Source organism: Panthera tigris, chromosome D4, assembly GCF_018350195.1.
Source record: "Panthera tigris isolate Pti1 chromosome D4, P.tigris_Pti1_mat1.1, whole genome shotgun sequence".
Lineage (NCBI taxonomy): Eukaryota > Metazoa > Chordata > Mammalia > Carnivora > Felidae > Panthera > Panthera tigris.
In genome coordinates this window covers 25,340,394-25,556,620 of record NC_056672.1, presented here as the reverse complement: position 1 = coordinate 25,556,620, position 216,227 = coordinate 25,340,394, and the positions used below count along the sequence as shown (strand labels likewise).

The 216,227-nt window shown below is 41.3% G+C and overlaps 1 long non-coding RNA gene and 1 pseudogene across 13 annotated transcripts; one reads left to right on the top strand and one right to left on the bottom strand.

The window, feature by feature from the left end:
- Window positions 1-1,823: 1,823 nt before the first annotated feature.
- Window positions 1,824-136,618, bottom strand: LOC122233012. 13 transcript variants are annotated; one of them, XR_006210415.1, is made up of 13 exons: window positions 136,494-136,618; window positions 109,867-109,926; window positions 109,101-109,203; window positions 82,378-82,457; window positions 81,092-81,274; window positions 32,215-32,302; window positions 31,891-32,090; window positions 30,564-30,699; window positions 14,939-15,041; window positions 8,244-8,351; window positions 3,186-3,298; window positions 2,614-2,692; window positions 1,824-2,120 (listed from the first exon to the last, which is right to left on the bottom strand). It is a non-coding gene; the product is annotated as an uncharacterized LOC122233012 (long non-coding RNA). The 13 variants fall into 13 exon arrangements; XR_006210414.1 differs by lacking the exon at window positions 2,614-2,692; XR_006210424.1 differs by lacking the exons at window positions 2,614-2,692; window positions 30,564-30,699.
- Window positions 136,619-210,797: 74,179 nt separating this feature from the next.
- LOC102966277 lies at window positions 210,798-215,349 on the top strand (annotated as a pseudogene).
- The last annotated feature ends 878 nt before the right edge of the window (window positions 215,350-216,227 follow it).

Here is a 216,227-nt window from a genome sequence, read left to right as displayed (position 1 = left end):
TAATATTTGACAGGGGAGCCAAGAATACTCAATGGGTAGTATACATCTGAAAGTTGCTAAGAGAGTGAATTTTAAATGTTCTCACCGCAAAAAAGAAACATTAGTTATGTGACCTGATGAGGGTGTTGGCTAGCCAGTTCCAGTTGATCCAGCATCAGATCAACATGTTTTGCCCATTAAAGTCGCACGATGCTGTATGTCAATCACATCTCAATAAAGCTGGGGCGGGGCAGGGGAACGGAGATTTCATTGTAGAAAAGGTACAAGGAGACCGAGAACTTGAGCTCTTCCTAGTGCCGGAGATTTACAGCTTACTCATGACAATCCAGGTGTGAATCAGTATTTATGAATTTTGCATATAATTCTGCAACCCCTTGCTTCCCCTAATCTATACTTCCAATTTTATCTTTTCCAAATTTTTCTTTCCCCCCAAATCTCCCATTTTGATACAACTGGTCTATTTGGTACTCTCTAAATATGTTATGTCTATCCTTACTTCCTCCTCCCCCTTTTCTGTGTGTTCTCTCCACCAGGATTGTTCTTTCTTTCTTTGCCCAAGCCCAGCTCATTCCATCTATTGCATGAAGCTTTCCCTGGCTACCTCTATCCACAACTGACCTGGGAACACCAACAAACCATAGTGCCTGTATCACACCTGTGATGACTGGCATTTAGTGCCTTGATTATGAGCTAACTTTTCAGCATTTACATCTAGCCTCTTCAGATACATTATATATGACTTGAGGTCCTTTGTGGGGTTTTCTGCATATACATTTGCTTATACCCAGCAACAGGCCAGATGCCTCTATAGTCTCTTAGAGCATTTAGCATACCGTATTGCATTTGGCAATTTACCTGACTTTCTCCTAAATAACTCCCACATCCAATTAAGCATCAAGTTCTGTTGTTTGGGACTCATTTATATCTCTTGTATCTATACACCTCTCAGCATCATTCTCCCACACCTACCCTAGTTGAACCTACCAGCATTTTCCCCTTGAATTACTAGACCAACCTTCTAGCTGGTATTTCTGCCTCCATTACTGCCCTTGCAAGCCATTCAATATGCATGGCCAGAGTAACCTTTCTAGAGTGCATGTCTGATTACATTCCTTCCCTGAGGAAATCTGCCCCATGTCTTCCCATTGCATTTAGCATGAAGACTGAAACTTTCCCACGGTCTCCAAGGCCCTGCTTGGTCAGGCCACCCTTCCTCTGGTACCCCACGGTCTCCAAGGCCCTGCTTGGTCAGGCCACCCTTCCTCTGGTACCAGCAAAACTCTCTCCTGTTCTAAAACTCTTATTTCTCTTCTCACTCCCTCCAACCATATCTCCATAACGTTTATTCCTGTTCATCCTTCAGAGCACAGCTCACAGGCCACTTCCCGAGAGAACGCGTTCCATCATATCCTCACAGGCTTATGCTGGTCTAAGCCTTTCTGGCTCTGATCGCAAGAATGATTCAATGAATAAATATGTGCTGTGTGATTTAATATCGGGCTCCCCCACTGCATCTATGTGCCAAAGAATAGAAACTTATTTTCTTGTGCACAGCTTTATCTGAGCTCCTAGAACAGTGCCTAGATCATAGTCGGCCTGGAAAAAAGTATTTTAAATAAATAAACCAATTCACAGTCTAGGTAAAAGCTCTTGAAGGCAGGAAATACGTCTAACTCATGAGTTTACCCCTTATATCTAGCACAGGCCTTTCACACGGTAGACCCCAAAAAGATTTTTGTTTCAATGAATGTCTCTATCTCATGGTGTTAGCTTTGTATTTTACAAATGTTGAAGGATAACAAGAAAGTCATAAGTACGGAAGCTTGAAAAAAGAAACATTAAATAATGAAACTTTTTAGAAAGCTCAACTTCAGTGCTTCAGTGCTGATTTCAGTCAAGCATGTGACTTGTATTTACCTCTATTGGCCAGAGAGCTAAGGCTGGGATTTGCACGTGAAGATATGGTCTTCAGCTTCCCAATCTTTTCAAATTAAATATGACTCCGACCTAAAGTTTAGGCGTCATCGATGAATACAGATAGGAGCGGTTTCCTATGCTGCCTATGGCTTCAAGGTCACTGGCTGTTTGGTTGTTGGATTCCGTGCTTTTACCTTGTCGCACTATAAAAATAAGCAGGACATTTGTTTTGAGTTATCAGAGAATTTTAATCTTGGCAGCTCCTACCTCTGCTATATGTAGAGCCAGGGTCTTTCAGACATAAGCTACGCCCGTAGACATTTTTCTGAAGCAACATTAACTGCTTCAGGCAAGTTGGACAACATGCCAAGACCAAATGGAGATGCTTCAGTAAGGAAAGGGGCACAGCAGGGATATATCTAGGTGATTAAACCAAGCCTGCACCCCCAAGAAATGAAAGCCATGGTGGGTGCTGCAAACATGTAATAGTAATATTACCTTCCTCCTGAAAAATAACCCAACCATGAGACAGCAGTACAGCCTGAAAGTCTCCAGAACCGCAGTTCTAATTTGCATGCCTAGAAATATGGCATGTGTCAGTAAAGAGACCAGTTTGCTGAGGTTAAGTGTGAGAAAATAGTGTTGCTGATTGCTTCAAAGTAGTGATTCATGCAATGTTTTCCGTGGAGCACTCACATCGGATGATGAAGGCGGGGGGGGGGGTTCCTATAATCCCTCCTGGAGATTCACCATGCATGCAGTCACACGAAAAGCCCTATAGTAAAGAAATCTGTTAAACCTGGCATCTTCCAAAATTAATTGAGTGTGGAACCTTTTCCTATGTTACATCCTGTTGTCATTTATCATTTTTTTTTTTTTTTTTTTTTTTTTGGCTGGCTGGCATCTGAAGTAGCTTCTTATGTTTAGGGAGTCCCCAACTGTGTGCAAATCTTCCTGGGAGGCAAGGCCCACCTCTCCCTTCGGCAGGTAAAAAGGCAGATGGTGCCCCCTGGGAACTTCATGGGAACCGGGGTATCACATGCCCTCAGGGCCAGTTGGCTGCTGCCTCCTGGGACTTTGACTCTGGAGGAAGTGGCAGAGAAGCAGGGGCAGTGCAAACTCCTTCCGGTGTCTATGATGGGCACAAGGTTCAGAGGTCAGGGCCATTGGGGGTGCAAGGAAAGTGTGAAGTATCTACAGGTGGTGACAGTGATGTCCTACCAGGTGGTCCCCAGGGCATGATTTTGGCTGTGATTCCAGCCACCTACCTCTCCCTTGGCTCCTGAACTTGTCTCAACCTGTTCTCCAGTCTTCCATCAGGGCTCTGAATTCAAGTACTCTTCTCTTCCTATTTAAGTCATCCAGGGTTAGCCTCGGTCGCCTGTAAATAAGAATTTCACTATGACTTGTCCTTTAACATCTGGGAGAGAACAACTTTGGAATATGCTGCATTAGCTAATAATATAGTGAATTGGCATGCCTTTACTTCCTTGACCAGACATATTAATACAGCTTCTAAAAGCAATTTACTACCATGTATGAAGTTCATGAAAAAAAAGCCTCAAAGAATTTCATCTCTAATTTCACTGTCACATCTCAGTTCCTCTGATTTGATCATGACTCCTCTTCCCTGACCCTCCCCACACCTCATCTATTTAGTATCCACCTTTATCTTAAACAGACCCACCCTGTCTTAGGGCTAAGCAGTGTGAGTTTTGTTCAGATGATGTGAACTGAAAGACTAAAAAGAAATAATAATCGTGCAACACAAAGATGTTTCCAGCCAACAGAAGACTTGAAACTGTTACATTTTTTTGAATGTTGAAGTTCAAAATAAAATATGTCACACAAAGTTTTCTAGTAGCAAGAACCACATTCAAATGGACCACCTGAGTAGCCACTGGAGTTCGACTCCTCCAGCATCACTGACAAGGAACTGAAAGACACAAGCATGCAAGTAGATAAAAATGCTAGCACTGCAGATGTATTTTTTCTCCTTTCCTAGTTGGTGAAAACAATCTAATATATTTCTACCTAATAATATCATATCTCGAGGGTCATCATATTCCTAGCGTGGGTGACCTCTGGACCTCTGTTTCAAAATACAGCGTCATTAAATCTGATAAGTTTCCATGTTGTTAATTGTGCTATCTTGGTCTAGCATCTCGCTTGTGATAATGGACTAATAACGGATGAAATGGGATTGTCTGTTTGTAACTAAAAAAAGTAATAATAAAAATAAATAAAATTAAATACAATTAAATAAAAAACTTTTGGTTTCTGAGCATAGCCCCTCTCATCAATACATATCGGGTAACTTCAACTTATCCACCTGATGGTTCTTATTAGAAAATGGGAGGTTCCGAGGGGCACCTGGGGGGCTCAGTCGGTTGAGCTTCCGACTTTGGCCCAGGTCATGATCTCTCGGTTCGTGAGTTCGAGCCCCACATTTAAATTTTTTTTTTTAATTTTTTAATGTTTATTTATTTCTGAGACAGAGAGAGACAGAGCATGAATGGGGGAGGGGCAGAGAGAGAGGGAGACACAGAAACAGAAGCAGGCTCCAGGCCCTGGGCTGTCAGCACCAAGCCCGACGAGGGGCTCGAATTCACGAACCGTGAGATCATGATCTGGGCCAAAGTCAGTCGCTCAACCGACTGAGCCCCCCAGGCGCCCCTAAAAAATTTTTTTAATGGGAGATTCTATACTATGACTTTTTCAAATGTTTGACTAACAGAAAAGATTTCTACCAAGTCCTTAGTTTTTCAATTTGCATTCAAAATACACACGGTGGAAGAACTGGCTTATTTGGAGACATGATACTTTGAGATATTAACTAGAATGTTCTTTCCCTTTCCTCTTTACTGTCCTTCTCTTGGGCTGCAAACATGCATCTATAGTTTTTCCAGGGGTGGGGGAAGGAGGGTTTAGCGGGTCAGAAAGGAAACAGAACGAAGACATCATATTCTTCAGTGTAAAGCTCAAAAGCTAGGGTCTCAGGTACAAAAAGACAGTATTAAAAAGTAGATGTGTGACTCAGGACTGGACTCGTCTCCCTTTCAACCACCCACCAAGGATATGAGAAGCACAAGGCTGCAGTTCAGCAGGTCAATCTAAGGACCAGGTGACACCAGGCACATATCAAGGGCTGGCAGCAGAGAACACTGTCAGGTAGACCTCAAGAAACAGCCAAGTGCTACTTGAGTAAACAGCCCCCTTCCTAGACCTTAACATCAACCTGAGGGGCATGGATTTTGTAAAAGAGGAAAAAAAAATCCCACATGTGGTTAAATGTTTAACCCGAGGTGACTGAGAAATTATGAAAATTCACTGAACTTACCTGTGAGTGAAAAGAACCCATTTTCTATATTATGAGAAGTGGATGCTCAAGGCCGGAGATAAAAATTTTCTTCCTGAAAAAATACTCCATTATATATGTGAACTTGAGAATGGCACAGTCAGCATCCATCTGAGTCAGTTTTACGTAAAAGAACTAGGCCTGAGGGCAATCCAGTCAGGACTAGCTTTTCTTTTTTATTTTATTTTCTTTTTTTAATGTTTATTTTTGAGAGACAGAGAGACAGAGACAGAGACAGAGAGACAGAGCACAAATGGGGGAGGGACAGAGAGAGAGGGAGACACAGAATCCAAAGAAGGCTCCAGGCTCTGAGCTGTCACCACAGAGCCTGAAGCGGGGCTCGAACTCGAACTGCGAGATCATGATCTGATGCTTAACCTGCTGAGCCACCCAGGCGCCCCGGGATTGGCCGTCCTGATCAACCTGCACCGCTCAGGTCTTCTGAGACTCTTACTGTGGGCAACGCAGAGATGGGAACAGACACGGAATGAGGCGGCACCTGGAAAAGTTATGAAAAGTCCAAGTAGGAAATGAGGCAAGGAAGGAAATGGGAAGGAGGAAGAGGAAGGTGTCATTGTCTGTCTTCTCGGAAGTCCCAAGGGAGCAGATCCCTTTGCTTATCACTTATTCAGGCTCCGACTGAAAGGTCAGGAGTTATAGGCAAGTGGAAGGATGTCTGCAGATGATGTAGGAGAGGTGGACAGGACGCAGGCTTTGCAGGAAGTATCTCGATTGGAAAGATAATTTTGAGGAATTTTAAAATAAAACATTTTCATGCATTGTAGCATGAGAAATCTATGTGGTGATATGAGTAATGAAACTAAGCATAAGCTGACAGTGGTTTTATCACCTTGATCAGAAGTCTGAGAACTCGTTCTTACTAGTAGTATGGCATAGTTCCAGTACCCGTAATTATATTCTACTTCCTTAACTCCCCCTGGAACATCTATTAAGCATGTTTCCTGTCCCTTTTGGCCCTGGGATATTCCCTGTTCTAAATCTCTGGTTCCCAAGGAGCTGGTGAGCCACAGTGAGCTAGTGTTTATCACATACCTGAGATCTCTGAACGAGAAGTGTTCTGAAAGTGCCAATTGATCTTAGCAAGAGCAGGCCAGCTTCCCTTACACTGGACCATCCTATTTCCCGTTCCATGTATCTCCCCTCCTTATTTGCAAGTGTTTCACATTTATCTTGCTCCTTCCCCAGCGCCTCCACTGTGAGCATCTCAAGAACAAAGAGTATGTATGTCTTCTCTTCCTTTGGTAGATTCCAGTGAATAATAAATATGCCATGGCATTGGGTGACGGATGGCTTAACCATATGTTCATAAAGCCATGGCAGACTCCTACCTCCTAAGGCCCATCATAAACTCACACCCAGAATCCCCCCTGCTGGTCCTTCTTTCCCAGCCATCTAAACTAACATAGCTCTTAAAAATCATCTTTTCCAGGGTGCCAGGGTGGCTCAATCGGTTAAGCATATGACCCTTGATCTTGGCTCAGGTCATGATCTCATAGTTCGTGAGATCAAGCCCCGTGACAGGCTTTGCGCTGACAGCATGGAGCCTGCTTGGGATTCTCTCTCTTTCTCTCTCTGCCCCTCCCTGGCTTGGGCACTGTCTCTCTCTCGAAATAAATATTTTTTAAAAATCTTCTTTTCCCCATCTATCTGACATGGAAAAACTGCGCAGTAAAGAGGAAAATATGAGCAAATGGGTAATGTAAACAAGATAAGGAAGTGAGAGCCCACAAAAAAGCACTGCTTAATGGGTACTAATAATATTTCTGAATGTGCCCTGACACTCATGTGTGAATGAAGCGATCAATCAGTGGATAGAGATGGAAGAGTAAGGCCCTTTGTGGTTGCAGTGACAGATACCCAGTTAGATCTAGAGCATAAAAGGCACTGTATTGGTTCCGGAATCCAAGGAATGTCACACCCCAGGCTGCACTCAGCAGAGTGCTGTTTGCAGAGCCTCCGGAGCAAAGAGAACTAACTGCACTTGGACCATCTCTCAGCTCTATTGGTTTCCACAGATTAACTTCATTCTTTTTTCATTCCGTTGGCTTTCTAGACAAGGTCTCCAACAGCTTGCAGATGTTATACCTACAGTTCACTCACCACCTGAAGAGAGATGAATCCTAGAATGAGCCCCAAGTCCAAATGACCAACAAAGGTCCTCCTTGGCCCAGCTAGGGTCAGGTGTTCAACCCAGGACTGTAGGGTATTGTAACCAGGAGAGTGTGAAGGAGGGAGACCAGGTGGGAAGTTTCTGGGTGCACAATCCTGAAGGTCAAGGGTTTCCTGGAGGAGTCAGCAAAGAGCTACCCGTGGACGAAACAAAAGCTAAGAGATTATGTAGGATTGGGTGCATTCCGGCCTAACAGGCCAGTCCTGTGAGGTGGAGTAAAGAAATGTTAAAGGCTTGAACTTGTCTCTGTCACTTCTATCAAACCTTGCATAATGCTGGATGGGGTATACTGAGACTCCAGCACACTCCCCAGCCAAGGCCACCAATAGCCTCAGTGGGATGCTGGACAGCCCTTCAGTGCTCACCTAAGGGGCCATCCCAGATGTCAAGATTTTGTACCCATGCCCATAACAGCCCACCTGCCAGGCCTCAGGTTTCTCAATGTGAGGGGATATTGGCAACAGAGACAATGAGTGAAGGAGAGAGGAAAAGCAGGATGCAGGGACATGGACGGGGGACAATGGAGGCAGGGGGGTTGTTGGCATGGAATACAGAGAATATGGACTCACTGCTGGCCCAGGTGTGGTGACGCTCAGGAGAAGGAGAGGCCCAAGAGCAGGGGAGGTCTAGGAGAACATCACTTCTTTAGCCATGTGACTCCCAACCCTTTCAGAACCTCTATGCCCAGGCCCCAAGGCCAGTCATGCCACTAAGAGGCAGGCAGTGAGGTAACCAGGAAGGATCTGGGTTTTCATCCTGCGCTAGCAAGTCACTTACATTCTTAGCTTCAACTTCTCCCTTTGTAAACTTGTGGACTAGTCTGTGAGTTTTCCATGATTTCCTCTCTCTTCAGTCGTAGCTTTCATCCGTGTGAGAACAGCTGACCTAGGCAGGTGGAAAGATCAATAAGTTAACAGGTAACATTGCAGCAAAGGACACACAAGATGCGAAGCAATCTTTTAAATGTCGTTTGAGGACCCATGAAAATCTGCTGTTGATCCTGCCTCTGCTAGCAAATTCTTACCAAATTTCATTGTCACCCCATAACTCACTTTCTTACTTTGGTGAGAGTTGAGAATTTTGAAGCCTTTCCACAAAGACTGCAATGCTTTTGGTTTCATGAGCTGAGGTATAAAAGGCACCGGTCCCACAGTGATTAACTGGGATTTCATAGGCAGTGATTCAAACCAGTGCCGTACTGCGTGTATTCAGTTACTGTAGTTATGATTTCATTAGCTTCTCTGATAAATAATGCAACGACTTTAATGATGCATTTCCTCTTTTAAAAAAAAACAACCCACAATGGAAACGCCATTTCATAAAGCAGGGAAGAACAATGACTTCTGTTTAATTTTTATTACTTTTAAATTAATCTGTAAGGTTTTAAGAAGTGAAAACCACCTTCTGAGGAAAAACAAAACAAAAAGGAACCAGAAAGGTTAACCTGCTTTAAAGGTGCAATCATTTCTGGGTGAGTGCAGAATGGATATAGGTCAAGAATCAGCAAGGAAGCCCCACCTTCCTCAACTGAGCCCTTTCTAGATCACAAAAGGAAAGTGGTCCTGCCAAATTAAAACCCTCCATAACAATAAAACCTGATTTAATGCAGTCATTATTTTTCCATTAAATCTGAATATCGTCTAATGCATGGATGTTATTTTAAACCTACTACGCTAATGCAAATCCAGCATTGCTTGTAAATCAGACCTAAACATTCCATCAATTGTCATTACTGCTATTGACAATCACAATACTTCATCCCCAAGGACACCATCCCCTCAGCCCCTGACTCCAGAGATGTAGGGGGAGAATAAAGGAGAGGTATTGTAATTTCGAACAGAGAGCTGCTAACTGAGGTGTAGAGGTTGGGTCAGTCACACCCTGGAGGTCCCAGCTTAATTTGGTTCAACGTGTAACCCTTGCTTCTCCAGGCCACACCAGGCTGGAAAAAAAAAAGATCCAAGGCTTAGGTGTGGAACAACTGGGCAAAGACAAAACTCTGTGAGTATGTAAACCAGAGGAAAGTTAGCGCTAGGAGCTGGTAATACAGGGGATGGAAGTGAATGGAAGAGCTGAGAAGCCAAACAGGAGACACAGAGATGCAAACCAGACATCGGCCACATATTGGCTGGAAGGACAGAAGGAAGATGAAGTGGGACCAGGACCCTTGGGGCACAGATGTTAGGAGGATTCTGGAACCACACCAGGCCTGTGCACGGGGACTTGGAGCCATGGACTCCGAGGAAACATGCACTGCTGGATGTTACCTGGGGCACACGGTGGGTGACATACCCTGACATCTCTCTTTTCCTTACCACCCCCTGTATCCACCAGTCCCTCCCATTGGCAAAACCCAGCTAGAAGCCAAATGACCTCAGAGTGTGGGAAAGGCAGTTGGATGTCTGTCTTCTTGCAATGAAGAGCAGGAGAAGAATGAGGGAAAGGTATGAGGGAAAACAGGCCCAGAGCAGCAGAGGTTACAACCATGTTAGTATTTGAGTTCTGCCTCACTGGGTGGGGCTGCTCCGACTCCTACCTCAAGCTCCACCACAGACCCTCTGCTAAAAGTGGCAGAAGTCCACGGAGGCTCTGTTCCACAGTGTGTCAGCTCCGTTAATCAAGTTTCTTCAAACTCAGAGTCTGATGGGTGATGGGTATCATAGTTGACTCCCCAGAACATACCCCCCCAACACCCTGTGGAGAAGCCCAATGGTCTAGGAAGGATGGAATATCTCCATCTTGGCTCTAAGCTCAGGTCTTGTTTGGCTCTGCCTACACCCCCCACTACAGTGACTGGGGGAAGGGGGAGCACACAACACTGGTCTAGGTGGTCAGAGCATGGCATCACCCTAAGAGTGACTAATTCAGGGCAAAGCCACTGTCCCAAATGGGTATTTGTGCTACAAGGGAAGAAAAGATAAGCTTCAGATGAGGAAACATGTGGCCCCAGGAACTGACAGCAGAGATTTGGCTGCCAGCCTGAGAAGGAGGCAGCCACCCTGAGGAGGGCAGGACTAAGAGAAGCACATAGACCAAGCCCCAGCCCTGATGAACTTGTGAGCCTGGAGAACAAACCACCTCCCCACACACATGCCTCAGGACTTTACAGTTACGTGAGACAACAAATTCTCTTATGGCTTAAACCACTTGAGCTTTCTGTTGCTTGCAATAAGAGTCCCAACTGGTCAAAGAACTAGTTGCTCCTTCAAAGGTTTGGTACATGGTAGTTGTTAATGAACAATTGTTTGCTCTTGTTTTCTTACGCAGCTATTGAGAAACTTATGCCAAGCTCCCTGGGAACTGAAATGGGGGTGGTCTGGTATCTCTAGCATGACATGGTCTTACATCTGATTTTTAATATTTTTAACTCATGCCAAAACTGCCTCCAATACGGGACACATACCCCAACCATTCCTCCCTACTTCAGGATGAGTTTCCTAACTTCCAATGGTTCTATCCTGCCACACCACACTATCCCCCCTCAGCCCCTGACTCCAGAGGATTGAAGCCTCCATTTCTCCTTCTTTGTTCAAACGGGTTCTGAGAGTCTAATTCTAACTATCTCACCTGGAGACAAGGGAGAACTCATAGAAGCCTCTCTGGGTTATAAAGACTAGGCTCACCCATGAATCTCCTCTTGTGGAGTCCTTCCCATGAGCCAGACACACAGAAGGGTGCAAAGAATAAATTAGCTGCATCAGGAAGTTGTGAGTAGAAACTTTCCCATAACAGAAACTCTTTTGCCTCAGCCTTCACAGTGGACAACTGGTGGTTAAAAAGCCTAGAACGCTACTAAACATCCTACAATGCACAAGACAGCCCACACAATAAAGAATTATCCAGTTTAAAATGTCCTAGTGACAAGGTCAAGAAACCCTGCTTTAGGGTTAAGGTCTTAAGTAAACAAGGAAGAAAAAACAATAAGAGTAACATTGCTCAAATAGGCCAAGTACATTTATTTTTGGTTTATTTTTGGTTGCATGATGCAGACAATCCTACATTTTTTCTTCCTTTCTATTTATTATACATTTAACTTCTTTATATTACTTTTCTACTCTAGTTAAGTACAGTAGAGAAAAGAAGTATAATTGCATGCACTCTTTCTTCTTCTTTTCTTCACCATTAAGTACAATATTTGCTGAAAGCATTTCTGTACTTACCTACTATCAGGTAGAGAAAGTTTCAGCCTGTTGCTAGTTTGCTAAAGGTTTCTTTTTATCATGAATGTTAAATTTTGTCAAGTGCTTTTTTTTCTATGTCTGTGGAGGTAAGCAAATAGTTTTACCCTTCCTATTAATGAAGTGAATTACATTAATCAATTTAATTATATATATAAAAATAACATAAGAATGTTAAACCAAGCTTTCATCTCTATCACACCAAGCTTGGGGAATGAGATATTGTGTTTATATATATGTTGAATTCAATTTGCTGGTAGTTTGCAAAGGATTTGAAAATCTATATTCAGAGATTAGATTGGCCTGTGATTTTCATTTCTTTTCATTTGCTTTTCTGATTTGGCATCAAAACTATGCTAGCCTCTTTCAATGAGTTGAGAAGTGCTCCCATTTCCATATTCTTTGGAAAAACTTCCATTAGACTGAAATTTTCTGTTTGTCAAGTGTTAAAGGCAACTTAACTTTTACACTCACCCAGGCATGCTGCTTTCTTTAAGGAAAGATTTTAAGGCTATTAATGACAGTTCTAGGACTATTCGGGCTTTCCATTTCTTCTTGAATCATTTGCAATAATTGTTACTTTAGATAGCATTGCAATTATTTTTTTTCAGAAATTTCTCCACTTCAGCTAACTTTTTAACTTCTTTTGTCATAAGCTAGTTTATGATATTTTCTCATCATTTGAAATCTCTGACACATCTGTCACTATCTCCTTCATTCATATCTTATTTGGCTTATTTATGTTTATCTTTTCTCTTGCCAGAGTTTTGTAAATCATATTGGTGTTTACAAAGACCTCTCTCCTGGCTTTACTAATTCTCCATATCTGTCTGTGTTTTCAACTTATATTTCTACTACCATTAGGTTTTTCTATTGTTCTTTTCCCAATTCCTTAAATTGGATGCTTACCTCATTAATTTTTAGTCTTTTTTTTTTTTTGTCTTCAATGCAAATGTATGGCTCCAAATTTTCCACCAAATCCTAGGTTAGCTGCACCTCACAAGTTTCAATGTCTTTAGAAAGGTTTGGTTCCATACACATTCTTATGTATATTATGATTTCCTTTTTACACATTGATTAATCAGTAAATATATTTTTATAATCCACACTGATGAATTTTTCTACTCATCTTTTTTGAGTATAAACAGAAAACAAGGGATGCCTGGATGCCTCAGTTGGTTGAGCAACCGACTTCAGCTCAAGTCATGGTCTCGCAGTTCACGAGTTTGAACCCCGTGTCAGGCTCTGTGCTAACAAACAGCTCAGAGCCTGGAGCCTGCTTCAGATTCTGTCTCTCTCTTTCTCTCTCCCCCTCCCCTGCTCATGCGCTGCCTCTCTCTGTCTCTCAAAAATAAATAAGTGTTAAAAAAATTAAACAGAAAACAAAAGCAGTTATTTTGTGGCCACATGGCATGCTCTACAAGTTGTCAGTCCTTTAAAATTTGTTAAGATGTGCTTTGTGGCTTAACAAGTGATTCTTTTTCATAAATGATTCACATGTGCATAGTAAGAATGTGTTTTTTAGAGTTAATTATAAACACATCCATTTGATCAAGTTTAGTTGTGCCATTCAAACATTCTATATGTTTATTGGCTTTTTAGAAATGTGTCCTAACACTAAATTTGGCGAGTGAAAATTTCCCACTGCCATGACCAACTTGTGTTTTACTTCTTGTACTTGTATCAGCTTTTGCTTTAGATATGTGTGGCTATTTTATTAAAGAGCCACGTTTAGAACTTCCACTCTTCCACATAACTGACTCTTTTATATTTATATAGTGATTCATTTCATTTCTGCTAAATATTGTTGCAGGTCTATTTCATGAATATAATTATGCCAGCTCTTATTTGGTGCTACCTACCTGGTACATGTTTTTTTCTTCCCTCTATTTTCAAACTTTCTTTGTCCTTATTTTAATGTTTTTATTAATAGATAGCATAAAGATTTTTAATCCAACCTGATAATCTTTGTTTTTGATCAGATTGGTTTTTCATTGATGTTGGTTGGGATTACTGATGTTTGTATTTATTTCTATCATTTGGTTTTGTGCTGCCTATTCTGATTTTTCTTTTCTCTCTGTCTCTGTCTCTCTGTCTCTCTCACTCTTTCCTTTCTTTCTTGGCTTAATTTTTTTATTAAAATATATAGTAAAGTATAGTTATTAAAGTAATTTTTTTGTATTTACTTTTTACTCCATTTTTTCTCATTCCAATTTTTCTAATTATTAAATAATTCCAATTATTAAATAATTTCTCATTTATAATTTTCCAAATTACTCTAGTAATTTGGAAATTATACATGATTTCTTTCTTTCTTTCTCTCTCTCTTTCTTCCTTCCTTTCTTCTTTCCTTTTTCCTTCCTTCCTTCCTTTCAATCTTTCTTTCCTTCTTTTTTCTTTCTTTCAGAGTGGTGGTTTTCCTAAATACTTTAACATAAAAATTTAACCTAAGAAATCCAAAACTGGTCACTATCTTAACCTTTATCATAAAGAATCCAAGAATTCCAGAATACAAACTATAATCACCTCTACAATGGTTTATATGCTAGTCTTAATCAGTTTTTACGTTTTATTGTTTTAATCCACAAATCAGACATCATTATCAGTGTTTTTGCCCAAAACTGTGTTTCTATGGACTTTTATATTCACCAATTTATATGTGTTCCCTTCCTTCCAGATCTTCTATCTGGGATCATTTTTATTTTCCCTGAAATAGACATTTCCAAATTTCCTCTACAGACATATTTGGGTTAGAAACACAATTTTTGTTTACCTGAAAATAACTTATTTTTTAACTGAAAGCCATTTTAATTAGATATGGAATATAGTGAATAGATAGGCACTAGATATAGATTCAGCACCTATAAATAATTTTTTATGGCCTTTTGGCTTCCTTGATGCTATTATGAAGTCAGCTACAAATGAACTGTCATTCCTTTGTAGCTGATTTGTCTTTTCTTTCTAACTTCTTTTGATTGTTTTTTCCTTGCCTATGGTATCCTGCAATTTCTCTCTGTTGTTTCTAGATATAGATTTTTCTTTATTTATCCCACTTAGGATTTCTTAGGCTTCCTTAAGCTGAGAATTGGTGCCTTTCAATTTTCGAAATACTAAGCCAATCTTGTCTTTGAATGCTGCTTCTCTTTCATTCCCCCTTTTCTATCCTTCTTGCATCTTCACTAACATCTTAAACCTGCTCCACATTTTCTACCCCTGTCTTATGTTTATTTTTCATCTTGGTTACCTATTTATCCCTTATGTAGCATTTAATAAGTAAATAGTAATCACACTTACTCTGCCTTTTGGGTCCAGTAGTCTTGGTTCCTGCTTTTATTCACGATGCTTTGTTTCCTTGAGCTCAAGTTCCTTGGATTTATAGATGTGGAGTCCTTGAGGCCTGGGTTAGAAGCACGTTAGTCCAGAAATATGCATTTGTTTCTGCCAGGCATCTTGGATTATAATAAAGTCATGGCCTTGTTTCTGTAAATTATTTGCTTGAAGTGTTTCAAACTGCATATAACATGGATGCTAGATATGGAAGTCAAAAACTATCAGAAATGCAAATAGTGGGCTTCTTACTGTACCTCTTTTGGAGCACATCTTGAAGGCAAAAGTAAGTCAGGATATAGAGTAATTCATCCATATATAAGAACTGACATCCCTGAATAGGAAAATGTGTTTACTTTATGTCCAAAATAAATCAAATCCTTAGTCAAAAAAGAAAATTCAGAAATTATTTTTTTATGTTTATTTATTATTTTTGAGAGAGAGAGAGAGACAGAATGCAAGTGGGGAGGGGCAGAGAGAGGGAGACACAGAATCTGAAGCAGGCTCCAGGCTCTGAGCTGTCAGCACAGAGCCCAACGCGGGGCTCGAGCTCATGAACTGTGAGATCATAAGCTTAATAATAATAATAATTTCAACTACTTGTAAACTGAGAAACAGTTCTATCCAGTCCTTACATCAAAGATGAAACTGAAATTTTAAACTATCTAGAAAGCCTTTAAAATGAGACTGCTTTATAATAAAAACTGTGAGACACAGCAAAAGCTGCACTTAGAAAATAAATTGTAGCCTTAAATGGCTTCAAAGCCTAAAATTAAGGATACTTAGGTTCGTCATAATAAATTAGAAAAGGAATAATAGCATTAAGTGCAGCTAGAAAGAAAGAGGGTTAGAAAATATAAAAGAAAGGAGAGATGATAGGGGTGCCTGGGTGGCTCAGTCGGTTAAGCATCCTACTTCGGCTCAGGTCATGATTTCACGGTTTGTGAGTTCAAGCCCCACGTCGAGCTCTGTGCTGACAGCTCGGAGCCTGGAGCTTGCTTCCGATTCTGTGTCTCATTCTCTCTCTGCCCCTCCCCCACTGTGCTGTGTCTCTCTCTGTCTCTCAAAAATGAATAAAGTAAGAAACATTTTTTTAAAAAACAAAGGAGAAAGGGGAAATAAAATCAAAATCTCTTTCTTTGAAAAGACCAACAGAAAAAGATAAACCTTTGTAAGCTTGACGAAGAAAAGAGAAAAAAAAATATGTTAAATTAGGAATGAGAAATGAGACATAACCACAAATACAGATGGACAAAAATCATCAAAAGACAATAATATCCTATACCATTTGATGGCAATGAGCTTGAAAACTTAGAATGGGTACTTTCCTAGCAAAGGTTCAATAGAAAACTTGGCTATTGCAGTTAGAATGGAGGGACTGGGAATGTGATTCAAAGTCCTCTTTCAGAATAGAACTTCTAACGCAAGAAAGCGTAATACCTTCTAGGGCCAAGAAATGCACAGAGGCTTCAGAGAAATTCCAAGGTAAACAGCTCCAGAGGAGTAATGACCCCAATACTCTTAAACACTGTGTACTATGTAATGTGTAAATCCAATATTGGGATAAGTGGGTCCAAGACTAGAACATCACATTGAATCTTATTGGAAACCTTGATTCCAAAACTAGTTGGGGGAAGATTAATTTAAAGAATCTGAGAAAATAACAGCCTATGGGGATGTTGAGTCCCTTTGGAATCAGTATGCTGGACAGGTAATAAATAACCTTCAGGTAAATCCTGAAGGCTGGGTCCTCCTGATTCCAATGCCTTACTTGGAAATTCCAACAGTTTCTCAGAATGTGCAAATCATCCAATCCAGCCTTGTCAAAATCTGCATTCTTGAGCTATGTTGGTATTGGCCATTTCTTGGAAGAGTGTCAACATCGTGTTCACATGATTAGTGTTCAGATGGAAACGTTTAAAAACTCATGAAAAGGAGAAATTAATGATAATGCAGTCTCCAAGGTCAGAGTCATGCATTTCAGTAAAAGTTTACCTCCTTCCAAAACAGAAAGTGACACTGAACCACAGTTTTAGTGGGGGGGGCAGAGGGGAGGAGTAAATTAACCAGTATATTTATCAAATGGGCTGCAGAGACTATGTATTACAGGAGAGTTCTTTTTCCTTAACAATAGCGTCACCACTGAACCATGAAAATTGTTTTATTATGTTTTGCTGGAGGGTGACACCCTGGAGCAGAGAATCCAACTAAGCAGAGTCCAGAGCCCTGACCCACAGACACGGTGAGGTAATAAATACATGTGTTGTTTTAAGCTACTAAATTTGCAGTGATTTGTTATGCAGAATAGAAAACTAATACACACCCCTGTCACTCCTCACTCTTCCCAATGACCATACAGCTTCCCACCCACTCCCATCCCTTCTCTAGACAGAGAATTCCTACCCACATTTCAAGGCTCAATTTAAACATCTTATCTTTCAAGAACTTTCTCTAAACTCTTCCTTTCACTCCTGTTTCTTGGACTCCATAAAACCTGTAGATACCTATTATTATACACATATGCTGCATTCGTGTTTGAATCATCACCATCTTATATGTGTGCCCCCTTGACTGTATGTGCATACCTTTGCAGCAAGAAGCTATGTATTCATCATATTTACATTCTCAATGACAAGCATATGCCTGCCACAGAGTAAAAACTCAATACATATTTGTGTGGTGAGTAGGTATCTAAGTCCAAAAACTTATTTTAAATAAATCAGTGGAGGCTTACTAATTTCAAACCTCCTTTCCCATGCTGGCAAGAAATTTACCCTCAGTCCTTCCCTAGTTTTCTTGCCCCCTTCCTGAGGTTCATATCAAAAATCCAAGATCTTACGCTGTGCCAAACTACTATGGGTAGGAGGCTCGATTACTTGTCCACCCTGGTTGCTACTAAGGTATTTGGTTGTCTCTACCTACAGCCTCTTTTGGTGCTTCTGCGCCTGGTGTGGGATGTAGGAATTAGCTGTATTACCCAACCATTCTCCTCTGGAGACTTGTATTATCCTGGAGGACCCATCCTGGGGGCCCACTTCTCCTGGACCACAGGCACCCTCTGGCTCTCTCTTTCTCTTGCCTCTTTTTCCCCTCAGTCAAGGGCCATCTCCTCTTCTAGGGGTGGGGGACCTTCTCCAAGACAAACTATCTAGAACATCAAGTGTCCTTCACCCCTTTGCCTCCTCTGTAAATCTCCCTGAGAAAACAAAAGCCAGAAATCCTTGCTGGCTTCCACTGCTTTAGTCCTAAGGGGAACCTTCTCTGAGACAATGAAGTATAGCCAGGACCTACTCAGATGGAAGAAAGGCAAAATCACATGCATTCACATCTCAAAATAAGAACCAGTCTCATTTTGGGGATGAATGTGTTAATTGATTGATCAAATTAGAGAAGGAGTAACAACACAAGGGAATCTAGGCAAAGGTAAGTGACCGATCAAGTATTAATCATACATCCTAAAGGAATCATGGGTGGTAACCAGGTCGAGTCCTCACCTGAATGTAGGAGGAAAGAAACAACACTGGCAGGTAAGATCTACAGGTGATTTTGAAACCATCAGTTTAGGTCATCGATTGTAAACCCTGAGTATCAAATCCTTCTCTTAAGCTACTGCTGACTGATTTAAATTTCACCCTCTGTTAGGACACTTTGATAAGCCCACTGATTTTCGCACACCTGAGGTGGACAGTTCTGCCCCTGCTGCCTTCTTTCCATCTCGAGCCTCATCTCAAAGATCTCCCTGCTCTTATGCCTCCCTGCCTTTCTCCCCAGCCCTGGAAAACCTCTCAGCCTGAAGCTCAGGCCAGGAATAAGGAGGAGTTAATACCCCCAGAGAAATCCTTTGCCATTGGGTCACAGGAGATGGCAGATAAATGTGCCCAGGCTCCTAACTTTCAGAAGGAGGAATTGGAGAAGCATTACACCCAGGTCCTCAGAGATCCCCAGGGAACTGAACCTCAGATGCCCGTAGTGGAAACAGTTCAATTGCACCTCCTTTGTTGGATTTTTCTCCTTATCTGTTTCACGCCTCACTCCCACACTCCAGCTTCCAGGAATCACTCCCAGATAAACTACCCAACCCAGGCTCGACTGTTAGGGGAAACCACCTAAGACAAACCCTCTCTCGGGGACACCGTTCCTGGAGGAAGTGCTAATGTGGAATGACAAACCCAAGAGGTAAGTTCTAGACTGAGCAAAGGGGATGGGGAGGTAAGATGGGAGTAGATAACCAAAATAAGAGAATTGGATCATCCCCCAGAGCTTCCCCAGTGAAGGCTGTAAACTGCCCTGTAAGAGCTCATCTGTACAATGTCTGGAGCAAGTTCAAGAGGATGAGCACACTGCCTCCAGGATCAGTGTATTGACAGGTCGCTGAGTGTAGGTGGATGACAGGCGTGCAAGCTCAGGCTCCTACAGCCCCGCCTGAGCAATGCAAACACTGATGCACCAGCCACGCTGTGACCTCACCCTCAGCCTCTTAAAGTGGGACAACAGGAGCAGAGGATTGCTTAGGCAGCTGTCTGGGAGGAGGAACAATGCCAGCATAAACTGCAAGGTGTAAGCAATGGGGCTGCTGGGAAAGATTAGAGCATCTAGAGCAAGTCAATGAGGTCACAGGCAAGGAAGGGAGGGAAAGGGAGGAATGAGGCCAGCAATTTCCAGAACTCCTCCAAGGGGCTCAGTGCAGGGCTAAGAGTTGACACGTAAGCTGAGCTTCCCAGGCCGTACCAGTCCAGGGGTTAATATGGGCATGTATTGTTTCAAAATGAAGGCTTGATTATTATTCAGGTCTGGTGAGGCCAACGGTATCAGGAGAGGACTGCCATGGGAAAGATAGCTTGCTACTCACCGTTTTCAAGAGGAGGGGGCACACGATGCCACATGGGGCCACACAAAGGAGCACCGGGAGGCATCAGGAGGCAGAGGGGTGAGCAGACATAATGAGTGAGAGCCTCTGTTGTGGTTTCCACTGGGAGAAGCAGGCAGGACAGTGTGAGCAGGCTTCAGTTTAGCTAATTTGAATAACTTTCATGGGACCTGGGATGTAGGGGCTGTCCTGACTTGTCTGGTACCTGGCCCTGGGATGATTCATTGTTCTCAGATTCACCACCTGATATGAGCCTGATCTGAGGAGAGCTCAGTGTCCAAACAGCACGGTCATGATGACTTATGAATGACAACTCTTTCATCCTTGGGCTAAGAGTCATTTTGCTGTCTCAGATCAGACTTAGAAGAACCACAAGACTAGCTGTAATGATCTTCTTCAGACGTCTTAGAGAACAGTGACATTAGCTTTGTTTCTATAATAGAGGGGCAGGAAGGAGGTGGTACATTCATCCTAACTCATCCTTACTCCAGCTGCTATTTCCAGGGCGGCCCAGGAGACAACTGGGCTTCAAGCTGTATGCTACTCTTAGACTGGCCCCAAGTTCGGAGACTTTGTTTGCCAGACTCCACCTGACTTTGGGCTACCTTCTCTCCAGGGCTGCTCCTTATCTCCCCATGCACACAGATGACCAGAGGGTTCTTTACTCCCACATTTCTTGGAAGGCAGAAAAATGAACCCTTTTCTTATGATTATTGCTGCTTTGGTGGTGGCCATTGTTTTTAACCACACTGATGATTCTCTAGTATTCTGTTCCTAGGGATACTGAAGTTCATACACTAAGCAGTCCTGAGGTGTGTGTGTGTGTGTGTGTGTGTGTGTTACCTTCCTCCAATTCCCCCAAGAACTCTGTGAGTCAGTCTTAGCATTGGCCATCTGTCTAGACCACCCATATGGGAATCTAAATCACCATGAGGCCTCTCACTTGCCAACTTGCAGGGGAGCTATTGTCCCAAACAAGGATCCATTGGATTCTGTGGAAACAGCTTTGAAGCTCTTGGGTGAGGAGGACAGCAGCAGCTGTCTTTAGCTCAAAGGCAATAGCCCGAGCTTGAGGTCAAATGGGTTGACCATGGAGCCTTTTCCTCCATTACAGCTTCTTCCTTCCCCTGGGTTCTCAGTTCTCCTGGTGGGTCTCCCCACTGAAAGTTATTCAGCCATCTCCCACCCACAAACTCTAATCTACACTCCACAGCAGGGAAAGGGCAGACTGAGTAGTCAGTTTGTGATCAGGGACGTGGGATTCAGAAGCCATGCCCTCACCACCATCCCGGAATCTGAGCTACAGGTTGATGTGAGTGACATGGCTTATCAGGTAGGCAGGATAGGATATCAGGATGGCCAAAGAAGAACGGCAAGGGTCCAGAGCATAGGGGACAGTGGGCCAGATCCATGCCAGAGACGTAAGTGTCACTTCCAGGGATAGATTCTTATATTGTAGTCTAAGCTTGAAGAGCAAGAGGGTTTATTCTCACAGTTACTGCACTGGTCCCCAGAGTCACCTCAGATACTCCTAACTTACCTCAGATCCCTCCCCTTGCTTTGGGCATGATTTCCTGACTTGATTTAGCATCTTTCTCAAGCATGACTCTTACATACCACAACCACGGCAGGAGGCTCTATTAGCATCCCGTGGCTGCTGTAACAAATACCACAAACATGGCAGCTTAAAACAGCACACATTTTTTGTCTTATAGTTCTGTCTTATAGTTTTGTCTTATAGTTCTGGAGGCCAGAACTATAAGTCCAAAATCAGTTTCACTGGGCTGAAGAGAATGGTATCAGCAGGGCTATGCTCCTTCTGGAGGCTCTAGGAGAAAATCAGCTTCTCTGTCTTCTCTAACTTCTAGAGGCTGCCGAGACTCCTTGCCGTCCTTGGCTTGTGGTCCCTTCCTCTGTCTCCACAGCCAGTAGTGTAGCATCTTCAAATCTCCCTCGGCTTCCATCCTTGTGACACTGCCTTCTTCCTCTTGTGCATCAGAAATCCCTCTGCCTGCTTCTTATAAGGACACTTGTGATGGCATTTAGGGCCCACCCAGATAATCCAGGATAATCTCCCCATCTCTAGATCCTTAACTTCATCATATCTACATAGATCCTCTTTCCATATAAGAGGATTCCAAGGATTAGGACCTGGGTATCTTTGGGGACCGCTATACAGCCTACCACAGAGACATCCTCAGCTGCCTCTCAGGCTTAGAGAGAGGATCAGATTCATGAGAGGATGAGCTAATAAATAGAGGATTTAAATCTGGGTGTTTTCACCTCTGGAGCCCCAGCTTTCCTCACACAATCATATTGCCTCCCATTAAATGGTAGTGAACTTCTGGATCCAAGGGGTTACAAATTTACCCAGGATCCCCAAGATGGAAATAGATTCTTGAGCCCCAGAGCCATTCAGAAGCAAGTGCCTGCTGCTTGCTGCCTGCTGCCTGCTGCCTGCACCAGGGATGATGGAGACAGCTCAATGCCTCCTCTGGCCGCAGCCCTGCGCCAGCTCGAGGAAACAGGCTAAGTCATTCCAAACGTCTGATAGAGGAGAGAGTGAAGGGTTCAGGTGGTCACCTGAGCTTCGTCATGGCTTTAAAAGCACAACTGGTGTCAGTGGCCATATGAGGAGTGGTCAGGAGTATCATTTTCATGGAGGCAGGAAAGCGTGCTTAATACATTATAAAAATATCCGTGTTGGCTAAATGCTAAGCCAAATAATGCCACAGCCACAGCTCTGCCCTTTTTGTGTGTCATCACATGCAAATCTTGATTACTTTATTCTCACATGCATTCAGTTCGCCCCTTTAAGTTCTTCCCGGAGATGCAGTTTCTCATCATCTGTGCAAGCAAAGCAAATGCAAGCAGCGGCTACCTCACAATCACTTGGAATCCTCCACAAACAAAAATTGTCCTGTGTTTCGGGAGATTTCGTCCTGCTGTTGTCATGTGCACCAAGGCCACCCAGCTGGACTCATAAATGCTATTACTTAAGAGGAATCCCCAAGCGATGTGGAGAAAGTTGGCAATCATATTTTGTTTTGAGATTTTTGTTTTTTCATCAGGCAGGTGTACTTAGCTTCACAGGAGAAGCATTCCTAAAAGGAGTTGGCTATATTGTACATTTTATAAAGCAAATCTCATTTTAACATTGATTTCCTTTATGTCAGAGATGTTCTCCCAAATCTTTTGGTCTTCTTGCTTAGTTGTGATGACTGTGCAGACTATGAGGCAGGGGGAAGAGCTTCTTAAGGGCCAGCTGCCTCCCTGGAAAGGACAATCAGACAAACAGAGAGCTTCAAGCCCCAGACATTTGAATTCTCTCCTGTGAAGTCCTGGTCCATTCCAGCTCAGACAACCCCTGACCCCTCAGCTACCATGAACTTGTTGGTGAGGCAACAACAGGCAGAGACGTGCCATGGAGAGATACCAACCCAAGGTGCCATTTTGTTTCAGCAGAAGACCAGGCGCTGAGGTGGCCCAGTGGGGCCTGAGGGACCTGGGGGTGCAGTGAAGGTACTTGGAATTTGGTAACAACTAGATGGAGGTCAAATGCAAGTTTCATTCAGGCCTGGTGCACTCAGCCTCAGGCAAGTCAGGTCTGTTTCACAAGCCTGTTTCTCCATTTGCAAAAGAAGGGTAGAAATACTTACCAGGCCAGTGGTTGTATGGGTTAGACACAGTCTAGCACCAGGATAAGCAACTTTTTGTAAAAGGTCATATGGTCTTTTTCACAAGGACTCACCTCTGCAGACTTAGCATCAAAACAGCCATAGGCAATGTGTAAATGAGTGGGTGTGGCTTTGTTCCAATAAAACTTTATTTACAAAACCGGGCAGCTGGTAGATTTGACCTGAGGGCCAGCCTGGCCACAGTCTGGTTAGGGTGCTGGACCTGGCCTGCTTCCCCTCGCATCCGTTCACAGGCCTCACGAGCACCTCTACAAAATTCAGTTCCCATCTTTCTCTGCCAGCTGGCTTCTGGATGGATCCAGCCAATGGGAGGCATTGAGAATGGGGAATTCTCCATTCAACCTGAACAAGCATTGGCTTGTTCCACTAGACAACCTGTTCCTCCACAACCCCAGCTCTCAGCTCCTGCTTGGTGGCTGCCTCAGCATCAAGCTCCAGTAGCATCATCTCCTCCTCCTGGCCACTCTCCAAGCTGCCTCACTATCCCGATGGCTTTCCAGTTCTGTTCACGCCTTTGTTCTTTGTGTTCAGTGGCCTCTATTGAACTACCATGTGAGCTCATTCGTTTCCCTGATTGGACTCTGACTGCAAGAGTTAGTTCTCCATAAATCGTTCATGTTCTTAATTTATTCATCTTAACACTCTGGAGATTTTTAATTTCATGAGGTAACATGTCTGCATGATAGATGTCCCAAAACAGGTTCTCATAAAATTCCCATCCGGTGAAATGCAAAACCTCAGCCATTCAGTCAACAAGCATATGGCACACAACAAGCTGTTGTGTGCCAGGCACTGTCGCAGGCCCCAAGGTGTACAGTGTAACAAATTAGTTGATGATTTAACCATCATCCAATCCAACCCCTTCATAGTCACAAGGGAATACAAGAAAAAAAGAAAAGATAATCACAGCTAATGTTTACTGGGAATGTAATTTGTCCCGGGCTCTGGTTTAAACACTTTGTATGAATGAACTTATTTCATAACACACTTATGAGTGTTATGAACACTCATAACACCTCAGTGAGGTAGGTAGTATTATTATCCCCATTTTAGAGATGACAAAACTAAAACACAGAGACATAAGACAACTTACCCAAAAACATTTAGCTCATAAGTTGTGGAGTTAGGATTTGATCCCAGGCAGTCTGACTCCACATCTCAAGCTCCTAATCACAAAATATGGTACCTCCCTCCCAAGAGAGTGAAGAGCGTGCTCAAAGCCATGGTAATTGGCATAGTCATGACTAGAGTTAAGTTCTCAAGTTCTAATTACATGTTCTGACCATTAGTGAATTGGCAGCCACTGCTGTAATCATTAAGGCAACAATCATCCCTCTAGAAGAAAGAACAAAAAGCCATTATATGTCTCTTTATAGTTTTTAATATACTGCATAGAAGGATACAAAAGTCGATAAGGAATCTGCTGTATCAGCCATCAACAAACACTTTCAAAATGTTCAATCTAAAGAACACTGGAAAAATCACAAAATCAAAATTTTACAGGTGAGAGATTATCTAGTTAAGTGGTTTTGAAATATTTTAAGTTTTGTAACTCTTTCTTTAAGTTTCTAGGGGACCCCAGTATGTAAAACAGTCAACAGATAAAAGTGGACCTGCCTCGGCTGGGGTAAATAGAAGATACTAGAAGGCTCCTCTCTCAGTTCTCACCTCCACTTTCCACAACACTTGAGTAGACTCCCCAGAGCCCAGTTTGAAAGCCATCAGTGCTAGCTCACCCGGTCTCTCTGAACCCCTAAGAAGTGGCTGGGGGCGCCTGGGTGGCTCAGTCGGTTAATCGTCCAACTTCGGCTCAGGTCATAATCTCATGGTTTGTGAGTTCGAGCCCCATATCGGACTCTGTGCTCACAGCTCAGAGCCTGGAGCCTGCTTCAGATTCTGTGTCTCCCTCTCTCTCTCTGCCCCTTGCCCACTCACACTCTGTCTCTGTCTCTCTCTCTCAAAAATAAATAAACGTTAAAAAATTTTTAAAAAAAAGTGATGGAACTTCCCCAAGGTCATAGAACAGTCAAGATCAGAGCCCTGTCTCGGAGCCCCTCACCAATCCTGTTTTCAACATCACCACTGTATGCTCTTCTAACTTGGTTTTCTGGGAGCTGTGAATACCTTTGCAGCAGACAAGTGTCTGTGTCTTTTGAGCCCCTCCACATGGGCAGCAATAAAAGAAGCTGGAATGGCCAGCAGGGGGAGGATACATGGAGCAGAGCCTCAGCAAACTTGATGGAGCCCACCTAATTTCTGAGGATCTAACAATCCCCAGCTACATGGTCAAGGCTGCATTGAAATAAATGGAGAAGAAAACAGCTCTCTGATCTACTTGGGGTAACACTCCAAACTGCTCAGCAAGACCCATTTCCCAAGACATCAAAAGCCCACGTTCCTAGGACCGCTGTGAGCTGCCGATGCACATCCGCATCCCCAGGCTTGCTGTTTGCAGTCATTTTTATGGCATAACAGAGGGGCTCCCACAGAGCTGGAGCCGGGAATCAGAGGGTGTCCGCGGGCTTCCATGGTGCAGTGGCTTTTACACAATATGTGTTTTTCTGAGGCTTTCCCCTGATGTAACCAACAACCTCCAGCTGCCATTTAGACTTCATGGGGGTTCCCAGATCTCAGCAGGGAGAAAGGAAAGCCCTGGAAACCCCAGCTTTGAAACCACTCTCTTAGCCTAGGAGACCAATCACGCAGAGACAAACCCGTGATGACTGAGCAGCAGAGCAGGCTGAATAGAGGAAGCAGGGTGGTAACCAGCCTCCCCCTCAGCCTTGTTATCTGCCATAGGCATTCCAGTACAGTGGCCAGAGCAAGGTCATTGAAGGTCATGGTCGTAAACCAAGAGAGGTTTCACCTCCAAAATCACCAGCCAGGTTTCACATCTGCGGCTTCACATCTTCTCTCTGTTCAGATTTCCTCTCTTCCTAAATAAATTATATTACCCAAATTTCCTCTCCACACTCTACTGAGGTACGCCGTTCCTCTTATGACTCCTTTTCTCTGGATGGTTTATTTTCTTTGCCATTAAGGGCTGGTTGAAAACCCAGAAGTTTTGCTTGAATTACCATCAAACCCAGTCGTATAAAGACATAAGGGACTGACAGTTTTCCATTTATGGATTAGGCACTCGTTACTTTTCTGGCTTTTAACAGCTTTTCAATCTAACTTGTCATTCCAATGTTCTTCCCATTCCAAGATGACAGCAAAATTGGACATAGACTATGCACTTACAGCTGCCCTTCCAGAAACACCGAGTACCTAATGGTTTATGAGGTTATTGGCTTGTGTTTTTTCTAGTAAATTCTTTTAAAAATTCCAGTAAATTGGTTAAGTTCGTGCCTTAGAGAGGAAAAAAAATAGTCAATGTCCTTAATTGCTCTCTCATCTTTTAGGGTGTCCTCTCGTGGGAATGGGCATCATCAGACTTGGCCAAGAGTCCAACATTGTCTGCCTTTCTTTAATGTTGCAAATGTTCCCTCTTCCTATTGTTAGAAGACTCTGTAGTCGTGTGCCTGACTTAGAAAACTTCATTTGGCAGGCAATGCCTGAGGCCCATGATGCAGCAGGCTCTACCCTGCCCCACCCCGGATGCATCCACAGTCATCATTCAGTTGCAGGTTGTTGCTCTCTTTAAAAGGTGGGGGGAAAAGTAGCACCCATCTCTAACTGGTGGAATAATTTGTGGAGATTTTGTTTTCTTCTCTTTCATGTTTTTTTCTAATTCTATCATGCATTTCTCTTGGAATAAAAAAAAATTATTATCGGCACTTTTGTGATAATCATCCCCCTGTGCTTTATTCTATCACCTGCTTACCCATTTCTAAGCAATACACTTTTACTTTTGCTTATTTTGAATTTTCACACAGAAATAATCATACTTTTAAAAAGTTTATTAAATAAAGGACAAAAAGGTGACAATGCAGAAAGAAGCTATCTAAAACTACACTGTCCAGAGGCACCTGGGTGGCTCAGTCAGTTGAGTGTTTGACTTTGGCTCAGGTCATGATCTCACAGTTCGTGAGTTCAAGTCCCACATTGGGCTTGGTGCTGACAGCTCGGAGCCTGGAGCCTGCTTCGGATTCTGTGTCTCCCTCTCTCTCTGCCCCTCCCCCACTCATACTCTGTCTCTCTGTCTCTGTCTCTGTCTCTCTCTCTCTCTCAAAAATAAATAAATGTTAAAAAAAATTTTTTTAAGCCACACTGTCCAATATAGTAGCCACCAACCGTATGTGGCTATTAGTACTTGAAGTGTGACCAGTCCAAATTGGGATGCGCTGGGAGAGTAAAACATACATGAGTTTTTGAAGACATACTTTAGTATGAGAGAAGGAATGTGAACTATCTCATTAATCCTTTTATATTGAAGACTTGTTGAAATGGTAATATTTTAGATATACTGCTTTAAATAAAATAAATCATCAAAATCAATTTCACCTGTTTCTTTTTACTTTTTTAAATGCAGCTACTAGAAAATTTTTAATTGCACATGTGGCTTGCATTATATTTCTGCTGAATGACACTGGTCCACAAACTCTCTGAATTCCTTGCATTCAAAACCACAGTTCTAAATAACATTTGATGATTATCAGACATCCATTTCAAACCACTAATTTTGCTGTTGTTTCTTTTTTTTTTTTTTTCCTTTTTGATTTCCCCTGAGTCTAACTCTTTATATTACCAAGGACTCCCTCGGCACCCCCTACATTTCTCTCCTAACAACTCTCCTGCCAGCCAACCAAAATGAACACTGTACCAATTTCTCAGCGCCCTCCACAAATGGCCAGTGTTCTCATCCTCCAGTTCCTCTGACCTTCCCTTCTTTTCTTCCCACCTCCACTTCTCCTGCCCTCACTGCTAAGACCCTGCTCCTCCACACTCACCCCGTTCTTCCATCGAAGACATCCTGAGGCTTACACGGGACAGATCCTCATGACATCACTCACAGCCAACTCACCACTGCAAGAAGGCCTTTCACTCTCCATACAGTTAAAGGCTTGACATCTCATAAAACAAATAAACAAAACACAAAACACAAAACCTCATCATTATTTCTGCTCTGCAGCAGATTCTTTGGAGAGACAGGGGATCCATCCTGGGGCTCCTGCAATCACAGGCTGATATCCCGGCAGATGTGCGGACCTAGACCGGAGGACCTCTCCCTGGTTACCCATGCACCTCTAAGCAACTTGACCCCCACTGCCCCCAGTAGATTTCCTCTCCCTGAAGGCAGACTTCTATACCCAGTGGTTTCCAGGGTTCCCTCGGCGATAATTTTCTACAGCAAGAAGTTGATTGTTTTGTTCCTTTTATTGAAGTCTCACTCCCCTCATCAGCAAAACCAGAACAACGGCAATGCTTACCCTGCCTGTGATGATAAGCACCCTGCCTGATACATATTATTTCAGACAAGCACGCTGGTTTGTGCAACAACCGGTAACAGCCCCTATGGGGGCACGTTGAGCTCATTTTAATGAATACTTAAATTCCATAGTTATTACTTCAGAAAAGTGATGCTGAATTTATTTTGACTTCCCTTGGTTCAGACATTCTCTCAGTTTCCTCTCTTCCCGGCTGATTTCGATCAGTTTCCAATGGCAACGTGATGGCAGAGTCACAGCCCATGCAGGTCTCATTTTCAGCTCTCCATCTCCCATTACCGCTCTGCCCAGTCTCCTTCCCATCCTTTCTCATCAGACCCAACACAAGTGCAGACAGAATTTTGAATGATCCTCTTGCCCACTTGGGAGACCCTGCCTCAACCTCTTCATCACCAGAGCACGGAGTCTTCTCACCCACTGTCTGAGATCATTCTCCGCCCCATCAGACATCCCACAACTGCACATGGAATTTGGCAAACACTAGCCACACGCAGCTATGGAGCTCTTGACCTGTAGCGAGCCCCAACTAAGATATGCCGAAAGTGTAGGATATACCCAGATTTCAAAGAGTAAGTGCAAAAATTAAAAAGGAATGTATGGGGCACCTGGGTGGCTCAGTCGGTTGAGCATCCGACTTCGGCTCAGGTCATGATCTCGAACTCCATGAGTTCGAGCCCCACATCAGGCTCTGTGCTGACAGCTCAGAGCCTGGATCCTGCTTCCGATTCTGTGTCTCCCTCTCTCTCTGTCCCTCCCCTGCTCACGGTCTGTCTCCCTGTCTCTCAAAAACAAATAAACATTTTAAAATATCATCCTTAAAAAGGAATGCAAACTATCTTATTTAAAAATTGTTCTATTGATTACACATTGAACTGATAATACTTTAGAAACATTGGGTTAAGTAAAAATGTGTTATTAATATCAATATCACCTGTCTGTTTCACTATTTTAATGTGACTACCAGAAATTTTTAAACCACGTCTATGGTTTGCATGATAGATCTGTTGTATAGCACCGCATCTCCAATGGTTGGCTTTTGTTAGTTACTGCTTCGGAGCAATATCAGTCTTCCTTTCACACTACTGCAACCAGTAAATTGAACAAATGGATATCTTGTATGTAAGAATAAAACAGCCTTATTTTCTTCTCCCACTGTTCCTTTAACTTGCTCAGCAGTGCTAGTTTTCCCCTGCCCCTGGATGAAACTTGCCTTTCTGGCCACTCTTACAGAATAGGACATCTTAGAGTCAACTGATTCCCAACACACAACTTGGAATGTCTACTTCGAATTTCTAACACGCATACTAAGAAAAGCTTCCAGGTTCATTCCAAGTTTCAAGGACTCACCCTTCTCTAGACAGAATGTGTTGTTAAAAGAAGAGGGAAAAAAAATGCTGCAGTCAGTGAAGGGGGCAGGGTCGTTGCATTCTTCTGTCCTCCCCTGTCACTCTTCCCCAACTTGCCAATCAGGTTTCTGATTCCTCCAGTATGGGAGAGCAGACTTGGAGGGAGGTGTGGTGCCCTTGAGAACAGGCTGTGGGTTCCCTGGGCCCTGGCAGTGCGTAGAGTTGCCTCTTCCTCTCACACAGATTCTGGGAGGTCTTTCAAAGCCTCCCTCTTTCCTAAGGGCCACTCACCGGAAACTTCTTTGGTGTGGTTGATACGTTCTCCTCCAACTTTCTGTTGACTCTTTCTTCAGCCAAGAGGAATCCAGCAATACTTTCACTTCTCTCTGATGAGGCTTCTTTATTCTTTTCTTAAAAGGTGTTTTGACTGAAGTATAACATATACATAAGTGCACCACTTGAAAAGTCTCTAAGTGAGTGAACATGTGTGCCCCCCACCTGAGGCAATAAATAGTCTGCTCCCTTTTATAATGGCCCGTCTTGGACAAGGTCTAAAACGCCAGCCCTTCCTCTGGTGTGGCTGCATCTGGTCCTGGAGATGCTCACGCACTCTTTGCCCCCACAAATTCTGGGAGGAAGTACCCAGGGCAGGAGCAGCCCTCCTTCATATCCACCATCAGAGCAGGAAGCAAGCTTTCTGCTTCTTCAGCTCTGAATCAGACACTTGTCTATTCAGTGGCTGAGACTGACATCAAGTTCACTGAGTGGACTCAATGTCCCTCCACTTGTTTGAGGGGGAGGGAGAGGCATCTCTCCTCAACCTTTCCTCTTAGGGTGTGGCAGGGGGGGACTCATAGCAAAGCAATGATTTTCACCGAAGACACTTCCTTCCAAATCCCTTTCTGCATCCTCACTCCCTGTGGGGGAAGGGGAACCCCACCCAGGTCTCAGCCACCTGTTTTGAACATGTTCATCTCGGTCTGATGCCTCACTTCGTGTCTTCTATCTTAGGATGTCAGCGGAAGCATGAGTTCTCATGTCCTATTTTAGCACCAAAAGCACCTAGTCACCTTCTCTTCTCTATTCTCCCCTTCCATCAGTAAAGAAAAAAGTAGGGGAGACATAATTCCTGCTTAAGTACTATATTTAATTCAAGGTCATGGAAATTTAGCTTCTGCCTTCTTATGAAGTTCTGCTTGCTATGGGAGATTCAAACGCCTCATCCAGACGGTCAAGGCTCCCATGTGCAGCCACTTACAGTGTGGGACCAGAGCAAGGCTGACGGAGGGTGGCACTTTGATTCAAATCCAAGCCTGCCATTTACTAGCCTCTCGGAACCCTGGTTCCTCAACTTGAATGATATGCCTCACTTTGCAGGGTGGGGAAGAGTGAGGTTAAATCACGGTAGTTGCTTAATGATAACTTTCCATGATTTTCCTGGCTCACAAGATAGTGTCAGTTTTCTCGACTCTTCTTCCAAATCCCTTCTTAGGTTACTCACTGGTCACATAACTTTCCACACCCATCTCCTACTGGAAACCTTTACCTGGGTCTAAAGAAAAGGGAAAGGGAATCTAAACCCAGAAATAAGAGAAAGTATTCTAAAAATTATACTCACTTCTGCATGGATCAGAGAGCTGGAGAGACCCGGGGATACCATCTCTCTGGTCCCGACCATGGTCATGATCCATGTCAGGTTCGATCTTCTTCACTACGCATGTTTTATGTGACAGACTATCACTGCTCCTAAAAGTCAGATACCTTTTCTTCACGAGATATGCAATCTTCCAAGCAGATTCACTTGAAATTATACGGCCCCTAAAAGGATTGATACACAGGTATCATTTATACAGCCTCTTGAACTTGCAAGAAGTCCTTTCTAATATTGAACCCTCATCATTATTTGTTTCTTTGTTTTTTTGAGAAAAACGAAAGCTCTCACCTCCTCTGCCTCTACCACTGATGTACTTGTTTCTCTAAGGATTTCCACCATGCTCAACTCCTTGGGGCTGCTTCTCAGCCATGGCAATCTGCAGAGGCAGCAGAACAGTGGAGCAAACAGTGAGGAGCTGTTACAGGAGCAGACAGGATGCAGTTCCTGGTGTCCAGTACAGGACAGGGAATGTGTTCGGAGGCCGCCCGGCCTACTCTGGAATCCCACATGTGTTCCCTGAAGTATATGCCCAGATAATCCCATTGCAATGGGGAAAAAATGGTGGCTGTGACTCTTCTATTCCGACAGCTCCGTGCAAAGGTCTACTGTGGAAAAATCTACGCAGGGAAATGCTGCCCTCGGTCATGCACCCCGGCCTGAGATCATGCAGTGTGTGTGGTTAGTTAAAAAGGGAGTAGGACCAAAAGTACTAAGGGGTCATATGACCCATCTTCTCTGTTGGGAAAACAACTCAGTACCAGTCTTGCTGACTGTGGGACATCTCGGGAGGGGAGCATCCCACGCTGTGGGGAGACGTCGCTGGTCCCGTATGGGTCTTTTCAACCACGTTCACACACCTGGCCACTGAGTTTCATCAGATGTATCATCAGGGATATGAAAGGGCAGAAATATAATAGAAACCAAAGAGTTCCTGCGGTTGAGAGGGAGAATGATATTTGAAAAGCAGTGCAGATTTGCCTCTGGTCTAGGCCAGTGGCTCACCACGTTGTACAGCAAAGGAAAATGTCTGTTACTATTTGTAGGACATAACACAGATGTAATAAAACCCGGAATCAGCACCAAAGGACCCTTTATTATAAAACACTACAAAATACCCCTGTTCATTCTCCAAGTTTATAAAAGCTCCGAAATGGAGGCTGCCGTCTTGCCCTTTGATATTTGTCATTCAGATGAAGCTACTAGACTCTTGTATGCTGGTCAGAGGGGCAAAGGGAGGTCACTCTGATGCACCCTTGGCCTTTGTGCCCAGAGGGATAGCCTGTGCTTACTTTTGCATGCAGGAAACACCTTTGGAAATTTCTTCTTCCCGCTTTGACTCCACCTGCCTAAACCAATTTGTCACATGAAGAAAAAGAGGCAATGGGTTCTCTCACAAAATAGGAAATCCTCAAAAAGCAAAAAGATACACACACACATTCCACTGGGGCTTTCGCAGGGCAACCGAGAACATTTCCAAGCCCAGCCACCATCTGAGTAAAAGTAATTTTTTAATTAAAACAAACCCCAGCTCATACTTCACACAATGATGTAACAGCAGATCTTCATAGAGACTTTGTGACATACAGCAACACATGTGAGATGGAGGTAAAAGGAAAGATTAAATGAAAATACATATTTGAGCTGGTTATTAGGCACAATAACATTTCTAGGAATGGGCCACTTGGGAAAACAGTTGATTTGGCTGGGGATAAACAGCGCCTCTTAGGTGTGCCCTGAGAAGACGTGATCAGAACTTAATTTTAAATCTGAGGATTGTAATAAGAATTTGCTTGTTTCAAGTCACTGCCAAAAAAACGGGAGCAGGCATAAGCCAGCCCCCAGAGGACGAACTGTAAGATGTTCGTGTTACCCTTGGTGTCAGAAGGAGGGGCCGAGACGAGTTAAATATGCTAAAGCTAATTTCTACTTGTCTTTTCAAGCTCTAGCAATGGGAACCCTCTGATTTTACAGACCTCTGCACAAAGGGAGCAGCAATGAATTTCTGAGATCAGCGTGAATGTAGGGGCAGAAAGAAGAGAAAAGATTCATATTCCACCTCCATAAACAGCTGTCTACAGGCTGAGGGGTTTTGGTGAGATGTTTGTAATCTGATGTTTTTGGTGTCAATCTTCCCATTTATAGACTGATGTTACATCGCTGGACACTCACTGTTCCTCCCCTACGGATGTTATTTCTGCAGAAAAGGACTACACAATAGACGATGTGACAATTCTCTTTTTGCCTAAGTTGGAGTCTAAAATTTGAAACAGCTGATGTTCTCTTCCTTTTTTAAATAACTAAAACACAGCTTTGGTACTTAAATTTGATGTTCCACTAAGAGTGTGCTCAGATGGGAGTATTGGAACTGTGTGAAGGGAAAGAATTGGATGGTCGGGCAGGGATTGGGTGCGTGGTGGGTCACTTCCTGACACTGTGCTCGGCGGGAACACCTCAGGGCAGTGTTGCATCCACTAGATAGTGGTTGGAAATGAAGAATTTGGAGCTGCCTGCCCGTTATGTATGTACTTAAGAGCAAGAGGAGGTTAATGAAAGAATGATTTTACCTTTTATATCAGATTCACCTGAAATTAACCAGGTCTTCATTTTCCATATTATCATAAAGTCAACAAATAAATCATACCCGGTGTAAGCTTCCCAGAGAGTAAAACTGGCTATACTAATTTCCCTTTAAAGCATCATCGCATTTTTCTGGAATATAAAAGCAAATGCTATGAGTCACAAAAGTATGAAATTTCAAGGTCAGCTCGTACTGTGTCACTCAAGGCTTCCCAGATACCAAATAAAAATTCCATTACTTTGTGTGTGTGTCTTACTCTCTTGCTCCCCTTGCCTCGCTACAACTCAATGACCTTCAAACACAGTATCTATTGTTGCAGCTACTTTCATCTTTACCTGAGTGAAGCAGAATCAATGTGCTTGACCAGCAATTCCAATTAAGCCACTAGACACCATCCTGCTGAATCTGCAAACTGTGGATTTATATTGAATTAATGAAAGCTGAAAGGGGTTCCCATATCACGGCCACACTTAATGCATCCTTGTCAAAAAGAAATGTAATTACAATATTGCACATACATAATAAGTTGATCAACCTATGCAAGGTGACAACCATGAACTGATCATATGGAAGTGTCAATGAAAATCCCAGTAGCTATTATAAAATGTGCTACTTTATATCATTGGATCCCCTAGAGCCTGGGTGGTTCAGATGCTTGGCAAAGAAATACACCCTAAGTGTCACTTATTTTCAGGTTAATAGTTTAAACAGACCAATAGGTAGTATCAAAGTAACTGCTCCATATCAATTAGTTTTTATCATTTTTTAAAGCTTGCTTGTTTATTTTGAGAGAGAGAGAGAGAGCAGGGAAGGGACAGAGAGGGAGGGAGACAGAGAATCCCAAGAGAATCAGCACAACCTGATCTCAAGAGAATCATCTCAACCTGAGCCAAAATCAACACGGATACTTAACCTACTGAGCCACCCAGGCACCCTCAATTAGTTTTTATTATTTAGACACAATTATCTTCATCTAACAATTGATTTCCATGAGGGTAAATCCAAGAAAAAAAATGTATTCTAAATGTTTACAGTTAATCTTTGAAGTAAAAAACAAATCATTCGTGAAAAAAAAAGTAAAGGAATTGATAAGGTGGAGTAGGCAAAGCAACACTGACATTTACTGGCTGGTGACTTTTCTGATTTAGACACTGGACACACCTCAAAGAATTAGCTTTGCTTGTCAACCTTATTATTAGCTTTTGGGTTGTTAGATTTAATTAGAAAAAAAATCTAAGCTCCAAAGTAGTAAACAAACAAACAAAAAGGAGAAATGTATCTGATCACTTAAGTACTGTGATCAGTTAACCTACCTCATAACGTTGACATGATGGTTGTCAAACTTGACTATTTTTTTCTCTAGTATTATGCTAATTTCTTATTTGAGATAGTACAGAAAAGAAGTCTCTATTCACTCCTCTCCCCTAAAGTAACTAAAACTAACAAGTGTAACCAGGAAACACCTCAACCTTGAACCACAAGTTATGAAGTAGGGCTACCAAGTGCACTGGAAACTGTGTCCAGGGAAAGAGAGATTCAGAAAGAGAAGTCTGAGCTCTGCAGACCCTGAGATAACATGTTGTCTAGACTAGATGATTCACCAGAGGGGTAACAAAGGTGCCCTGATTGGAGCAGGAAAGTCAGGGTGTGTGAACAAGCCAGGTGAACTTTCCATAGAGAGGCAGAGGACTTATTTTTGCAAGAAATAGGCTATCGGTGAGTCTGGATTTAGAATAAACCCAGGTGGCTCACTGAGCTGCAGCTTTGATGACCTGAAGATGAGTAATGTTTAAATTGCCAAATAAGAACATGTGACCAAGAAGTGAGAATGATGTCCTCCAGCCAGAGGCAGAATCACACCAACCAGGTAGAGTACTACAAGTATTCAAAGCAACTTACAAACGTTCCTCTTCTCCCAGTTTATCCCAGCTTATCCCTGTACTTTTGTTCTGCAAACAGCTGCTCTAAGAAAACTTCCACCATTCAATGGTGGACACCAGCATGGAACTAATATAAAGAGGAAAGAAACATCACAAAACACGTTAAATAAAGAATAGACACCATATATAGTAATAGCTATATTGATTTCAGATAAAACAGACTTCAGAAAGAAAGAAAATTATATGGATAAAGAGGAGCATTGCATAATGAAAAAGCGATCAATTTTTTAAGAAGATTCAATAATGCTTAATGTGTATGTATCTAACAACAAAGCATCATAATACATAAGGCAAAAGGTGACAGAACTGCAAGAAGAAATAGACAAATCCACTTTGAACTTTAACATCCCTCTTTCATAATTGATAGGTCAAACAGGCAGAAAATCACTAAGGGTGTAGTTGACCTGAAAAGTACCATCAATCAACTGGTTCTAGTTGTATTATAAAATATTTCGTCCAGGGGCACCTGGGTGGCTCAGTTGGTTAAGTGTCTGAATCTTGATTTCGGCTCAGGTCATGATTTCATGGTGGTGAGGTTGAGCACTCTGTCGGGATCTGCACTGAGCTTGGAGTCTGAAAAAGATTCTCTCCCTCTGCCCTTCCTCCCTGTTCTCTCTCTTTCTCTACCTCTCTCTTTCAAAATAAATAAATAAACATAAAAAATATTTCATCTAACAATAGCAGAATATGCATTTTCAAGCTTACATTATATATTCGCTATGATAGAGCACATTCCAGGCCACAAACGGCACTTGGGCAAATTTGAAAGAATAGAAATCATGCAAAGTATATTCTCAGATCACAATGGAATTAAACTAAAAAGCAATAATGAAAAGATAGCTGAAAATCATCTTTGGAGATTAAATATTTGTAGATTAAACAAAACACTATTAAATAATACATGAGTCATAGAATAAATCTCGAGAAATTTTAAAATATTTTGAACTAAATGAAAATGAAAATAAAACTTACAAAGCTTGAAAAATGTAGCAAACAGTGCATAAAGGGCAATTGATAGCATTAAGTACACATATAAAAAAGAAGATAAATCTAAAATCAATAATCTAATGTTCCACCTTAATAAACTACAAAAATAAGAGCAATTTAAACCAAAAGCAAACAGAAGAAAAGAAATAATATAAATTAAAGTAGAAATGAATGAAATTTAAAAGAAATTGAGAAAATCAATGAAATAAAAAGCTGCTTTATTGTGGTTCCATACAAATTTTAGGATTGTTTGTTTTAGCTTCGAGAAGAATGCTGGTGCAACTTTGATTGGGATTGCATTGAATGTGTAGATTTCTTTGGGTAGTATTGACATTTTAATAATATTTATTCTTCCAATCCATGAGCATGGAATGTTTTTCCATTTTTTTGTATCTTCTCTAATTTCCTTCATAAGCTTTCTATAGTTTTCAGCATATAGATCTTTTACATCTTTGGTTAGGTTTATTCCTAGGTACTTTATGATTCTTGGTGCAATTGTGAATGGGATCAGTTTCTTTATTTGTCTCTCTGTTGCTTCATTATTAGTGTATAAGAATGAAACTGATTTCTGTACATTAATTTTGTATGCTGCAACTTTGCTGAATTCATGTATCAGTTCTAGCAGACTTTTGGTGGAGTCTATCAGGTTTTCCATGTATAATACCATGTCATCTGCAAATAGCGCCCCGAATAGCCAAAGTAATATTGAAGAAGAAGACCAAAGCAGGAGGCATCACAATCCCAGACTTTAGCCTCTACTACAAAGCTATAATCATCAAGACAGCATGGTATTGGCACAAAAACAGACACATAGGCCAACGGAATAGAATAGAGACTCCAGAATTGGACCCACAAAAGTATGGCCAACCAATCTTTGACACAGCAGGAAAGAATATCCAATGGAAAAATGACAGTCTCTTTATCAAATGGTGCTAGGAGAACTGGACAGCAACATGCAGAAGAATGAACCTAGACCACTTTCTTACACCATTCACAAAAATAAACTCAAAATGGATGAAGGACCTGAATGGTTTTGAGACAGGAAACCATCAAAACCCTAGAGGAGAAAGCAGGAAAAAAAACCTCTCTTACCTCAGCCACAGCAATTTCTTACTTGACACATCTCCAAAGGCAAGGTAATTAAAAGCAAAAGTGAACTATTGGGACCTCATGAAGATAAAAAGCTTCTGCACTGCAAAGGAAACCATCAACAAAACTAAAAGGCAACCGATGGAATGGGAAAAGATATTTGCAAATGACATATCAGACAAAGGACTAGTATCCAAAATCTATAAAGAACTCACCAAACTCCACACCTGAGAAACAAATAATCCAGTGAAGAAATGGGCAGAAGACATGAATAGACACTTCTATAAAGAAGACATCCAGATGGCCAACAGGCACATGAAAAGATGCTCAACGTCACTCCTCATCAGGGAAATACAGATCAAAACCACACTGAGATACCACCTCATGCCAGTCAGAGTGGCTAAAATGAACATATCAGGAGACTATAGATGCTGGAGAGGATGTGGAGAAATGGGAACCCTCTTTCACTGTTGGTGGGAATGCAAACTGGTGCAGCCGCTCTGGAAAACAGTGTGGAGGTTCCTCAAAAAATTAAAAATAGACCTACCCTATGACCCAGCAATAGCACTGCTAGGAATTGACCCAAGGGATACAGGAGTACTGATGCATAAGGGCACTTGTACCCCAATGTTTATAGCAGCACTCTCAACAATAGCCAAATTATGGAAAGAGCCTAAATGTCCATCAACTGATGAATGGATAAAGAAATTGTGGTTTATATACACAATGGAAAACTACTTGGCAATGAGAAAGAATGAAATATGGCCTTTCGTGACAACATGGATGGAACCGGAGAGTGTTATGCTAAGTGAAATAAGTCATACAGAGAAAGACAGACACCATATGTTTTCACTCTTATGTGGATCCTGAGAAACTTAACAGAAGACCATGGGGGAGGGGAAGGGAAAAAAAAGTTAGAGAGGGAAGGAGGCAAACCATAAGAGACTCTTAAAAACTGAGAATAAACTGAGAGTTTATGGGGGGTAGGAGGGAGGGGAAAGTGGGGGATGGGCATTGAGGAGGGCACCTTTTGGGATGAGCACTGGGTGTTGTATGGAAACCAATTTGACAATAAATTTCATATTGAAAGAAAAGCTGCTTGATTGAAATGATCACGAAAATTGATAAATCTCTAGCCACATGAACCAAGGGATAAAAAAGGGGGAACACAAATTACTAATATCAGAAATGAAAGAGGTCATCACCACTATTTCTATGGAAATTAAAAGAATGATAAAAGAATATTATGAAATATTATTGTTGCATATAAAAGAAATAAGAGCCATTTAAACCAAAAGCAAAGAGAATAAAGAAATTTAAGAAAGTAATTATAGCAATTCTCTACAATCTCTGTCAGAGAATAGAAGCCTCACTCAATGAAGCCAACAGTATCCTAATACCAAAACCAGGTAAAGATATTACAAAAAAAGGAAGCTACATGAGCATACATGCAAAAATCCTCAACAAAACATTAGTAAATTAAATCCAACAACGTATACAAAGAATTATACACAATGACCAAGTAGGATTTATTCTAGGTATGCAAGGTTGACTCAACATAAAAACCAATTAATGTAACCTACTACATGAGCATATTAAAGGAAAAAATCATATTATAATGTCAATTGGCATTGAAAAAATATTTGACAACATCCAACAACTATTCGTGATTTAAAAAAAAAAAGGGGGCGCCTGAATGGCTCAGTCAATTAAGCATCCGACTCCAGCTCAGGTCACGATCTCGCGGTCCGTGAGTTCGAGCCCCGCGTCGGGCTCTAGGCTAATGGCTCAGAGCCTGGAGCCTGCTTCCGATTCTGTGTCTCGCTCTCTCTCTGCCCCTCCCCCATTCATGCTCTGTCTCTCTCTGTCTCAAGAAAATAAATAAACTTAAAAAAAAAAATTCTCAGCCAACTCGTAATAAAACTTGACAAAGAACATTTACAAAAACCTCCAGCTGATACCATACTTAATGGCGTGAAACTGATACTTTCTCCCTAAGACTGGAAACAAGGCAAGAATGCACCTTCTCATCACTCTTCAATAAAACACAATACCATCTACAATAGCACCAAAAGAAAGAAAGAAAGAGTTTGATATAAATCTAACAAAATATGCACAGGATCTACAAGCAAAAAACCAAAACACCTTGATCACGGAAGTTAAAGAAGATTTAAATAAAGGGGAAATATTCTGTGCCATGGATTGAACGACAATATTATTATGTGAATTCTTTCTAACTTGATCTATAAATTCAGTATGACTTCAATCAAAATCTCAGCAAGCTATTTTGTGAACATCAACCAACTGATTCTGAAAGTTTATAAGGAAAAGCAAAAGACCCAGAGTAGACAACACAACACTGATTAAGAACAAAGTCAGACGACTGACACTACCCAACTTCAAGATGTACTACATGACTATAGTAATTAAGACAGTGTTGTTACCGGTGAAAGAATAGACACATAAATCAACAGATCAAAATAGAGAGCCTAGAAGTACACCCACACAAATATTGTCGAGTGCTTTTACCAAAGATGCAAAAGCAACTCAATAGAGAAGGATAGTCTTTTTTTTTTTTAAGAGAGAGAGAGAGAGAGAGAGAGAGAGAGAGAGCGCAAACGAGGGAAGAGGTGCAGAAGCAGAAAGGGAGTCTTCAGCAGGTCCCACAGTCAGCGTGGAGCCCAGCGTGGGATTCGATCCCACAATCCTGGGATCATGACCTTAGCCAAAATCAAGAGTCCGACGCTCAACCGACTGAGCCCCTCAGGGCCCCTGAGAAAGGATAGTCTTTCAACAAATGTTGCTAGAATGATTGGATTTCCATATGTAATAACAGCAACAAAAAACAATTCAAACACAGAACTTACACTTTTCATAAGAATCGACTCAAAACGGATCATAGACCTAACTATAAAATGTAATTCTACAAAACTTCTAAAAGAAAACATAAAGGAAAATCTAGGTAACTTTGGGTTTGGGGATGATTTTTTTCATACAACTTTAAAAAACACAGTACCTGAAAGAAAAAACTGATAAATTTGAACTCCATAAAATTAAAAACGTCCCGTATTCAAAAGACACTGGTAAGAGAGTCAAAAGATGAGATACAGCCAGGAAGACAGTATTTTTCAGAACACATGTCTGATAAGGGACTTGAGTTCAAAATATTCAAGGACCTCTTACAATTCAACAATAAGAAAATCAGGAACACAATTTTAAAATGGGCAAAAACGTCTGAACAGACATCTCACAGAAGAATACATACACATGGCAAATAAGCATTTGAAATGTGCTCATTATTTGTCAACAAGGGATTGCAAACTGGAACAATGAGGTAGGACTACATACCTGTCGGTGTGGCTAAAATCCCAAACCTAATAACACCAAATGTGGGTGTGGATATGGAGTAACAGGAACTGTCATTCACTGCTGCTGGAAATGCAGGATGGTGAACTTCAGAAGACAGTTTAGTAGTTTCCTACAGAGCTAAAATCTTGCCATACAATCCAGCAACTGTACTCCTTTTTTTTTTTTTTTCTTCCCAGCAACTACACTCCTGGGCATTTACCCAAATTAGCTGAAAACTTACGTCCACAAAAAAAATCTGTACATAGATGTTTATAGCAGCTTTATTCACAACTGCCAAAACTTGGAAGCAACCGAGATGTCCTTCAGTAGGTGAATGGATAAACAAACTGGGGTCCATCCAGACAATGGAATGGTACTTGCTTCTAAAAAGAAATGAGCCACGAAACACACAGAGGAAACTTAAACGCATATTGCTAAGGGAAAATAAAAAAGCATGACATTCTGGAAAAGGCAAAACTAAGGACAGTACAAGGTCAGCAGTTACCAGGGGTCTGGGGCGGGGAGGAGGGATGAATAGGTGGAGCACAGAGGATTTTTAGGGCAATGAAACTATTCTGTATGATATTGTAATGGAGGCTCTTGGCATTTTATGTTTATCAAAAGTCATAAAACTGTACAACACAAAAAGTGAATCCTAATGTAAACCATGGACTTTAATAATAATTTATCAATATTGGTTCATCAATTATAAATACTAACATAAGATATTAATTAATAATAGGGGAACCTATGAGGGGAGGGAGAGAGAGTAAGTATGGGGGAACTCTGTACTATATGCTCAGTTGTTTTGTAAACGTCAGACTTCTCTAAAGTCTATTAAATTAAAAATGAAATAAAAAAAATTTACTGCACAAATCCACGTATGAACACATCATAGTACAATCACAGAACGGAAACATTTGTTTTACATTTTAGAAACTTCCAAAAAGAAAATATAACCTAAAAAAAAAAATCAGACTGTCTTTGGGCTTCGCATCAGCAACCATAAACAGCAGACAACAATTGAGTAATCTCTTAAAAAAGCTGAAGGAAAATAACGTGTCCAAGTATGAGTCCCTCAATCCAGAGAGAAGGGAAAATAAAAACATATTCGGGGGCACCTGGGTGGTTTAGTCGGTTAAGTGTCTGACTCTTGATTTCGGTGCAGGTCATGATCCCAGGGTCGTGGGATCAAACCCCACATCGGGCTCCAAGCTAAGTGTAGAGGCTGCTGAAGATTCTCTTTCTTTCTCTGTGCCTGTCTCTATTTCTCTCTTTCTCTCTCTATCTCTCTCTCTCTCTCTCCCTCTGCTCCTCCCCTGCTTGGTTTCTCTCTTTCTCTCTCAAAAAAATAAAAAATTAAATAAAATAATAAAACTAAAAACATATTCAGAAACATAAAGATCAAGATAATTCACTACTTCTGCACCAAGAATGGAAGATGATTAAAAGATATCTCAGCAGGGGCGCCTGGGTGGCACAGTCGGTTAAGCTTCCGACTTCAGCCAGGTCACGATCTCGCGGTCCGAGTTCGAGCCCCGCGTCAGGCTCTAGGCTGATGGCTCGGAGCCTGGAGCCTGTTTCCGATTCTGTGTCTCCCTCTCTCTCTGCCCCTCCCCCGTTCATGCTCTGTCTCTCTCTGTCCCAAAAATAAAAAAAAAAACGTTGAAAAAAAAAAGATATCTCAGCAAAAAGAAAGTTGAACTGAGAAATAAATGCGGATACAAGAAGCATTCTTAGGAAAAAAAAATTGGTAAGATATCTTTGTAATTCCAATGATGATGATAATTGCAGATGGCAGATGGCAGTTTTACAAACAATTTGAAATTAAAACAGACATGGAACAAAGACATGGAATAAACTGGAACAACCACCACCACAACAACAAAAACCATGGAAGATGGGAGAGCAAGATTTAGATTAATGGGTCATGGGCTTTTTATTTTTGAAAATCGGTATTTTGATGACTCTTAGGCTTCTGAAGTGAAGGATACAGGTTATATCTTTTTACGATAATCACTAAAGAATAAAATTAAAATATATAACTCCCAAAACTGTACCATGTAAGTGCATGTGCTGTATTACTGAGTATATCTCTGAAAAGAGAGAACTTCCTTTAGATTAGGCATCAAAATTTAATCGTGTTCATGTCTGCCGATTGAAGACTCTCCCATACACTAACTTTTGGCTCCAAAAATAGGAAATTTTGTTTCTCCTCCATTACTCGCACCCTTCCTGTGCTGGGCACCATAGGAAACATCTGATATAACTTCTGGCCCTGAAATATCAAGTCAAAATATTAGAAAGGACAACAGAGAAGGATATTTCTGGATATCACTTCTACAAAAGTCACTGTGAACCATTTGAACCTGCCCCAACTAACCCCGAGTAAATGCATCCACAATTCAACTTCCCTTAGCCAAGTCCCCCAAATCCCCGCTGCCCCTTCATCACCACCTGATGTGAGAAGTGTGATGGATGGAAATCTGAGTGGAAATAAAGCAGCAAACTTATGAATTTCACTTCATTCATCTCACTTTTGCCAAATTTACCAAAATGTGTGCCCACTTCAGCACATTGCGGTGGCTCCCCCGGCCTCAAAGGATATTTTGGCAGCTGAGTGACTCGGAAGTTAAAGCTTTATTACTTTCACAGTAAACACGGTTCTGCACTCTGTCTGAACACAAAACAAAATGAACAAAAACTAATGCATGGAAAAAGACTGAAAGGAAATAACCCCCAAAATATTGATGCTATTTGTATTTAGGTGTTGTAACTCTAGGTAGATTTTATTGTTTTCTGGATACTTTTCTATATCATCAAAACTTTCACTGACAAACCATTAAACAAACATTAAATTAGTTGAAGTGATATTTCTTCTGGCTTTAGCTGTTCTAAGGGCTATAATCTTTTCATTTGTTTTTTTTATCCAGATGAAGATCATGAAGAGTGCTTTAATTCCCAAGGAATTTCAGCCCTCTGATTAGATGTTTCTAGCCTTGTGCAGTGTGTATTCACAAGTTATAAGTCCTCAGCTAAGTCTCTTCTGAAAGACTATATAGATGCATATATAAAGTTGCAATGCTAATAACTTTTTGGATAAACAGCAATATACAATAACAAGGGCAAGACTTCGTTGGCAGATTCCACAATTCTTATCGACTATGAAACAAACACATGTAAAACTTTCTCCTCTCGCATACACGTGAAATGGTTCGTAAGAGGCAAAACTGCTCTTGATTTAGCTACATTTGCCCAAGTGTTCAAGAATAATTTGATGAATGCAAGGTGAACAAAATGAATGAATCCAAGAATGATTTGATTCACTCTCAGTTTTGTGTTTCAGTCTTTGTTTTGCGTTTTCCATTCAGGGCCTCTTGCCTAAACAGTGTAAGAATGCTCCACATTTCCGTCATAAATACAACAATAAAACCCAGAGGAGTCTACATACGGTCAGTATTGGCAGATGGGTTTAGAGCAAACTTCCCAAACTGGTATTCCACAGACCTTCCTTTCAAAGGTACTTACAGATAGAGTATGGGAAAAACAATTCCTCTCAATATATTTGGTAAACATTGGGTTAAACAAATGGTGTGTGGGCGCGTGTGTGTATGTTTGCATGACTTGTTAGTTTTTGTCTTTTAACTAGCAGACTGCCAACTTTCATAGGTAAATAAGTACTGTAAATTGTCAAGAGAAAATAGAATATGCTGTATTTTCCAAACGTATTTGATCCTAGAACACATTTTTTATTCCGGAGCTACTAAAGTCTCTAGATGAATATTCTGAGGACCACCATTTGGGAAAATGGTGACTTAAATTCTGATGTCTGCTCCAATTTGTGTATTTTTGTGAAGACTGGTGTATGGAATCAATGAAAATGCATGTTTTACGCCAACATTGAAAACTAAACAAAACATCGCTACTGGAAGTGGTTTACCTTTGCACGAAGGCAAATTCCATATTTATATTTTTAGCATAATTCAATCTGGAACATTGCAATATAGGGGGGAAGAAAACCCAACCACCCCAGGGTAGTCACTGTGGCAACCTGTTAAAAAAAAAAAAAAAAAAAAGGTGGGGGAAGAGGGGAGAAAGGAAGAGAGACGTGCTAAGGAATTATTAAAATATTCAAGATAAATATTAATTATTCAAGGTAAAATTGTAAGAGTTCACAAATATATTCAGCTCGATGCAGAGTTTTGCCAGGTCCCCACCTCTGTTAGGTAAAGAGCCAAACATTCTAAAGGAAAGCAGGAGTGCAGAAAAGGACCTCACATTTATCTTTCTCCAAATTTTTGCTAGTCATATAAAATTCAGTGGCGTAAATAATGTGTTCTAGTCTGCCACTTCGTTAAGTGACACAAAATACTGTCAATAACATCAATGTTCAGTTCAGCTCAGTTCAGGAAAATGCTGTAACATTCTCAAATGAAAAGAAGAAAGTAAAAGTCATCGTGCCATCATAACTCCAAAAAGAATACATTGACGAGTTAAGGTAGCCATGAATCCCAAAGTAGTATACCAGATTACAAGTTATCGCAAATATATGAACCACGAAAATGGAATCTACTTGGTTACAGATCAACTCTTGAAAGGCAAGCAAATGCCGGGTGGAAGTAAGATAACCAAAGCAAAGATACCCCAAATTCCAATGGACAAAGGACACTGCACATTGGAAAAATGGAAAACATGCAGTGCCCACAATAGTATCTTTGAAAACCACTTACAATTTTCTAAATACAAGTTAGATATTCTCTTCCAAAGAATACGTCCAGAGTAGGAGCCACTCATCTTTTGTGGCTGCAGATAAAAGAATTTATAGACAGGCTTTGTCAGCTGCCCTTCAGATATGCTCTTTCCTGCAGCCACTGACTCTCTGGGACTAGTCCATGCTCAACATTAGACTTCAAGTTTATGGCCATTGTTTGCCTGCTGGATACTTTTTTGGACTGATTATTCTTTGAACTATGAAAATCCGGTTTCAAAATTATCACTAAAAATTAGAATACAAATATCAATGACCTACTTTATGTCATGCAATGTTCATGTAACATGCTCCAGTGGGGTGCTGGAGACAATGTCCTATGTATCTTTTCCCAACTCCATGTTCAGTGCTATCAGTGCAGTAATAGCTTGAAATCTGTCACAGTGGAAGTATCTGTACTGCTGAAATTGGGAAAATATGACAAATCAGGCTTTTTCTTTTCAGAAAACCAATTGTTAGACACATACCAGTACATATCTATTAATATCTGTTAGCATTCTGCAGTTTTCTCGATTATTGGTTTTCATTATTAGCTTCCATGAAAAAATCAGGTTATCCTAATGCTTCTACCTAGATTCACTTTTATGGCATAACAAAAGTTATGGTAAGAGATCTGGGATCCCTCCGGAATTCTGCCTAAAATACAGAGTATAATCTACTACAATAAATATCCAGCTTCTCTGACCAGAGCCCAAGTGCCAGGGGAATTTTGATGGTCAGTACATGCACAGGAACAGGAAAAACCCTGCACTAATACACAGCAACCAGGCTTTGGGGTAAGAACTCCGAAAGTGACATCAGTAAGTTCTAACAACGTGGTGATTGTGGTTTATAAGCACTGTTATAACTATTAGCAACCCTTAATAATTTACTTAGTAAGGTTGCTGATAAACAGAACCACCGTATGGGGGATTCAGTTTACGTGTCACACAAAGGCACCTGCTGAAGTGGTGAGTAGAGACTGAAGTGCAGTCTGACCCTCCCTTGCACGCTACAGGGCTGCAGTTACCTGGGCATCTGGTTGGACTTTTTACAAAGGTGTGGTCTGTGCTAAAGACGTCCCTGATGGTAAACAGCCTATGGTCGTAGGTGGACATAAAGGACTATAGAATTGGGAGTCATTCACATAAAAGAAAAATAACAGAAGACTTCCACTTTTCAGTCAGAGGGCTCCTCCTAAGACCAGCAGGCATTATGCTGGAGAATTCCACCCGGGATGGCTCTGTGACTTCAAGTTCTGACACACCTTTGCTACTACATAACAGGGGTAGTTTGTTTGTTTGTTTGTTTGTTTGTTTGTTTGTTTGTTTTAAAGTAAAGCAAAGAAGTCACAGCCAGATACCAACACAGGACAAACACGTCTGTGGACCAGAAACAGACGACAAGTACAAACTGATGAGCAGAGACGGAGCCATGGCAAAGGAGTGGGCGAGAAGAGGGAGAGAAAACTCGGTGGTAAACAGAGAGAGATGGACCGTGAGGAGACGTACAGATGGAGACAGTACAAAAGGTAAAGCCAAAACTCAGACAAAATACCTCCTGGGCTGATAGTTACTGAGCTGCTCCAGCACCTGGAGCTTCTTGTCATGTCGGGCAGGGGGACAGAAACACAACAACATTTGCCATGTTATTAGGAAGCTGTATGGTCAAACGTATGTTCAAATGTTAAGGGTAACCACTCAAAGCATGGAAATACAATCTTTAGCTTCTAAACAAGCAGAGAAGTCAAAGGGGAATATAGGAAAGTTTATCAGCCCATCAGGTACAGGGAAGGAGAAAAAAGAAATGAAGTAAAAGAATGTCAAACAGCATGAAATAAGGTGGCAAAAACTAAGTCCAGCCCAACAGTGCTCACAGTGAAACTTGCTATTAGAGGACAGCATTTGGGACACCTGGGTGGCTCAGTTGGTTGGGTGTCCAACTTCGGCTCAGGTCATGATCTTGCAGTTTGTGAGTTCAAGCCCCATGTCGGGCTCTGTGCTGACAGCTCAGAGCCTGGAGTCTGCTTTAAATTCTGTGTCTCCCTCTCTCTGCTCCTCCCTTGCTCATGCTCTGTCTCTCTCTACGGGGGGTTCCCCAGGTGGCTCAGTCGGTTCAGAGTCTCCGACTTCGGCTCAGGTCATGATCTCATGGTTCGTGGGTTCAAGCCCCACATCAGGCTCTGTGCTGATAGCTCGGAGCCTGGAGCCTGCCTCGGATTCTATGTCTCCCTCTCTCTCTGCCCCTCCCTCACTCGTGCTCTGTCTCTCTCTCTCTCAAAAATAAATAAACATTAAAAGTTTTAAAAAAAAAATAATGACTAAAACAGTCTATCAGAGAAATGTAAAAATCACGAATTTGTATGCAACTAAGAGTAGAGCCAAAAATACATATATAAAGCAACACTAAAAAAATGACAAGAAGAATTTGGCAAATATATGCTCATGGTGGGAGATTTTAACAATTCTAACAGACGCTGATAGATCAAGTATACCAAAGGTCAGTAAAGATACAGAAGACTTAAACAACCAAGTTAACAAGCTTGGTCTAACGGATACATGTAACCCTGCAATAGCAGAGAACAACCATCTCTTCAAGTAAACACGGAGAATTTATAGAAACAGACCATGTACTAGGTCACAGAGGAGGCCTCAACAAATTCAAAGAATGACTATCACACAGGTCATGTTCTCCAACAATAAAGCAATTAAATTAGAAATAAGAAGATTATTTTCAAAAGAAGAGTCTTTGCTAGAGTAGGCGGAACAAATGGGCCATAAACTCTTGAGACACACACATTGAAATCAGGTTCAGCACATGCCTGCTGAGTGTCCTTGGACAAGGCACTTAACCTCTCTGGGCCTTGGTTTCTCCACATGTCACATGGGTAGAGTAATACCTCTCACAAAATTCTCATGCAGATTACATGGGGAAGTAGCTTAAAAGCACCTAGAACAGTATCTGGCAGACCCAAATCCTAGTTTCTGTTCTTTCACATAGCATGTGCTCATTAAACATCAATCAAATCGAAAGCTGCATAAATGAATACCAAGTAGAGAGAAATGTACATTCTTTTGCAACAGAATTTAGAATAGAATTTAATTAATCAACAAGGTTCTATATGTTAAACAGAGACAAGAAAAAATACGGCAAATTCTATAGGGGTTTTTGTTTATTTGTTCTTAAATATTCATTTATTTTTGAGAGAGAGAGAGCACATGCCCATGCAGGGAAGGGGCCTAGAGAGAGGGAGAGAGAGCATCCCAAACAGGCTCCACAGTGTCAGCACAGAGCCTGAAGGTGGGGCTTGAACTCATGAACCGTGAGATCACAACGTGGGCCGAAATCAAAAGTTGGACGCTTAACCAACTGAGCTGCTCAGGTGCCCCACATTCGATGTCCTTAACTAGCCTCTATTCGAAAAGAAAGGAAAGGTCTTGCCAGGATCTTTGGAAAGTCCAATGCCACATCCTGTTTGTCCCTCTCATTGTTAATTTTTATAATCAGTTCAGATCATGAGGTCATTTTATCCAAATAAAGAGAACTCTTGTGAAAGATGAGAATCACAGCGGGCAATGTTTGATGCAGCCCACAGTGCGGAGAAGAGCAAGCTGCAGGCACCAGTGTTCAGAGGCGACCCAACTAAATTCAATGACCCTAAGTCAGCTAGATGTGAGAATTTCCTGACATGGGTTGCCACTCCATTCTATCAGGCGGGGATCTGTGTGCTCTCCTTCCACGTTTGATATTTCCAGACATCCTGAACTTGATACGGGCTGTGCGACAGGCTGAGATCCACCCAACTTGCTGCCGTGATAGTTAATGAGGTGTGTACAGCGATGTGGCACCAAGACAGCCTCCATCACTCTCTACAGCCTGCTTGGCTCCCCTTCCCACAAGGCTTTTCAACTTGGGTTAGGGCCAATTATCTGCTTGGTTGCTTCATTTCTATGGGACTCAGAAGAAAGATTTTCTGCTCTCTTCCTTTTTTGTCACTGCTGCCAAAGACACATCAAGTTAATTGTTAGGGTAGAGCATGATGTTCCCCCGGTCCACATCAAGGCTTCGGTCAAAGAAGAAAACCTTTCCAGATTTTAGAGAAAGGCGGCCTTGGTGACAAGGCAGACAAGAACAGGATGGACAGTTCGGGAATTCAGCACCGCCGATAGGAAAACAGCATGTGGTTCTGACGCTATGAATGGTCCTTGACTTCATTCTTACCCGGAAACTATAACATCCTGGTTTTTCCATCCTCGCCTAAAAAAATTTAAACGTTTCCAAAGCACACACAAAAAATATGGATTAACCAGTGAAAAGGTAACTGGACTAGCTAGATCAGTTCTTTATGTCATATACCAAAATAAATTCCAGATAGATTAAATATTTTTTTAAGTTTATTTATTTTGAGAGAGACGCAGAGAGAGAATCCCAAGCAGGATCCCCACTGTCAGCGCAGAGCCCCATGTGGGACTCCGTCTCGCAAATCATGAGATCATCATGACCTGAGCCAACATCAAGAGTCGGATGCTTAACTGACTGAGCCACCCAGGCGCCACCAGGTGGATTAAATTTTTAAGGTAAAATTAATACAGGTAAATGCTTTTATAATATTAACATGGAGAAGAAATTCATAAGCTTGAGTTCAGAAGCTGAAGGGAAAGACTGACATATTGTAAATATTTATATGGTTAGAAAAATCATAAGTAAGTCTAAGACAACAAATAGGAAAAACAGTTTTAACATAGTCCATGACAAAGAGTTCCTGTTCTTAATATATAAAAAGCATATACCCAAAAATAAAAGGAAAATGGGAAATGGGCATGATCAGTCAATTCCCAAAGGAAGAAACACAAGTGACTAGTAAACAGACCTAAGAAAAAGTGCAACTGTGTTATTAAACAAGGAAATGCAAATTAAAACAATGAAATACCATTTTATTTATTTGTTTGTTTATCTTACTTATTGCACTGGTAAAAATTCGAGTAAATAGCCAGTGTTACTGAAGCAAACTATTGACAACTATGTGGGGAAACATCAGGCTGGCCAGGGTAAAACCAATACAATTTCTAGGGGCCTGGGGATAGGAGGGAGATGGAAATTGACACACTACATTAAAATCCTTAAAAATGGACATATTCTTTGATCAAAGGATTTTATTTCCAGGAATTTATTCTGAGGAAATAAACAGAAGTACAGTCAACCCTTGAACAACACGGAGGGTTAGGAGCCCATCCCCCATGCAGTCAAAAATGTACATATAACTTTAACTCCCCCCAAATTTAACTAATGGCCTACTGATAACATAAACCAGAAGTCTTACTGATAACATAAACAATTAACGCAGATGTTGTATGCTATATGTACTAGAGACTATATTCTTACAATACAGTAAGCTGGAAAAAAGAAAATGTTCTTGAGAAAACCATAAGGAAGAGAAAATACACTAACAGTATGGAAAGGTATTTATCAAAAAATAATCTGTGAACCCATGTAATTCAAACGCATGTTGTTCGAGGGTCACATTTACATAGATATGCCTTCAACTCTTCCAGGCTTGTTTATGATAGCAATAAATCAAAAAATAAAGAGCAATAAATCAAAATCAATAAACAAGTCAACCAACATATCATTTAGTAGTGGCACTTTTAGGTAAATTATGAAACATAAGCACAATGAAGTACTTTGTGATGATTAAAAGTAAGGAGGTATAAAACCAGATCTACTAACATGCAAAAATGTCCACATTACATTAAGTGAAAAAAATGTAGGTAAACAGGATTTGTATATCCTGGCCCATTTTCCCCCAAACTTTAATCTAGTATGTATATTTGTATATGCCTATAAATGCATGGCGGTGGGGGGAGTCCAAGAGGATAAACAATGATGTTTTCAAAGCTGTGTTCTCTCAGTGGGAGATTACAGGGAATTTTCCCTTTCTTCTTTATGTTTTTTTGATTATCTTTTTTTTTTACAATGAAAATTTTTTACTTTAAGGATCAGAAAAAATCACAAGGCAATTTATATTGAGGACTATAAAAAGAAGAAAGCATAGTTTAACTAGGCAAAGAGATTCTAGATTTGGAAACTTCTGGGTTTTGCTACAGAATTTAATTCAACTCATGAACTTTAACATCTCACGGGGTATCTCATGGTAACTCAAGAGCTTTTTCCTCTTCTCTATCTCACTGGTCAGCAAGACTGTGCAGACATCCAGTAGACATTCTTTTGGTCATTTCCCCTAACAATCGTTAGGGCCGCTGTCAGCTCCCCTGGTTCACCTGTAAGAGAGGCGTTCTGGGACCCCCCTGGCAGGTGGGTAGGAAGCCCAGAGAGGCATCACCCTCGGTGTCCTTCTCCTAGGGAGATATAAGATGTTTATCACACCAGTGCTGAAACCGAACTTCTGTGTGTTCAAATGCCCACTCTGTGACCTCGGCTGCATTGCTACAGGCAACTTATTTTGCCACAAGTGTCTCCATTTCCTCATCTACAAAACAAAGTTGATGAAAATAGTCCCTACCTTAATAGCCTGTTGTCAGGAATGGGTCTATGTAAGGCACTTAGAACAGTGCCTGGCACTTTGGGAGTACTCCACATTTGGTTATTACTCTCCACATGGCTCACAGTCCCCCTGCTTCCCAAAGCAAGGAATGCATCCGGGCTTAGCAATGACCACATTCACGTACTAGCTTACGGTTACTGAAAAGGCCTATTCTAAAGGGGGTTTAGGAGGGGGCGGCTCCCTGCTTCCTACCTCTCCTTCTCTCGGCTATTTGTGGGTTTTTTAATAACATATGAGTGACCCAGTGAACCAAGGCTGATGATCTGGTGGAGTCAGAACTCAAGCCCATCTCCACCTGCCTTCCCTACACTCTCCACTTCCTCTTTCCTGTTGATAATATGTAAAGCGGTAAATGCATATTTATACCACCTGGCTTACCAGGTGAACAGAGATGAAAATCAAAGTGTCCAATGATACTTGCTTCCAGAATATCTCTGTTCCTGTGCTTGTTTTTGTTCTTTGTGGCACTTTAATGTTTTATCTTGCAGGAGACGTATTTGTGGAATTGCCAAAGATATTTGACGTCCAAAAAGAAGATAAGAAGTAAATCTGAAAAACGTACCAGATTTTCTTTTAAACACAAAAGCAGCCTCATACACGCTGCCTTAAGTGCCAAGAAACTTCAGACTCATGAAGCATGCACCTGCTTACCTCTCATCCCCCTGTCCCTCTATCCTTACCAGGGGACATCTTCTGGTGCCCCTAAGGGTCCTATTTCAGAAATATTGACTCTAAATATTCCACATATTGTGGCTTGGTTTCAAAGCAGATTTTGATTCATGTTTCATGTTTTGAAAAAATTAGTGCAACTTAATGCTTACTGGGGAAAACCTTTCTAGTTTTGATTATCCTGACACCTAATAGTGGTTATGGGCATTTGTTCTATCATATAGTGGCCACAGCTTCTGAAACAAAAATCAGGGTATGTGGTTTAACAATCATGGGTATATTTATGAGGGCAGAATGGTTAGCAAACCAAAAATTCCAGGCCATATGCATGCCATTAACTATATATAAAGAATGATGCATATGAATAATGTATGAATACATGGGATGGTTTGCGTCTTTCAGCTGGCCAGTGTACGTGAACAGGTTTTGAGAAGTCAACTAATTGAAAGTCACTAAGTTGATTCTGCTCTCTTTCCAATTGCTTATTTAATTGATGTCAACTCTCTTCATCAGCTCCGTTAATCTAAAAAAAAAAATGATAGATTATCCTTATATTTGCTCTTCTCTAAGATAAATATAAAATTATTTTATAAACCCTTTAAATTTTCTGGGAAACTTATGAGAACTATTATGTAAATAATCCATGGGTTTGCAAATCATGATTAGAAAAATATTGCATTAATTTACTGATTGCTGATGGATAAAAATCATGACCTGCAGGCATATTTTAAAATTATACATATAGTTTAATGGAAAATAAATGTCATGGCTCATTCTCCAAACAGGAGAAATTTGCAAAAAAGCAGGAAAGCCTGTCTAGATGTGACCTAGGGAACAATGCCCAAGAGTACCTACATCAAGGATTGTTCTGGGGATTCAATGAGTTTATACTGCAATGTGCTCAAAGCAGTGCATGGCACATGGTAAATGCTGTATAAATACTGTTGTTAACAGTGTTGGCTTTAAGGTGGAATTGTTAACTTTTCTTTCCGAAAGTCTTTTGAAAACCCTGTCAGAGGTTTTAGCTAACATTTATTTTTGATATGGGGTCTTTTTTACTTTTTAAATGTAAAATCTGTAGATTAATCATCATGGATTAAAATTCATAACCTATTGGTACTTATTTATGGGCACTTTTTCCCCCCTGCAACTGTGTGGCTGATGGCCTGGAACCAAATCTTTGCCTAAACATGATCTGCTGTTCCGTCTTCTTCTAGCCAATATGACCCTGATGCATGACAAATATGACATGATAAATACGCATACACAGATATGCTATGTTCCTAAATATGGTCTCTGAGCAAACACGGCAACGACATGAAACCTTGAATACATCAAAACATGTTAAATAAGTTTGGTTAATTACAATACAAACAGACTCTACGTTGTACTGAGTCCCTGATGCTCCCAGATGGTCTGAATAAAGTTCGATGGAAACTAAGGGAAAACAAGGTATGTCCTTAGATGTCAGGGAGCTGAGATGGATGGAACAACAGGGAAAGTGTAGTCAGCCTGTTTTGTGCTGGGGAGAACTGTCTGAGCCTGCCTGATAAGCCAGCAGGGTGTGGCCTTCCAGAAAACTCTATCCCATGAAGGCCTAAAAAGCTTTGTGGGAAAAGAATTCTTAAGAAAAGGACATTGAGGCAAGCTTGAGCTGGCAGAAAAGCCTACTATTGTTACAGAGATAATGTCTGAAACCTTAATCTGTGTCTGAAATGTATGTGGTGTGTGAGAGTGTGGGTGAGAAGGGAAAGTCAGCAAAGGTAAACCCTGCAAATGGTGCTGCACGGGGTGCTCTAAGACCCTGAGACCTGAGACACACACACAGCTTTGGTATTCTCTAACAAATGTGACGGGAAGGAAGCTGGCTCTCCTCTCCCACCTTTCCACAGAATGTCATCCTGCTGGGAAGTTTGGGGTATCTATACCAGGAGGAGGGGTAGCTTCCGGCAGAAGCAGAGGAAGAGAGAAGTGGCAGCCTGTGTTGTGCAAGGGCAGTGTCGTGAGCAGGCCCAGACAGAAAGGTCCAGAAGAAATGGCTGTGTCCAGCAAAGGGGCCCCAAAGAACATGACTCATGGGGATACAAGGGACAAAACCATAAGCAGTATCAGGGCATGAAGATCCTGCCTCGCCCAGAACAGCAATAGCCACGGAGGGGTTCAACAGCAGATCTGAGCAGGCAGGAGAAAGAAGCAGCTGACGTGAAAATTGGACGGTTGAAATGATCGAGTCTGCGGAGCAGAAAGAAAAAAGGATGAAGAAAGGGAACATTCACTGAAAAGTGAATATACTGAACACACAATATAACCTGCTCATACACATAAATATGTGCCTACTAATTTGTTATGCAATAGATGTTTTCGAAAATAGAACTTTCAAAAGTGAAATTTTCAGAGGAGTCACTTGGTTACAGAATCTGTTAACTAATGAACGGCATTCCACAAATGCACTTGGCCAGTGCCTACCATGCATCAGATGTTCCGTGTGCTTGGGGTGCAGAGGTGAACACAACAGGGAGATCATTCCAGAGAGTGGGGCCAGGGCAGCGTCACTGCTGTGCAGGCTGGGCGGTGGCACAGTGCACTTGGTTCAGCACTGTCCTGTCACTGTCTCTGAATATATTTTGAATAACAGCAATCGGAGAGCCGGAACGCTGTTCCGGTTCATTCTAGAGTATTTCTCAAGCTTACTTAAAGTTCACTGGACTCTGTTTCTAGACCAGGGGTCAGAAAACTTTCTGTAAAGAGCCAAGCAGTAAGTATTTTCAGCTTTGCAGGTCATGTGGTCCCTGTCACAACCACTCAGTCTGCCACAGCGGAGTGAAAACAGCCAGAGGCAAGGCTAAATGAAAGGGCTCGGCTGTAACCCTAGGCTACCCAGAGCAGCCTTGCCCTCCGGCACTAAAGGTTGATTCCCCATTTACTAGGATAAAGTCCCAGACTGGGTAAAGGTACTTGTTAACCTGTACGCTGATAAATGACAATTTGTCTGGGAAAGACCACAATTTCCGCACTTACAGGCAGGATGCTCTCCAGTTGTGTATTAATTGTGCATAGTCCTGCACCAGTGATCTCTTTCCCCTCTCACTACATATATATGTAGGTAGTACATACAGGTACAGATAGACATATAGATGGAAATACCAGTTTCTCAGATCTTCCTTTTTTAAAAATGTTTATATATTTTTTTTGAGAGAGGGAGGCAGACAGAATGCAAGAGGGGTAAGGGCAGTGAGAGAGGGAGACACAGAATCTGAAGTAGGCTCCAGGCTCTGCACTGTCAGTACAGAGCTGGACCGGATGGCGGGGCTAGAACTCGGGAACGCCCGAGATCCTGACCCGAGCTGAAGTTGGACGCTTAACCGAGCCACCCAGGAGCCCCTCAGGCCTACCTTTGTATCTGCTTTGTCATCCTGTCAGTATCCTAAATCTTGTATGACGGCTTAACGATCTATTTGTATGGAAATCATGTTTCTAACTCTTTAAATATTGTACTTTATCAACAATCATGAAGAGGGGCAGGGACAGGTACAGAACGAAAGATTCTCCCCGAAAGTAGCTGCAACTCGCCTCAATTAGCCTGAATGAGTCTGCTCCAATACAGAAATATCACAAGCTGCCTTATTTTCCCATGAAACCAGCTACAGGAAAAAGATCTGAGGAAGAATGGCTTCTTTTTTTACAACCAATGTTAAGTGATCATCATTAAATTACCAACATACAGGAAAACTTCACGTGAGGAAGGGTCAGTACACCAGGCTCTCCCCATTACCACCCACTCCTCACAAGATGGGGTGGTCTGTCCATCCAGCCTCCCTGCTCTAAACCGGAAGCTGGAAGGTAAGGACTCCTAGCCCTTGCGCTGAATCCCTCCATGTTCTCCCCACCACAGAAAGCTTTCTCCTTAATTCCACTAAGAAGGAGCTAGAATTTTTCCAAGTAACGGCTTACTCTAAAACCAAAGGAAAGCAAAACATAAAAGGGAATCATCTGCAGGGGATGCTGTCCCAGTACTTTGCTGCTGGCCCAAGCCAGTATCTTGTGGCTCCGAGATACAAAGTGCCAGTAGCAAGGGGAGCCTGGGTGCCTCAGTCGGTTGAGCGTCTTGAGTTGGGCTCGGGTCATAATATCGCGGTTTGTGGGTTCGAGCCCCGCGCCCCGGCTCTGTGCTGACAGCTCAGAGCCTGGAGCCTGCTTCAGATTCTGTGTCTCCCCCTCTCTCTGTCCCTCCCCTGCTCATGCTCTGTCTCTGTCTCTCAGTAATAAATGAATGTTTAAAAAAAAAAAAAAAAGACAAAGTGCCAGAAGCAAAACAAGATAGCAGTGGTGTGAGTGGCTACCCTGGGTCACTCTTCATTACCATAAAAACAGAGTGCAGCATAGGGATTCTAAACCATGTGTTCAGATAAGCTAGGGGTAACTGCTACTTTGGACAATGGAGGCAGAGCTGAGAATATGAAGTCCAGAAAGCTTCCCCACATCCCTTTCCATTACTCTCCAATCATTAGCCAACAAAAATTAGCTCATTTGCATTTGAATTCTATCGAAAAAGAGAAGCCCAGTGTAAAGGAATTCGAAGGACAGAATCTAAACAGTTTGAGGCAGCCTATTTGCTAATCGCATTCATGTTAAATGATCTCCAGAGCTTTCTGACATGACTTTTTTTAAACCAATAAGTAAACAAAAATGAATGACAACAGAGTACCTCCTGTGCAGATCTGGATAAATCAGGAAGTTGTGACCATTGCTCTCTCCCTGTTAATCCTCCTCCCCCAAAGTCAGTCACAAGCATAAAGTGAGCCTGTCAGTTCTTCCTTGTTTTGTTCCCGATTTGTTACAACTCAGCTCCCTTGCCCTACTTAAAATGGGTCTTGTCTGGATGTTTTTGCAAGCTTATCTGCAAGTGTTCCTCTTAAACTGACAGCAGTCAAGAATTTAGGATTAGTGACAAAACACAGTTGAAAATGCAAAATTGCAGTACCCTAAGGAGGGAAAAGCTATCTACACCTACCCTAATGGTTTGTTAAAATACTATTTGTCTTTGAAATCATTTCTTTCTTTAAAAAGTTCATATGACATATTTAAAAAAGTATCTATTTTTTTGTTGTTTTTTTATTTTATATTTAGGAGAGAGAGAGACAGAGACGGAGCACGAGCAGGGGAGAGGCAGAGAGACAGAGACAGAATCTGAAGCAGGCTCCAGGCTCTGCACAGAGCCTGACATGGGGCTTGAACCCACAAACCATGAGATCATGACCTGAGCTGAAGTCGGACGCTCAGATGTTTAACTGACTGAACCACCCAGGCGCCCCACAAAGGCATCTGTTTTTAAATATACATAGATAGGGGCCCCTGGGTGGCTCAGTCAGTTAAGCATCCGACTTCAGCTCAGGTTATGATCCCGTAATTCATGAGTTCAAGCCCTGCGTCTGGCTCTGTGCTGACAGCTCAGAGCCTGGAACCTGCTTCCAATTCTATGTCTCTGTCTCTCTCTGCCCCTCCTCCCACTCTCACTCTGAGTCTCCCTCTCCCCCCCCCTCATAAATAAATAAACATTAAAAAAATATTAATGTACATAGATAGGTTTATATTACATGCCATGTGCATATATAATATAAAATTCAGTCCACTACAACACATCATTTATTTTTCACAATCTGAATGCCGTTCATAGCTCTCACCAAAGAGCTAAGGTGGCTCATTTCCGACTCTCACTCTTGACCAATGGGGGATTGTGTCCCACACTGTGAGTTCCTGCAGCCAGTGAGTACAGCCTCTTGCTCTTCAGAGTTTTATGTGCTGTCTCATGTGTGTTGTTTACTTTCCTGTATGTCCCTTTCTTCATTTATTTGTACTCTGGTCATTTCTACCCACTCTGGTTGATAAAAGTTGTACAAGTCACTCAAGATGTGAAAATACAAATTTTATGGCAACCCAAGGAGTCTTCAAGAAAACGGTCAAGAAAAGTGAAAAAATGGGTTCCAAGACCCCTTAAGATCTTATCAAGACTTTTCTTCTCTAGCTGAAACAAGGTTTAGTTTTTATCATAAAAGCAAAGCCACAAAATCCTGTAAGCAGATTGCATTCCCAAATCAGATACTCCGAGTCCTGGATCAAAGTAGGAAAAGTTCTTCTGGCATGGGGACTGCAAAGAAAAGTAGCCATGTGATTGCCAACTACAATTCTAATTTAAGAGACTCTGCGAGTGTGAAATCACAGAATTTTCCCTCGATCAACTCAATCTGATTACCAAATCCTCAAAATCCATGCCTGCTTTGTGACTGCAAGCACACCACTGGTGCAGATGGTCCTGGGTAATATCTTTTTGGCATGATGTGTGCACTGGGCTTGCTCACTGAGTTCATCAATAATTGTGTTTTCCTAATTTTTTTAGTTGAATTAAGTGTGGATTTCAGAACCGAGTTTCACTTTCTATATGGGCACGTGCTAGGGGCGCCTGGGTGGCTCAGTCAGTTCAGCATCTAACTTCAGCTCAGGTCATGATCTCATGGTCTGTGAGTTCACGCCTCACATTGGGCCCTGCACTGACAGCTAGAGCCTGGAGCCTCCCTCAGATGTTGTGTCTCCCTCTCTCTCTGCCTCTCTCTCTCTCTCTCTTTCAAAAGTAAATAAACATTTAAAAAAGTAAAAGAATACACATATGGATATATATAGATACAAATATGCATGTGCTAGGAAACCACCCATGTTGAAGAAGTAAATACGACTTTACTCCTTGCCCAACTGCTTATTGTTGCTCAATGCACCAGTTTACACAGAAAAACATATACAGTAAAACCTTGGTTTGGGAACATAATTCATTCTGGAAACACGCTTGTAATCCAAAGCACTTGTATATCAGTCAAAGTGAATTTCAAGACCATTGGCCCAGCTGTGATCATGTGACATCCGGCCTCATATACTACTCCTATTACTACTCTTATTGCAAGACATCACTTGTTTATCAAGTTAAAATATATTTAGAAATGTTTGCTCGTTTCACAGAACACTCACAAAACAAGTTGTTCACAATCCAAGGTCTTACTATAGATGCGTTAAAAATGCACACAAAAATCCTGAATAGTCAATATTATAATTTGCCAGTTTTCTTTGTCCCCTTTGATGAAGAAAACAATAAACCTTTCCTATTCATTCTGGATAGGAGCAGGTCAGCCAGCACAGCCTGGCTATTAAAGGATTAATTGGCCTGTGTGTTTCGATAGTCTCTCAAGGTCATAAACAATTTCCCTTTGACATTAACAATTTCCTCCCTCTTCTCTGACCTTACCTTGTGGGTCTTCTCTGAAGCACCCGACACTTCTTGAATATCCCTTCTCCAAATGCTTCCCTAACTCTGCAGTATTCTGGTCCCTTCCAACATCTCTGTTTACTCCTCAGGTCTTCATGAGATCCCCCTCTCCTCTCCTACTGACACCTTAAACCCAGATGCTCCCCGAGAGAAAGTGCATTAACGGCCTGATCATTCACCCCACCCTGTACACATACTCTTTGCCACGTGTCTTTGAAATTCTTCCTACGGAAGAAGGGGAGTCTATTTCCCTGATCACCAAGTTTGGGTCAGGCATGTGCCTTGTTTGGACAAATAAAAAATTAGTACATGACAAGATCAAATGTTTCTTGGGTGATTGGGCTTGCCCTCCTGTGCCTCTGTTACTGCCATCACAAGAATATGCCCAGGCTAGCCCACTGGTCCCAGGAGAGTCAACCTGCTGGTGCCAAAGAGACCCTAGAAGCAGAGTTCAACCAGGGTTAGCTGAATGCAGGTCCATGGACAATAACCGATTGCTGCCTTAGCCACTGGGTCTTGAGACGATTTGTTACGCGGCACTGCTGGGGGCATAGTCAACTGATAGAATCCCTGAGATTCTGTTGTCCTCCTTTTACCAAACCTTACTTATTCCTGACAGCCTAGGGGCTAAGCTGCCCTATCATCTGATAATAATATATGATAGTAAATAAATAATAAAATTCAATGAGAGATAATATAATATTAACGTATGAAAAAATAAATTATAAAAATTAATAATAAATGATAAATAAGAGTTACCATTTTTAAAGCTCCTAATATGTTTCAAGGGTCACGCTAAGAGCTTTACATGTGCTATGCTCAACACTCATGATCTTCCAGAAACAGGAGCCCATTATAAAAGTGTAAACTGAGGCTCAGAGAGGTAAAGACATTTGCCCAAGCCCTCAAAGTAAGGAAATGGTATCTGGCGTTTGTACCAAATCTGTTTTCTGCACAGCAGTGCATACTGAGCACACACATTCCCTGATTACAACCAAAGCAGTTTTACCTTTATCTGTTTTCTATGTTGGTATTTCACATTCTCTATTTTGTTCTTTTTTTTTATTATTATTTTCTTTTCAGAAAGAGAGAGAGAGAGAGCACAAATGCATACGAGCAGCAGAGGGGCAGAGGGAGAAAGAGAATCTTAAGCAGGCTCCACTCTCAGCATGGTTTCCACAACCCTGGGATCATGACCTAAGCCAAAATCAAGAGTCAGACCCTCAAATACAAATCAAAACCACAATGAGATACCACTTCACACCTGTCAGAATGGCTAACGCTAATAACTTAGGCAACAACAGATGTTGGCGAAGATGCAGAGAAAGAGGAACATTTCTGCACTGCTGGTGGGAATGCAAACTGGTGCAGCCACTCTGGAAAACACTATGGAGGTTCCTCAAAAAATTAAAAATAGAATTACCTCATGACCCACCAATTGCACTACTAGGTATTTATCCAAAGGATATAGGTGTGTTGTTTCAAAGAGGCACGTGCAACCCAATGTTTACAGCAGCACTATCAACAATAGCCAAAGTATGGAAAGAGCCCATCCATCGATGAATGAATGGATAAAGAAGATGTGGTATATATATACAACAGAATATTACTTGGCAATCAAAAAGAGTGAAATCTTGCCATTTGCAGCAACGTGGGTGGAACTAGAGTATATTATGCTAAGTGAAATTAGTCAGTCAGAGAAAGACAAATATCATATGACTTCACTCATATGTGGAATTTAAGATACGAAACAGGTTAACACAAGGGAAGGGAAGCAAAAATAATATAAAAACAGGGAGGGGGATGAAACATAAGAGACTCTTAAATACGGAGGACAAACCGAGGGTTGCTGCAGGGGTTGGCGGGGGGATGGGCTAAATGAGCAAGGGGCATTAAGGAGAATACTTGGGATGAGCACTGGGTGTTATATGTAGGAGATGACTCACTGGATTCTATTCCTGAAGTCATTATTGCACTATATGCTAACTAACTTGGATGTGAAAATAAATAAATAAATAAATAAATAAATAAATAAATAAATAAAGTCAGACCCTCAACCAACTAAGCCACCCACGCACCCCTCACATGCTCTATTTTTCTTAAGTGTCCTGTTACTAAAAACAAAAGTTTCAAAACCAATGCCGTGTCCCCATGTTGCTTTCCTTTCTCAGGTCTTAAGATCTCCCAGCCAACCATACATAGACTGAGAGGGCAATGAAACAGAGACAACATCACCTTGAGCAAAAGCCCAGCTGCCAGAGTTGAATCACGCCTGCACAGCCCCTACCCTCCCTGACAAATACAACTGAACTCATGGCAGCCTGAGATTATGGAAGGACATATTGGATCTTCAGAAACAGAAGCCTCTTGGTCGCTAGAATCAGAGATCTCACTCTTTTAGGTCTCTAACAACTTTGTCTACATTGCCCCTCCCCCTAGCCCACACAGTGCAGCCCCAAGGAGGATACCCTCTGCTACGATTTCTCTGATTTCTCTGTTGGGGGAGAGAACAAGGTAGACCTGCAACTTCCCCAGCATTCCAGAGCTCTGCCACAGAAGCCCACTTCTGTCTTGCCTCATGCAAAATAGTGGGGGAACTGGCCTGGCTAGATCACCAGGGACAGCTTAGAAGCAGAATAAAAGGAGGGCAAGGGGAGAGGAGGGGACAATAACAAAAGAAAGTTGGGAAACCTCAAGTAAATGGAAGTTCAATAACACACTTTCAAAAAACCATTGGGCCAAAGGAGAAATCAAAAGAGAAATTTAAAACTACTCAAGGCAAAAAAAAAAAAAAAAGAAAGAAAGAAAAAAAAACACAACACAACACAGCAAAACTTATGAGACACAGCAAAAGCGGTACTAAAAGGGAAGTTTATAGTGATAAATGCCTTCATTAAAAAACAAGAAAGATCTCAAATAAACAACCTAATTTTATACCTCAAGGAACTAGCGGAAAAAAAGCCTCAAGTTTGCAGAAGAAAGAGTAATAAAGATTAGAGCAGAAATAAATGAAACAGAACAGAAAAACAAGAGAAAAACTAGATAATACTAAGAGTTGATGTTTCAAAAATGTAAACAAAATCAACAAACCCTTAGCTAAACTAAGGAAAAAAAGAGAGAAGATTCAAATAAGTCAAATCCAAATGGAAAGAGGAGATACAACTGATACCACAGAAATAAAAAAGATCATAAGATCCTATTACAAACAATCATACACAGACAACTTAGAAGAAATGGATGCATTCCTAGAAACATACAACCTACCAAGACTGAATCAAGAAGAAAGAGAAAGCTTTGGGGCGCCTGGGTGGCTCAGTTAGGCATCCGACTTCAGCTCAGGTCATGATATCATGGTTTGTGGGTTCGAGCCCCGCGTGGGGCTCTGTGCTGACAGCGTGGAACCTGGAGCCTGCTTTGGATTCTGTGTCCCTCCCTCTCTCTTTGCTCCTCCCCCGCCACCCGCTTGCTCGTGCTCTGTCTCTCTCTCTCTCTCAAAAATAAACAATAAAAAATTTTAAAAAAGAAGAAGAAGAAAAAGAAAGACTGAACATGCCCATAACAAATATGGAGATTGAAAAAGTAATCAAAAACCTCCCAACAAAGAAAAACCTAAAATCAAAAGTCTTCACAGGCGAATTCTACTATACAATTAAGGATTAATACTAATCCTTCCTAAACTTTTCCAAAAAATAAGAAGGAACACTTCCAAACTCATTTTGTGAGTCCAGCATCACCCTGACACCAAAGTCACACAAAGACACCACAAGAAAAGAAAACTACAGGCCAATATCTCTGAGGAACACAGAGGCAAAAATCCTCAACAAAATATTAACAAACAAAATAAATGGCACATGAAAAGGATCATACACCATGACCAAATGGGATTTATCCTGGGATACAAAACTGGTTCAACATACCACTAAATCAGTAAATATGATATACCACATTAACAGAATGAAAGACAAAAATGTATCATTGCAAAAAAATGCAAAAAAAAGAGCATCTGACAAAATTCAGTACCCTTTCATGATAAGAACACTCAACAAATTAGGTATAAAAGGAACTTACCTCAACACAACAAAAGCCATATATACAAGCCCAAAATAACATCATGCTCAATGGTGAAAAACTTACAGCTTTTTCTCTAAGATCTAAAAAGATCTGGAACAAAGCAAGGATGCCCACTCTAGCCACCCTGTTCAACATAGTACTGGAAGTCCTAGCCAGAGCAATAATAGTCAAAGGAAAGAAATAAGAAACATCCAAATACGGGTGCCTGGGTGGCTCAGTCAGTTAAGCGTCCAACTCTTGGTTTCAGTTCAGGTCATGATCTCATGGTTTGTGAGTTTGAACAGAGCCTGCATCAGGCTCTGTGTTGACACTGCAGAGCCTGCTTGGGATTTTCTCTCTCTGTCTCTCTCTGCCTCTCCCTTACTCCTTCTCTCTCTCTCTCTCTCTCTCTCTCTCTCTCTCAAAAATAAATTAATAAACTTTTTTTAAAAATCCAAATGGGAAAAAAAATACAATCATCTCTGTCTGCTGGTGACATGAACTTTTTCATAGAAAACCCTGAAGATTCTACCCACTCCAAAACAAAACAAAACAAAACAAAACCACTGTTAGAAATAATAAACAAATTCAGTTAAGTTGCAGGATTGACAATCAACATACAAAAATTAGTTGCATTTCTAAACACTAACAACAAACTAACTGAAAAGAAAATTAAGAAAACAATCACATTTACAATAGTACCAAAAAGAAAACTATAAAACACTGACAAAAGAAATTAAAGCAGCCACAGATAAATGGGAATTTATCCATTCATGGATTGGAATGATTGATATTGTTAAAATGGCCATACTACCCACAGCTCATGGGTGGGTCAGCTGGTTGAGTGTCTGACTCTTGATTTCGGCTCAGCTTGAGATTCTCTGCCTCCATCTCCCTCTGCCCCTCCTCTGCTCACACACATGCTCTCTCTCTCTCTCAAAATAAAATAAAATCTTAAAAAAAATAAGGCCATGCTACCCAAAATGATCCACTCCTATCAAAATCCCAGACATTTTTTATGGAAATAGAAAAAAACACTCTAAAAATCATTTGGAACCACAAAAGATCCCAACTATCAGAAGCAATTTTGAGCAAGAAGAGCAAAGCTGGAGAACACTTCCTGATTTCAAAATATGTTACAAAGCTACAGTAACCAAAACAGTATGATACTGGCATAAAAATAGACATACGCCAGTGCAACACAATAGCCCAGAAATAAACCCATTCTTATACAAGAAAATTATCTTCAACAAGACTTCCAAGAACACACAATGGAAAAAAGATAGTGTCTTCAAAAAATGGCGCTGGGAAAACTGGATATCCTCATATGAAAAAATGAAACTGGACTATTATCTTACCGCAATATACCAAATTTAACTTAAAATGATTAAAGACTAAAATGTAAGATCTGAAATCTTAAAACTACTAGAAGAAAACATAGGAGAAAAGCCTCTTGACATTGGTCTCAGCAATGATTTCTTGAGGATGACCCCAAAAGCAGGGACAACAAAAGCAAAAATAAACAAGTGAACAACTCCAAACCAAAAACTTCTTCTGTACAGCAAGGAAACAATCAAGAGTGAAAGGGAGAAACCGATAGAATGGGAGAAAATATTTGCAAACCATAATCTGATAAGAGATTAATATCCAAAATATATTGGGAACGTCTAATACTTAATAGCAAAAAAGCAACCTGATTTTAAAATAGGTAAAGGACTTGAACAGACATTTCGCCAGAGAAGACATACAACTGGCCAACAGGTATATGAAAAGATGCTCAACTTCAATAGTCATCAGGGAAATGCGAGTCAGAACCACAATTAGATATCACCTCACACCTGTTAGGATGGTTGTTATCAAAACAACAAAAGACAAACATTGCTGGAGAGGCTGTGGAGAAATCAGAACCCTTGTGCAGTTGGTGGGAATGTGAAATGATGCAGCCATCATGGAAAACAGATAGAATTTCCTCAAAAAATTAAAAAGAGAAATACCACATGACCCAGCAAATCCTCTTGTGGGTATATATGCAAAAGAATTGAAATCAGGATCTATCGGCACTCCCATGTTTATGGTGGCATGATTGACAATAGCCAAAGTATGGAAACTATCCAAATGTCCACCAACAGATAAACGGATAAGGAAAATGTGGTGTGTATATATATATATATGTGTGTATATGTAATATATATATATATATATATATAAAATCTAATTATATATCCAATTATATATATATATATATATATATATATATATAATGAAATATTCTGTAGCCTTGTAAAAGAAGGAAATCCTACCATTTTCACCAACACAGATTGACCTAAAAAACATTACACTAAGTGAAGTAAAGTCAGTCATAAAAGAACAAATACTGCATGACTCTTCTTATATGAGGCATCTAAAATTGTCAAACATACAGATGTGGACAACAGTATGGTGGTTACCAAGAGATGGGGGAAAGGGGGGGGAGTTGGGAGCTGTTTTTCAATGGGTACACAAGATGAGTATATGAGATAAGTACGTTCCAGAAGTCCGCTGTAAAACATAGTGCCTACTGTTAAGGATAAGGTATTATATACTCAAAATGTTGTTAAGAGGATATCTCTTGTCAAATGTTCTTTCTGCAAAAAAAAAAAAAAAAGAGAGAAAATATTTGCAATATTTATGACTAATAAAAAGCTGATTTCCTTAAGTTTATTTTTAAAAGTTCATATAATTCAATAAGTAAAAAAAAAAAAAAAAAACTTGATTGGAAATGTTAAGAAAATAAAGTCAAATGTTCAAAAGAATTAAAAAAAAGAAGACAAAAGAAAAAGAAAATCAAGAGAACCACCACAGGGTCAAATAACTACTACCATCCAGTGTTCAGGATGCTAAAGTAACTGCTGCTAATTATTGGCTCTACCAAATCCCTGAGACAGGTGAATGCCAGGGGATCCCACAGGCTGCTGCACAACCTCACATCTGGGGAAGCCATCCCTGCCAGAGGAGAAGAACGAGGCTTTTTATCTGTCTTCCATTTTTCAAAAATGGAAATTTTTGAAAATTTGCAAATCCATGCAAATATACCTCAGAGGGAGAACTTAAGTGGCTTCCAGAATGTTGGTGGCATGGGATTGTAGGAAATGTGGTTTCCAGGCTCCCAACCCTCATATACAGGGATACTTGAAAGCAGTCAGTCAGAGATAAGGGTTCAGGTGCAGGTAGTTTAGAAAGTGCATTAGTTTTGTATTGCTGCTGTAACAAATTACCACAAATTCAGGGGCTTATGACACAAATTTATCTTACAGTTCTAAAGGTCAGAAGTCTGAAATGAGTCATACACTTTAATTTTGTATTTGCAGCCTCCAGAACAGGGAGGCAATAAATGTATGTTGTTTTAAGTCACCTAGATTATACTATTTTGTTCCAGCAGCCCTAGGAGACTAATGCATGGGGCTGAAATCAAAGTGTCGGTAGTGCTGCATTCCTTCTGGACAATCTAGGAAAGAATCCATCCTCTCCCTTTTCCAAGTTCTAGAGGCTTCCTGCATTCCTTGGCTCATGGCCACATCACTCCCCTCTCTGCTTTCATTGTCCTGCTTCCCTCCTATGAGGACATGCTTCCTCTTGTAAGGACCCTTGTGATTACCTTGGACCATCTGGATAACCCAGAATCCTTAACTTAAAACCACATCTGCAAAATTCCTCTGCCATATTCACAGGTTCTAGTAACATATTCACAGGTATCTGGGATTGGGCCATGGAGGTACATGGGGACCATTATTCCACCTACCAAAGGAGGTGATCCTAGGAAGCAGGAATGGGAGAGAGAGTAGAGAGCCAGGAAGGAAGAAAAGCCAAGGTAAGAGCGTGTCAGCAAAGTCATAACTGGGAGCAACAGGGCACTGATTCTGCCAGGACCTGATTCACCTAGCAAATGCCCCGAGAATCGCATACCTGAGCAATGGAGAGCTGGGGCATTTACTTCCTGGCCTCCTCCCCAGTTTGATTGTGGGTTGTGTTGGAGAATATCAGCCTCACTTCCAGGCTGCATTTTCATGCTGGCTGAGGAGGCTGCCAGGACATCAGAGAAAGCCCTGGGAATGTTCTTGAAGTGGGGCATTTTCGAACTTATCCAGAACTATGGATGAAATCAAAGATAGGCCAAGAGGATGTGATGCGGGACATAAGAGGCATCTGCTGCAAAGTGAGTGCTTAACGCTGCTTGCCAAAAATCCACATACTATCCAGCACACATATCCCTGGTAACTGCTTAGAATTTGAGATTTGATTTTTAAGTAACAACCCTAGCCTATTTCTAATCCCTGTTTCTTGTTCAACAGTTAGGCTTAGGGAGTTTTTACCTAACATGGCTGTTTTGTTGAAGGCACAGGGCAAGGCTTGCCATGTGGCTAGGGGGGAATATCGCTTCTGTTAGGATGGATATTACTAGTGTCAATGAATAGGCAGTAAGCAGGTCAGAAAATAGGGTTTTGTACAGAGTCCAGGATAGAGTCACAAAGGCAGGGAGAGTGGCTCTGGGCCACTGGCAAATGGAAAGGAATTTGCCAGGTAGACCAGAAGGTTGTTCCAACTAAGATTACGTGCTAACAAAAGTATATTTCACTTCATACAAAAATCCTGGTTTATTGAAACTGTCAAGGAATTCAATCTGTAAAAAGGCAAGATTCAAACTTAGATTCTCTAATTATAAATCCCATCCTCTTTACCCTACTCCAGGAGTCCTTTCATCTGTTAATGAAGGTCCAGAGGAGAATGTTTAGGTTTTTCACTAATGGGTAAGCAGTATCCCACCCTCTGCTGTCTGCTGCTGACAGAGGAAGGCAGAGAAGAAGGTATCTAAAGAAGAGGCAGGCTTCCAATGACCAGAAGCAGAATATGAACCAGGTGAACAGAGGAAGAGACAGATTTTTCTGGAGGCTTAATATTGTCAAGTATCATGTCCCTGCCCCAGGTCTCTTCTGATACAGGGTCCTGGTGAATAAGCTCTCTAGGATGACACTAGGCTGTTCTTGTCACATTTTCTAGCAATATAGGGGAGAAAATGCACCAAATCTCTGTGCTAAAACCAGCTGGCAGCAAAGGTTGTCAAAATATCCAAAGTCTGAACAAAAGGTCAGGCGCTTCTGGACACACATTTATTTTCTGGAAAAATAAATAGCTTTGGATCTTGTTGGGTAAAATCGGGAGAAAAAAGGATCACAACATCTGAGTGGTAAAACCTCCAAGGAGAGCTGCAAAATCTGGGGAGAGAGAGATAGAGAGGCAAACTCTCTCTGGAATCTTATGGAATTGTCTCAAGGAGAGTGTGAGGCATTATGTACGCCTTTCCGCCCTTTATAGTTAAGGAAACAAGACAAAACAAAGCAGAACAAAACACGAAAAGACTCTCCCAAACAAACAAAAAGTACCTTCACTTAGAAAAATAGTACTCCTGGCTCATCCCCACCAGGTTGAAGTTCGACTCTGTCAACATCATTTTTAGTCAAAGAAATGGTGAATTTTAACCAAAGAGACATTCCAGAATCCATCTTTTTAAAAATGTAGCTACACTCCAAATGTGGAGTGGACTTGTGGACTTGACAAAAAAATCTACTCACATTCTAGTCTCTTATAACACAGCACAGCATAAGATAGACTAGAATGTAAATAGAGTTGTTTTGTGTGTGTGTTTGGAGACTTTTGGTGTTTTGTTCTGGGTTTTGTTTTGTCTCTCATAATCATCTTTATTCTGAGAGTTTGAAAATTTTCCCAGCTAGATAAGGATAGACATCAGGGCCCTCTTCCTCTCCACACTGCACTGGAGAACCCTGCTGTCCCATATGGTGGGGAGGAAAAACACAGAATTTTCAGTCAGACATTCCTGGGTTAGAATCCTGGCCCCATCATTACTGGTTACATGACTTGTGCAAGTTCCTCAAACTTTCTGTGCCTCAGTGTGTGTGTGTGTGTGTGTGTATAAATTTTATATATAAGACATAGAATATAGATCATAAGACTCAGCACAAAGCAGGTACTCTAAATGTCAACTTCCTTCTTCCCTCTCCTTACCCTCCAGCTTCGCATCCCCCTCACACGGCAGAGAGTTTGCTATATACTATTTGAAACTGCCCCTTCCCCACTGTCTACATTTGAAAAGCAAGGAGAAATGGCTACTCTCTGGAGGAATAAAAGCTCTGGCCTTCTCTACGATCATGTCCAAAAAGCCATTATTATACCATATACTTTAGTTACAGCCATAGTCAAGGCATTCTGTACTCATCATCATTGCAACTAACATTCTCTAAGAGTTTGTGGCAAGAATTGTTCTCAAGTACCCTCTACTGTACCTAACTACTCAATACTCACAACAACCCTATGAAATATGTATTATTACCATCATCATTTACAGAGGAGAAATTAAGGCTCAAAAGTCATATAGCTAGAATCAAGTAGAAAGGTAATCTGAATCCAGACCCCCCACTTCCAATGACCAAGCTAAACCCCGTGTACCTACAACATCCTGGGAACCAGGGAAGATGTCTCTTTAGTGAGTCACAGAATAATTCAAAGCTGTATCGAGTAGCTTGGGCCTTCTATATCTAGCTACTCAACAGCCCTGCCCCTGGCGATTAACGCAGCAATGGATGAGAGGGCAACACACAACATGGGAGTTAAAGTCAAATCAAAGGGGAAGTATTGTTAACATTCATGTGTCTCTATTACATTTGTCCAGAGAACCAAATAAGGTGGTACATAAGCACATTTTCTGAGAATCAGAAAAACAAGTTAAAGAAGGAACAAAACAGCAGGTTGGAGCTTGAATCCAGCCTTCTGGAGCTAAACTATAGTTATCTTAGTAACTGTGGGGAAAGAACAGTTAAAATGAAAAGAAAAGAAAAGAAAATCCAATAATGTCTAGGAACTTACAGTTGATTAAACAGTTGTTCTGGTTATTTACTGCTATGTAATGAACTATCTCAAAACTCAGTAGGTTAAGTGGCAACCATTATGACATCATATGATTTTGTGGGTCAGTAATTAGGGCAGGGTATGGCTGGGTGATTCTTTACCTCCATGTTCCAGGCTACTTGGTGGTATTCAGATGGTGATAGGCTGGTCCGGAGGCTTAGTAAACTGACTATACCTTTGAACTTGGGGTTGGTTGTATGATTCATATTTCCTAGGGTGATTTCTTCTTGCTTTATGCTCTTTAATAAGGTTTGTTTAGAAGATGTTGATCTAGGGGCGCCTGGGTGGCTCAGTCAGTTAAGCGTCCGACTTTCGCTCAGGTCATGATCTCATAGTTCGTGAGTTGAAACCCCGCGTCGGGCTCTGTGCTGACAGCTCAGGGCCTGGAGCCTCCTTTTGATTCTGTGTCTCCCTCTCTCTCAGCTCATCCCCTGCTCATGCTTTCTCTCTCTCTCTCTCAAAATAAATATTTTTTAAAAATTAAAAAAAAAAGATGTTGATCTATATCAGCTAACCTTAAGAATACAGAAGAAAGGGGTGCCTGGGTGGCTCAGTCCGTTAAGCATCCGACTTCAGCTCAGGTCATGATCTCACAGTCCATGAGTTCAAGCCCCGTGTCAGGCTCTGTGCTGACAGCTCAGAGCCTGGAGCTTGCTTGGGATTCTGTGTCTCCCTCTCTCTCTGCCCCCTCCCCTGCTCATGCTCTGTCTCTCACTGTCTCAAAAATAAATAAAAACATTTAAAAAATTAAAAAAAAAAAAAGAATACAGAAGGAAAAGACCAGACCTTGAAAGAGAGGATATATTCCTTAGGAGGCTGAGTGTGGTGGTAGAGTAGAAATGAACATGAGAGAAGGGAAGCTGGTGAGCAAATGTCAGCTGTCTATCTGCCACCACCTTCTGGGAAGTACCTGTCTGAAGCTTTTCTCCGTAGAAACTGTAGCCCAGCTGGTGATGGTGGGAAATGGCTTGTTTGAACAAGGGAATGTCCCCCTAAACCCTGTTGTAGTTAATGGACATTGTCTCCTGGTTGGTCAATTCAATGGCATTCTACATGAGCCCGTGTGGTTTCTGGCTAATGCTAGTGTCAGCAGCCTCTGAAGTGTGTCAGTAACATAGGCATGGAAACAGCCACTGGCCAGCTGCCCTAGCCAAGCAACACTTAACACTGACAAATAAAAACGGTAACTGGTTTCATTTGGTGACTTTCCAACGTGCTTCTCTGGGAGAATGGGCAAGGAGGGTGGAAAATTGTGAAGGCTATATAATTAGTTTAGCACCATCCACTTGGGAGTTGCTGTGCCATGAATTACAAACCTTTCAAAGACTAAGGATAGTACCAGGAAACACAAAGAATCACAGATGCTCTAACACAGAGCCCAGGGAACAAGGAATCTTTCCAGAGCTCCTTTGGTGATATCTTACTTGACTCTGCATACCTTCAGCACATCGTGACCATAGCCTGCACCATGGGCTCTTACATGTATTTGTCAAGAATCATATAAATGCTCTCTTGCTAGTTGTTTCCACTGTTTGTGATGTGAACACTATGGTAAATTGAAGATGGCCACACATTTTTCACTCCTTCTGCCATTGAGAGGTAGAGTCCAATTCTCTCCTCTTTCAATCTGGGCTGACCTTTATGACTTGCTTTTATGATGACTGGGTTTTATTTTGTTTTATTTTATTTTATTTTATTTTATTTTATTTTATTTTATTTTATTTTCATTTTAACTATTCCTTCCCCACACTTACCTTCACTCTTATCCACAAAACACCTTGCTATGCACCAAAGATAAACCTAGGTTTCCAGGTTTCTGGAATAAGTATATTTTCATCTATCTCTTCCTGTTTTATTAAACATCTAGGAAGGGTCCTCATTTGTATAGTGAACGAAGTCACTTCAGGTGAAAAAAAAACTGATTTAATTTGCCAATTTCCTATATATATTTAGAGAGGATCACTGTATAAAGTTCATGGGTTTAATATTTCCATTATTGGGGTGCCTGGGTGGCTCAGTCGATTGAGCGTCCAGCTTCGGCTCAGGTCATGATCTCACGGTTTGTGGGTTCGAGCCCCGCGTCGGGCTCTGTGCTGACAGCTCAGAGCCTGGAGCCTGTTTCAGATTCTGTGTCTCCCTCTCTCTCTGCCCCTCCCCTGCTCATGCTCTGTCTCTCTCTCTCTCTCTCTCTCTCTCTCTCCTTCAAAAATAAATAAAAACATTAAAAAAATATTTCCATTATCATCTTCACAATGACTTCTTACAAAAAGGAAATGTGACTTTTATATGTGCCCTACTTCACTTACATTATTTGGAACTACTTGAAAGCCAGGTCTGACAGATGACCTCAATACAGTAAAGGTAGAAATTAGCAACCAAAGGACAGAGAATGTGGCCAAACTAGTGTCTGCTGTGGGGAATTTAATAAGATTTCCCTTGGGCCTAATATTTACACCACTACTCAGCACACTGTGAGCACTCAATAAATGTTAGCTACTTTTGGTATTAAAGACATACATAATTTTCAAACTAAGTTTTAGATCAGCAAGAGATAACTAATGCTACTCTGTGGAGTTCAAAAATTCAGAGCCAAAATGCCAAGAAATGTAATGTTTTACTAAGCCTGTGCAACCTCATCAGAAAATAGGTAATGTTTTTGCTAGACTTTTTGAAACATAAATAATGTGAGTATCCCCTTGTAAGCCCCATTGGGAATTACTAATATAGACACAGTCTTTGATTTACAAATGAGGAAACCAAGTTCCAAAGAGGAGTTAGCAATTTGCCCTGGACTCACTGTTGGCCCCAGAGCCCATGACTCTTAACTTTCCATCCAGGACTCTGTCCATTCACGCTGCCAGTCTTGAAATAAACCAGAATGAACCTGTTGTTTAGAAAACAGAAAAAGGGAAAGGTTTTGGTGGGGGGGGGGGGGTGTGTGAGAGGAGGTTCTCCTTAACTCCACTGTTTTATGTTAGAGATAATGGCAGAGCATCAAGATAGACTTTATACTTGACTTTTACAACATACTAGATTAAGAGCTCACAGTGTATACTTTAGGAGCTATAGGAGTCTTCTGTAGGATTTCTTCCAGCTATGCCCTCAGACATACAGAAAATACTTGAGGCCTGAATCTCCTATGAACATCTATTGCAGCAAATGTAATTTATGAAAAGGAAATATTACCTGGTATCTAATAGAGATATTACCTGGTATCTAATAGGTATATCTAAATATACCTGGTATCTAATCTAATATTACCTGGTATCTCTATTAGATTTAGGCATAGCATCAACATATTTCCATCCCTTAGCTATAGCATTGTGCCCCTAATGAATCAAGGTTTACAATTATATTATTGTACATTCAAATGATCTATTGCCAAATATGCAGTGAGGTTTTTCTCCCCAAATCATCCTTCAGACAAATAGTCATTTTATACTAGTCCTTATAAATTCTCTCATATCATGGAGGTACTCCTTCAGTTGTCTTATTTTTGGCAAAACTACATTAGCCTGAAATTTTTCAATAAATGCTGGTTAAGCTGTTAGAGAAGTTGCTTCATGAAATTTATTTTTCTAAAAAGTTGGGGGGAATGATGTATATCAGTTAGTATAGGGTAAGCTATGCTGCAGTAACATTAATCCTGAAATCTTAGAGGCTTAAAACATAAAAATGTACTTGTCACTCACACAAATGCCACTGTGGGCCTGGAGTGACACTTAAAGTGGTTCTTCAAGTGGCGACTTCTCTTTAATCTTGTGGCTCTGCCCTCCAACACAAGGCTTTCTTAATTGCCAATGCAGAGAGAGAGAAAGTTGGAATGTCATGCAGGGGTTTCTCACTGCCTCAGACAAAAGTAACACATGTATTTCTACTCATATTTAATTGGATAGAATTGCCTGACTGCAAAGGGTTAGTAAGTGTGCCCAGGAAAACTGAATATGAAAAAAAGACCTAGTAAATGCAATGCATTCTCGTTCACAGGAAGTAAATGGTTGCACGTATTTAGTAATTGTATGACCTCGCAATTGCAAGAATTGAAGGTCATCATTTAAAAGCTTCTTAAAAAAACACTTTAAGAAGCTATACGGGAGCCTGGGACAACTAGATACTCATTCAGAGAGGAAAAAAAGTCTCAACTTTTTCTTTAAGCATACACAAAAATTAAGTTGGTACGGGTCATAGATCTAAATTAAAAGCTAAAACTATAAAAGTTCTAGATGAAAAATAGGAGAAAATCTTTACACTTAGGGTAGACAAAGATTTCTTTAAAAAGCACAAATTATAAAAGAAATATTGATAAATTGTACTTTATCAAAATTTAAAAGTTTTGCTCTATAAAAGACACCTTTAAGAAAATAAAAAGGCACTATATTATACATATACTACAACAGCATATGTTAACTATACTGGAATTAAAATAAAAACTTAATAAAAAATGTTTTAAGAAAATAAAAGGCAAGTCAGAATCAGAGGGAATATTTACTATATCTATATTGAGTATATATTTATGAATATGTGTATTATAATTCATTAATAATAGGACACACAGTCCAATTTATTTTGATGGACAAAAGATTTAAACATACTTTCAAAGAAGACAAGCCCATAACCAGTATGCAATGAAAAGATGCTGAACATCATTAGTCATGAGGAAATGCATATCAAAACCCTAATGAAGACATGAAACCATAAAACTCCTGGAAGAAAACATAGGGAGAAAACCCCTTGGCTTTGGTCTTGAACGATTTAGGGGCAGTATGACATCAAAAACACAGGCAACAAAAGCAAAAATAAACAAGTGAACAGTATCAAACTAAAAGGCTTGGCACAGCAAAAGAAATGATCAACAAAACGAAAAGGCAACCTACAGAATGGGAGAAATAATTTGCAAACCATGTATCTGATAAGAGATGAATATCTAAAATATATAAGGAACTTCGAAAACTCAATAGCTAAGAAACAACCCAATTTTAAAAATGAGTAAAGAACATGCATAGACATTTTTCAAAAAAAAAAAAAAAAGACATACAAATGGCTAACAGATATATGAAAAACCACTCAACTAACCATCATAGAATTGCAAATCAAAACCACAGTGAGATATCACCTCACACCTGTTAGAATGGCTATTATCAAAGAGACAACAGGCAAGAGTTGGTGAAGGTGTGAAGAAAAGGCCTTGTGCGCTATTGGTGGGAATGTAAATGGTACAGCCATTATGGAAAACAAAATGGAGAGTCCTCAAATAATTAAAAATAGAACCACCATATGACTCAGTAATCCCACTTCTGGGCATACATAGATGGGAACCCAGCTGATTTCATGAAAGAGGTTGTTTTGCTGTCCAAACAGAATCCCCATTGAATTTCTTCAAGTAGCCAGTTCAAAACTGTGCATTGAGATTACAATTCCATTTAGCATAAACATTTATAATACATGCCATCTCAGGAAATTATTCTGTGAAACTATCGGTACCCCTTTCATTTGTGCAGCACATTAAAAGAAAAATGGTTTAATGGACTTGTAAAAACAAGTCACTCCCAAAGCTGAGTTGAGGACAATTTCACCACCCCAGGGAGAGATTAAATTCGTCTGTCCAGCTGGCAAGCCTAGAAGGCCAATTGAGTAAGTAACTCAGCATCCCTAACACCGAGCCACTAAACCAACTAAAGGGGAATGTGGTTAACACTTGCTAAAAAAACAAATCCAAGTCATTTATCATGTGCACCATCAGGGTACCAGGACCCCTCTAAGCCACTCCTTTAAACCTTTCCTAATCAGATATTGTTGGGGGAAATTCTGCTTGTTAGAAATGGAGAATCACAGCCTTTACCCCCAACTTACGGAATTATATGAGAATTAAATGTTCTCACGTTTAGAGAGACTCATGTTTAGATAAGCTGAAGTTGTCAGTGGGATGGAAGAGAGAAATGGATATAGGACAATTACGAAGGTTGACTTCACAAGGTTTAGTTTTTATGGGATTGGGAAAAAATGAAGTCAAATATGGCATCTGGATCTCTGGCTTGAATGACTGGGTACCATTCATCAAGATTGGGGACGCCAAAGGAGGAACAGAGCTTCTTATGAAGTCCTCTTCTGCCCCCACCTCCTCTTCTTAATGCTAAAATGTATTCCCTGGGGTTCTTAATTTGACCTTTGTTGCTTCTCTTTTGACACACCTGATCTCAACGGTTTCAACCCTCTGCCACACACATCGACAGCCTGCTCAAGGTCCCAAAGGCACATCTCAGTTTATCATCTTTCTCTCGAAACCTACTCTACCTCAATCTTTTAATTAATAGAATCCAATCTGTTATCTACCTATGCATTAAGAGGAGAGACCTAGAAGTCACTAGAGAGTTTAGCCTCTCACTTACCCCCACATGAAATCAGTCACCAACCCCTAGTTCCTCATTCCTTATGTCGCTAATATCTGCCCTCTCCCCCCAATCTCTCTGCTCCTATATTAGGCCATTATGGCTCACCTGAGTTCTTGACCAGGGTCCTATGTTTCCCCTATCACCACTCTGGTTAATCTACCTCTGCCTGCCCCCAAGCCTCCTTCTACTACACCTAAAGAGCTACTTCTAAAACACAAATCTCATTATGTCATCCCCTTGTTTATTACTCCTCAGTGGCTCTTCAGCATGTTATTTGAGGCCCACCTTTCCAACCTTATCTCCTGATATTAGCCCAACATACTTTGCATTCTTGTTTCCTGCCAACTTACCACTTTGAATAAAAACATGGCCCAAATGGCAAGCACAGGCATCCTATATTGCTTTTAGTTCATTGAACCCTTGCAGAGCAAACAAAGTCAAAGCTTCTTATTGGGTCCCCAGTGTATTCACCATTGAAGGAATGAAATTCTTCATCAGTAGAAGTTTGTTGAGTGCTTTTTTGTGGGCAGTGTTCCCAAGATGCTCTGGGAAGTTTATTCTGTAAACTCTATTCTGTAAAATAAAGTTTCCTTATTCGAAGCCTCAGGAAACACGTTTGTCTTCTTATTCCTTAAACTTACCACCATTCTTTCTCATAGCCCAAAGCAGAATATATCATCAAATCCTACATTGGGAGCATTGTCTATCCATATGGTATTAAGTAGTTCCTGCTAAAGGCTCCCAAACAGTTACTGTTTATTGAGTAACTGCCAGCTCATTTATGCCTCACCTCAATCCCAAGAGTTTGGTATTATTATCTTATTTGACAGGTAAGAGATGCATCCATTGTATCCATGTATATCAATACACCCACTGGAGGCAATTGTAGACCACATGAGGTCAATAGTTAGCATGCATCTAGTTCACGGCTCCTGGAAGGTGGTGCTCAAACAAATGTGTATTGGATGAGCAAATGAATGAATGAAACAAATATCTAGTAAGTGGCAGAGCTGGTATCCAACCTAAGGGATCTAACCACAGAGTGACTGCTCTACACTCATAATAGAAAGCCCAGGGTAGGAGAATGTCCACCTAAGAAGAGGCCTGACCATGCTCCTCTTTTCTCCACTCTTTCTGGGTGTTCTGTATGTGGTTTGAAAGATGAGTAGGAGGGGAAAAACCTGACCAATCTCACAATGGTGCTGAGAAGAAAATTTAAGGAGCATTTTACGAAACCTTGTAAATACACAGCACTGAAGAATAAAGATGGTTCCCGGTATCAGCATTTAAGGCCCATTGTGTGTTTCTTTATGAATGTTGAATATACCTTGTTTTCGAAGATTAAGGGAAGAAATGAGTGAAATACCCTTGCCTCATTCTCACCACTTCCCATCACCCTTACCACCCAGCTTGAAATGACGAGATGAGTGAGTCTGTGTAACCTCCCGGGGGGTTGTTACGAGGTCACACAGATCCATACGTGTCTGATAGATTTACACTGAACACCCCTTGTGGGAAAATTACATTAACTAAAATGAGGTGAATTAGGTCCAGCTTTAGACATTGCCTATTAAACATAATCTATTACACTGTCAGGGACACTAAATTGTTTAATTCAACATTTTAAATGTGAGAAGTTAATGTTGGTGGAAGAGTTAAGCACATTATACATTTATCACCCAAAAGACAGAGATATGAAAATGTCTAAACCATTAGCCATATAATAGCTTCAAAGGCTTTATTCTGGTAACCTTAAATTGGTTAAATTATGAAACTACAATTAAGAATAATTATTCCCGCAGTAGTCAAGTAGATGCAGAAACCCCAAGAAGCAGACAGCTTGGCACGGTAATATATCAGCTTACAACCTGAGTCAGCCTGAGTAGTGATACAGCCACCAAAACTACGTCCCTCTAATAACATTTCACAATGCATCAAGGAAGAGTTTGTGGCGATAAGCAAAGAAAAATTGGGAGATCCTAATCCAAACTTGTGTCCATCTAAATCAGGAAGTGAAAATACCCCAGAAATTTTGTCTGTTTGTTTAAATTATGAAAAAGATGATATTAAAGTCTTTACTTACATTGCAAGCCATCCATCTGCAAAACTATTCCATAATCCCTGGGTTTTAAAAAGACTTTTGTGTCTGTAGATTTCAATAAATAAGCCAGTATTTTTTAAGTTAGTCAAGGCTGGCTGATTCTTAACATGTATTTTTTTTCTTTGGATCTTCCTTCCAAAGCTCTCCCTTCAAGGTCTACCGTGTTTATCCTTCCTTTTTTCCCCATAACAACAATGCCAGGTCAAGTCCAAATAGTGACTACTCAACAAACATTTGCTGAACGAATGAGCAAAGACATGAATGGCAGACTTCACTGAGATACCTGAACAAAATCCCAGTTTTACCAAACTTCCCAGACTTTCTCTGCTCTTCTATGTCCCACAGACTTGACAAGTTAATCTGGCCCCAAACATGACTTTCCACACATCAGCCTCTTGCCCAAGAACTACCAATCACTGGTTTAATAATGAGATCCTACCTCACTTAGTTCCAGCTGACTGGACTTGACCCCTTTGCTCACATAGGTCCCCTTCCTGGAAATGAGCTGTGAATAGCTCTCTTCGAAGATCATGGGGGCTTCCCAATGCGTCAGAGTACAAATGTAGCTGTGGGCCACTCCTGATATACCAGGCCTCTCATTCCAAAGGCCAACGATGAGGTCCTGAAACAGATGGAAACATGCTGACGTTGCATGAATGCAGCTGCATTGAAGTGCTCCGAGGTTTTGTTAGCGATAAATATTTATCTATCCGAGAGATTCTCAAACTTCAATAAACTCAAGAATCACCTGGAGGTCTGAGAGTCTGCATTTCCAACAAGCTCCCAGGTGACATGGACCATGCTGGTCCATTTTGAGTATCAAGGATCCACAGCAGGGGTTGTCACACTTGGTTGCACATTGGAATTATGTGGAGTGTTTAAAAAATACTAATGCTTTAGATGAACCCAGATGATTCTTTTTTGATTGGTCTGGGGTGCAGTCCAAGCATTGCGATTTTTAAAGCCTGTCTGATAATTCTACTGTGCAACCAAAGTTGAGAACCACTAACTTAGACCAGTGTTTTTCAAACTTTTTTTCATTATTTCCCCCTTAAGAAGAGGTTTCTTTAATTTTATTTTATTTATTCATTGAGAAAGGGGGAGAAAGAGCATGTGAGGGGAGAGGGGCAGGGGCAGAGAGAGAGAGAGAGAGAGAGAGAGAGAGAATCCCAAACAGGCTCCACGCTGTCAGCACAGAGGCCGATGCAGGGCTCAATCTCACGACGATGAGATCATGACCTGAGCCAAAAACCAATCTGCCGCTTAGCGGACTAAGCCACCCAGGCGCCCCCTTAAGGAGAGTTTTTAGACATTTTCCCTCTAAATAGTCCTCATGAAATTTTAATATCACAGATATACAGTATGGCAGTTTATATATTGTATGCATACCTGGGCTTTATACACAGAAAGGAAATTTTTTGTTCCCCAAGAAGCATTTTGCATGCTGTTGGGAGTGATATGACCCCTATTAAGAATGCATGCTTAGGGGCACCTGGGTGGCTTCTTTGGTTAAGCATCCAATTTTTGGTTTCAGCTCAGGTCAGCTAATGTTTCGTGGGTTTGAACCCCACATTGGGCTCTGCACTGACAATGCAGAGCCAGCTTGGGATTCTCTCTCCCTCTCTCTGCACCTCCCCTGCTTGCTCACTCTCTCTCAAAATAAATATATAAACATTTTAAAAAAATTTTTAAAAAGAATGCACGTTTTAGACTATGCCTACAGACCTGTCCAAGCATCCACACGTCTGTCTCCATCACAAAATCCTCCAAGCAGAAGCTGTAGGTCTAAGGCACAAAGGACCAGTCTGGAGAAAAACAACAGGAAGGCGATCAGATCATTGCACCCCCACTCCTGCATCCCAAGCCATGACTGACTGTATGGCCTGAAATTCCTTTGTACTTTCTACCACCTCACTATCCTATAACCACAAAGGACAGTGAATGTGAATGTCCTGCCTCATTCAAGTAAGTCAGCTATGGTACTTGCCAGGATATCCCTATGTGTGTTCAGAAGCCAAGCCTCCTTCATATTGCCTAGAGACAAATGGGCTTTCCATCACTGCGTAAGGCAAAACATCTATAGGAGATCTTTTTTTAATTCCAGTATAATTAACATACAGCTTTATATTAGTTTCAGTGTACAATATAGTGATTCAACAATTCTACACATTTCTCAGCGCTCGTCGTAAGTGTACTCTTAACCCCGTTCACCTATTTCACCCATCCCCGCCCTTTTCCCTCTGGTAACCATCTGTTTGTTCTCTATAGTTAAGAGTCTGTTTTTTGGTTTGTCTCTTTTTTTCCTTTGTTCATTTGTTTGTTTCTTAAATTCCACCTATGAGTGAAATCATACGGTATTTGTCTTTCTCTGACTGATTTATGTTGCTTAGCATCATACTCTCTGGATCCATCCATGTTGTTGCAAATGGCAAGATTTCATTCTTTTTCTTTCTGAGTAATATTCCAGTATGTGTGTGTGTATGTGTGTGCATATACATATGTGTGTGTATGTGTGTGCATATTCATATGTGTGTGTGTACATATATATATATATATATATATATATATATATATATGTCATGTCTTCTCTATCATCCTTCAATGGACATGTGGGCTGCTTCCATATCTTGGCTACTGCAAATAATGCTGTAATAAACATAGGGATGCATATATCTTTTTGATTTAGTGTTTTCATATTCTTTGGGTAAATATCCAGTAGTGCAATTACTGGATCGTGTGGTAGTCCAATTCTATTTTTTGAGGAACCTCCATACTGTTTTTCAGAGTGGCTGCACCAGTTTATATTCCCACCAACAGTGCAGAAGTGTTCCTTTTTCTCCACATCCTCACCAACAGTTGTTGTTTCTATAGGAGACATTTTTTAACGTACATGCTAAACCCTAATACTCCCTGAGGTTATACCACAACTTGTGTAAATTGTGTAGGAAAAGTGGGTCACAGCTCTCAGGGGAAAACAGCAGTGTTGTTTCTAATTCTAAAGACAGAGAGTACCCTCTAATTCTAGTGTTAAATCCTAACTATAGAGAAGGCCAGTGAAAATGTGGTAGCAAAAGGGGGCAGGGATGGGTGAAAAGAAAGGGAGGGAAAAATGAACTAACATCATCACATGTCTCCTTTGTGCCAGCGGATGATGTACATTAGTTCACTGAACTTCCGTCATAACTCTGAGAGGTGGATATCATTCTCCCATGTTACAGACAGAAGCCCTGAGATTCTGAAACTCCCCAAGATCTACTTCTAGTAAGTGCAGGAGTTAGCATTCAAATCCTCGTCTGTTGGGCTCCAAATCCAGTGCTCCTTCTGTTCTAGCATGCTGTTCTCCCAGCCTCAGGTGAAACCAAAAAACAAAAAATGAACCACTATAACCATTAAGGACAGTCTTCCACATTTTAAACCAGGAATATCGGGGTGACCTGACTGTGACAACAGGAACTCTGGGTCCCGCAGCAGCTCCAGAACATACATGAAAGGCTGAAATAGACATGAAAAATCTTCAAGGGGGCATCTGCAACCAGGACATCCACATGACATGGATTTAAGTCTGAACCCCAGTGAGACACCAGAGGTCATGAGGACTAAGGCACAGAAGGAAGAGAGAAGCAGTGACGAGGCAAGACTTGGCTCCATTCGACTTTAAATAGTACAAAAAATGGGGACCTGAGTTGCCTGAGGACACAATGTCACCAGAAGCTAAGGTGGCTCTTTGAGTCTCCCTTTTGTGGATAGGGTGTCTGATAAAGCATTTGTAGACTTTCAGGCATGTTCAGATTATTGTGGTTCAGATGGTGGTAAGAATTCCAGGAAGTAGAAAAAGATTGGAAAATGGATGCCCCCAGAAAAAAAGTAACTTGCTTTCCTTAAAGGGTAGGGCCCTGAGCTGACAGCCCTCTGCTCTACATGGGCCCTTCAGACCTCAGTGCAGAGGTAGAGGAAAGAGAACAAATTGTCAAGCCAACCCCTGAGACTCTAAAACTTGATATTCACTCCTTGGAAGAAAAAGACAGATTCCCCTCCATTCCCCACCCCGACCTAAAGCCTGACCTCATCAGAAAAAAGGCCTTTTTCCTTCCTTCTGGGGCAAAACCAAAGAGGCCCCAAAGCTCATGGAGGGAAGGATGCCTAGGAACCTGAGTTCTCACGTGCACACAGAGACACAGAACCCACAAGAAAGCTAATCATTAACATCTGCCTTTCTGCCTTTATCCAAGAGAGAATCTGCTTCCCTCTCGTTGGCTCTCTTTCTCTCTGTCTAGACTGTGTTGTAGCCTGAAACCCATCCACCACCATGATGGATCACCCCTGGTGAGTTACAGAGCTGGCCCACACATCTCTCTAAGAGGATTGCAGAGGAAATCCTAGGGGTGAACCATTTGTCTTACCGTCACCAACTGTGCTACTAAATACAGCCCCCCTCTCTTCCCCAGCAACACCACAGTGTAAAGACCCATGTGAGGGAGACTACTTCCTGTGGAAGCCTGCTACATCAAGTTATTTTTCACCATAACACACTTGTGGAAAGGGGGAATACTCCTGAATAATACACTGAAAGCTAAAGTCCCCCCTTCCTCCAACATTTTCCACTCATAACCACCCAAAGCCAGAAATTGCTCAGAAATATAAGAGCTGCTGCAGGCAGGGAAGAGACCTGGGCACCCACATTTCTCTCCCAGCCACAATAATCTGAACATGACTGAAAGTCTACAAATGCTCTACCAGAGGCCCTACCCACAGACGGGAGATTCAAAGGACTACCATGTAAAAGTTAATCTCCTCCGAGAAATTTGTTCAGACTATTGCCACAGTATTTTCAAATGGATGGATGGACTAAAAATAGATTTATTCTTAGCACCCCCTACAGTCAGGTGTCTGCCATGCTTGAATCAGGCAGAACCAGTCCATTAGGCAGAGGGAAGAGGGGTGCCCTGTCTACAGGTACTTGGGGGGGAGTTCGTGCCCTGTCCTCACCTTGCTACATTGATCACGCTCCTCAATTTGTTTAGCCAGTTGACTTCCACTCAACATGTTTATTAAAATATTGAGTAAGAATTGGCAATGCTGGGTAATGCTGGCCTGGCAGGAGAATCCCCACATGGTGTTTTTACAAGAGCAGTTCAAAGGGCCCCTCTCAACTGGCATCACAGAAGTTCACGTTCCCAGGAGTAGTGAAGCGGAAATAGTTTATTTGCTGAATATTTACCCAAGCACAATTACACTTGATAGGCAGATTCATTCCAAGAGGCAAACTTTACTTTGAATCTCTCACTAAAGCTAACAGGAACATATCTGCACATTTTGAGGCAAGACATCTGCCAGCAGAGACCCATCTCTGTTTGGCATAAGAATTGTACAATAAGACCAAATTTCTGGTAGTTGTTCAGTGAGAGCATTATGGCTCAGCAGCAAAGATTGACAATGTTTGAACAGATCAAGAGAGTAGCAAATACCTAGAGAATTTACCAACACTGAAATAAAAGGAAGGTAGGAGGGAAGAGGGGGAAAAGAGAGAGAAAATGAAAGAGAAGAAAGAAAGAAAGAAAGAAAGAAAGAAAGAAAGAAAGAAAGAAAGAAAGAAAGAAAGAAAGAAAGGAATACAGCAGGGGAGGGAAAGAGGGAAGGAGAAAAAGAATTTAAAACATGAGAAAGAAAGAAGTCCAACACATTCTTACTAGTCTGAACTAGTGGACATTCCCCGGATTCACTGCTCTATAAATTCATTGAGTAATTTGTGCAAATCCCCTGGACAGCTGTCAGATACTCCTCATCTCCCCACCAGCCCATCCCTTCATGGAAAAGCTCATTACATTAAAAGTGAAGGATTAAATTAAAAGTGTGGTATAGAATGCCACCATTCTTTTGTAAAAGGGCTGGGCATCAACATCCGTCGTAATTGCCTGTATTTTCGTGGATGCCCATACAACCAATCTGGAAGTACATATCGGCAATGCAACATGCTTACCTGGGGTGTGATGCAGGGCTGGGGGTGAGACAGAGGAGAAGAGAGACACTTCCTTGGCTGCCTTTTTATGCCTTTTGATATTTGAACCATGCGAATGTGTTGCCTATCTAAACAATGACATGAGAGAATGAGAAACTACAAAAATTATTTAAATAGCAGCCAGCAGCTCTGCACTGACAGCACGGAGCCTGCTGGAGATTCTCTCTCTCCCTCTCTCTCTGCCCCTCCTCAGCTTGTGCGCACTCGTGCTTGCTCTTGCTCTCTCTCTCTCTCAAAATAAATAAATAAACTAAAAACAACAACAAAAACATGGCAGGGATGCCTGGGTGGCTCAGTCGGTTAAGCATCCGACTTCAGCTCAGGTCATGCTCTCAATGGTCATGAGGCTCTGTGCCGACAGCTCAAAGCCTGGAGCCTGCTTTGGATTCTGTGTCTCCAGCTCTCTCTGACCCTCCCCCACTCATGCTCTGCCTCTCTCAAAAATAAATAAACATTTAAAAAATGGCAGGCAGCAGAAGTCCCACAGGTCTTTCATCATACTGGGAAAGAAGGAGGAGGAGAGATCCAACCTCCTTCCCTCCAATCCTGCCTCCTGCCTTTTCCCTTCCCTCCCTTAAAGTCACTGGGACATCTCAGGGCTCAGCAGAAGTTGAGGCTGTGACAGCTGTCTGGCCCTAGGAACAATAATAAGTAAGCCCCAAACTGGAAACCTCAAAGCAAAGAAAGTCTAAACCTTTCGGTCAAGAGAAGAATAGAAGCACTTGGCAGGGAGAAGTGCCCGAGGGTTTGTGAAACAGACCAGTTAAGAGCGGCTGATCTTGGGACACCTGGGTGGCTCAGTCTAAGTGTCTGACTTCGGCTCAGGGCATGATCTCACAGTTTGTGGGCTCGAGCCCCGCGTCGGGCTCTGTGCTGATGGCTCAGAGCCTGGAACCTGCTTCAGATTCTGTGTTTCCCTCTCTCTGCCCCTTCCCCACGCATGCTCTCTCTCTCTCTCTCTCTCTCTCTCTCAAAAATGAATAAATGTTTAAAAAAATTAAAAAAAAAAAAAAAGAGTGGCTGATCTGTGGTCAGAAACTTAAGGCAACGCCTCTCCTCTTGGAGCTTTGCTTTCCTCCTCCAAGAAGCTGGCATGGGAAGGACCCATTGAGGGCAGCAGAGACAGCACCCAGCAAATTGCCTGGAGGAGGGGCGGAGCTGGGGTATTGTTCTGCTTCACCGCTCTCTGTGACCACTGTTCAAAGCAGCCTTGGGCTCCGAGAAAAAAGAATAATAGGCACAAGATTAAGATTTCAGCAAATTCTATAAATGATCATTGGACAATGTGGGGTGTGTTTCTGTTCTATAAAAGTAGCACAATGGAGAGGGAAAAAACCTGCCTTTGAAACCAGAAAGACAGGCTTCACTCCGGATGCCTTCTACTTGCTAACTCTGAGCCTTCAGACAAATGGCTTAGTCTCTCTGTTGCTGAGTTTCTTCATCTGCTAAATAAGATGACCCCAGGATCTTCCTTAGGAGGATTGCATGTGAGCGATACAGGGCCTAGCCCAGAGGTGGTACCGAGAAAAGGGAACTGTTCACTGAAGTAGGAACTTGGGGGTGATGGTAACAGACCAGGATCTAAGTGAATGAGTGACTTCCTCCAGCCAATATGTTTTGGTATTACTATTATCAATTTTGCAGTTAGTTCTTTGCCTTAACACAGAAGCTATGATTTGTTGTTGTTATTTTTACTTTCTGTTCGTTTGTTTGTTTAAGGCATAATATTTGCAATAATGCTGGAAAGAGTGCCACAGGGCCAATGTTGAACGCATCTCACTCATTATTCACTCTGTCATGCTGAAAATAGCATTATTACTCCAACTCGCAGCGACCTAAGACACCCCTCACAGAGAACCTACTATATTGGATGCTTGGAGCAGATAGTTTTTTAACACCTTCTTCTCCACAAAACAAAATTAGTTTCAGTTATACTCATGTTGTATGAGTAATAACCATCATTTTTTGATGTATTTGTTCTTTAGTTGTAGAACCATTAATTTAAAAAGAAGAAATTGCTATTTTAAGGATGTTATTCAAAATTTAGTAAAATCTTTCATTTAAGAACTAATATCTGGACTTACTGCACAAAAGTGTTATGCTTTTCAGTTACTGTTTTGAATTTTAAACCCCAAATCTCCAAGTACTCCCATGGGTTAACAATTAAAATAACTTGGGCTCTGAGTTTTCATCTTTAGTTCACTGGGCTATCATTGTTTATTTTGAATCTTCTATTTAAATACAGACTATGAGGGGTGCTCAGTCAGTTAAGCGTCCAGCTCAGGTCATGATCTCACAGTCCGTGGGTTCAAGCCCAGCATCGGGCTCTGTGCTGGCAGCTCAGAGCCTGGAGCCTGCTTCGGATTCTGTGTCTCCCTCTCTTTCTCTGTTCCTCCTTGCTTGTGCTCTCTCTCTCTCTCTCTCTCAAAACTAAGTAAACATTTAAAAAAAAATTTTTAATAAAAACAAAAATACAGACTATGCACTATCACAGGGGTTGGAGACACATACAATGCCCAAAAACAGCTTGAACAACTCCAGACTGTTACACATTTATTCCCAAAACGAACATGTAACTGAGTCCATGCCCATTGGAGATCCATTATATAATCCAAATTAACTTCTGTGAAGAATACAGTCCTTACTAAAGAGTAAGAAACAAAATCATGCTAATTTGAAGCTGACATATGTATTATTAAATCTCAACAGTAATCTTAATCATTTTAGAATGCAAACAAAAAGATTTTTTTTTTTTTTTTTTTTGGACAGGAGTATTTTATCACTGACATGGTTTAGAACTGCCCAACTGTGAAAAAAGCAAACCGCTTTTAGTTGCTTTTATTGCTTTAAAATTCTCTGCAGATATTGCCGCACCCAAGGCAGACCACTTCTACCCACAATACCCCTCTATGTGGGCCCCTTACCCACCCATCAATCCAGCCATCATGGTCCCCAATTCCCAACCTTAGCGCATTGAAAGAAGAGATGCATGTTAATCAAAAGAGCATTTGTTGATGAAGCTGTTCCCATGCTTCTTTTCACATCAGGCCGTTTGGCCTTGGGATTGGTTTATATGCAACTAAGGCGTTGTTGAAACTTACAAGAAGGTGTTGCCAAGAGTAAGCTGGCTGGTTGGCTGGCAGTGGAGGGTTTCACTTAGCATGGCATTATATTGAGGAGTTTACCATGTCTCAAGTTTATTCCACAGCTTTGCAGGTCTGGAAACTGGGGCTTTTCCACTACTCCCAGAGGATATATTGAAGATGTTCCAGTATTGAAACCAACAGTGTGTTCATTACAATGGAGAACATGGCATTCCCATGACCACAAGGCTAACCCACCTATCTGGCTTTTCCCATGTGATGGATTTTTGTTACTCTTCCCATATTTGGAGACTTTTCTCTTCGTGAGTGGCATCTTCCAAGGTAGAATCCAAAAGTAAGCTTTCCTAGACTCCCTTGAAGCTAAAGAAAAGCCATATGACCTAGACTTTTCCAATCAGACACACACACACACACGAGATTTTGATCTAACACTGAGCAGAATCTGATTTTTTTACGAGGATGACATCGAGGGTGCTTTTCAGGCAGCACTGGCCAATGACTTAGTATCTGCCTTCTAGCCATTAACTGTGCACTCTCCCATATCTTTAACCGTGGTGACAACAGTGAGATTGTCCCTGGAGCTATCCCACCACGAGGTCTGCTTCAGACCCCAGAGCACCCGAGCACAACCCTCTGGACCCCCCGGAGAGGATGTAAGCTATCCCAGATCCTATAATAAACTTCATTTCTGTGTAATTTAGCTGGAATGGGTCTTGTTATTTTCAATATCCTAGGAAGCCAGATTAGTAATTAGAAGATCATATATAGTGTATACAGTGTGAGTAGACAGTACTAAGGGGTGTTTTATGCAAACCAGATAATAATTGTTTATAAGAGTACCTCGCTATGATTTCCCCCAAATAGGTATTCTACCCTAGACAGTGATATACGTGTATTGGCAGAGTTTTCTTCTCCTAAATCTACTTTTTATGCTATAATAAATCTGCTCTTTCTTGTACTATATTAATAATACTGGTTAAATTACAAGTCGAGCTGCTGTTCCCATGGGCTGACACCTCCCATTTAATTTTATTTGAGCAGTCTAATTTATTTCTACTTAATTCTGCAATCTTATTTCTAGACTCCCATGGGCCAACTCCTCCCTTTTAATTTTATTTAATTAGTCTAATTTATTTCTATTTAATTAATCCACCTTATTTCTGGGTTATTGATGAGCATCTCACTGGTACCCTCATATACCACCTACAGCTGACACAAGTTTTGGAGTGTTTTTTTTTTCAAGATTTTTAAAGATATGGTAGAGTAATTGCACTGTGAACTAAGTAGGGCCGCCACTCACAGCAAACTTCCCCATACTCTCACAAACTCACCACGAGCTGTTTAATAAGTGTAGGAAATTCAATTGTTTTAACACTTTTAAAGCTGCCATTTTGTTTCAAAATAGCAGACCTAACCACAAATCAAATGTAACTGGCTGCAACATTGGCTAAACATTACTCCTCCACTTCTAAAGTTGTTGTGACACATATCTACACATTGACTGATAAGAGGTGCTGCTGAGAAAAAGGACTCACAACTGGTCAATCAGCTCCTGAAATAGGTTGTTTTCAGGCAACCCTGGCAAAGGCAGAGGGGACGAACAAGTTGCCCCTTGAATTCCACAGATTCCAAAATTACAGAATTCTGTAAGATCAGGCTCCTATGGGACCTCTATATGCCTGGATATACTTAAATTATTTTGCTGTCTTATGAAGTTATTTCCAGGCAAGGTGATTGTGGGCAGTGTAGAATACTAATTTTCTAATACAGCTCTCCTGTAATATTTTATTTATTGCATTGTTTGTCTTTGTTCTATTTTAGCCTTACAAGGTGAACTAAAGTTTACCCAGAAAGATGCTTTTGATAAGTTCACTGCATTCAGAAGATTTGTCAGCTGTCAAAAGTTTTCCCTGGGCTTTCAAACATCCTTCTTTACTTTTGACAAGAAAATGTTCACTAAGCCATTTAAATCATACACCAGCAGTAAGCCAGAAGTTTAAAAGAGAATATTCTATCCTCGGCCAGGATGGAACTTCCTTTAAAAAAAGAAAAATAATATACTTAGACTGGAAAAGAGTTTTTCTTGTAGTCACTCCTAAGAAGGACATTTTGAATGAAAATTAAATGTTCTTTCAATTTTGATGTAGCAGAATATTTAAAACGAAGTTTTCTTTCCATTAATTTTTCCTCTTCTAGATTTCAAGAGAAATTGACTTAAAATTTCAAACTCTTAAAATCGTAAACTGCCAGACCCAAGAACTTTGTAGAACACTGTGGTGTCCATAAGTTGGTATCATCATAGAAGTGCATTGTAATCAAAATGTCCCCATGGCCGTTATCTGGTCTAGTGTTACTCAAACTTCAGGATTTTTGTCATATTGTGCATTACCTGCATATTTGTTTACAGTATCTTTCTATAGACCAACATACTTTGTATACTTATGTAAAATTGACTTTGCCTTAAGCATTAATATCCATAGAGTCAAGGACTTGGTGTATATGATAATGACTACTTAGATGCTCACCAATTTAATTTCCTGTTCTTAGTGACACAGGAAGACTGCCCTTCCCAACCTCCCTGTGTTAGGTTGGCCCCACATGACTGGATTCTGGCCAATGCAATCTGGGCAGAAGGGAAACACTTACAAAGCTGGTCGCTAAAACATCCTGCTTGCTTTCTCTTGCTCTCATTCTGCCACTTGTGTGACTAGAGACAATGTATTCTGAAATGGCAGCATTCAGCACCCTAACTGCTCAGAGGAGTGTTGGCCATAAGAGCATCCAGGTCTGCACCAGACTTTACATGAACAGCCAAAAAACAAAACAAAACAAAAACATTTTCTTTTATTGAGCTATTGAGATTTTTCATTTGTGCCTGGGAGTCCCCAAAATCACCCCTGGATCCAGTGATTCAACTGAACGACTCACAGAACTTAGAAAGCTGTCATACAGAGGTCATTATAGTGGAAGGATAGAGAAATCAGAAAAGGCAGAGGCACACGGGGCAGAGTCCAGGAGAGACCAGGCACAAGCATCCAGTTATCTTCTCCCAATCCAGTCATGTGAACATCACCTAATTCTCCCAGTACTGAGAGTGACAACATGCATGAAGTACTGCCAACCAAGGAAATTCATCTAAGCCTTGTGTCCAGGGCGTTGATCACCCATGTGTCTGACCCTCGTTCCATTTCCTTCAGAGATCAAACTGATACTGTGTGGCCCATGACCCCCACCATAAATCACACTGTGAATATAAACTATCTGACATGGCACAAGACCTCAGGTAAACAAAGACACTCTCAAAAGACAGGTTGTTTCAAGGGCTTAGAGGTTGTCTCCCAAGAACTAGGAAACAATCAAACCTTTCCTTGGAATGTTTAGAGTTTGAACCACCCAGACCTGCTGAGTTAATCTTTTACTATAAAATGACCTATTTGTTACACAGCATGGCCTAACTTACCCTGACTAATGTAGCATATACATTACAGGTTTGTCTAATACACATGAAGATACCCAAATGGTAAAAGAAATGTTTCCTCATGCACTTTTTAAAATTATCTTGTACACTAACAGTAGTACACAGACCATATTGTGGGAAACATTGATCCGGTGCAACCTCACTTTAAATGTGTAAAAGGTGGAGACCTGGGAAGATTGCAGCGTAGGAGGATGCTGGGCTCACCTCGTCCTGCTGATCACTTAGATTCCACCCACATCTGCCTAAATAACCCAGAAAACCACCAGAAGACTAGCAGAATGGACTCTCCGGAGCCAAGCGTAGACAAGAGGCCCACGGAAGAGGGTAGGAAGGGTGGAGAGGAGGTGCATGCTACACAGACTGGCCGGAGGGAGCCAGGGCAGTGGAGGGGCAGCCCGCCCTACAAGGCAGAGCCCCCGAAGTCTGGCTTGCAAAAGCAGAGGGGTGGGACTCCATGAGTTCTGACAGCCAGTGGGACTTAACCTCTGGAATGTTAAAAGTCAACAGCTCTGCTCTTGGAGAGTGGGGAGGGTGAGAGGATGCCGGGAGAAAGAGTTGTTGAGCCACGGAAGACAGAGCTCAGCTTGGCGGGGAACAAAGGTGTTGGTAAGTGCCATCTCCCTCTCCCATCCCCCAGCTGAAATTCCAAAGGGAACCAGTTCCCATCACTGAACTTTCTTCTACCGTGCAAACACCCAAGGCTGTGCTTCTGTGGATCCATCCCCCCGACGGGTCTGCCTCCCTCCTGGTGCTGCAGGGCCCCTCCCGCAGGGGACCACCGAAGGCAAAGTGAGCTAAGCCTGCCCCTCCCACACCTGTGCACCTTGTGGATCCACCCCAGCTAATACGCCAGATCCCATCGAAGCAGCACCACAAGCCTGGCAGTGTGCAAGTAGCCCAGACAGGGGCCACACCACTCCACAGTGAGTCTTGCCCTTGGGAGAGGGGAAGATAAGGTACACACCAGTCTGACTGTGGCCCCAGCAGTGGGCTGGGGGCAGACATCAGGTCTGACTGCGGCCCTGCCCACCAACACAAGTTACTCCGGCCAGCACAGGGGAGGTGCCCTGCAGTTTGGAGCCACGGCAGGGACTGCCCAAAATGATGAAATGGAAGAATTCTCCTCAAAAGAAACTCCAAGAAGTAGTGACAGCTAACGAATGGATCAAAACTGATTTAAGCAGGGGCACCTGGGTGGCTCAGTTGGTTGAGCTTCCGACTTTGGCTCAGGTCATGATCTCACGGTTCGTGGGTTCAAGCCCCGCATCGGGCTCTGTACTGACAGCTCAGAGCCTGGAGCCTGCTTCGGATTCTGTGTCTCCTCTCTCTCTCTGCTCCTGCCCCACTCATGCTCTGTCTGTCTCTCTCTCTCAAAGATGAATAAACATTAAAAAAAATAAATAATTTTTAAAAAACTGATTTAAGCAATATAGCAGAACAAGAATTTAGAATAATAGTCATAAAATTAATTTCTGGGCTTGAAAAAAGCATAGAGGACAGCAGAGAATCTATTGCTACAGAGATCAAGGGACTAAGAAATAAATAGTCATGAGGAGCTAAAAAATGCTATAAATGAGGTGCAAAATAAAATAGAGACAGCCATAGCATAGATTGAAGAGGCAGAGGAGAGAATAGATGAAATGGAAGATAAAATTATGGAAAAAGAGGAAGCTGAGAAAAAGATAAAAAAAATCCAGGAGTACGAGGGGAGAATTAGAGAACTAAGTGATGCAATCAAACAGAACAATATCCGTATCATAGGAATCCAGAAGAAGAAGAGAGAAAGGGGGTGAAGGTGTACTTGAACAAATCATAGCTGAGAACTTCCCTGATCTGGGGAAGGAAAAAGGCATTGAAATCCAAGAGGCACAGAGAACTCCCTTCAGACATAACTTGAATCGATCTTCTGCATGACATATCATAGTGAAACTGGCAAAATACAAGGATAAAGAGAAAATTCTGAAAGCAGCTAGGGATAAACAGGCTATAACTTACAAAGATAGAAATATAAGAGTAGTGGCAGACCTATCTACTGAAACTTGGCAGGCCAGAAAGGAATGGCAGGAAATCTTCAGTGTGATGAACAGGAAAAATAGGCAGCCAAGAATCCTTTATCCAGCAAGTCTGTCACTCAGAATAGAAGGAAAGATAAAGGTCTTCCCAAACAAACAAAAACTGAAGGAATTCATCACCACTAAACCAGCCCTACAAGAGATCCTAAGGGGAATTCTGTGAGTGAAATGTTGCAAGGACCACAAAGCACCAGAGACATCACTACAAGCATGAAACCTACAGACATCACAATGACTCTAAACCCATATCTTTCAATAATAACACTGAATGTAAATGGACTAAATGCTCCAACCAAAAGACATAGGGTATCAGAATGGATAAAAGAACAAGACCCATCTATTTGCTGTCTACAAGAGACTCATTTTAACCTGAGAACACCTTCAGATTGAAAGTGAGGGGATGGAGAATTATCTATCATGCTACTGGAAGTCAAAAGAAAGCTGAAGTAGCCATACTTATATCAAACTAGACTTTAAATTAAAGGTTGTAACAAGAGATGAAGAAGGGCATTATATAATAATTACAGGGTCTATCCATCAGGAAGAGCTAACAATTATAAATGTCTATATGCCGAATACGGGAGCCCCCAAATATATAAAACAATTAATCACAAACATAAGCAACCTTATTGATAAGAATGTGGTAATTGCAGGGGACTTTAATACCCCACTTACAACAATGGATAGATCATCTAGACACAGGATCAATAAAGAAACAAGGGCCCTGAATGATACATTGGATCAGATGGACTTGATAGATATATTTAGAACTCTGCATCCCAAAGCAACAGAATATACTTTCTTCTTGAGTGCACATGGAACATTCTCCAAGATAGATCACATACTGGGTCACAAAACAGCCCTTAACAAGTATAAAAGAATTGAGCTCATACCATGCACACTTTCAGAACACAATGCTATGAAACTTGAAATCAACCACAGGAAAAAGTCTGGAAAACTTTTTCTTCCAAAAGCATGGAGGCTAAAGAACACCCTACTAAAGAATGAATGGGTCAATGAGGCAATTAGAGAAGAAATTAAAAAATATATGGAAACAAATGAAAATGAAAATACAACAATCCAAACACTTTGGGATGTAGTGAAGGCAGTCCTGAGAGGAAAATACATTGCAATCCAGGCCTATCTCAAGAAACAAGAAAAATCCCAACTATGAAATCTAACAGCACACCTGAAGGAAATATAAGTAGCACAGCAAAGACACCCCAAACCCAGCAGAAGAAGAGAAATAATAAAGATCAGAGCAGAAATAAACAATATAGAATCTAAAAAAAACTGTAGAGCAGATCAATGAAACCAAGAGTTGGTTTTTTGAAAAAATAAACAAAATTGATAAACGTCTAGCCAGGCTTCTCAAAAAGAAAAGGGAGATGACCCAAATAGATAAAATCATGAATGAAAAGGGAATTATTACAACCAATCCCTCAGAAATACAAGCAATTATCAGGGAATACTATGAAAAACTGTATGCCAACAAACTGGACAACCTGGAAGAAATGGACAAATTCCTAAGCACCCACACACTTCCAAAACTCAAACAAGAAGAAATAGAAAACTTGAACAGACCCATCACCAGTGAAGAAATTGAATCAGTTATCAAAAATCTCCAAGAAATAAGAGTCCAGGATTAAATGGCTTCCCTGGGGAATTCTACCAGACATTTAAAGCAGAGATAATACCTATCCTTCTCAAGCGGTTCCAAAAAATAGAAAGGGAAGGAAAACTTCCAGACTCATTCTATGAAGCCAGCATTACTTTGATTCCCAAACCAGACCGAGACCCAGCAAAAAAAGAGAACTACAGGCCAATATCCCTGATGAATATGGATGCCAAAATTCTCAACAAGATACTAGCAAATCGAATTCAACAGCATATAAAAAAAATTATTCACCAGGATCAAGTGGGATTCATTCCTGGGCTGCAGGGCTGGTTCAACATTCGCAAATCAATCAATGTGATACATCACATTAATAAAAGAAAATGTAAGAACCGTATGATCCTGTCAATCAATGCAGAAAAAGCATTTGACAAAATTCAGCATTCTTTCTTAATAAAAACCCTCGAGAAAGTAGGGATAGAAGGAACATACTCAAACATCATAGAAGCCATTTATGAAAAGCCCACAGCTAATATCATCTCAATAGGGAAAAACTGAGAGCTTTCCCCCTGAGATCAGGAACACAACAGGGATGTCCACTCACACCACTGTTGTTTAACATAGTGTTGGAAGTTCTAGCATCAGCAATCAGACAACAAAAGGAAATCAAAAGCATCAGAATTGGCAAAGATGAAGCCAAGCTTTCACTTTTTGCAGATGACATGATATTTCTTTTTTTTTTTTTTTTTTTTAATTTTTTTTTTCAACGTTTTTTATCTATTTTTGGGACAGAGAGAGACAGAGCATGAACGGGGGAGGGTCAGAGAGAGAGGGAGACACACAGAATCGGAAACAGGCTCCAGGCTCCGAGCCATCAGCCCAGAGCCTGACGCGGGGCTCGAACTCACGGACCGCGAGATCGTGACCTGGCTGAAGTCGGACGCTTAACCGACTGCGCCACCCAGGCGCCCCGATGACATGATATTATATATGGAAAACCTGATAGACTCCACCAAAAGTCTGCTAGAACTGATACATGAATTCAGCAAAGTTGCAGGATACAAAAATCAATGTACAGAAATCAGTTGCATTCTTATACACTAACAATGAAGCAACAGAAAGACAAATAAAGAAACTGATCCCATTCACAATTGTACCAAGAATCATAAAATACATAGGAATAAACCTAACCAAAGATGTAAAAGATCTGTATGCTGAAAACTATAGAAAGTTTATGAAGGAAATTGAAGAAGATATAAAGAAATGGAAAAATATTCTGGGCTCATGGGTTGGAAGAATAAATATTGTTAAAATGTCAATACTATCCAAAGCAATCTATGCAGTCAATGCAATCCCAATCAAAATTGCACCAGCATTCTTCTCAAATCTAGAACAAGCAATCCTAAAATATGTATGGAACCACAAAAGATCCCGAATAGCCAAAGTAATATTGAAGAACAAAACCAAAGCGGGGGGCATCACAATCCCAGCGTCTACTACAAAGCTATAATCATCAAGACAGCATGCTGTCTTGGCACATGTGTATTGGCACAAAAACAGACACATAGACCAATGGAATAGAATAGAGACTCCAGAACTGGACCCACAAAAGTATGGCCAACTAATCTTTGACAAAGCAAGAAAGAATATTCAATGGAAAAAAGACAGTCTCTTTAACAAATGGTGCTGGGAGAACTGGACAGCAACATGCAGAAGAATGAACCTAGACCACTTTCTTACACCATTCACAAAAATAAACTCAAAATGGATGAAGGACCTGAATTTGAGACAGGAAACTATCAAAACCCTAGAGGAGAAAGCAGGAAAAAACCTCTCTGACCTCAGCCACAGCAATTTCTTACTTGACACATCTCCAAAGGCAAGGGAATTAAAAGCAAAAATTAACTACAGGGACCTCATGAAGATAAAAGCTTCTGCACTGCACAGGAAACAATTAGCAAAACTAAAAGGCAACCGACGGAATGGGAAAAGATATTTGCAAATGACATATCAGACAAAGGGCTGGTATCCAAAATCCATAAAGAACTCACCAAACTCCACACCTGAGAAACAAATAATCCAGTGAAGAAATGGGCAGAAGACATGAATAGACACTTCTATAAAGAAGACATCCAGATGGCCAACAGGCACCTAAAAAGATGCTCAACATCACTCCTCATCAGGGAAATACAAATCAAAACCACACTCAGATACCACATCAGGCCAGTCAGAGTGGCTAAAATGAACAATCAGGAGATTATAGATGCTAGCGAGGATGTGGAGAAATAGGAACCCTCTTGCACTGTTGGTGGGAATCAAACTGGTGCAGCTGCTCTAGAAAACAATGTGGAGGTTCCTCAAAAAATTAAAAATAGACCTACCCTATGACCCATCAATAGCACTGCTAGGAATTTACCCAAGTAAAGGTACAGGAGTGCTGATGCATAGGGGCACTTGTACCCCAATGTTTATAGCAGCACTCTCAACAATAGCCAAATTATGGAAAGAGCCTGAATGTCCATCAACTGGTGAATGGATAAAGAAATTGTGGTTTATATACACAATGGAATACTACTTGGCAATGAGAAAGAATGAAATATGGCCTTTTGTAGCAACGTGGATGGAACTGGAGAGTGTTATGCTAAGTGAAATAAGCCATACAGAGAAAGACAGACACCATATGTTTTCACTCTTCTGTGGATCCTGAGAAACTTAACAGAAGCCCATGGGGGAGGGGAAGGAAAAAAAAAGTTAGAGAGGGAGGGAGCCAAACAATAAGAGACTCTTAAAAACTGAGAACAAACTGAGGGTTGATGGGGGGTGGGAGGGAGGGGAGAGTGGGTGATGGGCATTGAGGAGGGCACCTGTTGGGATGAGCACTGGGTGTTGTATGGAAACCAATTTGACAATAAATTTCATATTAAAAAAATAAATAAAATATAACTATGATTTTGACTTAAAAAATAAAATTAAAAATAAATGTGTAAAAGGTAAGGAGCTTCACTCCACTGCTAAACTTCCTCCAGGGAAGGGACACTGGCTTGGAAGGGAGGATTGTTGAGAAGAGTGGGGTCTGATAAGTTCTCCAGCAGCTTCTCCAAGAATGATGTCTGAGGACTATGATAGGACATTTCCAGGAACTCTCAACCTATGGTTCTCACCAATCCCTGATCTCTGGATCTTTTAGATAAACTTGGTGCACCCTGCCCTGAAGAAAGATTTGTTACAAGAATTGTGATGATTAACTTTATGTGTCCACTTCGCTGGGCCATGGAGAGTCCAGATATTTGGCTAAACATTATTTCCAGGTGTGTCTGTGAGGGTGTTTCTGGATGAGATTATTATTTGAATTGGTAGGCCAAGTAAAGTAGACTGTTTTCCCCAGTGTGGGTGGGCCTCATCCAATCTATTGAAGTCCTGCATTAAAAAAAAGCCTGATTAAAAAAGACTTATTTCTGCCTGACTTTCTTTGAGTCAAAACATCCATCTTCTCCTGCCTTTAGACTCAGACTCAGACTGTAACTTACACCATCAGCACTACTGGTTCTCAGGCCTTTGGACTCAAAGTAGAACTATATACCATGGTAGTCCCCAGCTTACTGGCTGCAGATTTTGGAATTCTCAGCCTCCATAATCACAGGAGCCAATTCCTTATAGTAAAGATATAGATAGATAGATGATAGATAGATAGATAGATAGATAGATGATAGATAGATAGATGATAGATAGATAGATAGATACATAGATAGATGATAGATAGATAGATCCTCTATTGGTTCTGTTTCTCTGGAGAACCCAGACAGTGTCAATAAACCAAGTGCTAACAGAACCTAAATACTAATTTTTTTTTTACTCTTTCCCTCTTGCTCTCTCTCTCCCCTTCTCTCTCTTCCTCTCCACTTGTTTTGGGATAAACTTCATTAAAATCTCTTTTATGAGGATCATCTTCTTTTTTTCTGTTCCTTTATACCATGACAGGATGAGGAGAAGGTGAGGGCAGGGTCCTGAGGCCACGATTCTGGCCTAACCCAATGTGACCTTACAAACCCAGAGTCCTTAACCACCTGATTTACTCAGCTTCTGTGTCTTATGTTTAAAATCTAAGAGAGTAAAATGAGATTGGTCCCACTTGGCCCAACAAGCTGTGACTATAGGGTGGCAGGGAAGGTGGTCAAATGATATCAGCAAAAGAGATGGAGTTCATATGGGGGGTGGGAGAAATGTTGATAAGTGTACCTAATATCAGAGATAATAATGAAATAATAGAACAAGGGCTGAAAACCCACCCTTCAAGTGAACTACAGATGTTCCAGGATGAGAATCTGGCCCTTCACTTGAAAATTTCATTTCATCTGAACTAACCTTCTCTTCAAAGGGTCAATCCAATTACTCCGGACAAACACCAGTGGCTCTCTGAGAGCCCGTCAGTCCTCAGAGGAGATATCTGAAAGGGGTGGCAAGAGAGGGGGATGAAAAGAGAAGCAGAGTGTCCTTTCATGGGAGGTCCAAATGGCTGCTCTGTGTAGACTGCAGTTTAGAATTACAGGTCAAAAGGACCTGGATGCGATTAGTTCATGGGAGACCCCTGAACCCCCACTTCTCTGTATCCGGGAGGCCAGTGAAGGACTATTGTAGTTCTGCTTCCAATTTGTTCTCCAAGCCATTTTCCTTTCTTGTGCCAAATAAATTCGGCCACTGACCAACAGCAGCAGGTTTCTGGTTCTGGTTTTGTTTTTTAACTCCAGCTTGCTCCATTTCAGAGTTCCCTGACAGAGAGGACAAATGTGTGGAAACTCTTTCCTGGGAGCCAGTATAATACAGTCCCTCATCCAAAATTATGAAATCCCAAAGCTCTGAAAATCAAAAATTTTATAAGATAGGTGCAGAATCATTTGGCAACCAAAAAATAAGGCTATTTTTACTTTTTATTTATCCTATTTAGTTCCATTGTTGATGTTTCACTGCTAAAATATGAGTGGGTTTGACTACAGGGTGTTGTTCCAGATCCCCACCAGGAGTAGTAAGTAATATGTGGGATATGTATCACATCCCCATTCTGGACCCTACTGAATTTCAACACACATCTGGCCCCAAACACGTTGGATAAGAAATCAAGGACTTGTTCAATAGAAATAGCAAGACTTTTGGCTCAGACAGCCAGACCTGAATCTGAATCCCCTCTCTTGTTGTATAGCAAGCGACTTAACTTCTCAGAACATCACTTTCCTCCTCTGTAGAGGGAAGGTCACAATCATAACTACTTCTTGGTGGCCGGTGGGAGGTTTATCGGATGAGACAAGTTCCATAAGGAATTTGACACTCTCCCTGGTACTGGTCACTGCACAACAAAAGCTTCTTTTCTTTCCCTAATAACACCCCCTCCCATTCCACAGAATCCAGGCACAGTGCTATGAAAATCAAAACACAGAAAGTAAAGAAAAGAAAAAACTCACTCCCAATAAAAACAGGGCACCAAAGCAGAGACTGACAGGATAATTTGTCAGAACTGTCATCTTGCTAATAAGGAGTAAGGTGCTCAAATGTGGCTGTGAATGAAGACCAATAAAAACGAAGTTCTACTCTCATATGTATTTCTTTATGCTTCTCTTGGATTGATTTTTTCTATGGCCTATTAACCGATTCTAGCAATTGGTGCGATTATGTGGGTGGGTGGGTAATTTCCTTTCTCCATTGGCCCTGTCCATCCTGGTAAGTGATTGGTTGTAAACAACACAGCATTATTGACCATATTGACTTCCAGAATCCCACACTTTGCTTTATTATTTGGTCCCCTTTTGAGATGGATTCTTTACTTAAAGACTACCACATTCCAGTCAACAGCAAAGGCCATAAAGTGTCAGAACATTTTCTTCTTAATGTGAAATCTATGCATATTAAAAGCACAGGAACATGCATATTCGTTTAATGAACTTTGCTTAAACCTCAGAAGAAAGTCAGTTGTATACAGAATTTTGACTTCTTTCTTAACAATATTTCTAAAAAATTGAAGTTCCAAAAAAGAGTCTTTATGCTTTTAGTCCTCTAGAGTACAAAATATGGTTGATTGCTAGCTTCTATTTATAGTTCAAAAACAGTGTAAGGCAGCCTTTCTAATCCCCTGAAAGAGTGCTAAAATCTATTAACCATGACTTCCATGGGCACAGAGTTTGCAAATGGTAGCACATATGCCCCAAGTTTGCAAATTCCACTTTATGTTTTACAAGCATTTCTCTCCATTCATCCATTTATCCATCCATCCATTTCATTCATCCACCTACTCATCCATCCATCCATTCATCCATCCACCTACTCATCCATCCATCCATTCATCCATCCTTCCTTCCATCAAGAGACTCTGTCAAGCTATAAACTAACCCTAGGGGTACAAAGATGAATAAGACACAGCCCCCAGTGGGTAAGACAGATGTGCTTATCATTTGAGTTCATGATTAACTGAAATAATGTTTTCTTGTTATATGAGAAACCTCATCAGCATCGCTGGAGCTCAAACCCCTTATGCCCCTTATGAAGGGTGAGATCTGGTCCCTAGAGCCTTCTTTGTTACTGAGAGAGCTGAGATGGGTGTGGTACGAGGGATAGAGGTAGACAGTGGGACACAACAAATTCTGAATAATAAAGGGATGGAAAGTATGAGGCTTCCCAGGGAAACTGAAGAAAATGGAGATTGGCACCAGCAAAACTGAGCTCTGGATGGAGGGAAAGGCTGAGAACTGGAATAGCTAGTAGCTGTGTGGGAAAGGAGAGTTTTAAGGAAGGAATTCATGATATCTAGAATCAGAGAAGCTCTCAGATGGGAAGTGGCCCTTGAACAAAGATTGGAAGAGGTTCTAGTTACTATTGTTGCATAACAAGTCACCCTAAAACTTAGTGGCTTAAAACAACAATTATTATTGTTCACAGTTTATGCACATCAGGAATTCAAGAAGAATGTAGTCGGTGGCTTTAGCTCAGGATCAGATGGTGGCTGAAGGGAGAAGAGTGTAAGTTGAGGGGAAAGGGACCAAGAGTAGCTTGAAAATGGCCCAGCAGCAATCTCTCTTCATGGGGTCTTGAAGCTTCTCCATGTGGTCTCTCCATGTAGGCTAGTTTGACCTTCCTCACAACATGGCAGCTAAAGAGAAGCTGGGCTACTTATGAGGTGGTTCCAGGTTCAGGATCAAGTCCACATCCAGGGCACCAGACGTAAGCAGCATTGCCTCTCATTACCTAGCCTCAAAATCATGCCACATCATATTGACCACATTCTATTAGTTACAAGGGAGTCATAGGTTTGCCCAGATTCAGGAGAGGGGAATTAGACCTCACTGTGTCATGGGGAGTAGCAAGTTTCCAAAGGGATGGGAGCTATGACTGTGGCCACTTTTGGAAAATGCAATCTGTCACAAAGAGTGATGGAGGTCAGGGGTTGAGAAATCAGGCCTTACCTGAATACCTTAGCGCTAACTGCTCCTGCAACCAGCCAAACCAACCAACCCCTAGTCTCATTGAAAAAGAAATCAGAGAGAACTAATCAGCAAACCCTTCCCAGCATGCACCCACTGCCACCATCAACTGCCTCCCTTTCCAGCATCTCTGAGGCTTCACTGTCCACCTGTAGTCTGAGGTGTGCTCACCATCACCCGCTGCCCTGAGGCTAAAGCCAACAGCCCATCACTTGCTGCCCTAATTTCCTAGGGCTGCCATACCAAAATCACAAATGAAGTGATTTCTGGCAATAGAAATGTGTGCTTTCACAATTCTGGAGGTCAGAAGTCTGAAGTCAAGGTATAGGCAGAGGCACACTCCCCCGCAAAGGGTCGGGGGAAGAATCCTCCCATGCCTCTTCCTGGTGTCTGGTGGTTGCTGGGATTCCCTGATTCCTGTTCTCAGTTTGTGTTTGCATCATTTCCATCTCTGCCTCTGTCACATCATGCCCTCCCTCTTTTCATAAGGACACCAGTCACTGAATTAGAGCCCACACTAATCCAGTAGGATCTCATCTGAACTTGATTATGTCTGCAAAGACCCCATTTCCAAATAGAACCACATTCACAAGTACTGGGGGTGAGGACTTGGACATATTTGGAGGGGGGACACCATTCGACCCCACAACACTTGCCACTGGATCCTGGAAGTGCTAGAGTCACCCCTACTCAAGCCCTACTTGAGTCACCTCAAGGCTCTAGGACTGTCTCTCCTTCCAGTCTCAACCCCTTCACCCCTTCAAAGCAAATCCACCACCTCCTCCTCTCAGGGCACAACTTCCTAACAAGACTCTTTTAGTCACACACAGTTTGGCAAGAACTTCCTCAATCTCTCTGCCCTTGTCTCTACTCTCCTGCTACATTAGTGTGTACACTCACACACATTCACATGTGCACACTTGATAGAGCCACCTGATTCCTGACCACAGAGCCACACATGAGAGATTATTGATTTTCTCTTCTCTCGGCTTTTTATTAGTGCCCACAATTGCTTTTTGTCCTGATGGCTTTCTTTAGAATGAGATTTGTTAGAAGAAGGATCCTTATTTTTGTCTTTGGTGCTCATGGAATTCCAAGAGGCTCTCATGGAATTCCTCAGCTCACCTTACATTGTTTTAGGACCATCAGTCCAAAGGACCATGAGTCCAAAGACATGCCATGCAGACCTCTTCTAACAGTCTGGATTTCAGTCAAGGGGTGCAAGTCTGTAGCTGAAAGACTAGCCTGCATTTTGCAGGTCCAACCTGAGAGAGAAACGGAGCTACAGGCCCAGGTTGTGAATGTCCCCATGCTAACATGAGATACACTACATTATGACAGGCTAGTCCTTTAAAGGGTCATATTCTGACCCTTCTCTGGTGGGGAGGGGTGTCTGCCTTCCCCTGTCCTATCCTGCTCTGAGACATGGGAGAAATAAAAAATCGTCCACATATCAACTTGTTCACAACCATGATCTAACTGCACAGCCCCGTAAGAAGGGACTCAGCAATCCTTAGTTAGACCCCATTCATACACACATTACAGCTGATATCACAAAGTAAAGTCATTACAGCACATTTTTTATGCAAATGAAATAACTATAGCATTCCAAATTTGTAAAAGCAGTTTTCTTCATGTTTGAGTACTTCTCTGCTTGCCTGGATAGTCCTCTATGGAGTAAGTAGTAAGAAGCCCTCCTCCCCTGCCTTGGAAATTGAATTCAGATCATAATTCATCTGAGTAGAAATACAAAAAAACTGTTGGAGAAACAGAACCCAGCCATGACAAGCCTAACTCCTGTCTCATTAAAAGAAAAGGGGGTGTAGGGGCGCCTGGGTGGCTCAGTCGGTTAAGCGTCCGACTTCGGCTCAGGTCACGATCTCCCGGTCCGTGAGTTCGAGCCCCGCGTCAGGCTCTGGGCAGATGGCTCAGAGCCTGGAGCCTGTTTCCGATTCTGTGTCTCCCTCTCTCTCTGCCCCTCCCCCGTTCATGCTCTGTCTTTCTCTGTCTCAAAAATAAATAAACGTTAAAAAAAAAAATTAAAAAAAAAAAAAAAGAAAAGGGGGTGTCAATAACAGGGACTCAGAAGCAGGAATGTTACTTACCCCCACCTACACCAGGTCTGTACTGTGTTTTCAGGGTCAGTTTATCACCATTACAAGCCCTGAAGCCTGAAGCCTGAAGCCACCTGCATCTGAGGCATATTCCTGCTGCACCTTGCCCTGGTCCATGCCTTCCCATGACCTTCAGAAAGTCTAGTTTCCTCTAAGTTCACACATAGGGAGAGAATATGCCAAGTTTCCTAAAATAGGTTTGTTGATCAGTTTGTTTTTTCAATCAGTTTTGTTTTAATGCAGAGCCAGTGGGGTTTTTGAAATTCCTAAATAGAGATAGGTGAAATAAATAAAATCTTACCCAGGTGGGAATTATTTCAGCCCCCTTTCAAAGTCATCAAACTCAAATTACTTTTAAGCAGGTTTTAATATTTAGTTCATTGTATGTGCTGACAGAGAAAACACAATGCCTACAATTCCAATGATCTTCTCTCTGGGTCACTGATGTGTCACTTGCTTTTGAGAGGATTTCAATGCTTCTCTAGTTTTGAATGAGGCTCCCAAAGCTCTTAGGAGCATGCTTTTGCCCATATGGACTATCACACGTTCAATAAGGTACTGAGAAGTTGGACAAGCCTATGCTTAAGAGCTCAGATCATGGACAAAGCCAGAATTGAACTGGAATTTTAGTTCTGCCACTTAGTAGCTGTGTGACTTTGGGGAAATTACTTAACCTCTGTGAATTCAATTTCCACGGTGATAAGTAGGAATAATGATGACTGCCTCCTGCTCCAATCCATGCCATCCTCACTCCAGGACCAAAGCTAACAAAGCCACCATGGCCTGGAGCGTCACCATTCACCACAGCAGGAAGAATGAACTTGTAAAGTTATACACTTAGCTCTGAAAGGCTTCCAGCTGGAGGTGACACATGTCCCTTCTGCTCACATTTCACTGGCCAACTCCAATGCTATGGCCACACCCATCTGCAAGAGGGAGAGAAGTTCAACCTGCCCATATACCCAGAAGTTTGAAAATCAGAACTGTTAGCAGCAGCACTAATGTTGGCCACACATGCTGAGCACAGGCTCTGGTGATGCAGGATATTTGGATCTTACCACTTGTCTCCTCCAATTTTGACTCAATGGACAACCTGGACCTCGAGTCTGATTCAGAAGAAACATCAGTGTGTGTTAACAACTACAAACATTTTGATGCAGAATTTGTTCAACCAATATTTGTTGGGCATCCTATATGCCACGCTGTCTTTGAGACCCTGCAGACTGAGCTAACATTCTGGCCAAATAGGTAGATGAATGGATAGAAATACCAGTTACTATGAGAAAAAAGAAAGCAGGGTAAGAGGGTAGGGAATGAGTGGGTAGCACAAGTTCTCCCTGAGGAGTGATGGTTGAGTAGAGGCCACCAGGAAGTGGCAGAATGTGCTTGGTGATATCTACAGGAAGAACATTCCAAGCAGAGGAAAGGGCAAGGCCCAAGGCCCAAGGAACACATTCTTAGCCTGTGGGACAAACAGCAAGGAGACCAGTGCAGCTGCAGCCTGGAGCACAGGGCACAGGGCTGGGTGGAGAAAATGAGAGCACTGGGGGCCAAGGGCCAGGCCATGGAGGGCCAAGGTCATAGCAAGGACTTGGGACTTGAGCTGACACAATATCCCTGGAGCCTGATGTACAGATAGGAGGCCTGAGTAGCACCAACAGTAATACCTCTTTATAAAGATGTACTTTAAAGAGTGAACTCCATTAAGTGAATTTAATTCCTGGATTAGTTAAATGATATTTAATTTTTTTACCATATTCATTTCTATTTTACTAAACTTCTTTTCATTGGAATTAATTATTTTTCTTATAAAATTTACAGCATAAATTTAGTTCACTGGTTAGTTTTTTTTAAGTTTATTTATTTATTTTGAGAGACAGAGGGAGAGAGAGAGAGCACATGAGTGCATGCATGCAGGGGAGGGACAAAAAGAGAGAATTCCAAACAGACTCCACATTGTCAGTGTGGAGCCCAATATGGGCTCAAACTCAAGAACCTTGAGATCATGACCCATGACCTGAACAGAAATCAAGAGTCAGACACTTAACTGACTGAGCCACCCAGGCACCCCTCATTGATTAGTTTTGTATCCATGTATTAAATTTTATAAAATCTAGCACCTGCCATTGTGACATGTTGTTATTTTGTTTTGTCTTCCTGTGGCCGATATTTTTGCCAAATCCAATTTTTCTACCTCAAGCTTCTCGGATCCAGATTTTTCCACAAATATTTCATTTTTCCATCATAATTGTTCAATCAAAAAATTACCATGTGTGATTTTAGCCACTGCCTTTTTAAATTTTGTGTTGATTATTACTACCCAGGCAAATTTGCCCCAGGTCAGTTTTTTCAGTTTTCTATGTAACTACCCAGATGTTGTTCTTTAAGTCAGAGTGATTCTTTAGCTAGCCAATTGTTTTGTTTTGTTTTGCATTGCTTACGTGTGTCAAAATATTATGAATTGGATTTAAAAAGAAAAAAACAACAACAACAGTTTCTACTGGTCTCTGTCTTAGTCTGTTCAGGCTGCTATAACAAAACACCACAGGGTGGGTGGCTTATAAACAACAGAAATTCATTTCTCACAGTTCTGAAGGCTAGACGTTCATGATCAAAGTGCCAGTAGGGTAGGTTCTAGTGAAGTCCCCGCTGGGTGCAGACTCTTAATTTCTGGCTTTGTCTTCACATGCTGGAAGGAGTGAGATAGCTCTCTGAAGCCCTTTAATAGGAACACTAATTCCATTCATGAAGGTTCCACCTTCATGACAAGAACCTCCCAAAGGACCCACTTCTTAATATCAACACCTTTGGGAGTTAGGTTTTCCACATACAAATTTCAGGGGACACAAACATTTAGACCTTAGCAGTTTTAGAGCAAAGAACAAAGTAAAAGATGTGGAAGAATCAAAATGTCAAAATAATGGAGCCAAAGCCTCCTGCTTTTAGCATGCACTGACTACTTAGAAAACAATAATCATTGGGGTGCCTGGGTGGCTCAGTTCAGTTGAGCATCCGACTTTGGCTTAGGTCATGATCTCACAGTTCGTGGGTTCGAGCCCCACGTCAGGCTCTGTGCTCAGAGCCTGGACCCTGCTTTGGATTCTGTGTCTCCCTCTCTCTCTGCTCCTACCCCACTCACACTCTGTCTCTCTCTCTCTCAAAAATAAATAAACATGAAAAAAAAAGAAAACAATAATCATTATTGTCTTATGTTACAGGTGAGGACCACACACACCTGAATTCCCACTTATGCACTCCCAAGTAAAGTTGGGTTAACTTTATATTTTTAGGTTCTTTAACCTAAAGAACCTAAACTAAGGTTAGGTTAAGAACCTAACTAAGCAGGTGTTACCAGCTTGAGTAGGACTCCATGACTTCATTTCATATATCAATACAAGAAAGTGTCTCTGACCTGAAAAACAAGAGGTGAAAAATCAAATTTACCTATAGAATTTATTTTATTTTTACCTACAGTTACAAATGATTTTATATCAAGGTTGATATAAAAAAATACCCTTGCCAGCCATAGCCCTAATTAAATTGCTCAGCATTCTTTCTGACACAGGATACAGAGTTCCATCTTTAATCTATAACCATAACACTGCTTTTCAGGGATGCTAAGAGATTTGAGTCTATAGAGTTAGAAGCTGCTGGATGACTCCACTTCTTCTTCAGAAGTATAGGAGAGGAAAAATTAAAGTTATTCGGCACTTATCCAGGTATTTTGTGTGTATCAAATCATCTCATCTTTAACACATCCTTATGAGGCAAGAATTTCCTCCCCGTTTTAGAGACAAGGAGACTAAGATTCTAAAAGATGAAGTAACTTGCCCAAGATCATGTTACTGGTACATAATAGCATAGCCAGGAAATAAAATCCAGAGGCTGAACTGCCTCATGCATTCTAATCCCATCTAACTCATCTTCGTAAAGATTTGTAATTCACAGCACTGGAATTTTCAAGCACCAGAGGGTACCTTTTCCTTGGAGACTGCTAAGCATTTCCTCCTGCAAACTTTTGACCCCTACATTTTTCTCCCAATGTCAGGAAGAATTATCATGAAGAGACAATACCCAGTTTTGAGCTCATGTAGGGTACTCATGACCAACAATGGAAATTTGAGGTATGTCTCTCTTAAAAACATATACTCCCAGAACTATCCCTAGGCAATGTAACATCTACAAGAGCATTCCAGAGATGCTAGTGCACTTTGTGACATGCTACCGTAAGTGACATGCTACATACACACTATTAGGTACTGCTGTGCAGTGATTCCTGAGCCACCTTGTTCCAGATTTGCATTTAAAGAAAATAAATCCTAGTTTTGCTGGTTCTGTGACATACACCCCACATCACACAACCCAAGAGCTCCTGTATCATTTGGCCTATTATAGATATTACAACTCAAATTCACTCACTTTGTCAAAATAAGTCATTCCTTTGAAATGAACTGAGATAAGTTAAAAAAAAACAACAAGGGGAATCTTTTTTTTTTTTTCATGTCTCTTTATCCAACCAGGGAGATCTATTTGAAACAGCCACTCAAAATGTATTAATAATAAAAGCCAACAAATGTGCTTTCTCTGACTTTATGATCTGAAAAGCTCCCAGTTAATGGCAGCCACTGATTTTCAGCTTTCCTCCATGGTAGACAAGGAAACTGATCATAAAGGACGGGGCCTAGCCCATCTGATTTATTGATACCATTGTATACTGTCAATTACTCATAAGCATGGCAAATGCTGAACATTACATGAATAGGAGCACTATACTAAATTATAGATGGCCAGTGTGGAGAAGTGTAATATATGAGGTCCCATCAGCACACTGTCAGAGCAACCCTTCAAATAAAAGTCTCTGTTTTAATGAGCACCAAGGCCCTGTGCACATTAGGCATATGAACTGGAGGGGAATAAATCAGAGGATCAAAATTTACAATCCAAAAGGGGTGCATCAAGTTTGGGAGGAGACCAATTGCTGAGTTAAGAAGGCGAAGCAGTTCAGCATGTTATTAGTACAAAATATCACATAGTACCTATCTAAACACCCTCAAGAAGTCTTTGTATTCATCTAAAAGCCCAATATCAATAGAGTATAAATATGTATATATATATATGGAATGAGTAAGCTGAAGAATAGTGTCTCAGACAGATTCCCTAAGGCACAAGACTAAATTATTTCTCTAACCTGGAGTGGAATGAAGGTGGGGAGCGGGTAAGAGGAGGTTGGGTGTGGAACAATCAGGAAGGCAATTCTGGGACCTCTTTGCACTGTGTATATAAATCATTAAACAGCAGACAAATGATTTAACACTAATACAAACATGGGTTCCCAGAGAATTAAATTTCCCTTCCCACAAATGAGTCAGAATAAAAGTGAACTGGCTACACCATCATCTCACCAAGTGCCAGGAAATGTGATGCCAGTACAAAATAAACCTTTTTGGGATTGATGTGACTGTATTCAAAACCATCCATGCACCCATGAAATTCCTCAACCCATTTAAACTAATGAAGCCAGATCTAGTCTGATACACAGGTCCCCGGAGACTAGACCCATGACCTGGGCTCACCATGAGGCAATTTAAAACACTTTAGAACAAAAGCATAGGTGGAAGATTACCCACTGTACTTTTTTAGGAAGGACTGCCCTTTAGTCTGAGGTTACGCCCTTCCCAATAATTCGCGCAGTATTCTTTCTTTTTAAAATAATGACAATCAGCTTGCAGTTATCAAGGTCCTTTTTGTCTAATGTCCTTGATTTGGCAAATAAAAAGTTAAGAATTCTATGTTGAATGCATTTTTTTAAATTTATCAACCACAAAATCCAAAAATCTAAAAAGAATCCTCTTATATTCTAAGGTAGCCCAATTTATACATCAAAATATACATGCAGGTTAAGACTCTATAAATGCCTGCTCTGCTTATTTTGCTACTTGAATGTGGTGGGAGGAAAGAGCCACACAGTATAATTTAAGAGGATTGGTCCCAGCTTCTAGCACAATGAATCCTGTAAATGATAGTCTCTCAAGCATTCACACTAAAGCAAAGTTTGATCATCTGGAATGCGGTGGTGGCCTCACTTTGTTTTCCACCTTGTCTTGGTATCTCAAACAAGTTGCGGATTCTTCCCACACCCTGAACTAGCAGTTTCTTGACCCCTTTCGTTTAATTTCTGCTCCCCATCAGTTACCTCAGTGAAACTCCTTTTCACTTGCATGATGGAACTCTCCTTTCCTTTGATCTCAGAGCAAGGCGGGGGAAGCCCAGTAACTGAGAAGTGATGATTGGACATGACACCTCCTAAGGCTTGGTCAACAGAAGAACACTTTGAAGCGAACCTCACATTTCAGAAGAATTTTTGATGGACTTTTTACATAACGTGGAGCCAAGGTTATACTAGTAAGGACCATGAGTTTCTCATGCTCAAATCTACTGCATGGTGAGATAGCAGACCATTTTTTAGCAACTTAAGAAAGATCAAAGGAAAAAATTAAAAACAACAGAAAATGAAAACAAGCAAGCCTCGAACCAGGAGCACAACCCAGGTTGGGGGTCAAGGGGACTTCAAGCACAACCCAGGTTGGGGGCCAAGGGGACTTCAAAGTCACAGAGAAGCCTGCTATTCAGAATGCACCTGTTTACTCCAGCCATTTCTCTGCTTGGATGCCCTCCCTCCCCGATCCCATTCTGTAGGTTCAAATCCTCCCCATTATCCAAGGCTCAGCCAGAAACCATCTCTCATAATAAGCCTTCCTGCCCCTTGGTGATAAATTCTCTCTCCCCTTCAGTGCAATCATAGCACCAAACTATATTTCTGTTATCAGAGGAATACCTTCATTTTCTACTTTGCATTATTGGTTTTTAAGATAAGAGCACTACTTCTCTTACCATTTTGAAGGAACCACAAGATCAGAACCATGTTTGATTTATCTTTGTATACAGTTAATGTTCAATAATTACTTTCTGGATGGAAATATGAATAAATGAATGAATGAATGAATATGAAATGGTGTATATTAACTTTAAACTTTCTACGATTCCACAGAGGCATTTTTAGTTCTCTGCTTCCTTATTTTTCTTTACATGGCATCAGTGGGCATCTCTGATGTGGTGGGGAAGACAAAAACAACCAAGTTGTTGGTGATGCTGGTAAGTGGCAATTACAAAAATTTCGCCTTTGGTTCCTATCACCACTTCTGGTTTTCCAACTCTATTCACAAGAAAATCATCTCATTTGATTCTCACTACTACCCTGCATTGGGGGAAATAGAAGCAACATAGGAATATACTCCCTATGGAGCAGATGGAAAACTGAGATTCTAAGAGAGGTGGTAACTCATTCAAAGTCACATAGATGACCAGTAGCAAAGAAAGTTTCCAATCTGGCTCAGTCCTTTGGTAGAGAAAACACACCTGGTTATGCCCCCCGGGTGGAATCCAGGAGTGGAGTGGGATCCACAAGATGAGGAAACCAGGTTAAAAAAGGGCCTTTGAGAGAGGAAGATAGTCCATATGAAATAAATAAGAACTAAGCGTGTACACTCTCCCCAAAAAGCATCCAACCTCACTGACATGCCCATCATTGTAAGGAACCCAAGTGGTGCCTTTAAAGGCTATTAGCAGGTCCATACAGGTATAGCTCCAAGGTCCCCAAGACAGTAGATGAAGTCAAACTTCAGTGCTGTGGTTCATTCATTTATTCAGCAAGCATGATTTGGGGGCTTATTCTACAAGGGGCCGAAAAAGTAAGTCTTGTTTCTGATTTCAAGAACTGCAAACCAGCAGACAGACTACAGTGGAAGGAAAAGGAGGAAGGAATTCCTTCAGAAGGAAACAGAGGTTTCAAAAATCAAACTTCTCTCAACTGTCCATGGTGGAGCCAGGATTGGGATACATGTTTTCTGACTCTTTAGTCTTTGGTTGGCTCTCTGATTTTATAGAAAGGGGGAACTAAGGCAAGATGAGGTTGGCTTAAGCCCCACATCAGGTCATTGGCAGAGGAGAGTTAGAATTTATGAGAGCTAAATCCCACGACTGTGTTTTAGCCATTAGATGAGGGTCTCTCCTGGTGACAACGACCACATTACTTTCCTTCCTTTTACACCCAAAAGGCCAAAAGTTCAAAGTCTAGTCCCGCTGGAGCCCCCCATACCAGAGCAGCACCCTTCCCTGTCTGCAGTGCTCCCCTGGGACCGGCCTATGCATTTGCTTTGTAGATCTCTCCAAACAAGAACTGTACAAGTTCTCACCAGTAGACAATTGCTTATTTGCCTCCAGTTCAAATTACTAATTGTCTTTTGATCACACATCATGTAATGAGAAAATTAATTTTGAAAAAGGTATGCTATGTCAGCAAGGAGCAAAACAAAAGGTGCTCAATTAACAAGTCATAATCTGTTTTTCATTCTATATCTGAAAGCTCTTCATCTGACTCTAGGCTTTAATATGTAGACAGACTATCCTCGCTCTTGGTGTTTCCCTATTAGAGGAGAGAATGATGTGTGTCTTGCTCACCATTGCATCGCTCACACAGTGGTTGGCATGTAGCAGAAGTCCAATAAATATTTCTTGGGTTTTGGTGTGCACATGTGTGCATGCAAAAGCTTGCAACGTAACCTGCAACGCTTGCAATACTTACTCCTCATGGAAAGACCCACCTGATTTCCAGAAAGCTTCCCTAGGTTTAGAAGGGCAGGGGGCAAATATGGGAGCTCCTTGCTTCTCCATTTTTACAGCAGTTCCAATGACAATGCCCTGGATGTTAGATACCCACAAGGATTTAAATATGCCCACCCACCCTGATAAGCATGTTTGCATGCAATTGCCTCCTCTAAGAGACATTTAGGCAACTGAGCCAATTATAGCAGCTGCATGCAGGCTGACCTTAGGACACCTGGATACCAGGCAGCTTGCAGAAATCTGCTGCTTTAAGTCAGTATCCAGGAAAAGCAACAAACGTTTCCACAAAGCCACCAAGACTATTTTGCCTTGGTGCTGTGACAAGGAACAGTGACAAGGAAGAAAAGGCAGAGTCACCATCTATTGAGCACCTGTTTTATGTCAAGCACATCACTAGGTGTTTTTACCTGCATTATCTCATTTGAAATTGGTGCTGTTATCCCCATATCAGAAATGAGAAAACTGAGCCTTTGGAAGGTCAAGCTAGCTTGCCCGAGTTTATTCAGTTCAAAAGGAGCAGAACTGAGATGCAAACTCAGGTTTGTTTGAAGCCAAACCCCATGTTCTCTCCACCATTCCACCCCATTTGCTGAAGAGGCCACTAGATTCCATATGCAATTCTGTTCTTGCTTTCTGAGAACAGCACTTTGCCTGTAGCTGAGTATGTGGTGCTCCTGTTCCAATGACAGCCTGTTGTTCAGAGTGCTGGTGTAGTAAAATAGGCCAGGGAAGGTACCAGAAGTCAAGTTTGTGGCACTCCCTGTGGTGTGCTCCATCACTTACCCCTTAATCTCTTTATTTTTCCTCTGACTTCCTATCTCTTTCTACCTACATCTTAGACTTGCAGGGACAGCCCTGTTAACTTCCAAGCTAAAACATGTGCCAAGCCCTGGCACTAAACAGCTTAATTTAATTAGGTCCTGGGATGGCCAAGTTCACTGCTGACGTCATTTCTCAAAATCCCCTGGGGCATAACTCTGCTGGCTGCAATGCCTTAGGACACAGTGTTAGAGTCAAGAACCAGGAGATGACCTTGTGCGCTAGAGAGCTAGGCTCCAGTGGGACAACCCTTTCTTAAGTGCTAGAAGTCCTCTCTGGAAAACTGAGCTGTCTGGGGGCAGAGGAGTAAAGATGTGACAGACAGGCAGCATTAAGTAGTTCTAACAGAGGGAAAAGTTACCCTGCTAATGTGAACACAGGACAATGGCAGGAAATTGGATAGTAGACAGTGCTTAGAGACCAATCAGGAGCCAGGCTCAGGCAACAGGGACACAGACACTGGGCTGATGGTCAAAATGAAGACCTCAGGTCCTAGAGGAAGTGGCAGGAACAAGGCAGAAGCCCAAGGGTGCAGGGGCCATGATCTGGGCAAGTTAACCAAACCTGGACTTGGGCAAGAGGTTCAGGCACCAGAACTAGAGTTCAGGGTGAAGACTGCATCTACAGATAAGGCCTGTTAGGTTTTTTCTTCACATCAACCAATTCCCTAATTCTCCAACTGGGTGTCCTACAATTCAATTCAGTTCTGACACTCTGGAGTCAGCCTCAGACCTTACAGGTGAAAGCCTCAGTCCCAGAAGACTGCCCTCACTTCAGAAACCAGTCCCCAGGTTACCTGCACTCTGTCTCACTTGGCTACAAAGTCAGGGGCTCCCACAATCCCCTCCTGGGTCTGACCCTCAGTCTTGATCATTCTCTAGAATAACTCACAGAACTTGGGGAAATGTTATACTTACTATAATGGTTTATTATAAAAGTACAAATGAATAGCCAGATGAAGAGGTATCACAGGAGCCTCTGTCCCCATGGAGTTGGGGTACACCACTCTCCCAGAATGTGGATGTGTTCACCAACTCAGAAGCTCCCTGAACCTCATCAATTAGGGGGGGTTCAATACATAGGTGTGATTGTGGCCGTTGGTGATGAGCTCAATCTCTAGGTTCTCTTCTCTCCCTGGAGTTCGTGAGGTTGGGTTGAAAGTTCCAAGTTTCTAATCTTGGATGGCTTCTCTGGCAACCAGTCCCCATCCTAAAGCTAGCAGCCCCCCAGCCAAGAGTTGTCTCCTTAGCACAGCAAGGACATGCTTATCACTCAGGAGATTCCAAGGGTTTTAGAAGCTATGTGTCAGAAACAAGGGACAAAGACCCAACACTGTGCATTATATCACAGAGGCAAGTGTCCAGCTACCAGAATACATGTAGGAGCCATATTGGTGGCCAAGATGATCTAAGGATGTATCCTCCACACTGGACAGGGCCTCAGTGTTGAGAGTTGGGGCCAGCTGCAGAGAATAGGGCAGAAGTGAGCCTATAAATGTGAGGCCCCAGAAGATGTGGGAGAGAAAGACATAATTGCTTGGCCAGCGATGAGAGATCAAGAGGTATCTGGAAGAGCCCTCTGTTGTCCATATGGCTTCTGACCACCTCCAAAGTCTTGATAGTCACCATGGCTTCTCTGCTTTCCCCAGATACTTTATATTTTTTTAATTTTTTTGTTTTTATTCATTTTTGAAAGAGAGAGAGACAGAGCATGAGTGGGGGAGGGACAGAAAGAGAAGGAGACACAGAATCTGAAGCAGGCTCCAGGCTCTGAGCTGTCAACACAGAGGCTGACGTGGGGCTCGAACTCACCGACTGCGAGATCATGACCTGAGCCAAAGTCTGACACTCAACCAACTGAGCCACCCAGGCACCCTTCCCCAGAAACTTTTAAAAAATCAACTGAGGGACACCTGAGTGGCTCAGTCAGTTAAGCATCCTACTTCAGCTCACATCATGATCTTGCATTCTGTCAGTTCAAGCCCCAGGTCAGGTTCTGTGCTGAGAGCTCATAGCCTGGAGCCTGCTTCAGATTCTGTGTCTCCCTCTCTCTGCCCCTCCCCTACTCGCACTCTCTCTCTCTTTCTCTCTCTCTCTTTCTCTCTCTCTTTATCTATCTCAAAAATGCATGAACGTTAAAAATAAATAAATAAATAAATAAATAAATAAATAAATAAATAAATATCAACTGAAAAAGAAAAAAAGCTTAACTCCTAGACACAGAGAGTAGAAAAGTGGTTGCCAGGGGGTGAGGGATGGAGGAAATAGGAGGAAATTGGGAGTGATAAAAGGACATAAACATCCAGCTATAAGATGAATTAGGTCTGAGGATCTAATGTATCACATGACAACTATGATTGATAACACTGTATTATACAATTGAAATTTGCAAACAGAGTAGAACTGAAATTTTCTCACCTCCCAAAAAAGAAATACTATGTGTGGTGATGAATATGTTAATTAACCAGATGGGGGGTGGGGGGAAACCCTTTCAGAATGTAAATTATATCAAGTCATTACATTACACATTTGAAATATCTTACAATTTTGTCAGTTATACCTCAGTAAAACTAAAAAAAAAAAAAAAATCAATGATTATTAAGCCCCTTTAACTATGTGCCAGAGTTACAGAAGATTAACTCTTAGAAGCAGTCCTTGCCTTCAAAGTTCATTCTAGTCAAAGACATGTAAGTAATATACATGAAATCGAGAATTACAATATTTTAGTTCTAGAAAGAATCTTAGAGTTTGTACTAGTTTCTTACTGCCATGGTAACAAATTACCACAAACTTAGTGGCTTAAGACTTTGCCACTTAGGGGAGCCCCTGGGTGGCTCAGTCGGTTCAGTGTCCCGACTTTGGCTCAGGTCATGATCTCACGGTTCATGAGTTCGAGCCCCGCATTGGGCTCTGTGCTGACAGCTCAGAGCCTGGAACCTGCCTCTGATTCTGTGTTTCCCTCTCTCTCTCTGCCCCTCCCCTGCTCATGCTCTGTTTCTCTCCATTTCTCTCAAAAATAAACATTAAAAAAATTTTAAAATAAATAAAAAAGACCATGCCACTTATTTATTATCTTACAGTTCTGGAGGCAGGAAGTCTGCAATGGTTCATCTGAGCTAAACTCAAGGTCATGCTACAGCTGCCTTTCTTCTGGAGGCTCTAGGGGAGAATCAATCTATTTCCTCACCTCTTCCAGCCCCAGTAGGCCACCTGCATTCCTCAGGCCAATAAAGCCCATTTTTCCACCTTCAAAGGGCATCGTTTCAACCTCCACTTCCACTATCACATGTCCAGCCTTTGATTCTGATCCTCCTGTCTCCTCTCTAAGGGTGCTTGTGATTACACTGATCTCACCCATGTCATCCAGGATAATCTCCTGCTCTCAGGATTATTAATTTAATCACACCTGCAAAGTCCCTTTTGTCACGTAAGATAACATGTTCGTGGGTTCCAGGGATTAGGAAGTAGACATTTTCAGGGAGCTCTTCTAACATAGCCACCCTCTGTAGATGAGGACATTAAAGCACAGGAGGTAAATGACTTGCCCAGAACCATGAGTTTGGACTAGACATCAGGTTCCTACCATACTTCCTAGGCAAGTGTTCTTTCTGTTACACTAGGCTGCCACCAAAATGAACAATACAAATCAGTATAACAGTAAGTGTGCATTATATTATACGTTTACAAATACACAGGATTACAGGATCAGAGAGTCAGTGCTCAGAGGACCTTAGAAGTCTTCATGTCCAACCATCTGATCCTGGCTGCATCCATATATTTCATATCTCCAGTTAGGGGGAACCCCACACCTGCCAAAGCAACCCACAGCCTATTTCTGCATGTGCGAACTGTGAGCAGAATGTTCTTGGAATGTCTGGATCACCAAGCTTCGGAGTTTGGACGGTCCGCACTGTACTCCACATCCCAGTTGTGACCCCTACTGCACTGGAAATCCCACCACAAGCCCAGATGCACCAGAAGCCCAGTGCAAACCCACGCAAACACTGCCAGGCATGTATCCAAACCTTCTCTCCTTCCTTAGTCACAGGACCTAACAGTCACAAGACTAGCCCACATTTCTCAGACTTTTTTGCAGTTATATGGACATAAGACTAATTTTCACCAATGGAATAGGAGGAGGAATGATGTGTACCATTTCAGGGCCAGGCTTTATAAAGCAGTGTCTCTTTTCTCTTTCTGTTCCCTCCTACCTAAATGCCAATGTCTCTGGGCATCTAGTGAAAGACACCTTGATTTCTGAATCATTGCCCAAAGGAGAGATACCCACCAACCAGGAACAGCCATGTTAGACTGCTATGTGAGTAAGAAATAAACTTCTGCAGCATTGCAGCCATGCTAACTTGGAGTCTCATTTGTCACAGCAGCTTAGCTTATCATAACTACAATAGTACCTCTTCACCACTACCTGACCAGTGTCATTGCCACTGGTCACAGCTAAAGGGCAGGTTCTACTTGTTCCCGCCAGCCAGGACCCTGTCATTCCAGCCATGGAGGCCTTGGGAGGTGGGATGGGAGACCCACAGTGGTCCCATAATCTCTATTCATACCCCCATGCTTTCACAGAGACTATAGACATTCTCTTAATATCGTATAAGATACTATTCAGTCACACACACACACACACACACACACTCCACCCTTCAATGAGATGATTGTCCCAAACCCCTTCCATGTGGAAATTCTGAGCTCTGCACTGGTCACAACGGATACTTAAGTAGTCTAGAATGGAATTCTACTCACCACCACTGCCACATGCATCATGTCACCAGCTCTGGTCACATCACCCCACACTGCCATGGAGCACAGCTCAATCTTGCAAAAGTCCTGCAAACATAGACTATCAAGATGTACCCCACCAAAGTGACGATGCTGCTCTTCCATACCCACGAGTACGAGCCCGATAGCTGAATGGCCAGTGCAGGACAGGTCGAGCTAGCCACCCGTCATGGTCTCAAAAGAACTTCTCCCTTTTGACCACCTATGCGAGGGTCACCCCTCTGATCTCATCTCTTTTGATCCTCATAGTGAGTTTATTTTAGCCATCTTGCTGATGACCTTTCCTGACACTGGGTCTATCTCAGGACCACTTTTTCCCCTCTAACAGCTTTCAATCATTTGAAAATTTCCCCATATCCAGTTTCTCTGTCAAAAAATAGTTCCACCGGGGCGCCTGGGTGGCTCAGTCGGTTAAGCGTCTGACTTCTGCTCAGGTCATGATCTCACGGTCCGTGAGTTCAAGCCCCGCGTCGGGCTCTGTGCTGACAGCTCAGAGCCCGGAGCCTGTTTCAGATTCTGTGTCTCCCTCTTTCTCTCTGACCGTCCCCCATTCATGCTCTGTCTCTCTCTGTCTCAAAAATAAACGTTGAAAAAAATAAAAAAAAAATAGTTCCACCTTGCTAGACATTACATGAAGTTTCTGCCTTTTGGTAACTTAACCCACATAATCCTGATCACATATAGGACTGGGGTTCTAAAGTACCCAGAATAAGAATTTCTCTGCATGATAGTCCTCATAAAAACTAAGAATAACTCTCATGACCCCAAACAAAGTCATCTTTTCTTTCAGCCAAATATTCCCAATTCCTTTGACTAGCCCTTAAGAAATTAAATAAGAAAAAATGTAAAAGGAAGCACTCTGTGATCCCTTTAGCTCCCAAAAAATGTTGTGGCTGCCATATACAATCTCCATTTCCTTCACTGTCCTTGTCTCACCTCTCAACATGCCCACAAGAAGAAGGAAACATGAGGGGCACCTGGGTGGCTCAGTCGGTTAAGCAACTGACTGGCTCAGGTCATGATCTCACGGTTTGTGAGTTTGAGCCCCACATCAGGCTCTGTGTGGGCAAAGCCTGCTTCGGATTCTGTGTCTCTCTCTCTCTTCCCCTCCCCTGTTGACTCTCTCTCTCTCTCTCTCTCAAAAATAAATATTTTATTTTTTTATGTTTTATTTATATTTGAGAGAGACAGAGCATGAATAGGGGAGGGGCAGAGAGACAGAGACAGAGTCTGAAGCAGGCTCCAGGCTCCAAGCTGCCAGCACAGAGCCCAATGCAGGGCCCGAACCCACGAGCCGCAAGATCATGACCCTAGCCGAAGTCAGAAGCCCAACCAAGTGAGCCACCCAGGCGCCCCAAAAATAAATAAATATTTTTTTTAATATTAAAAATAAAAAAGAGGGAAATATGACAGAGTGGAGAACAAAGCTCCCTGGAGGAAGAAGAATCTGAGCAGGAGTTTGAGGATGTGTGCCATTTGGATGCATACAATGGGTGAGAAATCAAATAAAAAAGAGATTATGTATAATGACAGGACCAGAGAAGGTTCTGGGATGGTTAGGATGGTTAAGAGGGACTCACACCTAATTCCATAGGACAGGGTAGGATGTTCCCCATATCAACAAGTAATGCTCCAATACCAGCTAGGTGTTCTACAATCCAACTCAATTCTGACACTGTCTGCCTGGAGTTATAGTCCTACAAGATTAACCCCTCTGCAACTGCAGATGCCAATCTCAAATTCAGGTTGTCACCTGTACTTTTGATGAACCAGCTATACATCAGAGGTTCCCACAACCCCTCCTCAGATTTGATTAACTTGCTAGAGCAGCTCTCAGAATTCAGAGAAACATTTTATGTAGTAGAGCACCAGTTTATTAGAAAAGGATAAAACTCAGGAACTGCTAGATGGAAGCAAGGAGTGGGGAAAGGAGCTTCCGTGTTCTTTTTAAGAACAACATACTCCTAGCAACAACTGGGAGGCTCTCTGAACCCCATCCTTTCAGGTTTTAATGAAGGAGGCTTTGTTATGCAGACAAGATTGTTTAAATCATTTGCCACTGGAAATTGATTCAACCACCAGCCCCCCTCCCTTCCCTGGAGGTCCAGAGTGAGGGACTAAATCCCCAGATTGGTTCCCTAGCAACCAGGCCCCACCCTTAGGTTTCTTGCAAAAGTCACTTCATTAACATAACAAAAGACACTGTGATTGCTTTCATCAGTTTGGAAATTTCAAGGGTTTTAGGAGCTCTGTGCTAGGGGTTGAAGACCAAATATATATTTCTAATTATAAGTCACAATATCACAATGGTTGATGAGGAAGTCAGTTTGCCTAGAATTAAAGGTATCTATATTTTGGGAAATAATAAATGGAGGATCTTGAAAGCCAGCAGGAAAAAATTTAATTCAATACTGTAGAACATCATGACAATGGATTTGGGGCAGGTAAGAGCTGTGATGTCAACAATAAAAAGATACATTTGGCATCAACGCTAGTTGGAAAGGAGCAGGAAGAAACAATGGCAAGAATTTTAGAATGAGGAGGTAAGAAAATTAACTAGTGTGGTGACAAAACTTCAGAGGAAAGAATGGATGATAGACACCTTCAGGGATTTGGTGACTGGTTGGATTCAGAGATTTATCCATTTACAAAATTTCACACTTGAATAACTAGGACAGTAATATTCCATCAATGGAAATTTGAAGATGCAGGGCTGGTTTGGGGAAGAAGATTAATTCCTTTAGAGATGTTGAGTTTGAAGCAAATGGAAAATATCCTAACAGAAATTCCTAGTAAGTAGCTGGAGATGTGGGACTCAACTGAAAGAGCAAATGGAAATACAGGGTCAGGAGTCATCACCATGCTGGTGATTAGCAGGAGCAAAAATGAATGCACTTTCCATCCACTGGGCCAAATAACTGAATGGTAAGAGAAAAGACAAGGGAAGACTTGTGACCATTCCTTCAAAAGTCAAGAGTGCCTGTTATGAGCCAGGTAATGTCCTAGGTGCTAGGAATTCAGAGTGAAGCCTCATTAGCCTCCAACTGAGCAACAGACTGATCCTGGGGCAAAAAGTCCAGGTTGGTCCAATGCCCAGCTCTGGACAGGCTACTGGACAATTACTACCAGCTCACGCCTTTCTGCATCCAGATTACTGGCTAGATTAGTAGATAGGTGGTTTTTCACTCCTGAAACTCGTGTGGTAGATATATCTTTGATTTACTTATGCCTCTCAAAAAGGCATAATTCCCTCCCCACCCCAATTTTCCTTATTTTTCTTCAAGCATTGGATTTTATCCAATGTTTTAAAATTCCTTTCCTCAAAAAAAAATTACCTTCCAAGAAAAGTCTTTCAGAAGAGTATACATTTAGAAGTTTAAAGTAATTGTAGATACATATATTCCAGCTCTAACAACTCTGTTTCTCCGTTGGGGGAAAGACTCCCACTGAGCAGTTTTGTGTAAAGAGTCAAGTGGCAGAAAGTCATTCCCTGCTGGAGATGGAGGCAGACAAGTCAGAAAATTGTGAGAATCTGGCCTTTGGCCTCTGAGTGGCAAAACACACACACACACACACACACACACACACACAAAGAAAAGAAAAAAAGAAAGGAGAAGAGAAAGAAAGAAAGAAAGAAAGAGAAAGAAAAAGAGGGAGGGAGGGAAGAAGGAAGGAAGAAGGAAGGAAGGAAGGCAAGAAAAAAATAAAGAACAGTACTCAGTCTCCATATCTTTCTGTGACCGATCACAATTCTGAGTTTGTTTAAAGATAAAATAAGAAGCTTTAATGATCATCATCATGAATATATATTTGACCAAGGGACTTTTCCCAGTGAACATAATTTTTAGAGAATGAAGTGCCAGGTAAGAGTACATTTAAGACAATGAAAACAAAATTTGTTCTTTATTCAGTGTTGCTTTTGCCTATTCAAGAAAGATGTTCTTCCATCAAAACAGTGTTTTTCTGCTAGAGGCTGGGAAAAACCATGATTGGAAGGAATTGAATCTTGGGTCCTACGACAGTGCTACAAAGGAAATTTAAGAGTGTTAGCTAGAAATTTTAACATGGATACAGCATCCAAGCATGTGATTAGCAATTTGTCTCTTGGGACAAGGTGGAGGCCTGATTGAATGTGGTGCGAGGAACATAGTGGTTACTGGTCTATAATGGATTGGAGAGTTTTTAAATAATACTAATAAAAGAAAGAAAAAGAACTGGTCCTTCACCACAGATAGTTTGAGAACCACTGGCCTGCAAAGCTATTGGTTAGATGTCCATATTCTGATACACTCTGGGGCTTCCAGAATTTCAAAATACTAGAGTTAAACTTTCAAAGTATTCAAAACCAAAAAAAAAAAAAAAAAAAAAAGAATTCAATAAAATATCTGTGTGCAGGGAAACTGAGAAGCTAAAATTTTTTAAAACCAAAAGAGTGAGGACTCAGATCATGATCTCATGGTCTGTGAGTTCAAGCCCCGTGTTGGACTCTGTGCTGACAGCTCAGAGCCTGGAGCCTGTTTCAGATTCTGTGTCTCCCTCTCTCTCTGACCCTTCCCCGTTCATGCTCTGTCTCTCTCTGTCTCAAAAATAAATAAACGTTAAAAAAAAAAAAAAAAAAAAAAAAACCAAAAGAGTGAAAAGACATTCTGAGTTGGTCCAGTGTTTATTTGTGGAAATTTTTAAGGAATATAGATACAGTTTTATATGACATTGTATGTAAAATAAGTTAAGTATAGGGAAAAATAATGTATTTCCAAAAGAACTCACAGCCACCTGTTTATAATAGCACAAGACCAGAAAAACCTAAATGCCATCAGAGGCTGGTTAATTCAAGTATGACATCATCATGCAACAAAATGTTTTTCAGTTGTTAGAAAAATTGAGACATCTCTACATATCCAGATATGGCAAGATTTCTAAGACATATTCGTAAGTTAAAGAAAAAAGGGGGGTACAAAGCAGCATAATATGGTATGATATCTTTTGTATGAAGGTGAGAACACACATATACGTGCATGTTTGAGGGCATGGAAAGGAGAAAGTAGTTGCCTCCAGGGAGATAAACTGGGTACCTGATGGACAGGGAAAGGGAATTTGTCCTATTTTTTACCTATGTATCTTTTGAATTTTGCACTATGTGCAACTAGTATCTATCCCGGACAACATATTAAAAATAATAATTAAAAATATAAAAAAAAACAAAAATGAGAAATAAATTATTCATGTTCCACCATACCCATAAACTGAAATGACATCTGCCCTTAAATCTCCCTGCAGGGTCTGGCACAGTGCCCTCCATTCAATATTTCTTAAATTGTTGAACTAAAAGTAATAGCTCATACAGAATTTAACAACATAACAAAACAAAACAAAACAAAAGGATCATTCAATATTTATAATTCATACTTGATATGTTTTCAAAGAACTAAATCATTTTAGCCGAAATGAACAAACCACATTATGGAAACAGAATAAACCTCTGAAGTTGTTAAAAGATACTCGAATCAGCTTTAGAATCCAAAACTTCCTAAAATGGAATAATTTATCCTGATAAATACAATCAGGAAATTTAAAAAATCATGCATTTATAATTACATTGTAATTTGCCTGGAGAATACAGGAATTAGATGCCATCCATGGGATGTTCTTCCATCTGTGATTAATTTGACATAAATCTGCAGATTCAGCAAAGCTATGTCATGTTTGTGTTTAGACTGAATCTGAGAAAATAACATTGCTTTGGATGAAAATGAAGATAACCGTAAGAAATAAAGTAAATAGTAGGGAATCAGATATTAGGAGCTCTCTGAGGGAATACTATTCAGAATTGAAAACATAAAAAAGTAACATTGAAACTCTTATAGTAACAAAATAACTATTAGCCCAAGCTTGTTTCTCAATTTTTCTCCTCCAGGTATATAGCTTGGCACGTCCAGGTATATAATAACCTATTAGGATCTCAGCCATGTTTGTACCTATTCTTTACTGTTATTTCTATGTAATCTTCTCATATCCCTCTAACAAGTTCATATCCACGTTAGATATCCTCAAGATTCTCCTAAGAGACTCAATTTTTTCTCCAAAAAAATGCTTAATTACCCAGTCATTCCATTTAGGGAATAGCAAAAGTGTTCGGCAAAAGTCTTCATGGAATCCCATGAAAAGTAAATGCCATCCCAACTCCCACATCCACATGTGTTGCTATGGGTCATTCAGTTCGCTTAATGAGGGAATAAAATGTGATCACTCAGAAAAGAATAAAGTGAGGACTTGTTTTAACTTAAAAATGTCTCCCCTCCACATATAGACAAGGCTTTAAAACAGATTAAATAGCCCTAAGCATGTGATGTCAATCCCAGCACAAGTAGTTTAGGAGAAGCTCAACATTTTAATGCAAGAAATTCACTCTTTATGCAAGGAAATTCATGGTGCTTTTTCATTCCCATCCAAAAGCCTTTCTAACAACGTAGAATCTTGCTCTAGGATCTCACAGATTGCATCACCTGCCAAAGAAATATATACTAATCTGTCCAGGTCTCCCAATCCTCAGGGACCCAAGGCAGTAACAAAGTTAAGGAAGAAAGAGCTCATTTCAAACATTTCTTTTAAATCTCTGGGGTTCAGATGTTTACAGTCCATTCATAAGATCAATACAAAATACTCTCAAGAGAAAACCAGGGAAGGGCTTTTTGTCCTTCCACTTCTCACATGTCCCTCCATAGCTCAACCTTTTGGGTGTTCTTAATGAATGGTCATTTGAACTTGATTTCACTTAATAAAAATACCTAGTATATCAGTTAGTCATTGTTCTGTAACAAACTACCCTCCAAATTTAGCAGGTCTGAGGAAAGAGAAAGAAGTACACAAGTACTTATTCAAGCCTCTGCTTGTGTCAATTGTTTTGTCCCATTGACTAAAGTCATGTCACCAAGCCCAGAGTCCAAGTAGGAAGACCCCACCAAAGGGCTTCAGTAAAGGGAGATGCAAAAAAATTGGGTCCATCTGTGTATTCAGTCTGCCATGCCTGGAGATGAGCAATACAGGGCAGACTTAGCCCCAGAATGACTGCAGCCCTAAACCTTCCACTCTAGTCACTTACCCTACAGTAGGGGGTAAGTTGCCATGTTGTCCAGCAAGTGAGAAATAAGGTCAGCCCTGGCTTGTTTAGGTGCAGACTGGCTCAGAATATAGGAGACATCATTTCCTGCCACACCAAGGCTGGTAAATGGAGTTCGGGGGCAAGACCCTTCCTCCCAGCCGTTAGGAAGAGACTCCCACTACTCAGTCCAGGAAAGAGTGAGCCCAATGGGAAGGAAAGATACACCCCAAGGGAGGACAGCCAGAGTGATCAGGCTAGGAAGAGACCAAGGTGGATCGCTTTGAGTTCTGTATAATGTAATGAAATTCAAATTCCTCTGGTCTTAGGGCCTAGGAACCTATCAGGTTTCCCAAGCTGAGAGTGGCTTCGATGAATTGATTAAAAAATTTACCTCTAGAAGCTACACGATGGAGGTGACAGAGAAGTTATGCTTAATGAGCACATAACAGAGTCTCCAGAGCAGGAGAGCTTTTCACTAGCGATACATATTGGGAAGAATAATTGGCCCAGCAAACAAAAGAAGAGATCAAGCCACAATGATGGGCTCATCCTGGCCAGGAAAATAACAACAGCACAGTGGATAGGACAGATGAGATGAAGCAGCCAAAAGGAGTGTGCATGAGCCTCCCTATAGGAGATGCCCCTAGAAGGTTCCCCAAATGATACAGGAGGTGAGGCATTTGCGGGCTGGGGCTTCAGTAATTTAGCTGGTGGGGAATGAGCTAGGCCAGTGCATCTCAAACAATCTGTGCAGAAGAATGAGTTTCTTACATTTCCAAATTGTTACAAACTCAGAATTTATAAATACTAGAAAAATAAATTGCCCTCAAACTAAAACTTTTTAAAAAGCACAAATACAAACAAAATATAAGACCAACTGTCTTATCACTAGATTGAATAGACACAAAATTACTCTGTCAAATTATCAAAGTTTCTAAACGCTCACTCTCCATTTCAGTCCTTATGTCATCAGGGACTGGTAACAACTTACCAACTAATGCAGGTCTGTGGACTATAGCAAGGGTAGTACTGACCTAGAGAGCTGTCAGCCTTTGTTTGACGATATAAAGACAATAGCTACCAGGTTTGGAACATCTCCTGTGTTCCAAGCTCTGTACTCAACACTTCACTTTTGTTATCTTTAATCTTTCGAAGTTATTATCCCCATTTTTTTCACATTTTTAAATTTTATTTTTTTAATTTACATCCAAATTGGCATATAGTGCAACAATGATTTCCAGAGTAGATTCCTTAGAGCCCCTTCCCCATTTAGCCCATCCCCCCTCCCACACTCCCTCCAGTAACCCCCTTGTTTGTTCTCCATTTTTATGAGCCTCTTATGTTTTGTCCCCCTCCCTGTTTTTATATTATTTTTATTTCCCTTCCCTTCATCTATTTTGTCTCTTAAAGTCCTCATATGAGTAAAGTCATATGATATTTTTCATTCTCTGACTGGCTAATTTCACTTAGCATAATACCCTCCAGTTCCATCCATGTAGTTGCAAATGGCAAGATTTCATTCTTTTTGATTGCCGAGTGATACTCCATTGTATATATATACCACATCTTCTTTATCCATTCATCCATCGTTGGGCATTTGGGCTCTTTCCATACTTTGGCTATTGTCAATAGCACTGCTATAAACATTGGGTTGCATGTGTCCCTTCGAAACAGCCCACCTGTATCCCTTGGATAAATACCTAGTAGTGCAATTGCTGGGTCATAGGGTAGTTCTATTTTAAGTTTTTTGAGGAACCTCCATACTGTTTTCCAGAGGGACTGCACCAGCTTGCTTTCCCAAGTTATTATCCCCATTTTAAAGATAAGGGAACCAAAGCCAGTGAGGCTAGGCACTCGCTCTATACTACATGGCCAGTACCAGTGACCAAGGAGGGCTTTCTTTCATTGATGGTCTGGTCCATAAGGCTTGAATAAAGATGGGAATGGGTATAAGCATGTACAAATTTCTCTACCCTCTAAGACTCAAATAAGGGTGGGAGGTGCCAGGAAGACTTGCAAAGTCCCTGAGTATAAATGCCTTTGACATTAGCTCACCTTTGCAGCTGCCATTTCTACAACTTCCCCAAAGGTAGAGGCCTGGAGTTTTGCCAGATTCATTATAGTAACCATGCCAGCTCAGAGACCCATCCTGTTCTTACACTTCACTGCAGTTTTGTCCCACAAATGCAGTAAGAATATGAGCAAAATAAGTAACAATGCTAGGGGAATCTAAATTCCATTTTAAGATCTGAAAGTAGAAACCAAGAGTTTAGAAAGCCTCTAAATTCTACATGTCAAAGCAATCTGATCCCAGGAGCTCTTTTATGAGTTCAACAAAATGAGTCAAAATTATGAATTAATAATAAAAAGAGAAGAGTCCCTGTCAATGTCATTGTCAAGGATCAAGCTTTCTTAGAAATGAAAAATATTGCTCGAAATCCCTGAGAAAAACACCTCTGCCTTAAGTTTCAGGCCTTCTGGCTGGAAATGATTTTGTGACTTTTGAATCAGGTAGGATTAGCACAAAAACATCATATGAGGCTTCATCACAGCTATGACAGGCTCCTGACACTGTGTTTTAAGTTTATTGGAGGTCCTTTGTTGTGTTTGTGTGGTTTTTATTTGTCAGCCCAGCTGAGTAAGAGTGAGTTGTGCCTGATCGATTTGCCTCAGGTTCAAGGATGCTGCAGGAATGTGCAGGGAGGTCTGGCCTTAACTTCTCCAACCAGAACCAAACACAGCAGAGCCCCCCTCCTCAGTCTGCCCAAGCATAACAGAAGGGGCTCTTAGCACCAAGCAGCAGAGGAGAGCTTCCAAGGCAAGAGCCCAACACAAGATGAAGAGAGGGGAGGCTGAAAACACAGTTGGTGATTACATGGGTTGAGATAGACAAGACAGGAGATGGTGTTGTAGCCTCATTGAGGCTTTTCATGACCACTTCTCATGCCAAGTGGACCCTCCCTCCTTTGTATTATTACCATAGCCTCAGAGTACTACCATGGAGTTCTTCTCCTAGTGTAGAGCAATCACATGTTCACATAGTCAATTCCCACAGCCTTTTATGGCCAGGGACTTCTTAGCCATTTGTGTGTCTAGCACCCTTCCTGGCAAACTATAGGCACTAAATAAGTGCCATCTGAGTCTTATGAACATTAGCCAGAGAAGTCCTTTGGGCAAAATAAGTAAGAATGCTAGGGGAATCTAAATTCCATTTTAAGATCTGAAAGTAGAAACCAAGAGTTTAGAAAGCCTCTAAATTCTACATGTCAAAGCAATCTGATCCCAGGAGCTCTTTTATGAGCGCAACAAAATAAGCCAAAATTATGAATTAATAATAAAAAAAAGAAGAGTCCCTGTCAGTGTCATTGTCAAGGATCAAGTTTTCTTAGAAATGAAAAATGTTACTAAAATCCCTGAGAGAGCACAGAGCCAGCTGGTCTAAACGCTATCAGTCTATTTTCAGGAGCCATGTCATCCCCTCATTTAATTTTAAACAGTTTTGTTTTCCTTTTAATTCCACGTCCACAAAGAAGATTGGATTCAAATATAAACACAAAATCTCACCACTCTTTGCAAGATTTAAAATTTAAGGAAGGAAAACTATGTTCAGAGAAAGATAGCCACATAGGCAATGAAAAACAAATGCTTCCAAAATTTGGAAGGGGTTTCAGTCTAGGATTGGCCACCTACTCCAGCCCATGACTTCCTGTGCAATAACTTCACCATGCATGAGCTCAAGCCGGGAGCTGCCGTAATGAAGACAGAAAGAAGAAATCTAAAAGCTGCAATGCCATCAGGAGCTATGTCCAGTGCCACTTCAAGGAGCAATAGGCTCACAGAAGCCCTGGGCAGCTTATATACAGTTCTCGCAGTGAAGGAGGAGGGTGAGCTGAGCAGACAACTCCTGAGAGCTAGAGTGAACCACTTCAGAAGTATCTTCCCAACACTTGCCTATCTCTGCCCTGCTGAAAATTCACCCTCCCATCAGTGGACCCCAGGGCCACATTAGAACTGTGTGACTCTGCCACCCACCACAGCTAATGAGCTCAGGGCTGGATGCATGGACAAAGTTGGGGCAACCAAGACTCTCTCCCAGAATTCTGAAACTAGAATCCAGCCTCCATGGCCAGGATCTTCTCAGGACATCTCTTTTTCTGCTTCTATTGATTTGAAGTGGTCTCTGTTACTTTCAATCAAAGGGAACGCGACCATGTCAGGAGTCCATCAAAAAATCCACGGGGGTGTTCAAAGAACAAAAGTCAAATAAGCTCTCAGTGAGAGTGTGTTCAGATTGTGTTGCTGGTCAAGGAAGTGATCCTAACATCTGGAATTTTTAGCAGAGACATATTTCTCTATTCCTCCAAAAGGGCTGAGTTAACAGTGCTACAACTTTCCTTTTCCAAAGGAAAGTTACGTACATGTTTACATGCAAATTTTACCCAAATATATATTGAGGTGCCCAAAGTAGATACTATATTTTTAGTAAAATTAAATTAAAATTAAAGTCTTATGGGCAATCACTAATTAAACTTATTAATTGTATTAATTATACTAGAATTAAAATATTTTTTAAAATGTGTTCTTTGAGATTTGTTTTTCTACCATCATTATTTCTGGACAGACTTTCTTATTGTGGTGGAGAAAACCTCACAGCTACCAATAATTCTAGTTTATCTCATACCAAATAAGAAGAAGCCAGTATAATCTGAACATCTCTCCAGCATGCATTAATATTTCATTATGATTTAGCTTTATTTTTACATACTGGAAGAGCTAGGAAGATGAAGGTCTTGATGGTGTCTATATATCTGGCTGATAATGTAACGTAAAATTTGTATCTTAGCACTTAAAAACGTTAAGGGTCTTTTTAGGCCTCAATCTGCTTTTGTTTCTCATTGTTGCGTTCTTTCCTGGACATCGGCGTGTCAGCTAGGACAGATGTGATTAGATGCTTCATCCCGTCTTCTGCTCACATGCGTTCCTCTAAGTGATGACCTCTTTAGAAGTCAAGATGAGTTCCATCTCTCTAAGGGGACTCAGCCTAAAGTATGGATCTCTTAGGTCAGCAAAAACTCATTCTTCCCCAAATTCTATATGGCTCTGCCCCATTAAGCCATTATATTAGGCCAACTAGAGGTTGTCTTCTTAACATACTTAAGTAAATGTACACGTGAATTGATATTGATTCTTCCTATTTTATTTTATAAAACATTCCTTAGGTTGCAAAGATACAGGCAGAGACTGGCTTCTATTCTAAAGATCACCAAAAATACCCTTAGTCCTAAATATTAATATTATGCCCTAAGCATCATCTTTGTGTAGATCTGCTACTGACCTGTGCTGTTAAGTGCAAATTAGAAAAAGTATATTGGTGCAAATAAGCAAGGTGCCACTGTAGGCAGACACTGCCTTCAAGAGCTGAGCTTGGCAAGTAACCCAGGGGCCGGATTCCAGCCCCCACTCAACCCTCTCAAGCTCCTCACGCCGCAGACGAACAGCATAACCATAGACAGTGGGGTTGAAAAGCTATCTTTACTTATTTTTTCAGCTCTGCATTTAAGAGAGATGGTATAAAAAAAAGGGTTCAATTGCTGCTAACTTATGAACTTAGAAAAATTAAAAAGGTAGGGATGTTTGAGATCATCAATTTTAAAGTTCTTTTGCAATAGACACCAGGGCATAGACGCAGAAGAAGAAGAAGCAAAACGCTGCATTATTAGCAGTGCTCTTTGAGAAGCAGCTGGTATCTTTACACAGTAAAGTGCATAAAGTATATTAATCCTAAGTCTACACCCCAATGATTTTTACATGTGTCTATACTCCATAACAACAGCTCAGTCCCGGATACAAAGCATTTCCGGCACCTCATACGATTTCTTCTTGCCACTTCCCAGAAAATCACCCCTGCCCCACAGCAATCATGTTCTGATTACCTTCCATTACCTTCGATTTGTTTTGCCTATTCTTGGACTTGGTATAAATGGAATTGTACTGTATTTACTCTTTTGTGTCTGTCTTCTTCTAATCAGCACGATGTCTGTGGGGATCCTTCCATGCTGTAGTATGTATTAGCAGTTTCATCTTTTTGTTTCTGTGTAAAATTCCATTATATGATGATGCCACAACTTATTAACTCTCCTCTTGATGCATATGAGGGCTATTTCTAATTTGGAGCTATTTTTAATACAGATTCAGTGTTCCTTTGCATCCAAGGAATAGAATTTCATATTTTTACTCAACGTTATTCCACACAGTTTATACAATAAAATAACAGTAAAATAGAAAGACATAGAAAATTAAAATAAGGTAAAATACCAATGCATGGATGGATAAAGCACAATAGGCAATCTGTCGGGTCTTTATAGTTGTGATAATTGAGTCTCAAGTGAGACTCTGAGCTTCCTAGAGGCCAAACAAAGGGGGAAATATGAGAATTGTATAATTTGTTTTAAAGGAAAAAAAATAAGTTAGGGGAAGCAAAACTTCTGTTGCCACTAAGTTCCAAAGGAAGTTCTTCACATGGAGCTTCATGGTAGGAATTATTGAGAGATGGAATCAATAATGTCCTCGGGGTGGCGCCACAGGAAATGCATGAACAGATTTTAAATCCTTATTCTTAGAGTGGTCATAAGACACGACTCCAACCCAGCAGGTTATAAAACAGTATCATAGTTCTGTGGCATTGTGTGAGGTGCTGTTTTTAAGGAGGAAAAAGTATATTAGAATGTCACGTATACTAAGTCAGAAGTTGGCAAACTACAGCCCACTGACTAACTATGGCCTGCCACCTGTTTTTATAAATAGTTTTACTGGAACACAGCCACACCCATTCATTCATACACTGTCTATGGCTGCTTTCCTGGGACAACAGCAGAGTTGGATGGTTGTGACAAAGACCATCTGGCCCACAAAGCCTAAAATATTTGTTATTTGACCCTTTACAGAAAAAAAAGTGCCAATTCCTCCTCTAAATTAGCAATAGTATAGAATTCCAGGTATTATTTTCTTTTTGGTTACTGTTCATGTCTTGATGTAGTCTCCACCCCTTACAGTACAGAAAGAAGGGATTTTGCAGATGTAATTAGGGTGACAGATCCATTTATATTTATTTAATTGAAAGAGAGATTATCCCAGATGGGCCTGACTTAATCAAGGGAAAGTTCTAAAAAGAGGGACTGGGTCCATGCTACCATCAAAGATTTCTCTCTCTCTTACTGGCTCACAAAAGTGGGCTACATGTGTGAGAGGGTCTCTAGAGAGAAACATGTGGCAGGGAGCTGTGGGTGGATTCTAGGAGCTGAGGGCCTCAGTCCAGCAACCACAAGGAACTAAATTTGGCCAACACCCAGGTGAGCGTAAAAGAAGGCTCTAAGCAATGGGGAACACCACAGCCCCAGCCAACACAGGACTGGTGAGACCCTGAAACAGAGAATACTTCCAAGCCAAATCTGGACTCTTCACCCATGGGAACTAGTAAATAATAGACGCCTATCCCCAATTTTTTCTACAATACACATATGGTTTAAACATGAGACAACCACAGTTTTTATAAAGAGTACTTATCTTTTAGAAGTACATACTGAATTATCTAAGGATAAAATGATATCATATCTGAGATTTGCTTCAAAAAGTGAGAGGGGACAATGCAATGGTACAAATAAGATGAGATTGCCGTATGTTGATAATTCTTGAAGCTAAATGATGAGTTCAAGGGGATTTATTACACTTCTCCTTGCCTTTTTGTATATGTTTGAAAGTTTCCATAATAAAAAACTTTTTAAAAATTAGACTCCTACATAGAGAATTAGCTTAAAGGATGTTTATAGTGTCTGATACAGGAAAACTAAACAATCTAAATGTCTACACAGGGAACTGGTTAAATCAATCACTATAGATATACAACATGTTCATATGTATTTTTTAAATTGCATAGAATAATGATGCTGGTAACATTAGCATATGGTCCGATAAGCCGATGTAAAATAAAATTGTTAGTAAGCAACAAAACAAAAAGCCACAAAACTTGTGCATTTTTAAAAAATTCATCTAAGTAAATTCTGCTCTGTCAGTGACTGAATCCAGCAGTGTAAGTGCCCTGCTGGCTCCCCTTGATTGAAGAAGCATAGTGGGGGTACCAAAAGGAGGGGAGAGCCCATGGAACCACCCAGTGATCCCCCCCACCCATCACTGATCCCTCAATCATCTGCTGGATCAGAGGCAACTTTAGGTAGGCATGTTCTGGCTCTATGTTGAGAGTCTCTAGTCATGCTATGAATGTACAGAGGTTGTATAAGGAAGAAGGTGGAGTCAAATGGGTCATTCAAAATCCTAGGGCATCCTGAATAAATACAACCACAGTTCTCAAGAAAGATTTGAACTTTGACCATCTTTAGGGCCTTCCAGTTTTTACTTCAGCCCATGTGGCCTCAGATTTATATTATCACTGAGAGATTTCCCCAGTTTGCTAAAAACTACAAGTTCCTTGGTGTCACCAGCTTCTGTTTCCCCCATTCTCTTTGTTTGTAAGATCAAGGGACAAGCTATACCTGCATTAAACTGATTCTTGGGCCCAATTTTTCTTACCATCGCTATTCCAGATCACTTTAGGGCAGAATGTTCAAAGGCAGTGAGGACATGGTAAATGTTCTGCCAAATTATGTGCAATCACAAAATGCCAGAGATGAAAGTGCCCTTATAAATCATTTAAAGTTTCTTTGTTTTACCAACTGGAAAAAAAAAAGAGAGAGAGAGAGAGAGAGAGAGACAACACATAATGCAACAATGACCGATGTCACAAGGACAGAGTATCTGAGAGGAGGACCCAGACACAGCAGCTCTCAGGCCAGTGCTGTCTGCCTGGGACTGGGTGCCCTCTGAGTCAGTTCTTTTCGATCTTAATGGATAGCCTGAGTTTGAGCTAACACATAGACTTACAGAGCAGTAGCACAAAACCTGAAATAGGGGTGACCAGTGAATATAGGAAGAAAGGAGAAAAAGGAAGAAGGGAGAGAAGAAGAGAAAAAGAGAAAGTCCTAATAGCCAGTGGATGAATTAAAAAGTGTTCAAGCTCATTAGTCATCAGAGAACCACAATCAAAATCACAGGAAGATACCACTCTCCACCTATCAGGATAGCCAAAAGTAAAAAGACTGACATGGATACCTGGGTGACTCAGTCAGTTAAGTGTCCAACTTCGGCTCACATTATGATCTCATGGTTTCATGGGTTGGAGCCCCACATCGGGCTCTGTGCAGACAGCTCAGAGCCTGGAGCCCGCTTCAGATTCTGTGTCTTCCTCTTTCTCTGCCCTACCCTGCTCGTGCTCTGTCTCTCTCTGTCTCTCTCTCTCTCTCTCTGTCTCTCTCTCTGTCTCTGTCTCTCTCTCTCCCTCTCTCAAAAATAAATAAACATTAAAAAATTTTTTTTAAAAGACTGTACTAAATGTGGTACACATATGGTTATAACTAAAACTCTCATATGTCACTTGGAGGGATATAAGTACTGGATATTGGAATGAGTGATGCATTTACTTTGGAAAATTGGGTAGCAATCTCCACTAAAATTGAGCATGTGCCTACCTGCTAAGTCAGCAGTTCTACCTCAAGGTAAACTCCCAACAGAAAGGTGCAGATATGTTCACCAAACAGATACACTAAACTGTTCACAACAGCTCTATGTTTAATAGACAAAACTAGAAACTACTGAAATATCCATCAACAGTAGATGGATAATGACAGTGGTATATTCATAAATGCATATACAATGCAGAAGTATGAAGGCAGCATCGCTATAGGCAACAGCATGTGTGAGTCTTACAGAAATGTTGAGTGAAAGAAGCCAGTCACAAAATAAATTATCTCCATTTATATAAGCTTCAAAAGGTGGCCAAACTAATTAATGATGTGAGAAGTCAGGACCGGGATGATTTCTGAAGAGAGGGAGGTGGGAATGAATGGGAGTGGTCACAAGGAGGTCTTTGGGGGTACCGGTAGACAGCTGAGTCTTTCTGAGTGGTGATTACACAGAAGTCTTCACATTGTGATTATTTATTGTGCTGAATACTTGTCATTCGTGTACTTTTCTAAACATACACTATTTTTCAATAAAATAATTTATAAATATTTTTGGATGTTTATTTATTTTTGGGAGAAAGAGAGAGACAGAGCACGAGCGGGGGAGGAGCAGAGAAAGAGGAAGACACAGAATCTAAAGCAGGCTCCAGGCTCTGAGCTGTCAGCACAGAGCCCGACATGGGGCTCAAACTCACAAACTGTAAGATCATGAACTGAGCCGAAGTCAGATGCTTAACGGACCAAGCCACCCAGGAGCCCCGTTTATAAAGATTTTTAAAAGAAAGCAGCAGGCAGCTCTTTGGGTAGAAGTCTAAGGATCTCAAGATTCTTAATCTATGCAGCCTTCTTGAACTTCCTAACACCACAGGACATTCATTGACTGTGATCCCAAACATCAGCTCCATTTCACTGCTAGAGAGATGTCTACTAGATACTGATACCAAAAATATCATAGACATCATAGTAGATCCCTAACAGTCTCAAAATAACAGAAGGAGACAGGGTTCAGAGATGTGCTCTGCACCTCATGTATGTTATCTCCAGGGATTCTCTCAGTAACCCTTCACAACAGGTATTATTATTAATTCTATTTTATAAAAGGAGCAACTAAGTCTTAGTGAACTCAAGTAATTTGCCTGAGGTTGCAAAGGTTCTAAACAGCAGAACCTAGATTCAAATCCAGAATTTCTCTGCTCTAAAAACCCTCAAGATTTTTCCATCACACCCCATATGGCCCTGTGCTGTTACTGCCTTTGACTTTTACCAGTAAAACCACTTCACAAAACTTGCACCCTCATAAATATCTCTTATAAACAAACTACCCTGAGGTGATTTCCTAGAAATATTATTGCTTTACACTCTGTTGCCATTGACAACCCTGAAAATGTCCCATAGCCTTCACTTTTTTTTTAATTTTTTTTTAATGTTTATTTTTGAGAGAGAGAGAGAGAGAGAGAGGGAGGGAATGGGGGAGGGGCAGAGAGAGAGGGAGACACAGAATCCGAAGCAGACTCCAGGCTCTGAGCTGTCAGCACAGAACCCAACGTGAGGCTCGAACTCAGGAACTGTGAGATCATGACCCACGCTGAAGTCAGATACAACCGACTAAGCGACCCAGGTGCCCCTGTAGCCTTCACTCTTAATAAGAAAAAAAAAAATGGAGGTACAGATTCCTTGATTCCCAAATAACATTTAACCACCTGGGACATAGCCAGAGTACTCCTGTCCCTCACCTACTCTCCCCCCACCCCAGGGCCTTCTGAAAAGGGGGAGATACCAAGGCCAAGTTACCTTTTTAAAGATTTTCTTATTGTAGCTGTTTTATTATTCATATACTTTTAATAGCATCTCAATGATTGTTTTATAGACTTGCTATAGCTTAAGTTAATGCTAAAGACATTATAAGTAGCTCCCTTTTAAATTTTTAACCAGAATAAAAGTTTACGAAAAACACATACGCTCAGGAAACTATACGCTCTTCTACACAAAGGAGACAGTTTCACAAGGCAGCTTACAGAATTTAGGGGGTCCCACAGGTATTTGCTGCCCATTACAAGTGCAAAAACCAAAGTCTGGTGACTACCTATAGGCAAGTACATGATGTTTTCTGACTTAAAGGCCATTTTCAGGAAGTGTTATAGAAGAAGATGAAGACAAAAAACATTCTATTTCTCTCCTTTTCATTAGACAAGAAAATCAAATGTTTCCACAGTTGGGGTCGAGGAGTAGGGAGGAGACACTAAACAGGAAGACCCTAGAAGGTGCAACATTTTGCAATTATTAAACGAATCTACTTAAACTACCCAAATGGGTGTGCCTGGTTTAGAAGAGGTTAATGGTTTGTCTCTTATTGAAGGGGAATGAGTTTTGTTAAATGTATCGATAGTGCTAACTTATTAATAATTGAAGCACAGACCTTCTCCATTGCCCCATTAGACATGCTTTCTCATATACACAATGATGAATTTAATGCTTCTCCTTTTGTATAAAGGGACCCATAGCAGAATTCCTCCCTAATCTAGACTGGGGGGTTCTTGAAGAATCTTCCTGGTAGAAGAATCTGTGGCTGTAGAGAGTAACCTTAAGAGAAAAGCAAGGTGGAGGGAGTAAGGTCCTGAGTGAATCTTTGACAAATATTTTTATATTTACTAATATACAGTGATAAAGCCAGCACATTGTGAGTCAATAATGACATTTTACACATCTTAAATTAGTAATAGTGGCCTCTATACAGTCAATTTTCATCCCCCATCTCTTGACTCCATGGATATTTATTAAGATAAGATCTTCATCCCTCAAGTTTCAAAGAGATGCTAGTGAATTCATTTTATCTTTACAGATAAACTACAAGCTGAGGCAGCTTTTCCTATGGTTAGTTTTCCAGCCAAATATCTTTCTACAATTTGTATTTTACAACTCACAGCTGTGGCCACCACCTCCCTCTCCCACCCCACCCCAAAACCAACACAAAAGACTGCTTGACTTGGTCCCAGAGATGCAGGGATTTCTTTCAAATGAGAAACATCTTAGAATACCTGAACTGGCTTATGCATCCCAGATTAGGAAATTGTTCTTCATTCCTCTCTAATCCCAGAATGATAGCCTGAATGTCACGTACTCCTTTGTCCCGCCTCCTCACCACACAGCAAGAATCCACCTCAGGAACCCATGTTTCCTTTCCTTCTGATTCCTTCCACCTCATGGCAAAATCTCCAACTTTACTGTGATAGTTTTATGTGTCAACTTGGCCAGGCTATAGTGCCCAGTTATTCATTCAAACACTAATTGAGGTGTTGCTATGAAGCTATTTTGTAGTCATGGCTAACACCTACAATCAGTTGACCTAATTAAAGGAGGTCACCCAAGATAATGTGAGTGGGCCTCATCCAATCCAGTTAAAGTCCTTGTGAGAAAACTGAGAAAAGTAAGGTTTTTCAGAGGAGAAAAAATTCTCCCGAAAGACTGCAGCATTAGCTCCTGCCTGAATGTCCAGCCTGCTGGCCTAGACCGCAGATTTCAGATTTTGAATTTACCAGACTCCACCTCACAATTGTGGGAGCCAATTCCTTAAAGTAAAGCTGAAAAAGAAAGAAAGAGAAACCGTTCTGTTTTTCTGGAAAGCTCTGACCCATACATATATGTTCCTTCTTTCTTTATTCCTTCCCCCTCTAATTACCTCAAAACAAAGGACTCACAGGTCATTCATCTTAGAAATGGAATCTCACAGTTATTCCATAGCAAAATTTATATACTAATATTTCATGGAAGGGGAGCTTTAGCTTGTATAGAGATTGTTATCATTTTCAAACTGGCTTCTGACAAAGATACTTTGCTTGACCAAACTTTAGTCAGACTCCTAAACCTTCTCCTAGGCCCATCTGTACACTCCCGTGCAAAAATCTAGTTTTACCAAGAACCTGCTGAGTCATTGTAACCAGGATTCCTCACCTTTGGTCACCCCCCAGGTGATGTCTGATCACCCTAGCCTGCCTCCAGCAAGAATCCTGTTAGGCCAGTTTAACCACAACCCCCTCTCCATCCTCCCCCCACCCTTAATGTTTCCTCTTAGTAATTTTCTGAGCACTGACCCCCACTCTGCTCCTTAGCTATGAATTCCCATTTGCCCCTGCTGTATCTGCATTTGAGCCCAACCTCTCTTCCCCACTGTAAAATCCCATTGCAATGGTCCTTGTCCTTATCATGATGGTCCTGAATAATACCTTTCCATCTTTAAGTGTCACTGAATATTCTTTTCTTTAACTCTTCCAATTAGAACAATTTTCTCCAACACTTGATTCTAAGCCAACATGGAGATTTGTGTTATTCAGTTTAGAAAGTGTGGCAATTCAGCCAGAAGACTGTTTTCACCCTGCGAAGCTGAACACATCTGAATCCAAACCAGCTTCCTCAATCCTAAAGACGGTGAGAAAACCAGGTGCAGCTCCAGAGCAGACTGGGACAGGCCTGGCCTGCACCAGCATGGAGGTGGACCTTTGGAGCTTCGCCCCACACTCCTATATCTACAATGGAATTAACTAAGGACCCTCCGCTAAATTGTCACCTAGAACCAGGTCAGACATATACTGCTTCTCCCCACGAGTACACCAGTTACCAAGTATGTCTCCAACTTTCTCTCAAAACTCTGCATAACATGTGACCAGGCAAGCAGAAGCCATATTCTTCCCAGCCTTTGAAGGGAAACAGTTACAAATCTTTGAAATCTAAACCCCCTACTCAGAACTGAAAGTATGTCCTGTAGAGATATACCACTTATCCCCATATGGAAGAAAGAAAATAACCCCCAAATTGAAATTCAAGCATTTATCAAACAGTTATTTCTCTATTTCTAAGAAAGTCCTTTTCTTCAAAATTCTTAAGGAAGAGAAAGAACAACATAAAACTTGGCTTATTTCCAATAGAAAAATACCTACAAATAATCCTTATTACCATTGGATGAGTTGTTACTGATTGAAAACTCACTAATGACAAATATTACTAATAAGGTCACTCCACCTACCACATAACTTGTCAGGAGATACAACTAGAAACCGTTGTTGGTGTCTTTCCAAGGAAAAACCACTGGCCAGCCCCAGTTGACTGGAAGGTTCTTTGCAAAATTGGTGAAAGTGAATCCTGGTGACACTGATGAATGAATAATGAAGTGAAGTTTTTTTTAAAGTTCCTCAGGTCATTAGTAAGAACAAAAGATCAAAGAGAACCAGGATATAGGTGAAGGGCCCCTGAGAAAAGGACTGTCCACACCCATTTACCAACCACTCCTTTACTCAGCCTCACAAGCACCAAAAAACTGACACCATCCTACTTGAGGTAACCAACCTCTGCAGGCCCTTGACAAATGGTGCTTCCTGGCCCAATGCCAATGCCACTCTGATGGGTGAGGCAGGAGATCTTTACCCTTCCCCCTCCTGTGACTCTCATGGATACTACAGGAAAAGGAAGCCAGGGACTCCACAGATGCTAAACTGTGGACGGCTAAGTCTCAGGTCTCATGCTGCATTTACCCCATCATTTGTCACTGACTGAAAGAATCTCAATTAGGAACAGCTGAAGAATCAAACTGGCTTGCATGAGGCTGAAGAAACTGTCACGCAGGGATTAAATGCAACCCCATGTTTGCAAAGGCCTGAGCGTTTGGCAATGCATGTAGAATGATTTATTTGAATAATTACTATGAGTGAAACATTATACTTTATTATATAAACATGAATGAGTCAAGGTCCCCAACCTCAGGGGGCTTATTTCTGGTGAAGAAGACTGGCAAGTCCAGAGCTAAAAGGCAGGGGGATGAAGTTTGCTTAACTGAGGGCGACAATCCTAGAGAAACCCACAGGCGGAAACAATTAATTTCGACCAGGAAAACTAGAATAGGCTGCCTAATAAATTAGTAGGAATAAAGGTGGTTTCCCTTAGAAGCTCAAAAAGGAAATTTAGGGGATGCTTGGAACTGGAGAAGACAAGAAATGGAGAGAAGTGACATAGAAGGGTGAATGACTCCCAGAAACATGGCAGCAGGCAAAGGCCCCCGGAAAATGAAAACACTCTTTCTAGGCTTACAGACTGAGCCGTAATTCACCTCCTATTTTTTCTCAAACTTTCAGTAAAAGTCTACAATGCACAACAATCCTCAACAAAGTGCTTGGGAACAAAAATAGAAAAGGGCTGGGTCAATCCTTGGGGTCAGCAAGAAAAACAGTGCCCTTTTGCCCAAGATATGTAAATCTTAGAAGCTGTATTTGGAAGACTGTGCTTAAATATTAAAAAAACAGAGAACAGAGGGCATTTGGGTTTCACACATAAAAACGGTAAAGGAATAAATCTTAAGATGACAGGCAGCATGCAAAGGAAGGGAATGGCTTTCATATTCTATAACTCTGAGCTAGTCAGATGACCCAGCATCCATTCTTTCTCTTGCTTTCCTATTGTTAACTTATGCTACTCCCTCTGATAAAACACCTTCATATAGGTTACCCAATGCTACCTCCTCCAGGAAGACTTCTTGACTCTTCCAGAGATGCAGATCCTTCTGCTCTGCTCTCATGCACTTTCCTCAATTAATTCCATTATCCAATCGTCTAAGAAATGCTTATCCACTGGACAGTCTCCCCATTAAATGGAAAACTAGCCTCAAAAATAGAAGCTGTGTGTCTTTTTATCTGTGTGACATCAATGCTTCAATGTCCAACACATTAACTAGCACACAGTTGATGTGTTATTTTAATTTTTTAAATGTTTATTTTACTTTTGAGAGAGAGAGACAGAGAGACAGAGCACTAGTGGGAGAGGGACAGAGAGAGAGGAAGACACAGGATCTGAAGCAGGCTCCAACCTCTGAACTGTCAGCACAAAGCCTGATGCGGGGCTCGAACTCACAAACTGCAAGAGCATGAACTAAGCTGGAGTCGAATGCTTAACCAACTGAGTCACCCAGGTGCCCCACACAGTTGATGCTTAATCAAAGTCTCTACAAATAAGGAGAGAAAAGAGGAAAATTTCTACCAGATTGTGAGGTTATGGTTATGGTTATCAAGAGACCCAAAAAATAAGAGGAATGGACTGATTAAATATAGTGGCCTGAATAAATGCACTTATCTATACTCTCTTCTGAAATGTGAGAAAGTTAAGGAATCTTTTTTGAAACTATAAAGTCACAGAATAGACAGCCCTAGAGATATGAGAACATTTTGGGAAATTGGGAAATAGATGTGGAGTTAATGCAGCTGCAAAGAATGAAGACCAAATGCCTAGAAAGTCAAGCCAAAGAGCATAGAAATTCATGACTTAGAAATGCATGCCTGAGAGGGGTGCCTGGGTGGCTCAGTTGGTTAAGCATCTGACTTTGGCTCAGGTCATGATCTAGCAGTTCATGGGTTTGAGCCCCCATCAGTCTCTGGGCTGACAGCCTGGAGCCTGGTTTGGATTCTGTGTCTCCCTCTCTCTCTGCCCCTCCCCACTCGTGCTCTCTTTCTCTCAAAAATAAACACTAAAAAAATTTAAAAAAGAAATGCATGCCTAGGAGAGTTTGGATCTGAGACCAGCTATCACCAACCTGAAAACAGAGATGGGTTAAGTCTGAATATAGAGCTTCTAGAGCCTAGACTGTTCCTCCATCCATTCCCACCAAAATACCACCATCCCCAACTCTGGCAGGACACTAGAGTGTTATTCTGTAAAGATTTTGAACCAGATTCTCCAGACTATCAGTGGACATGCCATATCTTTTGAGATATACTACATATTAAATATTCACATACCATATGTTTCCCTTATACCAGACTCTTCAACAACATCAACCCAAGATCCTGAGGATCCCTCCATGGAAAAGTCCAGTTGGGGGCCTTATCACCAGTAGAACCCACTGGCTGGCAAGTCTACTCTGCATTCAGAACTTCTAAACACCTTTTTTAGTGACTCATTATGAAATAAAAAATTTTGACAGCCAATACTTTCACCCAATTTCTCCTTTTAATGCAATCTAATTTATTTACACTCTGCAGATGCCTAGTGTTTGTTTTAAAATATAAAGACCGTGGCCAAACAGAGAAGATGTCTAGAGGAAATGTGAAAAGCCAAATCCAAAATGATTTATTTTGGGTCAAGCATCCCCAGAGAGATGCATATAACTAGAGTCCCAGTTAAAGCAGAAGAGAGCTTGGTTTGTACTAAGGAAATTATTGTAATTAAAAAACAGTTTACTTTCCAAAGAAGCTTAGAAAACCCCTACAGAGACTATAAGGGGATTTCTGAATAAAGACATCAGACTGAGGTGAAGATCAAAGATTTTTTCTCCAATTCTTAAATAGAATAGAATTTTTTTAATTAAAAAAATATTTTACCCAAATATAGTCAAGGATAAGTGATGTAATGCTGCCTTAAATTTCAAAAGTGAAATGAAAGAAAGAAGATTCTTAACAGACTTAGGAAGTCTCCAGGATAGATTGGAAAAAGATTTACAATTCTTTACTTCCTCCCATTTATAGTCTTTATATCTTTGCCCTTTGTCATGTGATGTTGCTGACCCCCACTAGAGTTAGATTTGGCCATGTGCCTTTTCTGGGTCTATAGACTACTTAGCAGTCACGATGCGAATAGAGTCTTTGTTCGTGTAATGCGACTTGGCTTTTTACGCTGTTAGGATCCCACTAGGTAGCAAGTCCCTTCCATCTCCAAAGTGAGGATATGAAGCATCCCTGAAACCAAGTGCAAGCCTAGAGTCCAGCCTGGCCCAGCCAAGCCCAGCCCAGATCAGACAAACTGTGGCTTACTTGCAGATACCTGAGCATGAAGATAAATATTTGCTGTAAGCCACTGAGATCTTCCAGTTTTTTTGCACAGGAAAAAAACCTATTATAGGCTCCTAACTTAAACACCACCTCTTAGAAGCAATACTAAGGGAAGATGAGTAGACAAAATGCTCAAATGTGCACATTACCCACGAATGCGAAGAGATGCACATTGAGTAGTTATACAGGCAGCCCAGGAAAGTGCAGAGAGGAAATCTTCAAGAGGAGAAGAATTTTTCTGTCCCTACAAGAGGTCAAGATCTCACAGGAGACAAAAACAAAACCATGAGGGATAAATTAGGGGATCTCTAAAGCCTGGGCTTCCATGCTCTTTGAGAGTAGAACACACTGAGGTAGAGGATAAGCCAAGGGCTCCAAGAAAGGCTTCCCATAACCCCAGCAGAACATTCCTCCACTGCCCCCCGCCACACACCTCCAACTGCACGTGTTCTGGTTTTATAAAAGTAACAAGAGTGCACAGAATACAATACTCAGCCTTCAGGCTGCAACTCAGAAAGACAAACAGGTCTTAGAGACTCTGAGAAAATTCATGTGCACTATATTATATTGACTAAAAAGTGGGCAGAGTCACTCATGCCAAGCTGGATCAAGATAAAAAGAAATGGCATGGCAGCTAAGGAAACAGTAAAACACAAGAAAAAAAGTAAAAAGAGTGGGAGAGATAGAAAGGAAGGAGGATGGAAGTAAGGAAGGAGGGTGGAAGAAAGGGATAGGGAGCAGCAGATAAAGGACACAATCAGAAAAAAGGAAAGTAAATATAATCCAAGGAAGAGAGGACAAATTCCCTGAGTGCTTCTTGCTACAAAAAAAAAAAAAAAAACAAACAAAAAACAAAACAAAAAAAAAAAAAAACTTAAGAAAAACATGAATTTAACAAAACAATAATCCTAAGTCAAAATGAATAAGTAATGAAGCAAAATGAGAAGGAGATTGTGAAACTAAGGAAACCAAATAGGGATCAAAACAACATCATCATAGAAATAATAAGTAAAAATCGTGAGAAGAGAACAGCCAAAAATAAATTACTGACATAGAACAAAGCCTGAGTTAATCAGTGCAGGGAAGGAAAAAGTTTTCCTCAGCCTTCTTAGGGTCTTTGGCTGGCGCTGAAAATTAAACCAACAAAGACTGATTAACAGGAGAAAAGTATATGTGTTTTATTGAATCGTTACAGGTACATGGGAGACTTCACAAGAGAATGAAGACACGAAGAAGTGACCAGAGCAGGAAGCTTTTATACCTGTTAGACAAGGAAACGATACATCTGGGAAGAACTGACCAGATAAAGAGGTTTGGGCTAAGGGCAGTCCAACTAGAGTTAGGTGGTCCTTATTTCCCTAACTGGAAGAGAAAGATTAGTTTAGCAAGGTTTATTTGCAGTTTCCTCTGGTGCCTTCTGTGGGCTGATAAGAGTCAGTCTCCAGTCAAAAGAAAATTGATTTCCTGCTTTTAAGTAGAAAAGGAGGAGCTTTTTCTTCATTCAATGCTTCTTAATTGCCTTCGGCTCAAAATAATTTTATGTCAAAAAGGCATATTTGGGGTGACATATTCTGGTTTCTTTCAATAGCAAGTGAAAGCAAAGGTATAAAAGCAATTGAGAGGATATGCAGGAACAAAGATAGTGATATATGTCCTTAATATAAAGAGCTCAAAAAATGAGACAAAAAAGATAGTAGAAAACAAAATAGAAGAAAACTTCCATAACATAAAGGAAGGACTAAACCTAAAGCACAAAAAGGGCACAAAATTGATACAAAAGATTAATACTGTGACATGTTCTCAAGAAGATATTAATTCAAACAATAAAGAAAGATTCCTTCAGGCATGGGGGTGGGGGGTAAAAGGGGATAAAACAAATAAAATGGATAAAAATCAAGCTATGTTTGGGTTTCCCGAGAGCAATATCCAATGCCTGAAGGGAAAAGGAGCAATGCCTACAAGGTTCCCAGGCAAAGAGAGAGCACCCCAAGTGTGACAGACACAGCCAAGTAAGCCCTCCAGCATGAATACAAGATGGACACTTTCCAACAGGAAAGAACAGGAGAAATGTAACATCTCTACATCACAGAGAAAATGGGATTCTTGACCACAAAATCCAACCAGCCAAAAGATGCATAAAGAAGCTGTGACTTGAAAATTATAGCAAAAAAATAAAAATAAAAATAAAAATTTCACAATACTTGGTAGAAAATGTGACCCATAAACTGTACATGTACACAATTTGTCCTTTGAGTATGAAGCTAAGAGGAAAATCAGAGACTAAAAGTCCTATAAGTCCTTCTTGAAAAAAAATTACCAGGCAGTAAATCCAACTCAATAAGAGGTGAATCAAAACTGTAAAGAAAGAAAAAAAAAAACAACACAGAAATGGAGAAGCTTTGATTTAAAAAAAAAAAATGGTGGTAGGCATTAGCCCATCTACTGAACATCTAAGACCAAAGGACTCACAGGTAATTATGGTGATGGCATAGAATGCAAATCATCAGCCTTGACAATTTAAAATCAATCAAATGAGCAAAGGGAATTCAAGCAGGAGAAGTGGAAGAACACATATTTCCTTATCTGTCAGAGTAGGAAGTCAACTACTCCATCCAAAATTGAAAACTGGACTTTAAAAAGCAAAAAGATGCCCAATCTTTTCATCATCTTTTTCCCTCCTAATTTCAGAGGAACTAATTCAGGAACTATTATCACCCATGGTGAAGAAATGTGTGTCTGAAGTTCAGTAGCTCCTACAATCTTATTTCAGTTCATCCCTTCTGTTAAATGCATGTAAAATTAAATTTACTGTATTTTTAAATATAGCTTTCATTTTTATAAAGATGCTTTCATTTGTATAAAATTAGCTTTCTCTTTTTTCCTTTATGGATATATTCCCAAAGACACAAGTGAGAAGGAAAGAAAAAAAAAAGATTTAGGAAGTGATTTGCACCTAATATAAATGAGGGTTACTCTCCATCAATGGTTAGCAAACCTCAGTCTGCAGGCCAAATCTGGCCCTAAATAAAGTGTTATTGAAACACAGTCACACCTGTTCGTTTGCATATTGTCTATGGCTGCTTTCCTGCTACAACAGCAAAGTTCAATTATAGTGAAAGAGACCAAAGACAAAGATATTTACTACTCTGGACATTTACAGAATGTCCAGACATTTACAGAAAGCTTGATGACCCCCACACATAGATGGTGGGATATGGGGGTGTGGGGTGTTTGAGGTTAGGTTTTTATTTTCTTTTTTATTATTTGTTATATTGCCTAGAATTTTCATTTAAATTTAATTTAATTTTTAATCAAAAATGAAAACTTGTCATTTTAAATAAAGCTATGAAAACACTTTCATATTTAATTTTTTAATGGTTATTTTTTTTCCCGAGAGCTAGACAGAGTGTGAGGGAGGAAGGGGCAAAGAGACAGAAACACAGAATCTGAAACAGGCTCCAGGCTCCAAACTGTCAGCACAGAGCCCGACACGGGGTTCAAACCCATGAGCTGTGAGATCATGACCTGAGCCGAAGTCAGACCCCCAACTGACTGAGCCACCTAGGTGCCTGAAAACCACTTCCATATTTCAAAAAAGACTAGCCTCCATATGTGAGATTTAGGCTAAGTGACCTTCTGGCTCACCTACAGCTTCACGCACTCCCTTCTAGAGCAGCGTCTTTCCTCCTGAGAGGCTGGTGTTTCTGTGGAGAAGACTCAACACAAAGCTGGCTGGTGGCTATGGAAATCTGGGCCAGTTTGTCAGGTGCCCATCTGAAGAAGGCAGTTGTGTCACTGGCTTTGGCAAACAATTTGAGAACCCCATCCAAATAATAAGAGGATGAGTAGGGGAAGGCAGGGGGTGGGGAGAACATTTTTTTTTCTATTTAGCAGTTGCCAAAATCACAACCTTCAGCAAATATCACATAACTCATTAAAAGATTCCTCATTTACTGAAACTAAAATGGAAGTGGCCCAAGAATCAAAAGAAAAGAAAAGCTAATCAGTCCTGCTCACACATTTTAAATCTATTTCTCAACTGCATGCTAATTTCCCCATGCCCAAATAAAGGCCTTTTCTCAAAAATTGAAGTTATAAAATGTTTTGGAGTCCACACAGTCCAAGGGATAGTCAGAGTCTGCGAAACACCATCTGATAGATTTGTAAGAGACCTTGTCACACCCACAGCTGTGAGTGGAAAAGGCTGCCCAAATGTGTCCCCACTGTGAGCCTTTGCCCTTCAGCCTCTGGGCCATACTCTGCAGAGTCTTTCCACTGGGAAAACCTCTCTGATGAGTGAAGCAGCCAAAGCAATCCCAGCAAGGGATGAACGCCCGTCCCTGTACTATGTATCACTTCCCCCAGCATAAATTATTAATTAATTACAGAGCATTCCAAGGGCACAGAGGCATAATTCTGCAGGATGAGTTATCAGCCATTAGAAACAAAGAGAAAGATTAAGACCCATGAATTAAAGGTTTCATGATTCAAGATGTTTTCCGTCTTAAAATAATTAATAATGTTGATTTTATTCCCTATTGAATAAATGTACTTATTCCAAGAACAGTAAATCTCCCAAGTTCAATAGCAACCAGAATGAAAAGGTCTCCAACAGAAACCTTCTGCTTCCTTCCTGATTAGAAAGCAACTTTATTTTTTTAGGGAAAGTAAAAATCTATATTAAGGTCTGTTTTTACTAAAAATGCTAACTGATCAACTAATTATATCTAAAAGCAGAAACTGCAAATTTTTTTCTTCATGCTTCCTCAGGTTTCTCACACAATCAAAATTTTAAAAATCAGTTTTTATAGGTAAAAATTGAATTAGTTGGACACAGAACACAAGTTGAAGTTGTCTAAGAAAAATGCTTATAAGTTCTGTCATGAATCAAAGAGCTAAAAAATAATTCTTACAAAGGTTTTATAATTTTTGCTCAGATTTTACAGTTCCTCCTTATTTTATTATCAGTCATCCTAATGCTCCATGAAATCTAGGATATTCTTCCAAATACATAAAATTTTCTGTCCTGCACTGCACCACTACCTCATCTCAATCCCCCCAAATCCCTTATGGAACAACAACCAAGACCAACATGATAATTAATATTTTTTTAAGAAGAGTTGGAACTTAGATATGTTTCAAAATGGCATCCCTAAACCAAACCACAAAACGCTGAGATCCAGTTAGGGAGGCCAGTCTATCTATAAAGGCACATTTCTCCATAAATAGGCAGAACAGACATAAACCAAGACATGAAGGGCAATTTGAAAACAATTCATGACTTTAGATCAGAAATCCAATCCTGGGAGGTGGGAGAAATGTGTAAAGGGGTCAAAAGGTACAAACTTTCAGTTATAAAATAAACAGGTCCTGGGAGTTAACGTGCCGCATGGTGACTATGGTTAATACTACCACACTGCATATTTGAAAGTGAAGAGAGTAGATCTTAAGAGTTCTCATCACAAGAAGAAAATTGTAACTTATTGTGGTGATCATTTAACAATATACACATATATCAAATCATTATGTTGTACACATGAAATTAACATAATGTTGTATGTCAATTATATCTCAATTTGAAAAAGAAAGCAATCCAGTTTTATTGCCAAAGCCCAGACATTCTTTGTTCCATTAATCATTTAAGCCAGACTAAAACACTCCAAAAAAAAAAGAGCCAACTGGGAGAGTGTTTGGAGTTTCAAACATTATAAAGAAGGTCTACATATTGTACTTTATTCTTCACATGTCTAGACATGCAAACATTTTGAATGACATATTGCAGAGACTCTGGATTTTGTTGTATTCCTCTAAGGAGTGTGACATTTTGTCCTAACAAGCAGTTGAATTACTAACAGGTCATCTTGATCTTATTGAGTCTTGGGTTTTGGCTTTGTTAAGGCAGATATGTTTCATCTTTGTTCTCAATGCTATGGAATGCCCCTTATTCCTAGGACATAGTCCTTCCTCCTGAGGTGGACCCTTCCAGGATCTCAGATAAGCATCCAGCTCCACCTTGGCTGGATCAGAACTCCAACAGCTCTCTCACATGGCAACTTCTCAAGTCACTATTCACCTCTCAGTCCCCTAGAAGCTGTTCTCAGCTGACTTTGCAGAGTCCCATTCAGTACATATAATTCAGTACAGCTAAAGGGACTTTGCAGAGTCCCATTCAGTACATATAATTCAGTACAGCTAAAGGTCTGGCAAAGAAACTGAAGGAAACCCTTAGGCAGACTTCTGTGGCAATTTCTCTTCAGCTTCCTCCTCTCTGGTACCCAAACCTGCAAGTTCCAGCAGCCTTAGCAACTCTGACTTTCTATCTTTGTGTCCTTTCCCCAACCAGATTGCTGCTTCCACTTCCCTACCGTTTGGAAAATGCCTAAGGCAAAAAGCCAGCATGGGAGTGGACTTCACCTTGTATGTTTCTCTCCCTCAGGAACTGCAGCCCTGGGATGCCTGAGATTAGTTGTTCATATATTTTGCCCAATTTTATAGCTGTTAATGGTAGAAAAATAAGCCTGTTACTCTGTCTTGGCAAGAACTGAAACTCCTATGTATTTTAACACATCAATAATTTTCATTATTCTAAGAATAACAAAGACCTCTAAGCTAAAGTCATCAACACCAGCTTAAAATAAGCTCTGCGCTGGGAAGGAGAAAAACCAGTTACTTCCCCAGTTCCTTCACTGCCTGGCTGTCATTTAAGCTCTCTAAATCTCAGTTTTCAACTCTGTAAACTAAGCTAAGCTACATGATCATGAATGTCTCTTTTAGCTCCAGCACATGAAGGTCCTTCTGTCCTTTTATGTAATTGGGTTAATGAAATGTACTGCTTCAGGGATCAAATCAGCAGTTCTTTGTAAAGGGAAATCCCTCTCTGAAGCTGTTGGTCCACAGGAAACCTATTGGGCCTCCAGGCCCCCTGCAATCCCTCTATGCTTAAACGATGGTGCAGGGAGGTCCAGGTCAATACAGAGAGCAGGAGCCTGTGAGCCACACAGAGAATAGTGTGATGGACCAAATCAGACTTCAGGGTCCCACTGACCCAACATCCAAACTCCTCACTGTGCTTCTCCAAACCTGCCTCCCCATCTGTGAAATGGCTAAAATGATGCTACCTTACAGGGCTATTCTGGGGATCAAATTATATGATGCATCCCCCTGATATTTAAAGATGCACAGTGGCCTCTAAGAAATGGCAACCCATACACTAAGTTTTGAAATTTCTGGGGCTTCTGGGTGGCTCAGTCGGGTCAGGTCATGATCTTACAGTTCGTGAGTTTGAGCCCCACATAGAGCTTGCTGCTGTCAGAGCAGATCCGGCTTAAGATCCTCTATGCCCCCCTCTCTTTTTGTCTCTCCCCTTCTCGTGCTCTCCTTCTCTCAAAAATAAACCTTAAAAGAAAAAGGAAAAAGAAATTTCTTCCCCACCACCGTATCTTGCCCATCCTCCTTTGTGCTACTGCTACAAACCCCACGACCCGATGCTGTATGTATGGAGAGCAATCAGTGGTCAGCAGCACCCCCTATGGTGGCACCTCATCACCTATTCCTTCCTTAGGAAAAACTCCAATTCTTTTCACTTCACATGAAAAAGAATTGGGAAGGCTTTGACCAATTCACATGATCTCAAGAAGGGAATGGAATACATTTTTTAGATTTTTGAGGATTGCAAAGGAAAAACATCTCAGCCCTAGTCTCAATCTCTCCACCTACCTACGCACAATATTCTCCAAAGTAAAGAAGAGCAGGGTTACAGATCTTAGGGGGAGGTCCCCTGAGCCACCTATGGAACACCACCCCCGGATGAGAATGACCAAGAACTGAGAAAACTCCAGACTGAGGCCCAGAGAAAGCGAAATCGCCTTCCTTTGAAGAGTACAAGCCTGTACTGGTGGAACAGGTATCAGGTGGTCAATTAGAAAGGGGGTTGGGGGGAGGGTAACGGGTTGAGACCAGGACAATCTGTTCAGCAGCGCCCCCAAGTGGCAAGAAACAGCCACTACAAAGGGCTGATCAACGGAAGATTTTCCGTACCTGAAAATGGAAGTTTGGAGAAATTTCCTTTTAGACGGCAAACCTTTCAAAGGGCTCATGAGTGACCCAGAAAGGAGAGGGAACTTCCAAGAGTATAATAATAAGCTTTTTGCCAATCTAGTGGTTGAACACTTGAGCTTATCTGTTCTGTATCAGCTGCCACCTATTATGTGCCTGAAGACCAGAAACAAATTTCAACACTCAACAAATTATTATTATGACTAAGCGTGAGCTGAATTAAATAAATACGAAGGCATATATGTCATGGTGGCAAGACTTGACATCCACTGAAATCCACTGAAAATGACATCCACTGAAATGTAAGCTTCATAAAGATGGAATTTTTGCTTGTCCGCTGCTATGTCCCAAGGCATTTAGCACAATACACATGCAGCATAACAAATTGAATGAATTGAAGGTTAAATGAATTGGAGGGAGGTAAGGACCTCTTATAATGTGTCACATCACTGTCACCCAATCCCTTTACTGTCCAATATACTTACCAGCAGCTTGAGGAAAGACCTAGAAAGTCCCTTTGCCAAGTTAGCCAACATCAAGGTAGAGAAAAGACTCGTGGATGATTTGCATCAAAATTCCAAAGGGGAAAAAAAGGACTCGAGTTAGAAAACTGGGCTGAGGAGTGCCTGAGTGGCTCAGTGGATTAAGCATCTGACTTCGGCTCAGGTCATGATGTCACAGCTCATGAGTTCAAGCCCCCTGTCAGACTCTGTGCTGACAGCTCAGAGTCTGGAGCCTGCTTCGGTTTCTGTGTCTCCCTCTCTCTCTGCCCCTCCCCCACTTGCATTTTGTCTCTCTTTCTCTCCCTCTCTCTCAAAAACAAACATTTTTTAAAAACTGGTCTGAAACCAACAGCATTAAATGTAATTCATAGAAATTTCTGCATATGGGCTGAAAAAAATAAAACGTACAATTTCAGGATGAAGCAGGCCTGGCCTCACAGCAGTGTCTAAAGAAAAGGACCGGAAAGTTTTCAGTGGAAGCAAGGCCTGCATTTGCAACATTTGACACTGTTAGAACACCCATGCAGAGGCAGATGGCCCCATTGGAAGGGAGTGTCCAGAATAAGGGCAAAGTGGTGGAGTAGCTCTATGGAGCCATGTAGAGAATGTTACCTTCATCTGGGGTATTATGTAAGTCATGTGGAGTGAGCCCAGAGAGAAATGGGCAAAACAATGAATGGGAAATATTTAAAAAGTATCATATGAGGGACAGTTAAAAACAAAAACATTTGGGTTGGGTGTAGAGAGGAAAAGGCTCCTGAATGGACAAGATGGTTGTCTTCAAATACACGTAGATGGCCTTGGTTCTGTGTATACCCACAAGACAAAACTAGGGCTAATAGGTAGAAATTATAAGCAGGCTTTAGAAGAGCTTCTCACAATCCAGAGCTTTTTAGAAATGGAATCAGCTCTCTTGGGAAGTTGTGGTTCCTTACCACTGGAAAGAAAGAGAAGAAAATGAGAATTCGTATTTAGAGTGCCTGCTGTGTGCCAGACACTGGAGTAGAAAATTTGTGTAATCTCATTTCTTCCTCACATTCGTCCTCTGAGATAAGCATTTATTATTAATACAGCATCCTTATATCCAACATTATCCCCTATAGATGGGTGGTTAATTGAAAAAAAATAAGTTAAAGCAGAGAATCATAAAAGATGGTACATACATACCTTAAATATTTAATTTCAACTTAATACATATGTTTTTTTCATTCCCCAATGCTGGTGTTGACCCAAGGCCTTTCTGTGAAGAAATCTGCTGATTAGATCTACCTGGTCTATCTTTCATAAACTCTACCTCTATGTGTTGACATTGATTTCCAGTTTCCATTTCCTTAAAGCGAGCAAGAACTTAAACTCTCTTAAGAAGCAGTCTGGACTTTCCCCAGGTCTTACGACCATCTCCTCTACACCCGATTCAGAAGCCAGTTTTTACCATATTATCTGGCAGTTCCACTTCTGAGTATCTAGCCAAAGTAAATGTAATCACTATCTTGAAGTGATAACTATACCTCCATGTTCACTGCAGCACTGTTCACAAGAGCCAAGACATGGAAACAACCTGTGTCCATCAATGGTTGAATGAATTAAAAGAATGAGACGGCTGGCTGGCTGGCTGGCTAGATAGATAAATAGATAGATAGAAAGATATTATTCAGCCATAAAAAAGGAAATATGCTGAGCAAAATAAGTCACACAGAGAAAGACGCTGTATGATATCACTTACATGCAGAATCCAAAAGTCAAACTCACAGAAGCAAAGGTAGAATGGTGCTTGCCAGGGGGCTGGGGGGAACAGGTGGGAGAAATGGGGAAATATTGATCAAAGGGTACAAACTTCCAGTTATACAATAAGTTCTGGAGATCTAATGTAGAGCATGGGGATGATAGTTAATATCCTGATGTATATTTGAAAGTTGCTAAGAGAATAGGTCTTAAAAGTTCTCTGGGGCACCCGGGTGGCCAGTCGGCTAAGCATCTGACTCTTGATCTCAGCTCAGGTATGATCTCACAGTTCTGCACTATCAGCAAGGAGCCTGCTTGGGATTCTCTCTCTCTCCCTCTCTGTGCCCCTCCCCTGCTTGCTCACGTGTGCATGCACTTTCCCTCTCTCTCTCTCAAAATAAATAACTACACATTTACCAAAAAAATAACTTTTAAAAAGTTCTCAACACACACACAAAATTGTAGCTACACAAGGTGATGTGTATAATTAAACTTACTGTGGTAATCATTTCACACATGCATATATCAAATCATCACACTGTACATCTTACACAGTGTTTGTATGTCAATTTTGTTTCAACGAAGTTGAGGATCAGGAGGCCAGTTTTTTATCAGCTTGCCTCCCCAAGTCTTTACACTGCATGCAACCATTACAGAGAAGATAGAGACACCTCTATTTCTTTTTGGCATCTGTATTTCAGCTATTTTTATGATATTTGATTAAATTCTGTGCGTATAATATCAAGGAGAGCTTCCATGGACAGATTTGGGGGAGAACACGTCTGCCTGTGGGAAGGCCTGACTCTCAAGCTCGATGTGTCCAAGCTCCACAAGTGTCTCCAGCTGAGCCATAGGCATCTGTCAGCACATGGAGTGGACAAAGGGCAGCCACGCGGGAGACATGGTTAAATGGAGATCTGTTCAGCAAGCTTCTCCTCTACCTTCAGTGCTGGAGTGTTCTGACTTCCGGGGAGGTGAGGAACTCACCCAAGGTCAGACGGCTAATGGGCTTCTCTATTCCAAGTCTACACCCTGACCTTTGGGGGACCCAGGAAGAGTCTGGGGGAATGCTGAATGCACAGCAGTTCTTAACCTGTCGAAAAACTCCAATCAGAGAGAGTGGGAGCTGAATGATCCCCAAAACCCCTCCAACTCTGAACCTGTGAGGTTCCTCACCAGGGCTTTGTGTTTGGGACTAAAACATTGTGCTGTGTTTTAAACACCCCATCAGTGTACCTCTGCAACTACACATTTAAGGAGATTTTAGGACATCATGTCAAAGTCTAGACTTCAAACTCAATATAAAAAGACTTGGGGTGCCTGGGTGGCTCAGTTGGTTAAGCATCCGACTTCAGCTCAGGTCATGATCTCACGGTTCGGTTCATGAGTTCGAGCCCCACATCGGGCTCTGTGCTGACAGCTCAGAGCCTGGAGCCTGCTTCGGATTCTGTGTCCCCCTCTCTCTCTGCCCTTCCCCTGCTCTCACGCTGTCGCTCTCTCTCTCAAAAATAAAATAAACATTAAAAACAATTTTTTTAAGTTAAACTACTTTTATTTTTTAGAGAGAGAGAGCACAAGCAGGGGAGAGGGGCAGAGGGGCAAAGAGAGAATCTTAAGTAGGCTCCTTCCTGAGCATGGGACTTGATCCCACAACCCTGTATCATGACCTAAGCTGAAATCAAGAGTCAGACACTTAGCCAACTAAGCCACCCAGACACCCCTCAAAAGATACTTTTAAGACAGTTTTAGAGAAATTTGAGACTAGATTGGGAATTAATAACACCTGGAAGCTATTATTAACATGTGACAATAGCATAGAAATTATGGAGAAAATGCCCTATAAAGGGAGATATGACTAGATGCTTTGTTTTTGCTTGAAAGTATCTTATCAAAAACAGAGACCCAAAAAATATCATTAGGTGAAACAATATAGCAAAATCTTAATAATTGTTGAGTCTACATAATGGAGAAATAAGGACTCATTAAACTATTTGCTTTACTTTTGTATATATTTACATTTTTTTCATAACAAAAGGAATTTAAAGTCTAAAGCTGAGCCTCCCCCCCACCCCCACCCCATTATGAGATGAGAGCCAAGAGGCCCTCCTGGGAGTCATCACCCTCTGAGGTGGGAAAGCCTGGAATGGAAGGACAGGCCTCACCAGGCATAGAATCTGCTTTCTGCCCAGGGAAGGTCCAACAGCATCTTGAGAATATGAATGCAGACAAAACTCAGGAGCTTTAAGAAATGGATTCCAGGGTCATATCCTCCGCATGGAGCTATCACTTCCACAGTCACACATTTCCCCCTGGAAGGAAATGCAAAAGCATCCCAGACATTGGTCCTATGGGTTCTCCTGGGAGCTTATTAAACTCCCACACTCCTGGGCTCCAACCCAGACGCACAGAACAGACTGAGCACCGGCATAGCCCCAGAATCTCGGTGTTCATTCATTTCCCCAGGGATCCTCTGGCAGCTGTGAACTGGGGTACCCGGAACCTCCAAAGTGAATCAGCACCCAAATCTCCCCAAAAAGGAACTTGGTCAACAAGCATCCCCTAACCTGCCCGAGGTCCTCATTCTTGTGCATTTCTCTCACTTTTGACAGCTTTGCCCTCTGGAGGTCTTGTGTGGAGGACTGTGCCCCTGCCCCCAGACCCCTCAGAAAGAATGGGCCCCAGGGCTCTGGCTGGTAGGTGGAAGTAAAACCCAAGCTCCCCATGAAAGCCAGTCAGTTCCTTAGGCTCTGGGGGACTCACACCGTCCCTGGCCCCCGTGCAGGGTTGATGTGACCTCGCTCTCTTGCGAGGCACACATCAGCCCAACTTCTCCCTTGGATTCCTCTCTGCAATACAAACCCCCTGCCAGCAGCTAAGGGGCTCTTAGCCGGGAAATGTTCTAACAGAAGACAGGGAGGAGCCAGAGGATATCTGTTACAGCCATTATTTTCCACTCAGGATACTATTTTGCATCTTCACTTGAGGCCCATAAAACCCTAGAAGGAGGAGCCCAGAAATCCGCAGTGGGGAGTTCATTAAAACGAGGGCGGGTTGCCTTAGGCCGACCAAAGTGAAACACTGCCACCACATGGCCACTCTGTGTCATCACAGGCTCTCGCCCTCTTCCCCAGCGCCGCCAGTACCCGCGTGAGGCACAGGCGGCGTGATGGAAGGCACCTTCTCTTCTTGAAACTATTCTATTTATATTAATGGAAATACATTCACATGGCACAAAACTCAGAGGGTCCAAAAGCTCCACAATGGAACGTCAATCTCCCCACCCTTGGCCCCAGAGGCATTAATTACCTGAGCATTTCTTGTCTAAGCCTGAGGGAGGTGCTGTAAGCACACACACGGATATCCTCATTGTCTACACCAATAAGGGCACGTTTGCCTATTGTGTTCACTGCTGTATCCCTGGCTCGCTGCAGACACTGAATAAACATACGCCCCGCCCCATCTGCAGCTTGATTTTTTTTCACCTACTGTAGCTCATGCACAGTCCCTTTCTCTTGCAATTGACAAAATCCCATCTCTCACAAATACAACAGGAAAAAACGGTAAATAATAGATCACAGACAGAATTTTAACCAAATGGCTGTTCTTGCCCACATAAAATCATCTCAGACCACCCTTGGTGAAAGTCTCAGAAACTCCCTAGTCCAACCTCATTTTACAGATTAGAAAACAGAGAAGGAATGGGCCTTTGTGAGATTACACAGAACTTGCTTCCTGGGCTCATGCAGATTCACCTGAATACTTAGGGATCTATACCTTGTCATTAACCTCAAGTCCAGTGTCTCACCAGCATTGCTCCCTGTCCCTGCCCTAAGGGACCTGTTCTCAAGTGCCCAGCTCTAAGCCTCCTGCCAGCATTTAGCAGAAATCTGGGCTGATTCCACAGCACCCATGGTCTGCTGCTAAATGCTGCAACTCCAAGGACCCTCTCCGGTCCTGAACACTCCTGGGCACCAGCGCACAAGATGAGCCAGACCAGATTAGCTTCAGCTGCCCTAAGAGCCCAAGTGGTCCTGCTTTGTGAGAAATTTTAGTCTTAACAAACCCCCCAAAAACCTTCTATGGGCCAAGTGGTTATAATCCTGAAACGGGTGGCCAAGGGAACTAACAGAATCCCTTCCAAAGATCTTTACAATTAGTTACAAGAGAATGCTGTGTATAATAATGAATCTGTAATGCCATAAAACGTGAGGTAAAACAGTAAGAGACACTGAGGACTGCCTTGCATTTGAAACTCCAACATGCAATGACAGTATGCATTTTGCTATGAATATTTTATTAATTCATACAAGGTATGTATATTATACACCTAATTAGGCGATTAGGTGACCTGTATGTGCCACACTTCAAGCTGCTCTTAACATTGCTAACTTGAAGATTATCAGACAAAATGTTTACATTTACATTTCATGAGAGAGGAACCCAAACACTAGTTGTTTTTCCTTAATTGATAGTTTCATAATTAATTGGGTACATTGCAAGCTTTAACTTTTTGGTTTATTATATAATGAATCGTTTGAAACTGCCCAACAAAGTATCCTTTTTTCTAATGATGTGCTGTTAGAAGTAAATGCTAACTGGTAGTTGGTTTTAAGGAATTGATCAGATCATTGTGCTTTATGAAAATGGAAAACAGAAAAGCCAGAATGTGTATGGAAGGAATCGGAATTGTGGAATCTGGTGTCTGAGAGAGGGAACACTAGCACAACACCCGTGTTTTAATAAGAGGGGGAAACTGAGGCACAGATTGTTAAATGGCTTGCCCGAAGCCCCTCACTCACCTCACCACTCCACCACACGCCCTCTCTTTTGGGCAGCAGCTGGGAGCCCCGCCTCCCTGGCGGTGGGCGGGGTCTCTGGTTTCTCATTCTCACTCTGCAGCCATGTGGCTGTGAAATCCCAAGAAATTACCTACTCCCTCTAAGCCTCAGTTCCCCATCAGTATAATGAGGCGAGATGAGAAGACATCTATGATGCAGCGTTCCCCCCCCCCCCCCCCCCCCCACAAAAGCCCTCCCATACTCATAAAACTAAGCATTAAATTCACACGCAAATCTGCAACATCATCTGTAAAACCGAAACCAGCCACAGCCTGCCGGCACTGGTTTTCAGCAGGGGCGCTCCGTTCACCGCACTCCGGACTTCTCATCAGTCTGGCTGCTGTGTTAATGCCATTTTCTCCACAGCCGTGCCTGACCCCACGCTGCCTTCCCAGCGGCAGGTCTCGGTTGGGAGCAAGGGCAAGGTTCTCTGCGGCAGGCCGCATCATCCACCCCAAGTAATTTGCTAGGAGATATTTGGAGATATATTCAGAAGCCCCTGTCATCATGTGGGTTACAGCCGCCACCCTTGGAGGGGAAGAGAGGCCAGGCAGAGTCCATGCTGCCCCCAGACCCAGAAATGAACTCAAAGGTGCAGGCCAGCCACTGGGCAGGTCCTGGCTCCCTCTAGGTCAGCGGCATCCAGAGAGATTTGGGGGAAATTTAACCTCTGCCTCAGCCACTCTGGCTGTGTTATGGGTCCCTGGTAAGCTCCCAGGGAGGGAACAGCAGGACATTTCGTCACCTTCCTGGCCGGCTACATGGAAGCAAACACACCTGGAATAGGTCAGAGCCTGTGTCTTCTCACCGCTGGCATGTGAAGTGACCCTCCTCCCAGCTCCCACCACCTCACCTCCCTGCCTTGCTCGCAGATCCCACCCCTACACCTCCCTCCAAGCTTTGACCACCAGCCCCATCTCCTGATAGTTTTGCTTACATTGTCCATGAATAGCTGAGAGGCTCAAATGCCAGCTCCTGCTAAGCAGTGCCTGAATGACATGGGTTTGGAAAAGTAACTGGCAAATGTGAAACACCGGATGCTTTGGGAGGAACCCACTTTCTGTCACCAGAGTTACCCTGGGTCTTTGGTTTCCCTGGGGGAGCAGGTACTTAAAGGTACTGAGTCCTGGGGTGCCTGGGTGGCTCAGTCTGTTGAGCCTCCAACTTCGGCTCAGGTCATGATCTCAGTCTGTGAGTTCAGAGCCTGGAGAGCCTGCTTCGGATTCTGTGCCTCCCTCTCTCTCTGTCCCTCCCCCGCTCATGCACTCACTCTCTCTCTCTCTCTCTCTGTCAAAAATAAATAAACATTAAAAAAAAATACTGAGTCTTGGGGCACCTGGGTGGCTCAGTTGGATAAGCATCAGACTCTTGATTTCAGCTCAGGTCATGATCTCGAGGTTTGTGAGATGGAGCCCCGTGTCAGGCTCTGCACTGTCAGTACAGAGGCTGCTTGGGATTCTCTCTCTCCCTCCTTCTCTACCTCTCTCTCTCTCTCTCTCTCTCTCTCTCTCAAAATAAATAAACTTCAAAAAAAATTAAATAAATAAAATAAAAACATTTTTTAAAAAAGGTAAGGAGTCCTCCCCAAGGTCTGAACAGGCCCAGAATGACACCCATGATCCCACCCAAGACAGGGAGAGGTCCCGACTGCCCATAGACTTTTGTCATCAACGGGATGGCCCACTGGGAGGTGGAGAACGGAGAGAAGTGAACCACCGAGCAAGGATATGCAGTGTGAGTGAGGGGGGTGCTCCCAGCCCCCACTCTGCTCCAAGCCCTGTGCCCTAGCCAGGAGAGTGCACCTGTGGTGAGAGGTATGGGGGCTGGGGGAGGGGGGGTGAGCAGCAACTTTTCTGTGCGCAAAAGTAACTTCTGCTCCAAAGTTGAATTTCCCAGGACTATAGTTGGAGTTTTTACATCAGTGCAGAAAGGACACTTTCTCCCAGAGCTTACACACAGAGGCCAGCAGGGGCCCTGCTTCCCCGAAACCCTGGACATGCCTCCCTGTGTCCTCCCTGCAGGCCTGCGGAGAGCACATTCAGTGCTGAGCACCTGCTGTCCCTTGCCAGCTGTGCAGGGTGAGGGCCGCTCCTGTCCCTCATGCAGACCCTGGACAAGGACCCAGAGGAAAAGTGCACGGGCATGACAGCCTTGACCCAGAGAAGAGTTTACTGCGGGTCCAGTGGCCCTTCCCTTTAGGAATGGTACTTGAGGCCATTCCATAAACGGTCCCATATCCAGTCATTTTTTGAGGATTCTAGTTGCATGATCCATACAAAATTAATTAAATCTGACCTCTACGCTATGACTGCATCAGTGCCTCTGAACCCAGGCTCAGAAAGCTGGGGCTTTGTTGAGCTCACAGACAGAGAATGAACTGATCTGTGCCTGCTTGCTAACAAATGTGTGTTTAATACATGTCTACATAGGGCAAAATTTGATCTGGGTCCATGTAATGTACCTTTAACTACTGGTGGCTACCATGACATACCAAAAAAGAATATAATCCCTGTGCATGACCCCACAAAGGGTCATTTCTTCAACATGAGAAGAAAGATGCAGGGGCCAGGAGAAGGTGGAGGGGCCCCAGGAAAACCCTGCTGCTCACAAACCTGCAGTTTCTGGAGAGCAATTCCACCAGGCAAGAAGCACCCAAGATCTGAAGTTTCCAGGACTCCAGGAAAAATCAGTCGTGTCTTACCCACACTTTTTGAACTCTTAAAAACTCCCTAGGGAGTATAGAATGCAGAAATGATGCTATCTCCTGCTGTACCTGTCTCCCTGGTTCATTCATCCAACACACAATAGAGTCACTACCATGTGCCAGGCACACTAAGGACTGAGGATTCAGCAGTGAACAGATCAGCCTGATGTCTGATGACTTCTGCCGGATTGGTCCCAAATAACACTTCACTGCATTACTGTACAATTCTGGTTAGAGCCCACTGGTCAGTGTCGCTGGTGGATGATGTTGGTGCTCTACCCAGACCCCTCGGACCCTTTTTACCATCTCTGTACTCTTCACCTTCCCCGTGGGAGATCACTAGCCAGTGACTTGGGGAGGTGGACTTTAAAGCCCAGCTCCTTCATTTTCAGGTCTACTTTTGCAGCCAGATGTAACTTCCCCTGCAGAGTTGGTAGCCACCAGGCTGAAGCCACCCCAGCCGGACTTGATGTGCCCTCGCTGCTTCACTTGGTTTCCTCCCTCCCTGTCATACCCTCCTCCCCAGAAGGTCTCCTTACCTGTCTTCCCAGAAGCACACTTCTAATATGTCAATTGCACACAAATCCTCATCTATGGTCTGTTTCTAAGAGCCACTGAAGACATCGATCATAACCCCATGCATGCTTACAACAGATGCCCTCACCCCATCACACCCCAGCATCACTGAGTGCCTTATATCTCAGCACTGCTGGGTTTGGACAGCACCCACTGAAGATGACTTGGTCCCACACAGGAAGGTGGCGCGGCAATTTAGCACGATGCACACTACATTCAAAGAAGTGGTGATGGGAGGGGGTAGGGGCTGGGGTAGGGCGAGTACAGGAAGTGAGAGATCAACTCTGCCCAGGGCTTTGGGGAAAAGGCTTCTTACTTATAATAAACCCAGCATGAGGATAGGATGCAGAAGCCCTCCTTCCTCTGACCTTCAACCTCCATGCCTTTCACCCTCTCCCAAATAATTGCTTTAACTTACTTTAACTCATCTGTGTCCCTTCTTGCTCATCTGGTCTCATCGCCCCTTCTTCCTTCTGTCTGCTCTTGACCAAACATCCTGGAGAACCAAATCCTGCTTTCAAACAAGACTCGGAGCATCCGGACACGCTTTCGGGAAGGATATATTCCTCCCAAAGTAAGGAAAGCAGGAAGCATTCATGTAGGAAGACCTCGAAGGATGAGTGGAATTTTTGTATAGATCCCCAGGGAAAAGGAAGTGCCAGTGAAGAGAAGTGAGAAACAGGAAGGGAAGGGTAGCAGAGGTGATGGCTTTGGCTTAGCAGGATGCAAGAGCAAGAAGGGGAGAGAGGGTGGGCCAAGGTTTGCATGGCCTGACATGCCAGGCGCAGGGAGGTGGCCCCTCAGCGGGTGGCATGTGCGTGGTGATGGCGGATGGAAAGAACAGGGCTGGGTGGTGAGGGACAAGCCTCTGAAGGAAAGGTTGTTGGGTGTGGAAGTTGATTCAGTCTAAGAAGGGCAAGGGGCTCAAAGCCCTTGAAGAAAACCGGGAGGATTTGGGCACATGGATAATTGTAGAGTCACTTGAAAGGGCTGACACAAGAGTGGCTAAGAGCACCAGCCCACAGGCTATGTGACCTTGGGCTTGTTGCTGCCATACTCTGAGCCTCCATTTCCCTCCTCAGAAAAATGGAAATTACAATAATCTGCACTGTGATGGTTCATTTTATATGTCAACCTGACTAAGCCAAACATGTGATCAAACGTTATTGTGGGTGTTTCTGCTAAGGTGTTTTGGGATGAGGTTAACATTTTAACAGAAGAGGAAAACAGATCACTCTCCCTAGTGTGAGTGGGCTTTGTCCAACCAGTTGAAGGCCTGAATAGAATAAAAAGACTAACCCTCCCCCAAGTAAGAAAAAAATTCTCCAGAAGACTGACTTTGGACTTCATCTGTACCAACTGCCCTCCTAGGTCTTAAGTCCTCCTGCCTACACTGCAGATCTGAACTTGCCAGCCTCCACAACCACATGAGCCAAGTCCTTGTAATAAACCTCTTTCTCTATAGGTGCATATCCTATTGGTTCTATTTCTGATATACATACTTCATAGCATTATTGTACCAGTTAAGTGAAATTATACTTGCAAACACTTAGAATTATGCCTAGCACATACTAAGCATTAGTCTGAGGAGTTTAGATACATGTAATTCAAGATTATTCTTCATCTAGGAAGGTTGGTCATCATTTGAAGACCCCAAATCAGGACTCCACACTGCAGAAGTGTTCAATTAGTGATACTCAGAAGAGCAGCAATCATAAATCCATACTCCTGTTAAAGGAAAACCATGCACCAAGCCTCTGAAAGGTAGAGGGATAATCGCTTCACATTTTATGTCCTGCTGGAGCACTTCCCAATAAGCCTGTCTGACCCTCACCTGACTCCCCCAGAGACTGTCACCGCATGTTTGACTAACAATCCGTGATAAGATGGCAGGCAGTTTTTAGCTCCATCAGGTTAGAAGTTAAACCTCCAGAAATCGATAAGTTGTTTTGACTTTACGACCTGGTAGAAAAGTGAGCCCCAAAGCTGTTGCAGTTTTCCTGGGCTTTAGAAAGTTACAGTCATATATATAACCTGGCTGCCTGATTGGGTATCCATTTCCCTAAAGACCACAAATCCTTCCCCTTCAAATGCTCTGAGCCAACACTTTGGTCTCCCTGCTGGTTCCCTCATTAAAGAATTAAATCAAGTCTTGACGCCCGGTTTCTATCTATTTGTAGGAAAATTATGTTATAACACTCCAGAGGGAGTCAAATATGCACCAGGAGTTTCATGATTTCACACAAGATGTTTGAAATAATGTTTCCATGGATGAAAACGTGCTGCCTGAGAAATGTGATTGTCACAGGGCTTGTCAAACTTTTTTTGTCTTACTGTCCCCCTTAAGGAGCCTTTTTAGACATTTTTTTCCCCTGATCATCCCCTTCCTGTGAAACTTTTGTACAACCCATATACTTACATCTGTTTGTAATACTGTGACTCTTTGGGGAGCCCCAAACTATTGTGATAGCTAATATCTTCTCATTCCCCCTGAAGGACTCATGTGTTCTCAATGGGGCAATATGACCTCCCAGGGGCGGGGAGGTGGATTTTAAGCTCTACCCTCCCATCCATTTGATCTTGAGGAAGTGGCTTCCTTACTCACAAGACAGTTGTGGGACACAGACACGGGAAGAGAGGGGAGAATCACTCTTCCTAGATGTATCTGTCTGGGCAGAATAATTAGAGTCTAACCCCCGTCCCGGTCACCACTCCACTCCCCTATATATGGACACACTTATCTCACTTTAGTGTTTTGGTTTTGGGGGATTCTGGTTCATTTGTTATGTTGGTAGGTTGGTTTTGGCCTTTCAGGTCACAATGTCTTGAAGCTCGCCTTTCTCTCTATATATTGCTAACTATATATTATTCATTATTTATTTCAATTTAATTCCATGTCCCTTACAAATGTGAAGCACTGATAGCCAGCCTCCCCAGTTAACTAGCTTCGGGGTGTGTCCCTTTAACGCCTGCTGTGAGTGATAATTTCTGAGGAAGAGACCATTTGTGTCCACAAGGAACATTCTAGAAAGACTGGAAGACCTACCAAAGCAATACTTCTACTCAATGCTTATACTAATATAAGAGTGGTGGTGATAAAGTCACAGCCTTAGAGGTAATCTTCACAGAACTCAAGATTATTTCCCAATCATGTGATTTTGTCCTTGAAATTTGAAAGACTTTCTCACTTCAGATTCTAAGAACCCTGGCTTCACCTAGCTGGGAAGAAAAGAAGCCCTGAGAGATTCAGGTCTGCTGTTCTGTGGAGATCCAATCAGGGCCAAGATCTAAAGGTGATTCCAAGCCATGGAAGGCCCTTTTCTGGGAACCGGAAAAAGAGCCTACGGCGGTATGCACAGAAGGAAGGAGGGGATGCAGGAGAGAGAACTCCCATCTTAGCCCCAGGCCCATCAAAGCTTCTCTTACTAGACTGAACCTCAGAAGTTTGGTTAAAAAAAAAAAAAAAGCAGGGCAAGAGTTTCAAACAGGCCATAAATCAATACTGATGCAAGAGAAAACAATGAATATATGACTAGTAGAGCCGGTAGGGTGGTCTAAGTAACAATGGAAGAGAAAAAGTGGGGAAAAGCATTTTTCCTTGAAGTTTCAAGCTAGCCCAAGGAATAAAGGACAAAGAAGTCAACCCTAGGCTCCTCAGACCAGCCTACTCGGTTTTCTTCCCACTTCGTTGGTCCTTCACACCCAGTTGTCTTCCAAATGCTTTTGCAATCCAGTTGTGTTCTCTACATGACTAGATTTAAATAAGATCTGTTTAGGGGTGCCTGGGCAGCTCATTTGGTTAAGCATTCGACTATTGATTTCAGCTCAGGTTATGATCCCAGAGTTGTGAGATCAAACCCCCCATTGGGCTCCATCCTAAGCGTGGAGCTTGCTTGGGATTCGCTCTCCCTCTCTCTCTGCCCCTCCCCCACTCACATTCACATGCCTGTCTGTGTGCAGGCGCACGTGCTCACTCTCTCTCAAAAGTGAATGAATGAATGAATGAATGAGATCACTTTAATACGGGGAATTAAGCCCACCAGTAATTTACATGCACTTTCAGCACAAAGAGGAAATTAAGATTGGATTGCCATCATCAGAATTTTCCTCCAAAATATGAGCAAAAGAAAATATGTAATGAGTGAAATTTTACAACTGCTATCTGGGGTCAAATGAAAAAAAATCTTTTGATGTCCTAGAAAGAAACATTTTCTAAATTGTCCAGAGTAGCAAAGTAAAGTTAGTCCTGCATACTTATTATAGTCACAAAGATTCACCAGATTTGTCAGCGCACTTTCCCTGTGATGCAATACATTTTGTAAGCTTCCACCTACTGCCACTGAAAATGTAGATTTTTCAGCTTTAGGCTGAATACAGTCAATACTTGTTATTCATGTAGTTATGTTATAAATTCACTGTAATGTAAATGATGAGCACTGAACCATTGTTACTAGGGAAACTGCAGGGTCCAGTTCCTGCAAAACTCTGGTCACATTTTTGTCAATAGATCAATACATGGCTTTGTTTTGTATGTGCTTCTGTTTAAAGACCCTTTACTGAACATATAGTGCCGATCAATTGCCATTGAACTCACAGCCAACAGCACTGTAACTCATGCCAGAACATGGCTTACCTAACACACATATTTTCTCTGTATGATACATCATAGCCTTTTTGCCACAGGAAACACTAGACAGTATTTAAGTACAGTGCTTGAAGACTATTTCAAACAGTGAAATCACCAACAATAAGCACAAAAATGCAAAAAGTGCAGCACTACATAGATTGGGGAAAGGACCCTTATTTACAGTACGGGAGCTGAAACAAGAAGTCAGCCTTGTCCGACCTCAGTTGGGAACGTACAGCTCAAACTTTTCTCCAGTCTGCACATGTCCACAAATGACTTGGCAAAAGTGCCATGAGTCTTGGCTTCAGAAGTAGAACGCAGTGATTCAACTTATGTCAATTTAATTATTAGACCAACCAAAGAATTTAGAAGGGAAGACAAAGACATTTTTCTGCCCCTACAGTAGCCAGTTTGATCTGTTAGAAAGTTTGTCCTGTCTTGCCAGGCCACAGAACTTCATGGTTAAGAGAGGACCCTAGAGCCTGACGTCCGAATTTGAACCCAGAACCATCATTTACAAGGCTTGGGCTTCAACAACTCAACCTCATTAAGCTTCAATTTCCTTATCTTTAAAATGGAAATGACAAGAGTACCTACCTCATTGGGTTGTTACAACACTTAAATGATGCAATAAGTTTAAGGCACCGAGCCCTGTGCCTGTCATGTTCCCTCATCCTCAGTAAGTGAATATGATACTGAGTTGAACAGAACACACTTCCCATAGTACTCACATGGAAGGTAATGCAGGAAAGTGATGTTTCAGAGTGGTTTTCAGAGCAATGAGCTGTGCTGCCAACACCGTGAGAAAGAAGATAAAGTAGTGTTCTTAAAAGATTCATTTCAGGGGTGCCTGGGTGGCTCAGTCAGTTGAGCACCAGACTTCGGCTCAGGTCATGATCTCATGGTTGGTGAGTTTGAGCCCCACGTGGGGCTCTGTGCTGACAGCTCAGAGCCTGGAGCCTGCTTTGGATTCTGTGTCTCCCTCTCTCTCTGCCCCTCCCTTGCTCATGCTCTGTCTCTCTCTGACTCTCATCCCATCTCACTTATTCTTTCTGGCTTTCAGGAAAGCATAACTCATGTACCTAGTGATGCTTTTAAAGTCCAGAATTCTAGGGGTGCCCAGGTGACTTAGTCGTTTAATTGTCCGACTTTGGCTCAGGTCATGATCTTGCAGTTCATGAGTTCGAGTCCCATGTTGGGCTCTGTGCCGACAGCTCAGAGCCTTGAGCCTGCTTCTGACTCTGTCTCCCTCTGTCTCTCTACCCCTCCCCTGCTCTTGCTTGCTCTCTCTCTCTCTCTCTCAAAAAAAATATTAAAGTCCAGAATTCTTTTCTTTTCAGTTGATTGCCTCTCTTCTGTCCCCTAATCCTGCTGGGCTCAGAAACTTACCAGAATCATGACATGCTCTAACACCATTTCCTAGACTGTATCTGACCAACTTGCAGTGAGCACAGTCCCTTAACACTCCACACCAAGCAACAATAAGACAAGAGTTTGCTCTTGGACATCACTGTTTCAGCAACTCTTAAACCCATCAGGAAATCCCTTAAGAGGAAGAGATTTTGCACCAAGAGTGTGTGAAATAGTCTCACTCGGGTGAGCTCTTCCAGTCCAGGCTGAGTAAAGACCATGTAATTGGAAAAAAGAAAAGGAGAGAGGGGCCCGAGTAGCCCTCCACATTGCACCACTCTACTGCCTTACTAGGAGGGTGTTACAAGAGAACACCAGCAGCAAGGCACCACCAGGTTCTCCAATTCACTCCTCAGACAGGCCTGTGGATGACAGTCCTGGTATCACAATTTTGAATCACTTTTTCCATTTTTTCATTTTGTATGCATCATCTGATCAAGAGCAATGACTGAGATTATTGCCCTCATCTTGCAGACAAGGAAAATTGAGCTGCAAAGTTCTATGCCTTAGGCACCAGAGTACAGTCCCCCTCTCTCCTGACTGCCTGGCAAGACCATTACAGGAACACGAACTGAGGGGCGCCTGGGTGGCTCAGTTGGTTGAACGTCAAACTCTTGACTTTGGTTCAGGTCATAATCTCACAGTTCATGGGATCGAGCCCTGCCTTGGGCTCCAGGCTGACAGCATGGAGTCTGCTTGGGATTCTTTCTCCCTCTCTCTCTGCCCCTCCCCCCACCCTTATTCTCTCTCTCTCTCTCTCTAAGATAAATTTTCAAAAAGGAATATAAACTGAGATATTCTCACAGACTTCCAAGAAAGAATTGTACCTTCTTTTCACTAACAAAAAGATTTTTGATAGTATGTAATGGAAATGTCCATGTTAAAATGTATTCCCCTTATCCTGTCTTTAGTATAATGTAGGCAAAGAAAAATTGGTTCCTTTACAAGTTACTGAATTCTTAATCCTTTTTTTTAAGATTTTTTTTTTTAGTTTATTTATTTTGAGAGAGAGAGAGAGCAGAGAAGGGGCAGAGAGAGAAAGAGAGAGAGAGAGAACTCCAAACAGGCTTTGGGCCAATATCTTGGAGCCAGATGTGGGGCTCGAACCCACAAACTGTGAGATCATGACCTGAGTTGAAACTAAGAGTCAGATGCTTAACCAGTGAGCCACCCCACTGTCCCTGAATTCTTAACCTTAAAATTTGCTAAATTTTACATATAACCCTAAGGTAGAAGCTATAATACCCTTGAGAAAACTGAGGTCTGAGGTATACTGAGGTAAACTGAGGTATACTCTTACTACATGAAATGTAATCATGCAACCTTGGTATTGTCTCAAAGCTGTTGAAAACTTATGTCTACACAGAAAACTGCACACGGATATTTTATAGCAACTTTATTTATAATTGCCAATACTTACAAGATGCCCTTCAGTAGGTGAATAGATTAATTCAGCACTAAAAACAAATGAGCTATCAAGCCATGAAAAGATCTGGAGGAATCTTAAAATGCATATCACTAAGTGAAAGAAGTCAATCTTAAAAGGCTGCACACAATTCCAACTACATGATATCCTAGAAAAAGCAAAATTAAGGGAAGAGTACCATGATTAGTGGTTTCCAAGGAGAAAGGGATGAATGGGAAGAATACAAAGGATTTTTAGGTCAGTGAAACTACTCTGTATGATGCCATAATGGTAGACACATGTCAATATACATTTGTCCAAACCCATATAACATACAACAGCAAGATTTAATCCTGATATAAATTATAGACTTTGGGTGGTAATGTGTGTCAGTGTAGATTCATCAGTTGTAACAAATGTGCTACTCTGGTGAGGGATGTTGATAATGGGGAAGGCTGTGCATGTGTGAGGACAGGGATATAACCTCTGTACTTTCCACTCAATTTTGCTATGAACCTAAAACAGTTCTAAAAATAAGAACAATTTCTATTTTTTTAAGAAAAAAAAATTCAGCTCTTCTCAGAATATTTAGATATTGTCATCCTGGGGGGCTCTCCTATCTCCCAGTACAAGTTCTGTTACATCCATGTTTGGAAACCACTGGTGTAAATGAACTGCTCCCTGCCATTTAACAAGTCAGTGACTCTGTGACCTTGGACAAATTCCTTCACCTCTTACTTTAGCTTATTACTCATAAAATGAGATGATCACTCCCTCATGAGATTCTGGGAAGGATTAAAGGAGGATTCAATGTAGGGAAAATATCTAACATTATAATTCCATTCCTATCTCTAAAAAGTTTGGGTTGGGTCTAAGGGCATTTAAGCAAGTCACCAAGAATTTTAAGGAGGGGAGTGATGTGATTAGCTTCCTTTAGAAAATCATTGATTTAAAAAAATAATTTAATCAGCAATGGAAAGATGGATAGAAGAGTTCAGTTGACAGCTTCTTTCAGTGCTCAATGAAGAGAGATGATAAGATCTGAGAGAGTGGGATGGACACAGAAGGGAAACATACATTCTGGAAGAAGTTAGGAGGTAACATGGACAAATTCTGGGAACTCAAGAGCCAGCCTTGACTCCTGCCTTTCTTCACAGCCCACAACTACCCTGATGGCAGGTCCTACCTTCTCTACTGTGGAGTCATCAGACCCCTAGGCTCTCCCACATATGCTGTGACTACTACCATCTACACTACCCAGTCCCTGTTCGTGGAACATGACCAAAGGCTTCTAGTGTTCTTCCTGCTTCCAACCCCAAGCCACTCTCTCCAGAGCAGCCAGAATGTTATTTAGATATGTAAATCAAATTTCTTTCACTCCCCACCTTAAAATCCTCTAGTACATTCCCATGGCATTGAGCAAAATAAAATTCTTTAACCTGGCTTTTAGGATCATACTGATTTCCTCTCCTATTTCATTGACAATTGCAGCAGCTAAATTCAAGTCCACCTAAGAGTGGGTGTAGTTTCCTGTTCCTTCTGTCTTCTCTCCCTGCCCTCCCTTCTAACTACCCCCCCCACCTCCCCACTCCACCCCTCCATACTTGCAGGCTGTCTCCCAACTCACATCTGCACTGCAATGTCACCTCCTCAGAGAGGCCTGACCTTCCTGCTTTAATTTTATACGTAGCCCATATTGCCACCTACTATTTTTTTGTGTTCATCTATTCGTTGATCACTGCATTGTCTATCTCTTCCTATTGGAATATTTCCTCTCTAAGAGCAGGGACTTTCTGTCTTGTTCCCCACTCCTGACTTGTAATAGGCAAGCAATCTGGATTGTTGAGTGAATGAAGCAAAATCATGTAAGGGTAGAGGAGGTGTTTGCAAAAATGTCTTTGATGATCACACCACCAATAACGATTATTACTTTCATAGCACTTTTAACCCTTGTTTCAGCACTTAGTGTACTTTATTGTATGACCCCTGCTCTGCTGTGCAGCCTTTCCCTACCCCTTTCAGGATAGGGAGCATTTTCTTATTTATCTTTGCATTCCCAACATCTCTCTCAGCATCTGACACATGGTAACTGTTCAGCAATTATTCATAAAATGAACGAATGAATGAGTGAATACTTCTCAGTTGAGGTTTCACTTCTTGTTGAACCAACTTTACTTCTCATGTAGTTGATTCCTGACTTATTCCTCCTGGCATTTCTTTAAACTTTGCCTCCTCTCCTCATTCTTACAGTTGAGATCTGCTCACATTCAACACTCAGCTATCCTCATATCGAACTAGAATGTGCCCTCTAACCTTAGCTCCCCAGTCTTCTCTTTTTTCACCACACAATTTCTCTCAATTCTCTCACTTCCTCTTTCCTCCACTCTTGCCCAATTTTACCCACCTTCCCATCTCCCTTATATGCCCACAGAGGCTATATTTCTCCAAGGATAGTCAGGATCAACCCCATCAACTACTATAAATGCACAGTGCTATGTCCTACCTCAGACATAATGAATTGGCCTTTCTAGAGTGGAGATCAGAAAATACAATTAGGCCTTGAACAACACAGGTTTGAACTACACAGGTCTACTTAAATACAGATCTTTTTCATTGGGTACAGTTCTGTAAGTGTATGATTTATGATTTCCTTATGATTTTTAATAACATTTTTCTCTATCTTGCTTTATTGTAAGAATATAGTATATAATACAGATAACATACAAAATATGTGTTAATCATCTGTTTATGTTATTAGTAAGACATCCAGTCACAGCAGGCTATTAGTAATTAAGTTTCTGGAAAGTTAAACTCAAGTTGTCAATTATTCAGGGGGTTGGTGTCCCTAAATCCTGCATTGCTCAAGAATTAACTGTGTGCATTTTTAACTTTCCAGATGATTCTGAAGAAAACCAGAATATGTCACCCCAAAATATGCCTCTTGGACATAAAAATTATTTTTAACTAAAGACTATTAAGAACACAATTAGTAAACACAGAAAAAGCTCCCTCATTTCTGCCTAAAGGCCAGAAAAAGTTCTCCTTTCACTGGGCAGAGATACATATCAGCCCAGAGCTGGTACCAAAGGAATCTGCAAACAAATCTTGTTAAACGAACCCTTCTTTTCTTAGTTAAGGAAAGACAAACTACCTAGCCCTAGTTGAACTGATTTTAGCCCAAAACCCTTTGTCTTATCAGTGCCTCACAAATATATTGTTTCCTTGTCTAAAAGGTATAAAAGCTTCCTGCTCTAGTCATGTCTTGCCATCTCCATTCTGTTATGAACATGTAAAAATTCAATGAAATTTGTATGGCTTTCTCCTGTTTATCTCAGTCAATTTAATTTTTAGTCCCAGCCAGGTACCCTAAGAGACTCGAGAAAGATTTTTTCCTCTCCTGAAATTCTTAAGAAGACCAACACTGAAGACTTCTAGTAAGCTATTTTTAATATTTTAAATAGTTAATACCCTCACAATGCAAAAAAATTCCAATAGTGCAATAGGATTTGGGTGGCTTGCCACATGTAACTATAGAATTCTTACTATTTAATAAGATGACCAAAAACCAAAGAGGAAAATGGGCAAGAGACATGATCAGGCATTTCTCAGAATTGCCAACAAGCATATGAAAAGATGCACTATCTTGACAGAATAAACACTCATATCAATTTCTCTCCTAAATATGTATATATATATATACACCCTCAGAATTCTTTCACTAAAACATATTCAAGAATGTTCTCTGAGGCACCTGGGTGGCTCAGTTGGTTAAGCATCCAACTTCAACTCAGGTCATGATCTCGTGGTTAGTGGGTTCGAACCCCACATTGGGCCCTGTGCTGACAGCTCAGAGCCTGGAACCTGCTTCAGATTCTGTGTCTCCCTTTCTCTCAGCCCCTCCCCTGTTCATGCTAGTTCTCTGTCTCTCTCTCTCTCTCTCTCACTCTCTCTCTCTCAAAAATAACATTTTTTAGAAAAAGAAAAAAAGAATTTTTCTCTGCAACATTGTTTGTGATATAAAGAAACAGAACAACTAAAATGTCCATCAGCAAAAAACTGAATAAAAAAGTGATGATATATTGATTCAAAGGAATACTATACAACAATGAAAATAAGTGAACCATAGCTATAAGCTTCAAACATAGATGAATCTTAGAAAATAATGTGGAGGGGCATGCCTAGCTGGTTCAGTTGGTAGAGCATGTGACTCTTGACCTCAGGGTTGTGCGTTTGAGCCCCACGTTGAGTATAGAGATTACTTGAAAATAAAACCTTAAAAAGAAAGAAAATAATGTGGAGGGATGTAAGGAGGGAAAGTAATTTTGTCTCTACCCTTCTGAATCCTTAACTGAGACTCCCATGTTACAAAGGAAAAAAATGAATGGAAGTTTATTAATATATATAACTTCCAGCTACAGGGGAGATACCCAGGGAACCTGTAACTCTCCCAGAGATGGCCCAAGCCAGCACTTTAAATACCATCTTCAGTTAAAGACAAAAGAAAGATCCCCAGAGAGGGAGGCCAGTTTCCTGATGGTTATCAGGAAAAGCATAGAAATGAGGGTAAAGTTTGCTGTGCAGATTTCAGTCTGAGCCTCCTCCACTGATAATAGTTCCGGGAAATATAGAGACTTTCTTCTCTGCCAGGTATAGAAAAGGAGACATCTTCACAAATGGAGATTTGTTTTATAATTATAAACATCTTTTACAGAAGGATAACTTCTACTCTGTTTTCAGAGCTTCTCCTGTGTCTATTTCTCAAAATAATCCTTATGCCAAAAAAGGCATATTTTGGGGTGGCATATTCTGCTACATTTCAGGGGGAGAAAAGGATAATTAACAAGTTGCAGAAGAATACACAAAGTATTATACCATTTTTCTAAAATTCATAAATAAGCAATACCAAGAACATGTCATCTAAGGATACATACCTATATGGCAAATCTATAAAGGAAGGCAAGGGGATGACCTTCTAACAAATTTAGGATAAGGGGCACCTCAAGGGAGGAGGTGGGATGGGAGGCAGAGCAATGGGATAGAAAGAAGTCCATAGAGAATGCTGAGTATTCCATGCCAAGGGATTGGCTTATAGGTGTTTATTTTATATTACATCTCATAACACACATGGTATTTTATTTATTCTTTTGGAGGTATAAAATATTTCATGATCTCCAAATGAAGTTAGCAAGACTTAAATGATTTAGAGGAGAAAGCATATCTCCCTTTCCCTCTGCGCCCCAATCCCCAGAGGACACCACTGCCAGAGACATGCTGTGCATATACAATTATAAATGCACATATGTACATATGGTACCATGGTACATGCAGCCTTCTGTATCCTGGAGTAGACTGTTCCATTATAATGTATTAGACTGTCTCATTCTACAGCCATTTTGTTTTCCTATTTAGTTGTTGAGCTCTTTCTCATTTATTTGTAAGAACTCCTTTTATTTTTTTTCAATAGCTTTTTCATCTGCAAATGCATTTTCCTCAGCTTGTCTTTTATCTCTCGATTTTGTTGATATTTTTCCACAGAAAACTTTTACCTTTTAATATTGCAAACTCATCAGACTCTTTCTGGGTTTGTTTGTGGTTTTCTTCATGCTTACAAAGGCCTTTCCCTGTTCAAACTTTTAATTCCCATATTTTCTTCTGACGCTTTTATGGATTCATTTTTAACATTAATATTTTTTATCACAGCAATTTCTTGTGGTGTATTAAAAAACAAAACAAGGGGCACCTGGATGGCTCAGTCGGTTGAGCGTCCGGCTTTGGCTCAGGTCATGATCTCACAGTTTGTGAGTTCGAGCCCCGCGTTGGACTCTGTGCTGACAGTTCAGAGCCTGGAGCCTGTTTCAGATTCTGTGTCTCCCTCTCTCTCTGCTCCTCCCCCACTCGTGCTCTGTCTCTCTCTCTCTTTCAAAAATAAATAAACATTTAAAAGAATTTTTAAAACAATTCAACCAGGTAGATTTAAAGATCTAATTGATTTTATTTGATGATTCATGAGTCAGACAGCATCCCACCTAGCAAGTAAAAAAGGACCTCCAAGGAGTTATACAAAATGGAAGGATTTTATACGCAAGATGGATCAAGGAAGTTAAGAGTGGATTATTTCAGATAACACTACCTTCCATTAAGAGAAGTGAGAGGGCCCCATCAGACAGATTATCTCACTAGTGCTGATCAGTACAGGCGAGCAACATTTGCCAACATAAAATATGTCTCTGGAATGTGAATTATTTTAGGCTGATTTTTTTTTCTTTTTTTTAAGTTGGCTAACATAGAGCATATACAGTGTGTTCCTGGTTTCGGGAGTAGATTCCCATAATTCATTGCTTACATGCAACACCCAGTGCTCATCCCAACAAGTGCCCTCTTCAATGCCCTCACCCACTTTCCCCTCTCCCCCACGTCCCCCATCAACCCTCAGTTTGTTCTCTGTATTTAAGAGTCTCTTATGGTTTGCCTCCCTCCCTCTCTGTAACTATTTTTTCCCCTTCCCTTCCCCCATGGTCTTCTGTTAAGTTTCTCAAGTTCCACATATGAGTGAAAACATATGATATCTGTCTTTCTCTGACTGACTTATTTCACTTAGCATAATAAACTCCAGTTCCATCCATGTCGATGCAAATGGCAAGATAGGCTGATTATTTTTAAGAAACAGAAAGCTCAAGGAAAACCCTAGGTATTCTCCCAAACTCCATAAAAGAATGTAGATAAGAGGCTATCACCATAGATAACTATAGTATAATATGAACTAGGTGTGGTAGATAGGGAGGATCTTAGCAAAGTCTGTTTATTCAAATTCCTAAATTCCAATGTTTCTGAAAGGCCCAACAGGCATTTGTTTACCAAGCTTTTATTCTTTCTAATTCCTTTGAATTACATTCCTTCCCTTTGAAGTCCCAGACCCCTCCCCTCTTCTCCTTAGCTCTGGATGATTTCTAGGCCTTAATTGACTGCCTGTGGGCCTCATATTCTTATAGAACCACTATTCATACATAATTAAATTTGATTTTCTCCTGTTCACCTGTTTCATGTTAGTTTAAATCTTAGACCAGCCAAAAACACAGTAGAAGAAAAATTTTCCTAATATCAGAAAGTTCCTGACTGATTGGTTTAAAATTCCACTCCTGTAGAGGCTGAAACTATAATCAGGTTAGGTATGAAGTCTTTCTGTGGCTTAGCAAAAGTGACTCCATTTCAGGCTTGTTGTTTCTTTTTAACAGGCATAAAAAGTGAAATTAGAATCTCACTATTTCTTTTCCTAAATGGTCATACCATGCACTAAATAAGTCATATTTTCCCTGCTAATTTGATGTGCCACCTTTTCCTGCAACAAATTCCTGTATGTATCCAGGTGTGATGAATGCATGTTTTCTCGTCTGCTGGACTTCACCTGCTGTCAAGGACAACTTGTGTCCTTGGACCACAAAGCAAAGAAAGCTTGCCAACCTTATTTCCTCATTAGCTCATCAACATGGAGCTACTAAGACCGCTAATTACAACAACTTGTAAAAGTGCAGTGCAAAGGGCATCTAGATATGGCCCAACCTTCTCCAGGTCCAGTCTGTAATGATCAAAGAGCCCTTCCCAGGTTGGATTTCAACAGTTCCCAGTACAGCCTGATACTGGATTGACAAAGCATATGCTCTCCAGGCAGCCAATTTGCTGCTGATTCCCAGTATTAGCAGCATTTTTATCCATAAATGGAGATTTTGATCTCAGCCCTGAAAATAGGACTTCATCAAGAACAGAATTCTGCTTTGAATCAGTTGTAATAGAACCTTTCCTGAGATACCTCTCCCCACCGAGGCATTTTCTTCTTCCCTTGCCATGTAACTTAGCCTCAGAACGTGAATTTTCTTTTCTGATGTCTTGGCAAATTCTGCTTTCAGTTAAGTTTTCTCCCAATTATATATAAAATATCCTTCTTCACTGTCAAAGGATGTGAATAACCTTTAGAATTCAAAGCGTGAATGTTAGGCATTCTGAATATCATGGACTCCATAACACAGCGCGCCCCCTACTACGTATAAGGTGCCATGTCAGGAACTATGGAGAAGACAAAGACAAACACGACATTGTCTTATTCCTCAAGGAGGTTATAACCCACCAGGTAAACAAGTAACAATAGTACAAGTTATAATATGACGAGAACCATTTACTCAGGGATGAGAAGCTTGAAGGCGAAGAGTCTTTCTGTATAAACATTAGCATGTGACTTAGTCTTTCGGGTGTCCCTCTTCTTATCTGAAAAATGGAATAAAACTTACACTTCTCTTGTCAATAAGAGGAACAAATGAAACATACATGTAGAGAGTATGCTCCCGTGCGTGGTACACTTGTGGGCACCCGATAGGGGAAGCGTTCTCATCATTACAAAGTGCCTTGGGAATATAGTGAAGTAATGAATGACATTCATTACTTCTTGGACATTCCAGGATGAATAACTTTCATAAAATTAGAGACTTAGGATTCAGGAAAAGGCAACAACTTGGAGAGAGTACAGAGGCTAGTTAGAGGGATTCCAAGATGCCTGAAGCATGCCCTGCTTCCCAAGGTCAGTCTGCAAAGGGAGTAGAGGACAAAGAAGAATGTAGTTAGGAATTTAGCCATGATTCCATACACAGGGCATTAGCTCCTGGATCCAGCCCAAGAGTTCAGCAACCGGCCTGTGCTAAGTAAGAGAAAGCTTTCTTTTTCCTACATAATTATTCCTCTTGACACTTCATCCCTTATATTTGAATTAGAAGCAACTCCAGCGCACTGCCAGTCACTACCCTACCTTCCCACGTGCATGATGCTAACCAGGTTCTCATTAGAAGACTATTTACTGTCTTTCCTTTTTATTCCACTAAATACTAATATCCTCCTCCATCCTGACATAATAAATAAATCACTGCCACTTTGTTCTTCCAGCCACATCAATTCTACTTTGCTTCCTCTTTGAGTGGCAGAGGTTAAGAAAACACAATAAAAGTATGCTTCAATTATGCCGTCAGAATGCAGCTTTTCTAAGGCATTTATCGGACTTACAGGGGTGGAAGAGAACATAGGGGAAAGCCATATTTTCAAAGATTTAAAGATGCATGAAATTCATTTTTAATAAGAAACAGATGTACTGTAACTAATTGAGTGAAAGTTTTCTGAAAACAACAAGCCTTAACTGGAAACTACCAGAAAGGCCAAATTTAGAGCTGAGGGTGACAGGAGCAAAAATAAAGATAAATGGCAGCTACCATGGAAGAATAAAGATCTGACATCACCTATAACCAGGCCAGACAGGGCCAGTATTTAGAACTCATTAGATTTGCTGAACCTAATCAAAAGCAGAAGGTGGTCCTAAAAGCACATCAACCCAGAAAGGATGGGTTCAGTAAGTCTCCTCTCCACAGCAGCCACACTGATTTCTTTTAAAAAGTAAATCAAATCATATCACACCCTACAGGACCCTCCTCAGTCCCTCTTCACCTTCTCACCTCACCTTCAACCCTCTTCTGCACAGATCCACCACCTTGGCCAATCTGCAGATCTCCTGACAAAATTTCACACACCTGCCATAGAGTCAGTACCTTGACCACTCTTCTGCCAGACACCTCCTCACACCATTCTTAGTGAGGCCACCCTGTGAAGACTGAAGCCAGCCCTCCTGCCCCTTAGTATTCCAATGCCCCCTACTCTACTTAAGCTTTCCCTTTTTTTTCCATACCACTGATCACTGTCTAGCAAAATATAATGAACATATTTTGTTATATTTGTTCTTTCTCTTCTATCTGCACCTCCTAGAGTGTAAGAACACAAAGACAAGAATTTTTGTTATTCCTTGGTCTACCCCCAGAACAGTGCATAGCATATAGTTGGTTCTCAATAAATATTGTGGGATGAATAAATGACATTTATACTAATAAAAGTATTGCTGTTTGTTTGTTTGTTTGTTTGTTTCTAAATAAGAGCCAAATTACAGTTGACCCTTGAGTGGTGCAGAGGGTTGAAGCACTGACACCCCTGTGCAGTTGAAAATCCAAGTATAATTTCCAAGTGCCCAGAAACAACTACTAATAGCCTACTGTTGACCAGAAGCCTTCCCCATAACATAAATAGTTGAACATATATATTTTGTACATTATATGTATTATATAATGTATTCCTATAATAAAGTAAGCTACAGAGAATATTCTATTAAGAAAATCATAAAGAAGAACTAGGTCACAAATCAGGCCTCAAGAAGTACAAAAAGACTGAGATCATATCATGCAAATTTCCTAGCCACAATGCTATGAAAACTTGAGGTCAACCATAAGAAAAAATTTGGAAAGACCACAAAACATGGACGTTGAACAGCATGCTACTAAACAATGAATGGGTCAACCAGGAAATCAAAGAAGAAAATTTAAAAATAAATGGAAAAAAATGAAAACAAAACAAGTGAAAAAAACACAATAGTCAAAAATCTTTGGGATGCAACAGAAGTAGTCCTAAAGGGAAGTATATACAATACAGGCTTACCTCAAGAAGCAAGAAAAATCTCAAACAGCCTAACTTTACACCTGAAGAAGCTAGCAAAAGGACAACAAATGAAGTCTGAAGCCAAAAGAAGGAAGTAAATAATAAAGATTAAAGCAGAAATAAATGATATGGAAACTAAAAAACAATAGAACAGATCAATGAAATCAGGAGAAAGTTATTTCAAAAAATCAATAAAATTTATAAACCCCTAGTCAGACTTATCAAAAAGAAAAGAGGAAGGATGCAAATAAGTAAAATCACAAATGAGAGAGGAGAAATAACAACCAACACAACAGAAATACAAACAATTATAAGAGAATATTATGAAAATCTACATGCCAACAAATTGGACAACCTGGAAGAAATGGATAAATTCCTAGAAACATATAAAGTACCAAAACAGAAACATATAAAGTACCAAAACTGAAACAGGAAGGGGCACCTTGTGGCTCAGTCAGTTAGGCATCAGATTTCAGCTCAAGTCATGATCTCACCGCTCGTGGGTTCGACCCCCCAGCTGGACTCTGTGCTGACAGCTCAGAGCTTGGAGCCTGCTTCGGATTCTGTGTCTCCCTCTCTCTCTGCCCCTCCCCCGCTTGCTCTCTCTCTCTCTCTCTCTCTCTCAAAAATAAATAAATATTAAAAAAAACTGAACGGGAAGAAACAGAAAACTTAAGCAGACCAATAACTAGCAAAGAAATTGAATCAGTAATAAAAATCTCTCAGTGAACAAAAGTCAAAGGCCAGATGGCTTCACAGGTGAATTTTACCAAACATTTAAAGAAGAGTTAGTACTTATTCTTCTGGAACTATTCCAAAAAGTAGAAAAGGAAGGAAAACTTCCAAATTCGTTCTATGAGGTCACCATTACCCTATACCAAAAACAGATAGAGACTCCACTAAAAGAAGAAGAAGAAGAAGAAGAAGAAGAAGAAGAAGAAGAAGAAGAAGAATTATTATTATTATTATTATTACAGGCCTATATCCCTGATGAACACGGATGCAAAAATTCTCAATAAAATACTAGCAAACTGAATCCAACAGTACATTAAGAGAATCATTCATCACAATCAAGCGAGATTTATTCCTGGGTTGCAAGGTGATTGGATATTCTCAAATCAACGTGATATACCACACTGATAAAAGAAAGGATAAGAGCCATATGATACTTTCAACAGATGCAGAAAATCATCTGGCAAAATACAACATCCATTCATGATAAAAACTCTCAACAAAGTAGGGATAGAGGTAACATACTTCAACTTAATAAAGACCATATATGAAAAGCCCACAGCTAATATCATCCTCAATGGGGAAAAACAGCTTTTCTTCTAAGTTTGAGAATAAGACAGGGATATCCATTCTTAACCACTGTTATTAAACATAGTGTCAGAAGTCCTAGCCACAGCAATAAGACAACAAAGAGAAATAAAAAGCATCCAAATTGGCAAGGAAGAAGTAAAACTTTCACTAAACGGTGGCATGATACTATATATACAAAATCCAAAAAACTCCACCAAAAAAAATGCTAGAACTGATACATGACATTGGTAAAATCATAGGATATAAAATCAATGTACAGAAATCTGTTGCATTTCTATACACCAATAATAAAGCAGCAGAAAGAGAAATTAAGGAATCAATCCCATTTACAACTGCATCAAAAACAGTAAGGTACCTAGGAATAAACCTAACCAAAGAGGTAAAAGATTTGTACTCTGAAAACTATAAAACTCTGATGAAAGAAATTGAAGGGGACACAAAGAAATGGAAAAACATTCCATATTCGTGGATTGGCAGAACAAATATCATTAAAATGTCTATATTAGCCAAAGCAATCTATACATTTAATGCAATCCCTATCAAAATACCAACATCATTTTTCACACAACTAGAATAAACAATCCTAAAAGTTGTATGGAATCACAAAAGACCCTGAATAGCCAAGGCAACCTTGAAAAAAAAAAGCTAAGCTGTATACATCACAATTCCAGACTTCAAGTTATAGTACAAAGCTATAGTGATCAAGAGAGTATGTTATTGGCACAAAAGTAGACCCATAGATCAATGGGACAGAATAGAAAACCAAGAAATGAACCCACAACTACATGGTCAACTAATCTTTGACAAAGCAGGAAAGAATATTCAATGGGAAAAAGACAGTCTCTTCAAAAAATGGTGTTGGGAAAACTGGTCAGCTACATGCAAAAGAACAAACCTGGACCACTTCCTTACACCAAACACAAAAATAAATTCAAGATGGATTAAAGACCTAAAGGTGAGATTGGAAACCATTAAAATTCTAGAGGAGAACACAAGGAGTAATCTCTCTGACATCAACCATAGCAACTTCTTACTAGATATGTTTCCTGAGGCAAGGGGATGCCATCAAAATAAAAAGTTTCCATACAGCAAAGGAAACAATCAACAAAAATAAAAGGCAACATACAAAATGGGAGAATATATTTGCAAATGACATATCAGATAAAGGGTTAGTACCCAAAATATATAAAGAACTTATAAAACTCAACACCCAAAAAACAAATAATCAAATTAAACAATAGAAGACATGAATAGACCTTTTTCCAAATAAGACATACAGATAGCCAATGCACACATGGAAAAATGGTCAACATCACTCATCATCAGGGAAATACAAATCAAAATTACAATGAGAGGGGCACCTGGGTGGCTCAATTAGTTAAGCATCCAACCCTTGGTTTCACTCAGGTCATGATCTCACAGTGGTGGGATTGAACACTGCATTGGGCTCCATGCTGAGTGTGGAGCCTGATTGGGATTTTCTCTCTCTCTCCCTCTGCCCCTCTCCCCCTGCCACGCTCTCTCTTAAAATAAAATAAAAATTAAAAAAAAAAAACTATAATGAGATATCACCTCACACTTGTCAGAATGGCTAAAATCAGCAATACAATAGACCAATGGAATGGAATAGAGACTCCAGAACTGGACCCACAAAAGAATGGCCAATTAATCTTTGACAAAGCAGGAAAGAGTATCCAATGGAAAAAAGACAGTCTCTTTAACAAATGGTGCTGGGAGAACTGGACAGCAACATGCAAAAGAATGAAACTAGACCACTTTCTTACACCATTCACAAAAATAAACTCAAAATGGATGAAGAACCTGAATGTGATATAGGAAACCATCAAAACCCTAGAGGAGAAAGCAGGAAAAAACCTCTCTGACCTCAGCCATAGCAATTTCTTACTTGACACATCTCCAAAGGCAAGGGAATTAAAAGCAAAAATGAACTACTGGGACCTCATGAAGATAAAAAGCTTCTGCACTGCAAAGGAAACCATCAACAAAACTAAAAGGCAGCTGATGGAATGGGAAAAGATATTTGCAAATGACATATCAGACAAAGGGCTAGTACCCAAAATCTATAAAGAACTCATCAAACTCCACACCCAAAAAACAAATAATCCAGTGAAGAAATGGGCAGAAGACGTGAATAGACACTTCTGTAAAGAAGACATCCAGATGGCCAACAGGCACGTGAAAAGATGCTCAACGTCACTCCTCATCAGGGAAATACAAATCAAAACCACACTGAGATACCACATCAGGCCAGTCAGAGTGACTAAAATGAACAAATCAGGAGACTATAGATGCTGGCGAGGATGTGGAGAAATGGGAACCCTCTTGCACTGTTGGTGGGAATGCAAACTGGTGCAGCCACTCTGGAAAATGGTGTGGAGGTTCCTCAAAAAATTAAAAATAGATCTACCTTATGACCCATCAATAGCACTGCTAGGAATTTACCCAAGGGATACAGGAGTGCTGATGCATAGGGACACTTGTACCCCAATGTTTACAGCATCACTTTCAACAATAGCCAAATTATGGAAAGAGCCTAAATGTCCATCAACTGATGAATGGATAAAGAAATTGTGGTTTATATACACAATGGAATACTATTTGGCAATGAGAAAGAATGAAATATGGTCTTTTGTAGCAACGTGAATAGAACTGGAGCGTATTATGCTAAGTGAAATAAGTCATACAGAGAAAGACAGGTACCATATGTTTTCACTCTTATATGGATCCTGAGAAACTTAACAGAAGACCATGGGGGAGGGGAAGGGGGAAAAAAAGTTAGAGAGGGAATGAGGCAAACCATAAGAGACTCTTAAAAACTGAGAATAAACTGAGGAGGGTGAGTGGGTGATAGGCATTGAGGAGGGTACCTGTTGGGATTGAGCACTGAGTGTTGTATGGAAACCAATTTGACAATAAATTTCATCTTTAAAAAAAAAGAAATTTTGGATTTGATCCTTGGCTCTTCCACTTCACTGTATAAAACAGGGTTATTTGCTTGATAAAAAATAAATAAATAAATAAATAAATAAATAAATAAATAAATAAAATCAGCAACACAAGAAACAGCAGGTGATGGTGAGGATGTCAAGAAAGGGGAACCCTCTTACACTGTGGAAATGTAAACTGGTGAAGTCACTCTGGAAAAAAGTATGGAATTTCCTCAAAAAGTTAAAAATAGAACTGCCTTATGATCCGGCAATTGCACTACTAGATATTTCCCCAAAGAATACAAAAATACTAATTCAAAGGGATACATGCACCCTAATGTTTATAGTAGCAGCATTATAAACAATAGCCAGATTATGGAAAGAGCCCAAATGTCCACCAACTGATGAATGGATAAAGATGTGGTATATATATACAATAGAATATTACTCAGCCATAGAAAAGAATGAGATCTTGCCATTTGTAATGACATGGATGGAGCTAGAGAGTATTATCCTAGTCAGTCAGAGAAAGACAAATACTATATTATTTCACTCATATGTGGAATTTAGGAAACAAAACAATCATGGGGAAAAAAGGGAGACAAACCAAGAAACAGACGCTTAACTATAGAGAACAAACTGATGGTTACCAGAGGGGAGGTAGATGGGAGGATGAGTTAAATATACGATGGGGATTAAGCACTGGGTGTTGTATGCAAGTGTTGAATCACTAAATTGTACACCTTAAACTAATATTATACTGTATGTTAACTAACTAGAATATAAATAAACACTTATTTAAAAAATTAAATCATAAGGAAGAGAAAACACATTTGCAGTACAGTTCTGTACTGTATTTATTGAAACAAAATTCAAATATAAGTGGGCCCATGCAGTTCAAACTCACATTGTTCAAGGGTCAACAGTAAAACCCTCAAGTGTTTTCATCATGTTCAAAGCTGTAATTCAAGATGTTTTAAAAGTCTTATGTCCATATCTTCAAGTTTGAGGGGAAGAAGATAAGTGTTGTATTCTTTTTTTGTTAAAAAGAAAAATCTAAGGATTGGACCATAGCATTCTCCAGTGTGGGGCATTGTGCCTGGTCTTTTCATTCACATGTGTCAACAGATCCTGTAAAGACACAATATGTTTCTTAGGATGGTTGAGACATTTCTGAGTTTGACTTTAGTAGGGAGCAAAAAACTCCCTTTGGACAGCCACACTGAGAGTTAGAAACTCACTCAATATTGTTTTTATTTTAATTTTTTATTAAAAAAAGTCACTCCTCATACATGTTGCAAGAATCTGACAATGCATACCTATATATCCTTCACCTAGATTCACTGACATTTTGCTACTTGCTTTCTTCTCCCTTATAATTTTTTGTCTGAGAACTTCTGAACATCAAGACTTCATCTTTAATTACTTCAGTTGTATTAAAATCCATTGTAAGGAGCTTTAAGGAGACAGCAAAATCACCTGAACTTCTCTGATTTTAGTATAAATGGAAGGTTGCTATGAAGTCAATAGTGTAGAGAGCTACAGAAAGCTGGAACTAAAAGGGAGATAAAGGATTACCAGGCTGACCCCTTTCATTTTATAGACAAAGGAAACAAAGTCCTCAAATCAAGGGTATCACAGGTCTCATTATGGGAGAGCCAGTAGTACTGAAGTCAGTCTAAAGACATTAGGATATGGGAGGAGCTGCAGAGAAGGTGGACAGAATGCACAATTGGCCTTGGTCCAGTTAAATAAGACAAGATACCCATTGCAGGCAGTGCTGTACAGGGTAATGAATCACCCTGGCTGGGTACTTTTGTGTGCTTGAGGAACTAGGGCCCTGGGCTTTGGGGTCAAAGAAGAGAAAGAAGTAGCCGAAAGATGGAGACCACCAGATATCCCTACATTGAGTGTTTTGGTGTGTGATATACTCAAGTTTGCATACTTTGAAAAATCATTATAATTTAAGGTGGCAGGTTTTGCAAAAGCTATGTTCTTCTGGCTGGTTTTATCCAAGAAGAGAGTTAAGAATTGGAGACCAAACTGAAGTCATTGAAGAACACTTTTACTTAGGCAGCCAAGGTTGAGCCAAGGTTCAGGGATAAGTTGTCAGCCACTTTTTATCAGAAAGGTCCCAGTCCAAAGGTTTCTTGGCCATAGGAGAGCCATTATGTTCAGCATAATGAAAGTCACAGATAGATTTTCATTGTTGAAGTTACTAGCCTTGGTAATCAGCATAAGAGTTGTTTAAAATGAGCTTCTATTTAGGGAAAGTAATGGTATTCAGGATATGTAAATTGGTTCAAATATTTCAGCGACTCCACCCAATCAATATAGCCCAAACAGAATAAAAGGGTCCAGGGAGATCTGTCACTTGTGATCTTAGGGACAATGCCCTAAGCTAAATCCCACCATAATCTCAGAGTGTGCTGGTTACCTGATGTCAACCAACAGTCTAACAGAATCCTACCTTTACAGCCTAGTCTCTCAACATTGGCACTGCTGTTATTTTGGTCCAATAATTCTTCTTTTGTGGAAGATCATCCTAAGCACTGTAGGATTTCCAGCAGCACCCTGCACCCAACCCTCTCTTTTAACAACCAAAAACATCTCCAGATATTACCAAATATTCTCAAGGGAGCAAAATTGCTGTCAAGTACCGCTATTCAATAGAATTTTCTGTGACAATGAAAATGTTCTATGTCTGCAAGGGTCCAACACAGTAGCCACTGCCACATATGCCTTGCTAACCTTTGATATGTTATTTATGTGCCCAAGGAAGTGAATTTTTAGTTTTAATATTTCGTTTCAATTCATTCACATTGAAATCTGGATGGCCGGGTGTGGCTAAAGACTACTACATTGGAGGAGCCAAGATGGCAGAACAGCATGGAAGCTTTTTTTGTGTCTCGCATCCATGAAATACAGCCAGACCAATACTAAACCATCCTGCACACCTAGAAAAATGATCTGAGGATTAACACAACAATCTGCACAACCTGAGCCACAGAAATCAGCAGGTACACAGCATGGAGAGGTGAACTGGGGGAGGGAGAAGATTGAAGGGCAGGGAGCCCTTTTTGCACATGGAGAGAGGACTGAGACAGGGTGGGGTGGGGGAGAGAATATGGGAAAAGCACCTCCCCCCAAAAAGCAGCTGGAGAGAAAGTGGAAAAGTGGAAACAGCCGTAGGGACTGAAATAAAAAGGGAGAAAGGAGAAAGGAGAGGGTTTAAATTTCATTAAGACTGTATAAACAGGGGGAGCACAGAGTCTGAAATGCCACAGCTCAATACCTGGCAGTGCTCTGGTGAGAAGAGTGAATCCCCAGGAGCAGAGTGAAGTCCAGAGTTCTTCAGGCCACAGGGGAAAGGTGGTTCCCCTGCTGGGAGGACACCTGGGAGAGGATGTGTGACTCCCCCAAATGCAAAGGCCCCAGTGGACCCAGGAAAACAACCACATTTGCTGGTACTAGAATAAGGTTGCTAGGGGTGCAGCCTGGTGCCAGATGTGTTTTGTGGTTTTCCATAATCCCTGAAATGCTGCTGCTACACAATCATGCAAACTTTTTCTGGGGCAGGCTGGCACCCAGTCGCAGTCATGGCGTTGGCAGCAGCACAAGCCACGAACATTCCTGGGTGCAGCCGCGGCACCTGGCCATTGCTCAGTGAGACCCTCCCACAGAGGGGCAGAGCAGGTCAAAGCCACAGTTCCTCAGAAATAAGGGGTCGGAAAAAATAGCTGCGTCGGAGACAAAACTCAGGAGGGAGGTTCTGCCTGGAGCTTGGTTGTGGAGTGTGTAAAAGCGGGGAGTGGACAGAAGCCAAAGACAAAGGACAGGTGCTTGATTGCTTATCAGGGAGAGCAGAGTTCTGATACTAGAGACTGGGTAGTTGGGTGACACCATTATCACCGCTCCCGCAAATGCGCATACACACCTACAAGCACAACAACAATCCAACCAATAAGCTAAGCAGCGCCATCTAGTGAAGAATGGAGCAATTACACTAAGTCCCACCCAAGTGGGCCAACCTCGCTCTTAGGACCTTGAGTCGCTCCGCCTGCTTATTTTATGGACTATAAAGCACTTCATAGGTTGATTCCAGGGGAAAACAAAGTAATTTCAGTCATATTTCAGTCTGTTCACTGGTCCATCTATTCAATTTTCTTTTTTTTCTTTTTTCTCTTTTTCATTTCTTTTCTTTTTTTTCAATAAGGAGACAGAAAGATTTTATTTTTATTAAAAATATTTTTCTTTAAGTTTTTTCACTATATTTTTCCTTTTGTGTAATTTTTTTCAAATTCTATTTTACTTCCATCATTCCATTTTATTCTACTTCAGTGTATTCATTTTTTCAAATTTTCAAATGATTTCCTTTTTTTTCCTTTCCCCTTTGTTCTCTAATCTGTCAAAACCCTTCCAACACCCAGACCAAAACACACCTAGAATCTAGCATCATTTATTCGATTTTGTGTCTGTGTGATTGCTTCTAATTTTTTAATTTTAATTTTTTTTAATTTTAATTTTTTTAACTTTAACTTTTATTTTTTTCACCTTATTCATTCCTTTTCTCCCTTCAAAATGACAAAATGAAGGGGGAGCCTGGGTGGCTCAGTCGGTTGAGCGTCCAACTTGGGTTCAGGTCATGATCTCATGGTCTGTGAGTTAGAGCTCCACGTCGGGCTCTGTGCTGACAAGTCAGAGCCTGGAGCCTGCTGCGGATTCTGTGTCTCCCTCTCTCTCTGCCCCTCCCCCACTCATGCTCTGTCTCTCTCTCTCTGTCAAAAAAAAAATAAACATTAAAAATAAATTTAAAAAAATTTTTTTAAAAATGACAAAATGAAGGAATTCACACCAAAAGAAAGAGCAGGAAGAAACGACAGACAGGGACTTACCCAACACAGATACAAGCAAGATGTCTGAACCAGAATTTAGAATCATGATAATAATAATACTACCTGGAGTCGAAAATAGATTAGAACCCCTTGCTGCAGAGATAAAAGAAAGAAAAGCTAGTCAGGATGAAAAAAAAAAAATGTTATAACTGAGCTGCAATCTCCAGTGGATGCCACAGCAGCAAATATGGATGAGACAGAACAGACAATCAGCGATACAGAAGACAAACTTACGGAAAATAATGAAGCACAAAAAAGGAGGGAACAAAGGCAAAAGAGCACAATTTAAGAATTAGAGAAATCAGTGACTCATTAAAAAGGAACAACATCAGAATCATAGGGGTCCCAGAAATGGAAGAGTGAGAAAAAAGAGTAGAAGGGTGATGTGAGCAAATCATAGCAGAAAACTTTCCTAACCTGGGGAAAGACACAGACATCAAAATCCAGGAAGCACAGAGGAATCCCAGTAGATTCAACAAAAACTGACCATCAACAAGGCATATCATAGTCAAATTCACAAAATACTCAGGCAAGGAAAGAATCATGAAAGCAGCAAGGGAAAAAAAGTCCTTAACTTACAAGGGAAGACAGATCAGGTTTCCAGCAGATCTATCCACAGAAACTTGGCAGGCCAGAAGGGAGTGGCAGGATATATTCAATGTGCTGAATCAGAAAAATATGCAGCCAAGAACTCTTTACCCAGCAAGACTGTCATTCAAATAGAAGGAGAAATTAAAAGTTTCCCAGACAAACAAAAATTAAAGGAGTTTGTGACCACTAAACCAGCCCTGCAAGAAATTTTTAGGGGGACTCTCTGAGGGGAGAAAGATGAAAAAGTAAATACATACATACATACATGCATACATAACAAAAGCAACAGAGACTAGAAAGGACCAGAAACACCACCAGAAACTCCAACTCTACAAGCAACATAATGGCAATACATTCATATCTTTCAGTACTCACTCTAAATGTCAATGGACTAAATGCTCCAATCAAAAAACATAGGGTAAAAGAGTTAATAAGAAAACAAGATCCATCTGCTGTTTACAAGAGACCCACTTTAGACCTAAAGACACCTTCAGATTGAAAGTAAGGAGATGGAGAACCATCTATCATGCTAATGGTCAACAAAAGAAAGCCAGACTAGCCATACTTATATCAGACAATCTAGACTTTAAAATAAAGACTGTATCAAGAGATGCAGAAGGGCATTATATCATAATTAAGGGGTCTATATACCAAGAAGACCTAACAATTGTAAACATGTGTGCTCCAAATGTGGAAGAATGCAAATATATAAACCAATGAATCACATACATAAAGAAACTCATTGATAATAATACCATAATAGTAGGGGACTTCAACACTCTACTTACAACAATGGACAGATCATCTAATCAAAAAATCAACAAGGAAACAGTGGCTTTGAATGACACACTGGACCAGATAGAATTAACAGATATATTCAAAACATTTCATCCTAAAACACCAGAATATACATTCTTCTCCAGTGCACATGGAACGTTCTCCAGAATAGATCACATACTGGGACACAAATCAGCCCTCAGCAAGTACAAAAAGATCAAGATCATAACATGCATCTTTTCAGACCACAACGCTATGAAACTTGAAATCAACCACAAGAAAAAAATTGGAAAGGTAACAAATACTTGGAGACTGAAGAACATCCTACTAAAGAATGAATGGACTAACCAAGCAGTTAAAGAAGAAATTAAAAAGTATATGGAAGTCAATGAAAATGATAACACCACAACCCAAAACCTCTGGGACGCAGTAAAGGCGGTCATAAGAGGAACGTATTTAGCAATCCAGGCCTTCCTAAAGAAGGAAGAAAGATCTCAGATACACAACCTAACCTTACACCTTAAGGAGCTGGAAAAAGAACAGCAAATAAAACCCAAAAGAGCAGAAGACAGGAAATAACAAAGATTACAGCAGAAATTAATGCTATCAAAACCAAAAAAACAGTAGAACAAATCCATGAAACCAGAAGCTGGTTCTTTGAAAGAATTAACAAAATTGATAAACAAGTAACCAGTTTGATCAAAAAGAAAAAGGAAAGGACCCAAATAAATAAAATCAAGAATGAAAGAGGAGAGATCACAACCAACACAGCAGAAACAAAAACAATAAAAGAACATTATAAGCAATTATATGCCAATGAAATGGGCAATCTGGAAGAAATGGACAAATACCTAGAAACATATATACTACCAAAACTCAAACAGGAAGAAATAGAAAATTTGAACAGACCCATAACCAGTAAAGAAATCGAATTAGTAATCAAAAATCTCCCAAAAAATGAGAGTCCAGGGCCAGCTGGCTTTCCAGGGGAATTCTACCAAACATTGAAGGAAGAGTTAACACCTATTCTCTTAAAGCTATTCCAAAAAATAGAAATGGAAGGAAAACTTCCAAACTCCTTTTATGAATTCAGCATTACCTTGGTTCCAAAACCAGACAGAGACCCCCACTAAAAAGGAGAACCATAGGCCAATTTCCCTGATGAACATGGATGCAAAAATCCTCAACAAGATATTAGCCAACCAGATCCAACAATACATCAAAAAAATTATTCACCACGACCAAGCAGGATTTATACCTGGGATGCAGGGCTGGTTCAATATCTGCAAAACAATCAATATAACTCATCACATCAATGAAAGAAAGGACAAGTACCATATGATCCTCTCAATAGATGTAGAGAAAGCATTCAACAAAATACAGCATCCTTTATTGATAAAAACCCTCAAGAAAGTAGGGATAGAGGCATCATACCTTGAGATCATAAAAGCTGTATACGAAAGACCCAACGTTAATATTATCCTCAATAGGGAAAAACTGAGAGTTTTCCCCCTAAGGCCAGGAACAAGACTGGTTATGTCCACTCTCACCACTGCTATTCAACATAGTATTGGAAGTCTTAGCCTCAGCAATCAGACAACACAAAGAAATAAAAGGCATCCAAATCGGCCAGAAGGAAATCAAACTTTCACTCTTCGCAAATGACATGATACTGTATATGGAAAACCCAAAAGATTCCACCAAAAAGCTGCTAGAACTGATTCATGAATTCAGCAAAGTTGCAGGATATAAAATCAATGCACAGAAATCAGCTGTATTCCTATACACCAACAGTGACACAATAGAAAAAGAAATCAAGGAATTGATCCCATTTACAATTGCACCAAAACCATAAAATACCTAGGAATAAATCTAACGAAAGAGGTGAAAAATTTGTACACTGAAAACTATAGAAAGCTTATGAAAGAAATTGAAGAAGATACCAAAAAAAAAAGGAAAAATATTCCATGCTCCTGGATAGGAAGAACAAATATTGTTAAAGTTTCAATACTACAATGAATACTACAGATTGAATACTACTAGATTGCTTTGTAGTATACTGGATCGCTTTGTAATACTACAATGCAATCTACATATTCAATGCAATCCCTTTCAAAATAACACCAGCATTTTCCACAGAGCTAGAACAAACAACCCTAAAATTTATATGGAACCAGAAAAGACCCCAAATAGCCAAAGCAATCTTGAAAAAGAAAACCAAAGCAGGAGGCATCACAATCCCAGACTTCAAGCTGTACTACAAAGCTGTAATCATCAAGACAGTATGGTACTGGCACAAAAACAGACACTCCAATCAATGGAACAGAATAGAGAACCCAGAAACAGACCCACAAACATATGGCCAACTAATCTGTGACAAATCAGGAAAGAATATCCAATGGAATAAAGACAGTCTCTTCAGCAAGTGGTGCTGGGAAAACTGGACAGCGACATGCAGGAAAGTGAACCTGGACCATTTTCTTATACCATACACAAAAATAAACTCAAAATGGATGAAAGACCTAAATGTAAGACAGGAAGCCATCAAAATCCTCGAGGAGAAAGCAGGTAAAAACCTCTTTGACCTTGGCCACAGCACTATTGGGACCTCATCAAAATAAAAAGCTTCTGCACAGCGAAGGAAACAATCAGCAAAACTAAAAGGCAACCGATGGAATGGGAGAAGATATCTGCAAATGACATATCAGATAAAAGGTTAGTATCCAAAATCTATAAAGAACTTATCAAACTCAACACCCAAAAAACAAATAATCCAGTGAAGAAATGGGCAAAAGACATGAATAGACACTTCTCCAAGGAAGACATCCAGATGGCCAACAGACACAGGAAAAAAATGCTCAACATCACTCATCATCAGGGAAATACAAATCAAAACCACAATGAGATACCACCTCACACCTGTCAGAATGGCTAACATTAACAACTCAGGCAACAACAGATGTTGGTGAGGATGTGGAGAAAGAGGATCTCTTTTGCACTGTTAGTGGGAATGCAAGCTGGTGCAGCCACTCTGGAAAACAGTATGGAGGTTCCTCAAAAAATTAAAAATAGAACTACCCTATGACCCAGCAACTGCACTAGTAGGTATTTATCCAAGGGATACAGGTATGCTGTTTTGAAGGGACACATGCACCCCAATGTTTGTAGCTCACTATCAACAATAGCCAAAGTATGGAAAGAGCCCAAATGTTCATCGATGGATGAGTGTGGATAAAGAAGATGTGGTGTGTGTGTGTGTGTGTGTGTGTGTGTGTGTGTGTGTAATGGAGTATTACCCAGCAATCAAAAAGAATGAAATCTTGCCATTTGCAACTATGTGGATGGAACTAGAGGGTATTACAGCTAAGTGAAATTAGTCAGAAAGACAAATATCATATGACTTCACTCATATGAGGACTTTAAGACACAGAACAGATGAACACAAGGGAAGGGAAGCAAAAATAGTATAAAAACAGGGAGGGGGATGAAACATAAGAGACTCTTAAATATGAAGAACAAACAGAGGGTTACTGGAGGGGTTGTGGGAGGGCAGATGGCCTAAATGGGTAAGGGGAATTAAGGAATCTACTCCTGAAATCATTGTTGCACTATATGGTAACTAATTTGGATGTAAATTTTAAAAATTTTTAAAAATTAAAAAAAAAATAGTGAAAAAAATCCCTACCCAGAAAAAAAAAAAAGAACTTGAACTTTGAGATTTAAATTAACATATCATATGTGTAAAAAGGAGGCACTTTGGCCCTCTCTCTGCAAAGGAGAGCTTAATAAACCTCTATCAAATCTGTAAAACAACAACAACAACAACAACAAAAAACCAACTATCACATTGGAGCACACAGCTCTAGAATATATCATATCTGCCTTGAATAAATCCTTCATGGAAGGTGGTGGCCAGAGCGTCTACAAAGAGAGAAAGCTGAGACTTCATTAAGGTGCCAAACAAGTTGTGGCACCTGGTTGGCTCAGCCAAGTGTCAGACTTTGGCTCAGATCATGATTTCACAGTTTGTTGAGTTCAAGCCCCACATCAGGCTCTGTGCTGACGGCTCAGAGCCTAGAGCCTGCTTCACATCCTGTGTCACCCTCTCTCTCTGCCCCTCCACTGCTCACACTGTGTCTCCCTCTCCTTCAAAAATAAATAAACATTAAAATAATTTTAAGTATTTAAAAGGTGCCAAACAAATTGTACAAGCTGTGTTTATGGCAGCTTGCTACCAAATATTTGTTTTATAGACTGAAAAGAAGTAAAAATAAAACCACTCCAACCAGATCTGTCCAGACCCTTTTCCTTCCCCTGTTTTTATTTTTTTATTTATTTTTTTTAAACAGAGGATCTGAAGTAGGCTCTGTGCTGACATTAGCAAGCCCATTACAGGGACTCAAACTCATGAACCATGAGATCATGACCTGAGCCAAAGTCGGGTGCTCAGCCAACTGAGCCACCCAGACGCCCTTCTTCCCCTGTTTTTAGAAAGGGGCTCACTATTTATGTACCTGTTTCCATCCAGCCACACCCTACACCATAATCAGAATCTTGCAGAGAAGTTTTCTTACACAAAGAAAAATGGAACAAAAGAACAAGAGCATAGGATTTGGGGATCTGTTAGACCTATTACTGAGAGATGAATCCTCATCTTGCTTTTCTCTCATATTCATAATTTTTTCAGTTTGCATTTTATCTATTCATTATCTAGTCTTGCAAAAAGTCTGGAGCCCAAAACAATAAAACTATGATCTGGCCTTCCATCTTTTATCAAAATAATCCTTCAGTATATTCAAATAACTACACCAGACAACTATAGGTATCAAACAGTGTCTAGATTAAGATTCTGACTCCTCCAGGAATAGAAACTGATGATTGGATATATTTGCAACAGTCATTCGGGAATTCTGATACAACAAAGTATTCTAACGTGGGAAAGGAGGAAAGCCAATGGAATGAATCATGTCTTGATGGGAATTATGGCAATCCTCATATTGTGAATGAGGCAAAACTAAGGTCTAAAAAGGTTAAATGACTCGTCCAGGACCGGAAAATCACATCTGTAAAATGGACTTGAACTTGGGTCTTCTAACCCCATATCCAGTGTTGCTGATGCTTCTATCTTTAGGCATATTATGGAAACAAGAGAATTTATCTTTATGATTGGTTTTTAGAATGTGTCCTTCCTTCCATCCTTGATAACTGGACTGATATCACCAAATGACCTCATTTTAGAAATGGAATTATCATAACATCCAAACTATGAAAAGAGTACTTTATTGATTTTATTAAAACTAATCTATGAAAAAGTAATTTTTAAAAAGATTTCTTCTTAATGTTTTTATTTATTTTTGAAAGAGAGACAGAGTGCAAATGGGAGAAGAGCAGAGAGAGAGGGAGACACAGAATCGAAAGCAGGCTCCGAGCTCTAAGCAGTCAGCACAGAGCCTGAATCAGGGCTCGAACTCAGTGAGGGGCCCAACGCGGGGCTTGAACTCATGAACTATGAGACCACGACCTGAGCTGAAGTCAGATGCTTAACCGACCGAGCCACCTAGGCACTCCTGAAAAAGTAGTTTTTAAATCCTAGCTAGTGCTAGGTTTCAAACTTTGGTCTATGCCAAAATCACTTGTGCCATTTATTTGAAACACAGTGGGACATGGGCACCTCCTGCCCCCATTCTGACTCCAAATGTGTATGGCAGAACCCAGTCATCTTTTTTTTCCTTAGTTAACAAAACATTTGTATGATTCTGATGCAGGCTAAATTTGATAATTATTATTCATACAGAGCATAGGAGAGAAAGAGCAGTGAGTTGGAAGGAAACCAAGAGTGTTGAGTCATAGAAACCAGAAGAAGGTGCTTCAAAAAGTGAAGTGGAAGTTGAGAGAGAGAGAAGAGATAAAATGTGAACTGACACTAAAAACAAAGGCAATGAGAGCAAAAAGAAACAAGTGGGGCTGTATCAAACAAAAAAGCTTCTGCAGAGCAAAATAAAAAATGAACAAAATGAAGAGGCAACCTAAGGAATGGGAGAAAATATCTGCAAATCATATTTCTGATAAGGGGGTAATATCTAAAATATATAAGAAACTCAGACAACTCTTTTTTTAAATCTGATTAAAAATGGGCAAAGGACTTAAATAGATATTTTTCCAAAGAAGACATACAAATAGCCAACAGGTACATGAAAAGGTGCTCAACAGGACTCATCCTCAGGACAATGCAAATCAGAACCACAGTGAGATAGCACCTCACACCTGTTAGCATGACTACTATCAAAAAGACAACAGATAACAAATGTTGGGGAGGGTGTGGAGAAAAGGAAACTCTCATGCACTTTGGTGGGAATGTAAACTGGTGCAATCACTGTGGAAAACAGTATCTAGGGTCCTCAAAAAAATTAAAAATAGAACTACCATATAACCCAGTAATCCTACTGCTGGGTATGTGTCCAAAGGAAATGAAACCAATATCTTGAAGAGATACATCTGCACCCCCATGTTCACTGCAATATTATTCACAACAGCCAAGGCATGGAAACAACCTATGTGTCCTTCAACAGGTGAATGGTCAAATAAAATGTGGTGTATGTATACAATGGGATATTATTCAGCTATTAAAAAAAAAAAGAAGAAAATCCTACTATTTGTGACAACATGAATGAAGCCCGAGGGCATTCTGCTAAGTTAAGCCAGAGAAAGATAAATACAGTATGATATCACTTATGTGTGGAATCTAAAAAAGTTGAACTCATAGAAGCAAAGAGTAGATTTCATGATTGCCAAGGCTGGGTGGGGGAAATGTGAGACGTTGGTCAAAGTGTATAAATTTCCAGTTATAAGAGGAATAAGTTTTGGAGATTTAATGTACCTCCTGGTGACTATAATTAACAACACCATATTGTATACTTGAAATTGGCAAAGAGATTAGATCTTAAATATTCTTACCACATACACACAAAACTCTATGAGGTGATAGATGTTGTTAACTAACTTTATCATGGTAATATTTTCACAATATATACATATATCAAATCATCATATAAACTTATACAATGTTATATGTCAATTATATCTCAAAAAAGCAGAGGTAAAAAGAATTTTAAAAGAATGATGAACAACCTTTCAGATCCTTAAAAACAAAACAAAACAAAACAAAAAACAGATCTAGGGCTCAGGAGCCAGCTCTAAATTCAGGCTAATATCCCTTCCCCTGGATAGACTATTTAACCTCTCCTGCCTCAATTTCATCTACTGCACAGGAGTAACAATAAAAGAATTGCTGTAATAATTAAAAGTATAAATACTGAGGGTCTGTCACAGAGTAAGTGGCCATTGTTTCTGTATTCCCAGCCTTAGAACACCTTGCTTGCTATGTTGTTGGAGTTGACAAAAATGATGGATGGATGGATGGATGGATGGATGGATGGATGAATACTGGGAATAGTCCAGTAGAGAAGAGTCTAAAATGTTGTTGTACACAGTAAATCCCAATTTACAATCACAGGATTATAAACAAGGCTCCCCCAGAGACATTTTCTTCTCTTGGCTTCTGGATTCTACCCTCTCTTGCCTCCTCTCCTACCTCACTGCCTGCACTTTCTCAGTCTCTTTTGAGCTCCTCCTTTGCTCAACCTCCTAATGTCAGAATTTCCCAGGTATTCGTCTTAAGAAACTTGTTTTTCTTTATTTATATGCTAGTTGGTTTCATTGTGTTCTGTGGCTTTAAATAGCAGTCAGGGGATCCATGAACTGGACGGGGAAAATATCCTATTTTCACTAATCCCTAATTGAAATTTAACATTTTTTAACTCATGAATAAAGGAGCTGAGCACAGCAGTGTTACAATAACTGAATTTGTCACCAATAGAAATCACAAACATTTTCATATTACATTAGAGTTGTTCCAGATATCACAGATATCACTTACTTTTTTAGTACCTTAAATTACGGTCATTAATTTCTCAGACCTCGGGTTGTTAATTTAACACATCGTCCTACTAGATCTGTTATTTAATGTATTAATACAGGAGCACATTGTATTACTGTATCACAATTTTTAAAAACTTGTTTGTATTTTAATGTGGTTTCCTGTGTAATCTTACGCATTTTATTTTACACATTTAAAAACATCATTCTGATAAAAAGTCTAGTGGCTTCACTAGACTGCCAAAGGGGTCCAACGGCATAAAAAAAGTGAATCACTCTTGATTTAAGTAATAATCTTAAATTTCAATCTTCAGCTCTAACTTCGCACTAGTTGCAGCCTCATAAATTCAGTTGCCTCCTTGACCCCTTCACAATGGGCATCCAGTAGGCATCTCAATATGAGGACCAGGAAAAAACACTAGCTCCTCTCCCAGTCTCCCCCTCACATCGCCGGAAGTTCAGGACCACCTGCAGAACAGCACCTGAAAGTCTCTAGTCAATAAGCCTCAGGAAAAAATAACAAGCCAGATGTCCCCCAGAAAAAGCAAATTGACTTTTTACTTTTGAAAGGAGCACAAAAGTATTAGAATTGCTAGGATGAGCCTCTACAGAGAATTTCCAGAACCAGAAACTTCCCTTAGTAATTACTAGGGATGAATGTCTACCCAGAGTCGAAAATTCATACTGCCCATCCTTTTGAGGTCTACCCTCAGGTGGGGCAATTCAGGATGTGTGGGGCAGACGGGAGGGTGAAAACAAACAGATCCTTTAAAATGGGCTTATCCACACCCAGCCAGCAGGACTCATAAAAGGCATTCTCAGAGGGTAGAAGTCATTATCATAGGTGAGCTGGGGAGCAAACCTGGCATCTGGCCTTCCAGGCAGACCCACCGGCGAGTAGGCTCTGGAAAGTGTAAAGACCTTCTGTGGCTCCAGTGGTGATACAGAGAACAGAACTTCCTTCCCTGAAATGGTTTTCTTTGTGTAACTCAACAAGTGTGTGATGGCTCATATTCTAAATCAGCCTCATGACACCTTCTTTGCATGTTTATCCTTAAAGGTCAGCCTGGTTTGGGATTAATTGTTGACTATGGGCTCATTGAACAAATGTTTCTTCAGGGAAGGGAAACTGACATTTACTGAGCATGTGCTCCACTCCAGGCCCTATGTTGGGGGTTTTTAATGTGTGGTATCATGTAATCCTCAATGAAATGACAGAGCTCTTGGGATTAATCCTGGACCATTGTCTCCTGTTCACTCGACGTGTCTACCTGCTGTGAATTCATGTTTCCATCTCCAGCTTGGCATCTAAGGGCAAGCCCGAACTAACTCAAACTTCCTCCTCTACTTCTCTGCTCAGATCCCCTGTGAGAACCCTAAATATTCCCAGGACTCTCCATGTCCTGCCCAGGCCACTTCATCAAACTGCTAATCTCTAACATTACTTACCTAAGTAAAAGATTTCCAGATGACCTTTAAAGACTCCATATTTTTTCCACATTCCCACTACCTTTTGCCCCAGTCACCAAAATCGCTGGCCTCACAAAATCTTTCCAATTGGTATCCCAGCTTCCAGTCTGTCCCCTTCACCAGATCCATTCTCCTTCACTCAAAACCTCCCAGAATGACCCAGAACCATACTGCTTAGAGGTTTTAAGGGGACACTTCAGACTCTGGCTTTATTTTCTGCCGCTCTAGACACAAAGGCCTCGAAGGTTCCGGATTCCATCCTGTGTCAGGATCTTTATCTCCTCCACATCCATAGAGATACAACATGAGACTAATCTTTAAAGTTTTTGCAATTTAATGTCATTTGTTCTTAGGCTCTGATATTCATTGTAGCTTTCAGCCTAGTTACAAAGACATTTTAATTTGGAAACCATATTTAAAAACCCTAAAATAGGGTTTAAAATAAACCTTGATTTATATTTCTTTTTTTTTAATGTTTATTTATTTTGAGAGAGCGAGCAGGGGAGGGGCAGAGATACAGGGGAAGAGAGAGAATCCCAAGCAGGCTCCAAGTGCTGTCAGCATAGAGAGACTCGATCTCACAAACCGTGAGATCATAACCTGAGCCAAAATCAAGAGTCAGACACTTAACCCACTGAGCCACCCAGGCGCCCCTTGATTTATATTTCACACACATGCCTTCAAACACACCCACAAATGGGATCACAGTCCAAATACTGTTCTTCAACTTACTTTTTGCAGAATACTTTTATGGTCCTTACAGATGTGCTTTATTCTTTCTGTAGCTTACTCTCTCCTGGTAGGATTGTACCATAATTCACCATTTCCCCTATAAGCTGTTCTAATGTTTTTCTTTTGTTGATACTACAGTGCACATCTCTGTATATGTGTCCCTGAGGACTTAAGTATTTCTGTAAGATTCCACAAGTGGAATGCTGGAAAGTATATGAAAAGCGCATTTTAAATGTTCATCTGTTATTGGTCTAGCTGCCCTAAACTCAAGTATTAGACAGCATGTGGTCCATTGTGCTTTGTAACCCGAGAAGAAAACTTTGGAACAAAAATGGCCAGGCAGAACTGGAGATCAAAACAGAGCTCGGGGGACCGATTTGGAAAGCCCCCTGGTGGCGGAGGGACGGTTCGCCCTGAGAGAGACCAAGTGGAGAGGAGCAGCGCCCTCCAGGGTCTGGAGGGGAAGAGGAGCTCTGCAGGGAATGAAGAGAACCCGGCCAAGAGCCGCGCCAGCAGAGGAGCCAGGAGGGGGAGAAGTTAAGAACAGCACCTGACAAAAGACGCTTCCAAGTGGCCAGGAGGGTTTTCGGTAGAGTGGTCTGGTCTGAATTCTTACCAAGGATGTGTCTGAGATCGCCAGCGCAGAAACGGGTACGGTTTACTGGCTGTTTACCCCTCCAGCCCTCTCAGCCAGCCTTGAGACAGACAGGTCAAGCACCCCCCCCATCCATCACACAGCTGGTGAGAGCCTGAAGCCTCTTCTGAACCACAGTGTTCCCTCAACACAGGACGCTGCGTGTCCCCTGAACTCAGAAGATCCCAACTCCAAAAGCGTTGAGTTGGCTATAGTCTTCCCCACCCTCTAGCAAGGGTTTAAGGTGGTATCCAGGACCTCCAGAGCATTTCCACTTGGGGCTCAGGTCCCGCCCATCCCGGCCACCCACACAGACCACGCCCACCGGGCACACCCTCTCTGGGCCACGCCCACAACCAGCAGGGCTGAGGGGAGAGGAAAGTAATAGAACCGGCCTCAGGGTTATTGCGAGGATTACAGGTGTTAATATATGCGGTGAGCTTACGAGAACCCTGTTCACAGATGAACGAAAGCTGGAGGTGGTGGATACCGGGGACTGGATGGAAAGGCAGTGTGGTGCAGGCGCTCAGAGCACAGACTCTGGATCATGTCTGTCTGGGTTTGAATCCCGCCCTAACAGAGAACAAGCAAGCAATCTAACCCGCCTGTACTTCAGCTGCCATGAAATGGGATAATGAACAGCACCGCCGACTATTGTAAGGATCCAGTAGGCGGTGGCATTTAGAGCCATGCCTGGCACACAGCACCACGAAAGTGTTTGCGGTCACTCGCCATTCTGTCTCTAGCTGTCAGGAGAGAAGCTAGTGCCTGACGGGCACCCTACTTACTCAAAGGCATGACGAATTAATCATCTTTATACGACTTATTAGAAAATGTCTTCTTTTTGGTTCCTTATTTTGCACATTCATTCAAAAAATGTATTGAATTCTTTATGATGCTAAGTAAAATAAAACAGAGAAAGACAAATGCCATATGCTTTCACTTATATGTGGACTCTAAAAAATAAAACAAATACATCAACAAACAAAAAGCAGAAACAGACCCATACATACAGAAAACAAACTAGTAGTTTCCAGAGTTGGGGAGGGGTGGGGATGGGCAAAATGCCTGAAGGAGAGTAGGAGATGCAGGCTTCCAGTTGTTGAAAAAAGAAAAAATAAATAAAGTACTGAATTCTTAACAATAGAAAGGTATTACCTTGTTTGCCTGTTGTTAAGAATTCTTTCTTCACTGATGGAGAACTTCTGGAGTTTTCCTCCTAGTTAGTACTGTGCTCTAAGGAAGATCTGGGTAGAAAACCACTTTGCTATCTTGTTTAATCCAGGGGATTAATCCAGGGGATTAAACAAGCAACAGGAGATTTCAACATGTAACAAATAAATAAATCTCAATATGTAACAGTGCAATGGATGACACAGATGAAATTAAATGAGTGAATACCACCTGTGAATTGTAAATTTCGCCACACACCCCCTTCACTCCCTTTTAGTTTGGGAAGATGTGGATGCCCAGACCTCTGCATATCAGCTCTCTTTTTGATCCTTCTATTAATCTTGCTTCAGTTCTTTATACGTAGAGCCAGAGTGCTGCCCTATGTAAATCATTTAAGGATGTAGAGCCTCACTCCAGTATGAAAGGAAAATGCAGTATAAGAGGGGTGTGAAACTTGGAGTGGGTACCTAGGTGGGCCTACCTGGGAAGTGGGCAGATCCCAGGATCCTGGCTTAAGTCACCTGGGAAAGCCAGGATGTATAACAGAGGACACATCCCTTGAAGGGGAGGCTTCAAAGGTGGGGGGGTGGGGGGTGGAACTTTGCCTGGTGGATTGGATATAGAAAATGAAGGGGGAGGTAAGAAGATGGAGGTGATGTTCCCGACAGAAATTCCATGTGCAAAGCAGAGCAGGAAAGCTTAGCATGTTCTGGAGGCCATGCTGGAGAATGGAAGATCATGGAAAGTGGTAGGCAAGGGCCAAGGCCTTCCTTAGCTGGCTCAAGTGTCTTTTTCTGTGAGCAATGGGGAGACCCTGAAGAATATTGGACATGAGAATGACAGGAATGAATGTCCATGTATGAAATACTTCTTGGGCAGCCACGTGAAAATAACTAGACAAATGAGAGGCAAGATGTTGGCAAAGAAACTCTGGCTATGGTTTAGGTGAGTATCTGAACTGGGCAGGTGCTGAAGGGTGGAAAGAAAACAGGGGACAGAGAGGGAAAGCTGGTGATTGGTTGGGTATGAGATGTGAGAGCAAATTAACAAGCTAAACTCTCCCTCCAGGCTCTGACTTGGGAAGCAGGGTGAATGGCAATGCCAAGCACAGGTGAAAAAAAAAACAGGAACCGGAACCTGTTTGGAGGGTTGATTTCCGTTTTAGTCACATTGTTGGAGGTGCCTGTGGGATCATCAGGTGGAGATGTCCAAGGGGCAGTTTCCTAATATGGGTGTGGAGTGCCTTCCACCTGCAAATTTGGGCTCCACCTGTGTCCTTCCCTCATTTCCTCCTTCCCCACCCCACTTCTTATCGATTCCTAAGAATGATGAGAGTTCGAGACCCTTTCCCCAGGAAAACACACCAGTCAGACACTCGCAGAAGAGACACCTGTTCTCTGCCTGTGCTTCCCCTTGACTCACACAACTATCAGTTCACAACACTGCTGACACCGGATCTGGGGGCTTTTCCCCCACACCAAGGAATCCTGTGACACCAGCTGGGTGTCCTACAATTTAACTCAATTCTGACACCATCTACCTGGAGATAGTGTCAGATCCCACAGGTGAAGGGCTCAGTCCCACAAGACTGCCCCCCACAGACACACCTCAGATGCCGGTCACAGGTCCAGTTTGTCGTCTGTGCTTCTGACCGATAGACTCTAAACCAGAGGTTTCCACGACCCCCTCCCCAGGTTCAATTAATTTGCCAGAAGGTTCACAGAACTTGGGAAAACAGTTTACTTACTATTTGCCAGTTAATTAGGAAATGATATGATAATAGATACAGGTGAACATCCAGAAAGAAGAGAGGCATACAGCAAGGTATGTGGGAAGGGGTGCAATGCTTCCACGCCCTCCCCATGCACACCACTCTCCGTGTATGTCTATGTGTACACCAGCCCAGAAGCCTTCTGAACCCCATAATATTGGTGTTTTTATGGAGGCATGATCATACGCAGGACTGACGAATTACTCCATTTCCGGCCCCTCTCCCTCTCTGGAGAATGGGAGTTGGAGATGAAAATCCCAAGCTTCTAATCATGGCAGGTCTTTCTGGTGACTGGCCCCATCCAGGAGCCATCCAGGAGCCCACCCAGAGTCACCTGCATAGAACAAAAGATGGTCCTAGTGCCCTTATCACTTAGAGATTTACACGGGTTTCAAGAGCTCTGTGCCAAGAATAGGAACAAAGACCAGATGCATTTTTATTTTCATTTTTATTTTTATCACAGCATGCATGCAAATGTTTGGATGATTTCAGGAGATACCATGCATTGATCTCATCTAAGAAACTGAGTCACGCACCAATGGCAGAGTAAAAGGAACCCAGCCCTAGGGACACCCCAAGGGCGGATAGGGGAAGGGGAGTCACAAACGCAACTAAGAGGGAGTGGTGAGGGAGGAGGACCGAGGGAAAGGTGGCCAAAGTGCAGGGCAACTGGGCCAGGGAGGGCAGAGAGCCAGTATCCGGCCAGGGAGGAAGGCTTCACGGATTTGCAAGGAGAAGTCGCTGGTGACATTGGTAAAGATTCTGTAATGTGATGAGGCACAAAGAACTAAGAAGTGACCTGCAGATGAAGTGGGTTTAGTGAGTGTAGACTCTTCTCTCAGCTGGCGTCTGATTAGATCTGAGGTCATTATTCACAGAACGGCACAGAGCACCCTGCACACTAACTGCTTCCACCGGCAACACATGACCGATAACCAATGTTAATATCAACAGTTCAAGCCTCTTAGGAAATGAAAGTCAGGTTTAAAGTGAGAATACTTTGAAGAAATAGTGAGGAAACAGAGAGCAGTGAGTGGAGAAGAAAAACAAAAGGTACAAAGAGATATGAGTCACAGAGGGAATTATGACTCAGTCTATGTGCATTCATGAGTATTTTCCCTCTAAAGACTAAAAGCTGAGCTCTTTGCTTTCCTATTCTAAATGTGAAATCAGAAATGAATAAACATGCTTGGAGGTGTCATTGAACTTCAGAGACAATATACAAATAAGATGTAATTTCCTCTCAGCAAAGATAGTAGAAATGCATTTGGTTTACAAACTAATTGAAGGAGGAAAAAACAACTTCAAGATACACACTCATTTAGAGGCACCTGGGTGGCTCAGTAGGTTAAGCATCTGACTTTGACTCAGGTCATGATCTCAGGGTTCACGAGCTCAAGCCCCGCATTGGGCTCTGTGCTGACAGCTCAGATCCTGGAGTTGGCTTGGGCTTCTCTCTCTCCCTCTCTCTCTCTGCCCCTCCCCTGCTCACACTCTGTCTCTCTCTCTCTCTCTCAAAAATAAATAAAAACATCAAAAAAATTTTTAAGATACACACTCATTTAAATAATCCACATCTGTAGTGAGGCTAATCCACTAATCATCCTTGCATACATAGATGGCAAGGGTGATTACTGAAAGATGGCAGCAAGGAAACAATTGAAAGAAAGAAAGAAAGAAAGAAAGAAAGAAAGAAAGAAAGAAAGAAAGAAAGAAAGAAAGAAAGAAGAAAAGAAAAAGAGAAAAAAGAAAGAGGAAGGAAGGAAGGAAGGAAGGAAGGAAACTTACTGTGTAGAAAGGTATGAAAAAGCCTGTGTCTTGCTTCCTGGAATTCATGCTTCCCGCATATAAATTATTAATTCTTCCTAGAACCGCAAGGAAGGGCTCTTTTTTTTCCGGGATGTCACTGAGGGAATCATGTGAACACTCTGCGCATCCACACAGCAGGTCTCCCCTCTACTCCTTCTTGCTCATGGTCTCACAGTACACTCCACACATGGGCCCACGTAGAGGGAGTCTTGGGAACACGGCAGAACTCCTTTGATCAAGACTGCAAGACTTCTTTGCAATTATAAAATCCTATGAATCTTTTGTTGATTAATTTATAATGACTTATAACTATATTCTTTTTAAAAAAATTTTAATGTTTATTTTTGAGAAAGAGAGGAAGAGAGAATGAGAGTGTGCATGCACAAGCAGGCGAGGGGCAGAGAGGGAGGGAGACAGAAGATCTGAGGCAGACTCTGATCTGACAGTGCAGAGCCAGCCCCATGCAGGGCTCCAACTCACAAACCCTGAGATCGAGACCTGAGCCCAAGTCAGACACTTAACCGACTGAGCCACGGAGGGGCCCCTACTTATAACTACATTCTTAATTCTAGGAACAATAACAGCTAACACTTCAATAGCCCTTAGTTATGTGCCAAGCATTCATCTGGGCACTTTCCGTATAACCTCAGCCCAATCTTTATAACATGAAAAAAGAGAGACTGGCTGAGTCACTGGCCAAGGTCACACAGCTAATAAGTAACAGAACTGGAACTGAACCCAGGTAATCTGTTCTTAACCACTACCTCCTGTTCTAATCTATATGCTTACCACACAGAAAGTGCAAAAGTAAAATAATAAACACCCATGTTCCCACGAGCCAGAACTGGCTACTAACATTTAAGCCAGTTGGTACTATAACATTCCTTTTCTAAATAATCCAAACAGTGGGGTGCCTGGGTGGCTCAGTCGGTTAATCGTCCAACTTTGGCTCAGGTCATGATCTCACAGTTTGTGAGTTCAAGCCCTGAACTGGGCTCTGTGCTGACAGCTCAGAGCCTGGAGCCTCCTTCGGATTCTGTGTATCCCTCTCTCTCTCTGCCCCTCCCCCACTCATGCTGTCTCTATCTCTCATAAATAAACAAACAAACAAAAATAGAAAGGAAGGAAGAAAGGAAGAATTGAACACACAAACAATTCTGTTGTCAAGGACCCCTTGGCCACTGACCCATCCTTCCTTCTCGTGCTCTGCACTTATTGCCACAAATTTAATTCATATTCTTCCAATCTGATTGGTAGTGGTGCCACGGGCACTTACAGGTGAAATGGTCCCCTTTATTTTCACCCGACTGCTGCCTGTCTATTGCTTAAAGACCACTACACTGCAACCCCTCCCACTCAAAACTCCTGCACTTGGGATTGCATTTGAACCAACCAAAAATGAGAGCCATTCTTGAAGCAAAGATTGAGATTGAACTGAAGTACAAGGACTGATAGATAAGGCTCCATCTGGAGAACAGCTTTTAATGCTGAGACGGATTGTGTGGTAGAACATTCTGGGGGGACAGGGGAAAAGCAAGGAGTCCTTCTACAGATGTTTAAAGAGCTGGACTTCCGTCTCTGCCCTGAAGGCTGCCCGCCACAGACTCCCCCATCTCAGGCAACTGTGACTCCATTCAGAAGCTCAGGCAAAATTTTCTGCACGAGTTTTCAGCCCTTTGTCTCAAAGTCCATGTCCCACAGTTCAGGTCAGAGATCTTTCTTCGTTTTGCTCGCTGATGCCTGCCAGGGGTCTAGAATGGTGAGTAACTCATGAGTAACTCTGAGTAAATATTCGTTAGGGAGTTGGAGATGCCAAAGGAAGACAGGGAACAGCAGGAAAAGCCCAAGTCTTCAAGGCAGACGGCCTGAGTTGGGTTGTCTGGGAAAAACCCAACCTGCTTGGCGGTGTGACACGTATTACACATACTTACATCAGGCCTCACCCACACTCTTAAACAGCTCTGTTGTTTCCCTGACTCAAAACAGTCTTGGGTGGAGACAAGTGAATATACCCATTTGACAGGCTGCAGACATAAGCCCCATATGTTATAAGAGCAATCAATACCCATGCTAATAACTTAGTAAGGATTTGTGAACAACTAAGATGATATACGCCAAGGGTTACCTGTACGCCAGGTACCGCTGTAGGTGTGGGGATGTATGAGCCAGCAAAATAAAGATCTCTGCCTTCGTGGAGGTTACAGTGTAGTAGGGGAAGCAGGCAATCAATGTAGTCCTTGTACTGTTGTATAAGGGGATAAGGGCAAGGGAATTTTTATTCTGGAATAAGAATTATCATTAAAAATTTAAAGGATTTTTCTAATGTTTATTTTATTATTGAAAGAGAGAGACACAGTGCGAGTCGGGGAGGGGCAGAGAGAGAGGGAGACACAGAATCCGAAGCAGGCTCCAAGCTGAGAGCACAGAGCCCGATGCGGGGCTCAGACCCACGAACTGTGAGATCATGACCCGAGCTGAAGTCGGACGACCAACCAACTGAGCCACCCAAGCGCCCCAAATTTAAAGAATTTAGTAAACAAATATTTGTTCACTCAATCCTGGAAGGGATAGAATCAAGGCAGCCCTCAGTTTTATTTTGGAAATTTTAAGAAAAGTAAGGTCAGTGTGCTGTCCCCTGAGTGGGGGAAACATTACATTTTATCTTATATACGTTGTCCCCTGGGTCACGCTGAATAATACCTTCCTACCAGGTTTGCGTCATCTTTCTCCCTCACATGCCACACGCTCGACACATCGTCCACTCTGCCCACCTCTTTTCTAGGCTCATGATGAGGAAACTGAGTGACTCACTCAGGTTCTGCAGGTGGGTTAGTGATGAAAGAATATGGAGCCTGGGTTCTGACATATTTATAGGTTCTCAAAGTATCTCCTGCTAGAAGTCTAGAATCTCATGGGCGGGACTGGGTTGGGTGAAGGGAGAGGAGAGGTACATAGGTATAGATAGCCATTATGGCTACAGTATTCATTTATTCAGGAAATAATTATTTACAATAATAATAAAGCTAATTTATTGAGTGTTGTAGGGTCCAGCCCTAGTCCAACAATTCCACAAATATACTTTTTTTTAAGTGTATTTATTTAATTTGAGAGAGAGGGAGAGAGAGAGATAGAGCACATGTGCCAGAAGGGGATGGGCAGAGAGAGAGGGAGAGAATCTCAAGCAGGCTCCGCCCTGTCAGCACAGAGTCCTATGCAGGGGTCGAACTCAAAAACCATGAGATCATGACCTGAGCCGAAATCAAGAGTTGGATGCTTAACTGACTGATCCACCCAGGCACTCCTTCACAAATATTCTTATTAGATCTTCACAAAACCCTATGAAGTCTAGGAAACTGAGGCTCTGAGATGTTGCATAAATTGCTCAAGATCCCAACCCAGAAGTGAGAGCATCAGGAGAAAAACCAAGCAGTCTCATTTCAGAGCTCTTGAGAAAAAAAGAAACCGTATGCAAATGCAAATGCAAAAAAAATGCAAAAAAAAATACATATGCAAAAAGAGAAGTGATAATACACACTTCATATTATCCCACATCAAAGGCTCATAATAGCTGGCAGACCCACTTAAAAAAATGATAGACCCATTTGCATCAAAACTGGCTTGAGCTCGGGGAACCTGGGTGGCTCAGTCGGTTAAGTGTCTGACTTCAACTCAGGTCATGATCTCATGGTTCATGAGTTCAAGCCCCATGTCAGGCTCTGTGCTGACAGCTGAGCCTGGAGCTTGCTTCGGATTCTGTGTCTCCCTCTCTCTCTGCCCCTCTCCTGCTCATGCTCTGTCTCTTTCTGCCTCTCAAAAATAAATAAACATTGATTAAAAAAAAACTGGCCTGAGCTCTATTCTGCTACTTCATGGTCCCCTGTGCCACTATGTCACCTGCACGTCGAGACTTTGGCTCCATATAATGTCCAGCACTTCACCAACTACCCACCAAATAATTTAATGCCAACTGATCATCCTTACTCAAGGAGTCTCCAAATCACACCTTTTGAATCTTACCATTCCTCTTATATATGATGCCTGCATTGTTATGTAAAGTATAGCTCAACTGGGCATTTGGTTACTTACCTTGAAATGCAATTCCTGCCAGACAATATAAAGCCTTCCTTTTCCCCTTAACTACTTTCACAGTAAGGAATTAATCCTGCTTAAGTCACAGCAAATATGAGAGGTGTTTTCTAGAGTTTTCTTTTTAAGAATCATTATGGACTCATGAATTTTCATGTATTTGATGCCTTTCCACTATAAACATTGCTCTTTTTGGTGTTAAAATCGCCTTGACTTGACTTTTTTGGAACCCTTTGCAGATCACTCCTTTAGACACACCATCAGCCAGGCTTAAAAGCTTCCTTGTTTCCAGCACAAGTTTTAGGTGCACCTGTCAGGTTCCTTTCAGGGGGATAACATAAGGAGTCAAGATCCAAGCCTTCAGAGCTGCTATATAGCTCCTCTCTGCTGCCCCCAGGTTGGGTGCCCGGACAGGAGATTCTATAGTGCAAAAGACGGTCTGAGTCCTCAACTAGAGGTGGGTTACCTAGAGGACTCAGAGGTCTAAGACAACCCACTGGGGAGCTGAGGACCCAGCAATGTGAAAGAACCAGTCCAAGTTCAGGTGAAAATGCTCCAAGACCAGAACAGAGTCCAGAGGGCCTGGAAGATTTGTAAGCAAGGATGAGAATAGAACAAGGACGAGTCAAGGCCCAGGCGTTTCTGCCCTGTTCCTCCACCAGCGGAAAACAGTGGTGAACAATATCTCAGTGTGTGCAATCCTCAGAAGAGGAAGCAGGGAATAGGATTACTTTTGTTTCAGTTTAGTCATCAAAATCTGCACCGAATGAATGAGTAGAAGTTACCTGGAATTTCTGATAAGTTCTGGATCCTGCTAATGAATGTTAACAAAGCACATGATAAGTAACAGACTAAAGTTAACAGAAAAACTCAGAAACTGAGGTTTTCTCGCCTGAGTTTACATAGTTCTGGCAATTTGTGATTGTGATGGTTTCAATGCATATGTAGAATATAGTCCTTTTCTGCTCATACGTTGTTTCTAGCACAGCAGGTCAAATAGAATAAAATATCAATATTTCACAGTGTCCCCAAATAATAATACAACTTCAGATGTTCTACTACCTGGTTTAAGAGCTCCAATACTATCTCAAGCTTCGCCAATACATGAAATAATTGGGTTGTGATAGGTATGGCTGAAAATGTAATTGAGCTCAAGATGTGATTTAAACATTTACTTTTACACTGAGAGAAAATGTTAGAACAACTTGCATTTGGGCTACCCCCTTAAGTTCTTTAAATTCAATGCCACCAATTTGAAATTTAATGTCACTGTTGGCATTTCTAGAATTATGAGCCATACTACTTGACCAAGTAATGACAAATATTACCATTTCAGGGATATGTTATGTAAGAGGAAACCCCATACCAAAAATCTTAACCTCCATTAATAACTGAATTTTTGATGTTGTCATTAATATGTCTATCCCAACTCTGAACTAGAATGATAAAATTTGCATGGAATCTGTATTTAACCACATAGGAAGAAATATGCAGGATAATGTATAGATTCAAAGTCTTAAAATATATAGATCAGGGCTTCTAGGTGTGGTGAGCAGCTAGTCAGTAGATGAACATGTCAAGTCTCCTTGGTGTTTCCTTATTTTTTTTTTAGTAATCTACCCACAACGTGGGGCCCAAACTCATGACCTTGAGATCAAGTGTGGTGTGCTCTGCTGACTGAGCCAGCCAGGCACCCCATCCTGTAGCTGAATATGCCAGGCAGCACTGAACTCCATCCGCTGGCTGCAGCCCTGAGGACTTCCTCAAAGTGGGATGTGAGACCTTTTACTCAGAATATCCTCAGTGTTATGTGGATGTCCAGCCCATTTCACAAGAGAAGATTGCAACAAGAGAGACCTCATCAGCCAGTGTGGTCAACATCAGCTGAAGGGCAGCCTACTTGCACTCTTGCCTTTTCCTCAACCTCGAAAGTACCTACCAATGCATCCAAGGGCAAGGTCCTCACCAACCTGCTTAGCATGCATCCAAGTACAAGGTCCACACTAACCTGACTACCATGCCTCCAAGTGCAAGGTCCACACCATCCCCCACATCACAGTCTTACTGAATGTCTCACAACAGAGCCCTGAGGCCAGCATGGTCCACCTACACTACAAATGGATCCCTGAGGAAGACAGCTATGTGGCTGACATTAGTTCTCACTTTCAAGAAGCATAGTCTCCATTAGACTGTGTTTGGGGAAAGGGAGGCAAGGTTCGTGTCCATTGCAATGCCAGGATCTCCTGTTCACCCAACTCTGCATGGGTTATCTCCTGAAGACCAAGTAACTTGCCTGAAGGAGGCCTTACATTATATCAAGCAGAGAAGTATGATCTCACCCAACTTTGGCCTCATGGGCCAGGTCCTGCAGTATGAATCTGGGATCCTGCCTTCCACAGCCACCCCAGGCTCCCTCCAGCCAAGGGGAGAGAGCTGGCTCTTCATTTACAGACTGTTTGCAGTCACTGAGCCCTGACGTGCAGAGTTCCTACTGCACACACCCTACCTCGGTGCTCCACCAGTGCCCACCCACTCAATGGGAGTCCATGGGCACAGACACATCCTGCTAAAGCTAGGATGGGGGGACCAGCCCAGCCTCAAGAGCAACTGTGGTTTTCTTTCTCACTCATGTACATTTCATACCTGTGCAATACTAAAGACCTCACTCTGTTCCCCTGCCCCAGTGGGATAGTGAGCAGTCACCAGGCTTGCAGTCAAACTTCAGACTAACCTCAGGGATAGGTCCTCAAGGCTGAAGGAAGGGCCAAGTCGCTATAAGAGCACAGTGAGCACTGACTCCTGTTCTTCCAGCCCCCTGCATTCTCAGGGCTGCCCAATCTCTGCACCTAAAGTTACCTTCTCACTCCAGGCATAAGGTAGCAAATACCTGCAGCAACAGGGAAGAAAGCAGTTGCTAGACCAGGAGAAAAAAACAGTCACAAGAACAATTCATTCTGAAGGAAGCATAATTTCAATCTCAGTCTTTAAATTTGGCAGCCTCGGTATCAGTCTCTGTTGCTTCAGGACATAACATGATCACCATCCAAGAAAGTAATCCTACAGGGTTTATAGGGACATCATTTATATGCTGATTTGACCCCTCAAATTTTTTGAGATTCCCTTTTGAGTCCAACAGAGGCAGTTGGTTGAAGTAGCAAGACATTGACATGCTGAGTTTCCTTTTCCTTAGAGGCTCTTTCCCGATCTTGAACTTTGGCATAATTCTTATTCATATTTGGGCATTTCTCTTTGCACAACTCCTCAAAGACACTCTTGTGTCATTTGAAAAGCATTCTTCAGACCATAGACCGAAAACGATCCCTTTGAGGTGGCGGCGGTGGATGCCAAGAGAAAAAGGGTACCTACTGTGTATTCCGGGTCAGTGGTGTTGAAGACAGAAATGACAGGTTTCCCCAGCTTATGGTCCTGATGTGCTTGTCCCATCTCC